This window comes from Anabrus simplex, chromosome X (genome assembly GCF_040414725.1).
Source record: "Anabrus simplex isolate iqAnaSimp1 chromosome X, ASM4041472v1, whole genome shotgun sequence".
NCBI classification, from domain to species: Eukaryota; Metazoa; Arthropoda; class Insecta; order Orthoptera; family Tettigoniidae; genus Anabrus; species Anabrus simplex.
In genome coordinates this window covers 90,868,795-91,157,152 of record NC_090279.1, presented here as the reverse complement: position 1 = coordinate 91,157,152, position 288,358 = coordinate 90,868,795, and positions in this window count along the sequence as shown.

Below are 288,358 nucleotides of genomic sequence, written 5' to 3'. Positions count from 1 at the left end.
AACATAGAAATTAGGGAGAGAATTGGATTCCCTACACTGAAAGGCTAGATAGAGACCTGTAAGCTGAAGTGGAATGGACACATGATAAGAATGGAAGAGAATAGAGTTCCAAAGTAAGTATTTACAGTGAAAATCATAGGAGAAAGACACTGGGGATTGCCCAGAAAGGGGTGAATGGATACAGTAAAGAGAGCACAGAGAAGGGTGGAGTAAAAGTAGAAAAAAATATTTGAGGAAGGAAGGGTGGAGAGAGAAAAACTGAGGTTTTTGATTCACATTTCAACCCAGAAGACTGGAAATGGAAAATGAAGAAAATTATGTTGAAATGAAGACAAAAATTTATACAATACTGCTATCAGCTCATTTCATCGAACAATGCCACCGACCTTTACTTAAGTGTCATTTCTTTATTTTTCTGTGCATGTCATGTCTAATGTCACAACCGAGTGGTATTTACTAGAGCGCCACTTGAAGGGAGTTCCATGACAAACAATTGGTTTAAATGTTAAGCAGTTTTTATTGTTTCGCAGGTGGTACAAAAATTGTCTATTTTGAATACCTTGAGTAGTGCCTCAGAGAATTCATTTCACCCAATAACAGTGTTCGTAAGCCACTTTGTGATATTTTACTGTAAATGTAAACACTAACAATTAATATTACAATTTCTCGTACAGGTAATACAAGCTTCGTTCCTGTGGCTAATTGTGTCGATTCTTACACATTGCCAGGGAACAGATTTCTATGTAAACACATATCTACTCAGGAAACTATGCTCAATTGTATTTTGTATATTTCAATGTAGGGGCAATACTGTGTGCCATGTTTAATTGTTCTGGCCATCACAGGTTATTCTATTAATATGTTATTGGTTTTACTTTCAAGCATACACCTTTTAGAGTTACCACAGCCAAAATTTATTCCTGAAGATTGTTTTTCCATTTCTGCTAGCAGTTTAATGGTGCACTAACAACTCCAAGGGAAAGGAATAAGGTTAGGTACACAGCAGCACTAATTAAGGTTAATAAATGATAAAATGGGGAAACCACGGAACGTTTTTCAGGGCTGCAGATCCTAGGATTCGACCCCATGCAAAAACACTGCCACTCACTCCTGAAAATCTTTTACACACCAATAAATCAGAGATACAGCCTAATGTTACCTAAATCATCACAAATAAATACCAGAATTAGCTGCTGTGGGGCATTGATGTGATACAGAAGAATCTCCATAACAACACTGATAGAAAAAGATACAGATATCCTAAATGGAAACCTCTCAAGAATTTGATCCCTACAACCGTATGTTGCATCATACAGTGTAAGGAACAACTCAACATTCACAGCGTCACTATAAAATTGCACACAGAGGTAAATAATACAGCAAAACAATAATTAAAATTACACACTACATGTTGCAATTTCTTTCTGAAACTACCATCCGCTTTTCTTCATCTGCGTTGCTCTTCAGAAAAAAATCCTCATTCCACTAAAGTTAGATATACGATATATTGGTACTACATACAACTTGCAGGCACTTGTATCGCAAAGGCTGGGAGTTTTCTAAAAAGCAAGCTAGTTATATGAGTATTTATTTTTAATGCTTAATTAAATAGAAAATTTAAGATAATTAATAACATTAAATATTAAAAATATGTAAAATGCTGAATCTGGGAAATATTAGTATTAACTTCTAATATTCTCAGTTGAGATCTATACATTTAGCAAAAGTAAATTATTGAACTTGAACATTACCGACAATATGTTAGAGGTTGTGGACGCAGTGTAAAAAGATCACAATTCCTCAATGAAGGATATCCGTAACTCATTTAACGGAATAAGCTGTGGAATTGGCCATTACGTGCCTTATATAACAACATATCAGCTACTTCGACACAAAACCGGATATTTGAATGTTGTTTAATCACTTAAAATTACCTCTTGAAGAACAAATTTGATTTGTAATAGTCCGTAGAATTTAGGAAAGGCTGTATTACTATAGTATGCGCACATTTTAGTGATAGATTTTTGTACTCGCTGGGGGAATAAAAAGGGAGCACTGTCGGTTTCAGTAATACTGCCAACGGAATGGAAATGAAATCTGAATTGAATCGATAATATGATCGATCGATATGAATTTTCTAAACCTTTATTATCTTAAGCACACAATTGTGTCACACACACACACAACATATAATACTATATAACATTTCCCGATGCGAAACGTGTTCTTAGCATGAATTCTATAGTTTGGCTTTGCTGTGTAAACAACAACAGTGCGAGTACTTAAAGTGTACGCCAGGTGTCGCACAGCGATGGTAAGCGATTCTTAGTTTGTGTTTCAAAGGTTGCCAATACGAATCTCGAAGATAACCGAGGTCGACCGATTCAGCACTAGGGTGTTAAGTGCGCAGATAGTAGTGACAACTACCAAAACCTACTATACTGAGAACAATAACTATTCATAGCCATGTACGTATGAAATATAAGAGTTGGTAACGAACCCGAATAACATACAACATGTGATATATTTTCCATATTTATACAGGGCAAAATTTTAATTCATCAAGTCAGTTCACCAGAATATCTAACCAAACTGAAGAAAGCTCCTGACTTCAGGAACAAGTAACAAATCTAGGGAACTATTTGGCGCTGCGGAAGCCTTTTCACCGACCAGAAGTCTGACTAACATTAAAGGGACCGCTAAGGTCTTGAGTTGACTCTCAGGCCCGGTTTCATCAACACATGTTAGTACTTAACAAGGTGTTAAATCATTTTAACATACGATTTAAGAAAATTTGCGTTTCATCAACAAATGTTAACATTAACAAATGTTAAACTGCGTATTAAAGTTAACATCAGCCATTTCCAATGTTAAATGGCTAACATTAGCATTTAGCAACCTGTTCCAAAATGGCTGCTGTGAATCTCGCTTTCGAGGCGGAATTGCTCTATTTAGATCTTTTACAAAACAATCCTGATCGAAGAAGAGTTCAGCGACGTAATGACTTTGAAAATTTGACGGATCCGAAATTTCTTCATAGATACAGGTTATCGAAAACAGTCGTTGCTAAGGTTATTGACGAAATTCAAGTGAGGTTAGAATATCCTACGAAGAGAAACTTACCTCTTTCTCCAATGTTGCAGGTACTGATAATAATACGAGTTTTTGCTACTGGTTATTTTCACATAATGGCCGGAGACAATGCTGGAATTTCTAAAGCCACTGTTAATAGAGTTGTTTGTCGAGTGTCTGCAGCAATAGCATCCATGAGAAGGAGGTATATAACATTCCTTTCAGTAGAAGAGCGTCAGCAAATTATCTGCGACTTCTATGAAATAAGCCGTTTTCCTGGTGTTCGTTCTACGTGCAATAGATTGCACATATGTAAGAATCCAATCACCTGGAGGCAATTGGGCCGAAATATATCGTAATCGAAAGGGATATTTCTCTGTTAATGTTAATGTTCAGGTGATTAGTGAGCCTAACCTCCAAATCAGGGATATACTTGCTAGGTGGTCTTGTTCTGCACAAACAATACAATATTTAATAACTCCCATATCGGAGCACAGTTTGAAGCGGGACAATTAACGAAGTGATTTTGTTAGGTGACAGCGGATACCCGCTAAAAAAAGTATCTGTTTACCCCATTGAAACCCTCGCGGACTTTTTCCGCGCCTCGTCCTTTTCTTTTATCGTCAAGCCATCTGTGCGCTTGCACTCAATAACTTACTTATATTTACTAACTAATTCAATTAACAACTCTTTTTCGAAGGAGGAAAAATTAGAACTACGATTCCGTTTCACTTCACGCGTCATATTTTACAGCTGTGCTCAAACAAAAGCGCATCGGAGCGCGCTGTAAAACAGCATGTTCGGTCCACTGCCTCCTTGATTCGCACCAGTTCGCAATATTGGGAGAGTTAACAGTCGATTAGTTAACATTTCACAAGAAAAGTTTGATGAAACGCAAGAAACCTAACAAGATGTTAAATTTCTAACTCCGTATTAACTAACTACTTGTTAGTATATATTTAACATGTGTTGATGAAACCGGGCCTCAGTGGTGTATGTAGCAAAATAATAATAATTTAATATGATATTGATATCTTATTGCACTGTGTACTTAGTAACTTTGTTCGACTTCATTCCACTGCTGATAAGTTCGCATAATATGTGTGACGTTGAAGATGGATCCAAGAAAACTGTTGGCAATACTGGCTGCAACAGCGTGTTCACTGTTCAGTATTCATAATGGCTGCCAGCTGTGAGCAAGGCGTGTGTGATGCTGTAGCGCTTGAGTCCCCTGTGAAATACTTTAAAGCTAACAAAAGTGGAGAAAAATAAAGTAGAAAATCTAAACCAAATTGTTTTAAACGTTTACAGTAGCCTACGAGATTAGAATCCACTGTGGACTGTGGAAGACGTGAAGAAGACCGCGCAGCTGATCGGCGTTTTTTTGTACAGTGTTTACGCCGCTCGCTTGGAATTTAAACTCCACGGAAAATCCAAGTCTCCAGCGAAAGATCGACGTGTCAGCTCAGCACTCGCCGTAAATAAAACAGGAAGGGCCTTAACACGGAATGGGAATAGGATCCTTGGCGAATTCGACGATGATGATGATGATGATAATAATAATCATAATAATAATAATAATAATAATAATAATAATAATAATAATAATAATAATAATATGTACTTCATATTCGTAACCACCCTTTACCTGCAGAAATGTTGTCATGCGAGGAACATGAGTTCGTTTTTACCTTCCGAATGACGAGACTACAATATTTACAACATTCCTGGAAGCATTGTATTCTGCAATCCCACTAAAGGGTGGGTTTTTCAGTTTTTTTAACTGTGAGAAATTGACACTGACAGTCGTTGCACGAGAGCGGAATCGTATACTTATGTTGTAAGTCCCCATGTGCCTCACACAAATTTCATTATGAAATAAAAATAAACCTTGCTTCTCTTGCCTCGGTATTCGTCAGTAATCTGTAGATTTTACATGGTCAATAAAGGAATAAATAGGTATGCGACGTAATCAAAGGACAGCTATGTGAAAGGAAGTGATTTCGGTTGATGCTTCACTATTTCAGAATGAAGTACTGTACTTGTCAGATGGACGCACGGCGTTAATGATAACCTGGCCTAGGCGGAGATGGAGAACGGGACGAGACGGGAAGAGGGAACAGGGGACGTGCTCACATGCGGAAGGATACTTTTCCCAAGCTCTTGACTTGAATTTCAGCATAGATACTAGAAGGCCTGGACAGAAAGCCAATTTCTTGCATTAGGCTAAAAGCGGGGTAATAGTTTTTCTCTTTCCCACCGCTAGGTTCGGATTTATGTTCTATTGTTGACGCGAATTCTATGATTACGTATGTTACTGCAACATGTTTTATGAGAAGAAATAACATATTAAACTTCGTTTTATAAGGGCCTTATCTAACATGAAACATGAAGAGTTTTGTACTTTTTAATTTATTTGTTCTCACGATTTGCAATATATGGATGGTTGTTGAGATGCACTTAACATTTGTTTAGTTATGTGCTTCCAAATTACCGTCAAGGTGGTGGTGGTGGTTATTGTTTTAAGAGGAAGTACAACTAGGCAACCATCCTCTATATAACACTAATCAGCGAGAGAAATTGATGAGTGAATATCGATACTTCAATGTTTTCAGACCAAGTAGACTGTGTTTTAATGTGTATATTGTTTAAAAATTATGTGTTTGTGACTGGGCGACACAAAAAGAGTCCATACATTTCCAGAAGAAGAAGAGAGAGAAACTGGAAGGGACCAGACACTTCGAAAAATGAAAGTAAAGGCCAACGGAAGACAAGAGCCACAAAGGGCGTGAAAATGAAAGACTCCCTAACCCTCGGAAACCTAATAGCGTCGGGGTCGGCAAAGAACCAGAGTTGACCAAGGAAGGTCGAATAGGATACATGAAAGTTAGGAGCCTGGCACAAGTAAGTGGAAGAAATGCCAGGACTCAGCTAAGTGCCACGTGGTCGCCAACCCACGCTCCAAATTTCAGAGCCCCTGGGTCCAATTGCCGTCAAGTTTCTCTTTCTATTCTGTAGGTTAAGGTGGTTTATTGTTGCGTGCCTAACTGCACATCTGACACAGCAAAAAAATATACACAAATATAAATTTTCACCTTTTTCCTAAAGATCCGAGTTTAGGGGACAAATGGAGGCTTGCTGTTTCTCGACAGGGCAGCAGAAAAGGATTTTCTTGGGCTCCTAATGATAACTCCAGAATGTGTAGCTTGCACTTTGTCGAATTAGATTACAGTGTAAGTACAGTGAGGTGAATTCTGCTCCCCGACAAAGTGCCGACGCAAATTCGTCTTCTTCTTAAAAATATTAATAGTTACAACGCGGGCGTTAGGATATCTCGGAAAATGTAACCTTGTCCGAAAGCTGAAATTCCGTACCGCTCCAAAGTTTAAAGAGACGTTTCAGTGCCGCGACTGCGATCAAGCACACATCACATACCGTACGTTATACTTACAACATTTTTCAGGTCTGTTCTTGATACTAATGCAAAGAAAGTGACTAAAGACTGTGATTTATTAAACAAATTCAACAGAAAGCCTCTGAGCAGAAAAGTGTTGAAATTAGGGAAAAATCGTGTGAGTACTTCTATTTAGGCCTATTTCCCTATTCTTTATTCTTGTATGATAATCAAGTGATAAATGAAAGAAATATATGAAGTGTAGTGTGTTCTAAGTTGTTTTATATATTTATATCTGATTCACACCGGGCATAATGATATTAAAATGTATTATTTCAAGTTATTGTATGAATCTTCAATATAAGGATATAGACAGAAAATCAGAACATAAACGCGATCCAAGCGGCAATTGCCTGAACTAATTTGTTCGCCCAGAAATGTGTCGGCTTGTCCAGGCCTTCTATTATAGCGTAGGCAACGCAACTACACAGCATGCGACACTTCTTCTTCTACTTGAAATGTGAATGGGCTTGTTATATCACCCAGTTCCAATACTTGTAATAAATCACACTGTAACACTCATGTATACCAAAATACACAATTGTGGGGAGAGTTGTAGTTGAACTTATCCCTAATGTCTACAATTGTAGTATGCGATTCTTACTGAAAAGGGCACTGGCAGCATTGGGTGCAATGTCCCGCTACGTCTGGCTCAAAAAGGATATATAAGAGAGAAGGAACCTCTCCGGGTGAAAGAAAGAATACGGAAGCAGATCCGTAAGTCTTAACGTATGTGGACAGCCATGGAAGGAGGGATCAACTGACTGAACTTTACGATCCAATTCTTCGTACGCTAACGGGAAAAAAAGTAAGGTTTCTTATACATATATACATGCATTATCATTATAGTCCGTTATGCCTTTCAGCGTTCAGTCTGCAAGCCTCCGTGAATTTACCAAAACGGCACGTCGAACAATCCTCTATTTGCAACTATTGCCGTGGCCTCTTTTAGCTCTACACCTCTTATCTTTAAATCGTTAGAAACTGAATCAAACCATTGTCATCTTGGTCTCCCTCTACTTGTCTTACCCTCCATAATAGAGACTAATATTCTCCTCTAGGCAACCTATCCTCCTCCATTCGTTGCACATGTCCCCACCACCGAAGACAGTTTGCGAGTACAGCTTCATCCATCGAGTTCATTCATAACTTAGCCGTCATCTGCTTGTTCCGAGTACTCTCCTGCCATTGTTCCCACCTGTTTGTAAAAGCAATAATTCTCGCTACTTTCATGTCCGTTACTTCTAACTTATGAATAATATATCCTGAGTCCACCCAGCTTTCGTTCCCACAAAGCAAAGATGGTCTGGAAACACACCGATGTAAATACAGTATCGTGTTGTAGCTGACTTCCTCCTTACAGAACATTGTTGATCGCAACTGCCAGCTCACTGCATTTGCTTTACTACACCTTGATTCAATATCACTTACTATATTACCATCCTGGGGGAACACACAACAAAAATACTTAAAATTATCTACCTACCTGTTCCATGTTTGTATCACCAATCTGACATTCAACTCTGTTGACTTTCATACCTACCGACATCAATTTAGTCTTGGAGAGGCTAATTGTCATTCCATACTCATTAAACCTATTTTCAAGTTCCAAGATACTAGACTGCAGGCTTTCGGCACATTCTGCCATTAAGACGAAGTCGTCAGCAGGGGCCAGACTGCTTACTGAATTTCCACCCGCCTGTATAACTCCTTGCCCATGTATACCTACCCTTCAGCAGATAATCTACGTAAACTACGAAGAACACATGTGAACGATTACAGCCTTGTCTAACCCCTGTAAGTATCCTGAACCAAGAATTCGTTCTACCATCAATTCTCACTGGAGCCCAATTGTCATCACGAATGCGTTTGATTGATTTTAATAGTCTACCCTTAATTTCATCCCCCTCCCCCTCTTCACAGTATGGTGAACATCTTATCTCTCGGTACCCTGTCATATGCTTTCTGTAGATCTACGAAACAAAACACAGCTGTCTATTCACATCGTAACATTTTACATTTACATGGTGCGTACTGAAAATTGGATCTTGACATCATCTCCGTGCTCTGTAACCACACTGGTTTTCATGCAACTTCCTCTCAACTACTGATTGCACCCTCCCTTCCGACGTGACGGTGAATAATTTGCTTGGTATAGTAAACATACAGGGAACGGATGTATATGTACTAATAATTATTGAAATATATATATATATATATATGTGGTAGTTATTTTTATTGACATATGGAATTATATATGGACTCAAAATTACACACATAAAATTAATTTCTATTTAATATCAAAGTTCAAAAAAGCTAAACAAAGTAGATCTACATGCAACATTATGTTACACTTCTCATTTTAATATATTTGAAGAACACACAATCTCTTATTCTCTGTTACCGAAAACAATGGATTACAAAATGTTCTTTTAAGTGCTGGAAAGTGAATCTTCTCCTATTATCTCTAAGGACAGATTTATATTGACTGAAACTACGTTCAACATCGGAAGAGGTAACGGGGGCATAATTCAACTTCGCGATATATGTTGGGGTTAAATCCAATGTTAATCCTACACTTAAATCTCCACACAGCATTGCAGCAGTCTTTGTCATTTCTTCATATCTAGGATTCTTTGAAAGTACAGTGGCCGCCTTCATGTTTGCTACATCTGTAACTTTACCTGCACCACAATTTAGTTGTTCCACAGTTTTATTCACAATTTCACAACTTTCAGAAAGAGAGATATGCGAGTTTTGGTGCCTTTTGCAGTGTTTTTGTGACGCATGAAAAATTATGCTGAATGTAACGTGAGTCATTTATCACAAATGTGTCGCAGACAACTGTTTTCGCGGCTTCAATTATTGAGGCTGCATATTCAGAGTCCATGGCAAGCAGAACATTTTTAATACAGTCTATATATTCAACCGCTTGCAGCCACGTAACCCACCTACTTAGAATCGGCTTTGGCGGCAATGGAATCTCTAGGTATATTACTTTCAAAAGATGAACTCTTCTGTGGGCTTTGAGAAAAACTTTTTTCACTGAGGAAATCAATAAATCCACTTTGGGGTGCCTTTTACCACTTCTGCCACACGATGCAAGGCATGTGCTACACATGTTAAATGAGTCATCTTAGGATATACGGTAACAACAGATAATGCGTCTTCGTCTTTTATCATGTAAGGTGCGGCATCGCTAACAAAAAGTAACACATTATTATACTTAACGCCCTGTGGCCAGAAGATACCCATAGCCTCATTGAACAGTTTTGCTATGGTTTTGTTATCGCACTCTTCTAGAACATCACAGTGTAAGAGAATACGTTTACAATAATCTTCGCATAACAAACCAATGTTACGTTGCCAATTAGCCTGCCTTCTTTGTCTGTTGTCTCATCAATGGAAACCCAAATTGGACCGTCTTTAATCTCTTGCCTTGTCTTCCCAACATTTTCATCGTATATGGCTGAACAGTACGTTTTTCTGATCGTTCACTCATCCGGGATGGATCGTTTAGTATATTTCTCGAGGAATTCCCTGAAGCACTGATTATAAGAGATGTACGTCAGCGGATATGAGAGCATGGCAGAGATCGGTGTTGAACTCGAACGTTACACTGGAAGTTGCTGTGTCAGAAACAACTGTCTCTGCTTGGAATCTCCTTGTTTGGTAGCCTGGTCTTAACTGGTTGAAACATGCAGTTGCACAAGGAACCTCTGAGTAGATGTCAGTATACAAAGACACAAATTACAAAATAATATCTTACTGTCAGTTGATAAACCATCTTCTTTATATTCTGATACGTAACTTTTCAATTTTAAACTTGTTGACTGAGCTACTTTAGGCATATTGTAACAACGTTAATGTCTTCAATGAATATCAATATACAACTCCACACACTGAACGTACAAGAACACTATGATCCGTCTCACTGCTAATTCAAACTGTGAATGACTGGTAGTGAACTAGATGGAGTTATGAAGCAATCAACGGGAATGTCCGAATTACGAACTAATCCGGATACCACTAACACATCGTCGATGAATGAGATTTCCCTAGCTACGAAATTATGGCACAGACACAGTCGATGTTATATAATGCAGCTTATCAGTGCTGTAAGTGTGATATAGATAGTTACGGTACCGGTACTGACCGGCTGATATCCACCACTTCCCGGCTCAACCTCTCTCTTTCTTCGCATCACTTATCAGATTATTTTATCAGCCCAGACGTGGACAGGCGTGATAATGACCTGCACACCAGTTAAAATATTAATATTCGAATATAGATTTTTAAATTATTTCTCCATTATTGATAGGATTGCTAATTTAATATTGTGCCATGTCACTGTGTATAATGAAGTTTATCCGGAGCAAAAATGTACGAACATGGGGTTAAAACCATATACAGGCCGACGAAGAAAATCCAGGAACTGCTTATGTCTGCCAAAGACAAGCGCCATCCTCTCTCTACAGCAGTTGTCTACAAGATCCCGTGCAGCTGCGGCCAGGTATACATAGGGACTACCAAACGCAGCATCGCCACACGACTGAAGGAGCATAACAGACATAGCCGGCTGGGACAGACAGATAGATCATCAGTCGCTGAACACTCGCTGCTAGCAGGCCATGACATACAGTACAACAACACCGAAGTACTGTCAACTACTGTGTCTTATCACGACCGGCTACAGAGGGAAGCCACTGAAATCCTAAAGCATACCAACAGCTTCAACCGTAAGGAGGAATCTGAACGGGTAAACAAAGCCTGGTTTCCAGTCTTGAAAGCTCTAACCCTGAAGGACACGATAGCCGCGGCAGACCAGAAGAAAGCAACGGGTGATCGGCTGCCTGTCTCCGCCTAGGAAGGTCAGTGTACATCCGGCTCCCTAACGCTTCAACCATTGGCCGAAGAACAGCCAATCAGCGACCGCCCGTCACCATAGCGGCCAATAGGCGAGCAGCGTACCGTATCCTGCACTATATAAGTAGGTGGAATTACACTTCATTCCACTGAGAGCTTCACTGCTATCGAAGTCAGTCGGAACTCTTGATAATGCCGAACGGAGTCTTCGGTGAAACGTCGGGACTTTCACTCGCTCCTGGACCACGGCCTACAAGCCCGGAAAACGCTGACATGAGATTATGTAATGTTGAAAAAAGGTTGTAAGCGTGATCCTGATTATATCTTTTAAAAAATGTTAATACCTTGCGTGAGACAGGCTAATATAGCATGTTTGTAAAAAGCGATGTTTCCCGTACTGCTAAGAGCTTGTATCAGCTTTAGCTTGATTGACTAAACAATTTCCAATGTTGTACTACAGAGGGCAGCACCCTCAGTTGTGAACACGGAGGGACAATATTTTCGGCGAGTCTGTAACTTTACCTCTTTGATTCGAATGTTTGTTGTGGTTATGAGAGAGGAATATAAAATGGACTCCACGCAGATCGGAGTGGCTTTCCTGAGCTACAGATGGGTATTTAGTCGATTTAAACTCAGCCTATACTGCCATCCTTCTTTTTAATTTGACGGCTGATATTGCAGGTATGGTAATCCTTGTATTTATATTGGTCCTATGATTATCTCGTGGTTTTCTTGTGCTTTTAACCATAGCTGATTGATATGCGTCTTTCTGCTCTGCGGCGTGAATGGACCGCGTGTTTGTTGCTTTTATTGTGATCGTGAGATGTGGACAACGGGGGGTCTGATCAATTCTATTTATGCGCACTGCATTCTAATGTATTTTTCCATCAGATGAATGTATGCCCTGCGTGTCGACGCGGAGATCCATTCGTTTCGTACGGAGTGCGTATGCTGTGGACTTATGCGTGACCAATGGGTCCCTATTATCCTGCTGATGAAATATTTGCGTCGTGCACGTTACTCTGACATATGAGACCCTTGTTTGTGACCATGAGAGTCATACTACATGAGTTTGTGGCCAACGTATTGAATGGAGCTACTGCACGCATTGTTGGCCGATACCGGCAATGTCTGAATGTTTGTGTGTGTTCGTGACTGTGGGGAGTAAAATGATTACGCATCGGTCAGTTTAATTTTTCCTTTTGATCTTGTTTCCGTACCTTGTGTTTGTTTTTCTGTACGGTGTTAATTATTTTGCCTTGGTCTCTGCACCGGAGTAGAGGAGCAGTGGGGTTCCCACAGCCACGGCGGGTCTGCCTTCGCAATGGCATCTGCATTGCTCCACTACTAGAGGTCATTGACCAGAGGTTATAGACCCCTAGTATAGTAAGTGTGCAATGTCGATTTGCGGATTTTGGATAACAGAGCGAGTCTAACCTCACAGTCGCTATCCTGAGGGGCCTAACTTTACTTTAACGGCTAGTTGCCCTTCCCGATACCTAAGAGAGCGAGCCTGACCTCACATCTGCCATCTAGAAGTTTTACGACAAGTTTCCCTTCCCGACGCAATTGCAAAAGATGGTGGCTATACACAGCTTCTTATGAGACGGTTTAGGGGTGCTTGCGCAATATGGCGGCTATACATAGGCTCTTACAAGACGGCTTAGGGGCCGCTTGCGCAAGATGGCGGCTATAGGAAGACGGCCTACGGGCGCTCGCGAAAGATGGAGGCTATAAGTAGGCTATTATGAGACGCCCTAGGGGCGCTTGCGAAAGATGGCGGCTATACATAGCCCCTTAAAGGACGGCCTAGGGGCGCTTGCGCAAGATGGTGGCTATAAACAGCATCTTATGAGACGGCCTAGGGGCGCTTGTGCAAGATGGCGGCTACACATAGACTGCTTAGGAGCGCTTGCGCAAGATGGCGGCTATACGCAAGTTCTTATGGAGAAAGCTAACTGAGGGGCCTACTGAGAAAGGTGGCGGCTATACACAGGCTCTTATGAGATGATCTAGGGGCGCTTGTGCAAGATGGCAAGTATACACAGGATCTTAAGGAGAATGATGCCGCCATGGGCGATTGCGCAATTTGACGGCTATACACGGGCTGTTATGGAGAATGATGACGGCTATGGACGATCGCACAAGATAACGGCTATACATGGGCTCTTATAGAGAAAGGTACCGACCATGGGTGATTGCGAAAGATGGCGCTTATACATAGGCTCGGCTATACATGGGTTCTTATTAGAACGCCTAGTGCTATAAGAAATAGATTTGTTACATTTAAGCCTCTAGCAGTCGAATAAATTATCGGATAAACATGTAAATTGAAATTTCAGTTCGGAAATATACTATATGAATCTGTTGGCATGGTTTATAAGCATGTAGCTCATGCGGAAAAGTGAAATTAAACAGAACGCCTAGTGCCATAAGAAATACATTGGTTACATTTAAGCCCCTAGCAGTCGAACAAATTATCGGATAAACATGTAACTTGAAATTTTGGTTCGGAAATACACCATTTGAATCTGTTGGCATTGGTTATAAGCATGTAGCTCATGCGAAAAGTGAAATTGAACAGAACGCCTTGTGCCATAAGAATTGCATTGGTTACATTTAAGCCTCTAGCAGTCGAACAAATTATCGTATAAACATGTGACTTGGAATTTTGGTTCGGAAATATACAATTTGAATCTGTTGGCATGGGCTATAAGCACGTAGCTCTTGCGGAACGTAAAATAAACAATTCACGTAGCGCTATAAGAAATACATTGTAAATATTTAAGCCCCTGCAGTCGAACAAATTATAAATTATAAATTACGAATCTGGACATTAACTAAAGTGAATATCATACAATAGTCAGTGTATCTTACGCATAGATTTTACTTCGAGACTTGTAATAATTATTATTGTTTATACAAATGACGCCGTTGCAACTACGGTTGGATATGAACACTTCCGCTTCAATATCTCCGTGCCACCAACTGCGACTCTGCCAGGACCATTACATCAGCATGCAGATGAGGACGGTAATAATGGACCTACTTTCCACATGATTCACGACCAAGGATATGGAGGAATAACCGAGGATGTACACTGGGGAACCCCGGATTGCTACACAAGTTCATAAGTACCCCTTTAACTCATACGAGTCTTATGTAGCAGTACTTTCTTAATCTGTGTAATCTTAAGAATTAAGAAAGTTGAGCGCAGGAGCGATGATAGACACAGCCAATATTCAAAATCCCAGCTGAGGGAGTTTCAGTTCTAGAGCACACAACCTGCTGTCGTGCGTAGTTTCGCTCAGTTTAGTGATCAAGTCCCTGCCGTGTAAAATAGCAAGTGTCTTGTCAAATGATCTTGTACAGACTTCAACATTATATGTCACAGGGTCATATTTAAGTACTTAACAGCGAGAGGAAGGTGAAACAGCCAGAGGCAATGAACTACGAAAACACAGGTTAAACCTACTATTCATATATTAATGTGTATGATGAGTCAAAGTTAGTAAAATGAGCTGTAGGGAGCTGTCTGATAAAACACGTCTGATCGTATTATTGTAAATGGGACAACAACTGGCGTTTTCTATACAGATAATGTACAGCGAAAACACAGAATAAAGCTCCCGTATATACATCAATGTTCATTATACCTACGGAAGGAATTTATGAATTTCACTGAAGTTTCTTTGACTGGAATAATATTTGATATTACATTAAGAGGGTCAAGAGCAAGGCTCATACCAGACTTTGTTTTCTATTTCTCGGCATTGTTAGTAGCTAAAGCAACACTTTGGTGCTATTCAAATTCATTATCGCAGTAAGGTTACGGAAATACGGATCCAGTAGCCATGTGACAATCCCGGTAGACTAGCGCAGACTATGCTTTTTAATATACTTATGGCGCAAACTGTTATGCTGATAAGAGTATGGAAATCAATCAATCAATCAATCAATCAATCAATCAATCAATCAATCAATCAATCAATCAATCAATCAATCAATCAATCAATCAATCAATCAATCAATCAGTCAGTCAATCAATCAATCAATCACTGCTGATCTGCATTTAGGGCAGTCGCCGAGGTGGCCTTTAATTCAATGATTTCAAAGAAAATGGAAATTTATTGAACATCTCCCTTAGTAAGTTATTCCAATCCCTATCGCTTCTTCATATAAACGAACAATTTGTCCCCTTGTATTCCAACTTTATCTTCATACTAGCTAATGTAATCGAGTTTCGCTACGGGATTCTCAGAAAGACTGAGTGTGTGGTTTCTAGAAATGAAGTCAACATACGTCATTACACAAACGGCAGTAGGAATGTAGCGATTAAAAGAACTGTTACCACATAAATACTCGATCAAATGGAAAACTGCACATTTTCTCACTTTTAACCACCAGTACTACGCTGCCGATCTAACAGGCCAAATTTCCAGGGCTGGACTGACTAGGCTTCAGACAGCGTGAACACTTCTCTGCCATTATTCCGTTAAATATGCACACTTCTCATTCCAAGCAGTGCCTCAGAGTAGGGATTGAATAGCTCGAATGCTATGATGAGCCAGTGTGTTACGTACCAGTAGTATCGGAAAAATTTATGAAACAGAGGAATGGCATGCTAAAAAATGTTATCTAACTCCCCAGCTACTTCCCGCCAATATTTAGGCAGACTGTTACACTGGTATGGCTGGGCGAGTTGGCCGTGTGGATAGGGGCGCTCAGCTTTTCAGCCAAAGCCACTTTCCTATCCCATCGTCATCATAGCACCTATTTGTGTCGGTGCGAAGTAATGTAAATTTAAAAAAATACTCGGTACGCAACAGCAATCCTATCTGTCGGAGGTGAGTGGCAACAGATGACAAAGCACATCACATCAAACAATGGTCAATGTAATGTTTTTGACGATCAATTTTATGAGTTATCTATACTGTAGGCTTTCATATTGAGTTTTCTTTCGACTCTGTGGTATTACGGTGGCTTATAAAATTACTTATAGCATAGACTGTAGTTCCTTATATTCCGACTTTTATACCGATTTCCATCAAATCATTTTTCATCCCATTTTCTCGTAACTCGGCGCTGATAAGGAAATAGTAACAAAAATCCAAATTCATGAATATCTCTGATCATAGCCGGTATGGCAACAATGTATAAGAAATAAATGATCGGAAACATAATACTGAATAACATTAGTTATGTAGTATTTATCGATACGGCCATGAATAACATAGTTACTTGGGAATTAAATTTCACGCCTACCCCTAAACTACCATTTCATTGAGCGTGAATAAAATTGTTTATGGCCTAGATTGTAGCGACTTATTCTCCAACTTTGCATACCGATTATCATTGAGATAGGACCACTAATAACAAATATTTGAGAATTAAATTTTACGCCTTCCCCTAAATTGCCATTTCGGTCAGCGCGAATAAAATTATTTATGGCCTAAATTGTAGCGACTTATTCTCCGACTTTGCATACCGATCTTCATTAAATTCTCTTCAGGCGTTTTCTCGTGATGCGTGTATATACAGACAGACAGACAGACAGACAGACAGACAGACAGACAGACAGACAGACAGACAGACAGACAGACAGACAGACAGACAGACAGACAGACAGACAGACATTATGGAAAAGTAAAATGTGCATTTCGTTATTACTGTGGGCACGACTGATACAGAAATACCATCCTTTTTAAATTCTGAGCAATGTACAGACAAAACCCTTATTTTATATGTATAGATTGTAATGTATCCTACGTTTTAAAACACCACTAAAAGTTACTCATCTACAATGTCGTTCCACGCCATCTCTCCACTGACAGTTTGGAACATACCGCTTAGTCGATCAGCTCGTCTCCTTTCCCGCAAGTCTTGACAGCGCAAACTTTGCACATTTTTGAAACGCTACTCTTTTGTCGGAAATCACCCAGAACATATCGAGCTGCTTTTCCTTGGATTTCTTCCTGTTCTCGAATCACAGTTTGCCGACCAACCCTGAGGCTTTTACACAACGTGCTACTGTTTTGTAAGGCAATGCAAATTCTCCGCAAGCCTCTTGAGACCTCGATGACACTGTCGTGCTGTACGACCTCTGGCACGTTCATTCAATCTTGATCCAACTCCGTTGTTCCTGTTTGGAAAACATAGGGACAACGTTACGTTGGACCGCTGGCTCACACGTGACTGTGTTTCTCTCGCTTGTGCGCACGCAGGTGATGTGAGAAGAGCGAGTCCATTCGCTCTGAGGTAAGGTAGGTATGTAAACAACGTGTGCTATCAGCAACAATATTAGATTCCGTTACATAGAGTCTCCACAACAGTGTTGCCACTATTTAAATTCCAACTCTCGTATTTTCCTTCTTCGACGTGTATCGCGCCTTGTATCGGCTCAATATGGCTGATCATCCAAAGAGTAGGTGTGCATTATCGAACAACTCGTCTCTATGTAGACAGATGGCGACTCTCGCTCTCAGATTCTTTTTTATTTATGCCTAGTCTTGTCCATTGCTTGTTCTTGTTCAGTTTTTAAAAGGAAATGGCAACTGAGATTTCTGACATGGCTTTTCTATCCTATAAAGGAGACTTTATCTGATTTAAATATGGTATTGTGAAACTTTCTGTTCTTTCGAGAGATTTCTTGTTCTTATTAACAATCAGGTAATTATTTTCTTTTACTTATTATTTTACTATTTCTGGTCCTCTCAAGACTTGCCATGGTTGTCTTTACGTGTTTCCTGGAGTTACGTATTTGTTCTAATTTTATTTTATTGCAGACTTGTTTCTCATTGATGTTATTTTCTCTTATGCCTGCCAATTATTACGTTCTGTTCGGAAACCAAGGGTAGTGTAGACCCATTTATGTTTGATTCGTGTTTATGTACACATGTGTGAAGACCAATTTTGTGTACGCAAGAGCATTCTATATTTTGCTTGATTCGACACCCTTCGGTGTTTTCCTGCTCGTCCACTCTGTACTATCCATGTCCACTCTTGCGTGTGTGGTATGGATGTGTACTGATAACGAGGGTTTTGACTGCGTGATAGGTTGTTATACTGGTGTGGTGCACGTTTCCCCCATTTGGCCTGGTTCTGTGTTTGTCTTACCAGACCGGATTCACGAACAAATTGATTGTTTTAATTATACTTGCGAACTATTACGACATGCATTACCGGCTTGTCTCTCCGCCCTACGTTTCTGCGTGTTGGTCTCTATGTGTGTTCGTGTGAATGAGTTTGATAAGTGGATCTATATTGGTTTATTTTTTGGGTCAGATTTCCAGTCTCCTTTGTAATTTCATTCTTGTATCTGGCTTCCTCAGCTATTCCCTCGTTTTATTTTTGGCTCTGTCATCTTTTTACTTCATTTGTGTATATTGAAGGTAAATATAGAATTTTCATACTTGTTATGTTTTCTCAATGTATGTATTCCTTGCCTCGCCCACCTGCCCTCACCTTACTTCTTACTTGATAATGTTTTCTTTGAGCCTGAAGGATAATGTATTTTTCTTTGGGAATTGTTGTCGCCATAAAAAAAGGGAAAGGGAGAGAGCCTGACGTGGCTCAACAATACATATTCCGATGTACCTGTATGTTATACGTAAGTAGCGTACCCCATTGTATTATTTTCTTCATTAAGAGGGTAAGGCAATTTTTATTATGTGTTTCCTTTTAATTTGAATAAACTCCCTTTTATTTAAGATTATCACTGTCAGAATATATGTGTATCGATTTTAGTGTTGTTTCCTATACTCGGTCTATTGATATCGGGAGCGAAGTTCAACTACTGACAGTTTCGATCACGATCTACTTTTATCGTCCCTCTGCGTCACTTTGCTCCATCTATTTATGTGGGGGTGGGGGGAAATTGAGTGATTACTTGCAATGATTCCCAAAAAAGCTTTCACCCCTTCAACGCAGAAATTAAAAATGAGAGGACTCCCTATTTGTGAAACACACAACCTGAATTTTAACCACGTTCATCAACATACCACTGCGTCCTTTCCATCTCACAAAATTATCGAAGTCATTTAGCAGTTGCTCAAAATCTTGTAACTTATTTATTACTGTATACAGAATAAAATCATCTGCAAAAAGCCTCACCTTGGATTCCATTTCTTTACTCATAAATGATTTATATATATAGGAAAACATAAAGGTCCAATAATACTGCCTTGAGAGATTCCCATCTTAATTATTACAGGGTGAGATAAAGCTTCGCCTACTCTAATTCTCTGAGATCTCTTTTCTAGAAATATAGCGACCCAATCAGTCACTACTTTGTGTAGTCCTATTGCACTCATTTTTGCAAGTAGTTTCCCATGATTCACCCCCAAATGCCTTGGACAGGTCAATCGCGATACAATCCACTTTTCCTCCTGGATCCAAGATATCTGTTAGACCTTGCTGGAATCCTACAAGTTGAGCTTCAGTGGAATAACCTTTCCTAAACCCCAACTGCCTTATATCGAACCAGTCATTAATTTCGCAAACACATCTAATATAATCAGAAAGAATGCTTTCCCAAAGCTTAAATGCAATGTATGTCAAACTGACTGGCCTGTAATTTTCAGCTTTATGTCTATCACCCTTTTCTTTATACTCAGGACCTACTATAGCAACTCTCCATTCATTTGATATAGCTCCTGCATACAAACAATAATCAAATAAGTACTTCAGATATGGTACAATATCCCAACCAACTGTCTTTAGTATATCAATTCTAGCCGCTTTTCTAGTTTTGAAATTTTGTATCTTATTGTAAATGTCATGGTTATCATATGTAAATTTTAATACTTCATTAGCATTAGTCACCGCTTCTAACTGGACATTATCCCTGTAACCAACAATCTTTACATACTGCTGAGTGAAAACTTCTGCCTTTTTAAGATCTTTGCATACACACTCCCCTTGCACATTAATGATTCCTGGAATATGCTTCTTGGTACCTCTTTCTGCCTTAAAGTACCTATACATACTCTTCCATTCATACATACATACATTACATACATTATCATTATAGACTGTTATGCCTTTCAGCGTCCAGTCTGCAAACCTTTGCGAATTTACTAAACGTCGCCAGAATCCTCGATATGTAAATAGTGTTGTGGCCTCATTTAGTTCTATAACTCTTATCTTTCAATCGTTAGAAACTGAATCTAACAATCGTAGTTTTGGTCTACCTCTACTTCTCTTACCCTCCATAACAGAATCCATTATTCTCCTAGATAACGTATCCTCCTCTATTCGCCTCACATGACCCCACCACCAAAGCCGGTTTAGGCGTACAGCTTCATCCATCGAGTTCACTCCTAAATTAGCCTTGTATCTCCTCATTCCGTGTACCCTCCTGCCATTGTTCCCACCTGTTTGTACCAGCAATCATTCTTGCTACTTTCATGTCTGTTACTTATAACTTATGAATAAGATGTCCTGAGTCCACCCAGCTTTCGCTCCCGTAAAACAAAGTTGGTCTGAATACAGACTGATGAAAAGATAGTTTCGTTTGGGAGCTGACTTCCTTCTTACAGAATACAGTTGATCGCAACTGCGAGCTCACTGCATTAGCTTTACTACACCTTGATTCAATCTCCCTTACTATATTACCATCCTGGGAGAACACACACCCTAAATACTTGAAATTATCCAGCTGTTCTATCTTTGTATCACTAATCTGACATTCAATTCTGTTGAATTTCTTACATACTGACATCAATTTAGACTTCGAGAGGCTAATTTTCATACCATACTCATTGCACCTATTTTCAAGTACCAAGATATTAGACTGCAGGCTTTCGGCACAATCTGCCATTAAGACCAAGTCGTCAGCATAGGCCAGACTGCTTACTACATTTCCACCTAACTGAATCCCTCCTTGCCATTTTATACCTTTCAGCAGATGATCCATGTAAACTACGAACAGCAAAGGTGAAAGATTACAGCCTTGTCTAACCCCTGTAAGTACCCTGAACCAAGAACTCATTCTACCATCAATTCTCACTGAAGCCCAATTGTCAACATAAATGCCTCTGATTGATTTTAATAATCTACCTTTAATTCCGTAGTCCCAGATTATAGCGAACATCTTTTCCCTCGGTACCCTGTCATATGCTTTCTCTAGATCTACGAAACACAAATGTCTATTCCTCTCGTAACATTTTTCAATTACCTGGCGCATACTGAAAATCTGATACTGACAGCCTATCTGTGGTCTGAAACCACGCTGGTTTTCATCCAACTTCCTCTCAATGACTGAACGCACCCTCCTTTCTAAGATGCCAGTGAATACTTTGCCTGGTATACTAATCAAAGAGATACCTTGGTAGTTGTTACAATCCTTCCTGTTCCCTTGCTTATAGATAGGTACAATTACGGCTTTTGTCCAACCAGAAGGTACCTTACCAATACTCCATGCTAATCTTACTACGGTACTCTATGAATCCATTTCATCACTGACTTCCCACTATACTTCACCATTTCAGGTCTAATTTCATCTATTCCTGCTGCTTTATGACAATGAAGTTTATTTACCATCCTTTCCACTTCCCCAAGCGTAATTTCACCAACATCATTTTCCTCCTCCCCATGAGCTTGGCTGTTCGCAACACCACCAGGATGATTAACTTTTACATTGAGAAGGTGTTCAAAATATTCCCTCCACCTCTTCAGTGATTCCCTGAGATCTATTATGAGTTCACCTGAATTACTCAAAACACTGTTCATTTCCTTTTTCCCTCCCTTCTTATGAATCTTTATTACTGTCCAGAAAGGTTTCTCTGCTGCTTGACCTAGCCTTTCCAGGTTATTACCAAAATCTTCCCACGACTTCTTTTCGGATTAAACAACTATTTGTTTCGCTCTGTTTCTTTCATCTACGTACAAAGCCCTGTCTGCCTTGGCCCTTTCTTGGAGCCATTTCTGATAAGCCTTCTTTATACGTTTACAAGCTGCTCTCACTTCATCATTCCACCAAGATGTTCGCCTTTTCCCATCTTTACACACAGTTGTTCCTAGGCATTCCCTTGCTGTTTCTACCACAGCATCCATGTATGCCACCCATTCACTTTCTATATCCTGAACCTGCTTACTTTCCACTGTTCGAAACTTCTCACTAATCAATATCCATGTACTTCTGTCTAATTTCCTCGTCCTGGAGATTTTCTACCCGTATTCGTTTGCAGCCAGATTTCACTTTCTCTACCCTAGGCCTAGAGATGCTTAGTTAACTACAGATAAGATAGTAGCTGTGTCATCGAAAAATCCGCGGAAAACTCGTACATTCCTAACAGATTTCCTGAATTCGAAGTCGGTTAAGATATAGTCTATTATGGATCTGGTACCTCTAGCCTCCCATGTGTAGCAGTGAATAGCCTTATGTTTGAAGAATGTATTCGTAACTGCTAAACCCATACTAGCACAGAAGTCCAGCAAACGCTTCCCATTCCCATTAGCTTCCATATCTTCCCCACATTTACCAATCACCCTTTCGTATCCTTCAGTTCTATTCCCAACTCTCGCATTGAAATCGCCCATTAGCACTATTCTATCCTTGCTGTTGACCCCGACCACGATGTCACTCAATGCTTCATAAAACTTGTCAACTTCATCCTCATCTGCACCCTCACATGGTGAATACACGGACACAATTCTTGTCCTAATTCCTCCAACTGACAAATCTACCCACATCATTCGCTCATTTACGTGCCTAACAGAAACTATGTTGCGTGCAATGGTATTCCTGATAAAGAGCCCTACCCCAGACTCTGCCCTTCCCTTTCTAACACCCGTCAAGTACAATTTATAATCTCCTATCTCTTCCTCGTTATCTCCCCTTACCCGAACATCACTTACTCCTAGCACATCCAGATGCATCCTCTTTGCTGACTCAGCCAGTTCTACTTTCTTTCTTCCATAAGCTCCATTAATATTGATAGCTCCCCAACGAATTCCATTTCTTTCGCCAAGTTGTTTCCAAGGAGTCGCTCGCCTGTCAAATAGGAGTGGGATTCCGTTACTCCCATAGGACCGAGGCTTGCTTAAAATGATCTGAGCTCGGTAAATTCATGAAGCAGGATGCTACCCTACTTACACATAGTCCAAGTGAGGATCTCTCCTCTAACGGGTTATGGACCACCGGCGAATTGTATAGTCCTAGCCGGCTGAGCACAAGGAGGGCCATGACTCAAAATATGTCTGAGAACCCATTCCCGTTCCATAGCAACTGGTATCCTGACTCTCAGGACCACTTACTAGGCCACTCAGCCGTTGCCCATGGTTCACGAACTAGGACATGACTACAGTAACCCACACCATGAACCAGTCCATTTTTCACAAAAACTTGTATGACCGCCAATTATGCTTGCAATGATGTTATCCTAAGACGGCTTCTTTGCTATATTCAATTTCCTAGTAAATTCCCTCTATTTCTCCTTACTTCCACAGCCATTTCTAACTCTATTTCTTTCCAGTCTGCACCATCTTATTAGTCTCTTTACTTCTCTTTTGTAATATAGTGGGTCTTTACCATTCCTTAGCACCTTTAAAAGTAAAAACCTATTTTCACATTCCTCAACTACTGCCTCAAACCCATCACAGAGTCTGTTTACAATTTTTTTACCGTTTTCCACTGATCTTAGTTACTTTTAAAAAACTTCCTGATGCCTTTCTTACCAGCCATATGGTACTGCCTAGTAGTCCTACTTTCAAGACCTTCCTTTCTATCACATTTATTTACAACTATGACAAAAAAAGCATCCTGATCACTAATACCAACAATTTCTTCGCTTTCTCTATAGAACTCATCTGGTTTTACCAGCACCACGTCCAGAATATTCTTCCCTCCAGTTGGTTCCGTCACTTTCCGAATAAGCTGTCCTTCCCATATTAACTTATTTGCCACTTGTTGGTCATGCTTCCTGTCGTTCGCATTACCTTCCGAATTGACACTTGGCAAATCGAGATTTCCCGCTACAATCACATTCCTTTCCATATCGTATCCCACATAGCTAATTTTCTTATAAGATAATTCTGAATCAGCGTCAGCGCTTCCCTTTCCATGTGGATCCGGTAACCACAAGTATCTCCGTAGATTAAATCTGTAATCTAGTTAGAAATCGGCCGTGTAAATAGCGGAAGCCCTTTATTGCTATTGGGGATCAAAATGCTGATAAGATTATGAAACGAGAATCAAGAAACAGTAAGGATATTCATAGATTAACGCTAGCTATGAGTTTAAACAGAATCTATCCTTGGCCACGTGTCTCCTTAGAACACGAGGCCTGTATTCTAGAACACTTGAGCTGACGTTGCCATGATTCGGCCGCTCATTTCTTCATCAGATTCCTACAGCTGGGTCGTATCGTGCCGATATCTGAGAAAGGGTTGGTTTAGGCCCATAAAATGTGCTTTACCGAGGTTTGTTCTTCCTCGCGTCATGAGGCTTAAAATGGGCGTTGCCTCGTCCTTGCACGACAAATTCTGTATTTCGTCCATCAATTAGCCTTTGCTAATTTGCCAAAATCTATATAATGGAAAGGGCTGTCCAAATTTCATGTAGACAGCGTTACCCGCAGTGTCCTAAAATATAAGTATACAAAATTTGGTTCAGATTGGTGCAACATTAGGGATTTGTATAAAGAAGAGGCAGACAGATCTTCTACATTGTAATCAGAGTGATAGGTGAAGCAGTGCACACATTGTGAATAATATTTCCATTCCTTGACCCAGAAACAAAGGTTTCGGAGGAATGAAAATCCATTTCACCAGGTCTGTCAACACTCACCTCAGTCAAAACCCCGCATAAGATCACTTCTTATTTTTAAACTAAAACATTGAGGAGCAACCATCTTATAAACATTTCAACGTCATAGGGCGAAGGGTATCACAGAAATGAACATTTTGTCGTCAGGCTTCACCCCCTGGTCAGAACTCTTTAGAGGTGGATTTCTTTAAGACCACATTTTATATAAAATCTAAGAACGATTACGAGCACCAATCATGAGAAATTTTTATTTCGTAAGTCAAACCGTTTCATTCTAGTGTGTGTGGTTGGTTTCACTAGATTTTCCTGGTTATTTCCGACTAAGCTGGCAACCGCTCAGTCCACATTTCTTCTTTGAATACCATATTTGCGTCTTTTGGCCCCTGTCAATATATAGTTTTAGATAATGCTAAGGCATTCACATACAACTTATTCCGTAAATTCAGCTTTGATCTGTCTATATCACATGTAACTACGCTAACTACTTCGGCTTATTATTCTCAACCACCGTTGGCTGAACGGGTCAATCGTAATCTTAGATCTGCTCTAATCGCATTTCATCATGAACATTCCACGTGGGATACGTCCCTGCATTGGTTGGCCTTTGCTTTAAATTCAGCGGTTCATGAGTCCCATAAGTTTACTCCAGCTTCTCTTATGTTTAAATTTGTTCCTAACACGCCGCTCTCTAACCTTTGGTCACTTAATGATATATTGCCAGACACAATAAATCCCGATAATATTAGACATTTATGGAAGAAGGCTAAAGCCAATCTTAAAGTTTCCCCATGAAAAGGTTAGGGAAAGATATGATCGTGGACGGAGGCCCACCAATTTAAAAGTCGGAGATCAAGTCATGATTAGGAATTTTGTTCCCGCGGGCAAGCTTGCCCCCAGATTCCATGGGCCGTGCGTTATTTTACATTTTTTGACACCAGTTACATTATTGGTCAGTAATCCAGCCACAGAGAGGATCCTTAGGGTTCACGTCTCTCAGGTGAAACCTGTGCAATTTAATGGCCATCTACTTTAGCCATTTAAATTTGGCAGAAATCGAAGGTTATGTTTCTTTTTCTTTTTTTATAAGAGTAGATTTAAGACCTTCTGCCCTGTTGGGTTTATTTACTGATATGTACGATCTTATGCTCTGAATTTTCCTGTGGTCAATTCCCTGGTGGCCATTACCACGCCCCCGTCTTCTGCATCTCCGCACTTTCAATACACACTCACCTCATACGCCGCCCACCCCTCTGCCTCACCAATAAAAGTCGTACTCTCCAATCTCAAGCAACAACACTTTTCTGTCGCCCAGATCTTACTGTTTTAGTACCCTCTCAGCCGTTAGCTGCCGTGCTGCAACATCTAGCGAGAGATACAAGAGTGGAGAACGAGCCCACTCCTTCTGAACGGCACGCCGGAGTCCATCTCCCGGCAAAAGCTGAAGTGCAGTAACCCTACCGCCAACACATCTGGGGACAGCACATATACATCTAATCTGCGGCGATCATCACCATGACTACCCCTCTCATAGTAGCGGGAGAGGTGTATCTGAGTGTACTGGGGGGGGGGTCCGGACGACCTCACCTGAGTATCGACAGCGGCGGCAGGTCTTGCCGTCAAACCTATCGGCATGTATCTAGCTTCCACGACCACAAGGACACTTCAAATCTGGATTTACTAATTTTTCTACAAATCTACTTTCGGAAAAGACATAGACTTTTTTTTCAACTGGAAATGTTTTCTCAGAATTCTTCTGTGTCACCCCAAGGAAGGATATTTGGGGGCAGATCTGTACCGGGAGGTACACCTCAACTCCGCTCATTCAAAATAAGCGCCTTAATAAACTCCTCTATCGATCAAAAGGTGAAACTGATACTACATGAACTTAGAACTTTGAACGGAAGGTGTCACTACTGAAATATTAAGTAATTGTGTATTATGAAGTTTCCTAAACTGATTGAATTTCTTCTTCGTTTTGCTATACATCAAGAAGTTTGGACATTTTTCCACAGATGTCACTACAAGAAACTCTGATCATGCACTCTGTACTTTTAGATTTTCATTACTGAATCTATGTTCATTTATTTTTGGGTTGGCAACACTTCATTTTCCTTCCGCCAGTTTTGAATCTGTCTAACCATGAATTTTTGTAATTAATTTTCTACCAATCCCGCATTTCTTGTTCACTTTGAATTGAGAGGGTGTATCTGGATTAGTCCAGAATCCTCTCGAACCTTCCCTGAGGCTATATAAAGTGCGGCTTTTCTGGTCTCCTTGTCAATTGATCGCCGTCTTTCTAAGTGTGTTAAGGCAGGAGGCGGGTCGCCTCTTTCTTCGGCCGGCAGAACATCTATACGGTAATTGCCACGTAAATTCTACCTTTCTTGCTGTCTCTCCAAATTTATCCGAGGGGAAGATCCGACTCTTTAATTATGTAACAAACATTTCTAAAATGTAAATCTTCTTTCGGCTAATGTAAAATTTCATAAAGTTTTTAACTGTAAATCGGGGATAGGGAGTGAATTACCCTCTCGAGCTCCCCTTCATATTGGTTTGAGGTGCCTACGTTTTCGTAACTGTTTTCTTCCTGTAATGTATTAAAGTGATTTCCATGCGAGCCACCTTGGTAGCTTGGGACTAGCCCCTGTTTCATCGGCCGAGAGCCCTGCAGGTTTTTAATATTTCATTATCTGGGAGTGCAGTGTTCGCCTCCATTCATTTTGTGTTCGGGCCATTTATTTAACCTGTTTTTTCCGCAAAGAACCGGTAGGTTGGGTACTAGATACCCCTGTGTAAAACTATTTCCATTTGCAATTCGTGCCTGGCGAGGCCAGAGATTGTAATGTTGCCTTGAGCGGGCTGTAAGAAACCGAGAGCATGTAAGCTCTTTTCAGAGTTTTGTAATAGTGAAGGGCGCCTCTGGAAGGCTGGATATTGTAATTTTGGGAGCATGTGCTCTTGAATTAGGGGATTTCTGCATTTGACAGAATTATTCCTCATTTTGAATTGTAAATCTTGTAACTTGAGCTCGTATCTCAGAAACTGTAAATCGAGGGCTTGAAGCCCAAACTTGTTAAATTTCCAATTCTTGGGGTGTTCCATCCTTCTTTGGCGTTGTACCTGATATTTCATTGTTCTTTCACCTGATGGAAATTTTTTACGTTTGTTTTTATATTGAAAGAAATATAACCTTTGTTAACATTTTAATTCAATTCTTGATATTGTAGTTAGACCCATTCATGCCTGCACCTTCTTTCACCTCTCTGCGTTCCACGTATACTCCGGAACACAGAGAATTGGCATTGTTGTCATCAGGCCTCACTCCATCGCTCACCTCATCATAACCACTCAGGGGTGTGTTGTTGCAAGACCATTCATCTGAGATATATAGGAGCAACCATCGTGTGAAATGTCAAACTCTTATGTCAAACAGTTTGAGAGGAATGAATATTTTGGCCGTCAGACTCCTCCACCTAGTCAAAACCCCTTACGGTTGTATTGTTTTAAGGATAGTTCTTTCATAAATCTAAGTTACACAGGAGAATCATAACATGAAATGTCCATCTCGTATGCCAAATTAAGAGAATTTGATATTTACGTCGTCAGGCCTAACCCCAGTCAAACACCCTTAAACCGGGAGTGGTAGTGTGGTGTCTTCTGTGACCTGGCAGAAATTTATTTTGTTTAATTGCGCCCATTTTTAAACTTAGTGGCCTTGGCTGCCACATACCTCTCCCCACATTCCTTGCATTTTTCCGGATGTCTGTGGCATTGTAGTGTAGGGTGAGGGAGTATTGTCAAGCGGTGCAATAAAGTGTCTCCTTGAACCCAACACCACCGTTTCCGTTCGTCTTTCTCAACGGTTGTGACCATAGCAGGGATGGATTGCGTTACAAAATGGACACAAACTCCGCCCCCTAAAATCTAATGTACTCGAACCCACAACGTTGTCACTCATTTAGCGGGAGTGAGAGTAACAGTAAGAAGTGAAGAAGCCTGAAGAAGTTTGGAGCATTCTTTTCACGAATGATATGTTGCAACTAACTTTAAAGTGTACGAACTCGCAAACGAATTACTTATCATTGTCAGTAAGAGAATAGTAATCCATCCCCACGACCCAGGGATATGCATAACGTAGTCAGAAGGACGTAAGCCTGTCAGCTGAATTCAGCAAGATAAGGTGTTTAATAAGGATTATTTATGAGCATGTCGAGATTCATATGCTGTGAAGCTAATTAGTACTGAATATATACATTTATTTTCGATAAAATGTCATGCTTTTGAGTTAATAACAATAATACATCAATATATGGTACATTGAAATTAGTAATTTTGTTATTAGAGCAAGTTCAATCATAATGGTGAGAAAGTACCTCCACGCCACCTCGCACGTGTCATCAATCTATCCAGTGTTAAACCCCAAGACATAGAGGAGCAATTCCAAGCTCTTATGCTGTGGAGGATTAACGATGCCTTTCTCTTTTCTCTCTATGTGGATTCTCCTCTCTATATTTTTATTCGTATTGAACCCTTTGGTCCATATCGAGGGATACCTACCTTTCTTACCTATCAGCAAAGTTCATGAGATCTGTCTCTTGGGTCGTATCGGGTTCTTCGTCACTTGCTGAGGTAAAGGTAGGGTTCAGTAATTCTAATCTATCTACTGGAATGAAAGGTCTATTTAAAAATTCCTATTTACTCAGGAAAATTCAGAAGCAATCTGATATGTCAACGGTGTCATAGAAGTCAATTGTGTCCACTGGACACCACAATCATTTTACATAAATGTCAGAACACTGGTGTGAGACTTTAACGTAACTGCCTGACGGGCATTCATACTAGAAACCATTGCCTCAATTATTAATCATTTAAGAAAGGAAAGTCTGGAAATCCTTAAATTCGGCTTCCATGTGAGACCACATGTACCATCATAGTGATTCGTTATGGTCCAGTCCCTCGTAACACGAACTCTGGACTCTTGGTATAATTAAGGCCGTCCAATCGGTGTGTGCCACACACTGGTTCTACGGCATGGACGCTTAATTGAATCGATGTGACCTGCGTCTATGTCATGGACCGACATCTAATCTTCTAAGTTACTTTAAAGTCATTGTGGATGATGACCGCAAGGAAATGATGCTACAATGGCATATGTCCCTAATCTAAGTCACTGAGGTTGATGACCCCCTGACCATCCAAGTTTCTAGGCTGAAGGCTAAACACAATTAAGTTACATCGGTTGATGACCAAAGTTTCCACTTTACTATCCCCAGCACATTCACTGCTCAATCAATCAAAGTTCAATAATTACAACAATAGCAATGCTCACAAACTCTGTGGCAGTAAAATCCATTTCCTTCGGATATGTCCCCTTAATCGTTACTTTACATTTAAATATTCCCCAGAAAACAAACTAAAATTTCCAGAATGCATCTCCAAGTTATTCGCTTGATTAAAACTATTTCAAAATGCGGTTTCACTGAATTTAATAATTAAATAAATGTAAATGATTTAACGAAATGTTAAAGAACAGTATATTTTATCTCCGCGGACTCTGGTTACTTCACAAATTCCTACGCAGCTGTGATGTGAATTCAATCTTGTGGTATTTATCTGGCTGGAAAATAATTGTTACATAATTCATGTCCAGTTATATATCTTGTCTCATGATCTCACACTTTAAAATCTAATCTAGTCCTAACCGTTATTAACACTTGGATATCCTAATAATCTACGTACAAACCAAACAACTCGCCATATAATTACGATGTCATATCTCGTCATACCATTTATGAATTTTGCACACCTCTCACAAACAAACCAATCATCACAACCATCGCTCTATATTTTGGACAACCCTGAATTTGGTTACTCTGTTCCTTATACTCAAAGTTCGTGATTTCAAATGTTCATTACGTCCCCAATTAAACAAATTTTACAGTATTTCACAATACTCAGATTATTACCGGCTATGAATTTCAACTAAATCCAGCATTTTAACGTTCTCCCCGGCCGAGAATACAGTACAATCTCAATTCCACGCCTGTCCCGTTATCATATGGTCTAACCCTCACAGCTGAGGCCTCTCGTCCCCAAGTTCGCTTGGCAGTAACATGAAACACCTGGTTTGTTCCAGTTGACTGGCTTCTCAAAATGCTCACCTTTAAACTCTGCCGACATAATTAAACAAATACGATATTCTAACCACCAAAAATGCACAGATTATGCTTCAAGATGCCCACACTAATTATACGCGTCGCAAATTAATACCGCTATGGATTTCTATGTATTTCTTTCCATTCCCAACATTATAAAATATACCTCGGGCTATCGTGTCCCGGCTTCAATGACAGGTCCAACCTGATTCGCACATCTCATCTCAACTCATATAAAACATTCCTCGGGCTTCCGTGTCCCGGCTTCAATGACAGGTCCAACCTGATTCACAAATCTCATATCAACAAAACTAACCTCTGTTTCCCAGCTCCACAACTATCATCGACAAAGAACTGGAATAAAATCCTTACTAGAAATCTCGACGTCTAATATCGCACAATGCATTAACCATGAATAACTTCGCATAAATGATATCGTATTTAATAACTTGATTTTTACAAAAAAAAATGACTGAAACATTCTACTAGATCTTTTTATTGTCAGTCAGACACAGTTTAAAATGGGCCTAGAAAAACGTTTCTCTCCGTGACCAAATTCATCACCCTAGATTCTCACCCGACAGCGCGCTTCCACTCGATTGAAAATGAGTAACCATGGATTCCTACATTATTAACGTCAAACTGCCGACAGGAAAAATTTACGTCGAATGAACATCTTAATTTGACATCACAAAATATAGGCAGTACACTCACACGGATGACGATCTACCTTGGACGTGATATCGCTTCGAAACCCTATTCAATAACTTTTACAACATTATACGGCACTCGCAAGACTTCAAAAATTTATCCAAGCGAAAAATAAAACAAATGACTCTTTTAGTCGTATTCTAACATTTACAAAATTTAGTAGGGGTGACCACTGCGTCGTATATCCCCATTCAAATACACTTTTAGAGATCATGAAACAAGATATAATAGGTAGTAAGATGGAAAGTCACCTACCTCATGTAGTCACACCATTGTTCGTCATAGGGCTCACCTGCGACCCTGGCACTTTATTTAGCCATTTTTACATTCATGGCTTTCCATATCATTATTATATTTCTTCAGGTTTCCTGGAATAAAGCATAAAAAATACCATTCACTTGTTTGCTGAGCGCACACGATGGACTATAATTATTTCCGCACACGAATTACTTAATCACATTAGAATTTATTCAGTACTTTGACCGTCCTATCTGGTACAATTATTTCACTCAAGAAAACTATCTCCTCATGGAGTCAAGAACTAGCCACAATGGCTAAAATCTGCAGTTGAACTCAGTCTACTTTTGTTGTTTGATTTCGCAGAGCAGCTAAACTATTTTTTGGCCGCTTTGTATCACAAATGCCGGAGAAGGAGACTTCGTCATGGCGTCCCTTCATATTTATAGCAGTTACCCCCTCTCTTCGGATATCTCCCTTTGCCGCCAAGAAAATTTCTAAAAATTTTCTGACTTAACTAAACTGTAATTTCAAGAGTTTTGAAAGTGACTACATGCTTGCTATATTTCTGCCGGTAGTGTTCATGGACATTAAAAATTTATACGGATTCGATTTGTGAGATGATTGACCCCCTTTGATAGGCACTATATTTTTTTGACTTGGCTTGGGTCACGCCATGTACACGCGCTTTGAAATAGTTCACAAAAATGACTTGAGATGCTTCCGCCGTCGACACGTGTGGCTGACGTCACGTATCCCAGAGCGTGGGACCGAAGGTAATCACCCCCTCGTCACGTGTCAAATCCATGCTATCAAGAATCCAACTTTTAATTTAATTGTTAATTTATGCATAATGTTCTTAGGGCACAAAGGTCATGGGTTCAGTATTAAATGAAGTAAATAAAGAAAAACGTGTGTTTTCGTCCACGGAAATTAGGGAACGAATTACGAAGACACACCAACACGAGAAATCTCTCTCTTGTTTGATTTCGGAATTAGCGAAGGAAGTGAAAGTGTCTGCAACATTTGTAATAAACGGGCTCCACATCACTTTCACAGACGAGACTCCAAGAACGCTAAGACACCAAATGACCTATATGAATTACTTCGGGGAGTTATCCGTCGTGCTTTTACCAGTTTTGGATGTATTTGATGTAGTATAGTTAATGCTAGGTTCTTTTATTAGCGAGTGTATGTGGCCAGTATCACTGAGTGAAAACAGTAGCCATGTACAGTGAGAGCCCCTGGAATCTAAGAACGTGTATGTCACTATTAATGCTTTCTATCGGATACCTATAGCAACAAGAACTCCCCCTGCAGCCTCGAACTACACTCACGTTCATAAGAAACAGAACACCTTGAAAGACTAGATAGGAAGTTCATACTCACAGGACATGTTCACTAGTATGTTCTGCAGAAACGATTAGCATTTCAGTCACCTAAGGTCAGCAGGTGTCCTGAGTCCTCCATGGGCACTGATAACTTGTTCCATACGTGATGGCATCGTCACGTATAAGGCGTGAATGACGTCCTGGTGTATAGCCATCCAGAATCATTTACCTAGTTCCACAGTTCATCTTTGGCGGTTGGCATTGCGACACAACGGCGCACTATCTTTTCACCATATCAGACACATTTTCGATTGGCCAAAAGTCCGGTGATCGGCCGGGCCAGGGCAACAGTCTGACGTCACGTAGGTCAAACTGGTCACAGTGCCCTGGACACGCACCAACTCTGATTTATGGTTGAACCCAACAGCACCCCACACCATAAGGCCTTGTGTTGGCACAAACAAAACAGAACCTGTATTCGACTGAAAACACTATCTGCTGCCATTCATGTCTCCAGTGACGTCGTTCCATGCACCATTGCAGTCTAGCATGTTTATGCACATTAGGCAAAGGTAGGCGGAGAAGTGGACGACGCGCCGGTAACCCAGGCCGTAATAAACGGCGACGGACTGTCACTCCTCATAGTGTACGATGTGTTACACTGTTCCACTGTTGTGCTAGAGTCGAGGAGGACGCAGATCTGTCCTGCAATGGCTTTCGGTTGAGGTGTCGATCTTCGCGGGGTGTAGTCAGAAAGAAAGAAAGATAGAAAGAAAGAAAGAAAGAAAGAAAGAAGGAAAGAAAGAAAGAAAGAAAGGAAGGAAGACACATCATTGTACTCTTATGTCATCAATTAAACACTGAAGGCCTCGCCTGCACTTTAGAGTGATACAGTGCCTACGTTTCACATTAAAGTACCTGTATTTCCCAATGTTGCCCATTAAATGTTTACTTTTAGTATTTTCTCTAGCTGTTAATTATGTGTGATGATAATTTATATAGATATCTTTCTTGTGATAGGGACTGATATTTTACAAATTGTTTTAAAAGTTATTGTTATCTGTTTTTCAGGTTTATTAAACTTTGTCCTTGTGGCAGATCAACAATTTGTCTAGGAAATAGTTGATCCACTGAAGTTAATAATAAAATGAAGTGATAATGGTAAGTATTGTCATGTCGCACCATGGATTTGTACACAATTCCAACTGTTAATGGGACTGTCACTAATCGACCGCAGAAACTGCACTCAACAATAATCTCGGCCAGTTCGGACATTTTCCTTTTCACCCCAAGATGGCGGGTGCTGGAACTGGAGTTAACTGGGTATTCTACACTATTATCAATTATTTTTACATGCTACCTTCTCCCCTACTGTCCCTAAGATTGTTACTGATATATTCTTCCCCCTCCCTCAGATGGTAATATGAGTACCAGGTTTTGCTGAAATAGGACCTGCGATTTACGTGGAGATGTGTAACAATCTCCTCCCTTACACATGAATCATTTATATTAAGACGTCAATTTATGAAGAGGAACCAACACTAATAACAGAAGACTCACCATGTGCTGCCATATACAAGAAAGAAGTTAATAACGTAATTTGTCGCAAGATATTGGAGCTTCCAGAGTTGTATGTTCCAACAGTACTCTTGAATTTCAGCTTTTCTTTTCCCTTTGTCAGTAACATCACAAACATTCCAATAGATTCCCAGCGGGAAAGGGGAATAGGCTACAACAGATAAGGTAGCCTCTTTGGTCTAAAATTGACCTTGTACCTAACTACAACATTTGTAACAAACATTTCAGATGAAAAACTACACAAACACAGATTCCTACCGAAATAGACCAGAATAGATATGTCTACACTTTTCATTTCTGATGTGCTCTTTTTTTCTTTCCAAGCTCCTTAAAGTCATGAAAATTGCTTTCAAGCCCCTCTATAGAGGACATGTCTACGATAAAGTGCCCACTGCTGCACGTGTCTCAGCATTCTAAGGCACCACTTCACTGTGCTCTTATTCTTCTGCTTCTTCCACTGGCAGGCAAGTGTCGGGACGATTCTTGAAGAATCCTACTATCAAGAAACAATATGAGATCGTAGTTAGCTTCACAGCCTTTGTTGGGGATATCACTAATAAATAAAACACTGAATCACTTTATTCGTCATGGCTGCCATCTTTATCCTTACTTACTACAACCAAATACAAAACAAAAGCATAAATACAAGCGATATGGCAGTTCCCAGTAGCTCCGCTAGATAGCAGGAGCTCATACTTGAAATACTAAACTATGTACAGGGAGATTGCATATCCAAATCACATAACGCCGTTAGAGTGTGTACGAGTCCTTTTCTATGAATCTCCAACATCCTCCCCACCCTGGTCTATCTCGAGTGGGATGACCAGCTGGACAGGTCGTGTCACATGGTTTCCGTCCGAGGTGCGAAGAATAACCGTTCTAGTTCTCCCGTCACGTCCTTCGCGTAATTCTTCCACCCGTGCTTTATTCCACATGTGTCTTGGGCGTGTATCCTCTTGTAGTAAAACTTCGTCACCGACCCTGATTCTTGACCCGTGGTCTCTGGGCTGGCGAACTTCGTGAAAATTCCGTAATAGTAGCAAATACTCTTTACTCCAACGCTTCCAGAAGTCGTCAGTCATTCGCTGGAGTAGTCTGAAGGTTCTAACAAGGTCTCGCCTAGGTGGTTCTGGTCCAGTAGGTATCGTGGTGAGTCGATCGCCAACGAGGAAGTGGGCTGGAGTCAATACACCACCATTGTCATCATGTTGCGTTAAGGGTCTTGTGTTTAATACGGCGTCTATGCTGGTCAAAACAGTCCGTAGCCCTTCATCATCAATAGTGGAACGTCCAAGTATTTTCCGTAGACATCGCTTGGTGAGGCCAATTAGTCTTTCCCACCATCCTCCCCACCAAGCGGCACGTGGGGAAATGAACTTCCATGTGATACCTTGCTGGGCCGTATAGTGGTGTGTCCGTGCCGCTGTCAGTTCTCTCCACAAGTCTGTTAACTCTGCGTTCGCTGAATGGAATGTCTGAGCGTTGTCGCTGTAGATTGTGTGTGGTATACCGCGTCGGCCTATAAACATCTGTTAAGGCCTGTAGGAAATTGTCTGTCGACATGTCACCGCACAGTTCCAAGTGTAAGGCTCGCGTTGTTGCACAGGTGAATAATGTAATGTGGGCTTTTTATATGAGGTTGCCAGAAGTAACGTACAGTGGTCCTGCGAAGTCTAGTCCCGTTACTTCGAATGGTCTGGAAGGACGTAGACGATCCAGGGAAAGTGGTGCTTCTAATTCCGTCGGTCTCCTCCGATGAACAACTTTACACGGAAGGCAAGTGTGTAAGACCTTCTTGATAGTTTTGCGTGCTCGCAAGATCCAGAATTCTGTGCGTAGTTCAGTTAGGATAGCGAGAACACCTAGATGGTGAAGTCTTATGTGAGTTTGTTTTATCAGAAGTTTACAGAAAGCGTGTGAGCCATCCAGAAGTATTGGGTGCTTTTCGTTGCTCGAGATGTCTGCGTGTTGTAGCCGTCCGCCTAGTCGGAGGATACCATGTTGTAGAAATGGATTGTAGCGAAAGATCTTCGAAGCTCGTGTTAGTGGAAGATTATTCTTCAGCGCTTGCAGTTCAGAAGCAAAGCATTCCTGTTGAACTTGCTTTATCCAGTACGTTCTTGCTTCTTCCATTTCTGAGGCTGTGAAATTGTGACAACACTTGGTTTTCTCCTTCAAACATTTCACGAATCGTAGAATCCACTCTAAATCGTGAGGCAGCAAACAATGGTTCTTGGGTGGTGGTTGCAAGAACTTGAGTGGTCTTCCTTTCCTCAGGTAGAGTCATATTAGTGGGGGTGACATCTCTGGGCCATGAGTAGGAAGGTCCATTCAACCACGAAGGTCCGTGCCACCATGAGTCCAAGGACTCCAGTTTGTGTGCTTGAAGTCCTCTAGAAAGGTGGTCATCTGGGTTGTTGATTCCGGGACAGTGTCTCCACTGATTGGACGTGGTATGAGTCAAAATTTCAGTCACCCGGTTACAGACAAATATCTTCCAACGGTTGGGATTACTTCTTATCCACCCCAGTGTGACTGTAGAATCGCTCCATAACGTGGCAGGGATGGACGTTACTCCAGTGGCTTCGTAAAAATAATGTAGAAGTCGGGATCCGACCAAGGCTGCTAACAATTCGAGCCTGGGAAGAGTCACTTTCTTCACAGGGGAGAGTCTGGCCTTGCTGCAAACTAAACGAACAGTGTAAGCGTCGTCGACAAGTGACCGGACGTACAATGCGGCGCCGTATGCTCTTTCGGAGGCGTCGCAAAACACGTGCAGTGATGTGTCTGTACCGGAATTTGAAATGGCAATCCATCGTGGTATCCGGATTGGAGAGAGGTACTGTAGGTGTGAGAGCCAATCGTTCCATCGATGGGCAAGATTAGGCGGTAAAATTTCTTCCCATGCCAGTCCTTGGCACCAAGTGTCTTGGAAAAGGATTTTGGCAGTGATTGACACGGGTGAAAATAGTCCAAGTGGGTCGTAGAAGCGTGCGGTGGCTTTCAGTAACTGTTGTTTAGTTGCTGGCTGTGTGGATAGTTTTGTAGTGACGTCACCTGGGGTTGTAAAGAGTTGACCTGATTCCGCATTCCAGTTGATACCTAATACTCGTGTCTGCAGTACGACTTCTCGAGTTTCTGCTTTTCAAATGTTCATTAATGGCAAGGAATTCGTGACCCATTTGGAGAGTGGGAGTCGAATGTGGCGCAGGAGGGCTGTCAGTTCATAATAAAGAGTAACGGCCGTATTGTCGTCTTCTACGCTGGCAGTGAAGTCATCCATAAATGTGCAAGCATCTAGGAGAGGCGCTGCAGTGGGATAAGTGTTGTAGTGTAGGGTAGCTAGTTCACGGAGAGTGGCTGAGAGGAGGAACGGGATAGAGGTGAGCCAAAGGGTAGGTGGGTGAATCGGTACGTTACGACGTCCTCTGTTGTCGTGTAGGTTCCGTCTGTAGTAGTGTCGATGCGGTACAAAAGAAATCTGGTGAGATCTCTATCTTTTTCGTCGAGGGCTAGCTGGAGGAACGCCTGGGTACCGTCACATGCGATGGCCTTTCGATGCAATCGAAACCTTGAGAGGGTGGCAAAAATTTCGGGTAGGAGATTTGGACCCATGTGGAGGGTATCGTTGAGGGATGGGAATCCTGGTTCGTGAGAGGAAGCGTCGTACACTATTCTCCATTTAGTGGCATCTCGTTTCTCCTTCTTGACGGCATGGTGTGGCAGATAAAACACATTTCCAGGGATTGCGGTATCGGGGGCTAATTCCACTTGCTCTCGAAGCACGTAGTCCAACATTAGCGTCTGATACATGTTCTTGAAAGTTGCTTCTTGATGTAGCCGTCTCTCTAGTGTTCGAAACCTTGCCTCGGTTGTTGCCAAATTATCGGATAAGACAATATCCCGTTTGCGAGTAAGAGATACGACTCTTCGTCTGTCATGGATGCGGTAATTGTCGTGGAACTCTTGAAGAATAGCAGCATCCGTGTAGTCTAGTTGTCTGTGTTTCGTCTCTCGAATGCCGATTGTCTCGAGGTCCCAAAAACGTCGCATGGAGTCGTCCGATATCTCGTCATTGTTGACTGAGACGTGGTTCGTCATGACATGATTGACAGTGGTACCAGAGCGGTTGCCTCTGAGGACCCAACCGAAGATTGTTGGAAGTAGGACTAAAGAGAGTGTGATGGGCTGTGGTGGATCTAGTTTCACGACTTTCCAATAATTGTCTGCACCAATAAGGATTTCAATCGGCAAGTCATCTGCGTCGTTGGTTTTTGGATCAGCGAGTGGCAGATTGCTGTGGTTAAGAGTGCCTGCTGGGTGAGATGAATAAGTGTTGGCACTTTCGAAGGCTGTGATAGTGACGGCGGTTTTTGTCGAAAATCCGATAATTTCAAATTGGGTGAGTCGACGTGGTTGAAAGCTATTGCTAGTTGTTTCGAAGGCTGTGACTGCTAGGTCTCGAGTACAGATTACTGGTAGCTGTAGAGTGTCCAATAATGACGTGGCAATAAAACTTGATTGACTTCCAGCGTCTAGAAGGCATCGTGTGATTTTGTGTGCCCCTGTTGGTCCTTGTATCTGAACACGGGCTGTCTGCAGAAATGAAAAACTGGGTGGCCCTGTTTCAATCTTTCTGACAGAAGTTGACTGGGATTGGCTCTGGTTGCAGATGGATACGTGGTGAAGTTGTTTGCATTTAGAGCATGACACTCTACCCTTCTTGTTGCAGTTCTGGACGTTGTGACCTCGATTGAGGCACAGAAAGCATCTTTTGGAGAGTTTCAGCTTCTCCACCCTGGCTTGGGGTAGGACTACTTGTGTGCATCCCTGTGCCCAGTGACCCCTGCTTTCGCAGAAGGCACAGAATGGTGTTATTGCGGGCTTGTTCTGCTCCCTCCTTAACTTTTGTGGCCTAGTACTGACTTGGAGAGCAGCTGCTGTAGGTTGGTAAAGTGATGGAAGTGCGATGCTAGTCTCTCCCCTGAGTTTCTGAGTGCTAAGGGCCGCTTCTACCTCCTCACGAAGAAATTCTATCAGAGACATCATATGACCTTCGGAGATTTTGTTGCGCTTTGCGTGAATTAGCCAACGTGTGCAGATTGCCGCTGGAAAAGCTCGTAAAATCTTCGGGGCAATCACGCGTCCGTAAACATTAATGTCTTCGCCGAGCGCCTTGAGGGCTTGAACTTTACGGTGGCACTCCAGGTATGTCACGTTGAGATCATCAGGATTCTCTGATAATGTGGGTGGTAAATTCTCCAGGTAGCTCAGATGAACCTGAATTATTTTATCCTTGTCGCCATAACGTTCAGTAAGTAAAGTCTTGACCTGGGCGTACGTTTCTGAACTACGTGCTATACCATCGACGAGTTGCTTGGGTTCCCCTCGTAGATATCCTCGTAATAACACGTGCTTGCTAACGTCAGGAATCGTGGTGTTGTTGTCAACTGCTGTCTCGAACTGTTCCTAGAAACGAGACCAGGATTCTATGTCACCTGAGAATGGCTCAATGTGTATTGTCGGGAGTTTAAATTCTGGAACAACTGGGGGTGGAACATAATGGCTAGAACTGGGAATGGATGCTGACGCATTTGTCTCTGCTGGTTTCCGTGTAAGAATTTTGTTGGCATGCTGTATAGCTCTTGTTGCAATGTCGACATAGTTTTCACATGCCTGTACATCTGTTTCATAATCTGCGTCGGGTAACTGGTCGTGTATAACATCGTCTGAGGAAACTAATAATTGTAGAGTGTTCTGAAGTCTATCACGAAGATATGCTATTTCGTCTTAGTCTGGTGTATTTGTTTTGTCTTTTAAAAGATTGACAAAGCGCGTTAAATTTGCTCGCAGAGTAGTTCGCTTTCTTTTCAGAAGGGACAGGTCTTGTATAGACATCGCTGAGGGTGTGACAGACAGGCGATTTATGACAGCTGAGGAGGGGGTGCATATGAACGTGCTGCAGGCAGGGCTTTGTTCCCGTGACAGTAGGTAGTTGGGCCGGTAATAGTCCGCTTTGTTTCCAGTAGGTGGTAGCACTTGTCACACAGAGCGCCGTGGATTTGTTTTAGAAATAACGATATTCTTGAAGCATGCAGAAATAATATCTACACCAATGCAATAATGCCGTACAATCCCTGTATAGCATGCTACGTTAGTGATTCAGTACATTGTATCTCAGAATAAATAACGGTTCTACTCATCGTGATCCTGGGTCGAGTGGCGTGATGAAACATTCCCTTTACAGGAGATCCGTGGTTACTTGGCGTGAAAGTTCTCCAAATCTTGAAAGTTCGTGATGAAACGTATCGTAACTTCAACAGATGGGTTGTTTCGACACCATAAATGTTGCGGATATCACTAATAAATAAAACACTGAATCACTTTACTTCGTCATGGCTGCCATCTTTATTCTTACTTACTACAACCAAATACAAAACAAAAGCATAAATACAAGCGATATGGCAGTTCCCAGTAGCTCCGCTAGATAGCAGGAGCTCATACTTGAAATACTAAACTATGTACAGGGAGATTGCATTTCCAAATCACATAACGCCGTTAGAGTGTGTACGAGTCCTTTTCTATGAATCCCCAACAGCCTTCTAGGACATTGCAATGAAGTTAAGTGCACCGAAGATTGAAACTCTAAATTATGACGGAACATTTCCAGCATCTATAAGGAATTAAATAAGCTGTACCAACTTCTCCCAATAGAATGACTTAAAGGGGTGTATAATACCGACATCCATAGGGTGCAGCATGCATGTGCAGTTATCAGGCAGAAATTCTAACAGCACATTCCTGAAATTAACATCCACAGGATCTGCAGGACAACAGTCGATGAAAAGAAGGATTTTCCTATTTTTCACACCCATTTTTGAATCGAGAGCAGCTAACTGCTGTCAAAAAAGATGTGTGGTCGTCAAGCTTTAGGATTGGCATCATAGGCAGTTGCCGATGATCGCACATTCTTGAAGCAGGGAGGCTTTTTATATTTATCCATCACAAAGGAGTGGAGCATCTCAGAGCCACCAGCATGGGCTTACATCAATGTGAGCCCAATTTCCTCAGTTTCCCACCACGGCATTTATCACATTTAAATGCGAAAGGCATGCTGAGCAACACAATGGAGAACATCTAGGTTTAAAATGTTCCTGCAGTCTTCCATTGATTCCCTCTTCCACAGATTCATCACTGATTGCGTTTCATTCTCAATTATATGCGCTGAAAATTTTAATGCCAAGAATATTTGCTACTTTATGTGCAATTTACAAACAGCGTCTATCTCACATTCATACGATGTACACTGGTTGCATGGTTATGGTGTCTGTTTTGTCCCACACCCATGTGAAGAACACATTGAAAAATAACTTTTGGGTACGCAACCCGCTCATCCGAAATGTCCTACCTTTTGTATAAATTTGTTAAGTAGGTAACCCTTTCATCATAGTTGTTAGGCGACTTGCGTAGTTTTCCGACGTTTAAAAAGGGCTAGTTCTGCCCATGTGTTGTTGTAACATGTGTGCTGTCTGGTTTGGTCATCATGCCGTGGTTACATAGGTCAGTTGTGACACCATTGTACTTCGATTTTTCCCCATCTCGAGCAGCCTGACGTAGTGTAAATGGCGGGACATAAAACGTCGCAAGACGATTTTAATACATTGCGAGCGCAGAGAAACTGAGGGGACCTACAAAAATGTGTTAAATGACGTTGAAACATAAAATGCTGGAATGAAAAAGCGGGGCAATACTGTAATTACTTAAACGTTCACAAAATACTTTAGGAGGCAGCTGCTTTATACTGAGCTGGAGAAGGTGAAAGGAGAAGGACGATGAGCCTTGTAGGTCAGAATGGAGGAGAGGGTGGAGAAGTCACGTAGAGAAACTTCACACTCAATATAAGCCGTGATGTGAAATAAATTCGGAATACAGTCCTAGTATTATCAGTGAAGAGATTATGAGATCAATAATAGTCTATAAGAAAGGAATAGACACCAGGATACGATGGAGACCTCGTGGGAACAAAAGTTCCACACAGAGTTTAGCTTTAGGAATGTTCTTCGCACAAGAGAAGAAATTACTTATGTACTGGTTTTCTCTCAAAGATTCTGAAATGTCCATTGTAATATGTTTGTTTCTCAGATTATGAGGAAGCCTTTGACACATGCAACATTCTAAACTTATACGTATCCTCAACGAAACTGGAATTGATAATGATATACGTACCTTTTAAAAACTGACACTCGAATCGAACATTTGCTATATGATTTCGTGGAATTAACAATCGGCAAAAATTGGCATCCAGTCTGGTATCCAACGAGGGTGCGTTTCGTCTCCAGTACTCTTGAATTTATATTGAGGGAGGCCTTGGTAGGTGTGCGCGAGGGAATACTTATTAATGGCGAGCATCAGAATATCAGGTACGCAGATGATATTTCTACTTGCCGATTCCTTGGACGCTTTATAACAACTGATGGTTAAAGTCAAAACTTATAGTTTTTAGTAAACAAAAGTTTTTCGGTGCAATTTCTAAACGGTGCCGAAATTTCAGAAAAGGAAATATTTAAATACCTAAGAAGCTATATTAATTGAGATTTAGACCAATCAGTCGAAATTAAAAACTGAATAGAATGGAATGTCTTTGTAACAATCAGTTAAATACTGAACAGTAACTATTTGAACATCCGCACTAAGCATTGATTGGTGAGATACTACACCTTCATTATCTTTCTATATGATGTAGAGATAAGGACAGAGACTGCAGCCACTGAAAACTACAATAATAAGAAGCCTTTCAGATGTGGGTCTACGAATATCCCGTACAGATCATGTCACACATTATGAACTATTACGGACAGTCAGGAAGGATATAAAAATTACCAAGACTGGTAAGAAAAGAAAACAATATCCGAAACACAAAGAGAAATCCTGAGATGTTAGGTTTACTTCAGATTTTACATAGAGGAAAGGTATTTCAGTAGTGGGAGAGAAAGACCTCGAATGAACTCAGAAAATTTATTTTGAGATTTGGCTAAATACTACAATGAAAAACCTTTTCCAAACTGCAGTTTTAGTAAAGTGTTCCTCTCCTTTCGAAAGGCACCTGTGTTAAATATTTACGATCATTACTAATTGTTCAGAATAGGATGAACCTGGGATCAAGAATAAGGCTTCACCAATCCCAGAAAAAACATTGTACAGGCATCATTAGAGGACGCAAGGAATAAAGAAAACCAAACCATGATGATATTTGTTGTTTAAAATGGGTCCCAAAAATGTACAGGCATCATTAAAGGATGCAAAGGAATAGAGAGAACCAGATTATAATATTTGCTGTTTATAAGTGGCCTAACAGCTAGATCACTGACGCCAATGTTAGGAGGTGCAATGATATGAACTGAAATGACAAATAAAACTTCAAAATGTATCCACTGAATAGAATCTAAAATGAACATGAATCCAAAACAATCAGTGGATCAAATTCACAAGGCCTTACTTTCTGAGATGATGTCTGTTGTCCAGAGGGTTCCAGATCCAGGTCACTGGCCGCTCATAACTTGTAATGCAGAACCATGGTGTTCCTCCTATAGTGATATCAATCACGGGCAACTTAGACCTATCATGATCCTCTCATGGTAGTACTAATCACGGGCAATGCACAATCCCGTGGTGTTCCTCGCATAGTGGTACTACTTCCAGGCAACCTAGACCAATGGCATTTCTTACATAGTGCATACGTGCCAACTCCCCCGATTTAAGAGGAAAACTCCCTACGTTTGGTCATTCCTCCCTCTCCCTTGATCCCAGAGACTTACCTACCGATTTTGAGAACAGATTTAGTATTCCTGTATTTTTTGAAAATCCCAGGATTTTCCTCGTTCTTTAAGTATCTGGAGAGAAGTGATGTTCAGTGGGCACTGGCAAGACATATGCGTGCCGAGTGTAACGTCAGGAGTCGCATCGTTTCGACCGGAAATCAATATAACGCCAAACGCTTACTTAACACACTATTTCATTTAACACATCTACACAAGGCTCCTTCTCAACAATGAATGATAACAGTGCACGCTCCGCATTGTTAATAAGTTTACGCGATGAGTCGCGTTCGGTTGAATGGAACGGAGACAGGTAACGTGAGAAGTCGCGTGCGAACGAAACGACCGGATGGCCAGGTCGTCACTCACTGAATGAGTGGAGAGGGATAACCGTGGTGTGACAGAAGTGTGGACGAGTCCATTGAGGAGAAGGAAGTATAATAAACAGTGTTCGTGGAAGGATTGATCAAAATAAACAGAAATGGTTGATACGACAGGACGCGACCCCTCACGGGTTAAATATGAGAGAATCTCTAACGTAATGCCTTTTATTTTATCATTTCCGTATAGCAATGCCGACTGTGAGAGTAAATTACCATACATACGAGGACGAAGCCTCAATTCAGATCAAAGCTTCCCGAAAAAAAATTCTAGAAAATTTAAACCTTAAAACCCATTCAACAAGCCAGTGCTTTGAGCATAAATCTAGTTCCGAAATTTATGAAGACGTCAAAGGCAGTTACAATCAAGAGGCATGTGTTCTAAAGCTCAAATTCATACAGTATTTCAGTATTTATAAAATACACAATACATTTCAGTATTTACAAATAAATTAATAGGAGAAATTACTTAATTGAGTAGTATAATGTGTGAAATATTCTTCATCAAAGTGTCGTAACATGTCTGGATATGCCGCAAAAACAAAATCTCCTGATTTTTTACTTTTGAAAGTTGGCACGTCTGCATAGTGGTATTAATAACGGGCAATGAACAATCCCGTGGTGTTCCCCACCTAGTGGTACTAATCACAGGCAACCTAGACCCCTGGTGTTCCTCACATAGTAGTACTAATCAGAGGCAACCATGTGCCATGGAATTCCTTATACAACACCGGCAATACGAACCCATGGTGTTCATCACATAGTGGTGCTAATCACTGGCAACATAGACCCGTGGTGTTTCTCACAGAGTGGTACTAATCACAGGCAACCTTGACCCATGGCGTTCCTCAAATTGTGGTGCTAATCACAGGCAACCTAGACCAATGGTGTTCCTCACATAGTGGTACAATTCACAGGCAACATTGACCCATGGTGTTCCTCAAATTGTGGTACAATTCACAGGCAACCTAGACCCGTGGTGTTTCTCACAGAGTGGTGCTAATCACAGGCAGCATTGACAAATGGTGTTCCTTACATAGTGGTGCTAATGACAGGCGACCTAGACCAATGGTGTTCCTCAAATAGTGGTACAATTCACAGGCAACCTAGACCAATGGTGTTCCTCACATAGTGGTACAATTCACAGGCAACATTGACCCATGGTGTTCCTCAAATTGTGGTACAATTCACAGGCAACCTAGACCCGTGGTGTTTCTCACAGAGTGGTGCTAATCACAGGCAGCATTGACAAATGGTGTTCCTTACATAGTGGTGCTAATGACAGGCGACCTAGACCAATGGTGTTCCTCACATAGTAGTACAATTCACAGGCAACCTAGACCAATGGTGTTCCTCACATAGTAGTACAATTCACAGGCAAGCTAGACCCATGGTGTTCCTCACACAGTGAACTACTTTATTTATTTATTAATACATCCATAACAGGGTATATCCCCAATTACAATGGATGGTACAAAACACATTCAATATGTAAATGTTACCTATATGTACAAAATAATATATAAAAATTAAAAAGCCATGATTTCCATGACTAAATTAAGAATAATTTAAACACATTTTCAATAAAACATACAAACACATAAAATATTCAAGTTAAAGAAGATAAAACAAATTAGCAGAGAAAAAAGAAAAATATACATAAGAATAGCAATTGCACAAACACATATACATTGTAAAAATAATAGTGGCATTACATACGTCATATTTCAGTGCTGAATTAATTTCCTCCAATAAATTATTCATTATAATATAAATAATGTTTTGATATTTTTGAAAATAAAGGAAGTGATAAAGCAAAATTTATTTGTCTCCTGTCTGAAGATCTTCTGTTACATACTTCAAACATTTTTACAACAGGTGAATTTTTATGATGTGAGGTGCTTGAGAAGGGGCAGTAAAATGTTTGTCTCAAACTAAGAGTTACCCTCCTGGTATTGAAGTTGATTCTTTTAAGAAACTCTTGGTTATCTAATATTCCATTAACTGTCTTGGAAAGAAATATCTCTTGAGATAATATTCTACGTGTACTGAGCTGCATTAAACCAAATTATTTTTTAAAATATAAATTCGCAAAACTTATTTTTTTTTTTTTTATTTCGTTAATTGTACACATGTACTGAGGAGCCCACACTCCACATGCATATTCAAGTTTACTTCTAACAAGATGACTGAATAAGATTTTTAAAGTATATTCATCCCTAAGTTCCTGATTATTTCTAACGAGGAACTGTAATTGTTTAAATCCATCATTTGTAATTTTGTGAATATGACTGTTGAATGAAAGTTTTGAATCAAGCATAACACCCAGATCATTTACTAAATTACACCTCTGCAAGATCTCACCATTTATACTGTAGTTATTCACAGTCACATTCTTATTACGATAAAATGTGATCCCCAAACACTTTTTAATATTTAAAAAGCCTTTTTGCAACACACCATTTGTAACAGTTGTTCAGATCGGCTTGCAATTCCATAGCATCATCATACCCGGTAATTTGCTTATAAATCTTTAGGTCGTCAGCAAAGAGTAAGCATTTTGAATATTTTATTACTTTCGGTAAGTCATTTATAAATAATAAAAAGAACAATGGACCAAGGTTTGAGCCCCTGAAGGACTCCAGAATTAAGTTTGAACTGGAATGAAGTATTTTGTGCGTAAGATACAGACTGTTTTCTGTCTAATAGATATGAAGAAATTAAATTCAGAATCTCAGAAGAAAAACCAAATAATGGTCATTTACTCAAAAGTATACCATGATCAATTTTGTCAAAAGCGTTTGCAAAATCAGTATAAACTGCATTGATAGGAAGCCCTTCATTCATTGAATCAGAAATATCCTGTATAAAGTTCATAATATTAGAATTAATATCAGTAGAACGCTTGGGATAAAACCCATGCTGAAATTCTGATACGTATGGTTTGATATGATTAAATATTCTAACATAGAGTATTTCTTCCAAGAGCTTCGCTGGAGCACATATTATTGAGATAGCTCTGTAGTTCTCAATTTTCTAACTATCACCAGATTTAAGAATCGGAGTTATTTTATTTATTTTCCAAATCTCAGGAAATATTTGCGTCTTCAAGAATTAAATTATATATGGCCCATAGTGAAACCATTAGCACTTCTGCACATCCTTTAATAATTTAAGAAGGTGTGTGATCAATTCCCGCCGATTTAGATGCCTTAAGTTTTGTCACTGCATCTTTGTACTCATCTGCGCGTATAGGACGTATCTGCAAACTGTGAGCATTAATCATTGATACTGACTCAGAAGCTATATATAAAGAAGGCTGGGGTGCGTAAACAGTTTGAAAATAACATGCAAACGCGTTGGCTATTCCTTGCGCAGTTACCAAATCGTTTCCACCCTATGTCATACACTGTTTGAACAAACTATTATTTCGCTTATTTCGCTTACTTTTTATGAAACCCCAAATCGTTTTCGGATCATTTTTATATTATTCTGCGACTGTAATATATACAATTTATACGCCCTTGCAATAAGTGTCTTAGACTGTTTTCTTAATTGTTTGTATATGTGAGCACTGTATTAAGAATGCTTCATGTGCTTCCTGTGAATCTCCCTTAATTTCAACATTTTAATTATATCTAATGTAAACCAACAAGGGTACATTCTTTTCTTATTCACTGATTTTCAGAAACTTATTTTGTGTAAAGTTTATTAAGGACTTCATAAAAATAGCTTACTGCATTATTAGGGTCTTCACTCAATAGTAACTGATTCCAGTCATATTTTTTAACGATACATACAATTCATAAAAATCGACCTTCTGGAAATTATAGATGTTGACAGGTAATATTTTGACTCGCTCAATGTTAGCAACCAGTTCAAAATATAAAGCAGGATGATTAGAATCCTCAGGCACAAGGGGGGTAATCTCTTCTGAATACATTGATATTTCCTACATAGTTGGGCAAAACTAAATCAAGTGTTTTACCACTAGCATTTTTTACGTTATTTAATGAATTCAGATTGAATAAAGCAATAAAATTAACCAGAGGGAGGTATTTTGGTCTACAATTAAGTAAATTACAGTTACTATCATTGATGAAAGGTAAGTTAAAATCACCCGTTATAATAACATTATAATGTTGTATGAATTCGATGTTTTCAAGTACAGCAAAAAAATTATTATAAGTTTCTAAATCAGAGTTCGGTGGAAAGTAAACAGTTACCACGAGATATACCTTTTCACCTAAAATAAATTTAACACAGACACATTCGATGTTCTCTACATCAAGTTCTCAAGAACACATTTAAAAGTATTGGCAACAGTTATCAAAACACCACGGCTCTTCTTATGAACACGATTCCGCCGAAAAACATTATATCTTGAACCAAATATTTCTCCATTATATACGTCCTTCTTCAACCATGAATCTGTCACCATGATCACGTCATAATTACTAGCAAGGACACTTGTGTATACGTCACTTATTTTGGAGTTCAACCCTCTAACATTCTGACAGTAAAATGATAACAATTTATCCCTTACAGCCATCTATATCATGCAAAATTCTTAACATCATCAATCGTTCTAAGAGTATATACATAAGTGTCACGTGATTTCTTCCTAAGTTCAATATTTCCTGCATTATCCGCCCACAAATATGCAAAATCTGTCTCCCTTTTTACCTTTCTCGCTTCACTGAAAATAATCCATCTGTTTATAGTGAGATTTTGGTTGACATAGATAGGGCCCTCAGAGGTAAGTGCAATGTCAGCACAGCTCAGGTTACGTTTAATCTGACGCCTCTGGAGAAACATATCCATGTCAAATCTTTTAACAAATTTCACGATAAATCCTGCGTGAGGTTGACTTACTGGCTTCTTTAACCTATGACATGTGTCAATCATATTATCAGTCACAGTAACATCTTATGCCCGACCTACATTTTTCACTAAGGAGATCACATCTTCATTTGGCGTTTCAGGAATCCCATGTATCTCCAGTGTATTACGCCTTCCATATTGGTCCAGATCTTCTATTTGTTGCGGTAAGTTGCTGATCTTGTTCTTTAATGCACAGTTCTCTGATTTAAGGCTCTCAATAACTTTCTTACATGATTTCAGTTCTTCTCCATGACTCATAAGTAAAATAAAGTTTTCCTCCAGTTTCTCATGAACCGAGTTCAGTGATTTACCGAGCTCTACCTCAAGACTCTTACACGATTCCTTAACTTCTTTGCTAATTGAAAGCAGAAGTCGATATATCTCGCTTACAGTCGGTATATTTTCTACAACTTTACTGCCCTCCTGATCACTCACATTACTACAGGGAGTTTTCTCACAATTACTGCATAACCACATCTCATCATTGGATCGCAAGTTTTTCCCGTACTCTTCCGCAAAATCTACACATGCACTACGAAATAGATTACTGCATAACTTGCACTGAATTTTTCCATTTACATCCTGACGTGCCACAGCTTTTGAACAATTTCCGCACACACACATTTTTCAGCAGGAAATACTGGTGCTCTGTACAGATAAACTTTCGTGATGTTGGCAGTACTCGTTGCAATCGATTCAATACAATACAATTTTACTCCTTGGAAACATTGAGCATAGAAGCTGGTCGTAGTTTGTAACAATCGAGAGTTCACTTGACGCCACAGAAATATCAAAACTCTATGTTGGTAACAACTTTGTAAACACTGTTATAGATTGCACTGAATCTCCCTACAGATTAAAAATTGATTTACAGCACTTGCTACACTTGAAATGTTTTTAGGTCAGTTTAAACATGAGTACTTACAGTTTGAAATAATTGCATTCTTTTCAGCCAAACATCATATATCCACTATAAAATCTTGAAAGCCTAGAGCACAAGTCACTGCCTGGCTACCTCGCAATTACCAACACAAATCACCGGCAAACAAGGCCCATGGTGGTCCACAAAGAGTAGTATGAATCACAGTCAACCAATACGCATGGAATTCCTTATACAATCACGGGCAATGCAGACCCATGGTGTTACTCATATAGTAGTGCTAATCACAGGCAACCTAGACCCGTGGTGTTCATCACATATTGGTGCAAATCACAGGCAACCTAGACCCGTGGTGTTACTCATATAATAGTGCAAATCACAGGCAACCTAGACCCGTGGTGTTCCTCACATAGTGGTGCTAATCACAGGCAACCTAGACCCGTGGTGTTACTCATATAGTAGTGCTAATCACAGGCAACCTAGACCCGTGGTGTTCATCACATATTGGTGCAAATCACAGGCAACCTAGACCCGTGGTGTTACTCATATAATAGTGCTAATCACAGGCAACCTAGACCCGTGGTGTTCCTCACATAGTGGTGCTAATCACAAAAAACCTAGACCCATGGTGTTCCTCATATAGTAGTACTAATCAAATGTAACCTAGACCCGTGGTGTTCCTCATATAGTAGTACTAATCAAATGCAACCTAGACCATGTTGTTCCTCATATAGTAGTACAAATCAAACGCAACCTAGACCATGTTGTTCCTCATATAGTAGTACTAATCACAAGAAACCTAGACCATGTTGTTCCTCATATAGTATTACTAATCAAACGCAACCTAGACCAAGTTGTTCCTCATATAGTAGTACTAATCAAATGCAACCTAGACCATGTTGTTCCTCATATAGTAGTACTAATCAAATGCAACCTAGACCATGTTGCTCCTCATATAGTATTACTAATCAAATGCAACCTAGACCCGTGGTGTACCTCACATAGTAGTACTAATCAAATGCAACCTAGACCATGTTGTTCCTCATATAGTAGTACTAATCAAACGCAACCTAGACCATGTTGTTCCTCATATAGTAGTACTAATCAAATGCAACCTAGACCATGTTGTTCCTCATATAGTAGTACTAATCAAATGCAACCTAGGCCATGTTGTTCCTCATATAGTAGTACTAATCAAATGCAACCTAGACCATGTTGTTCCTCATATATTAGTACTAATCAAATGCAACCTAGACCATGTTGTTCCTCATATAGTATTACTATTGAAATGCAACCTAGACCATGTTGTTCCTCATATAGTATTACTAATCAAATGCAAACTAGACCCGTGGTGTTCCTCACATAGTAATACTAATCAAACGCAACCTAGACCATGTTGTTCCTCATATAGTAGTACTAATCAAATGCAACCTAGACCATGTTGTTCCTCACATAGTGGTGCTAATCACAAAAAACCTAGACCATGGTGTTCCTCATATAGTAGTACTAATCACAGGCAACCTAGACCATGTTGTTCCTCATATAGTAGTACTAATCACAGGCAACCTAGGCCATGTTGTTCCTCATATAGTAGTACTAATCACAGGCAACCTAGACCATGTTGTTCCTCATATATTAGTACTAATCACAGTCAACCTAGACCATGTTGTTCCTCATATAGTAGTACTAATCACAGGCAACCTAGACCATGTTGTTCATCATATAGTAGTACTAATCACAGGCAACCTAGACCATGTTGTTCATCATATAGTAGTACTAATCACAGGCAACCTAGACCATGTTGTTCATCATATAGTAGTACTAATCACAGGCAACCTAGACCATGTTGTTCATCATATAGTAGTACTAATCACAGGCAACCTAGACCATGTTGTTCATCATATAGTAGTACTAATCACAGGCAACCTAGACCATGTTGTTCATCATATAGTAGTACTAATCACAGGCAACCTAGACCATGTTGTTCCTCATATAGTAGTACTAATCACAGGCAACCTAGACCATGTTGCTCCTCATATAGTATTACTAATCAAATGCAACCTAGACCCGTGGTGTACCTCACATAGTAGTACTAATCAAATGCAACCTAGACCATGTTGCTCCTCATATAGTATTACTAATCAAATGCAACCTAGACCCGTGGTGTACCTCACATAGTAGTACTAATCAAATGCAACCTAGACCATGTTGTTCCTCATATAGTAGTACTAATCAAACGCAACCTAGACCATGTTGTTCCTCATATAGTAGTACTAATCAAATGCAACCTAGACCATGTTGTTCCTCATATAGTAGTACTAATCAAATGCAACCTAGGCCATGTTGTTCCTCATATAGTAGTACTAATCAAATGCAACCTAGACCATGTTGTTCCTCATATATTAGTACTAATCAAATGCAACCTAGACCATGTTGTTCCTCATATAGTATTACTATTGAAATGCAACCTAGACCATGTTGTTCCTCATATAGTAGTACTAATCAAATGCAACCTAGACCATGTTGTTCCTCATATAGTATTACTAATCAAATGCAAACTAGACCCGTGGTGTTCCTCACATAGTAATACTAATCAAACGCAACCTAGACCATGTTATTCCTCATATAGTAGTACTAATCAAATGCAACCTAGGCCATGTTGTTCCTCATATAGTAGTACTAATCAAATGCAACCTAGAACATGTTATTCCTCATATAGTAGTACAAATCAAATGCAACCTAGACCATGTTGTTCCTCATATAGTAGTACTAATCAAATGCAACCTAGACCATGTTGTTCCTCATATAGTAGTACTAATCAAACGCAACCTAGACCATGTTGTTCCTCATATAGTAGTACTAATCAAATGCAACCTAGACCATGTTGTTCCTCATATAGTAGTACTAATCAAACGCAACCTAGACCATGTTGTTCCTCATATAGTAGTACTAATCAAATGCAACCTAGACCATGGTGTTCCTCATATAATAGTACTAATCAAATGCAACCTAGACCATGTTGTTCCTCACATAGTGGTGCTAATCACAAAAAACCTAGACCCATGGTGTTCCTCATATAGTAGTACTAATCACAGGCAACCTAGGCCATGTTGTTCCTCATATAGTAGTACTAATCACAGGCAACCTAGACCATGTTGTTCCTCATATAGTAGTACTAATCACAGGCAACCTAGACCATGTTGTTCATCATATAGTAGTACTAATCACAGGCAACCTAGACCATGTTGTTCATCATATAGTAGTACTAATCACAGGCAACCTAGACCATGTTGTTCATCATATAGTAGTACTAATCACAGGCAACCTAGACCATGTTGTTCCTCATATAGTAGTACTAATCACAGGCAACCTAGACCATGTTGTTCCTCATATAGTAGTACTAATCACAGGCAACCTAGACCATGTTGTTCCTCATATAGTAGTACTAATCACAGGCAACCTAGACCATGTTGTTCCTCATATATTAGTACTAATCACAGGCAACCTAGACCATGTTGTTCCTCATATAGTAGTACTAATCACAGGCAACCTAGACCATGTTGTTCCTCATATATTAGTACTAATCACAGGCAACCTAGACCATGTTGTTCCTGATATAGTAGTACTAATCACAGGCAACCTAGACCATGTTGTTCCTCATATAGTAGTACTAATCACAGGCAACCTAGGCCATGTTGTTCCTCACATAGTGGTGCTAATCACAAAAAACCTGGACCCATGGTGTTCCTCATATAGTAATACTAATCACAGGCAACCTAGACCATGTTGTTCCTCATATAGTAGTACTAATCAAATGCAACCTAGACCATGTTGTTCCTCATATAGTAATACTAATCACAGGCAGCCTAGACCATGTTGTTCCTCATATAGTATTACTAATCAAATGCAACCTAGACCATGTTGTTCCTCATATAGTAGTACTAATCACAGGCAACCTAGACCATGTTGTTCCTCATATAGTAGTACTAATCACAGGCAACCTAGACCCGTGGTGTTCCTCACATAGTAATACTAATCAAATGCAACCTAGACCATGTTGTTCCTCATATAGTAGTACTAATCAAACGCAACCTAGACACGTGGTGTTCCTCATATAGTAATACTAATCAAATGCAACCTAGACCATGTTGTTCCCCATATAGTAGTACTAATCACAGGCAACCTAGACCATGTTGTTCTTCATATAGTAGTACTAATCAAATGCAACCTAGACCATGTTCTTCGTCATATAGTAGTACTAATCACAGGCAACCTAGGCCATGTTGTTCCTCACATAGTGGTGCTAATCACAAAAAACCTAGACCCATGGTGTTCCTCATATATTAGTACTAATCACAGGCAACCTAGACCATGTTGTTCCTCACATAGAGGTACAAAACACAAGAAACCTAGACCCGTGGTGTTCCTCACATAGTAATACTAATCAAATGCAACCTAGACCATGTTGTTCCTCATATATTAGTACTAATCAAACGCAACCTAGACACGTGTTGTTCCTCATATATTAGTACTAATCAAATGCAACCTAGAACATGTTATTCCTCATATAGTAGTACAAATCAAATGCAACCTAGACCATGTTGTTCCTCATATAGTAATACTAATCAAATGCAACCTAGAACATGTTTTTCCTCATATAGTAGTACCAATCAAATGCAACCTAGACCATGTTGTTCCTCATATAGTAGTACTAATCAAATGCAACCTAGACCATGTTGTTCCTCATATATTAGTACTAATCAAATGCAACCTAGGCCATGTTGTTCCTCATATAGTAGTACTAATCAAATGCAACCTAGAACATGTTATTCCTCATATAGTAGTACAAATCAAATGCAACCTAGACCATGTTGTTCCTCATATAGTAGTACTAATCAAATGCAACCTAGACCATGTTGTTCCTCATATAGTAGTACTAATCAAACGCAACCTAGACCATGTTGTTCCTCATATAGTAGTACTAATCAAATGCAACCTAGACCATGTTGTTCCTCATATAGTAGTACTAATCAAATGCAACCTAGACCATGTTGTTCCTCATATAGTAGTACTAATCAAATGCAACCTAGACCCGTGGTGTTCCTCACATAGTAATACTAATCAAACGCAACCTAGACCATGTTGTTCCTCATATAGTAGTACTAATCAAATGCAACCTAGACCATGTTATTCCTCATATAGTAGTACTAATCAAATACAACCTAGACCATGTTGTTCCTCATATAGTAGTACTAATCAAATGCAACCTAGACCATGATGTTCCTCATATAGTAGTACTAATCGAATGCAACCTAGACCATGTTGTTCCTCATATAGTAGTACTAATCAAATGCAACCTAGACCATGTTGTTCCTCATATAGTAGTACTAATCAAATGCAACCTAGACCATGATGTTCCTCATATAGTAGTACTAATCAAATGCAACCTAGACCATGTTGTTCCTCATATAGTAGTACTAATCAAATACAACCTAGACCATGTTGTTCCTCATATAGTAGTACTAATCAAATGCAACCTAGACCATGATGTTCCTCATATAGTAGTACTAATCAAATGCAACCTAGACCATGTTGTTCCTCATATAGTAGTACTAATCAAATGCAACCTAGACCATGATGTTCCTCATATAGTAGTACTAATCGAATGCAACCTAGACCATGTTGTTCCTCACATAGTAGTACTAATCAAATGCAACCTAGACCATGTTGTTCCTCATATAGTAGTACTAATCAAATGCAACCTAGACCATGTTGTTCCTCATATAGTAGTACTAATCAAATGCAACCTAGGCCATGTTGTTCCTCACATAGAGGTACAAAACACAAGAAACCTAGACCCGTGGTGTTCCTCACATAGTAATACTAATCAAACGCAACCTAGACCATGTTGTTCCTCATATAGTAGTACTAATCAAATGCAACCTAGGCCATGTTGTTCCTCATATAGTAGTACTAATCAAATGCAACCTAGACCATGATGTTCCTCATATAGTAGTACTAATCAAATGCAACCTAGACCATGTTGTTCCTCATATAGTAGTACTAATCAAATGCAACATAGGCCATGTTGTTCCGCATATCGTAATACTAATCAAATGCAACCTAGAACATGTTGTTCCTCATATAGTAGTACCAATCAAACGCAACCTAGGCCATGTTGTTCCTCATATAGTAGTACTAATCAAATGCAACCTAGACCCGTGGTGTTCCTCACATAGTAATACTAATCAAACGCAACCTAGACCATGTTGTTCCTCATATATTAGCACTAATCAAATGCAACCTAGACCAGTGGTGTTCCTCACATAGTGGTACTAAACACAAGAAACCTAGACCCATGGTGTTCCTCATATAGTAGTACTAATCAAATGCAACCTAGACCCGTGGTGTTCCTCACATAGTAATACTAATCAAATGCAACCCAGACCATGTTGTTCCTCATATAGTAGTACTAATCAAATGCAACCTAGACCCGTGGTGTTCCTCACATAGCGGTACTAATCAAATGCAACCTAGACCATGTTGTTCCTCACATAGTGGTACTAATCGCAAGAAACCTAGACCCATGTTGTTCCTCATATAGTAGTACCAATCAAACGCATCCTAGACCCATGTTGTTCCTCATATAGTAGTACTGATCAAATGCAACCTAGACCCGTGGTGTTCCTCACATAGTGGTACTAATCGCAAGAAACCTAGACCCATGTTGTTCCTCATATAGTAGTACCAATCAAACGCATCCTAGACCCATGTTGTTCCTCATATAGTAGTACCAATCAAACGCATCCTAGACCCATGTTGCTCCTCATATAGTAGTACTGATCAAATGCAACCTAGACCATGTTGTTCCTCATATAGTAGTACTAATCAAATGCAACCTAGACCCGTGGTGTTCCTCACATAGTAATACTAATCAAACGCAACCTAGACCATGTTGTTCCTCATATATTAGCACTAATCAAATGCAACCTAGACCAGTGGTGTTCCTCACATAGTGGTACTAAACACAAGAAACCTAGACCCATGGTGTTCCTCATATAGTAGTACTAATCAAATGCAACCTAGACCTGTGGTGTTCCTCACATAGTGGTACTAAACACAAGAAACCTAGACCCATGGTGTTCCTCATATAGTAGTACTAATCAAATGCAACCTAGACCCGTGGTGTCCCTCACATAGAGGTACTAATCACAAGAAACCTAGACCCATGGTGTTCCTCATATAGTAGTACAAATCAAATGCAACCTAGGCCATGTTGTTCCTCATATAGTAGTACTAATCAAATGCAACCTAGACCCGTGGTGTTCCTCACATAGTGGTACTAAACACAAGAAAAATAGACCCATGGTGTTCCTCATATAGTAGTACTAATCAAATGCAACCTAGACCCGTGGTGTTCCTCACATAGTGGTGCATATCACAGGCAACCTAGACCCGTGGTGTTACTCATATAGTAGTGCAAATCACAGGCAACCTAGACCCGTGGTGTTCCTCACATAGTGGTACTAATCACAAGAAACCTAGACCCATGATGTTCCTCATATAGTAGTACTAATCAAATGCAACCTAGACCCGTGGTGTTCCTCACATAGCGGTACTAATCAAATGCAACCTAGGCCATGTTGTTCCTCATATAGTAGTACTAATCAAATGCAACCTAGACCCGTGGTGTTCCTCATATAGTAGTACTAATCAAATGCAACCTATACCCATGTTGTTCCTCATATAGTAATACCAATCAAACGCAACCTAGGCCATGTTGTTCCTCATATAGTATTACTAATCAAATGCAACCTAGGCCATGGTGTTCCTCATATAGTAGTACTAATCAAATGCAACCTAGACCATGCTGTTCCTCATATAGTAGTACTAATCAAATGCAACCGAGACCATGATGTTCCTCATATAGTAGTACTAATCAAATGCAACCTAGGCCATGTTGTTCCTCATATAGTAGTACCAATCAAACGCAACCTAGACCCATGTTGTTCTTCATATAGTAATACCAATCAAACGCAACCTAGACCATGTTGTTCCTCATATAGTAGTACTAATCAAATGCAACCTAGACCATGCTGTTCCTCATATAGTAGTACTAATCAAATGCAACCTAGACCATGATGTTCCTCATATAGTAGTACCAAACAAATGCAACCTAGACCATGTTGTTCCTCATATAGTAGTACTAATCAAATGCAACCTAGGCCACGGTGTTCCTCATATAGTAGTACTAATCAAATGCAACCTAGACCATGCTGTTCCTCATATAGTAGTACTAATCAAATGCAACCTAGACCATGATGTTCCTCATATAGTAGTACTAAACAAATGCAACCTAGACCATGTTGTTCCTCATATAGTAGTACTAATTAAATGCAACCTAGACCATGTTGTTCCTCATATAGTAGTACTAATCAAATGCAACCTAGACCATGTTGTTCCTCATATAGTAGTACTAATCAAATGCAACCTAGACCCGTGGTGTTCCTCACATAGTAATACTAATCAAACGCAACCTAGACCCGTGGTGTTCCTCATATAGTATTACTAATCAAACGCAACCTAGACCCATGTTGTTCCTCATATAGTAGTACTAATCAAATGCAACCTAGACCCGTGGTGTTCCTCACATAGTAATACTAATCAAACGCAACCTAGACCCGTGGTGTTCCTCACATAGTAGTACTAATCAAATGCAACCTAGACCCGTGGTGTTCCTCATATAGTATTACTAATCAAACGCAACCTAGACCCATGTTGTTCCTCATATAGTAGTACTAATCAAATGCAACCTAGACCATGTTGTTATTCATATAGTAGTACTAATCAAATGCAACCTAGACCCATGTTGCTCCTCATATAGTATTACTAATCAAATGCAACCTAGACCCGTGGTGTTCCTCACATAGTAGTACTAATCAAATGCAACCTAGACCCATGTTGTTCCTCATATAGTAATACTAATCAAATGCAACCTAGACCCGTGGTGTTCCTCACATAGTAGTACTAATCAAATGCAACCTAGGCCATGTTGTTCCTCATATAGTAGTACTAATCAAATGCAACCTAGACCCGTGGTGTTCCTCATATAGTAATACTAATCAAATGCAACCTAGACCCATGGTGTTCCTCATATAGTAGTACTAATCAAATGCAACCTAGGCCATGTTGTTCCTCATATAGTAGTAGTAATCAAATGCAACCTAGACCCGTGGTGTTCCTCATATAGTAATACTAATCAAATGCAACCTAGACCCATGGTGTTCCTCATATAGTAGTACTAATCAAATGCAACCTAGACCCGTGGTGTTCCTCATATAGTAGTACTAATCAAATGCAACCTAGGCCATGTTGTTCCTCATATAGTAGTACTAATCAAATGCAACCTAGACCCATGTTGTTCCTCATATAGTAATACTAATCAAATGCAACCTAGACCCATGGTGTTCCTCATATAGTAGTAGTAATCAAATGCAACCTAGACCCGTGGTGTTCCTCACATAGTGGTGCATATCACAGGCAACCTAGACCCGTGGTGTTACTCATATAGTAGTGCAAATCACAGGCAACATAGACCCGTGGTGTTCCTCACATAGTGGTACTAAACACAAGAAACCTAGACCCATGGTGTTCCTCATATAGTAGTACTAATCAAATGCAACCTAGACCCGTGGTGATCCTCACATAGTGGTGCATATCACAGGCAACCTAGACCCGTGGTGTTACTCATATAGTAGTGCAAATCACAGGCAACCTAGACCCGTGGTGTTCCTCATATAGTGGTACTAAACACAAGAAACCTAGTCCCATGGTGTTCCTCATACAGTAGTACTAATCAAATGCAACCTAGACCCGTGGTGTTCCTCACATAGTGGTGCTAATCACAAAAAACCTAGACCCATGTTGTTCCTCATATAGTAGTACCAATCAAACGCAACCTATACCCATGTTGTTCCTCATATAGTAATACCAATCAAACGCAACCTAGACCCATGTTGTTCCTCATATAGTAATACTAATCAAATGCAACCTAGACCATGTTGTTCCTCATATAGTAGCACTAATCAAATGCAACCTAGACCATGGTGTTCCTCATATAGTAGTACTAATCAAATGCAACCTAGACCCGTGGTGTTCCTCATATAGTAGTACTAATCAAATGCAACCTAGACCATGTTGTTCCTCATATAGTAGTACTAATCAAATGCAACCTAGACCCATGTTGTTCTTCATATAGTAATACCAATCAAACGCAACCTAGACCCATGTTGTTCTTCATATAGTAATACCAATCAAACGCAACCTAGACCCATGTTGTTCTTCATATAGTAATACCAATCAAACGCAACCTAGACCCATGTTGTTCCTCATATAGTAATACTAATCAAATGCAACCTAGACCATGTTGTTCCTCATATAGTAGCACTAATCAAATGCAACCTAGACCATGGTGTTCCTCATATAGTAGTACTAATCAAATGCAACCTAGACCATGTTGTTCCTCATATAGTAGTACTAATCAAATGCAACCTAGACCGTGATGTTCCTCATATAGTAGTACTAATCAAATGCAACCTAGACCATGTTGTTCCTCATATAGTAGTACTAATCAAATGCAACCTAGGCCATGTTGTTCCTCATATAGTAGTACCAATCAAACGCAACCTAGACCCATGTTGTTCTTCATATAGTAATACCAATCAAACGCAACCTAGACCCATGTTGTTCCTCATATAGTAATACTAATCAAATGCAACCTAGACCATGTTGTTCCTCATATAGTAGCACTAATCAAATGCAACCTAGACCATGGTGTTCCTCATATAGTAGTACTAATCAAATGCAACCTAGGCCATGTTGTTCCTCATATAGTAGTACCAATCAAACGCAACCTAGACCCATGTTGTTCTTCATATAGTAATACCAATCAAACGCAACCTAGACCCATGTTGTTCCTCATATAGTAATACTAATCAAATGCAACCTAGACCATGTTGTTCCTCATATAGTAGCACTAATCAAATGCAACCTAGACCATGGTGTTCCTCATATAGTAGTACTAATCAAATGCAACCTAGACCATGATGTTCCTCATATAGTAGCACTAATCAAATGCAACCTAGACCATGTTGTTCCTCATATAGTAGCACTAATCAAATGCAACCTAGACCCGTGGTGTTCCTCATATAGTAGTACTAATCAAATGCAACCTAGACCATGTTGTTCCTCATATAGTAGTACTAATCAAATGCAACCTAGACCATGATGTTCCTCATATAGTAGCACTAATCAAATGCAACCTAGACCATGGTGTTCCTCATATAGTAGTACTAATCAAATGCAACCTAGACCATGATGTTCCTCATATAGTAGCACTAATCAAATGCAACCTAGACCATGTTGTTCCTCATATAGTAGCACTAATCAAATGCAACCTAGACCCGTGGTGTTCCTCATATAGTAGTACTAATCAAATGCAACCTAGACCATGTTGTTCCTCATATAGTAGCACTAATCAAATGCAACCTAGACCCGTGGTGTTCCTCATATAGTAGTACTAATCAAATGCAACCTAGACCATGTTGTTCCTCATATAGTAGTACTAATCAAATGCAACCTAGACCATGTTGTTCCTCATATAGTAGCACTAATCAAATGCAACCTAGACCCGTGGTGTTCCTCATATAGTAGTACTAATCAAATGCAACCTAGACCATGATGTTCCTGATATAGTGGTACTAATCAAATGCAACCTAGACCATGTTGTTCCTCATATAGTAGTACTAATCAAATGCAACCTAGACCATGTTGTTCCTCATATAGTAGTACTAATCAAATGCAACCTAGGCCATGTTGTTCCTCATATAGTAGTACTAATCAAATGCAACCTAGACCATATTGTTCCTCATATAGTAGTACTAATCAAATGCAACCTAGACCATGGTGTTCCTCATATAGTAGTACTAATCAAATGCAACCTAGGCCATGTTGTTCCTCATATAGTAATACTAATCAAATGCAACCTAGACCATGTTGTTCCTCATATAGTAGCACTAATCAAATGCAACCTAGACCATGGTGTTCCTCATATAGTAGTACTAATCAAATGCAACCTAGACCATGTTGTTCCTCATATAGTAGTACTAATCAAATGCAACCTAGACCATGTTGTTCCTCATATAGTAGTACTAATCAAATGCAACCCAGACCATGATGTTCCTGATATAGTAGTACTAATCAAATGCAACCTAGACCATGTTGTTCCTCATATAGTAGTACTAATCAAATGCAACCTAGGCCATGTTGTTCCTCATATAGTAGTACTAATCAAATGCAACCTAGGCCATGTTGTTCCTCATATAGTAGTACTAATCAAATGCAACCTAGAACATGTTGTTCCTCATATAGTAGTACTAATCAAATGCAACCTAGACCCGTGGTGTTCCTCACATAGTAGTACTAATCAAATGCAACCTAGACCCGTGGTGTTCCTCACATAGTAGTACTAATCAAACGCAACCTAGACCCATGTTGTTCCTCATATAGTAGTACTAATCAAATGCAACCTAGACCCGTGGTGTTCCTCACATAGTAGTACTAATCAAATGCAACCTAGACCCGTGGTGTTCCTCACATAGTGGTGCTAATCGCAAAAAACCTAGACCCATGTTGTTCCTCATATAGTAGTACCAATCAAACGCAACCTAGACCCATGTTGTACCTCATATAGTAGTACCAATCAAACGCAACCTAGACCCATGTTGTTCCTCATATAGTAATACCAATCAAACGCAACCTAGACCCGTGGTGTTCCTCACATAGTAGTACTAATCAAATGCAACCTAAACCATGATGTTCCTCATATAGTGATACCAATCAAACGCAACCTAGACCCGTGGTGTTCCTCACATAGTAGTACTAATCAAATGCAACCTAGGCCATGTTGTTCCTCATATAGTAGTACTAATCAAATGCAACCTAGACCCGTGGTGTTCCTCACATAGTGGTACTAAACACAAGAAAAATAGACCCATGGTGTTCCTCATATAGTAGTACTAATCAAATGCAACCTAGACCCGTGGTGTTCCTCACATAGTGGTGCATATCACAGGCAACCTAGACCCGTGGTGTTACTCATATAGTAGTGCAAATCACAGGCAACCTAGACCCGTGGTGTTCCTCACATAGTGGTACTAATCACAAGAAACCTAGACCCATGATGTTCCTCATATAGTAGTACTAATCAAATGCAACCTAGACCCGTGGTGTTCCTCACATAGCGGTACTAATCAAATGCAACCTAGGCCATGTTGTTCCTCATATAGTAGTACTAATCAAATGCAACCTAGACCCGTGGTGTTCCTCATATAGTAGTACTGATCAAATGCAACCTATACCCATGTTGTTCCTCATATAGTAATACCAATCAAACGCAACCTAGGCCATGTTGTTCCTCATATAGTATTACTAATCAAATGCAACCTAGGCCATGGTGTTCCTCATATAGTAGTACTAATCAAATGCAACCTAGACCATGCTGTTCCTCATATAGTAGTACTAATCAAATGCAACCTAGACCATGATGTTCCTCATATAGTAGTACTAATCAAATGCAACCTAGGCCATGTTGTTCCTCATATAGTAGTACCAATCAAACGCAACCTAGACCCATGTTGTTCTTCATATAGTAATACCAATCAAACGCAACCTAGACCATGTTGTTCCTCATATAGTAGTACTAATCAAATGCAACCTAGACCATGCTGTTCCTCATATAGTAGTACTAATCAAATGCAACCTAGACCATGATGTTCCTCATATAGTAGTACCAAACAAATGCAACCTAGACCATGTTGTTCCTCATATAGTAGTACTAATCAAATGCAACCTAGGCCACGGTGTTCCTCATATAGTAGTACTAATCAAATGCAACCTAGACCATGCTGTTCCTCATATAGTAGTACTAATCAAATGCAACCTAGACCATGATGTTCCTCATATAGTAGTACTAAACAAATGCAACCTAGACCATGTTGTTCCTCATATAGTAGTACTAATTAAATGCAACCTAGACCATGTTGTTCCTCATATAGTAGTACTAATCAAATGCAACCTAGACCATGTTGTTCCTCATATAGTAGTACTAATCAAATGCAACCTAGACCCGTGGTGTTCCTCACATAGTAATACTAATCAAACGCAACCTAGACCCGTGGTGTTCCTCATATAGTATTACTAATCAAACGCAACCTAGACCCATGTTGTTCCTCATATAGTAGTACTAATCAAATGCAACCTAGACCCGTGGTGTTCCTCACATAGTAATACTAATCAAACGCAACCTAGACCCGTGGTGTTCCTCACATAGTAGTACTAATCAAATGCAACCTAGACCCGTGGTGTTCCTCATATAGTAGTACTAATCAAATGCAACCTAGGCCATGTTGTTCCTCATATAGTAGTACCAATCAAACGCAACCTAGACCCATGTTGTTCTTCATATAGTAATACCAATCAAACGCAACCTAGACCCATGTTGTTCCTCATATAGTAATACTAATCAAATGCAACCTAGACCATGTTGTTCCTCATATAGTAGCACTAATCAAATGCAACCTAGACCATGGTGTTCCTCATATAGTAGTACTAATCAAATGCAACCTAGACCATGATGTTCCTCATATAGTAGCACTAATCAAATGCAACCTAGACCATGTTGTTCCTCATATAGTAGCACTAATCAAATGCAACCTAGACCCGTGGTGTTCCTCATATAGTAGTACTAATCAAATGCAACCTAGACCATGTTGTTCCTCATATAGTAGTACTAATCAAATGCAACCTAGACCATGATGTTCCTCATATAGTAGCACTAATCAAATGCAACCTAGACCATGGTGTTCCTCATATAGTAGTACTAATCAAATGCAACCTAGACCATGATGTTCCTCATATAGTAGCACTAATCAAATGCAACCTAGACCATGTTGTTCCTCATATAGTAGCACTAATCAAATGCAACCTAGACCCGTGGTGTTCCTCATATAGTAGTACTAATCAAATGCAACCTAGACCATGTTGTTCCTCATATAGTAGCACTAATCAAATGCAACCTAGACCCGTGGTGTTCCTCATATAGTAGTACTAATCAAATGCAACCTAGACCATGTTGTTCCTCATATAGTAGTACTAATCAAATGCAACCTAGACCATGTTGTTCCTCATATAGTAGCACTAATCAAATGCAACCTAGACCCGTGGTGTTCCTCATATAGTAGTACTAATCAAATGCAACCTAGACCATGATGTTCCTGATATAGTGGTACTAATCAAATGCAACCTAGACCATGTTGTTCCTCATATAGTAGTACTAATCAAATGCAACCTAGACCATGTTGTTCCTCATATAGTAGTACTAATCAAATGCAACCTAGGCCATGTTGTTCCTCATATAGTAGTACTAATCAAATGCAACCTAGACCATGTTGTTCCTCATATAGTAGTACTAATCAAATGCAACCTAGACCATGGTGTTCCTCATATAGTAGTACTAATCAAATGCAACCTAGGCCATGTTGTTCCTCATATAGTAATACTAATCAAATGCAACCTAGACCATGTTGTTCCTCATATAGTAGCACTAATCAAATGCAACCTAGACCATGGTGTTCCTCATATAGTAGTACTAATCAAATGCAACCTAGACCATGTTGTTCCTCATATAGTAGTACTAATCAAATGCAACCTAGACCATGTTGTTCCTCATATAGTAGTACTAATCAAATGCAACCTAGACCATGATGTTCCTGATATAGTAGTACTAATCAAATGCAACCTAGACCATGTTGTTCCTCATATAGTAGTACTAATCAAATGCAACCTAGGCCATGTTGTTCCTCATATAGTAGTACTAATCAAATGCAACCTAGGCCATGTTGTTCCTCATATAGTAGTACTAATCAAATGCAACCTAGAACATGTTGTTCCTCATATAGTAGTACTAATCAAATGCAACCTAGACCCGTGGTGTTCCTCACATAGTAGTACTAATCAAATGCAACCTAGACCCGTGGTGTTCCTCACATAGTAGTACTAATCAAACGCAACCTAGACCCATGTTGTTCCTCATATAGTAGTACTAATCAAATGCAACCTAGACCCGTGGTGTTCCTCACATAGTAGTACTAATCAAATGCAACCTAGACCCGTGGTGTTCCTCACATAGTGGTGCTAATCGCAAAAAACCTAGACCCATGTTGTTCCTCATATAGTAGTACCAATCAAACGCAACCTAGACCCATGTTGTACCTCATATAGTAGTACCAATCAAACGCAACCTAGACCCATGTTGTTCCTCATATAGTAATACCAATCAAACGCAACCTAGACCCGTGGTGTTCCTCACATAGTAGTACTAATCAAATGCAACCTAAACCATGATGTTCCTCATATAGTGATACCAATCAAACGCAACCTAGACCCGTGGTGTTCCTCACATAGTAGTACTAATCAAATGCAACCTAGACCCGTGGTGTTCCTCACATAGTGGTGCTAATCGCAAAAAACCTAGACCCATGTTGTTCCTCATATAGTAGTACCAATCAAACGCAACCTAGACCCATGTTGTACCTCATATAGTAGTACCAATCAAACGCAACCTAGACCCATGTTGTTCCTCATATAGTAATACCAATCAAACGCAACCTAGACCCGTGGTGTTCCTCACATAGTAGTACTAATCAAATGCAACCTAAACCATGATGTTCCTCATATAGTGATACCAATCAAACGCAACCTAGACCCGTGGTGTTCCTCACATAGTAGTACTAATCAAATGCAACCTAGGCCGTGTTGTTCCTCATATAGTAGTACTAATCAAATGCAACCTAGACCCGTGGTGTTCCTCACATAGTAGTACTAATCAAACGCAACCTAGGCCATGTTGTTCCTCATATAGTATTACTAGGGGAGACCGGGGCAAGTTGACGATGCTAAGCTTTGGGAGGTCGTATGTTAAACAAGATTAATAAAAATCATTTTTATTCACACTTAATGCATACATTACACTATACTCTGTTATATTATGACCTTATAATTACACTCTTTAAAGATGTTCCAAAGTAATTAAATAAAATTCATAACTTCAGCAAATTCTCCATCTTGCCCCAGTGGCGGGGCAAGTTGACGAACCTTTCGGGGCAAGATAACGAAAAATCCAAACCTATTCTAACCTACACCAAACTTTGTAATATAGCTTGAAATGGTATTTAGTATCCACACATGGACAATGTCACTCTAAACATCACTTTCATGGTTATCTATTTCTATAATTCGGCACTTCAATATCAAAGTTTTAAGATCTCCTTTGATTGTAGAGAATTTAACAGTAATCACACACAAAAACTCCTCCTTCATAACTAGAACACTTTTCATGCCACCATTCACTACATCTACTACACTGAATACAGTCTTCTTCCGGGGCATCTACATAAGTTACACTGCACACAGGGCACTCAAATCTGTTCTTGTCCTTAGGAAGCAATGTAGATGTGAAAAGAGGGCCCTTTGCTGCCAGTTTCTTCTTCTTTCTTTCCATTTCCTTCGTTTCTTTGCTTCTCTTTTCTTCTCTTCGTAATAATATGTCTTTTGTAGGGGTACTTGTTATGACTGATGCTGATCCAGCTTGCCTTTTCCTGGTCGTTGATCTCTGAGCTTTTGGCAAAGGCATCAGGTCATAGATGGAAGTGCTCTTAGAGGACTTCAATTGATTTTCTTCGTCCTGCCGAGAAGAAGGTCCTGGTTGCAGTGTAGGCAATGCTGCTTCTTGCTTTGAGTTGTCATGTTCTGTTGAGATTGTAAGATCTGGTGAGTGAGTGGATGGATCAGATTCTGTGGAAGGCACTGGTTCTCCTGGTAAATCTCTCTCTGTCGTAGCTGAGGGAGCATAGTCGCCTTCATCAAATACTTGTGGGTTGAATGGCTCTATTCCAGTTGCTTCGAAACCTTTTATGGCATTGCTTACAGTCGCTGTTTTTGTGTAGGCTCCAGAAAAAACTCTTGCAATGTTTCGATCATTTATCTGATGTCCAGGATGAGACACCAGATAATTGTCACAAGCCTGCGAGTAAGCCGTCTTCAGGGGTCCAAAGAACGACACATCAAGTGGCTGCAGCCTGTGGGACGTGTGTGGTGGCAATCCAATCATGACGATTCCTTTTTCCCGACAAAAATTGACTGCCTGTAAAAAAATGTGTGAACTATGGTTGTCCACAATCAGTAAAACAGGAACACTTTTACTGGGCTTTATATGATTCATAAAATGTTGTAAGTAAACAACAAACAGATCACTATTCATCCATCCTGTTTCCTTTGCATGTCCAACTGATCCAGGAGGAAGACCACTCACTAGCTCTGGTTTCATCCTTTTTCTTGGAAAAATCAAAAATGGTGGGACATACTGTCCACTGGCACTCATAGCACAAACTAGAGTGATATTTGTGCCCCTGTCTGCGGACGTAATTTTAGCTACACGTCTAGTACCTTTTGGAGAGATCACTTTTGGCTGTCTATTGGGCACAGTGGAAAGACCTGATTCATCTGCATTGAATATTGCTTGTGGCGCAAAACCATATTTTAGGCGAATTTCTCTTAATATTGAATAAAATTTGTGCACTGCAGCCTTATTGAAACCCAGGAGTTCTCATCGTAAAGTTGAAGTTCTTCAAGAAGTTTGTGAGCCAATCTTCTCCGGCCATTCTTGTTACGTTGTTGAACGGATGAGCAATGTTGTTCGTCTCAGCGAAATCATACACTAACCTCCTGCACTGTATTTTGGTCATTCCAAAAAGTCTCTGATTTATTTCTGTAAGATATCTTTGTAATTCTAAAAGCTGTTCATGTGAAAATGTGTTGCGAAACCTTCCCCCATGCACCGGCAAATCATTGTCAGCTGTATTTATGTAACGTCTCAGTGTAACTTCCGGAATGCCATGTAAAGATGCAGCAGCGTTACATGACATTCCTTCTCTTACTGCTCGGAGGGCTGCAGTCATATTTTCTTCACTCCAGCTCCTCCTTTCCGTCTTGCGTTTATAATTTCTAGGTATGTCAGAAAATATGAATAAAATCATACCTAAATATCTGCTATTACTGTAATAATAATAATAATAATAATAATAATAATAATAATAATAATAATAAATTAAAACAATGATCAGGGAAATTCAGCTATTAAAATGCCATTCATTTTCACAGTCGATAGACGTGGGGCAAGATGACGAATTCGTCAACTTGCCCCCGTCATCTTGCCCCAGGTGTTCTTTTTTATGTATAGTATTTTTCCACTGAACAAGGGATTAAATTCTATAACATCCTCCACAAACCAAGAACGTCAGTACATGTACTAACAAAATACTATCATAACAATTTGCGTAGCTCACACTATATAATCCCGAAACCTTGCTGAACTTACCTTGAATATTATAACACTGACGCACGAAACATACCTTCACCCTCAATGACCACTCTCAGACTGAATGGAAAGTTCCGTTGTAAATAGCTTATAGCAGGCGAGGGTGGCACTCAAGGACACAGGGTAGCCAACAATTTCGGTAGGTAACTAAAGGAGTTATTTGCCATTAGTCATCTTGCCCCGTTCGTCAACTTGCCCCGGTCTCCCCTAATCAAATGCAACCTAGGCCATGGTGTTCCTCATATAGTAGTACTAATCAAATGCAACCTAGACCATGTTGTTCCTCATATAGTAGTACTAATCAAATGCAACCTAGACCATGATGTTCCTCATATAGTAGTACCAATCAAATGCAACCTAGACCATGTTGTTCCTCATATAGTAGTACTAATCAAATGCAACCTAGGCCATGGTGTTCCTCATATAGTAGTACTAATCAAATGCAACCTACACCCGTGGTGTTCCTCATATAGTATTACTAATCAAACGCAACCTAGACCCATGTTGTTCCTCATATAGTAGTACTAATCAAACGCAACCTAGACCATGTTATTCCTCATATAGTAATACTAATCAAATGCAACCTAGACCATGTTGTTCCTCATATAGTAGTACTAATCAAATGCAAACTAGACACGTGGTGTTCCTCACATAGTAATACTAATCAAACGCAACCTAGACCATGTTGTTCCTCATATAGTAGTACTAATCAAATGCAACCTAGGCCATGTTGTTCCTCATATAGTAGTACTAATGAAATGCAACCTACACCCGTGGTGTTCCTCATATAGTGGTACTAAGCACAAGAAACCTAGACCCATGGTGTTCCTCATATAGTAGTACTAATCAAATGAAACCAGGACCATGTTGTTCCTCATATAGTAGTACCAATCAAATGCAACCTATGCCATGTTGTTCCTCACATAGTGGTGCAAATCACAGGCAACCTAGACCCGTGTTGATACTCACATAGTAATGCAAATCACAGGCAACCTAGACCCGTGGTGTTCCTCACAAAGAGGTGCTAATCACAAAAAACCTAGACCCACGGTGTTCCTCATATAGTAGTACTAATCACAGGCAACCTAGACCATGTTGTTCCTCACATTGAGGTACAAAACACAAGAAACCTAGACCCACGGTGTTCCTCACATAGTGGTGCTAATCACAAAAAACCTAGACCCATGGTGTTCCTCATATAGTAGTACTAATCACAGGCAACCTAGACCATGTTGTTCCTCACATAGAGGTACAAAACACAAGAAACCTAGACCCGTGGTGTTCCTCACATAGTAGTACTAATCAAATGCAACATAGGCCATGTTGTTCCGCATATCGTAATACTAATCAAATGCAACCTAGAACATGTTGTTCCTCATATAGTAGTATTAATCAAATACAACCTAGGCCATGTTGTTCCTCATATAGTAGTACCAATCAATGCAACCTAGGCCATGTTGTTCCTCATATAGTAGTACCAATCAAACGCAACCTAGACCCATGGTGTTCCTCATATAGTAGTACTATTCAAACGCAACCTAGGCCATGTTGTTCCTCATATAGTAGTACTAATTAAATGCAACCTAGACCATGTTGTTCCTCACATAGTAATACTAATCAAATGCAACCTAGACCCGTGGTGTTCCTCACATAGTAATACTAATCAAACGCAACCTAGACCATGTTGTTCCTCATATAGTAGTACTAATCAAATGCAACCTAGACCATGTTGTTCCTCATATAGTAGTACCAATCAAACGCAACCTAGACCCATGGTGTTCCTCATATAGTAGTACTATTCAAACGCAACCTAGGCCATGTTGTTCCTCATATAGTAGTACTAATTAAATGCAACCTAGGCCATGTTGTTCCTCATATAGTAGCACTAATCAAATGCAACCTAGACCAGTGGTGTTCCTCACATAGTGGTACTAAACACAAGAAACCTAGACCCATGGTGTTCCTCATATAGTAGTACTAATCAAATGCAACCTAGACCATGTTGTTCCTCATATAGTAGTACTAATCAAATGCAACCTAGACCATGTTGTTCCTCATATAGTAGTACTAATCAAACGCAACCTAGACCATGTTGTTCCTCATATAGTAGTACTAATCAAATGCAACCTAGACCCGTGGTGTTCCTCACATAGTGGTGCATATCACAGGCAACCTAGACCCGTGGTGTTACTCATATAGTAGTGCAAATCACAGGCAACCTAGACCCGTGGTGTTCCTCACATAGTGGTACTAATCACAAGAAACCTAGACCCATGGTGTTCCTCATATAGTAGTACTAATCAAATGCAACCTAGACCCGTGGTGTTCCTCACATAGTGGTGCTAATCACAAAAAACCTAGACCCATGGTATTCCTCATATAGTAGTACTAATCACAGGCAACCTAGACCATGTTGTTCCTCACATAGAGGTACAAAACACAGAAACCTAGACCCATGGTGTTCCTCACATAGTGGTGCTAATCACAAAAAACCTAGACCCATGTTGTTCCTCATATAGTAGTACCAATCAAACGCAACCTAGGCCATGTTGTTCCTCATATAGTATTACTAATCAAATGCAACCTAGGCCATGGTGTTCCTCATATAGTAGTACTAATCAAATGCAACCTAGACCATGCTGTTCCTCATATAGTAGTACTAATCAAATGCAACCTAGACCATGATGTTCCTCATATAGTAGTACTAAACAAATGCAACCTAGACTATGTTGTTCCTCATATAGTAGTACTAATCAAATGCAACCTAGGCCATGTTGTTCCTCATATAGTAGTACCAATCAAACGCAACCTAGACCCATGTTGTTCTTCATATAGTAATACCAATCAAACGCAACCTAGACCCATGTTGTTCCTCATATAGTAATACTAATCAAATGCAACCTAGACCCGTGGTGTTCCTCACATAGTAGTACTAATCAAATGCAACCTAGACCCGTGGTGTTCCTCATATAGTATTACTAATCAAACGCAACCTAGACCCATGTTGTTCCTCATATAGTAGTACTAATCAAATGCAACCTAGACCCGTGGTGTTCCTCACATAGTAATACTAATCAAATGCAACCTAGACCCGTGGTGTTCCTCACATAGTAGTACTAATCAAATGCAACCTAGACCCGTGGTGTTCCTCATATAGTATTACTAATCAAACGCAACCTAGAACCATGTTGTTCCTCATATAGTAGTACTAATCAAATGCAACCTAGACCATGTTGTTCCTCATATAGTAGTACTAATCAAATGCAACCTAGACCCATGTTGCTCCTCATATAGTAATACTAATCAAATGCAACCTAGACCATGTTGTTCCTCATATAGTAGTACTAATCAAATGCAACCTAGACCCATGTTGCTCCTCATATAGTAGTACTAATCAAATGCAACCTAGGCCATGTTGTTCCTCATATAGTAGTACTAATCAAATGCAACCTAGACCCGTGGTGTTCCTCACATAGTGGTACTAAACACAAGAAAAATAGACCCATGGTGTTCCTCATATAGTAGTACTAATCAAATGCAACCTAGACCCGTGGTGTTCCTCACATAGTGGTGCATATCACAGGCAACCTAGACCCGTGGTGTTACTCATATAGTAGTGCAAATCACAGGCAACCTAGACCCGTGGTGTTCCTCACATAGTGGTACTAATCACAAGAAACCTAGACCCATGGTGTTCCTCATATAGTAGTACTAATCAAATGCAACCTAGACCCGTGGTGTTCCTCACATAGTGGTGCTAATCACAAAAAACCTAGACCCGTGGTGTTCCTCATATAGTAGTACTAATCAAATGCAACCTAGGCCATGTTGTTCCTCATATAGTAGTACTAATCAAATGCAACCTAGACCCGTGGTGTTCCTCATATAGTAATACTAATCAAATGCAACCTAGACCCATGGTGTTCCTCATATAGTAGTACTAATCAAATGCAACCTAGGCCATATTGTTCCTCATATAGTAGTACTAATCAAATGCAACCTAGACCCGTGGTGTTCCTCATATAGTAGTACTAATCAAATGCAACCTAGGCCAAGTTGTTCCTCATATAGTAGTACTAATCAAATGCAACCTAGAGCCATGTTGTTCCTCATATAGTAATACTAATCAAATGCAACCTAGACCCATGGTGTTCCTCATATAGTAGTACTAATCAAATGCAACCTAGACCCGTGGTGTTCCTCACATAGTGATGCATATCACAGGCAACCTAGACCCGTGGTGTTACTCATATAGTAGTGCAAATCACAGGCAACCTAGACCCGTGGTGTTCCTCACATAGTGGTACTAAACACAAGAAACCTAGGCCCATGGTGTTCCTCATATAGTAGTACTAATCAAATGCAACCTAGACCCGTGGTGTTCCTCACATAGTGGTGCATATCACAGGCAACCTAGACCCGTGGTGTTACTCATATAGTAGTGCAAATCACAGGCAACCTAGACCCGTGGTGTTCCTCACATAGTGGTACTAAACACAAGAAACCTAGACCCATGGTGTTCCTCATATAGTAGTACTAATCAAATGCAACCTAGACCCGTGGTGTTCCTCACATAGTGGTGGTAATCACAAAAAACCTAGACCCATGGTGTTCCTCATATATTAGTACTAATCACAGGCAACCTAGACCATGTTGTTCCTCACATAGAGGTTCAAAACACAAGAAACCTAGACCCATGGTGTTCCTCATATAGTAGTACTAATCAAATGCAACCTAGACCCGTGGTGTTCCTCACATAGTGGTGCTAATCACAAAAAACCTAGACCCATGTTGTTCCTCATATAGTAGTACCAATCAAACGCAACCTATACCCATGTTGTTCCTCATATAGTAGTACCAATCAAACGCAACCTAGACCCATGTTGTTCCTCATATAGTAGTACCAATCAAACGCAACCTAGGCCATGTTGTTCCTCATATAGTATTACTAATCAAATGCAACCTAGGCCATGGTGTTCCTCATATAGTAGTACTAATCAAATGCAACCTAGACCATGTTGTTCCTCATATAGTAGTACTAATCAAATGCAACCTAGACCATGTTGTTCCTCATATAGTAGTACTAATCAAATGCAACCTAGGCCATGTTGTTCCTCATATAGTAGTACCAACCAAACGCAACCTAGACCCATGTTGTTCTTCATATAGTAATACCAATCAAACGCAACCTAGACCCATGTTGTTCCTCATATAGTAATACTAATCAAATGCAACCTAGACCATGTTGTTCCTCATATAGTAGCACTAATCAAATGCAACCTAGACCATGGTGTTCCTCATATAGTAGTACTAATCAAATGCAACCTAGACCATGTTGTTCCTCATATAGTAGTACTAATCAAATGCAACCTAGACCATGTTGTTCCTCATATAGTAGTACCAATCAAACGCAACCTAGACCCATGTTGTTCTTCATATAGTAATACCAATCAAACGCAACCTAGACCCATGTTGTTCCTCATATAGTAGTACTAATCAAATGCAACCTAGACCATGTTGTTCCTCATATAGTAGTACCAATCAAACGCAACCTAGACCCATGTTGTTCCTCATATAGTAGTACCAATCAAACGCAACCTAGACCCATGTTGTTCCTCATATAGTAGTACTAATCAAATGCAACCTAGAACATGTTATTCCTCATATAGTAATACTAATCAAATGCAACCTAGACCATGTTGTTCCTCATATAGTAGTACCAATCAAACGCAACCTAGACCCATGTTGTTCCTCATATAGTAGTACCAATCAAACGCAACCTAGACCCATGTTGTTCCTCATATAGTAATACTAATCAAATGCAACCTACACCATGTTGTTCCTCATATAGTAATACTAATCAAATGCAACCTACACCATGTTGTTCCTCATATAGTAGTACTAATCAAATGCAACCTAGACCATGTTGTTCCTCACATAGTGGTGCTAATCACAAAAAACCTAGACCCATGGTGTTCCTCATATAGTAGTACTGATCAAATGCAACCTAGACCATGTTGTTCCTCATATAGTAGTACTAATCATAGGCAACCTAGACCATGTTGTTCCTCATATAGTAGTACTGATCAAATGCAACCTAGACCATGTTGTTCCTCATATAGTAGTACTAATCAAATGCAACCTAGACCATGATGTTCCTCATATAGTAGTACTAATCACATGCAACCTAGACCATGTTGTTCCTCATATAGTAGTACTAATCACATGCAACCTAGACCCGTGGTGTTCCTCATATAGTAGTACTAATCACATGCAACCTAGACCATGTTGTTCCTCATATAGTAGTACTAATCACATGCAACCTAGACCATGTTGTTCCTCATATAGTAGTACTAATCACATGCAACCTAGACCATGTTGTTCCTCATATAGTAGTACTAATCAAATGCAACCTAGACCATGGTGTTCCTCATATAGTAGTACTAATCACATGCAACCTAGACCATGTTGTTCCTCATATAGTAGTACTAATCACATGCAACCTAGACCCGTGGTGTTCCTCATATAGTAGTACTAATCACATGCAACCTAGACCATGTTGTTCCTCATATAGTAGTACTAATCACATGCAACCTAGACCATGTTGTTCCTCATATAGTAGTACTAATCACATGCAACCTAGACCCGTGGTGTTCCTCACATAGTGGTACTAAGCACAAGAAACCTAGTCCCATGGTGTTCCTCATATAGTAGTACTAATCAAACGCAACCTAGACCATGTTGTTCCTCATATAGTAGTACTAATCAAATGCAACCTAGACCCGTGGTGTTCCTCATATAGTAATACTAATCAAACGCAACCTAGACCATGTTGTTCCTCATATAGTAGTACTAATCAAACGCAACCTAGACCATGTTGTTCCTCATATAGTAGTACTAATCAAACGCAACCTAGACCATGTTGTTCCTCATATAGTAGCACTAATCAAATGCAACCTAGACCAGTGGTGTTCCTCACATAGTGGTACTAAACACAAGAAACCTAGACCCATGGTGTTCCTCATATAGTAGTACTAATCAAATGCAACCTAGACCCGTGGTGTTCCTCACATAGTGGTACTAAACACAAGAAACCTAGACCCATGGTGTTCCTCATATAGTAGTACTAATCAAATGCAACCTAGACCCGTGGTGTTCCTCACATAGAGGTACTAAGCACAAGAAACCTAGTCCCATGGTGTTCCTCATATAGTAGTACTAATCAAATGCAACCTAGGCCATGTTGTTCCTCATATAGTAGTACTAATCAAATGCAACCTAGACCCGTGGTGTTCCTCACATAGTGGTACTAAACACAAGAAAAATAGACCCATGGTGTTCCTCATATAGTAGTACTAATCAAATGCAACCTAGACCCGTGGTGTTCTTCACATAGTGGTGCATATCACAGGCAACCTAGACCCGTGGTGTTACTCATATAGTAGTGCAAATCACAGGCAACCTAGACCCGTGGTGTTCCTCACATAGTGGTACTAATCACAAGAAACCTAGACCCATGGTGTTCCTCATATAGTAGTACTAATCAAATGCAACCTAGACCCGTGGTGTTCCTCACATAGTGGTGCTAATCACAAAAAACCTAGACCCATGGTATTCCTCATATAGTAGTACTAATCACAGGCAACCTAGACCATGTTGTTCCTCACATAGAGGTACAAAACACAGAAACCTAGACCCATGGTGTTCCTCACATAGTGGTGCTAATCACAAAAAACCTAGACCCATGTTGTTCCTCATATAGTAGTACCAATCAAACGCAACCTATACCCATGTTGTTCTTCATATAGTAATACCAATCAAACACAACCTAGGCCATGTTGTTCCTCATATAGTAGTACTAATCAAATGCAACCTAGGCCATGGTGTTCCTCATATAGTAGTACCAATCAAACGCAACCTAGACCCATGTTGTTCTTCATATAGTAATACCAATCAAACGTAACCTAGACCCATGTTGTTCCTCATATAGTAATACTAATCAAATGCAACCTAGACCCGTGGTGTTCCTCACATAGTAGTACTAATCAAATGCAACCTAGACCCGTGGTGTTCCTCATATAGTATTACTAATCAAACGCAACCTAGACCCATGTTGTTCCTCATATAGTAGTACTAATCAAATGCAACCTAGACCCGTGGTGTTCCTCACATAGTAATACTAATCAAATGCAACCTAGACCCGTGGTGACCTCACATAGTAGCACTAATCAAATGCAACCTAGACCCGTGGTGTTCCTCATATAGTATTACTAATCAAACGCAACCTAGACCCATGTTCTTCCTCATATAGTAGTACTAATCAAATGCAACCTAGACCATGTAGTTATTCATATAGTAGTACTAATCAAATGCAACCTAGACCCATGTTGCTCCTCATATAGTATTACTAATCAAATGCAACCTAGACCCGTGGTGTTCCTCACATAGTTGTACTAATCAAATGCAACCTAGACCCATGTTGTTCCTCATATAGTAATACTAATCAAATGCAACCTAGACCCGTGGTGTTCCTCATATAGTATTACTAATCAAATGCAACCTAGACCCATGTTGTTCCTCATATAGTAATACTAATCAAATGCAACCTAGACCCGTGGTGTTCCTCACATAGTAGTACTAATCAAATGCAACCTAGGCCATGTTGTTCCTCATATAGTAGTACTAATCAAATGCAACCTAGACCCGTGGTGTTCCTCATATAGTAATACTAATCAAATGCAACCTAGATCCATGGTGTTCCTCATATAGTAGTACTAATCAAATGCAACCTAGGCCATGTTGTTCCTCATATAGTAGTACTAATCAAATGCAACCTAGACCCGTGGTGTTCCTCATATAGTAATACTAATCAAATGCAACCTAGACCCATGGTGTTCCTCATATAGTAGTACTAATCAAATGCAACCTAGGCCATATTGTTCCTCATATAGTAGTACTAATCAAATGCAACCTAGGCCATGTTGTTCCTCATATAGTAGTACTAATCAAATGCAACCTAGACCCATGTTGTTCCTCATATAGTAATACTAATCAAATGCAACCTAGACCCATGGTGTTCCTCATATAGTAGTACTAATCAAATGCAACCTAGACCCGTGGTGTTCCTCACATAGTGGTGCATATCACAGGCAACCTAGACCCGTGGTGTTACTCATATAGTAGTGCAAATCACAGGCAACCTAGACCCGTGGTGTTCCTCACATAGTGGTACTAAACACAAGAAACCTAGACCCATGGTGTTCCTCATATAGTAGTACTAATCAAATGCAACCTAGACCCGTGGTGTTCCTCACATAGTGGTGCATATCACAGGCAACCTAGACCCGTGGTGTTACTCATATAGTAGTGCAAATCACAGGCAACCTAGACCCGTGGTGTTCCTCACATAGTGGTACTAAACACAAGAAACCTAGACCCATGGTGTTCCTCATATAGTAGTACTAATCAAATGCAACCTAGACCCGTGGTGTTCCTCACATAGTGGTGCTAATCACAAAAAACTTAGACCCATGGTGTTCCTCATATAGTAGTACTAATCACAGGCAACCTAGACCATGTTGTTCCTCACATAGAGGTACAAAACACAAGAAACCTAGACCCATGGTGTTCCTCACATAGTGGGGCTAATCACAAAAAACCTAGACCCATGTTGTTCCTCATATAGTAGTACCAATCAAACGCAACCTATACCCATGTTGTTCCTCATATAGTAATACCAATCAAACGCAACCTAGGCCATGTTGTTCCTCATATAGTATTACTATTCAAATGCAACCTAGGCCATGGTGTTCCTCATATAGTAGTACCAATCAAATGCAACCTAGGCCATGTTGTTCCTCATATAGTAGTACCAACCAAACGCAACCTAGACCCATGTTGTTCTTCATATATTAATACTAATCAAATGCAACCTAGACCATGTTGTTCCTCATATAGTAGCAGTAATCAAATGCAACCTAGACCATGGTGTTCCTCATATAGTAGTACTAATCAAATGCAACCTAGACCATGTTGTTCCTCATATAGTAGTACTAATCAAATGCAACCTAGACCATGATGTTCCTCATATAGTAGTACTATTCAAATGCAACCTAGACCATGTTGTTCCTCATATAGTAGTACTAATCAAATGCAACCTAGGCGATGTTGTTCCTCATATAGTAGTACCAATCAAACGCAACCTAGACCCATGTTGTTCTTCATATAGTAAGACCAATCAAACGCAACCTAGACCCATGTTGTTCCTCATATAGTAATACTAATCAAATGCAACCTAGACCCGTGATGTTCCTCACATAGTAGTACTAATCAAACGCAACCTAGACCATGTTGTTCCTCATATAGTAGCAGTAATCAAATGCAACCTAGACCATGGTGTTCCTCATATAGTAGTACTAATCAAATGCAACCTAGACCATGTTGTTCCTCATATAGTAGTACTAATCAAATGCAACCTAGACCATGATGTTCCTCATATAGTAGTACTATTCAAATGCAACCTAGACCCATGTTGTTCTTCATATAGTAATACCAATCAAACGCAACCTAGACCCATGTTGTTCCTCATATAGTAATACTAATCAAATGCAACCTAGACCCGTGGTGTTCCTCACATAGTAGTACTAATCAAACGCAACCTAGACCATGTTGTTCCTCATATAGTAGTACTAATCAAATGCAACCTAGACCATGATGTTCCTCATATAGTAGTACTATTCAAATGCAACCTAGACCATGTTGTTCCTCATATAGTAGTACTAATCAAATGCAACCTAGGCGATGTTGTTCCTCATATAGTAGTACCAATCAAACGCAACCTAGACCCATGTTGTTCTTCATATAGTAATACCAATCAAACGCAACCTAGACCCATGTTGTTCCTCATATAGTAGTACTAATCAAATGCAACCTAGACCCGTGGTGTTCCTCATATAGTAGTACTAATCAAATGCAACCTAGACCCGTGGTGTTCCTCACATAGTAGTACTAATCAAACGCAACCTAGACCATGTTGTTCCTCATATAGTAGTACTAATCAAATGCAACCTAGACCCATGGTGTTCCTCATATAGTAGTACTAATCAAATGCAACCTAGACCATGTTGTTCCTCATATAGTAGTACTAATCAAATGCAACCTAGACCCATGGTGTTCCTCATATAGTAGTACTAATCAAACGCAACCTAGACCCGTGGTGTTCCTCACATAGTAGTACTAATCAAATGCAACATAGGCCATGTTGTTCCGCATATTGTAATACTAATCAAATGCAACCTAGACCATGATGTTCCTCATATAGTGATACCAATCAAACGCAACCTAGACCCGTGGTGTTCCTCACATAGTAGTACTAATCAAATGCAACCTAGGCAATGTTGTTCCTCATATAGTAGTACTAATCAAATGCAACCTAGACCCGTGGTGTTCCTCACATAGTAGTACTAATCAAATGCAACCTAGGCAATGTTGTTCCTCACATAGTAGTACTAATCAAATGCAACCTAGACCATGTTGTTCCTCATATAGTAGTACTAATCAAATGCAACCTATACCCATGTTGTTCCTCATATAGTAATACCAATCAAATGCAACCTAGACCATGTTGTTCCTCATATAGTAATACTAATCAAATGCAACCTAGGCAATGTTGTTCCTCACATAGTAGTACTAATCAAATGCAACCTAGGCAATGTTGTTCCTCACATAGTAGTACTAATCAAATGCAACCTAGACCCATGTTGTTCCTCATATAGTAATACTAATCAAATGCAACCTAGACCATGGTGTTCCTCATATAGTAGTACTAATCAAATGCAACCTAGACCCATGTTGTTCCTCATATAGTATTACTAATCAAATGCAACCTAGGCCATGGTGTTCCTCATATAGTAGTACTAATCAAATGCAACCTAGGCCATGTTGTTCCTCATATAGTATTACTAATCAAATGCAACCTAGGCCATGGTGTTCCTCATATAGTAGTACTAATCAAATGCAACCTAGACCATGTTGTTCCTCATATAGTAGTACTAATCAAATGCAACCTAGGCCATGTTGTTCCTCATATAGTATTACTAATCAAATGCAACCTAGGCCATGGTGTTCCTCATATAGTAGTACTAATCAAATGCAACCTAGACCATGTTGTTCCTCATATAGTAGTACTAATCAAACGCAACCTAGGCCATGTTGTTCCTCATATAGTATTACTAATCAAATGCAACCTAGGCCATGGTGTTCCTCATATAGTATTACTAATCAAATGCAACCTAGGCCATGGTGTTCCTCATATAGTATTACTAATCAAATGCAACCTAGGCCATGGTGTTCCTCATATAGTAGTACTAATCAAATGCAACCTAGACCCATGTTGTTCCTGATATAGTAGTACTAATCAAATGCAACCTAGGCCATGTTGTTCCTCATATAATAGTACTAATCAAATGCAACCTAGACAATGTTGTTCCTCATATAGTAGTACTAATCAAATGCAACCTAGACCATGTTGTTCCTCATATAGTAGTACCAATCAAACGCAACCTATACCCATGTTGTTCCTCATATAGTAATACCAATCAAACGCAACCTAGGCCATGTTGTTCCTCATATAGTATTACTATTCAAATGCAACCTAGGCCATGGTGTTCCTCATATAGTAGTACTAATCAAATGCAACCTAGGCCATGTTGTTCCTCATATAGTAGTACTAATCAAATGCAACCTAGGCCATGTTGTTCCTCATATAGTAGTACTAATCAAATGCAACCTAGACCCGTGGTGTTCCTCATATATTAGTACTAATCAAATGCAACCTAGACCCATGGTGTTCCTCATATAGTAGTACCAATCAAACGCAACCTAGACACATGTTGTTCTTCATATAGTAATACCAATCAAACGCAACCTAGACCCATGTTGTTCCTCATATAGTAATACTAATCAAATGCAACCTAGACCCGTGGTGTTCCTCATATAGTAATACTAATCAAATGCAACCTAGACCCATGGTGTTCCTCACATAGTGGTACTAATCAAATGCAACCTAGACCATGTTGTTCCTCATATAGTAGTACTAATCAAATGCAACCTAGGCCATGTTGTTCCTCATATAGTAGTACTAATCAAATGCAACCTAGGCCATGTTGTTCCTCATATAGTAGTACTAATCAAATGCAACCTAGGCCATGTTGTTCCTCATATAGTAGTACTAATCAAATGCAACCTAGGCCATGTTGTTCCTCATATAGTAGTACTAATCAAATGCAACCTAGACCCGTGGTGTTCCTCATATATTAGTACTAATCAAATGCAACCTAGACCCATGGTGTTCCTCATATAGTAGTACCAATCAAACGCAACCTAGACACATGTTGTTCTTCATATAGTAATACCAATCAAACGCAACATAGACCCATGTTGTTCCTCATATAGTAATACTAATCAAATGCAACCTAGACCCGTGGTGTTCCTCATATAGTAATACTAATCAAATGCAACCTAGACCCATGGTGTTCCTCACATAGTGGTACTAATCAAATGCAACCTAGACCATGTTGTTATTCATATAGTAGTACTAATCAAATGCAACCTAGACCCATGTTGTTCCTTACATAGTGGTACTAATCAAATGCAACCTAGACCATGTTGTTATTCATATAGTAGTACTAATCAAATGCAACCTAGACCATGTTGTTATTCATATAGTAGTACTAATCAAATGCAACCTAGACCCATGTTGTTCCTTACATAGTGGTACTAATCAAATGCAACCTAGACCATGTTGTTATTCATATAGTAGTACTAATCAAATGCAACCTAGACCCATGTTGTTCCTTACATAGTGGTACTAATCAAATGCAACCTAGACCATGTTGTTATTCATATAGTAATACTAATCAAATGCAACCTAGACCCATGGTGTTCCTCACATAGTGGTACTAATCAAATGCAACCTAGACCATGTTGTTATTCATATAGTAGTACTAATCAAACGCAACCTAGACCCATGTTGTTCTTCATATAGTAATACCAATCAAATGCAACCTAGACCCGTGGTGTTCTTCATATAGTGGTACTAATCAAATGCAACCTAGACCCATGTTGTTCCTCATATAGTAATACTAATCAAATGCAACCTAGACCATGTTGTTCCTCATATAGTAGTACTAATCAAATGCAACCTAGACCCATGTTGTTCCTCATATAGTAATACTAATCAAATGCAACCTAGACCCGTGGTGTTCCTCACATAGTAGTACTAATCAAATGCAACCTAGACCCGTGGTGTTCCTCACATAGTGGTACCAATCAAACGCAACCTTGACCCATGTTGTTCCTCATATAGTAATACTAATCAAATGCAACCTAGACCCGTGGTGTTCCTCACATAGTAGTACTAATCAAATGCAACCTAGACCCGTGGTGTTCCTCACATAGTGGTACTAATCAAATGCAACCTAGACCATGTTGTTATTCATATAGTAATACTAATCAAATGCAACCTAGACCCGTGGTGTTCCTCACATAGTAGTACTAATCAAATGCAACCTAGACCCGTGGTGTTCCTCACATAGTGGTACTAATCAAATGCAACCTAGACCATGTTGTTCCTCATATAGTAGTACTAATCAAATGCAACCTAGACCCATGGTGTTCCTCATATAGTAGTACTAATCAAATGCAACCTAGACCCGTGTTGTTCCTCACAGTGTGGTACTAAACACAAGAAACCTAGACCCATGGTGTTCCTCATATAGTAGTACTAATCAAATGCAACCTAGACCCGTGGTGTTCCTCACATAGTGGTACTAAACACAAGAAACCTAGACCCATGTTGTTCCTCATATAGTAGTTCTAATCAAATGCAACCTAGACCCGTGGTGTTCCTCATATAGTAGTACTAATCAAATGCAACCTAGACCACGTAGTTCCTCACAGAGTGGTACTAATCGTAAGTAATATCAACCCATGTTGTTCCTCATATAGTAGTACTAATCAAATGCAACCTAGACCCATGGTGTTCCTCATATAGTAGTACTAATCAAATGCAACCTAGACCCATGTTGTTCCTCATATAGTAGTACTAATCAAATGCAACCTAGACCCATGGTGTTCCTCACATAGTGGTACTAAACACAAGAAACCTAGACCCATGGTGTTCCTCATATAGTAGTACTAATCAAATGCAACCTAGACCCGTGGTGTTCCTCACATAGTGGTACTAAACACAAGAAACCTAGAGCCATGGTGTTCTTCATATAGTAGTACTAATCAAATGCAACCTAGACCACGTAGTTCCTCGCAGAGTGGTACTAATCGTAAGTAACGTCAACCCATGGTGTTCCTCACAGAGTGATACTAAGTGGTCCCATGGTTCGTGGTCGCTCCTTTTAGTCGTCTCTTAAGACAGGCGGGGAATACTGTAAGTATTTTTCGTCTGCGTCTTCCACCCACAGAGGATCAGAAAACCAGACGTTTCTGATTAGGCTGGTGGCGAAAAGAAATGTCCCTATAGGGTATGAAGGCATTGACCATTAACAAATACAATAGATATCACAAGTTCTGGAGATTTTCTTTGAATGCGTTATGCATGAAGTCAATGTTCATACAGGGCAATGCTCGATCATAAAACAATGTGTTGCAGACTTCCACCATGAGGAAATTACAGAAAAGTGTCATTGTAACGAACGCCGGTTTAGCGAAACGTTCATAATAGCGAAATTATTTTTAGGCCCCTTCCCTTTTCCCTACTTAACGTGTGTTAAAAATATTTCATTCTAACGAATTTCAAAGTTTCAGAACAACGAATTAAGATGTAGTCTTTTCCTTCAAAATATAATTGAAATTCATCCTGTTTTAATCGCCGGGTATTTTGCACAACATACAGCTATTGCCAGACAGCACACCCTATACAACACAAAGGCGTAACTACCCAATTACAAATCAGGGGAAAGTAAGCAAACTCATCACAAGTCTGACGAGCGGGTTGCGTACACAACATTACGTTTTGGTGTACCGGTACAGAACGCCATTACAGTGAAGCCTCGAAGTCACTCAGACGCAAAAATCGGACTTGGAATTAACCATCAGCTCGTAATTCAGAATTGGCAAATACACTATTGCCGCATCACAAAATATTCTAAGACCCGTTACTGCATGCAATTAACCTTGATTCACAGTTTAAAGTTTTCAAATGTTATGGAAAAAGCTATTTACAAAATATATCCAAAAACGTGCAATTACAGTAATCAGAAAATGTACTCGGGTAACTCACCGACAAACATAACCTCACGCAGAAATCTAAGCTGGCTCCCGTGTGCAAGTGCCTTAATCACTGGATTACTGTATTGTATGCATTTAATATTCCCCGTACTTGCACGGAAAGTGTCTGATGACCTTAAAACGTTGTGGCTTATCACAGTTTTCTATGATGAGGGGATACAGTATCTCGCTTTGCAACACAGCACAATGACTTCCCGGCTGGCACTTCTCTCCTTTAAGTCCGTTTGGACTCGGCATTAAAAGAAACATTGCAGTTTCATAGACATTGACAATATCGTTCGCTACGTACTAATTGATTATATGAACTGTCGGCACAGCCACTGATATTGTGGCGTTCCTTAAAACGCTCAATACAAGATTTCACTCGAACCTAGCTAATACACTGTAGACACGGCGGAGTGAGTGAGAGTGTGGAAAGCGCGTTCTATCGTGACGCGGATAAGTGTTGAATTTAAGTTACTCTATAAAGTACTAGTTTTTAAATGTAAAGGCAGTCTTTAATTAAATTTGTGTTGAATTCATGCGCACTGCTTGCTGACTACCTGAATATTCGTTTGTGTCTGGGAGTATTCAGAAAACAATCACAGACTTTATCAAAGAATAAATTCGAGAAGATAATGTACCGGTACAGGGTAAAAAATGAGATACTGTACTTTTTGTATCATTTCTTCGCGTAAATATACCGTATTTTCTCGCATAATTAACGCCCTTGAATAATTTACGCATCCCAATATTTTTGGGTCCAAAGTGGAGAAAACTAAAAGTTCATGTATTTGACGCACCCACTTCTTCGATCATCCACCACAAAGCTCCGGATGCATTTCGAAATAAAGATGTCTACTACTCAAGCAGCAGGCTTCCTATTGCAAAATCGGGCACTAAAAATACTGGGCAACGTGCTGTTACCAGTCAATAGTAAATACCACTGCAATCAGCACAGAAGTGACTAGTGACACTCTATTCCCTCCTCCTGATCTCACGCATTATTTATGCTAACCTGTTGTCTATCTATCGTCCCTTCGCCCAACTCTTGAACGACACTTCATTTCTGAGGTGGTAGACGGGGAGTAAAGCTCCTCCAGTTTTGTGTAAAATATGATTTGAGATGCGTTCAATTTTTTATATCGTAAAGGTAACATTTTGAAGATATATCTTTGTAAGTCGATCACGATCTTAGAAGGTAGAAAAACTGCTATTTACACAAATGCGAGGGTTGCTGTCCCCCGTCTGACCGAAGTGTAGTAAGTTTCTCAACGCTTCTCCATAGGGGGTTTCCATTGTCAGCCCATCAAAGCTCACATTACAAATAAGCACACTACTAGAGACACTGCAATAACACAGGTTATAAAAATTCTACAAGTACACGATGCTGATGACCACGATATTTCCAACCTATTCATAAATCAAAACAACGACTTTTATAAAACTTCAAGCTGCCCTGGAAGGGGTTTTCCGCACTTATACTCAGGAAATATAGTAGACTATGGCTATTAATATTACTCTTGTTTCGGAAAAGCAGAAAATGAATATTATTATTATTATTATTATTATTATTATTATTATTATTATTATTATTGATTAATTATGAATAACACGAACACAGGACACGTTTAATGGTTTATAATCGTTGATCACATTTAAGAAATTGTAAACATGTAGAATCAGCCCTTAGCATTTGCCTGCAGTGAAAATGAGATACCACGGAAAGCCATCTTTATTGATCGGTTACGAATAACGGCTGAGACGGTCGCTTGGTAGACTATGGCTATTAATTGTATGCTTGTTTCAGAAAGGTAGAAAATTATTATTATTATTATTATTATTATTATTGTCCATGACTAACACGAACACGTTCAATAGCGAATAATCGTTTATTACATTTAAGAAATTATATACACTTACCTTATAATCCTTGAAGAAAAGATCTCCGTTGTGGAGCGGATAATGTAATTACCTAGGACAAAGCTAAGTGCACAGTGGTCGTCAACCAGCGCTCGACTGTGTCTGCTGCTTGTCTACAGGAAAACGGATGTATTCAGTTTCATTGTGTGTGCTGGACATCGCTGTGTTTCAATGTTACACATTCAGTACTAGCTAATGACATTATCTACTACACGACAGAGACGAAATAATAAAAATAATATTCGTATTGTCTCATCTGTCAGGTGCAGTTGCAACCGGGGAGATGGTGGGTTCGACCTTCCCCCCGTACTGTCGTTAGCCCTCATAACGTTAGTTTTCCGTTGTTTAACATTTTTACAAAAGGCAAAATGTTGCGTTTGGTTCGATTCCCGGCCAGGTTAGGGATTTTTACCTGCATCTGAAGGGGTAATTTATGGCCGGGTTCGATTCCCGGTCGGGTTAGGGATTTTATTTTCACCTGCATCTAAGTCCAGTTCGTAGTCTGCACAGCCTACATCTGATAGTTCATGGCCAGGTTCGATTTCCGGTCAAGTCAGGGATTTTTCACCTAACCGCGAAGTAGTTTTCCGGGGTTTACCGCTTCCTCTCTATGCAAATCCCGGATTGTACCCAACTTAACGCTGCAGCCTGCTATCTCTAGAGTCCTGGGCCACAGTGGTAGTCCAAACAGAATTAACTCCTTAACGAACATGGCTACCATGCCGACATAGATTGTCGGAATCATGCAGGACGGGGAGAGGGGGGAAAAGATCATGGAGAACTCCATGATGATGATGACATGTAAAAGACCATCGGTAAAACATTCAGTGTTTTCCCGACAACATCAATACACTCTGTTATAATCGCCCTTCAGAAAATCCTTTTTCTTCCGAACCCACTATCTCTCTCGGATGCAAGCTCACAGCCGCACGCCCGTAACCGCACTGAATACAACTTCTTTTTTTTCTAGGGGCTTTACGTCGCGCCGACACAGATAGGTCTTATGACGACGATGGGATAGGAAAGGCCTAGGAGTTGGAAGGAAGCGGCCGTGGCCTTAATTAAGGTACAGCCCCAGCATTTGCCTGGTGTGAAAATGGGAAACCACGGAAAACCATTTTCAGGGCTGCCGATAGTGGGATTCGAACCTACTATCTCCCGGATGCAAGCTCACAGCCGCGCGCCTCTACGCGCACGGCCAACTCGCCCGGTTCGGAATACAACTAGAGAGAATGTCAGTACCTCGCACCCAAGGTGGTTCACACCTGCTATGCAGAACAGAGGCTATGTAGGGGAATGGGAAACGGAAAACCACGTACCTACCCCTACTTATTTCACTATCCATAGCTGAGTAGTCGACGTCATGTGCAGTCCATAGCATGGCAGACGCTCCGGGCTTCTCCGGAGGTCACATGGCATTATTATTATTATTATTATTATTATTATTATTATTATTATTATTATTATTATTATTATTATTTAGGAATTGTTTTACGTCGCACCGACACAGTAAGGTCTTATAGCGACGAAGGGGTAGGAAATGTCTAGGAGTGGGAAGGAAGAGGCCGTGGCCTTAATTAAGGTACAGCCCCAACATACGCCTTGTGTGAAAATTGGAAACCATGGAAAACCATCTTCAGGGCTGCCCACAGTGGCGATCGAACTCACCATCTCCCGGATGCAAGCTTACAGCTGCGCACTCCTATCCGCACGGCCAACTCGCCCGGTCATGGGCCTAACTATACAATCGCCACCTTGGGCCCGATTTACGGTCAGATGTCCCTCCTGTCGCTATTTTGGTGGGATCAATCTACACAGGACCTAGCTTTATAGTCAGATGCCCCTCCCATCGCCATTATGGAAGAGCCTAACTACACACTCGCCATCTTTGGTCCAGTTTTACGGTCAGATGCCCCACTCGCCACCATTTTAAAGGGGCCTAATTACACAGTTGCAATCTTGGACCTAGTTTTACGGACAGATGCCCCTCCAGTCACCATTTTGGAGCGGCCTAACTACACAGGGCTTAGTTTTACGAACGGATGCCCCTCATGTCGCGATTTCGAGGGGCTACCTACACAGAGCTTAGTTTTACGGACAGATACCCATGCCGTCGCATTTTGAAGGGCCTAACGACACAGGGCCTAAATTTACGGAATGATTTCCCTCCCGTTGCCATTTTGGTGGGGCTTAACTACACAGGACCTAGTTTTAGAGACAGATGCGCCTCCCGTCACCGTTTCCACCACAACGCTGCTCACTATTCCCCTTATAGACTTTGTAGTTCTATAACAAAAGGAAATGTCGTATTACTTACATTCACATGACAATCAGTTCTACTTATGACAGATGGACAGTTGTTGTTATTGTCGGTTGCAGTGTAAAACTATACATCATACCTATCTAAGTGTGCACGATAATATTAAAACATTTATTATTTTTAAGTTTGATTTTTGTAGTGTGACTTTTTCAAGACGAGACAATGTTCAACGACATAGAACTGTAAAGCGTAAGTTCGGAGTATTTCCATGCAAACAATGTACTGCTACGTACAACAGGCGTGATAATCTCACATGACATGTGAATTCTAAACACATTTGTTTAAGTAATCTACCAGTAGAACGCTTAGAAACTCTGACTAAATGGCGAAATCGCAATATAAAGAAGCGTGATCCAAAGGATATGACTTCGTCTCAGACTACTACAAGTCCTGTTACTAACCTAACATCAACAGATAAAGAGAAGCAAGGAGAGGAGACGCATAAGGAGGAAGAGGAAGTAGAACTCAACATTTATTTACCATATGAACTTTTTCATTCTACTTTATTTTCTGAGCCGACTACACGTTCTGTCGCTGTGCAAATATCTCAAGAATAGAAGCAAGATGTGGTAATAGAAGATAAAGAAAAGAAAGAAGGTTTTTACCGCTTCCTCACAATCAAACCGTGTTAAGTTTTTATCAACAGATGAGATTGCAGAACCACATACTACATCAAAACAAGTTCTTCCGTTCTCTATGCATCAACTGACAGCAGGTATTCTTAATGTTAACAGCAAAACTCTGTTCCCCTATGCAGATGTAAGATACTGTAAAGACCTTAACTTACTCGTTGAACGATTACAACTCCTAAAAGGTTATCAAGGTGCTGGTTACACAGTGCTGGACGAGAGGTTCAAGAAAGAGACGAAAAGTACGCCGTAGGGGTATTATTGTGTAATTGCTCTTTAAAAATAAGACGCACATGAGTTACAACAACGAACTCATTGCACCTACCGTTGTAGACGGCGACATCACATGTAGAAATGCGATAAAACGGGTGGTAGCTTGTTTAATTTTGTAAATAATTACAAAATAACTATTTTATTAATTTAAATAGTTCTACTTAATGCATTTCATTTGCCTCCGTACACCTATCGTAAAGGCTTGAGTTTACTTTTTTCAACGAACAAGTCAAATCATGCATAATCATGTCGACGTGATCACTACATGTTAAGAAACAGAATGACTTTAGTATTACACATGCGCTGTCCCGTCGGACGTAATACTGCGCAAGAGGACGAGGAGGAGAAGGGCATCTATCTCTCGGATGGAGACGCAAAGCCATAAGCTGACCTCTCGAGAGCGTAGGTGCACAACAAAGTCCATCGGGTGGAGACGTAAATCCTTGATATTTGTCATACTGTGATGTCCGCATTAAGATCATGTCGCTGTGGTTATGCTAGTTTGGACTTGTTCGTTACTGTCGAATGGAGACGTAAAGCCTTGAGCTGACCTCCCAGCAGCTGGGTTCCAAGTTGGCAACTGCGTAGTTAGGCCCCTCCAGAATGGCGCCTATGAGGAGAGAAGGTTATCTGACCGTAAAACTGGGCCCAAGATGAAGACTGTGTATTTATGCGCATCCAAAATGGCGCCTGTGATAAGGGAAGGACATCTAACAGTAAAACTGCGCCCAAGATTGCGACTGTGTTGATAGGCCCCTCCAAAATGGCGCCTGTGATGAGGTAAGTCTATCTAACCGTGAAACCTAGGTCCAAAATAGCCACTGTGTAGTTAGACCCCATCCCAAATGGTGGCGAGATGGACATCTGACCGTAACACTAGGTCCTGTGATGTTAGGCCCCTCCAAGATGGTATTGGGAATTGCATGTGACAATATAGCGCCGGGATGGGCATCAGGCTGTAAAACTAGGCCTTGCGAATTTAGGCCCCTCCAATATGGCGCCGGGAAGGGCATTGGCAAGATGGCGACGGGAAGGGCATCTCACTGTTAAAGCGGGGTTAGTCCTGTCTAACATGGCGTCTGTGAGAATAGGATTTTTATATTAGGCAAAATCCGGCGGGGACAGTATGTATGTATGCTAGTGGAGAATGACCTTTCAAGGAGTCAATGACCTCAGGTGCTGACTCAGCACAAAATATGCTGACGGTTGTTTGTTTTAGAACATACAGTACATAGCCCTACTACTACCAACACGCAATAATGATTACATCCCACCACTTAGGTTTGGCGCCGTGATGAGCATCAGATCGTAAAACAGAGTCAAATCCACATGTGAGACACATCTCGCACCCACGATCCCACTGGTGTGGGAAAAGCGATAGAATATAAGAGATCCATGCCATGGCTACACCTGACTGATTTTAAATTATCGACAAGAATCACCACCAGCCTCAGAAAATTGTAAAAAGAATATACGATTATATAACATACGTTGCGCGCAGTTGGTGCGATCTCAAAACTGACCCTCTTCCTCTCTCCTTATCAGGATGGCGACGAAGTGTTGTGACTGTACATATTTTATAATCATTCTAGTTAGTTCACTTACGAAGATTACTAGGTACTGTTCATCGTACATTTGCTAGGTAAATATTTCATGAACTTTATATTTTATCGTTTTATTCAGTGAATTGGACTTAGCTACGAAGGGTGGTTATGTTCCACCACGAAATCACGAAACGCTGTTCTCTCGCATTCCGAGACGGAAGTGCGCTGAGTGTCGACACAGTGCTTCGAAGAAATTCGCTGTGCCGCATCGAATGTTTCGAAACAGTCTATAAGATTAACTTAAGGAGGCCACTTTTTTATTAGAGCCAGTCCTATAATACAGCAAAAATTACAAGCATGATGATACATATTGCAGTGGTGCTGCCTAGTGCCAGACACTAGCAATAGTATCAGGTGGATATTCTTCTTTACTTTGTCCTTTGATCTCCCAATTCTGTTTAAAGACTTCATGTCATCCAGGAATTCAAAACTCGACTATGAATAATGAAAGAATGAAAATGAATTTAAAATTGTCAGCAGATCCATATCACAGTATTAAAATTTACTAATTATTCCGAATCAATCCTCCGACTAGAATTTAAAATCACGACGGTGAACAATGATTAGGAACATAAAACAATCAGTGGATGCGATACGCAATGACCCACCTTCCCAGAAGCTATCTAAAACAATGGTACGTACTGACCGAGGGACTGCTTCCAAAGCACATCCCTGAATCGATGATGCTTTTTGTCCAAAGGGGTCCAAAATCCAGGTCAACGGCCCCTCATAAAGGTACACGTCGTTAGTAAATCAGAAACATGATATTTATCACGTAGCGGTACTAATCACAAGTAACGTAGACTCACGGTGTTCCTCGCATTGCGGTACTACTCACAGGTAATGTACTATGCACAGGTAACGCAGACCTATGGTGTTCCTCACATAAGGGCGCCACTCATAGGCAACGCAAAACCTTGGTGTTCCTAACAGAGTGGTCGCTAATCACAGGGACCCGTACTAGCCCGTGGTGTAGCCCACATAGTGGGTACTAATCACAGGTAAGCACCAAACCCGTGGTGTTCCTCGGAACGCAAACCCATGGTATTCGTCACTTATTTGTACAAATCTAAGGGAACCGTACTATGCCGTGGTGTTCCTCACATAGTGGGTACTAATCACAGGTAAAAACCAGACCCGTGGTGTTCCTCGGAATGCAAACCCATGGTGTTCGTCACACAGTTGTACAAATCTCATGGACCCGTGCATTCCCGTTGTGTTCCTCACATAGTATGTACTCATCATCATTCCGTGTCCGGTCAGCATTTCCAAAATGTAGCGACTCCGATGGCTTTGTTGTTCGCCTCGATCAGGTCCTGTGTAGTGCAGGGATGTTCTAGTAGGGGACAGATGAGCAGGTGGTTCGGATCTTGTGTTACACCACACTCGCAGGATGCGTCTCCATCAGCTGGAAGTATGGCCCATTTTTGCATGTTGGTCTTGCAAAGAGGTACGCCCACCCTAAGACGATTAAGTGATCTCCAAATAGGGTAGGGCAGGTCATTTCCTGGAGCTAGCTCTTCCTTTGCAGGAGTATCAGGCGGCAGCACGCTCTTCCACCTGGTGATGCGGTTAGACTCAGGTGTTCCTACCAGTGGTTGAGTCCTGGTGATGAAGCTCTTTCTCGACTTCAGTCGACAGACTACAGCCTGGTGATCATGCAGTGGGTGGCGAGAATCATTAGTCTGCTTTGTCCTCTCTGCATCAGCAGCAACAGCCCTTCTGATAGCGGGGGGAGCTATTCCAACAATCGGGTAGAGTTTGTCAACTGGGGTTGGCTTCAGACATCTCGACAAGATACGTACAGTCTCGTTGATTGCAATGTCAACCTCCTTGGTGTGAGTGGATGCACTCCACACAGGTGAAGCGTACTCTGCAGCGGACACACACAAAGCAGGAGCAGAGGTTCTCAGGACGTGAAGGCTTGCTCCCCAGGTGGTGGCTGTGAGCTTTCTCAAAAGATTGTTCCGTGAACTAACTTTCAGCCTGGTGTTGTGGCAATGTTTCTTGAAGGACAGTGTTCGGTCAAGAGTAACACCTAGATACACAGGTGTTGGACAATGTTCTAGTCGTTTGCCTTGCCATATAATGTCCAGTTCCCGCCGACCTTCTCTATTCCTTAAGTGAAATGCGCACACCTGAGTCTTGTTGGGATTTGGCTTTAGATGATTGCCTTCATAGTAAGAGCCAAGAGTATCTAGTGCAGAAGTCAACTTTTCCTCCACCTCTTCAAATGTCTTTCCTTGGGCAGCCACTGCAGTATCGTCAGCATAGATGAAAAGCCTGGTATGTTCCATTATGGGCTGATTATTAGTGTAAATGTTAAAGAGCACAGGGGCTAGCACACTGCTTTGAGGTAAACCGTTCTTTTGTACGCGCCATCTGCTCTTCTTACCATGGAGAGACACTTGGAATCTTGTATTTTTCAGGAGAATGCCAATAAGAGATGTTAGTTGATAATCATTAGTGAGCTGGTAAATTTTCCTCATTAACTTCCTGTGGTTGATGGTGTCATAGGCATCTGTTAAGTCAACAACGGCAACTCCAGTTACCTTACGCTGTTCGAAACCATCCTCGATGTGTTGAGTAAGGTTTAGGATTTGACTGCAGCATGACTTTCCAGGTCGAAAACCAGCTTGTTGAGGAATGAACTTTCCTTCGAGGATGCCACTAATTCGGTTAAGGATACGGCGCTCGAAGATCTTGAAACAATGACATAACAATGATACTGGGCGAAAGTTTTTAGGATCGTTTGGCTCCTTACCAGGCTTAAGTAGTACAACCACTCGAGCTTTCCTCCAGAGCTTGGGAATATAAAGCTTATATACACACCCATTAATCATTGTAAGCAGCCATTGCAGAATAGTCCTGCCGAATTTCTTGATCTGTTCTACTCTGATATAATGTCCAGAAACTGTATTGGATGTAAGAAACATTCAAATGATTATAAGCATTCCCCATTCTATTTAGGTTGGAAAGCTGGATCATGCTGCAGTCTTTGCCAAAAATTACAGTGGGTCTTTGCCTAATACGGAAGAGTAAAAATATTTTCTCGCTCGGGTGAGAGTAGAGGTCTGGATTATGTAGATTTCCAATGGGATGGGGATTCCAAAAGTTACAAGGTAGTGTGTGATTCCAATCCATACAATGGTAAAGAAGTCAATAAACTGGAATGTGTGGGCCACTATAAAAAGCATTTAGGAACAGCTCTTAGAAAAATTGTACAACATAACAAACCATGGGTGGTTGAGGCAAATTAACTGGAACACTGATAGACAAGTGTCAGAAATATTTTGGAATTGCTTTGCGTTCCAACTACGGTTTCATAAAAGATATGACAAATGCTGTATGGGCAACATTGTATCATTTGACTGCCCATAAAGCGCCTCCCCACCACAGGTGCCCTATAGGAACAGACAGCTGGTGTTCATACCAACGAGCCACAGCTGGCAATCTACTTGAAAATTATAAGCATAAACCAGGAACACCACTGGAAATCCTAATGCAATGGTAAGGTAAGGGTTATTCTGCCCGAAGGCAGGTTCGAACCTCCGCAGAGGTGTTCCTGAGCCGGAGTTTACGTGCAGAAGGGTGGCCAGTTCCTTTCTGCTCCTCCATTCTCTTACCCCCACGAACTGCGCGTGGCACCCCATCCAACTCCTGACCACGCAAAATGTTGCTTAACTTCGGAGATCTCACGGGATCCGGTGTTTCAACACGGCTACGGCCGTTGGCACATGCGATGAAGCCTGTGTATGAAAGGCTCTGTAATCCAAAAATGTTATTCAAATGTCTTCATGGTTTGACTCAAAATACCAATGAGTCATGCAACGGTACGGTATGGAAGAGGTGTAGAAAAGATACATATGTGGGGCTATCCACTCTCAAACTGGGTGTAATGGATGCAGTTTTACACTTTAATTGTGGATACAAGGTTGAAATAGTGGTTTTTAGGAAGAATTAAGGTTGTGCCTGATATGTACTCAGCATCAGGAGTGTCACAAGCTGATGAGGCATGTGTACGCATAAGTCAGCTTCAGAGCACTTCTGAACAAAGACAGCGAAGGAGGTACCTCAGGGGAAGAATAAAGCTGAAATAGGACAAGAAACTTGAAGGGGAAGGTCGTACCTTTGCAGCGGGAGAATTCTAATACTTTCAGGTAAAAAGAAAGAGGTCTAATCATAATACAACCCTTTAAATTTACTTAAAACTAAAAACTATGTTTCCTTTTCAGGTTAGAACAACAATGAGTCGAGTTCTAAATCGGATATCTACCTCGAAAGGTCTCAAATTGATGATAATTAATTTAGGAATATCTTGTACTAGAACTGAGAAAAAAATATATCCCCGTTCAAAAACTGAGAACGAAGAAATGAAAAATAAGTTTTAAAATTTTGAATTTTTGAAAGAAGGTGTTATAATTCATTGTAAAATCGTGATAAACCAATACATGTAGTAGGAGACATCAAGAACACTAACGATGATACTTCGGCGAAGGAAACATTAAAATAAATGCATTTTTGTAGTTGCTAGATAGTCTCAAAAAAGTGCCATTTTTGTTGACCAAAAATTCTTGGACAGCCCTTAAGTGAAAAAGTGGGCAATCCTATAGTATAACAGTCTTCTTTCACCTTCATGTTAACTACTAACACAATTTTAAAATTTTTGTGTAAAATTATGGATTTTGTAATGAAGCGAACATGAATACCGGGGACAAACAAGACAGCATAGAACAAATGACCTGAAAGCTGTGAGACTACATAGAAACATGGCCCGTGACCGAACTAACTGGAGACAATGAATCACAACACCAGGCAGGACTAATATTAAAAGAGCAGAATAACAAGAAGCAGGTTGATGAATAATCTGTTATAGAAATGGGATACAATGGACATTTAACTTACTATGTTCAAATTTTCTCCCTTAAAGCCTATGTATAATATCTATGCCTTATTTCCACAAAATAGTGTTTGAATGGCAGAACACCTCTTGGATTACGAATTTAAGTGACTCCTATAAATGCATTACTGTATAAAGAATAATATACAACTCAACAAAATAAAAAATTAGGAGTATCTGTTTTAATCGGGAGTGACAGTTTGAATATCCGGTGAAAATGTACGAGTAACAACAAGAGGGGAGACCTTCAGTGTATCCTAGCCCGATCGGAATTTTGCAATTCATATTTCTGCTGACATCCGTCACAGATAGCAGATGATCATAATAATTAATTTATTTTCACCGTAATCACGTCTATAAATATGAAGACTAAGGAGGAGTGACAAAAAGAGGTCGGCTCAGGGCCTTGTGACACTCGACATCTACAAGTGAAAGGACACCGCATCACTACATGTTTAGTTCAGGACTATGTGTCTACACAAACTTAAGTTAGCCTCATCACTAATTATTTATTTCAGGGCGATGTGTTGTTCCAAAAATGGAAGGAAATCTCATCAGTAATTGGTAAGTTCATAAACATGTGCCTTTCCACATGTCAGGAATTAGGAAATTTTATGAACCTTAAAACCTGTTCATATGTAATTCAGTACCAAACTGACAATGCAAATATCTTACACATTTTAAAAGAAGTCATTAAAGTTGCTGCTTGATATTTGTAGACTGCTGAAATGAAAGTCAGTATAACATAGCACATGAGGTGAGATATAAAACAAAGTGGTATGCAGTAGATAAGATCCGGTCAACTGAATCATTCAGAAGCATATAAACATCTATGATATACAATGGCCTAAGCTACATAGAACATGGACTGTCCTCTGCCTTATATACCAACGAAAAAGCATACACACAAAATGCTTGTCGCTTTGCTGGTTCGAGACTGCATCTGCACAAGATATGTTTAGGAAGAAGAAAGCTATTTAAACTCCATCCAAAAACAGAAATGTGCATTTTGCATGTGAAAAGTATTCATAAGGAACATTTTTATCGGTGGCCAAAATATATGATTGTTCTCTAACAGCCTATTGTGTCCAGTCACATAAAAATTACAAAGAAAGAGCAGAATTTCCTCCTCTAAGAGTTGTATTTGGGCGATTTTCAGTTGTGTGCATGGTTCTACTCTGACTAATGAAAGCATGTAAGCTGGTACTGTGTAGTTCCGAGGTCTAAAATGAATATTTTTTGCTACTGGTTGCAAATGTACAGTAAGAAGAAATCAATGCGTCATATAACAGTCAAGAAGACTCTAACCACCCACAAAATCAAATAAACATTTCAGAATTCATAGTTCCCATCACTAATCTGGTCTAAAGTCAAATCATAGGCTATGACTAGTCTTTGCAGGACCTGCCGATACAGGGGTTCAGTTAAGATTACCAATCCGAGATTATACCATCATCTCCCAGGTATTAACAAGGATCGTTGCGCACAGTAACGAACAAAGGTGTGACAGCACAAAATTAATTAACATATAGTCCAAAGGCACACCTACAGTTCAAACAAACTACTGCATTAAATGTTTGAAAACAGGATGTACACTTGTGCTACTTTTTAACCTCAGTGATAAAAATTACAATTTTGAAATAATATTATATCATTGCATTATTATTTACCTCCTTTTAGGAGATAATAAATTCACTTACTTGAAGTATTCTGAATTTTTTAGGCAACCTGCAAAAATTTATAGTTCACTTGTAGCTGTCCATTTTATTAGTTTATACTAATTGTGTAAATGTGTTTGCAATCAACAAGCTACAAGCAATTGACTGACAATGAGCACTAAAATGAAAAGTGAGAATTGGCGACAATCAGCAAGTGTGACCACAACACTGGAACAAACATAAATTAAATGCCACAAATTTCCTTTGCTTACAAAAATGTGGACGTTTTATTTGAAAACTATGATATCTAAGATGTAGCACAACTGACCTGAACGTTTCATTTCTACTACAACTTACGTGCTTTGGGATCTACAAATGGAGGAATCTTACTTAACACACAAGAGAACAGAAAAGATCATTAGAAAGGAATCTATCCAAATACTTGAAAATGGCATTCTTTGAGTTATCACACTAATGAAATCAGGCATCATTATATTGATTAATGCACCTAATTATGTTGGTTTAAAATTATTGTACTGTTTACAATGTACATAAAACTTAACAGCTTCGAATTTGTATATTTCGTTTATAAGCTACAAAAATGGCTATTTCTGTTTGTCACTGTTGGTATTGTACCAGGAAAAATTAAGGGTATGGGCATGAGAAACTTGTGAAGGGGGGAACGGTCCTTAGGGAGCAGATACAGAGAGATTTAGATGCAGAGCGAAATAATGGATAGATTTTAAAACTTAATTTATTTCTGACTCGTAGCATTAAACCAAATTAAAATATTGTCTGAGCAAGTTCATGTCGCCTTGCTAATTGAAACAAAATTCAAATTTCCACTGCAAATCGAACAAATTTAATTGATTTAAACTTGTATTCATATTCGAATGAAACTGACTTTAAACAGTCATGAGAAATAAGCGTATGAATATTAAGACGATTTTCAAGTGAAATAATTAAACATTTAATCTGTCAGGGAAGAACAATGAAATCGACCAGCTGAATCTTGTAACATGTGCCATCAATTTCCTGAGGTATTTACCAACAAGTTAGGACTGACGGATGTGTTGCAGTACGATACTGAACTGTCTGACAACCATCTTGTTAGAACCCCTCCTTACCTCTTTCACCTCCTCGCAAGCTAGAAGTCAAAAGGATTATCGACTAAATGCTTGCCGAAAGTGTCATCAGACCGTCCATTTCTCCTTACGCCTCTCTGGTTTATCTGGTACCTAAACCCTCTGGAGGATACCGTGCCGTTATCGATTACAGATTCCTGAATCGCACAATCATCCTGCAATCAATTCCTTTGCCAGAATTACATGTTTTGGGTGGTTCTCCGCCCAAGTTCTTTACCGTGTTAAATCTAAATCAATCCTATTATCAGATTCCGCCCTCTAAAACTTATATTTCGCTGAACCGCCTTCATCACGGACTGGAATATTTATGAGTACCTCAGGTTGACGTTCGGACATTCTTGCGGAGCAGCTGTTTTAACTAGATTTCTGAATTATATTCTAGGGGATATCAAGTTTAAGTTTGTTTTCAATTACCTTGATGACTTGTGATCTTCTCGAATACCTTTTTAGAACACGTGGATCATGTCACGGAAGTATTTGAGCGTTTGAAAAAGGCTGGTCTTACTGTGAAACTATCCAAGGTAACCTTCGCCAAGCTAAGTATATCCCTTCTTGGCCATGTCGTGTCGCCCGACGGAGTCTCCGTTGATCAATCTAGGACCCAGGCTATCAGGGAATTCCAACCACCTAAGGACGTAAAAGGTGCTGCACGCTTTGTGGGCACGGTAAATTTCTTCCGCAAGTTTATCCCGAATTTTGCTGTGGTACCTCACCCCTTAACTATCTGAGGCGTAAGGATGCCAAGTTCATCTGGGCCCCTCCCAGCAAGAAGCCTTTGAAACTCTGAAACTTGCCTTATCGAATGCTCCTGTGTTGGCCATACCCGACTTTAGTGAACGTTTCATTGCACAAACAGATGCCTCTGGAGAAGCTGTTGCTGGTGCTGGTGCACTCTTTCAGTACCATGAGGACGGTCGTAGAATCGTTGCCTATGTGTTTAGGATACTCAATAATCTGGAGAGTAAGTACTCACTCTACGAGTTGGAATATTTGGGCGTGCTGTTTGCACTTGAGAAATTCAGACCCTTTATTGGACATGTAAATTTCGACCTTGAACCGACCCAAAAGAACGGGCAGAATCACTAGATGGGCACTTAGGATACCCGCTTCTAGTTTTCAGGTTAAGCGTATCAGAGGTTCGGAGAATGTCACCGCTAACAGCTTAAGTAGAATGTTTGACGGGAGCTTTGGCCTTGATGTAAAATCTGAAGTTGAAGAAATTGAAGAAACTAATGTTAAAAAATGCTTTCACAGCCGCAGATCTTAAAATCACAGCAATAGAACCCGCTTTTGGGTGGTTAGGCCGTGTGCATTATGCAGAGTTTCGTCCAGACGTGCCATTTGGACTCATCAGCTGGAATGGCACGCCCCTCCAGGACTCTGCTTAGCAGTGGCAGACCAAACTGTGTGGCCCCACCGAGTTAGCAAATCAAGTTTGCTAACCTGCTAAAGGAGAAATCATTTCTCCGTTCAAAAAATGCTCCCCCATTGGAGATACAATGTCAAAAAATGCTTTCACAGCCGCAGATCTTAAAATCACAGCAATAGAACCCGCTTTTGGGTGGTTAGGCCGTGTGCATTATGCAGAGTTTCGTCCAGACGCGCCATTTGGACTCATCAGCTGGAATGGCACGCCCCTCCAGGACTCTGCTTAGCAGTGGCAGACCAAACTGTGTGGCCCCGCCGAGTTAGCAAATCAAGTTTGCTAACCTGCTAAAGGAGAAATCATTTCTCCGTTCAAAAAATGCTCCCCCATTGGAGATACAATGTCAAAAAATGCTTTCACAGCCGCAGATCTTAAAATCACAGCAATAGAACCCGCTTTTGGGTGGTTAGGCCGTGTGCATTATGCAGAGTTTCGTCCAGACGTGCCATTTGGACTCATCAGCTGGAATGGCACGCCCCTCCAGGACTCTGCTTAGCAGTGGCAGACCAAACTGTGTGGCCCCGCCGAGTTAGCAAATCAAGTTTGCTAACCTGCTAAAGGAGAAATCAAACTTGATTTGCTAACTCGGCGGGGCCACACAGTTTGGTCTGCCACTGCTAAGCAGAGTCCTGGAGGGGCGTGCCATTCCAGCTGATGAGTCCAAATGGCACGTCTGGACGAAACTCTGCATAATGCACACGGCCTAACCACCCAAAAGCGGGTTCTATTGCTGTGATTTTAAGATCTGCGGCTGTGAAAGCATTTTTTGACATTGTATCTCCAATGGGGGAGCATTTTTTGAACGGAGAAATGATTTCTCCTTTAGCAGGTTAGCAAACTTGATTTGCTAACTCGGCGGGGCCACACAGTTTGGTCGGGGAGAGCTCTGGGTAGATACGATTCTCTACTTCTCGCTAGGAGCGACATCTCCGAGTGGAACATCAAAGCTACTCCTTACTCAATTTTTTTTTTCGGCCGGGTGGCTCACCATCTTTACCTCCGCTACCTCGCCGACTCTAAAGAGCATATTGGCTGACACCTAGTTGGTAGTCGGCCTCCCCGCCATGCTTACCTGCCTACTCCGTAACGTCAACCTCGCTCTCTCAGATGACGATATCGTCCAACACATCCGCCAGGCAGGCGTTCCAGTTCATTGGGCCACAAGACTACGAAACAGTTCCGGACTGTCACCAGATGTCCTTCTATATTTTCACACAGAGGAAGACGTCTGCCGCCTCATGAACAACGGCGTCCATATTCATCACATCTTCCATCGTGCGGAAGTTACTCCTGCGTCACTCATAGATCAGCTCATAGCCACTAATTTTACTCCGCCTGCAACGGTCGCGCCACCACAGGAGACTTCCTACCAGCTGCCTTCGCACCAAGTGGAATCTACGCCGTCAAGCCACCCAACATCACACGCCGTTTCTACGTCGCCGATAACTACCACTACCACCACCATCTCCACTACAACATCAACCTTCCACCCCTCCCCCATTCCCACCACTGTGGTTACAACCAGTCATCCTGCGTCCATAATGATTTCTTCCCTCCCTCTTCCTTCAACACCTGAAGAACGTCATGCCTCATACATGCCTCCGGCAACGTCTGCACCACCGTCGTCTTCGTCGTCTTTCAACGCCGCCGAAGAAGCACCACCCTCATCGCAGTCATCACCGTCCCGCCACACTATGTATAGCTGTGTGATCCGTGGATTGGATCCTGCTCACTCAGAACAAGCCATCCTCCAACAACTTCGAGCAGAAGGCGTACCCGTCCGTCGAGTCTTCAGGATCAAGAACACCTCCGGTCTGACGTACATGGTCCGTATCCACCTCCCTACTGCCGCCGACGTTCACCATCTCATCGCCAATGGAGTCTACATCTTTGGCCATCGCTACAAAGTCGAGCCATCTCTTTCACCAGCCCAACCTGTTCTACATAACTCCAACAATGCCCGTCGTCACACCCGGCCACCCCCTCCATATCGACCCCCACCACCCGTTTACCCTCCCCTCCCATCAATCAGTTTCTTCCCCCCATCAGCTCCAACACTCGACATCTGGAGATTCCTAACTTCCTCCCTCTATAACATCACGGCGACCCTGCACCTCCTCAGTTTCCATTTACAGCCTGGTACCCTCCTCTAAACATGCCACTCCTCCCGCATACCCTCATAACCATTCATCAAAATTTAAATACCGTTTTTCCCCTCTTCTTCATTTGAAACATCTCACTGTTCTCCCCACATCTCCCGGCCCGAGAGATCGCGACACGATCTAGGGGGCCCGCCCCGTCCTTCGGGCGGGGAATGAAAGCCTTGCAGCAGCAGCAGCAGTTTGGTCTGCCACTGCTAAGCAGAGTCCTGGAGGGGCGTGCCATTCCAGCTGATGAGTCCAAATGGCACGTCTGGACGAAACTCTGCATAATGCACACGGCCTAACCACCCAAAAGCGGGTTCTATTGCTGTGATTTTAAGATCTGCGGCTGTGAAAGCATTTTTTGACATTGTATCTCCAATGGGGGAGCATTTTTTGAACGGAGAAATGATTTCTCCTTTAGCAGGTTAGCAAACTTGATTTGCTAACTCGGCGGGGCTACACAGTTTGGTCTGCCACTGCTAAGCAGAGTCCTGGAGGGGCGTGCCATTCCAGCTGATGAGTCCAAATGGCACGTCTGGACGAAACTCTGCATAATGCACACGGCCTAACCACCCAAAAGCGGGTTCTATTGCTGTGATTGTAAGATCTGCGGCTGTGAAAGCATTTTTTGACATTGTATCTCCAATGGGGGAGCATTTTTTGAACAGAGAAATGATTTCTCCTTTAGCAGGTTAGCAAACTTGATTTGCTAACTCGGCGGGGCCACACAGTTTGGTCTGCCACTGCTAAGCAGAGTCCTGGAGGGGCGTGCCATTCCAGCTGATGAGTCCAAATGGCACGTCTGGACGAAACTCTGCATAATGCACACGGCCTAACCACCCAAAAGCGGGTTCTATTGCTGTGATTTTAAGATCTGCGGCTGTGAAAGCATTTTTTGACATTGTATCTCCAATGGGGGAGCATTTTTTGAACGGAGAAATGATTTCTCCTTTAGCAGGTTAGCAAACTTGATTTGCTAACTCGGCGGGGCCACACAGTTTGGTCTGCCACTGCTAAGCAGAGTCCTGGAGGGGCGTGCCATTCCAGCTGATGAGTCCAAATGGCACGTGTGGACGAAACTCTGCATAATGCACACGGCCTAACCACCCAAAAGCGGGTTCTATTGCTGTGATTTTAAGATCTGCGGCTGTGAAAGCATTTTTTGACATTGTATCTCCAATGGGGGAGCATTTTTTGAACGTAGAAATGATTTCTCCTTTAGCAGGTTAGCAAACTTGATTTGCTAACTCGGCGGGGCCACACAGTTTGGTCTGCCACTGCTAAGCAGAGTCCTGGAGGGGCGTGCCATTCCAGCTGATGAGTCCAAATGGCACGTCTGGACGAAACTCTGCATAATGCACACGGCCTAACCACCCAAAAGCGGGTTCTATTGCTGTGATTTTAAAAAGTAATGTTGTTAGTGTGGGCGCCATTCTTCCGGATCTACCTTTGTTATACCATGAGTTTGGCGATCAAAAAGCTGAACCTGAGTTGAATGAAATCACCGACAAGATTAGTGATGGAATGGTAGTAAAACCTTATTCTCTGGTGAAGGGTGTTCTATGTTGAAAGGGTCGAATTGATGCTAATTTCATTATTGTTGTTCCCAAGGTCCTAGTGCCAATCATGGTCAATCATGGTGGTCACTTAGGCACATTTAAAACTAGGCAGAAAATTAGAAAATTCTGCATTTGCAAAAAGATGGATAGTGATATCCGAAACATGGTTAAGTCCTGTAAAACTTGTGCTATCAGTAAACCCAACCTGAAGAACCGTGTTGGTTTATTTTCATCTTCAGAAGCCTCTCGGCAGATGGAAAGGTCATTCATCGATTTTGTAGGTCCGCTCCCTCGCTCTACCTTAGGAAACATTCGTATCTTTGTGTGTACTGATGCGTTCTCTCGGTTTTCCGGGATTATTCCGACTAGATCTACGACTTCTCGTACGTCTATAAGTTGCCTTAATTCTATCTTCGCATCCTTTGGTCCTCCCATGTTTCTGGTTTATGACAATGCCATTGCATTCACTAGCCACTTGTTTAAGGAGTACCTATTCGAGTTGAGCATTTCCTATGCTACTACAAATCCAAACTATCCAAACCCATCTTACGCCGAGAGAATGAACAGGAACCTGAAATCTTCCCTGATTGCATATCATCACAATAACCAATCCAAGTGGGATTCTTGCCAACACTGGTTAGCCTATGCCTTCAATTCTGCCACACACGAATCTCATAGTAAAACTCCCATGTTCCTTATGTTCTGTTACACCCCGTATTCTCCTATGTCCAACGAACTTGGTATTGATGATCTTCCCGACCTGTCTAAACCCAACGATGTTCAGAAGAAGAAATTGCCGGTATCCTGTAAGACGAATGTAGAAAGTCAACTAGGTTGAAAGTTGGTGATCAAGTTTTTGTCAGGTCCTATCCCATTAGTAAAGAAATTAACAAATTTTATGCTAAGCTTGCTCCTAGGTATCAAAGCCCTGTACTATTTTACAGCTTTTGTCTCCAGTATCGGTAATGGGGAGTGACCCTATCACCAAGAGGATTAGGCGAGTTCATCTTTCCCAGTTAAAATCAGGTTAATGTGTGATCCCTCTTCTCTCTTAAGGGCTTCTTGATAATATGTATGAGTAGTATAATACAGGGATTCTGCGGCCGCCTCCGCCTCAGGGCTCCCAGGGACCCCACCGCCTCTGCCTCACGGGAGGCCCTCACAGAGGCCTCCTCCGCCTCCCGAAGGGCCTTCCCAGAGGCCTCCTCCGCCTCCCGCGGGAAATTTGAATTGGTAAACGAAGCCACGTGCTTTTTGACAGCTGTCATCGACAACAACGCATCGCTAAACTCACTGCTGCTATCTTGACGGGCCTAAACCTCAGTGGTACCAACTTAACCTAACTAGCGCGAAATTTGAATTGGTAAACAAATCCGCGTGTTTTTGGACAGCCACGTGCTTTTTGTCAGACAACAACGCATCGCTAACCTCACTGCTGCCATCTTGACGGGCCTAAACCTCAGTAGAACTAACTTAACCTAACTAGCGCGAGATAAACAAATCCACATGTTTTCTGACAGCCACGTGCTTTTTGACAGACAACAACGTATCGCAAACCTCAGTGCAGCCATCTTGACGGACCTAAACCTCAGTGCTACCAACTTAACCTCACTAGCGCGAGATTTGAATTTGGAAACAAATCCACGTGCTTTTTGACAGCTGTCATCCGAGATCTTTAAACTACAGAGCAACGTGCTGCCCTCTTTATCGTAGTAGATGCAAATTCGTCACCTGTCATCCGCAGTGCTGCCATTTTAACGGGCCTAAACCTTAGTGCTACCAACTTAACCTCACTAGCGCGAGGTTTGAATCGGTAAACAAATCCACGTGCTTTTCTTACAGCTGTCATCTGCCATCTTCAATCTATAGAGCACAGTGCTGCCCTCTTTAGCTACTTACCTTTGAAATGTGGTGGAGGAATCTTAAGCTGTCTCATAAGAAGCTATGTATAGCCGCCATCTTGTAGAAATAGATAGCTGCCAATGCCAAAGGGCCTAAGTAGGAATCGAACCGTCGATCTCATCATTAGACTATGTTTTTCTTATATTATCATGTTCCTGATACTGCAAACCTAGGTATTAGGTAGAAAATTTTTGTCCGTTTTCGAGATAGTTAACATTTTGCATTTAAGCCCCAAATTTAATGAATCGAACCTGCACGGCACGTTATACTCTCTACCATACCTAGACTTGATCATGTTGCGAAGACTTGCTTCATTACAAGCTGAAACAGAGCTAATGCCAAAGGGCCTAAGTTCGAACCGAACCGTTGATCTCATCATTAGACTATGTTTTTCTTATGCTATCATGTTCCTCATTCTGCGAACCGAGGTATTCGGCAGAAAAATATTGTCCGTTTTGCTCTACGATGCACCGATTTCGAGATGTTTAACATTTTGCATTTAAGCCCCAAATTTAATGAATCGAACAAGCACGACACGTTAGCCTCTAAGCTAGCTTTCTTCATAAGAACAGCAGCCATCTTGCGCAAGCACCCTTAAGGCGTCTCATAAGGAGTCCTGTATAGCCGCCATCTTGCGTCCGCCATCTTCCGCAAGCATCCTTAGGACATCTCTAGCCATCTTGTGCAAAGGACCCTTAAGCCGCCTCATAAGAGCAACCGCCATCTTGCGCAAACATCCCTAGGGAGTCTCATAAGGAGCCTTGTATAACCGTCATCTTGCGCAATCATCCCAAGGGCGTCTCATAAGAACCTATGTATAGCGGCCATCTTGCATAAGCACCTTTAAGGAGTCATGTATAGCCACCATCTTGTTCAATTAGCGTCGAGTGATGGCTGATGTAGAATTTTTCTTTTTAAATTATCCGCCACCATATTTCAAAGGTATGTACCTAAAGAGTGTAGCACTGAGCTCTATAGATTAAAGATGGCGGATGACAGCTGACGAAGAGCGCGTGAGTTTGTTTGCTAAACAAGAGCACGTAGAATTTTTCAATTTGCCGCCACCACATTTCAAAGGTATCTAGCTAAAGATGGCAGCACGGTGCTCTCTTGATTAAAGATGGCGGATGACAGCTAACATAACTTTTCAAATTACCCGCTACTACAGAGGGCAGCACCGTGCTCTGTGGATTAAAGATGGCGGATGACAGCTGACGAAATTGCCCGCATGATAGCAGCACAGTGCTCTATTGATTAAAGATGGCGGATGACAGCTGTCAAAAAAGCACGTGGCTTTGTTTCCAAACAAGAGCACATAGAATTTTTCAAATTGCCACCGCCATATTTCAAAGGTATCTAGCTAAAGAGTGCAGCACTGAGGTTTGTGATGCAAGTTGGCGGATGACAGCTGTCAGAAAAAGGCACGATAGTTTGTAAAGCACGTGGGATTTGCCACCGCCACAAAGAGGGCAGCATGGTGCTTAATGATGGCCGCTGTCACGTGGAATTGCCTGCCACCACAGGTATCTAGCTAAAGAGGGTAGCACGGTGCTCAAAGATGGCTGCTGTCAAAAAAGCATTTTTTCAAATTATCCGCCACCATATTTCAGCTAAAGAGAGCAGCACTGTGCTCTATAGATTAAAGATGGCGGATGGCAGCTGTCAAATAAGCATGTGGCATTGTTTCCAAACAAGAGCACGTGGAATTTTTCAAATTGCCGCCACCACATTTCAACTAGAGAGTGCAACACAGTGCTCTCTTGATTAAACATGGCGGATGGTAGCTGTCAAAAAAGCACGTGGCTTTGTTTCCAAACAAGAGCATGTGAAATTTTTCAAATTGCCGCCACCACATAGAGTGCAGCCCTGTGCTCTCTTGACTAAGGATGGCTGCTGTCACGTGGAATTGCCTGTCACCTGAGTGCAGCACGGTGCTCTGTCGATTAAAGATGGCTGCTATCAAAAGGCATTTTTCAAATTATCCGCCACCACATTTCAAAGGTACGTAGCTAAAGAGGGCAGCACTGTGCTCTATAGATTGAAGATGGCGGATGACAGCTGTCAGAAAAGCACGTGGATTTGTTTACCGATTCAAACCTCGCGCTAGTGAGGTTAAGTTGGTAGCACTAAAGTTTAGGCCCGTTAAAATGGCAGCACTGTGGATGACAGGTGACGAATTTGCATCTACTACGATAAAGAGGGCAGCACGTTGCTCTGTAGTTTAAAGATGGCGGATGACAGCTGTCAAAAACCACGTGGGTGTCAAAAAACACGTGGATTTTGTTTATCTCGCGCTAGTTAGGTTAAGTTGGTACTACTGAGGTTCAGGCCTGTCAAGATGGCAGTACTGAGGTTAGCAATGCGTTGTTGTCTGTCAAAAAGCACGTGGCTGTCAAAAAACACGTGGCTTTGTTTACAAATTCAAATCTCGCGCTAGTAAGGTTAAGTTGGTACCACTGAGGTTTAGGCCCGTCAAGATGGCAGCAGTGAGGTTAGCGATGCGTTGTTGTCTGTGAAAAAGGACGTGGCTGTCAAAAACACGTGGATTTGTTTACCTATTCAAATCTCGCGCTAGTTAGTTTAAGTCGGTACCACTGAGGTTTAGGCCCGTCAAGATGGCAGCAGTGAGGTTAGCGATGCGTTGTAGTCGAAGACAGCTGTCAAAAAGCACGTGGCTTTGTTTACCAAATCAAATTTCCCGCGGTGGCGGAGGAGGCCTCTGGGAAGGCCCCTCGGGAGGCGGAGGCGGAGGCGGAGGGGCCCCTGGAAGCTCTGAGGCGGAGGCGTCCGCAGAATCCCAGTATTATACTACTTGTATGGTATGTACTTTAGATCTGCGGATGAGAGCTACATTTCAGTGAGAAATTTTTTTTAATTATCTTTAGATTATTTTGTTACTATTCTGGTTTCGTGTGAATTTTATTTAGTAACTTTTCCATGTACAGTATTTTTTTTTTTTTGAGTATTGCCTCCTGACCGTATGACCTTTTTCTCTCCAGAAATTGTTGTTGAGTAGTGTGCGAATTAATTACAACGTGTTATGATTTTCTGCACCAAATCTTCTGCGTTCATGTCTCATGTGAATCTTAATATCACTGTGTAGTAGCTTACTACCGTGTACTTGTTAACATTGTATTTTAAAATGTGGTTGTGGTTCGTGGCGTGTGGATCCTTTCACTTGCGCTATTGGCACCTATTTATTTAATCGTTAATATCTCATTGCTTCTTTGGTTTGGGTGCATGCCTGCTCTGTCCATCATAAATTGATTCTATCCTGATCTTTGAAGATTACTTAATTTTGATCATTAATTTAATTATGTATTATGTAGTAGCCTTTGTCTTGTAGCAAATTTTCGAAAATTGTATATAATATTAGGTCTGTGCATTGTTGTTCACTGGCATGAAAACTGTTAAGGTGTCCTAACCTGTATTTATCTTTAACTGTTCTAGTATTCTATTGCCTATGTCTTGTTATCCGACTTTATTTTGGTGATTAACTACTCTCTATTCCGGTTGTGGTGTTGTTAGGTGTGCATTAAACGAACCGAGTAATCTGTTAGGTTAGTTTCTTTATTTGGGGGGTTGACTAGGAACTGGATAGTACTCGGTGTTAGATCCTATTTGTTGAGTTTTGGATTTGCCTGTGGATATTGGTTATTGCGGAACTCTGTCGATCGGACTTGGTGGTGGTTGGCTGTTTGCCTTTACGGCATGGACTTAACTGTCTTCACTGCCTTCGGTCTCCAACTTCTGGTGGTACGATTTCCTAATTTCCGATTCGTCTGATTCCCACCTTTTAATCATTTCTGTAATCAGTTTTGAATTACCCGTTAACTGAGTGATCTATTTCTAGTCATTCCTGTCCTTTTGATTTTCTGATGAGTAAAATTTTACCCTATCTACCTTCTGAAAATTAGGCATCTGGGTTTTCCTTTCTGGTAATGGTGGTTAACTACGTTGTTATTTGTTGTATTTTTGGGGCGCATGTGGTATTAATTCTGCACTCTTCTACAGACCTTACTTGCCTGGTTTCTGTCTCTAAATTGGTGTATTATTCATGAAGTGTGTTAATCTATTGAGTTGTAACGTCCATGTCGTCCTACCTCGTCTACTTGTTATGGTGGTGTTATTTTTCACAAACTGCACCAATGGATCCTCTCCTTTCGAACCTAGTAGGTAATGGTTTTGGTCCTGAGTTAGTTATGTTGTAACGGTACGTGATTTTGTTTTAAGCTTGCATTGTGAGGTGGCATGATGGCTTCACTGCATGTCGTTGAGGATAGTTAGTGCTCCCTTCCCCCCTTTTTTGCTAACGCATGTCCGTTGAGATTCATTAAGGTTGTATTGTTATTATGTTATATAATTAAATGGTTATAACACTTCGGTATGGTCGGTATTGCATTTAATTTACCCCTGTGTGCCCATAGATTGGGAAATAAATTCTGGCATGGGTTTACTGCTCTTCTTAGAAAAACCTGGTCTGCTTGCATGTAATTTGTGATTCCTGTATGACCTGGTCTATTCTTTTTTTGTTTTAATTCTCTGCATACCCAGGTAATCTGACGTCATCATGTATTTATCCTGTATTATAAAGTTCATTTTGGATTAACCTGCCAGTCTATTGGTCCTTTTCTCTCCGGAGTGTTAGTATCCGTTGCTATTAATTTTTGGTCATCTTGCCGTTCTGCGGGGCGCCAGTTGAGTGTGGGATTAACTAGTGCTTCATAGGTGGTATTGAAGCCTCCCACTATTCGATGATCGGGTCTTTTCGTGGTGTTTTCTCCTTCTTCACCGTTGTATTGAGCGTTTTCCGTCGTCCTAGTTCATGATCTACCATTTATATGTTATTTACCTTGTTTCATATATATTTCGCACGGTACCTGTGGCTGTGTGGCTACAGTGTGAGTCTACGGATGTCACTTGTTACTAGTCCGGATTTGTCCGAGATCCCCTGTGGATAAGCGGTAGGGAATCGTGTCAGGTCTCTGCTCTCATTTCCAAATTGGCCACTTAATTGAGGGGTATTTCTAAACCATTTATTTAAATGAGTACTCCATTGTTGATGTATATGTTTGAAAATTCGCTGAAGTTGTGAGGAATATAACTTAAGATTGGGTGACACTTCTGAATTTCTTTCTGCCATTTTCTGTCCTGCTCCACCATGGTGTTAATGATTGTGTTATTATGAGTTCCTATATCCTAATACTATTCTTGACTTGGTGTTGCTGATAGCTCGTTGCTGATACGCATATCCACCATCTGAAAGATCTTGAAGTCTCAAACTGCAAACTAACTATATTCATCTTGCCTTGAGTAATTATTTACCGTAACCCATGGATTTTGATCTTTTCTCATATCCAGTTTCTCAGTGTTTCTCTTATTTGTGAGTATAACTATATCTGATCTTATCTCTTCTTTAGACGGGTTATGCATGGAGTGTATACGTAGCATTACAATTGATTAATTGCAAAATATAATTTCTAGATTTTGGTCGTGTATTTAATGGGTTTAAAAATTTATTTATTGGCTCACTGATTAGTGGTTCTACTCCACTGATTTAAAAAATTAATTGTAATTTTAATTAACTTGGATTACTGTGTAATGTGTTATTGCTTCGCAACATGTTCACCCTCGGTCAACGTCTGGTTATTTTGAAATTATGTATGGATTGCTGTTCTCTTAGTATTTCAATTCTGGAAATGATTTGACATCTCTGGGTAGGTCATCTATATGAAGAGTACTATCGGTGTGGCTGTGTTCGATAATTTGATGTGTTCCTTGCTGTGTTGATATCATGCATTGCTGGATCAGCTGTTATGATCTGTAGCGTGTTCTTACTTGATTGATGCCTGGACTTACTGAACTTACCATGTTTGTGGTTTGTTGTATGCTGTCAGTATTTTCTTTCCTAAGCTTAACTTATTTCTGTGTATTGTGTATGTTTGAAGTTGTATGTCTATGCAACAGTAGCTTCTCGTTTTCATTGTTGCTGGTGGTGCCTTTATTATGTGGCATTCCGATAGGTTTGCTGACGTGCACAGAAAACTAATTTGAGGAGATGACTATCTTTAATTTTCAAGTTAATTCTTTTCCTTATATGTTGTGCATAAAATTTCTGCCGATATATTTAATTTTAGCATGATATATTTATGGTTATATATTTCCTAGTACCTGGTCAAGGGTTGTTTAGGTAATTATTGCATTCTATTGTAATCCTGTTCTCCTTTTGTTTTTACTAGTAGTTGTATCCAATGTCGTACTGTAGTCTTAAGTCAAGTTAATCCAGTTTAAGATTATGTAAAGAATTTACCTGTTGGATCTTGTGATCTTATTACATGCTCACCAATTTTGTTTTCCTATATTTGTTCATTTCTTTTCCTTGCCCTACTGGCCGTTTTTCATTTGTTAAATTGGTTTATGCCACCCTGGCAATAATAATAAAATGGAAACCAAATGAAGGCGTTTCTTAACTTACGCAAGTCCGATAAACAATACTAAAATGAATGTCTAACATGTGATAATCTCAAATTGGGTTTATAATCGCGTGCATTTAAATCTAAGAAGGTTTATTATTCTACCAGTGAACATTTAGGAAGTTGTTCAGTTGTGTGTGTATACCACAAAGTAACGAAATCTTTGAACAGTTGATACATATGAACTTGCGGGACTTGTTTATTGGAATTAAAACTTAGCAAATGATCTGTAGCATGAGTGTCACCATTTATCTAGAACATTAACAGATTTACCTGCGACTTGCGTGTAGCACTACTTTAATGCATGGGACTCCTTAATGATTGAAAGTAACTGGACAGCTAGTGTCATTTAAATGCACTCAATTGTTTTTTACTCAATTCATATATGTTTTGGTTCTTAATTGACTATTGGACTCATCTTGCTGGTGGTGCATAAACTGGGACATGTGATCGGTGGTCATTTTCTTCTTCGGACTATTCCATCAAAAAATCAGCTTGTATCCAGACCACCACCTTATGAAAGTCGTCATATGTTGTATAAGTGGAGCTTCGGGGAGGATGACTATTACCGGATTAAGAATTGATACCTCTCTGTGAATACTTTAGTGCTGGCTGCATGGCCAATGAAACTCGTGTCTTTAATGTGGTTTGCCGCTGCGTCATTCATCAAGTGATTCACGGTCACATGGTCATGGTTTTCAATATTTATAAACATTAACTTCCACCGGATTTAAAGTTATTAATGTGCCCATCTGTGGTGTTTGGCAAGACAGTACCTTTTCCAGTATTCTCCTGCATTCTAGTGTCGTCGGTATGAACCATCTCGCCACTCCTCCCCTCCACCGAGCGAGTATGCGCACGTAAACATTGCGACTGTGGTCTGACATGTAGGCTTCTGGCCAGTCGCCATTAAGGTTTTGCTAGTGAGCTGTGATGGAAGGACGGCCTGCTTCTCCACTTGCCGGGATGGATAGAGTTATTATCATGGACCCAGGGTGACGTTCGCTTGATACGGCTTATGCACTCTTGAACTGTGAAAGTTAATTTTAAATTTTATTACCATTTAATGTACCTCGCCTGGAATTTTTGAGTGCACTCTAAGGATTACCTTTACCATACGTAAGTGAGGATATGACGCTAAAGCGAACTCACGACTACGGCAAGATACTACACTGTAAGTGTTTTTAACTCATCTTTAAGATGTTCCAACTGGTGAACTGAATATTTCAAAATGTGAAGTGCGTACCACAACAGGATGTAACTTTGCATCAACTAAACTCTACGTTTTAGCCCTGCGGTGTTTGAACATTTTTCGAGTCAAAAAACTTACATGTAAACCACTGTTGTTTACTAGGGACATGCACCTGCTGTGAATTAATATTAATTATTATTCTTGGAAATTGTAAATTTAATACTCAATGTTTGGTAGCGGCTTTCTAGCCCTAATAAGTAGGGGTTAACGCAATGTTTTGGCAGGGTTACTAACCAAGCGAGTTGCTACAAGGGATTGGAATTAACGTTCGTTTTCCATCTTAATTACCCTACTTCTGGGTTATATTATTAAATTAATTTGTTTGGTATTATCGTGATTTTTCAACGTCCTGTTTTTCTTTTGTCTCTTAATATGTACATGAATATTGTTGTTTGGTGGCCTATGATTGGCCATTTTCCTTAACTGCCTAGCGTGTTTTCATTGCCATGGGATTATTATGTTGATTGATGGTGATGCTGATTGTTGATGGATGTTGGTGGAAATGAATTGATTTCCCTGTTATGAATTTAGTATTGTGGGTTGTTTAACCTGTTTTTCTTTTAATTAATTTTGGATTTTTTTCTCTCCCTGCTGGCATATTTTCCTACCCTGTGTCGCGGATCTTATTATTATTATTCTGGGGTAAACTAATTCTTGTAAAATTGATCGTAATATTCCACCCTTCCTTGCGGGAGGTCCTTGGAATATACCCCAAATAACGTTTCAGTATCAAGAAAATCACTATTTAAGTACAACTATATAACCATTCTCTAAACTTAATATTCACTGACATGGACATGACACATATGAAAAAGAATTCAAAGTCAAAGACTTACTGGAATCAAAAATGATAACCCCCCTAAAACCAGTAGCTAATAATAATGAAACTGAAGCAAAGATTTATTTAAATCAAGAGAATTGGTCAAACAGACAAAGGTCTGCTTCCAAAAATTAAAATTACCAAGTTTCAACAGAGACAAAATGTTGTGACTATACTTCAAGGGCAATTTTTAAAACAAGATCACTAGAAATTAAGGCCGAACTGGAATCAAAACTTTCAAAATATCACCTTGTCCCTGAAAGCTTAGACAAAGAAAACCCTAGAAAAACATTGCCATGATTGAACCAAATATAACCATACTGTAGAACTTAATTCATAACCACTACCACTGCCCTAAGCTGATTGCATTGGAGTATGCGAAGCACATCCTTGAATGTACAAATAAGCTCTGCCCCACTTGTAGCATTATAATGAAGTTAGACATTATTATCAGCATCTCGACATGTTCATTAAGGCTCGTCTCTACCCCATTTAATCCTTCTAATCTGAATGGGTTGCATCGACCCAGATTTAATATTCAATTGCTTGTAACTGACAAAATATGAACTGTATAGCCCAAAAAACTTGTGCATTTGTTCATCTCCTTTACTAGGTATTGACATGATTTAAAAATATTATTCAGTTGCTGACTACTCTACCAGTTCAAAAAATTACATATATGATGAATGGATCAAATGGACATATCCATTAATATCAATGCTGCCCTACCTGCTGGTCACTACACAAACAAGGTTCGACTACCCCCACGACTAGGGAGTGCTGCATTGTTTCTGTGATCAAATATGGCTGGTCATCAGCGGTTAATGAGAAATCTATATGAAATATATTATATGAAATTAGTGAGAGTAAACATGAAGAGGAAGCTGATGATGCATTGGCTGATCCTGAATTTGTGTTTTCCAAAAAACTGATGACGATCACGTTTCTCTGGAGGGAGAAGAAAATGACGAGCTCCAAGTATCTGGTTATAAACTACAAGATGAGATTGACTCTGTACAAAAAGAAGTGTACATATCTCGAAATGGGACGGAATGGAGAAAACAACCATATTGACAATCAGGTGTAAGGTATGTTCCACATTCAGCAGAAACCCTATTTAACGTTTTTACAGGGACCTGAATTTTTATTGTTAAATGGGGGTTAACATAAATTGTGCCATCATATGTTATTTACACAATGACAGCAAATAAAAGAAGGAGATATCTACATAATACACTGTACTGTAGTTACAGTTTGTGCTTCATTTTGACAATTTTTTTTTGGTGAATGCAAATCTCTTCAGTTTAAGGTTTTTCTTATAAGGTTATGCATGAGTTTTCATAAAAGGCAGGAAAGATACCGAACTCACACAAGCCCATTAAAATTACTACAGAACAGCAATCAGTTTGTTTAAACATTATTGCGGATGTTTTCCAAGCAGCAGCCGACTGATTAGCATGTATTTTCTAATTCCAATAGACTGAACACCCATTATACATTTCCTTTTTAAGAACTGCAATAGCATCAGTCCAGAGGATTGTTGCAAACATTGCCAGTTTCCTATTTGAAGCGGCATCACCTAACCTAGGTATCAATTGCAAAAAATCAGCTTCATTTCCCGTATCAAATCCTATTTACCAAGAAACAGTAACAGTAAAAATGTCCACGTATTTGATACTTATATTTGCATTAAGCATATCAATTAATCACACAAAGTACATGTTTCATTCCATTTTGAAACATCTTCAGCTGTATTACATTGCTTAGGTGAAAACATTAAGTATTTATCTTTTTATGAACATCTCAAACAGGTACCTTGTTTTTCTTAAAATCTACATAAATTTAAAATTTGAAATAGATTAAAATCAATGTGGATGGTTGAATGGGGTGGTGAAATGAGAGGGAAATGGATCTGTTTATGGTTAGCCTATTTAAAAAAAAAATCTATTCACTTGAACAGATGTTGTAAAAAATGTTTCCAGTACTTTTATCACCAAAATATTCTGCTTGTCTCCTAATAAAAAGTTTTTTGAAAATATAACTTATTTTGTCACTGTGCTGAATATTACAAGGTGTTCTCTTTGTTTGCTCCTTCAAAGGTGATTGCTATTTGTTTTAAATTTACAAATATATCCCTTGAATTTAGTTGGTTCAGGATCCCTGAAGCTGATTGCTGTTTTACTATTAATAAAAGAGCTTCCCCGTAATCTTCTTGCTAAAATCTACTATGTCCTTCGAGGAGTGCAGCTAATGCATCCTTCGACCCCATTCAACCATCCTCATTCATTTTAATTTATTGTAAATTTTAAATTTACGTAGATTTTAAGAAAAACAAGGTACCTGTTTGAGATATTCTTAAAAAGATAAATACTTAGTGTTTTCACCTAACCAATGTAATACAGCTGAAAATGTTCCAAAATGGAATGAAACATGTACTGTGTATGATTAATTGATTTGCTTAATGCAAATATAAGTATCAAATAGGTGGAAATTTTTACTGTTATTGTTTCTCTGTAACATAGGTATACCGCGCACATTTTATAAAAATAAATTTCAAGCTCCCTGTAGAATAATAACAATTTTACTATAAATATACATGGGAAAAGCTATTCTGAAATTTAACAAGATGCAAAAGTACATAACCTAACCTCTGAAATTAGTTATGCACACCACTGTATCTTGAGAAGTATCACATTCTAATTTTATTTCAGAACATAGTAAATTAAGCAATCTTTCACTTCAGCTTTTATTTCTAAGAGTTAACAAGTGCTGTCATTGCACATATTGCAAAAATATGTTATCCCGATGTTTAATACACCAGTCTGTACTGTGAGAAGACCTCAGACACACTCAAGATCAATTCACTCACGCGTAGCAATGAATCAACACAGAAGACGATTGATCGCATTCAATATAAACCCTGGAGTAGAGTGTATTAATATTTTTATTTTATTTATTTATTGACTTGTGGCGTGGCTCAGGCTATGAAGCCTGCTGTTATGCCAAACCATCTCATATGTACTACATTGTACAAACTATAGAGTATTAGGATTTCTAGTTACATATAATTAATATTGGTAATGGATGAAATCTAACATGCCTGAAATTGCCTGTGATAATGAAACGGTAAAAGGATTCTAATTGTATTGTAACTAAAGGATATTGCACAGATTAATACAGGAATTTTCATAGATTATAATAACATTGTCATTAAAACGGGGGTTCTCTTCTACTACATCGGCCACGAACAGATGTCAATCGGAGTCAGACATCTCACTTTAGCTCTAAGTGCCCATGCTCCAAATTCCTCTTCTGCCTTGAATCATCCTTAGCAAGCTTATGACGTCTTTTGCAGTGGTTCTTAATGTCCCATAACCACAATGAATAGAAATATAGGAAAATTTTAACATTTCCTGAATGCTAAATGTAAGTTTTGCCCTACAGTATTTTGAATTATGTAAAATTGAATATAAAATTGCATTGCTCTTATGGATTAATTTACAGGACCTGAAATTTCTTCCATTAAATGCGGGTTTATGTTAAATCGAGGTCACACAAAACTGGGGTTGCACTGTAATATGAACAATGCTATTGCTTCATTTACATCATGGACCTATATCTATAGGCCTATATGCTCTTCAATATTTTAGTTGTTTATATTAATAATACTTCAGAGAAACATAAATTTCAATTATGCGTATTCGAGATTGAGTAACATAATGAGAATTGCACCTGGACCCACGAGATATGCTCTTCAGAGGACAGGTGATCCCAGATGTTGGCAATGAAGTTATTCAAACAAATTTTGAAATGAAGAGGGTTTTTGCAGATAAAGGGAAAGCTACAAGCCCATTTCTTTGATTGAGTTTGAAGCATTTCTAGATATGTACGATTTACACAATTTGGAAACAATAGCAGTTTCTGTCTTTTGTTAACTGCTAATAATCACAATCAACAATAACATGCAGTTATCTATATTTGCAGGCTTGATTTTGCTGGAGTCTAAAAATCAGTGGGCAAATCACTTCGAGAAGTATGGAATGAAGCAGACGGTCACCATATCCTTCGAGCAACAATATCTCTTCAATGGTCCCAAAAGATAACCCAGTTTTGAGCTTCGATAATAAGGAAGAGAGACCAGCCCATAGATGTAATGGCAAGTTAACAGCAAGAAGAGATGTTCATGACATGTTCGTTTCACAACTACCTAAAGTGTTTGTTCCATATGGAAATAATACTGTGGATGAACAGCTGGCTTCCTTTAGGTAAAATGCCCCTTTAAGCAGTATTTATCTACCAAACCAAGAGGAAAATATGGAACAAAATTATGGCTCCTCTCGGATTTGGACGGTTTATGTGTGCGCCTCTGCAGTTGACAACGCTACACCAGTAAACAGAGAGAGAGAAATGAACAATGGAAGCAATGTGGTATTGAGACTTGTCAAAGATATTGAGGGAATGGGGAGAAACGTCACTACAGACAATTTCATCACCGACTTTACCCAGGTTAGTGAGCTTCTGAAAATGAACCTCAATTTCAACAATGACAATTTCCTACTGGAACGTTCCTAGAGACTTAACACTTGTTGATCCCATTTTGCATACTCCTCAAAAGGACCTATTCCCAAGAACTCAAATTTTCATACACCATTTAATAATGTATCAGCAAACTCATAAAAACTAACCAGTTCTCCAAAACACAAAATTGAGATGAATCTCTGATGGACAGGTTAGTAAAATTACTTACAAAAGATAAAAGGTGATCATCAAAGAGACATATGCATGTGCTGGCCAAGAAAGGTTATACTATGGATTGTACACAGGGGTAAGATATAAATAATGCACAAGCAGTCAGGAAAATACAAGGACACTAGTGCATGAACAAGAACTGGCTACTTTAGATGTATTGAAAGACAAGGCACAACAACTTACAAACAGTACAACACAAAAAAAATCAAAAGGTAATTCACAACCAAACACAAAGGAAATATTACAAAGATCAGTGAGAGTGTCACTAACATTTACAATTAGTTTCATTAAACAGAACAGACATTTCCTAACCAACTGTACAATGAGAAATAAAGGAATATTATGTAACAAATAGAAAAAATTAGAACAGGTGACTGAATAAAAGATCAGCATTTTCAATTACAAAATCTGGGCATACAGTAAGAATTGAAATAACTAGGAAATATAAGCGAAAGCAAGTTCAAGATAAGACTATTATGCAGTTCAGGAATGTAAACAAATTTTTTATTCCAGGATTTTTGAGAGAATTGACACACTGAAAGTTCATTTTCAAATAAATTCCAAAAGCATTCCAAATAAAGGAATTAGACATGCAGCTGCACCTTTATGGATACATAATCAAATATTACCACTCGTCATGATGATGATGATGATGATGCTTGTTGTTTAAAGAGGCCTAACATCTACGGTCATCGGCTCACTCGAGAATCAAACGCAGTTTACAATACCTTATGATCAAGAATAAGTCCCATACCAGTGTGAAAATTTACACCAGCATAACACAAAGATGTTGCCCTCTGTCCAACAGCCAAAGAGTGCATCAAGGTAACAGGTAAAGACAAATACTTATATAGACGACATGAAGAGGGGAGGTAGAGGAAAAGCAATGACACATGGCACTAGAAACGCCGAAAACATCCATGAAGAGTGTACAGTGTACAATCTAAAACTGATGATGCCATCCATGTTTGATGCAGGTAATCGGCTGACTGCAGCAGTGTGCACATGTCAAATGCCAGGAAGAAAGCAGTGGTAAATGACGAATGCGGCAGAGGTGAGTTGACAAGATAAAACCTATGCCTCATCAATCTCTACTCGTATGCAACATACAAAACAAAATTCACTATTTTGGATAACATAAGAGAACAACACCAGTGGAAAAACAGCATGAAGCAAACTTCCAGGAACACATGATGACAGACACGTCAGTTAGATAGACTGTATAACTCCCTGTGAAGAAATGATTTAAAACTTGGATGATCTAAACAAATGGAAATTAAGCATGTCCTGTCCCTGGAAAAAAAAGTCTGAAAAATAAGAAGTTTTGCCAGGAATATATTAAATTCATGTTAGAATTCAAATCACTTGATAACATGAGAGGAATGTGAAAACCTGCAGGAAGAAAACAACTATTAAATTCCACATTACCCTGTCATAAATCATTCAAGTAAAACAGCAAAAACACTTGTTAAAATCAACGCTTCAGTCAAGACTGACAATGGCATTAGTCTCAACTACATACACCATGAAGGGTCATCCACTCAAGAACATTTCTTCTCTATAATCATCTGACTGCGGGCTCAACAAATAGCATTTACGTGTGTATGTCAGATAGTTTAGCAATAAAATGTTGCTCTGTGTAAAATGCAAGGCAGCAAAGCTTTAAAAAAAATTGGTTTTTCATAACTCTCCCTTCAAAGTCTGAGATTTGCGAAGCCTTTCTCTTGACAAGATTACTCAAAGAAAACATTAAAGGCTCCCAGTTTGAAATTGCTAAAGATACAAATGAGTGGCACCATGTGCATTTCAAAGAGAAACCCGCTGACTTAGTGTCCAGACGACCACAATTGTCAACAATACAGTTTGTTGGCATAGTTCTGGATGGTTGAATCAAGATCCTTTGAGTAGGAATAAATGAAAACGTGATGTTAGAATTAATCTCCCAGTTCAAAAAATGCTTCTTAGAGACTTGATGATGACTTATTCATAACAAAAGTTTCAAGATTAAAAAAGTTACAGAGAGTAGCTGCATACTGTTTTGATTTATCTCAGATTGTTATAAACAAGAGTGAAATTCAAGTCCACTGTTCATATCGGAGTTGAACCCACCACTCAAATGTTTCATTAATGTTCTGTAGAAAATATTAAATCATATTGATTATAACCATAATCATAGATCAAGAAGCCATCTCCTTGTCGGCAGAAGACTGCACAATACCTTAATTCTAGTGGGGAGGAAATATTAGACCATTCTGTATATATATAATCTCACTAATCTAATTATCATTGCGGAACAACTTCGACTACTTCATCATGGCACTCAACCCTTAATCACATCTCTGAGAGGCAAGTTTCGGATCCCATCAGCAAGGGGGGCGGTAAAGAAGCAACATTTATGCACGTCTCAAGGGTCGTAAGTTGAATGCAGATACTTCTGAACAATTAACGCGAAATACACAAAGTGTGCGTGTACCCATTTCTTAACACTAGAATAGACTATGCTGGCTCAATTCTCATAAACATTGGCGTGAGATGGAACAAGACCAGACTGCCTAGCTACCAAGTCTCTCTACATAGACATGATACCTGATCTCACAACAACTACATTGCTCGCCTCTCTTTGTTCACTTATTTTCACAGAGGTCACCCCCTGAACATTTACAGTGATAATGGCACAAACTTCTTCAGAGCAGCTAAGGAAATCAAGGCCTTTCTGAAAAACAATCCTGAGAAAAACCAGCTCTTCCCTGCAACTGCAGGCATGGGACTGATACAGCATTCCATCTCTCCTGCAGCATGACACTTTGATAGAAAACGAGAAGCAGCTGTCAACAGTCTGATATATCACCTTAGAAGAGTGATGAATTCTTATTTCGTGACGAATAAAGAATGGACCACTCTTACAACACATACTCACATCTCCTCACTAAAGTTAAATGACGACTCTTTTGACACTTCTTACCTAACTACATCCAATTTCCTTGTAGGAGAGAAAAATACTACTCTCCCTGATCATGATTATACTTCCTCTCTCATTATCCAGATGGCTGTATATTGAGCAGCCAACCCAGAATTCCTGAAAGAGATTGTCAATTAAATATCCCAATAAATAGCCCATAACAACGTAGTCACACTGAAAGAAACACACGATGGCAGTGATCCTAATTCATGTAACAAATGTTTAGGTGAGTAATGGGGAACATACAAAGCCTGTCCTTTACCACATATGAAACAGAAAGGCAAGATCACTCTTGAAGGGCTCATTTATTCATTGAAAGTTTAAGTAATATTATAAGTCACCATAGACTAGTATCATCACAGACCACATTAGGAAGGATAAGAATGTTTTCTACTTGCCACAAGATGGCTACAATGTGTGTAGTACGTAAGTGAATTCTGACAGTAAGCAAGCAATCACCTGCAACTTGTATCTACAAATAATTGTATTATCTAGAAGTCAATAATTAATATAATCAACAAGATTACAATGGTGTTTCATTTGGAACAACTAGTAAAATACCCAGGAACAGTAACAAAAAAGTGCTCCTTATAGCAACTCCGTATTTGAAAATATTCACTAAGTCAAAAATATTAGTAGCAATGATACCACCTCCCAAATGATATACAGTAGAGGTCTTTGGATCTATCCCAACTGCTGCGTGATACATAATGAAGATCTTAAAGAACATGAAGGAAAGGTGAAAATTAGGTAAGTAAACAGTCAATCTCATAAAAAAGTGTATCAATCATATGTATTGAAATGAAGAGTCAACCATTGATATCTGTTCAGCAATTTTCTATTTTCAGTACCTAACAATGGCTTATCAAATTATGTACATTACCTCAAGTGAGTTTTCCTGCATTGGCCCTGGCTCTGTTAACTCCGATTTGGCTTCTTCTTTCAGTGGTATCATTTCTGATACATTTTCAATATTTTCCTGTGGAAAATAAGACACATAAGTTATGCACGTAACACACATCTACAAATACTGTCCCCAACAAATGAGCATGATAATTTACTACTTCCAAGTATTACAGTTACTTTCAAAATTTTACTACTGTTTAAGAGAGATTTCTACCAGAAGAGGATTTCAAAACCAAAGGCTGCACTGAGAATGGTGTTATCATCCTTGCTCAAACCTAATGTCAGAGAAAGCATGAGACTGAGAACCAAATATAAAGTGAGAAGCATTTTCTAGCCATATCAGAAGATATCCTACCAGAGATGAAATTGGGACCATCTCGCGCAAAATTTTGGAAGGAATCTGCCACAGACATAAACACTAAATTATATTAATTGTATTTATGTATACAATTACGTCTATCAAATCATCGAGGTTGTTTGAATCAAATCCAAGTATTAAAACTGTCCTAAATCTTTTGCCATACAGTGAGAAATATTAATACTCTGCTCTTAACATACATTTTGTTTAGACAGACAGATCAAAATCCCTTGAAACATTTTAATCACTTTCTATAATCTGGTTTTGCCAAGCTCACACGGGATAAACACTGCATTGAGACAGTTCTGTTCATCCAAGTGTAAAAATAAAAAACGAACATGAAAGAAGCAGGCTTATCACAGTCATAGACCAGGGAAAGATGTGATGCAGGTCAAACATAAAGCAACTACAAATGAAATGTTTTACTACTACAAGGATGTTATGCAGTGTTCTGTGAAGAACTGTGGGGATGAGAATACCATCAGTGTCGGAGTGTACACCTGCAGTTACAGAAGCTCTTTCATGATCTACGAAGGTCATCCAATATATAAGTTTCCTTATTTTTTCTCTGCAAACCACATGTTTTAGAATTAAGTTGGTACTGTAGGAACTTCCACTGGCATATGGCTGGGGTAAGGTGATCTTCAACCGCACGTGCTTGTTCTGTGTTCACCAGTACGGCGCTACCTGCCATGGAGCTACCACTTGAAAGCGTTTCCACTTGTGAACTCTGTTCTGTTATTCGCTTTTCCACGGCAAAAAATGAAATGGCTACCAATATCCATTGCCATTTGGTGTGAGTTTATAGTGAAAGATGCATTCTGGCATTCATGGTTCCTGGAACGGCAGCAAGATGTACATGATGACAAGCGCAGCCCCAGGCCCATTTCAGCCACTGTTGGTCAGAATGTGGTGGACAAAGAATAATGCGTCAGCACTGATGAGATAATGAATCTACTGCCTCCCGGCACGGAAACTGGGCAGTCCTTTATTGCAATGATATTGTTGAATGTCTTGCAGTATTGAAAAGTCCGTGCAAGATGGGTCGCAAGTTTTCTTACTGATGCTCACAAGCAATAACAGAACGAGGTAGCCTGAGCTTTCCTGCAAATGCTTCAAAGAGAGGGAGATCAAATGTTTTCCCGCATTGTTACTGGAGATGAAAGCAGGGTGCATTATTCAACTCTAAAAACAAAACCACAAAGCATGCTATGGAAGAAACTTGGCGAACATGCTCATAAAAAAGGGCCAAGACCTCAGACTCTTTTTTACAGTTTACTTCACATCGCACCGACAAAAATAGGTCTTATGTTGACAATTGGAGAGGAAGAGCCTAGGAGTGGGAAGGAAGCAGCTGTGGCGTTAATTAAGGTACATCCCCAATACTTACCTGGTATGAAAATGGGAAACCACGGAAAATCATATTCAGGGTTGCCGACAGTGGGGTTCGAACGCACTATCTCCCAGATGCAAGCTCACAGCTGCGCGGCCTTAACTGCATGGCCAACTTGCTCGGTTAGACCTCAGCATCTGTAGGCATAGTTTTGGCTACTGCCTTATGGGACTGTAATGATGTTGTATTGGTTGACTGACTGCCCCAATGCACTGTGGTCACACATGAGAGGTCCTTCACGGTCCTCACGAAGCTCAGAGTTGAAATCCAACGAAAACGTTCTGGTCTTGTCTCAGAAAATATTGCCCATTCAGCTCAAAGGACGCAGGATTTGCTGCAGAACTTCAAAAGGGACCTTTTTCCCCATCCACCTTATTCTGCGGAACTTGCCCCGAGTGATTTCCACCTCTATCCACAACTCAAGTTGCACCTTGTACGTAAGCGGTTTGCAACTGATGAAGAGGTGGAAGAGGAAGTGCACCGCTGTCTACAGAGATGGGACCCGACCCGGTATGATGAAGGTATCAAGAAACTGCTGCCAAGATAACAAAATGTTTGGACTGAAATAGTGACTATGTGGAAAAGTAGTGTACGAGTTGTAGAATGAAAATTAAATATATCTCAAAGGTAAATAAAACCAAGCACCATGGGGCAACAGCCCCGTAGGGCCATGGCTTACCAAGTGACCACTGCTCAGCCCAAAGGCCTACAGATTACGAGGTGTCATGTGGTGAGCACGAACAATCCTCTCCGTCGTTATTCTAGACTTCCTAGACCAGGGCCACCATCTCACTGTCAGATAGCTCCTCAATTTTAATCACACAGGCTGAGTAGACCTCCAACCAGCCCTCAGATGCAGGTAAAAATCCCTGACCTGGCCAGGAATTGAACCCGGGGCCTCTGGGTAAGAGGCAGGCATGCTACCCCCACACTGCAGGGCCAGCACGTGTGTAAATAGCCTGCTTGCATTTTTTGTAAAATAGGGAAACCTATTTATCGGATGGCCCTCGTACTACGAGACCTTTAAATTTTTCACTTGGATTCATGAAACATTTTGACACTACAGGGGTGCAGGAGGGACTGTGATCAAAAGCTTACATTCTATTCCAACTTAGTTTACTAATAAAAGCGAATTAAATTATAAAATTCCAGAATATACTCACTTATCCCATTTAATACAGAATAAATCGAACAGTAGCTGAACTAAGGAAAGGAAGAAAGAATGACGCACAACATGGAGAGTTTGTTAAAGATGAAGCCATACTTTCCATTGTAGACTTAGTTAAATGTAACAAAAAACGTTCTAGTTTGTCAAACATACAATTTTAACATAAATTATTACACTATAAACATACCCGTAAAAATAAACACTCTATTATACAAAGAATGACATGTTTCATTCTACAAGAACATCCTCAGACTCTATGAAATCACACAAAATATGCATATATGTACAGCATTGTTTACGTTGCATAAACTTGTCAACGATAGAGAGTTCAGTGATAATATGAGCCAGTACTGACAAATAAGAAATTTACAAGTATTAATATATCGAGAAAACTCCTGAACATATCTAGACTGCCAATATCAACTTTGTTGTCACCAAATACTATTTCAGGACTGTGGTCATGGAGAGGTGAATGGAAAGTTTTGAGTATAGCACAAACCTTACGGAGAGGGGAAGGGAAGCATGAGAGGGGAGTGCCGAACATTGTGGATCCCTCCTACTGGATGTTAAAATCTAGTACACTGTACCATGGAGAGGGGAGGGGGAAGTAGGATGGAACGAGTGGAGCACTGTGGAATACTCTTTCCACACTGGAGAAGGGAGAGAAGGTTATTAACCTACTTCATGTTATAATGTACTTTTATGTAAGATGGATGAATGCAACTGAATGATTTTAGATGAATAATGTATGGAATTGAAATAGAGAATATCTATAGGATATTATTGTGATAAATGCCAATTTAATGAGTAAGTATGGTCCAGATATTATGTGAGTAGAGCGATGTGCGGGGAATTTTTTAAGTGTGTATGGTCATTTAAGTTGGTTACGTTAGCACTTTTTGCGATGTAGATCACGATTGCTTCCCTCATATTCGAAGATTTTATTTTATTTTCAATGTGTAAAATTTTTAGATCTGTGTTGATGTCTGTGAAATAGTGTGAACTGTCATACATGTGCTCCCTAAGGCTGAATGCTGATTATATCTGATCGTTTTTGTGTTCTTTGAATCTTGTGTGGAAATTTTGTTTTGTCTGACCGATATAGGTGGCATTGCAGTTAAGTTCTTGGCACTTGAGTTCATAGAATCGTGACTTCGAGATAGGGTCTTTTTTGTTTAGGTGCACTTGTTGATGTGTCTCTGCAGTGTGTTGTTCATCCTAAAGGTTAACTAAAACCCTGTTTCCTAAAGATATAACCTACTTTTTATGTGTTATTATTAATGTAGTTGAGAACCAAGTTTGGCGGTTTTCCAGGGACTTTTCTTTTGTTTGTTTAATATTTTATCTACTGTTCCTGGAGGGTGGTTGTCTTCTTTCATGATTTATTTAACAATTCGTGCCCCTTCATTGAAATCCATTGTGCTCATTGGTATGGAAACAGCTCTGTGTATCATTGTATTCAATCCTGCTATTTTAGTGTTTATGCACGGTTAGACTCGTCAATAGCATGCAACACCTGAGTCGGCTTGCTGTACACTTTGTAAGACAGGTTGCCATTATTCCTGCTGATTGTGGTGTTATTTTCTTATTATATTCTTGCTCCATTGTGAAGCTGGTGGAATTTTGTAAATAATTTAGAGTGTTTAATAACTGGTGTGCATTAGTGAAGTCATTATCATATGCACATGATGTAAAATACATACCTGCTCCAGTATAATATTCCTTTTGAATGCTGATACGTTCAGAAGATGTTTTCAAAGTTATTCAAAATAATGTTTGCTATTATACCTTATAATGGTGAGCCCATGGCTAACCCTTCTTTGTGGCAATACATCTTGTCAGCGAATGCAAAGCTATTTTGGTGTAGCATTGTTCTAATTATTATTATTTCTTTGGTTTCCTGCAGTGAAGTATTTTCTTTATGAAGATTTTCGATAATTTTAATGGATTCATCTATTGTTACGTTGGTATACATGTTAGTGATGTCAAAGGGTATCTTTAACCCTTTACCACCCACATTTTTTCTCCGCTTATCCCCAGGTTTCAACCTATTAATTAGGAAACATTCATACAGAGCACACCGTTTCAGAAAAGGTTAAATATTATAAAAATTATTGATCACAATGTATTCACATTTTCAATAATATTAGAAAGTATGCAATCATTTACAACATTAAACATGCCATCATGTCCATTTCTCTATTCATTGAGTCATAAGTTTGTCAGTTCAAACCCCCGCCCGTGATGGAGATACTCAACACTGAGGTAGGCTGTATTTGTCACATTCTCATGTTGTCTAAATCCCCCTAAGCCAATACAGATGAGATTCTGGAAGTGTAATGGTGACCTTGTATATCAACTTTCATTTCCTCTAGCAAGTGTCTTCCCATTCTGTTTCTATTTTACTGAAATGCGCCTGTTTGATTGCTGCATTGATATATACGCAATCGGTAATGTCAATGAATAGATTGTCTCCGCCTAACATATGTAAAAATATAACCTATTTCTCATAATACTCTTTTGAAATTATTGATAGGTTCAACATCATCCATATAATCACTGAGTAATGAAACAAAATGTTTGTGTTACCTGAATTGCAGCCGCATCATCATCAGGTCCGATTTCTAGATATCCGTTTTCACTTATATCACAGTTATCAGTAAAATTATCTTTGTCGATATGTTATTTACTCACTAAAAATTTACCTCCACCCCTGCTCAACAATTCTGTGTCATTTCTTATGCCGTCATGTTTACGAACTAAACAGCTGACCAGCACTCGCGGAAGTTCAAGACCGTTGCCTAGACAACTTCAAGACAAATTCTCACTCTTCTTTTACATCTTTTATTTCCTAAGGCTAGTATATTGTACTGCATGTTCATCAATGCCTAATAAACAATTCACCACCAAAAAATACAAAACTATTGCATAGATTGCACACGTATGCAGATAATGCAGCTGGGTGTTTTCGGGCAATAAGGACCGTAAGGCAAAGTGAACAGTCGGGCGCTTTCGGGCGGGAAGGGGTTGATTAGTTCTAGGCTGGTTTTAATTTATCTGTCTTCTTTATGTGAGACTTTCTCTTTTAGGATTTTTTCAGTTGTTAGCTTAAATTGTTATTTGGCACATCATAATTTACTATTGGTCTAATGGGACACGAGCTTTTGTGTATTTTGGGGATGGTTCTTACTGTGGGGAGTTTGGGATTTGTTGATGGTGAGGCTTTCTTTTCCTTGTTCTGTGAGAATGAAGTCTGTTTGCTGGATAGCTGGTTTTATTTTGTTTTGAAATTTATATGTAGGGTCACATTGTAGTTCTTGAATTCCGTGGTTGTTGATGACAGCTATTGTTTCTTTCTATATACCCAAGAATAGAACATAACAAGAAGTGTCAAGAGTATAGATCTTGAATAGCAGTGCACTCACATCTCAGATATGTTCAGACACCGTTCTCTTCTGTAGTGTCTGTAATTTAGAACTCAACCAGCACACATTTATTCAGAGAACAGTGTGCATAAGCTGCAGAATTTCACCTTTAAGCAACTCCTGGACAATATCACATCTATAAATTAGCAGTTCACAGTGTTGGGAGTAGATTTTTGCTGTCGAGTTACAATTATTCATTGAATATCCCTCTTCCAACTCTCAAGGTTTTCGAAGACTCTGAGGTGCAAGAATGATGTGCAGGAATTCACTTTTATGCCAGTATAACTACAGACGTGTGCTGGGATATTCAGCTTCATCAAATACCTCTAGAATGGACCCAAATTACACTCGCCAACATGAAAGTAGAATGTTATCACATCACCATGTAAGCTATCAGATGAAGAGAGACTGAACTGTAAGCCACACATTCAGAAGATTACAATTTACTGTGTTTACAGCAGCAACAGACAGAGCAAGGAAAGATGATGACAATAAGTCGCTTCTTCTCCAAAATTATTTCACAGCTTCTCCGCCAAGGCAGAGTTTTACTATGAGATCACCCAACATTAGTAACATTGTAAAGAAGTTTAAATGATGCAAATCTTACCTGGAACTTCTTTTGGAGGAAAAATATGTTCACTATGAGATTCAAAGACCTACTGGCCGTAACCGAATTAAATCCAGCACCCAGAATTGTCCTTCAGTTCAGCAGCTACTAGCACTAAAATTGGATAATGTATGATAGGAGATGATGTCAATCCCACAACGATACCATTACCAAACCATGGAGAATTAAAACATAACAATACAACCTGCAGAAATCCATTTCAATAAATGCCAGAGGTAATCAATAAACAATAAACAGTCATTTGATGGGTACTTAGCTCATGAAATGTCCTGATGCCTCGATCTTGAAACGCTGCCTGTCACAACTTCATTGGTAGCTGGACCTAACCAAGGTTCCTTCACTATCAAGTCCACAACTTTAATTCAGCTTTTTGCCACTATCAAACATAGCATGCACTGCCATCTCCCTAGTAAATGCTAGAGGCCAAATGTCCACTTGGCGACCATAATCTGGGGGCAGGTGCCACCAGAACCCTTTTCCTTGCCCCATGAACAAAGTTTCTGTCACTAGTTGGACCTATAGATGTATATAAATACTGTTGTTTGTACTTCCTAAGAGTTGGCTGCCTTGCGTAGCACATTATCACATACTCCCAGACAAAGAAACAAAAGAGAGACATACTTTTCCTAGATGCCCATGTAGCAAATGGCGACTGCTGGGGTTACTATTGGGGAAGCACATAGTAAATTATGCCCCTGCCAAACTTATTCAGCTACTAAGGATTACATTCTGATCTCTATAAAGTTACTTGCCATGAGACTCACAAGTGATGCATTTGTTGTTCTTTCAAGCCAGGCTGGTTCTTCTTTGATTTTTACTTGCAGGTCCATTTCACACTGCAACTGAAGTAGTTAGAAGGTACTGGGGTTCTTGATTACTTCCAATGATTTTACACAAAACATAGGCCAGAGAAATATATTACCTTATTGCAGTCATTGCTACTTAGGTTATCTGTCAACAGACTAAGCATTATGCTAGAAATTTTACATGACCGTCAATATTATGAACATACCAAAAAGACTCAAAATTTTACATGACTGTTAATATTGTGATCATACCTATTGGACCTCAAATTTTCTATGACTGATACTATGCAGAACAATCTCAATAACAACACTGGTAACCATAACAAGAATTCTACATATGATATCCTAAACGGAAACTTCTCAAAATTTCGAACCCTACTACCATATGTCGCGGCCTACAATGTAAAGAACAACTCAACATTCACAGCGTCACTATTAAATTGCAAACATAGGTAAATAACACAGCAACACAATAATTAAAATTATGCACCACATATTGCAATTTATTTCTGAAACTAATATCCGCAATTCTTCACCTGCGTAGCCCTTCAGAAAAATTCTTCACAACAAAAAATTTTGTTAGGTAAGGTAAGTTACGTTATATTGCTACAACACACGAGGAACAGATTTGCCGGCACTTGTGACACAAAGGCCAGGAGTTTCCAAAAAGAATGCCAGTTGTATGTGTATACAGTTTTAATGCTTAAGTAGAAATAAAATTTAAGAAAATTAAAAATATTAAATGTTAAAAATATGTAGAATGCTGAAACTGAGAAAGATTAGTATTAACTTCTTACTCTTCCCAATTGACATCTATACTTTTCGCAAAAGTAAATTATGGAACTTGAACCTTACCGACAATAGAGATTGTGGACACAGTGTAAATGATAGAAATCACAATTTCTCAATGAAGAAAATCTGTAGCACAATAAATTAACGGAATAGGCTGTACAAATGGCTAATACGCGTCTTATGTAACACATACCTCACACCTAGAGACAAAACCTGATATTTTAATTCAGTGTAATCACTTAAAACAAACACTTAAAGAACGGATTTGATTTGTATCAGTCAGTAGAACGGGCTGAATTTAGGAAAGGATGAATTACCAGTGATAACTCCAGAGTACACGACACTTCTTGAAAACAGCACTGGGTGCAATGTCCCGTTATATTTCTAACTATCAACTATCAATACAGTCCTGCTCTAGTGGGCTTTACACGTGGTCAAAGAGAATGAGTAAGAGATGACTCTCAACGTTATTTTTCATTTCTGAACGCAACGGCTGCGCAAAGATAGCCAGGAATTGCACACCAGCGCCTCTAGTGTAAACAGGGCTGAACTAAAATTACCGGGCGGCTGATTTAAATCGTTTAGCGCGCGGAGGGTCCCCAGGTTCTCGTCCCCCCTCCACTTTTAAATATTTTATTAAATATATTTTTTCTTTTTTTCTTTCTCTTCTATTTTTCATTCATTTCCTTTTCTTTCTTTCCTTCTTTCTGTTACCTTTTTCTGAAATACTGCATTCTGAACAACAATACACCTGGAGGTTGGGCTGTGCTTTATTATTATTATTAATAATATTTTTTTGGAGAAAAGAAGCTTACCAGCTTGTGCTGTTTATTATAATTATTTCAATTATGGAGCTATATTTTATTTTTAGTAATTCACAAAGCCTTGAAGGATCGGAGAGACTGGCCTTGCCTGTGCTGCTTTTGTTTGTTTCTGCTGAGGAGGAAGGAAGCTAACTCACAAAGGGAGGAAGGAAGTGACCTGAAGGTGAGTGGGATTGGCAAACCTTATCTCAGATTAAGACCTATGACAGAAATAGACACTAACATCCCCTCGTACATCAGTCCTCTTTAACACTACTTAAGCCAACTGTAACAGTTAATAGTATCAAAATATGCCACTTATGCAGGAAATAAAATATAAATACAATGTAAGAAAGAAAACCATATACAGGAACCAAAATGATGAAAGGAAACTCATATGCTAAGGAGGGAGTTTGTAGGATTCAAAGGTAAATTGTAATGAAACATGATCTTTTGATTTATGGAGCTATATTCTACCTACAATCCACAGTGTTACAGGTAAAAAATTGTGTAGAAATTATATTTAGCAGTGTTAATCATCAATTAATATTCATCAGCCAGAAAACTATTCAATACAACACAAATACAAGATCATTCATTTATGAAAGAAAGACTGGAACTGACAAGGTACAACATAATACTTTTCTCTCTTATTGCAGTTTAACGTTGCACTGACATTGCAAAAGTTTTCAGCAACACCATTTGTATTTTCCCAAGGAACTTACTATATGATACATCTTTCAGTCTGTCAAAAGAGGCACCTTGGGCCACACACTGAAAAATATTGAGATTTGTACTTCTTTTGCATCTACTAGAGGATGGCAAATCTCTGGCAGAGTAGTGTTTGAAGAAACCAAGACATGATAGCACATACTCTGTTCCTACATACTGCACCAAAACACAACATATCATTCAATCAGTCATCTGCATTTAGATGATAAACAATGTCAAGCTACAAAATTGTATGCATCCCTTGTATTCATTGATCTACACTATTTACAATAAAAAATGTTCTATTTTATGTGACAGTAGGATATATCAAAAAATTTCTGCTACATGGAAAAGGATGGAATCATGAATATATTTGAGGGTTTAAAAGACAAGAGAGAGCTTACAGATTCTGTGATTGCTCGCTCTTACAACATGCAGGAGGTACAAATAATGCTTCCTTTCAGTCCATCCGCAGGAGAGGAGTTCTAATATATTCACAGAAATATGTAGTATCAGGATCTACATACAATAATATGGCAGCTGATCCAGCACAAAACATTCCCATGCAAAGTCACAACATAGCTCCACCTATTAAGAGCTATGTCCAAGGAATTGCTTGCTAATTTAGTACAGTATTATGAACAATATGCTGCTACTTCCACAACATTACGGTGTGCAAGGGACTTTGCTGTGACCTAGACGAAATGCACGTTGAAGACAGTGGAAACACACTTCAGACAGTGCCATTTGTACCTACTGTATATCGAAGGCAGAAATCTATGTCGGTGGTCTGACAGCATGCACTCCAACTGGCCAACCAAGCAGAGGAGGGGTGGATTTGGTTCCACCGTGTTTCTACACCTCTGCATTTGGGACACAGAAACGGGCTGTTCCCCTACCACCGGCTGTCCTGAGATTGGTTTTTCCTTTCGCCTGCAGTAAGGCGAATGATGGGACAGTTCCTAGTATATGTCATGGCCACCAAATATCTTGCCCTCACCACAAATCTCCTTGCTTAAGATGATGATGCCTGTTGATTAAAAGGGCCTAAAATCTAGTTCATTGTTTTAAGAGAAAGTACAACTAGGCAACCATCCCCTATATATATTAGTAATCAGAGAGAAGAAATGGAAGGGGGCTGACACTAGGAAAAATGATGGTATCAGCTAAGAAGGACCATGCCCTTTGATGAAAATAAGACTCCCTAGGCCTCCATACATAATACAATCGGGGGCAGAAAAGAACAGGTCGTGATCGAGGTAGATCACATAGGATAGATGAAAGTGGGGAGCCTGGCACAAGTAAGCGGAAGCAGTGCCAAAATTCAATTAAAGGCTCCGTGGTCGCCTACCCAAGCTCCCAAGTACAGAGCCCACATGGGACCCCTTTTAGTCGTCTCTTACAGCAGGCAGAGGATGCTGTGGCTGTTATTCTACTGCCCCTACCCACAGGGGGACAACTATGATAAGGCGAGTAGCTTTACGTTGCACCGACACAGATAGGTCTTATGACGAAAATGAGGAAAGGCCTAGGAATGGGAAGGAAGAAGCCGTGTTCTTAATTAAGGTACAGCCCCAGCATTTGCTTGGTGTGAAAATGGGAAACCACAGAAAACCATTTTCCGGGCTGCCGAAAGTGGGGTTCGAACCTATCTTCCGAATACTGGATACTGGCCGCATTTATGTTTCAAATTATCCGAAATTTATTTGCCTTGGTGTGGTATGTTTTCATGTTCTGGCCTCAGGAGATTAGTAAAACAAGAACAGTAAGGATGCTTACCTCAAATATCTTGTACTTTTTCTTCAAACACGCAAACGAAAATAACAGATATACGCATACAAATCAAAGTAAAGCAAAATATCACAAACGTCAAAAATGTGGTCGTCCCACGTGGTCCAAGTTGTCAAACTCAAATCGACTAATAGCAATCGGGAGATGTTTCTACCAATAGGAGCTGCCGTATTCGTCACGTGGGCTTAGGGTGAGTGACGTGATGTACAACAGCGCGCCCACGCGAGTGGAGGGCAAAAGTATTCAGTCTGAGCCGGGCCCTCGGAAGGGTAGGACCTATGCCGCTGTCAAACCCTTTCACGTGGTAGTGGTGGGGGTAAGGTTCGGCAGTACGGTTCACTGCCGTCTCAATCCTACATATATAGATTGAGACGGCGGTGGTTCGGTTATTGATGTTGGGGAGGAAGGGGCGTTATCGTTGAAGGAGGGATTGGATATGGGTGGGGTATAGTAGCCATTACTGAATTAAATCAGCTCATTTGCGAGCTTTAATCTGAAAATGCAACAACCCGACAACATTATCGAGATCATTTTGCAGTTTCTCACAATCTTGTAACTTATTTATTACTCTGTACAAAATAACATCATCTGCGAAAAGCCTTATCTCTGATTCCACTTCTTTACACATATCATTGATATATATATATATATATATATATATATATATATATATATATAAGAAAACATAAAGGTCCAATAATACTGCCTTGAGGAATTCCCCTCTTATTGTTTACAGGGCCAGATAAAGCTTCACATACTATTATTCTCTGAGTTCTATTTTCTAAAAACAGAGCCACCCATTCAGTCACTCTTTTATCTAGTCCAATTGCACTCATTTTTGCCAGTAGTCTCCCATGATCTACCCTATCAAATGCCTTACAGAGGTCAGTCGCGATATAGTCCAATTGACCTCCTGAATCCAGGATATCTGCTATATCTTGCTGGAATCCTACAAGTTGTGCTTCAGTGGAATAAACTTTGTAACAGTATGGTTTCTCTTCTGTGTGTGTCCGCATATGAACAGTTAGGTCGGACTGCCTTTCTTTGTGAATGATTTGCCACAGACATTGCAACTGTTTGGCTTCTCGCCTGTGAGGGGTCCGCATATGATCGGTCAGACTGCCATTCCTAGTGAATGATTTGCCACAGATATTGCAACTGTATGGCTTCACGCCTGTATGGGTTCGCATTTGATCGGTTAGCTTGCCACTCTTTATGACTCGCCTGTATGTCTCCGCATATGTTCGGTAATATTGCCTCCGTTTATGAATGATTTGCCACAGACATTGCAGCTGTTAGGCTTCTCGCCTGTATGGGTCCGTATATGATCCGTCAGACTGCCTTTCCTTGTGAATGACTTACCACAGACATTGTAACTGCATGACTTCTCGCCTCTTTGGGTCCGCGTATGTACGATTAGTTTGCCTCTCTTCATGACTCTCCTGTATGGGTCCGCATATGTTCGGTTAGAATGCCTTTCTGTATGAATGATTTGACACAGACATTGCAGCGGTAAAGCTCCTCGCCTGTATGGGTCCGCATATGATCGGTCAGATTGCCTTTCCTTGTGAATGATTTGCCACAGACATTGCAGCTGTATGGCTTCTCGCCTGTATGATTCCGCATATGTTCGGTTAGTTTAACTCTCCTTATGAATGATTTCCCGCAGACATTGCAGCTGTATGGCTTCTCGCCTGTATGGGTCCGCATATGATTGGTTAGAATGCCTTTCTGTATGAATGATTTGCCACAGACATTGCAGCTGTAAGGCTTCTCACCTGTATGAGTCCGCATATGTTCGGTCAGAATGCGTTTCGTTGCGAATGAACTGTCACAGACATTGCAACTGTATGGCTTCAGGCCTATATGGGTACACGTATGATCGGTCAGACTGCGTTTCGTTGCGAATGATTTGTCACAGATATTGCACCTGTAGGGCTTCTCGCCTGTATGGGTCCGCGTATGATCCGTTAGTTTACCACTCTGTATGAACGATTTGCCACAGTAATTGCAGCTGTATGGCTTCTCCTTTGTATGGGTCCGTATATGATCCGTTAGTTTACTTCTCTGTATGAATGATTTGCCACAGTAATTGCAACTGTATGGCCTCTCCTTTGTATGGGTCCGCATATGTACGGTCAGATTGCCTTTCTTTGTGAATGATTTGCCACAGACATTGCAGCTGTAAGGCTTCTCACCTGTATGAGTCCGCATATGTTCGGTCAGAATGCGTTTCGCTGCGAATGAACTGTCACAGACATTGCAACTGTATGGCTTCAGGCCTATATGGGTACGCATATGATCGGTCAGACTACCTTTCGTTCCGAATGATTTGTCACAGACTTTGCAGCTGTAAGGTTTCTCGCCTGTATGGGTCCGCATATGTACGGTCAGATTGCCTTTCTTTGTGAATGATTTGCCACAGACATTGCAACTGCATGAATTATCGCCTGCATGGGTCCGCATATGACCGGTTAGACTGCCTTTCTGTATGAATGACTCGCTACAGACATTGGAACTGTTTGGCTTCTCTGCTGTTTGAGTCAGATTGTGATAAGATAAACTGCTTTTCCTGACGAATGATTTGCAACATACAGTGCAAAAGTGAGGCTTGTTGCCTGTGTGAATACCCATGTGACCTGCTAGTTTTTCCCAGCTGAAGGATTTTCCACAGACGTTGCAGCAATATCGGTTCTCGCCCGTGTGAGACCGCATAACGTCCGGCCTTTTCCTGAAATTTTTATGAGATACTGAGAATTCGTTTATAATCCCAAGTTTATGCAATCGCGTGTCCCCAGTCTGCAACATCCTCTTTGTAAAGCAATTATCAGAAAATCCGCACACTTGGAGCGGGTGGATCCTGAGGTGTTTCGACAAGCTGCTTCGGCTACATAACACCTTTCCGCAGTGATCGCATTTGAAGGGTCGATCTTCCTTGTGTCTCATCAGATGTTGCAAGAGGTCCAACTTCCTAGCCAGGACTTCACTGCACACACTACACCTAAAACTAGATGATCCGCCGTCCGGAGGTTGATGATCTCTATAGCTCACCTCGGGTCTCGATCTACAGTGACAAATTAAAACCATGTGACCAATATTTCAACAGCCAAATCCATTACAACTCTCACACAGGGGATTTGCTACTGGACATTCCAATCACTGATATCCAGTGCAGAGAGCTCGTTACTCATAAACATTACATTCCTGAGAGTAAACATCATCTGAGGTTAAATTTCAAAAGCTCTCACTTGTTACGAGAATATGTTGCGTCTTTTCTTAATCACGATATCAGGCGCAAGAAACTTGTCACGGTTTAGAAATGTACGAGTTAATAGACAACCTCATTTGAAGAAAGGATGAGAAGTGGTCCAGCCTAAAAGGGTAAATACTCATACAAGCTCTTTAATCCAGCACATATTACTCTATCGAAATCCGTAGTCTGTTCTCCTACATAAAGAACGGCATATGCTTTGAAGTTTTGATCTTGTTGAAGCACTCTGCGCTTTGTTGCAGGGAAGTAATAATTTTTGCAAAGGACCTTGTTCTTGAGGTTGTTTGAGAGAATGTCTGTGCTGTAGATATTAATAAACTTGAGAACGTTTGCCGACATTCAGCAAGATCTGTTGAAACACGGCTAATCTTTTATGAATGTTATTTTGTCACACAAATATACATATTGTATTTGTACATTGTTATATCACTATAGCATTTTATTATGTCACTGTGTCGCTTTTCCGAAATATGTATCTTTGATGTGCAATCAAACATAGCCAAAATATATATAGGACGGTAGGTTTATACAAGGACGTTCATACTTACTACCATGTACTACATCAGTCTACGTCTTAATTCCTGTATTTAACACGGTAGCCACTAATCCTGATGGGATCCTGGCAAAGCTGAAATATAACAAGTATACGACGGCTCTCTCGCTAGCATTGATACTGTCTTTTCTCCTCAAGACACTGCTGTTAAAGACATTATGAAGGCAACACAGAATATGGCATTGGTGGTAGCGTTTTATTACAATGTCCTAATATCCTAATCTTGAAACCAAACGCAACCTATCATGCCCTTGAATATTCTTACAAGTATTACTTTAACAATACGGATAGAAGGAGCATGAAAATCAAGGCTTGAGCCAAAATTCGAGATGACAAGACGTTGAATTGCACCGTAGTGGATATTGCTGCTATGTAAAAGAAGGAATATTATTCTATTTATTTCGAAAGATCACTGGCAACGTGATTATATTTAGTGAATTCATAACATAGTTGGATAGCATCCAAGTCTGTGCCTGTCTCCCCACCACAGAGTAGTTCTACATATTCTACGGAAGAAGGGCGGGAAATGCAAATTTCTTGGTTAAAGGTGAGATCCGCTTACAACTGCGACATGGGAAAATCGATCACGCAGGCTAAAATATATCGTAACATGGACTGGTACTTTCCTATTCATGCTGTATGAACTGAATTCACTTGGCCCAGTTGAATGCAAGATTGGCTCACAAGCAAAGTAATGGGATGCTCGACCATGTATTGTTACTGCACTCTTTGGAGAAAATAAGTGGACAAATGAAAGGGGGACATTGATTCCAGATATGACAGACTAAATCTCTTGATCATCAAACAAGATATTGATGTTGACACCACTAGACAACAGGGGGCAGAAAATACGACACTGGATGGTATGTCATGCGTTCTGTGGCATATCACACCAAGCAAAGGTGCAAAAGTCTGTAACTCTTCTTCTTTACGTGAATACTTGATTCATGTGACAAGTAATTTATCAGGTTCACAATTAGTTTTCAGTAAAATAATGTTTCATTTTGCATTCATAAATATTCTACACCAACCAGCTATATTGCTGTAACACGTGGCGCTTCCCAGGTGACGGATACGGGTTCCCCGCTGGCCTGCCGATGAACTTGAGCAAAAAATAAAAGCTCTCGCGTACCAAACATGTACAAAGTCTTTAATGGCAACTTTGGAGGAGATGGAGACGTTCACTAGGGACCAGATGGCGGAAGAGGTACACTAAATTTCTGGAAGTTAATGCAGAAAAGAGGGTAGCGTTTCTTCTCTAGAGGAGTGGCTGCAAAAGGCATCTGTTCTCCATGTCCGCAGCTGAGTTACTACCTTCCGTCATGAGCACTTAAATGCTTCAAGACAAGCCGGCCGTAAAATAATGCCGTTACATCATTACAGAAATATGTCTCATGGTATCGGAGCCAAGGTTAGTGCAGCCCCTGGAAGGGACGCGCATTGGCAGTGCCCAGTCAACATGAAATCTATGCTAGGGTTACCGTAGCACGGGCTGTGACGGCTAACCATGCTAGTACCCCCATTTTGTATCCCATCATTGAATTATGCCTGGGTGAAGTAGCGAATACGCCACTGCACTTGAGAGAAGGCTTGTAGGCATCTGAGAGGTGCGGAAAAAAGATGGAATGGAGAAAAGTCATGTGAAAAGAGGTGTGGTTACTAACTGGTGTACAACAGAAACCGAAGAACAGCTCATGGTGTTGACATTGTCATATCAGCTAAATTTGACGGTTCACTTTCCGAGGTGCAAAAGTTTGACAATCGCTTGATGTAACTCGTCCGCAGTGGGGAAAGAAGGAAATTCCAATTATTCAGCGCAACGCTCCACAAACTGACGTGAGCATGGAAACCAAAGACGCGTTCTGGGCACTGCCTGACAAGAAGACCGCTGACTATCTTATCGCTGCCGCTGATCTGAATGGACGTGTCAGACCGAGGAAAGAAGAACAAACAGTCCATGGCGTTAATGGATATGGAGAAAAGAACGACGATGCCCAACAAATTCGCGATTATGCAGAAACTGATCACCGCAAACACACGGCTCAAAAAGAGTGATATTCATCTACTCTGTACTACAGTGGCTCCCATCCAATTCGCATTGACTACATCCTTGTGAGAGGGTGAAATCTCGAAGATGTTCTAGAGATAACAGTTGTCCCTTATTAAATCCTTGCGATGCAACAACGACCAGTCATCTAAGCTGTGGATAAAGTCACCAAGAGCCCAATACTTCACAGGAAATAGACAAATTGGGATCAAATGGTTGCCCGTGAAGAAGGAGACTAACGTCGTTGCAAAAGTTACAAAGTCACAAATCACCATAGTTGAAGTGAGCCGGACTTAACTGAAAGACGCCTTTCGCTCTATTCCTGGAACAATTAAGTCAGAGCGACGACAACGAAGGATTAAACATGATATATGGCCAAGGAATGAAGATGTTAAATATGCAGTACGGTTGAAGAAGCAGCTGTACCACGAGTTTCTTGCTCGTTGGAATGCCTACAAGGCAGCCACTCGTAAAATGAAGGAGGTATTTGCCGTAACAAAATCAAACCGGTAGGCAGGTCTATATGTGAAACATGACATGCGCGTATTCGAGCGGAATTTTTAACGGCTAGTCCAATCGAGCCATCGCAAAACGTCAGAAGCCAAATGTTTTTACGGCATCAATGAGGAAACAGACGATTTGTTACTGGACGGGCGGGAAGCGCGAGTACACTGGTGGAACTATTTTGACAACATTTCAATCATGGAATTTCCGTATCTACCAATCCTAATCACCTCCGCTGTTGAAGGTCCAATGTAGGAAAATGACGTCACTAAAGTCCAGACTATGCTGAAGGAAATGAAACCAGGGAAAGCCATCTGTCCCGATTATCTTCCAGCAGAGTTTTGTTTCTCTCAATGGGAGGATGCAGCAGTATGGCTAAAGCAAGCTTTTCAACCATATCATCAAAGAAGGTCAATAACAAACAGACTGGCGACGGATTATCAGTTCAGAAATAAGGGAAGCCCTCCCAATTTTTCTAATCACGGCCCGAACATACTTCTGAACCTCGCAATGAGAAACTTAGAACAAATCTTCGACAAAAGGATTAGCGATTTAGACAAACATACAACAAGCCAAGCTGGATTTGTGTAAAATTGTGGCGCAATAGGAGAAACCCATGCTGCCGGACTATTACTTGAGAGACACTGTGAAAAGAATAAGAGGCTTCATCACAAATTTCTGGACCCTTAGAAGCCCTTCCATCGGGTACTTCATGACCTAATCAGTCAGCCCTACAAGTACATGGCATTCCAGAGCACCTTGCTGAGAGGGTATAATTGCTCTACACAGAACAAATGAGTTGTGTTCAAGCTGCCGCAGGAGCGTCCGATGACTTCCGCATAACTGTAGGAGTTCATCAAGGCCCCGGCTTATCACCACTGCAGCTTATTCTTGTGATGGACATAATTACCACAAACCTGCGCAGTCCAATACCATGGACACTTGTCTAAGCAAATGATATCATTTGGCTGAAGAGAATAAGCTAGACCTGCAGCGTCAAACAGAAGACTGGAACAATCGACTAGCGCAATAAGCCCCGCGCCCCAACGAGAAAAAGACAGAATACATTCCATTACATCGTCGAGAAGTTGGAACCATGCATGTTGACGTTGAAGATATTGCACGAGTAGAGATATTTAAGTACATTGGCTCCACAATCTATGATTATGGCCGACTTACTGATGAAGTCAACTTAAGGATATACAAAGCCTGACTGAAGTGGAGAATGACAACAGGCGCCCTTCCGAACTTTGGACGAAGGGCCATCTCTAAACTAATTTCTACCGAACTGATATCTGTTCTATTGATATCCATCCTGTCGTTTTCTACGGCAACGAATGCTGACCAGCTCTAGAGGTAGAACGCCAACTAAGCATCATGGATACAAAGTTGCTTAGGTGGAAGGCTGGCATAATTAGGCTAGATCACATTTCAAATGATGTTATTAGAAAACGTTTTGGCATTGCAGCGATCCAGAAGAAAATTGGGGAAAGGCGTGTGGGCTTGTTTGGTCATGTGTTGCGTGTAGAGGACGATACATTGGGAAAGTCAGAGTATTACACAGAAAGTCGGTGAAAAGAGGCGCTAGGGACGAACCGGACGGCATAGACTGATAAAGTGCATAACGGCCTGAAAGTTGGAAGACTACATGCAGACATGGCCCGAGACCGAACTAACTGGAGTCAATGAACCACAACACCGGACCCTGCCACCAGATGCAGACTGATGAATATTCTGTTACAAAAATTGAATGCAAAGGATATGTTACACATCCTAACATTCAAATTAGTTTATTGTATGTTCAAATTTTCTCCCCTAATGCCTATGTCCGATATCTATAAAAACTTATTTTCACAAAATAGTGTTTGAATGTCTGAACGCTTCTGGATTTCGTGTTTAAGTGACTCCTATAAATGCATTGTGAAGAAAAACTTATAACTAAAAAAAAAGGGGTATATCTGTGTTAAATGGGAAGGACAGTTTGAATATCCGGTGGAATTCTACGAGTACCTACAAGAGGGGAGTCCGTCAGTGTATTCTAGCCTAAATAGAATTTTGCAATATATATTTCTGCTTACATACGTCATAGACAGCAGACGATCATATTAATCAGTTTGTATTTTCACTCCGATCACGCCTATAAATATGAAGGCAATGGAGGAGTGGCACAAAGTGGTTAGTTCAGGACCATGTGTCTCTACACAAACGGAAGTAAGCCTCATCACTATTTAGCTCAGGACGATGTGTCTCTCCACAAATGGAAGGTAATCTCATCACTAATTGGTAACCTCAGATATACGTGTATTTCCACTAGTCAGCAATTAGGAAATTTTATGAATCTTAAAATCTTTTCTTATGTAATTCAATACCCAACTGGCATGGCAAATAGTTTAGACATTTTAAAGGAAGTCATTTAAGTTGCGGCATGATATTTGTAGACTGCTGAAATGAGAGTGAGGAAACAATAGCGCCTGAGGTGAGATATAAAACAAAGTGGGAAGTAGCAGATAAGATCCGGTCGACTGAATCCTTCAGAAGCATCTAAAATCTATGATGTAAAATGGACTAAGCTACGTAGACAATGGACTGTCCTCTGACATATATGCCAAGAAAAAAGAAGACACATAAAATGCATGTCGCTTTGCTGGTCTCTGCACAAAATATGTTTAGAAAGTAAAAAGCTAATTTAGACTCCATCAAAAATAGAAATATGATTTTGTGTGTGAAAAGGATTCATAAGCAACATTTTTACTGGTGGTCATAATACAAGATTGTTCTCTAATGTAGCCTGTTGTGTCCTGTTACACATGAATTACAAAGAAACAGAGAGTGTGAGCTGGTACTGGGTAGTTCTGAGGACCGACATGGATATTTCTTGCCACTAGTTGTGAAAGTACAGTAGGAACAAGTCAGTGCATCACATAGGAGCCGAGAAGACTCTAACCACACACAAAATCAAATAAACCATTCAGGATTCATAGTTTCCATCACAAATCTGGTTTGAAGTCAAACCTTAGGCTATGACTAGCCTTCGCATGACCTGCTGATACAAGGGCTTGGTTAAGAGCACCAATCCGAGACTATACAATCATTTCCCACGGATTATCAAAGATCATTTCACACAGTAACCAACAAAGGTGTGACAGGAAAAATTAATTAGCGATGTCACAATTACAGTTCAAAAACGCTACTGCATTAAATGTTTTAAAACAGGACATACACTTGTGGTACTTTGTAAGGTCAGTGACAATAATTACAATTTTGAAAGAATATTATATCACTACGTTATTTACCTATTATTATTATTATTATTATTATTATTATTATTATTATTATTATTATTATTATTAGCATAGGGCAACAAGTTAGATACATATATACAAATATATAGTATTTACAAATGTACACAGACAAGAAACATGTTTTATAGCAAAATGTCCAGTTGAGTGATCCTCTGTATGGCTTGACTCTGTTAGTTCCAAAAAGTCACTCGGGCTACCTGTGTAGGAACGTCGTGTACATTCACTTACAATATGGGGATCATCTGTCGAGATGCACCACAGTCGCACTCTGGTGATGAGATATATTTCCACTTATAAAGGGCATCCCTGCGTCGTCCATGATTTGTTCTCACCCAATTCAGAATGGTCCAAATCTTACGTGGTAGATGATGTTCACCAAGAAGATGTTGTGTAAGGAACTGTCTGTGGCAACTTTCCAGCGACTTCTCCATTCTTCTTAAGGGTGAAAATTCCCATCAGCCAATGCGACAGCATCATGCAAAGATGGAACAGGAACCTTGAGAACAGGAATATCATCCAAAACAGGCAGTTGAGGCTTCATTTCTATCTTCTTGAACTCTCGGATGGGAGCATTTTATCTTTCTAAAACAGGTGGCATTATACCTGACAGAATTGGGAGCCAATAAAGCGATGTGGACTGGACAGTACCAGATATTAACCGCAAGATAACATTCAGTTGAGTACCAATTAGTCTTGTATATGGGCTATCCAGCCAAACTGGTGCACAGTACTCACCACACGAGAATACCAGTCCCAAAGGAGATCATAAAGTCTTTGCTGATGAACCCCAACTTGAGCCATACAATTTCTGAAGGATAATATTACGTGTTTTGAGCTTTTTTGACAGATTCATAAGATGTTGTTTGTAAGATAGTGTGCGATCAAGTGTAATCCACAAATATTTGGGATAGCTGCCATGCCGAAGTTCTTGGTGACAAAAACGTATGTGAAGTTTAATGCCAGCTTGGCGATTATTCAGGTGAAAACATGACACTTCTGTTTTGTTAGAGTTAGGACACAGTTGCCATTTCTTGAAGTACGTTTCAAGTGAAATCAGGTCTCTTTGTAGCACTTCTTCTGTCACACTAAGGTATCGATTTTGCGTGGCTAGTGTTATGATATCAGCATAACAATATGTTTGCGATGATGTTTCTGGGAGATCGGAGTTATACAAATTGAACAGTAGGGGAGACAGTACCGATCCTTGAGGTAATCCATTTTTGAGCTTCCTTTCTCTACTCATACTATTTCCCATACACACTCGAAATCTTCTGTCATTGAGCATATTGCTTATAACCTGCATGATGGTCCTACGGGGTGCAATTCGGAGAAGCTTGTAAATTAATCCTTCCCTCCAGACTGCGTCAAATGCTGCTGTAAGATCAATGAATACAGCTGAGGTCTTGAGTTGCTTCTGGAAACCTGCTTCCATGTGGAATGTCAGTGAAAGCACTTGATCGCAGCAGCTGCGATTTGGCCTGAATCCAGCTTGATCAACTGTAATACGCTGAAAAATAGTTGCGCTGATTCTGTTGTGGAATAGCATCTCAAAAAGAAGGGCAACTGGTCTATAACTGCTTGGGTCATTGGCAGGCTTACCTGGTTTCAAGATGGAAATCACTTTCGTTCGTTTGAATTCTGCCGGGAGTTGTCTGTTCTGTAGAAGGTTGGTAAAAAACCTTAACAGCCAACTTCTTGCATTCTTCCCTAAACGAATGCGAAATTCTGGATGAATGTCGTCAAAATCTGGAGCTGTACTTGGTTTAACGTCTTTGAGAGCAGCATTGATGTCTTGCACCGTAAGCGGTTGTGAATACCTTGATGTGCGTGGTGTTCTTGATTCCAGAGTTTGGAGCTGGCGCCGTATGAATTTGGTATGTTTCTTATCTGATGGAGTTTGGGAAGTTGTGACGATGTGAGAAGCTACTTGATCCGGAGTAACTCCAGGCTGTTGCTTCACCAAAGGTGTCCTTCCTCCAAGTTTTCTGCGGTGCCCCCAAGATCTTCTACTGGAATGAGTTAGGTCGATATTCTCCACTGTCTCAATCCACCGTTCTCTCCGGGAAGTATCCATGCTGGAAAGAAGTTCAACAGCTATGTCTTCATCACCAGTATGCCGATATTCGTTATAGAGTGCATCAGTCTCTACATTCCAACCAGGGATATATTCTTTTCTATGGCATACTCTTCTTAGCCGCCATCATAACTGCATCTACGAAACGCTTGTAATTGTGCTTGGGAGCAATCCACCGAACACATTTATCCAGTTCAGTGGTGAATGTTGACGAATTTGCTTTTCTGAAGTTCCTCCGAGCATGTGGTATTGACCGTACAACAGGAATTTTGATGCCAATGTCCACTACAATGGGGCCATGTTGACTGTGGGGAAAATGTCTGAACACTTTACGACTGGTATGTAAGGACTGTCCTCCCTCATTGCAGCTAACAAAACACAGGTCAAGATTGGAATCGCTATTCCATGCAGCTGACTGGAAACTACCAAGATCTTTTGGGTCAAAAATCAGATGGAGATTGTTCATTTCAGTCCATTCTACGAGTTTCGTTCCACATTCACTGTTATTCGAGTACTTCCATAGTTCGTGATGGTTGCTGAAGTCGCCTATATAAAGTGCAGGGTGTTGAGCAGTAGGTAGAACGGTACTTGGACACTTTGCGTTTGGGGGTTTATAAATGTTAAAAATAGTAACGTCTGCCACTCGCACAGCAACACAATGGATGTCTTCGTCTTCGTTTTGAAAGAGCAGTCAGGCATCTTGGATATTATTACGAACATAAGTAGGTATACCATGTGCACTGTGATATGTTGCACCAAGAGCTGCATAACCATTAATGCGGCGCCTTTTCCGAAACTCTTCTTCATTGGCTGTATGGGTTCCCTGTATAGACACTACATCTATATTATTATCCAGGATAACTTTGGATAGGTAGTTACATCTATGTTAAGCTGGAAGACACGGATGAAAGGTCCAATCCTTCTTGTCTGGTAGCTCTGAGAACAGCTATTTCCATAAAATACTTTAGTCATTGCTGGGAAATATTTAAAAGATAAGTCCAGCAGCCACAGTTATTGCTTTCTTAGTACCACCCGGGGGTCACGTGTAGGGCACTTGGAGGTTAAACCTACGGACGTGAAGCAATAATGTACCTCCTATTTATCTACTTTTACGAAATAATAAGTTCACTTACTTAAATAATTCTGAATTTTTTAAGCAACCTGCACAAATTTAAAACTACACTTGTACCAGTCTATTTTATTAGATTATACTCATTGTGTAGGCATGTTTTCAATCAACACACTAGAACCACCTGACTGACAATGAACACTAAAATGAATCAGCAAGTGTGACCACATCACTGGAATAAACATGAATTCAATACCACAATTTTTTTTACACTTGCAACAATGCATAAGTTTTATTTGCAAACTATGATATCAAAGATGTAGCATTAATGATCTCAACGTTTCATTTCTACAACACATTATCTGCTTTGGCTTCCACAAATGGAGGAATCTGACTTAACACACAAGAGAACAGAAATTACCAGAAAAAAGGAATCTAACCAAATAATTTTAAAATGACATTCACTGAGTTACCACATTATTGAACTCAGCCATAATTATATTGATTAATGAAACTGATTATGTTAGTTTGAAGTAATTGTTGTTTAAAATGTACATAAAACTTAACAATTTTGAATTTGTAGATGTAATTTATAATCTACAAACATCGCTTTTTCTGTGTGTCACTGTTGGTATGAACGTAAAAAAAACTTACACAGAATATCTGGAAGCAATAGTTTCAGAAGGCATTTCAGATGATAAGAATGTGATGAACAAATGATGCAGAGAAAGTGAAAAAAAGAACACATTTTTCGTGGTTGTTTAAAGGTATTGTAAACAAATACACTTCAAAAATATCAAGCTTTACCAAGGATTTTTTTGTAGATATACATTCAATAAATCTACATGACAGAACATTAATTATGATCTTAAATAACCTGAATATTTTAGATAATTTTAACAGGTGGAATTTGAAGATATTAGTGTTTAAATGTAATCTTGTAAAGAAAGGATTAAACTGATGAAAACGGGCAGTTTTTGGAGATAAACCAACCACTACTGAACACAGCTGTGAATAGGTACAACATATTCCATATTGTATAGAATTTGTAGTGTACGTACTTTGTTTCTTCTTTGATGTACGGCAAGAGCTGATCATCAGTATGTTCTTCTATGAATATTTCCTCCTTAGTATATTCAGAAGGCTATAAGTAAGAAATAAGAAAAGTAGAATAAAGAAGGGAAAAATATATAGTCCTAAACAAGAAACAGCTGAGATAATAAATTTCATAGTGGCACAATAAGAGTATAATTAATTTACATCCCATTTAAAAATTATATAATTGAAAGGAACAATCAAACCAAAATCACTTTAAATGCAAGTGAGGTGTCTACCTTGTTGGCAAACGGTACACAAAAATACATTATTATCAAGCACTAAATTTTAAAAGAACAGAGAAGAAAACAATTTTGTAAATACAATATTATACAATATATGCTATTTTTTTCTATTAAGCACACAGCTCGTCCTTAATGAATGTATATAATTTACAAAATTTTACTCATAATATCTTCTGTGTTACAAACATAATCAACATGTATACAACTTGTGCAGCTACTTCAAATAATAGTATACAATTTCTATTAGATTAAAATTTACATTGCATTTATTTATTTTATTTTTACCGTTTTGGGGACCTTTGCATAATGACCTGCTGCGTTTTAACCCGAGCCCTTTCGCCACTGCTTTTCAAACAAATGATAAGATAGATAAGAACATGAAAAGGAAAACACTGTTGGATAGCAGTAGAAATGGTAGCACAAAACAGGAGGAACATTTGTAAATATGTAAATTTAAAATTATTTACATATTTGTGAATATTCAGCAGAGTATATGTACACATACATGTATGGGTGGAGGCACTTCTGTGTATGTGTACATGTACAATTTAAGGAAAATAAATAATAATAAACACTCTCCAAATCATAACCCAATACCATTCCTTGCTTATGTTTCTCTTTCTATTGATCCTAAAACCACAATGACTAGCTATTATCTTCATTGTCTTATATTCACATTCCACTGTTCCCATTTTTCTATACATGACTTGACTTGTTACTTCTTCGTTCATTTCCATGTTCCTATATATATTCTCTCCGAAACACTTCACTGTAATATCAAATAATCCCACATTATTCCCACCACTTTTCCAACAAGAGGACAATGTTTATATCACAAGCATAGAAATATCCATCGTCCCTCTCTGTACATCATATTAAGAACAGAATACATAAATCAGTCAATGTCCCAATCAATGAATAAATCAATGAATGAAACAATCAAACAGCAGCATTTAGGGATGCTGGTTGTTTATGTAGAAAAAGATAGTGGAAATTTATGAAAAAACTCTTACGGTAAATTATTTCAATCACTAAATCATCTTCCTATAAGTGAACATTTGCCAAAATTAGTCCCCATGAATTCCAACTTATCTTCATGTTGTGACCTTTCCTATAATTCAACAACATGACTTAAATGTATTCATCAACTAATGTCATTCTAAGCCATCTCTCCAATGACATCTCAGAATATACTGCTTAATTGAAGAGCTTGTGTCCTTTCTCCAAGTCTTCCCAGCTGAATCCTTGCAACATCTCTGTAACACAACTCTTTTGTTAGAAATCAACCACAAGAAATGGAGCTATTCCTGTGGAGTATTTCCTATTCTCTAATCAAGTAATACTGGTGATGGTCTCATACTCTCATTGTGGTTTTGCTGCAGATTTATATGCCCTCTCCTTTACAACCCCTAAATAACCTCATAATCATATTAAGAGACCTGCAAATTTTATTTCTGATACGTTTATGTGATTACCACAATGAAAATATACCCTTAATAAGAATAACTAGGTACTTATAGAGATCCCCATGAACAACTTTCACCCCATCAACACAATAATTAAATTAGAGAGGACTCTTTCTATTTGTAAAGCACAGAACCTGACTTCTCACCCCATTTACCAATATAGCATTGCCCGATGTCCATCTTACAATATTGTCAAGGTCTATTTGCAGTTACTCACAATCCTGAAACTTAGTTATTACATTTTTTTGGTAGTTGTTTTACGTCGCACCGACACAGATAGGTCTTACGGAGACGAAGGGACAGGAAAGGGCTAGGAGTGGGAAGGAAGCGGCCGTGGCCTTAATCCTTAGTTATTACAAAGAGCTTCATCAGTTTTTCAGTTCATTATTCATATTGTTTATATATATATCAGAAAATAGAGGTCTCACAGTACTGCCCTGTGGGACCCAATCCCATAATTGTTACAGGATCAAATAAAGCTTCAACTACTCTAATACTTTGTGTTACCGTGTTTTTGTGGTAGTTAGAGGTGAAAGAAGGTGCGGGGGGTGAACGGGTCTCAAACTACGAAATTAAAGTTAATGTAAAATTTAACAAGGTTATATTCTCTTTTCAAAATTCAGAAATAACAAGAATGGCAGGTACAGAGTAGCAAGGCAACAAAGGTACAATTACTGTATTTACAGGATTTGAGCTTTGAGCCCTGAATTCACAATTCTTGGGCAACTGGCCCTACTTTACCCCAAAACAAGATTTAACAGAGGGGCAGAAAACCCCATTCATGCCCAGGAGCACTTGCTCTAAATTACACAGAAAAGCCTCCACGAGGCATACAACCATCAATTTTCAAGAAAAGAGCCACTCACTCTCAACTTTAAGCCTATCAAAGGCCACACCAAACTCCACCTACAAGTTGTCCTCTAAGGACATAGACACGGGGGTAAAATACCCAACCTACTGAGGTCTATTAAGTGAGAAAAAGGTTAATTATATGACCTACAAAATAACAATTTGAGAGGAGGCGATCTGCACTCCTAATACCTTGTTTAAAGCCTACTTGGCACTAGGCCGCAAATGCAAGGGCTAATCCCATACTAGAGAGGTGACTTAGGATGAAACGAATTACATTACATTAAGGAAGAATAGTTTGTGAAAAAAATAAGTTCACCTCAAAACAATATGAGTGGGAGCTCGAGAGGGTTAAGCACTCTCTATCCCAATATGAAGCTTGAAAGAGAATAGATACAAAGATTCTTTACATTTTAGGGAAAGTTACATGGTGGAAAAGCTTCGGACCCGCCCCGAGAGTTAAACTGCTGAGCAAGCAAGGAAAGAAGTTATTATACGGCCATTACCTGGTTGTAGAACTGCTGCCCGAAGAAAGAGGCGCTTCCCGCCCCCTGCTATGTACTTTACACACTGAAAGATGGAACTGAAGTGGCGCAGAGACCCTAAAATCAGCAGTTTATATACTCTCGCGGAAAGTTCGAGGCGTTTCAGGTAAAAAAACACCCGCCCACAATCACTTTATTGGCTAGGGTACAGCAACATATCCCCTTTGCAGAAGATACACCTGATTGGTTAGAAATTAATTTTAAAAATTCGGGATTGGCTAAATACAAAACAAGGGGAAAGAAAGGGGTATACAGCCAACTTAAACAATAACAGAAAGAAATTTAACAAGAAACAAACTTTTGAAATAAAAATTTCTTCAAAAAACAGTTCTTTCACTTCGCACTAGGGTGCACCATTGTTGATCTTCAGTAGTGTCCTCTAGAAGAGAAAGTTCACACTTCTTACAATAGGGAAACAAAAATGCGTCGAAAACGACCCAGTTCAGAAACTACAAAATTTCCAAGTGGTGACATCTTTTGCAAAACTTGAAAGTTAACACAGTGGATAAAGTTCAGACTTCCTCCAATAGGGGAGTTTCAACTGGCGCAAATTTTAAATAAGCGGCGTGGAGGTGTACCGCCCGGTACAGACCTCCCCCCCAAAAGTTCCTCCAAGGGGGTAACACAGAAGAACATAAACTTTTGTTTGAAAACAAGGTCCAAGTTATGATGTTGATATGGAGATTAATTACAGAAGCATTTATAAAAATTTTCTAAATTTGGTTGATCCAGTTTCAAAATTCTCGTAGTAACTGCTGAAGTAATGTCTTTATGTTTGTAGAAGTTAAATTCAGAAGGAAATCTTTAGTTTTTAAAGTTGAGGAAAAATTTTCTAAGTCCACCGGGTATTGCAGTAAAATCCAAGAAAAGGTAGTAATGTTGAACTGGAATGTCCATATAGCTGATTAAATCTTTTCAAGGTTGATTAAGTTGGATGGCCAGACCGGCCGTTGCAGCTTGTGTCCAGAGGAGGCCGCTCGGACCCCTCAAGTATCCTGAGATACCGCTCGCCCGCACTATGAGGGGAGCAGTGGTGTTGAAGCACGCCGCGCCCGCGGCGAACATGCAGGTCGCGGGCCAGTTACAGTTGTGCGCCGCACATCAGCCTTGGCCGGGAGGAGGGCTCCGGCTCGCCGTACACAGGTTGGCCTCCCTGGGGAAGGGCGGGCCCATACCCTGCCTCAGGAACGGTACGGCGCCGCGCTGCTCCGAGGGCACTGAAACATTAAAGCTCGGCGGCAGAATTTTGTTGGACCATCATCTTCTTTGAGGGCACAGGCTTGTGGAGAGGTTGAGGGGCCAGCGGCGTGCAAATATTCTTTTCTTATGCAAGCCACTGTGTGTAGTGGAGCAGGAGACGGGAGCGTGGTAATGGCCGCGGCAAGGACAGGATGGCAGTTTAACGGTTCGGGGAAGGTTTTACAAAAAGGCTTACATATAAAACAAAATATTATAGAAGGGGCAGAATGCCTTAAAAGTGAAAACTCAAAAAAAATATAACCTTCATATTCCTTTCAAAATAATATGAGGCAAGTTAGCACAGAAATTATACAGGTTTCACCTGCGACAGGTGAACCCTAAATATCCTCTCGGTGGCTGGATTGCTTAATAACAACGTTACCGGCGTAAGGAAATCGAGAATTATACACGGCCCATGAAATCTGGGGGCAAGCTTGCCCGCGGGAACAAAATTCTTGACCATCACCTGGTCACCTACCTTCAAATTGGTGGGTCTCCGTCCACGATCATATCTTTCCCTAACCTTTTCATGAGACACTTTAAGATTGGCTTTAGCCTTCTTCCAAAGATCTTTAATGTTGTCTGGGTCTATTGTCTCAGGTAGAATGTCACTCAGAGACCAGAGGTTAGAGAGCGGCGTGTTGGGAACAAACTTAAACATCAAAGAAGCTGGAGTAAACTTGTGAGATTCATGGACCGCCGAATTCAAAGCAAAAGCTAACCAATGCAGGGACGTGTCCCACCTAGAATGATCTTCATGATGATAGGCAATAAGCGCGGACCTGAGATTACGATTAACCCGTTCAGCCAGAGATGGTTGAGGGTAATAAGCCGAAGTTGTCACATGAGAGATGGACAAGTCGAAACAGAATTTACGAAAAAGATTTGATGTGAACGCCTTAGCATTATCAGACACAACATATTGGCACGGACCAAAAGAAGCAAAGATAGAATTTAGGCAAGTAATGGTGGACTGAGCGGTAGCCAGCTTAGTCGGAAATAACCAGGAAAATCTTGTAAAACCATCTACACATACAAAGATGAACTTGTTGGCATTTCCCTTTGACTGGGGGAAGGGTCCTACATAATCAATATACAGGCGTTCCATGGGGCGCGAAGCCTGATGCAAAGACAAAAGGCCTACCTTGGTGGAGATGGTGGGTTTACAAAGCAAGCAGGATTTACAAGCTTTCACTAGTTCACGGATTTCACGGTCCATACCCTTCCAGATGAATCGTTCACGAATCTTTTCCCGAGTTTTAAAAATTCCAAGATGCCCCCCTAATGGGGTCTCATGATAGTACTTGAAGATCATAGGCACAAGAACAGCTGGAACGACAACCTTCATCATCTTGTCATGCCTTGATGGGCAACATAAAACACCATTCCTCAGAACATAAGGGACGACATGTTCCCCAGAAGAAAGGGTTTCCATTATCGGAGCCAGCGTCGGATCTTCGCGTTGGTATTTCTCGATATCCTTAAAGAGCATGGGAGCATCTGTTAAGATGGCATTAACATCAAATAGTATGGACTCGGGAGGTGATGAACTGTCGACCGGTTCGTGAGTCTCAACGTCGTTGGAAAACATACGGCTGAGTCCATCAGCAACCACATTTTCGGTACCTCTAATATGCCTGACATCGAGTTGCAAGGCAGAAATTCGGATGGCCCAACGGGCTATACGACCAGTACGACGCGGCCTACCTAAGACCCAGCTTAAGGCTTGATTATCTGTCTCCAGGTCGAATTTGACATGTTCCAGATAGAGACGGAACTTTTCTAAGGCGAATAAGACGGCCAAACCTTCGAGCTCATAGATGGAATACTTGGCTTCTTGAGCCGATAGAGTCCTAGATGCATAGGCGATGGGTCGCCTCCCTAATTCAGTCTCTTGAAGAAGGACTGCCGCTACCGCCGACGACGACGCGTCGGTTTGGACGATGAATTTCTTTGAGAAATCAGGCATAGCAAGTACAGGGGCATTACAGAGAGCTAATTTAAGATCTTCAAAAGCGGCTTGTTGAGAAGGTCCCCACTCGAATTTGATGCCTTTCCTACGAAGAAGGTTTAAGGGCGCCGCTCTATTAGCGAAGTTAGGAATGAACTTCCTGAAGAAATTCACCATACCAATGAACCTGGCGATACCTTTGATGTCCTTGGGAGGTTTAAAATCACGGATGGCCTGTGTTCTAGAATGATCGACTGCAACACCATCAGGTGACACAATATGCCCTAGGAATGACATGGAGGGCTTAGCAAAGGCGACCTTGGACAACTTAACAGTTAACCCAGCCTTACGGAGGCGATTAAGAACTTCTCGCAGATGATCTAGATGTTCTTCAAAGGTCTCCGAAAATACGACGACATCATCCAAGTAGTAATACAAGTACTCAAATTTGATGTCGCAGAAGACCCTATCTAGCAGTCTAGTGAGTACAGCTGCTCCCGTAGGGAGCCCGAAAGGCACGCGGTTGTATTCGTATAAATTCCAGTCCGTGGCAAACGCTGTAAGATGTTTAGACTCTTCGGCTAGAGGAATTTGATTGTAGGCCTGGTTCAAGTCCAAGATGGTGAAGAACTTGGCCTTACGGAACCATGAAAAACAAGAATGAAGGTCGGGAATGGGCACAGATTGTAACACCACCTTCAGATTGAGAGCCCTATAATCAATGACAGGCCTGAAGCCACCTTGGGGTTTCGGGACTAGAAAAATGGGTGAAGAATACGCCGACTTAGAGGGCCTAATAATACCATCCTTCAACATCTGATCGATGATTTCTTTCAGAGCCTTCATTTTAGGTGGAGATAGCCTATAAGGTGGAAAACGGACAGGAATCGAATCCGTGACCTCAATTTTGTATTCAATAAGGTCAGTAACACCAAGAGTATCCGAGAACACCTCTGGAAACGACTGACACAACTTACGAATACTATCAGCCTGCTCCTCAGGTAGATGTCTAAGGTCTAACATCTCATCCTGGGTAGGCGAAATAGATAAACATGATGCAGAATTACATTTCAATAATGGGATTTTACAATTGAAAGCAAATTTGAAGGTGCACGACCTACTCTGAAGATCGAGCACAAGACCAGTGTGGGAAATGAAGTCAGCTCCCAATATGATGGGGCAAGACAAGTACTTAGCCACAAACAATTTGGTTTTTCATGTAAATTTAAAAATACGAATTTTGGCATATAAAGAACCTAGAATTTCCAATGGAGATGAATTAGCCGAAACATATTGAACAGGAAAAGAGTCATAGTCCGGTAGTTTACAAACAGATTTCAATTTTGCATACCATTCAGCCGAAATAATCGAACACACACTGCCTGAATCTAATAGAGCTGTTACAGGTTCATTATTTAACTCAATCTTAAGAAAAGGAACAGGTGCGGGGGTATCCGCCGCAATCCTAAGACACTCTTTAGGGCATTCAAAAGATGAATTTGAAGACTGAACTTTCCCTGAATTTTCGACCTGTTTACCAGGGGCTGAGCCTCGGGAAGAGGGATTAGTCGACTCAGCCGAAGCCACTAGTCATTTTTTATTATTGGCATTGGTGGAATTTGCACCAGAAGTTGAGCAGGAGGGGGTGCTATTTGAATTTGGGCAATTCTTGGCGATATGTGAGAAAGCCCCACATTTAAAACAGCCTTGTGATGAACCAGCTCCATTATTTGCCCTACTAGATTTGATCAATGGACACTTGTTCCGAAGATGGTCAGGCGACCCGCAAGCATAACATTTACGGGGTGTAACAGGTCGGCGAGGTGGAGGCCGAGGATAACTAAAAGAAGGCGGGGGTTCTTTCGCTACACGCAGGGAATCGGCGTATCTAACTCCTTCCGCTGAGACGGCCAATGCTTCAAGTTCGGAAAAGGTTTGCGGACACGCCGCGAAACACAAATATGACCTATAGGATGGTGAAATGCCTTCCACAATAGCTTGTACAATCTGATTCTCAGGGAAGTGAAGAGCAAACACCCTAGTATAGAATTTAATGTCTTGTATGAAATCAGCCAGATTTTCATCCAATCTCTGTACTCGATAATAGTACTTCTGAATCAGAGACGACCTCGCGCGAGCAGGAATAAAATTTGCAAGCAGATGTGCATGAAAATCTTCAATAGATGACTGTTCGGCAATGGCTCTTACTATTTTATCTGAGAGAATACCAATTGCATAAGGATAAATTATCTGTAAAATTTGACACGGAGAAAGAGAAAAAACAAGGGCATGATCCTGAAATTCAACTAAAAACCTTAAGAAAGAAATAACTTCACTGGTGGTGTTGACAGAAAACTTCGAGATACCTCTGAGCAACATTGCCAATGGATGGGGCAAACTGCTGAACCCAGGTGACATAGTCGGTAAAGGTTTAAGTGGCAAAGAAGTTAATTCAGAACGTACATTATTCAATGAGTTACGGCGTTCAGACTCGTTGTCTAATGGGGCAGAGATAGTTTGAGCAGCAACGGTTATCCTATTGACTTCTCCCTTAGGAGGCTCTTCCTCGCTACCTGCATTCATCGTGGTGGGTTGATCGATTTTGGGAGGAACTTCCCCAGTTAACAATTGGGTAACCTTACTGGATAATTCAGAAATATTTTCAAGCAACATACTAGCTTCCTTCCTCTGAACGTCATTCAACTTCAGAGACAACAGATCGTTAACTCTATTTGAAAAATGGAATAGCCTGGCTTGCACAAGCTTAATTTGATTAGGAGAAGGATCATTTTCGTCAAAAAACTAACTACAGATGCTAGCCCAGTAGTATTCTCGGTGATCGTGGAAAGAGAGTCGTCAATTTCTTTCTCTCCCAAAGTGGGGATGGAAATGGGCAAATCAAGGGACTCTCTAAGCTTGTTTGTGTCTACCGCAACCGTGCCTCCAGATTGCACATTTCTAATAGTTAATTCATAGATCAACTCCTCCTTGCGCAAATAGTTAAGATGGAGAACATCGCGAGGGCCGGGCATGATGACAAAAAAATTTGAAAAAATCTAAAAATTCCAGCAACTGAGAAAATTGTTAGAGTTCGGAACAAAACAATGTTTAGCCGTCAAAAGGGGCTAAATTGAGACCCATTCAGCCACGCTCTGCTACCACTTGTTACCGTGTTTTTGTGGTAGTTAGAGGTGAAAGAAGGTGCGGGGGGTGAACAGGTCTCAAACTACGAAATTAAAGTTAATGTAAAATTTAACAAGGTTATATTCTCTTTTCAAAATTCAGAAATAACAAGAATGGCAGGTACAGAGTAGCAAGACAACAAAGGTACAATTACTGTATTTACAGGATTTGAGCTTTGAGCCCTGAATTCACAATTGTTGGGCAACTAGCCCAACTTTACCCCAAAACAAGATTTAACAGAGGGGCAGAAAACCCCATTCATGCCCAGGAGCACTTGCTCTAAATTACACAGAAAAGCCTCCACGAGGCATACAACCATCAATTTTCAAGAAAAGAGCCACTCGCTCTCAACTTTAAGCCTATCAAAGGCCACGCCAAACTCCACCTACAAGTTGTCCTCTAAGGACATAGACACGGGGGTAAAATACCCAACCTACTGAGGTCTATTAAGTGAGAAAAAGGTTAATTATATGACCTCCAAAATAACAATTTGAGAGGAGGCGATCTGCACTCCTAATACCTTGTTTAAAGCCTACTTGGCACTAGGCCGCAAATGCAAGGGCTAATCCCATACTAGAGAGGTGACTTAGGATGAAACGAATTACATTACATTAAGGAAGAATAGTTTGTGAAAAAAATAAGTTCACCTCAAAACAATATGAGTGGGAGCTCGAGAGGGTTAAGCACTCTCTATCTCAATATGAAGCTTGAAAGAGAATAGATACAAAGATTCTTTACATTTTAGGGAAAGTTACATGGTGGAAAAGCTTCGGACCCGCCCCGAGAGTTAAACTGCTGAGCAAGCAAGGAAAGAAGTTATTATACGGCCATTACCTGGTTGTAGAACTGCTGCCCGAAGAAAGAGGCGCTTCCCGCCCCCTGCTATGTACTTTACACACTGAAAGATGGAACTGAAGTGGCGCAGAGACCCTAAAATCAGCAGTTTATATACTCTCGCGGAAAGTTCGAGGCGTTTCAGGTAAAAAAAACACCCGCCCACAATCACTTTATTGGCTAGGGTACAACAACATATCCCCTTTGCAGAAGATACACCTGATTGGTTAGAAATTAATTTTAAAAATTCGGGTTTGGCTAAATACAAAACAAGGGGAAAGAAAGGGGTATACAGCCAACTTAAACAATAACAGAAAGAAATTTAACAAGAAACAAACTTTTGAAATAAAAATTTCTTCAAAAAACAGTTCTTTCACTTCGCACTAGGGTGCACCATTGTTGATCTTCAGTAGTGTCCTCTAGAAGAGAAAGTTCACACTTCTTACAATAGGGAAACAACGACCCAGTTCCGAAACTACAAAATTTCCAAGTGGTGACATCTTTTGCGAAACTTGAAAGTTAACACAGTGGATAAAGTTCAGACTTCCTCCAATAGGGGAGTTTCAACTGGCGCAAATTTTAAATAAGCGGCGTGGAGGTGTACCGCCCGGTACACTTTGAATTCTATTTTCTACAAATACACCAGACGTGGCCAAATTTTCATGGTAAATGGTATATTTCTATCTTTATGTAATTTATTGACCTTTATAGTTTAATCCTTGAACATTGTTTGGTGGTAAAGTTACCACTTGGGATATCCCTGCCCACATTATTGTATTTTTTCATATAGTGGCTACAGTGAGGACCACAATGTAATTTCATTATTCACATGGTTTTGTGTCATATTTTGTTAGTGAACATATTCTGTTGTTTATCGTCTATATCTGCATATTGTTGCTGTATGGAAGTAAATAATGCGACCTATTGTTAATACTGTGCATTCTGTAAATTACGTGCGTTATTGATACTATTCACGAGTTCAGTTGATAGGTCTTAAGAGTGGTACTAGAGAACTGTCAAATTTTGAGGTTATGGGGAGACAAAATGACCTTTCGCCAAGAAAGGCATTGTCAGAGAGCTACTTGTTGAGAAACGTTATTCACAGCAAGAGATAGATTCTAGATTGCAAATATTACAGCAATCTGTAAGTAGAATTTTAAAATGTGAAGATAAGGGGAAGGCAAAATGTCAACAACGTGTTGGAAACTGTGGGCGAAAGAAGAAACTAACCCCAAGGAGGAAGCAAAACTGTTTAATTTGTCAGTAAACAACCGCAAGGTTACTAGTTTGGATTTACGTATGAAATTATAAGAGTACGGGTCACTGGTACCAGCCAGGACTTTGAGACGAGAGCTGTTTAATGCTAGATTGAGAGCAAGACGAACTCTAAGAAAAGCGAAGATTAATCCTGCTATGGCTGAAAATATGTTCCAGTGGGCCACGACTCTCCAGAATTGGTTATGTGAAGATTGGAAACAGGCAAGTCCATGACAATTACTGTAATTCCTTAATTATCATTCATTATTCAATTTTAACCCAATCTAAGTGATGTAACTGTACAGTACAGTAACTGTGTGAAATTTTTCTTCCAAACCGCACAGCTTATTGCATTTAATGCTAGGCTTATTTGTTTCATTTATTTCAGGTTTGTTTTAGCGGCGAATCGGTATTTCCTGTAGAATAAGAGACAAGTCCATGTGTCAGAAGAAAAGGTGAAGCATTCCATCCAGATTGAGTGAAGCAGAGAGTGAAACATCCAACTTCAGTGATGGTCTGGAGTGTGTGTTCTTGGTACGGCTGTGGACAATTATATATTGTAGAAGGAAATATGGGGCGTGAACTATATAGAATTAAGAACCCGTTTGGTACCTCGGATGCAAGAGTGGTTTGGCCAAAGTGAATTTATTTTTATGCAGGATGGGCCTCCTTGCCACAAAGTCTAGAAACAGTCCAGACATGAACCCCATAGAACATCCTTAGGCGATAGCAAAGAAAATGTACGAAAAGCGAATATAACGACAGAAGTTGGCTTCATTGAGAAGCTCGTTCAGATCTGGTTTCATGATGACGATTTAAAGAGTCAGTGTAAAATACTGTTTGAGGGTATGCCCAGTCTAATCAAGTCACACACGAAAGCTAAGTGGGTGCTTACCAAGTACTAAAGTCATCATCTTAAAAATTGGTAACATCTTATGTTTTCAATTCTCAATTTTTAATGTTTAATAATTTGGCCTCGTCTTTATAGTCACCCATTTAGCCACAATTTTATCTATCCCAACCACACTAATTTTTGTTAGTAATTTCCCAAGATCTACCCTATGAAAATCCTTATAGATATGCCAATCGTGATACATTAGACCACATGAATCTAATATATCTGCTATATCTTGCTGGAATCTACAAGATGAGCTTCAGTGGAATAATATTTCTGAAACCTGAACTACCATCCATCGAACCAGTTTGTAATTTCGTAAATGTGTATAATATGATCAGAAAGAATGCATTCCAAGCGCTTGCATGCAACACCAGTCAAGTTGACTAGTGTGTAATTACTGGCTTTATGTTTAGCACATGTTCTTTATACACAGGGTGTTACTACACTAATTATTAATTCATCTTGTATAGCTGATTCACACATACACTAATCAATATCTCAAAGAACTGACTTTCGTATATGCCCAGAAATTTTACCAATCCCAGCAGCATTTCTAGTTTTAAATTTTTGTATAATATTGTCAATTTCTTTTTATAGTAGGTCCATGTGGACATTGCAAAGTAATTTCAAAAGATTGGATGAAATTGCCAACTTCGTCAGGTACAGCAAAAGGACGCCGACCAAACCATTGGTGACATATTCAATGCTCATTTGCTGGTGAACGGTGTCTTTCTTTTCTTACATGATGCAGGACTGCAATGCCCATCTACTAATGGCGTATACACATTTCCATGTTGTGCAATTGCTACTCCATACCTTTCTCAGTACGTCGACATTCAACACCGTACACAGCAACAAGACGTACTAACATGCATTATATTCTGAACTTCAGACGTAGTGTTATCCTACAGTCACAGAGTGTGCCTGTGAATTCCCTTCATCTCATCCACGCTGCCTGTATCATAAACCGCACTTCAACATCTACCCCACTAACAGTCTGCAGGCAAGATCCTAGGTACCTGAATCAATTTGGATGGAGCCATTAGATGGTTCGGATGACTCCAGGTATTCACTCGTCCTTTTGTTCATTCTAAGTTTGTATTGTGAAAAACAGGAATCAATCTTCACCTTGATGCCGCAGTCCCATTCCGGGTCTATCAGCAAGTGCAACATCATCTGCATATAACAGAGTCCTACAAACACCCCTTTGCAAGTCCCATGTGGTGGTGTCCATGCTGAGGACAAAGAGCAATGGGGACAGAGTGGAAGATTGGTGTACACACAAACTTTCAATGAGAAGCTCTCCGAGACGTTGACAGCGCAACATACACACCTCTGGTGTTCGTGTATAGCATCCTGATCTAAATTATAAACATTTCTGGTACACCATGGTCATGAGTGCAGACCAGATCACACGGTGTGGAACACGGGCTGTCATCAAACAACTCTCAATAACTATTGATCTGCATTTAGGGCTGTCGCGCAGATGGCGGATTCAGCATCTGTTTCTTCCTAGCCTTCTCTTATATGATTCCAAAGAAATTAGAAATTAATCGAACATCTCCCTTGATAAGTTATTCCACTCCCTAAATCCAATTCCTATAAACGAATATTTGCCCCAATCTGTCCTCTTGATTTCCAACTTTATATTCATATTGTGATCTTTCCTACTCTTAAAGACACCATCCAAACTTGTTCGTCTGCCGATGTCATTCCACGCCATATCTCCACTGACAGCTCGGAACATACCACTTAGTCGAGCAACTCGTCTCGTTTCTACCGAGTTTTCCCAGCCAAAACTTCGCAACATTTTTGTTACGCTACTCTTTTGTCGGAAATCACCAGGGAACAAATCGAGCTGCTTTTCTTTGGATTTTTCCAGTTCTTGAATCAAGCAATATTGGTGAGGGTTCCATATACTGGAACCATATTCCAGTAGTGGTATTACCAGAGAGGTATATGCCCTCTCCTTTACACTCTTACTACAACCGCTAAACACCGTCATAACCATGTGCAGAGATCTGTATCCTTTATTTACAATCCCATTTATGTGATTATCACAATGAAGGTCTTTCCTTATATTGACACCCAGATACTTACAATGATCCTCAAAAGGAACTTTCAGCCCATCAACGCAGTAATTAAATCTGAAAGGACTTTTCCTATTTGTGAAACTCACAACCTGACTTTTAACCCCGTTCATCATCATACCATTGCCTACTGTCCATCTCACAACATTATCGTAGTCATTTTGCAATTGCTCACAATCTTGTAACTTATTTATTACTCTGTACAGAATAACATCATCTGCAAAAATCCTTATTTTAGATTCCACTTCTTTACACATATCGTTGATATATATACAAACATAAAGGTCATATAATACTGCCTTGAGGAATTCCCCTCTTAATTATAACATGAACAGATAAGGCTTCACCTACTCTAATTCTCTGAGTTCTATTTTCTAGAAACATAGCCACCCATTTAGTCACTCTTTTGTCAAGTTCAGGTGCACTCATTTTTGTCAGTAGTCTCCCGCGATACAGTCCATTTGACCTCCTGAATCCAGAATAGCTGCTATATCTTACTGGAAACCTAGAAGTTGAGCTTCAGAGGAATAACCTTTCCTAAACCCAAACTATCTTCTATCAAACCAGTTATTAATTTCACAAACATGTCTAATAAAAACAGAAACAATGCTTTACCAAAGTTTACATGCAATGCATGTCAAACTGACTGGCCTGTAATTTTCAGCTTTATGTCTATCACCCTTTCCTTTATACACAGGGGCTACTATAGCAACTCTCCATTCATCTGGTAGAGCTCCTTCATGCAAACAACAATCAAATAAGTACTTCAGATATGGTACTATATCCCAACCCATTGTATTTAGTATATCCCCCGAAATCTTATCAATTCCTGCTGCTTTTCTAGTTTTCAACTTTTGTATCTTACTGTAAATGACATTGTTGTCATAGGTAAATTTTAATACTTCTTTAGTATTAGTCACCTCCTGTATCTGGACATCCTTGTAACCAACAATCTTTACATACTGTTGACTGAATACTTCTACCTTTTGAAGATCCTCGCAAACACACTCCCCTTGTTCATTAATGATTCCAGGAATGTCCTCTTTGGAACCTGCTTCTGCCTTAAAGTACCTATACATAGTTTTCCATTTTTCACTAAAATTTGTACGACCGCCAATTATGCTTGCCATATTGTTATCCCTAGCTGCCTTCTTTGCTAGATTCAATTTCCTAGTAAGTTCCTTCAATTTCTTCTTACTTCCACAGCCATTTCTAACTCTATTTCTTTTCAACCTGCACTGCCTTCTTAGTCTCTTTCCTTCTGTGTTATAATATAGTGGATCTTTACCATTCCTTGAAACCTTTAAGGTACAAACCTATTCTCACATTCCTCAACAATCACTTTAAACCCATCCCACAGTCTGTTTTCATTTTTATTTACCGTTTTCCACCTATCATAGTTACTTTTCAAAAACTCCCTCATGCCTGTTTTATCAGCCATATGGTACTGCCTAATAGTCTTAATTTTAATACCTTCCTTTCTTTCGCATTCATGTTTAACTACCACAAAAACAGCTTCGTGATCACTAATACCATCTATTACTTCGGTTTCTCTATAGAGCTCATCTGGTTTTACCAGCACCACATCCAGAATATTCTTCCCTCTAGTTGGTTAAATCACTTTCTGAATCAGATGCCCTTCCCATGTTAACTTATTTGCCATTTGCTGGTCACGCTTCCGGTCGTTCGCATTACCTTCCCAATTGACATTTGGTAAATTGAGATCACCCACTACAATCACGCTCCTTTCCTTATCGTCTCCCACATAGCTGATTATCTTATCAAATTATTCTGAATCAACATCTGCGCTATATTCCTGCTCTGTACACTCCAAAGACATCAAGTTGCCTATCATCTTTAGAGATGAGCCTTACACCTAGAATTTCATGTTTCTCGTCTTTGACTTTTTTGTAGCTTACAAATTCTTCTTTCACCAGGATGAATACTCCCCCCTCCTACCATTCCTATCCTGTCTCCACGATTCACACTCCAGTTCCGTGAGAAAATATCTGCATCATTCATTTCGTTTCTCAGCCATGATTCAACTCCTATTACAATATCTGGTGAGTATACACTGACTGAGCAAATTTCATGGGATAGCGGAGCACTGATGCGCAGGTGTGTTGTCTGCGCACCACAAGCTCCCTGTGCCAGCGGCAGTTGTATAGGAGACCTTGTGAGCAGTGGCTGTGCATGTGACAGGTGTAACATGGAACGTCGTCGTGAGATGACACCGTTCGAACGGGTATGGTGGTCGGTGCCCGACGGATGGGAAGTGCGATTTCGGAAGTGGTGCGGGAATTCGGCTTCACACGAAAAACCGTGTCCAGGGTGTATCGTGAATGGTTGAATGCTGGTGACACCGTCCACAACAGACGAACGACCGGCCGTCCAGCCACTTTCGATGACCGTGACCGGCAACATCTGAGACGGATTGTCAGTTGTGACAGACGGGCAACCGTGCAACATATCAAGGCTCAATTCAACACAGGCCGTGCTAGACATGTCTCCCACTGGACAATCCGTAGGAACATGGGTTCTATGGGGTATGGGAGCCGGCGCCGCACTCGGGTGCCACTGTCAACCCAACGTCATTGGGCACAACGACGCGCATTTGTTGCCAGTCACCAGGGATGGATACTGGAATAATGGCGTAACGTGATATTGTCGAACGAATCACGATTTCAACTGCACTATGCCGATGGAAGGCATCGTGCATGGCGCAGACCACATGAAGCGATGGATTCCGCCTGCCATGAAGGTGTGGTCCAGGGCGCTGGTGTCTCTGTTATTGTCTGGGGTGCATTTTGCTGGTATGGAATGGGCCTCCTAGTTGTTCTGGAAGAGACTTTGAATGGTACGTGGCATGTTGAGCTGCTCGGAGACCATCTCCAACCATTCTTGACCTTCCAGCGCCAAGACGCTTCTACGGTGTTTCAAGATGATAACGCGCCACCCCATCGCTCCCACGTCGCCCGCGAATGGTTCCAGGAACATGCAGCGGAGGTCCAACGACTGCCATGGCCACCCAGGAGGCCCGATATGAACCCTGTCTAGCATATCTGGGATGTCCTGGAACGCAGGTTCCGTGCCATGGATCCTGCACCCACGAACAGACCAGCTTTGCCGGCTGCTCTGCAAACGATTTGGTGTCAGTTGCGTCCAGAGGACTACCAGGGACTTGTCCACTCACATCTACGGCGTCTCATTGCAGTTCGCAGGGCCAGAGGAAGCCCCACACGCTATTACGTGACTATCCTATGACATTTGCTAAGTCAGTATATATATATATATAATTACTTAATTCAATTATTTTCTTTACAATACTTCTACAGTTCAGCACTAACAATTTTATGTCATCCATACTTGACTTCCAGTTCCTTGTTCCCTTATCACCGCTCCCCGTTTCCCTGAATTTGCCTCCCTGTAACCCTCCTAAAAAATTTCCTAACTTATATGTACCACTGCGGTGTAAGTGGAAACCATCTGAGCGCAGATCCATATTTCCTACCCGACCATTAGGATCTAGAAATCTCACTCCCAGTTTCCCACATACCCACTCCATAGTCTCATTTAAATCCCCAATCACCTTCTAGTCAGTGTCACTCCCACAGAGTATTCCACTGATAACAATCTCCGCTTCCGTAACTTCATGCGTGCTGCATTTACCAGATCCCTAACTATGTTGGTACTTATACCTGCTTGTCCTACGTTGTTAGTACCAACGTGAAACACCAAGACCTTCTCCTTTCCCTCTTCCTTTTCTACTTTCATCAACATCTGCCTTAACCTAATTCCTGGATAACACTCTACCCTGGTTCCCTTTCCTCCACACACATTTCCCACATGTCTAACGATGGAAGAACCCAGGACCAGAGCCTCAACCCTACCCCACCTCATTTGATCCCGTCTCCTCATGGTCAGGCCTATCATCCCTGACAGCTGCAGAAGCTACTTCCTCCGCCCTTTTCTCCATCCCATGACCCTGTTCCACCTGTCTTTTCCTATCCACTACTCCACATTTCCCTTTCCTACCTTTTCCCTTCCTCCTACTTCCACACTTCTCAGTAACAGTTCCCTGTTCATCTTCCCTCGGTTATTCTACCTGCAGTGACTCATACCGATTTCTCACAGACACATGTCCTGAATTGTGATCCTGAATGGAGCCCTTAGCCTGCAATCTCCTTCTACTTAAAACATTCAACCACCTGTCTTCTATAGTTCCCCCCTTTCTTTCCCTTCCATTCCCTCATTTATACCTACTGTATCCTGTACATTGTTTGAGGGAGGCCTACTTTCATTCCTATCCTCTGAGATTATCCTAATTATCTTCGTCAAACTCTCCAACTTCTCCCTCATACTCCTTAATGCCTGGCCACATCCACAGTTCCTACACTTGCACTCCTTATCCATTCTTTACTGCATAATGAAAAGAAAAGGAAAAATAAGATGACTTATTCTGTGCAAAATAAAAATGAAAGGAAGGAAATATTGTCTAGGATAGTTCACAAAGATCACATGACAATAAGGTAGTGAATATAAGCTACTACTACACTACAACACTACTTAGTTGTACGATTTTTTCCTACAACACCCTAACAGGATGAAAATTGCTGTTAATTATTGAAAACAGAAAATAACACACAAGAATTACACAATTCTAAACTGCAGTTAAGTCTACCATAATGACCACAACAGAATTCTGGCAGGAGTGTTATCACAGATACTACAGACACTATACTACACAAATACTCGTATTTCACAGTAATAAAATAAACACACTAATATCTAATAAGATACTATAATACACTACAATAATTTTAAACAAAGTTCAGACTACGTTCCGATACTACAATACACTGCAATAATTTTAAACTATGTTCAGACGTATCCTAATGACAACAGGTTATTACTAAGCACAAACAGAAAGGGAAGTTACAATTAAAGTTTGAAATTCGCAAGACTACTCAAAATAATAGAATAAGCAATCTAATTTCTAATAAGTTACTGCAATACACTACAATAATTTTAAACTACGTTCAGACGTATCCTAATTACAATAGGTTATTACTAAGAACAAACAGAAATAAACATTGCAATTGGGCCTAAAGTTTAAAATTCGCAAGAACTACTCAAGGATTACAAACAAAGTCAAACGTCTAGACAGATTATTATTAAATTAGTACTACCTTATCTTTCTATGCTGTAACAGAAGTGAAACCTGCCATTTGTTAAATGCTAGAGTATCGAAAGGATTAACGAACACAGAGATACACACGAATATAACAGGAACAATAGAATTCTAGTGATAACTAAATTTCTAAGGAGAAATCTCCCCTACAATGAAAAATTTAGTAATAGTAAAGGAAGAATGATATTTAGTAATAAAATAAATATTGTACAATAATTCTAAGCCACATTTAGATGTATCCTAATTACAATAGTTCAACTGAAGCAACAAATATTCCTAAACTCTGAATCTATGGAACTTAAGAGAATGTAACTTTTCATTGACTACGAACATAACATTTAGCTTCCTTGGTTTATGAAAGAGACAAAAGGTGAAAAGTTTGAATGTAATTATCAGTCAAAGAACAGTGGCCAGTTATTATCATAAATTTAAGCCTCATTAATGAAAGTTAATTGAACATAACCTACGGCATATTGTTATTTGATGGTTTCTACCATTTCCCTTTCACACCGACACAGATATGTCGTATGGCGATGATGAGCTAAAAATGGTTAGGAGTGGGAAGGAAGCAAGTGTGGCCGTAATTGAAGTACAGTCGCACCATTTCTTTGCTGTAAAATGTGAAACCATGGAAAACATGTACTTCAGGGCTGTCAACAGTGGGTTCGAACCCAGCATCTCCCAAATTCAGGCCGATAGCTAAATGGCCATTTGCTCAGTGCTTGAATTCCTTCTCTTCCAATACTTATTGTGAGAGTATCTTTATATGTAGTTTCAAACAATATGTTAAAAGTAAGTCTCTATTAAAAAAAATAGGTGTTTGCAGTTCCCCATATTTACATGCACATTTGGACATAAGTTTTCATATACATGTCCAAAATTTGTCGATACATGGGGTTACTTTGGAAAACTAAAGAGTAAAGTAGAACCCCAAATGCACATCTTTCAAAATTCTATACAGAGCATGCTTTCCTCCCTTGAAGTCAAGATGTTCTTCGTTTCTAGGATCGAGGTAGCCCTTACTTCTTACTTCGCAGCTTCTCTGTATGCCATTCACCAAGAACCCCTTTACGAGACTTATCAAGCATATCGGCATCGTAATTACGATAGACCATGCTTCCAAGTTTATGCTTATATTCTTGCAGCACAGTCCGAAGAAAACTGCACGAAAGAACTCTACTCAGAAAAACTGCGAAGACGTTATTCTTGAGGTGATCAAACTAACGCAAGTTGAACCTAACAGAACTTCAGTTAGAGTGAAACACTCAAAAACAATTCACTTCAACTAACATTGGTTGACAATGTGAACATTCAGTACCACACGATACAACAAACAAATTCCCCCTCTGATGTACAGAAAAAAGTTACAACAATCAAGAAATAGGTTTATCACAATAGTTCTATGAACTTTGACTGCCCTATATCACCACAGATCTATCCACATTAAGAAACAATGTATGCACTTGTTTGAAGATAAACCGTCGTAATTATTCCATGGAATATTTGGAAGCTAACGCTCAGAGAAGTGTAAGAAAACACTAGTAAACTGCAGGGTATATGCTGTAAACGGGAATCATGGTTCAAAGGTATCTAGGCACAGAGAAACGGTCATGGGTCAATTTATCTCCAAAGGGAAGAGATTGGATTGGATCAAAAACATTTCAACGACACTTGGGTAAATTATCAATTAACAAATAGTAAATGAAATGATTATCACTATTTTACTGTAAAACCAGTTACAGTATTAAAATTAACAGCTAAAAGATCGCTGGGCATGTTAGAAAACTGTTAATAATGTAGAATGACACTGAGTAAGCACTGTACAAATCTACAGATAGTTTCACTTTTAAGTTCTACACAACAATTGAATCCAAAAATGCAATTATCACATCACACATAGGATTTCAACAAAATATCAACGCATCAAAATATCAAAATAATACACTTTTAATACTTCTGTATAATTTATACAGTAGTATATACTGTGGAAAGGAATTCTTCGTCTACAACATATTGAATCCGAATATGGCAAATTACAGTTGACATTGAGACTGCCGCAAAAACCTTAGAGCAAGTTGCCTTTAAGCTCATAGCTGCATGACCGCGTGGCGATCCGTTCCTTTTCTCGTACTGGTCAGGAGCTTTGCATGCGACAGATATGAATAGCTAACATTTTCAAGGCTAGCACTGCCCAGCAAGTTTTCAGAACTCTTCAGAAGACCAGTTTCGAACCATGATTTTTAAAGAAGACGTGAAGAAATTTAATGACTGGTTTCCAACTCATCACACGTTCTAGGCTGAGAACTGATAAAGGCAGTGTGTAATCGACGCTCAACTTACTCAGCTCTTACTCTACTGCTTTCATACAGGTCTACTTTAGAGCACAACTTCGCTTCGCTTTCCCACTACAATCCTACAAGTTATTCTACGCCAAGAGACGTTTATTAGCTGTTATGTCTTGCAAAGAGAACACTTTATTGCGTCTTCTGCAAGACATAACCACTACAATATTAATTCCAGAACACGTGTGGTATGCATAAATCATCTGAACCCGCAAGTTAAGTGTCGACTGACATTTAAATAGGAAGGGTTGGAGCACATATTAATGTGCTGTTTTAGTTTCAGTGTGTGTGTGTGTGTGTGTGTGTGTGAGCAAGCCTAAAAGGAAGCCTGCAAGGCAAGGAACAAGGGGAATCATCATGTTGTTTGCAACAGAAATCTCCACATCCATCACGGTGCACCTTGCAAAGGATATTCCTTCCAGAATGTGCTACTAAAAGGGGTGATGCCACCACAACCTAAAGGGTGGTAAAGGGACCAATCATGAGACGTTGCCAGCAAGGACTGAATCAACATACATACATTACATACATTATCATTATAGACTGTTATGCCTTTCAGCGTTCAGTCTGCAAGCCTCTGAGAATTTACTAAACGTCGCCACAATCCTCGATTTGCAACTAGTGCTGTGGCCTCATTTAGTTCTATACCTCTTATCTTTAAATCATTAGAAACAGAGTCTAACGATCGTCGTCTTGTTCTCCCTCTACTTCTCTTACCCTCCATAACAGAGTCCATTATTCCCCTAGGTAACCTATCCTCCTCCATTCGCCTCACATGACCCCACCACTGAAGCCGGTTTATGCGTACAGCTTCATCCATCGAGTTCATTCCTAAATTAGCCTTTATCTCCTCATTCCGAGTTCCCTCCTGCCATTGTTCCCACCTGTTTGTACCAGCAATCACTCTTGCTACTTTCATGTCTGTTAGTTCTAACTTATGAATAAGATATCCTGATTCCACCCAGCTTTCGCTCCCGTAAAGCAAAGTTCGTCTGAAAACAGACCGATGTAAAGATAGTTTCGTCTAGGAGCTGACTTCCTTCTTACAGAATACTGCTGATCGCAACTGCGAGCTCACTGCATTAGCTTTACTACACCTTGATTCAATCTCACGTACTATATTACCATCCTGGGAAAACACACAACCTAAATACTTGAAATTATCGACCTGTTCTAGCTTTGTATCACCAATCTGACATTCAATTCTGTTGAATTTCTTACCTACTGACATCAATTTAGTTTTCGAGAGGCTAATCTTCATACCATATTCATTGCACCTATTTTTAAGTTCCAAGATGTTACACTGCAGGCTTTCGGCACAGTCTGCCATTAAGACCAAGTCGTCAGCATAGGCCAAACTGCTTACTACATTTCCACCTAACTGAATCCCTCCCTGCCATTTTATACTTTTCCGCATATGATCCATGTAAACTACAAACAGCAAAGGTGAAAGATTACAGCCTTGTCTAACTCCTGTAAGTACCCTGAACCAAGAACTCATTCTACCATCAATTCTCACTGAAGCCCAATTATCAACATAAATGCCTTTGATTGATTTTAATAATCTACCTTTAATTCCATAGTCCCCCAGTATAGCGAACATCTTTTCCCTCGGTACCCTGTCATATGCTTTCACTAGATCTACGAAACATAAACACAACTGCCTATTCCTCTCGTAGCATTTTTCAATTACCTGGCGCATACTGAAAATCTGATCCTGACAGCCTCTCTGTGGTCTGAAACCACACTGGTTTTCATCCAACTTCCTCTCAACGACTGATCGCACCCTCCCTTCCAAGATGCCAGTGAATACTTTGCCTGGTATACTAATCAATGAGATACCTCGATAGTTATTGCAATCCTTCCTGTTCCGTTGCTTATAGATAGGTGCAATTACTGCTTTTGTCCAATCTGAAGGTACCTTACTAACACTCCACGCTAATTTTACTACTCTATGAAGCCATTTCATCCCTGCCTTCCCACTATACTTCACTATTTCAGGTCTAATTTCATCTATTCCTGCTGCCTTATGACAATGGAGTTTATTTACTATCCTTTCCACTTCCTCAAGCATAATTTCACCAACATCATTTTCCTCTTCCCCATGAGCTCGGCTGTTTGCAACACCACCATGATGATTTCCTTTTACATTGAGAAGATGTTCAAAATATTCCCTCCACCTCTCCAGTGATTCCCTGGGATCTATTATGAGTTCACCTGAATTACCCAAAACACCATTCATTTCCTTTTTCCCTCCCTTCCTAAGATTCTTTATTACTGTCCAGAAAGGTTTCCCTGCTGCTTGACCTAGCCTTTCCAGGTTATTACCAAAATCTTCCCATGACTTCTTTTTGGATTCAACAACTATTTGTTTTGCTCTGTTTCTTTCATCTACGTACACATCCCTGTCTGCCTCGGCCCTTGTTTGGAGCCATTTCTGATAAGCCTTCTTTTTGCGTTTACAGGCTGCTCTCACTTCATCATTCCACCAAGATGTTCGCCTTTTCCCATCTTTACACACAGTTGTTCCTAGGCATTCCCTTGCTGTTTCTACTACAGCATCCCTATATGCCACACATTCACTTTCTATATCCTGAACTTGCTTACTGTCTACTGTTCGAAACTTCTCACTAATCATATCCATGTACTTCTGTCCAATTTCCTCGTCCTGGAGATTTTCTACCCTTATTCGTTCGCAGACAGATTTCACTTTCTCTACCCTAGGCCTAGAGATACTTAGTTCACTACAGTTGAGATATTGGTCTGTATCATCGAAAAATCCCCGAAAAACTCGTACATTTCTAAAAGATTTCCTGAATTTGAAGTTTGTTAAGATATAGTCCATTATAGATCTGGTACCCCTAGCCTCCCATGTGTAGCGGTGAATAGCCTTATGCTTGAAGAATGTATTCGTAACAGCTAAACCCTTACTAGCACAGAAGTCCAGCAAACGCTTCCCATTCCCATTAACTTCCATATGTTCCCCACATTTACCAATTACCCTTTCGTATCCTTCAGTTCTATTCCGAACTCTCGCATTGAAATCGCCCATTAGCAATATTTTATCCTTGCTGTTGACCCTGACCACGATGTCACTCAATGCTTCATAAAACTTGTCAACTTCATCCTCATCTGCACGCTCACATGGTGAATACACGGACACAATTCTTGTCCTAATTCCTCCCACTGACAAATCTACCCACATCATTCGCTCATTTACGTGCCTAACCGAAACTATGTTGCGTGCAATGGTATTCCTGATAAAGAGCCCTACCCCAGACTCTGCCCTTCCCTTTCTAACACCCGTCAAGTACACTTTATAATCTCTTCCTCCTTATCTCCCCTTACCCGAATATCACTTATTCCTAGCACATCCAGATGCATCCTCTTTGCTAACTCAGCCAGTTCTACCTTCTTTCTTCCATAAGCCCCATTAATATTGATAGCTCCCCATCGAATTCCATTTCGTTCGCCAAGTTGTTTCCAAGGAGTCCCTCGCCTGTCAAATGGGAGTGGGACTCCATTACTCCCAAAGGTCCGAGGCTTGCTTAAAGTGTTCTGAGCTCGGTAAATTCATGAAGCAGGATGCTTCCCTACTTGCAAATAGTCCAAGTGAGGATCTCTCCTCTAACGGGTTATGGACCACCGGTGAATTGTATAGTCCTAGCCGCCTGGGCACAAGGAGGGCCACGACTCAGAATATGTCCGAGATCCCCACTCCCATTCCATAGCAACTAGTATCCCGACTCTCAGGACCACTTACTAGGCCACTCAGCCGTTGCCCATGGTTCACGAACTAGGACGTGACTACAGTAACCCACAAACAAGAACCAGCTGAATCAACTTCCATCATAAAAATTTAAATACATTTTTTAAATGTTAATTTCCTTTTCAGAAGGACTTCTTTCTTGTAATAATATTATGGATCATTTTGTGTTGTTACAGATCCTTACCGCTTCTCATCTACTTATTGGTGTTGGTAAATTTTGTGTGTGACTGAAATATACTCATGTCCTTAAAATACATAACAGCTTGAAAGACTAGAGATAAGAAGTTCATATTCACAAGACATGTGGACTAGTATGTTCTGAAGAAATGATTAGCATTTGAACCATGTCGAATATCAGGTACAAGGTTCTCATCGATACATCTGTGCACCACCATTGGCTGGTAAACTGTACCTGCGGCTCTCATTGTCGCTGTAAACCGAAGGTACTGGATCAGTGTGACTTGAGCAAATGTGCAGGATGCCTCGCAGACGTATGCAAGAAAAGTACTGTCAGATGAGTGATTTTGAAAGAAGCATGAGAGAACGTGATATACATATATCTGGGAAATTGTAGCTCGCGTACGAAAAAGTGCGTCGGCTGTGCAAAGGGTGTGTACAGAACGTTCACAGGAGGCTATAGAACACGACCAGATGTGTCTGGTCGCACCGCCCACAACCCTCCCCCAACCCCAAGAAGATCGAAACCTAATCGGAATAGCATTGCAGCACAGATCACAGATATTCATCCTCCTCGGTTCTGGCGCAACAGTAGAACAGTGTAACATATCGTACTTTCAGGAGTGAGAGTCCGTCCAAGTTTATTACGATCTGGGTTAACGGCGCATCGTCCACTCCTCCCCCTACCTTTGACTAATGTGCATAAACACGCCAGACTGCAATGGTGTATGGAGTGACGTCTCTGGGGACGGGAATGGCAGCAGACAGTATTTTCAGACGAATCCAGGTTCTGTCTGTTTGAAAACGTTGGCCGCAATTTCGTTCGCCGCAGACTGGTGGAGAGACATCACACTGACTGCATTCACACAAGACATACACCGCCAACTCAAGGCATTATGGTGTGGCGTGCTATTGGGTACAACTACAAATCACAGTTGGTGCGTGTCCAGGTCACTGTTACCAGTTTGACCTACATAAATGACATACCCTTTCTGCACGACACCCCAGACACCACATTTCGCTGCACGAACACGTGCTTTCTTCTTGTCACAGAAGGTCAGACTGTTGCCCTGGCCCACCTGATCATTGGACTTGTCGCCAATTGAAAATGTGTGAGGTATGGTGAAAGGACGGGTGCTTCGCTGTGACACAATGCCAGCCACCACAGATGAACTGTGGAACGAGGTGAATAAAGCATGGATGGCTATACCCCAGGACGCCATTCGCGCCTTATACATGTAGATGCCATCACACATGGAATAAATTGTCAGTGCCTTTGGAGGACCCAGTGCCTACTAGGCAACGGGACATATGCCGATTCTGGGTGACTGAAACGCTACTCGTTTCAGCAGAACATACTAATGAACACGTCTTGTGAATAAGAACTTCCTGTTCTAGTCTTTCATGGTGTTCAGTTTTTTATGAACATGAATGTAGTTCTATCAGATAAAATGCGTTGATATTGTAAGTCTTCAATTATTTGAATTTCATTAACAGTGTAGTGCACTAGCAATCAAGTGTTAAAAATCATAGACCAATTTGTTAAACTTAGAACCTAAAAGACGAATTGGGATGGATATGATGTATTTATTTCCGAATGTTTATAGAATATGACACCTCATCTTACATAATTTCATCAATGAAGTATAAATTGTCACCTAAATGTTATTCATGTATATTAAGGACGAAACGTATGATATAAAAATAAGTTATATTGAAAGTAATGAAAGTGGATGTAAATGATTGAGTGTTAATAATACGCCTTAATGACATTGGATGCTCTATTTATGAAGGCAGATAGTGCTAAATGCAAATAGCCTAGCCTTGTCAAGTGACAGAATGGTACCATAGCACATATTTATGATCACTGAGGAAATAGCTTTTATTTTTTTATTTTTTTGGCTAGTTACCTTACGTCGCACCGACACAGATAGGTCTTATGGCGACGATGGGACAGGAAAGGGCTAGGAATGGGAAGGAAGCGGCCGTGCCCTTAATTCAGGTACAGCCCCAGAATTTGCCGGGTGTGAAAATGGGAAACCAGGGTAAACGATTTTCAGGGCTGCCGACAATGGGGTTCGAACCTACTATCTCCCGAATACTGGATACTGGCCGCACTTAAGCGACTGCAGCTATCGAGCTCTGTGAGAAAGTAGCAACGAATACTGCATTATGGAGAGTATATTCCAGAGCACATGAATCGACAACCGCAGTTTAAAATAATAATCACTCTCTGTGCTCACTCAACAACCCCGAGCTTGTCTAATTAAGAAACGTATCTAATTAATGTAAATTTTAAACCATTATTAGTCTGTCTTCTATAATGAGTGAAGATAGATTAACAAATCTTCGCACTGCCCTAAAGTGATCGTTCTTCTAGTTAATCGATCGTGATTCTTATAGTGAGAGTGACATAAGTTCTCGAATGTTCATGAAGTTAAAGTTTTCAATAAATGATGAAGATACATAATGTCAAAATTATGCCTAAATAAAATGATTAACCTCACATGACCATAAATTAGGGGGGGGGGGATTTGAAAGTAGGACTTGGCCAAGAGTGCAAGCTTAACCTAACGAGCACGGGTTCGACTCGGGGCCTAACATCGCAGGCCCTGGGTTCAACCCTAGGCTTAACCTTACAAGGTCATTAGCTTTACAGACAAGTTTGATGTCCAAGAGTACTGGCTGAATCTATCAGGCATGGATTTGTTGCCCGGTTTAACCTTGCAAGGGCGTTATAGACTCGAGTTTGAGATTCGATCCCAGGCTTAACCTAGCTAGACAAGATGAGATATAGTCCATGGATGTTAGGAGCTGAGGTTGGAAATGGATGGCGGCCATTCACATTATTTTAATAGGACAAGGGAGATGGTGTAAAGCTTAATAGGTGTGCCATGTTCGTAGGGGCATAACGCTCAAAGGTGACATCAGATCATGGAACTGAGTGACTGCAAAAGGCCAAAAGCGCAAAAATGATACAGATCTACATGGCAAAGGACAAATGTGCAAAAGTGTTAAATGGCTAAAGAACAAAATGGCAATAGGGCTAAAACTAAAGGGCGAAAGGGAATGAGCTACGGTCTAGGACTCAAGAGCTGAACGTGGAACAAGATGGTGGTATGGGACTACGGAGATGGTAAAAGGTTTAATGCATGTGCATTATTCTTAGGGACATACCTTTATATAGCTACCTCAAGCTCCTTAAACTGACCGACTGCAGAGTCAAAGATGCTAGCATGTAGGCTGATGCGTAATGTGCTGTTGGTATTTAGTGCTTGGAACCCCAATTTTCTTATTGTAACAATTCGAGCTCAAAGATTTGAATTCTGGAGGATTATAGTAGCTTATAATACTGTTGATATCACTCAAGGGATTAAAATTTAAGTGTTCAGAACTGGAAAAATATGTTCGCACTATATGTGACCAGGAACTGAACACAGAGCTCATCCCTTTGGACTTCTGAGTATCCTGCTAAGTAAATGACTGCACACTGAAAGTGTCCATTTAATTCAAAACACCTAACGTTTGAGCTGAGAGAAATTAAAAATCCCCACACCGACTGGGAATATAACTCGGCAATCTTCCCCTTGGATTGCTGACTACCATAGTAACTAAATGATTGTGTGTTGAATCTAAAACACCGAACCTTTGAGCTACAAGGAATGAAAAATTCGCTGACACGACTAGGATTCGAACCCGGGAATCATTTACTCGGGAAAGAAACAAGCGTGCTAACTAAATGACTGTACATTAACAGCTTATGTGTTTCATTAAAACACCTAGCTTTAGCCTTACAAGATTCAGAGGAAAAAATCACCTATAGAACTAGGATTTGAACATGGAGCTCGCTTGGACCAAAAGCTGAAGTGCTATTCAAATATCTAACACCAAAAATTAAAACTTTTAATTCTGAACAAAGAAAACAATCGCTGAATTGGGTTCTCAAACCTGGAGCTAACTTCGAATCAGAACTTAAAGTCTTAAGTTCACAAGAAGAAAAAATATTAAAAGTCCTCAACCCGACCCAGAATCGATGACGGGCTTTTCTTTCACTAAAGACTAGGTGTGAACGATTAGCACAAACTATGTCAATTGAATGTGGAAAGAGAATGCAACAAATTCTGTACTAAGTGAGGTCGTGACATATGTGCGTCTTAGCAAAACAAAAACAAAAAAGATTGATTCCAAGAACATTCTGATTAGACTTCGAAATATTTGCTGTGATATGAAATACAAAGTTCATTATTTTTGCAATTAGCCTAGTATGCACATCTCAGCAAAAGAACATTGGCGGTACGAGCAAGTTGACTAGACTCCGAAGTAACTTATTTAGTAAGACAGGGAGTACAAAGTTTATTGTTCGCGCATTGAGCTCTAGGCTACAGATTTGAACCCTGGAGACGTGTAATTGCGTGCTGGTTTACATCACTTGGTAACTAACATTAGAGAAGCGAGCAAATAAAAAAATCACCAGGCCGCCTGGGAAACAAACTAACATAACAGCCAAAGTAATCAAAACCCACAACCTTCAGGAATAACACAAGTAATTAAACATTGTCAATAATATGTGTACTGTACAATTACGTTACAATTGACGTCAATTGACATGAAGATAGATCGGATGAAAAATGGCGCAGGTCAGCTTCAAGCGTCAAGAATGCACGGAGTAACCTTTTATGACAAGTTGATCGCAATTAAGAGGCATTGCCCGGCGAGAAGGAAAGGAAACTCTATGAAAAATGAACAATTGTACGTAAAAAAATTGAAAACGTCCTATTCTTATCTACTTTGGCAAAAAAAGAAAGATTACACCAGAAACGAGCTATAAAATTCTGATTACCTAACCAGAAGGACAACTATTATAATCGAGAGAACCGTACTAGAATCCGTACGCGGGAAGAATCCAATAACAAACTATTGAAAACTTCTTTAAAAAACGGCAGGGAAGCACGTATAATACACTCCAAGTACTGTGCTGAAGAAGAGGTGTCGGATTAAGGCATTCATAAATAAGGCCAATAGTAACTTAATAAGCGGCCAGATTTTCTCAAACGATACAAATAATCCATCTACAAGAGTCAAATAACATTGTTTAGGCAATTTATTTCACCAAGAAAGAACCAATTTATAAAGATATAATTAACTCTGAGCATTATCCTTAAAGAATAAGAAGCATGAATACAATTAGTCAATGTACTTGGCAGAGCTTTGTATACGAAAAACTAATATGTATTCTGTGAAATTAACAATGTATTTTCGTTACATGGAATTTGGACTCGAAATGGAGCTAGCGTAAATCGATGGAGGAAGGCTGACCAGATCATCGTAAGCTCAGGCCCGGCGACTTAGAGAGATCCAATATGGCGTAATCCAGCACGAGGCTAGATGTTCTGAGATGCCATGAGGAGGAAGAAGAAACCAACATCGGACATAAAAATGGCTTGAGATAAGTAACATTTTCAAGAAATTTAACTATCAAATTACTTCATTTAGTGTAGTATAATTGTAGAAGTGCTGAAGTGCCAAAATATAACTTGTTTGTGCCAATATGTGAATTCTAAGGCATATTCCAGAGAAAATAACCACCGATATGTGTTATGTATGTATAGTAATACACTGCCGTGCTCATAAGTTGATCTTAGGTTAATGTGAGCAGTATCGGGAAGTGAATGATGATGTTTTTGAACCTATATGCTTAAGAGAACATCGTATATCAAACTAGGCGAGGCTAAGATAAGAAAGTGAAGTGTATAGTAAGAAGCCTAGGTTACCCAACGACCAGATCGACTAACAAGGCCAATATCGTTCATATTTCCGAAGAATTGGAATAAAGTAGCAGCTTGCAGTGTTATGAATAGATACTGAGGTAAAAGAAGTGTTTTACTGCGACGTAGTATTAAATATGGGGAAGTTGAGTAAAGATATTGATTGTATGCGGAGGAATCGCAGTAATTAGATGCGTGAATAATAATATGTTGTTGGTGTTTTTGAAATGTTGAATAGTTATTGTGTAAAGAATGATTGAATGACATAGGCGCGAATTTATGGCCTAGCTACGGTTATGTTATGATTGAAAATGAGGCAAGCAATGGAATTAAGGCCTAGATACGTGAATATTAAGTATAGCATAGAGGTTAGATGGTCGATTGGTTGAACTTAAATCAAATATTGAGATAGGTTGATCGTAATTTACATGTGTTTTGAAGCACATATGGGAAAGAGATATAGTCGCCTAGCAATATATTTGTCTCACATAGTGAATATATAATATTGGAGTACGTTTTAACCTAAACATGGCACATCGGTAGGCAGTAAAGGGATTCATTTTAATTGAATATGCACATAGTATTTAATTGATCTGTACGACTCTAGCAGGTTATGACGATTGATGAACATGGATATGGCACTCGTAAATGAAAATTTTTGATTTCATTTTGGCACATATTTTTTAAAATATAAGGATGTTGGAGTTGATATTAATATGGTTACGATTAATTTCTTTTCATTACTTACGATGGCATTTTGAAGCCATAGTTGGAAAGGAGTTACTTATCTCATGCCACAAACAAGTCAATACGTATTTCCAAACCAATCCTAAGGAAGACTGCAAATAGACCTAAAGGAAAGAAAGACCACTCCTTCCTTTAATAAAGAATAAACCTTATTTATCCCCATGATGAAATAAAATCATGAAATGTGGTCACACAACAAAATAATAATTAATGCCCACATGAATTAATGAAACCTACCCAATTTTAATTGTATTAATTCAAGAATTTGATTTGTCAAGAATGATAATGTGTTACATTTGAGTTTATTTTTCTCTATTACCAGAGATTGATATTATTTTATTATTTGTAGTATTAGCATGCTAATAAATTAGTTTTAAGATTATTTAAGCATTTATGTTCCAAGGTAGAGATAGGAAGATTAGTTATAAGATAATATATAGACTGGTATTTCGGAGTTATGATATATTTAGAGGCTCATATTGATTTTACAATAGGATTTGGGGGGAAAATGAGTAACTTAATGAACAAATTCACCCTCTTCAACGGAACTTACGAAGGTAGATAGTATTATCGGATATATATGGATGTTTTACCCTGAGATGCTGACTAAACATTGACATGCAACCACCACGCTTGATCTGTATATTCGTCCCCGATTTCATATAGTTAATTAGTAGCATTTAAGAGGAAAGATAGCATGGACAACAACATATTAAATTAGTAATACAACATGAAGCAAATTGAGAGGAAGTACAGCGCGATGGTTATACATATATTGTTGTCGGTCCAACGTGGAACTTGATAAGAATTAGGGCTACGATGCCAGCACAGGTTACAGTACGCAGACGACATACAGATATATACACATGCACATCATTGTGACTTACCGACTGCAATAAATAATACGAACGACGACCTAGGAAGAATATGTAGGTGGACCGATGACCATGTACTAAAAATCAATGCCCAAAAATCGCAGTGTATTCTTTTAGCCACCCAAAAAATCCACGCACGACTTACAGACATCCATACCCACTCAGTAACATTAAGAGGCACTCAGTTACAATTCAAAGACACAGTTAAAAACTTAGGGATGATAATGGATAAAAACCTTAGTTGGAACGATCATATAACAGGTATATGTCAGCGAGTGTTTTATTCCTCACATTCCCTTAAAAACCTCAGAGATTTACTCCCCCAAAATGTAAGAAAACTGCTTATCCAAAGTAATGCCAATATTCGACTACTGTGACGTAGTATACAGTAACATGAACGCCTCACTTTCCATCAAGTTCCAAAAGGTACATAACGCATGCGTTCGATTTATTTCAGATATACCAAGGTTTAGCCATATTTCTCCCGCATTTGATAGGCAGTAGGCAGGTAATTCCAGATTCTTAGCCTGATATTTGACTTTCAACAACATTCACTGCATAAGTTTATATCAAAGGACAGTGGTATGAAAATCGCTTTTATTTCATCTATACGAGTTTGAGAAACTAAACTCTCAGCATTAAGGTGACATGTCAAGTGCGCTTTTATGTCTATTTAGGGCTGACTAGAGAATGTGTGTTGTAGGTTCAAGGGGTGGAGTTTGGGTCAATGGACTAGCAGGTAGACAGTTTGAAGGGATGGGTGGGGAAGGGGAAGTGTGACAAGGCAAGTACTGCTATGGTCACAGGGATTACGGCTGTTTGTGGTATGCATTACCAACTGCTAAAATGAAACTAACTAGAAAACAGCATGCGACTACATCCTAAGAACGGTCAGCAATTTATGTATTTTAGATAATTAAATTGTGAGTAATAATAATAATAATATAAATAACAATAATAATAATAATAATAATAATAATAATAATTAGTGATAACGTGCAACAGCAGATTAGGCGTACAGAATACTCAAGTAGGAGCTTACTCTATGTAGTGTTGATGTTAGATCTATGTAGACGTAATACAGAGGCCCGACTTAAATTAGATCCAGATAGGAAAATTTTATTAAAGAGTAAGTGGATGGACAGGTGGTAGGATAAGAAAACGGATAAGCGAATAGATATTTAGACAAATAGATAAATCAATTTGGTAAATGGATAGATACGTAGATAGATGAAAGATACCTAGATAGATAGATAAGGCTACTTGAAAAAAATTTAAAAAGCTAGCTTCTCAGCTGCGACTTACGGTAAAGGATGGGAGTTGACTCACATTGTCAAGTGATAAGGCAGCACTGCAACAGAAACTTATGCCATAGGAAGTTCCTTTAACTGGCACACTCTTAATTCCATCCTGTCCGCCTTCTTGATTACGATGTCTCCTGAGTCAGTCCAAGTGTTTGTAAGAACAAAACACTGGATTGCTGTCTTCAAGATGGACATTCTGATAGCCGTAAAATCTTCATGGATTGTTGTGGATAAGCCTTTCAGTTTAGTTTTCCTGGTGAAGATATCCTGCTGTGACCGATAAGACACAAATATCACTAGGATACGCCTTGTTTTCTCTGGTAATCAAGGTCCTACCCTGTGACACCTATCAATGTCATTAAGTCTAACATCTGCACCTACTACTTTGCACACGTTGAGCACTAGTTCATCACAGTTTCCATTCGAACATTCAGGGATGCCGAAATTTCTTACATTACTTCTCCTTCTGTACTGCTCCAAAGAATTGCACTTGGCATCCATATCCTCCTTCAGTTTGTGGATTTCTGCCTCCTTGTTACCATGTTCTTCAGTTAAATCTGAAAAAGCTTCGATATTAAAATTTAAACACTTTTCAAATTCTTTTACAACCAGTTGTCTCATGCGGGTCGACATGGCCTGCACAATTTTTTCAAAGAAGCTGTCCGAGTTATTGAAATCATCCAGCACACACTTCACGAGGCAGTCTACGCTGGCAGCACTGGTAGTGGCTGGGCTTCCAACTCCATCGTTTCCCCATTTTCTTTACATTGCAAATTTGGAAGAAAAAGATCAACACCGACAAAAACTATGGGTATATCGATTTGTAAATACAAACGTAACACTTCCGCAAGTTTCTATCACTTCCACTGATGTACAACACCTTCAAATCATTTGATTACTGTGGAGCCTCACTCACTGACGTCCGTCACCAACCGTTTCATCAGATAGGTTAGAAACTCAACATGGCGCGACTCGAACAATGTCACGTTGCTGGTCACATTTACTTAAGGTTTACCTACATCAGCACATTTAATAATTGTAATAATAATAATAATAATCATAATAATAATGAGCACTCGAAGGAGTATTAAGTTTAAGCGAATTTCACACTTTCCTGCATTGAGTCAGTGTCTTTTCTCTTTTTACATTTTATGAGGTAGTGACTATCGCACACGTCATTACATAGTAAACAAACAGTAATTTGTTGGGTAGTGGAATTTTGTCTATATGCATATTTTGCTGTGGAAGCCATACATTTAAGCGATTAGAAAACTGAGAACGCAATATAAGCCTCACCATTCCCCAACAACACAGAATATACAATAGTAAGCAGATCAAAACATTGAAAATTCAATCGAACATAGTCGCTACTGCTTGCTATATGCTATTCATATAGCTATTGAAGATATCAGTTACTTCATATTCGCAATCACACTTGGTTTTGTTAATGTTTACTCAGGTTTCTTTACAATTTATTCCTGGCATAAAAGACATGCCCAAGATTAATCTTACAAAAATTGAAAAATATGCTTCTATTAACAGACAAATAGGGTATGTCCATTTTATCTGGCAGAAGAACGAATTTCCAGATTGTTTTCTGAATTTCCTGGTTTTCCCACTATTTCTCTGACATTCCCCGGTTACCAGTATTCCATATGGGTGGACACCCTGTTAATCCCGTATTTGTTTGGTGAGGCCACAGTCTTCTTATTTTTGTTGAAAACGTGAAAAAAGGTTCACGACTGTGTGTTGCCGTGTGTGTCTTTACTAGCTGATGTGATAGCCTCCTCTTGTCCTATTAGTCAAATGGGGATGCTTGTGCTAGAAGTTGGCTACAGCTTCATTGTTGAAATTGAATATTGAGTGATGTGTGGTGAAGAATCTGTAACGAAAGGAGGCTAGAAGGATTTTTAAGATTATACCAAAAGGGAAAAATTTGACGAAAAATGCTGTGTACAAAATTACTCACCCTGTCGACCTTTCTGGTGGGAAGTAGTTGTCTTTGCAGCATCAGAACCAATGACAGTTGCACTTCTTGTATTGTATCTGTGTGTAATTGATGGAAGGGGGTGTGGTGGAGGAGAGAAGATGGGCGGAACATTGAGCTTATGCGCTGCAGGCTGTAGGCTGAACATTTACAGTGATAATGGCACAAACTTCTTTGAAGCAGCAAAAGAAATCAAGGCCTTTCTGCAAAACAACCCTCAGATAACCAACTCTTCACACAACTGCAGGCATGGGACTGACATGGCATTTCATCCCTCCTGCAGCACCACACTTCGGTGGAATCTGGGAAGCAGCTGTCAAGAGTCTTTTTTTTTTTTTTTGCTAGGGGCTTTACGTCGCACCGACACAGATAGGTCTTATGGCGACGATGGGATAGGAAAGGTCTAGGAGTTGGAAGGAAGCGGCCGTGGCCTTAATTAAGGTACAGCCCCAGCATTTGCCTGGTGTGAAAATGGGAAACCACGGAAAACCATTTTCAGGGCTGCCGATAGTGGGATTCGAACCTACTATCTCCCGGATGCAAGCTCACAGCCGCGCGCCTCTACGCGCACGGCCAACTCGCCCGGTTGTCAAGAGTCTGATATATCACCCGAGAAGAGTGATGGATTCTTATTGCTTCACCAACAAACAAGGTACCACTCTTATAACACATACATCCTCTCACCAAAGTTTTTTTTAACGTGTCTTAATTGTGTAAATTGTTGTTTGTGAACTTACAAGTTTCCTCATTTTTATAAACACACATTCCTCTATGTAACACCTTGACTAGAGTAATCAGGATCCTGATTATAATCCATCATGGCTGATGATGCCCAAACAATGGGCGGAACATGTCCCCTTAAATTAGTATTACAATATATAAATCTTAATTTTAAGACCCCAATGCATATTGAATACGTGGATTTCAATAAACTTTTTTTAACATTGTTGAATTAATTTACATTTCAATACGGACCAGTCATGAGATTTGTAACATATAATTATCTGAGATTGTTGTAAACAACCCTCGGAGTGAAATTAAAGTCCACTATTTGTATCGGAGTTGAACCCTGTACACAAATATTATATTAATATTGTGCAGGAAACTAGAAGGCCATCTTCTTGTTGGCAGGAGACTCCAATATTAGTGGAGTAAAAAAATTTAGAAATTCTGTATCATCTCACAAATATAATTATGATGGCGGAACACCTTTGACTATTTCATCCTGACACTCAACTCTCTTAGGATCTCATCAGCAAGGGGGACAGAAAGAAGCCTCACTGATACATGTCTCAAGTGTTCTATGAAGAATGGAGATACCTCAGAACAATTAACGTGTAATACACAAATGGTGCCTGTAACCCAGAATTACCCATGCCTTAGAACCGCTGGCCAAATTCTAATGAAAAATTGTGTGAAATAGAACAAGACCAGACTGCCTAGCTACCAAGGCTGTCTACATAGACATGATATCTGATCTCACCACAACATTTCTCTCTGCACTTTATAGACTTAGTTCTCAGAGAGGTCAACCCCTGAACATTTAGAGTAATTACAGCACAAACTTCTTCGGAGCAGCTACAGAAATCAAGGTCTTTCTGCAAAACCACCCTCAGAAACCATCTTTTCACACAACTGCAGACATGGGACTGATGTGGCATTTCATCCCTTGTGCAGAATCACACTTTGGTGGAATCTAGGAAGCAGCTGTCAAGATTCTGATATAACACCTCAGATGAGTGACGGATTCTTATCACTTCACCAAAAAAGAATGGACCATTCTTACAATACATACTCTCACATCCTATCACCAAAGCTAAATGATGACCCTTTTGACACTTCTTACCTAACTACATCCCATTTCCTTATAGAAGAGCCAATTACTACACTCCCTGATATTGATTTTACTTCCCCTCTCATCACAACCTTGCCCACATAGCTATATTTTCAGCAGCTAACCCAGAACTCCTGGAAGAGATGGTGAAATGAATATCTCAATAAATGGGCAATGAAATACCCCATAGCAACATAGTCATACTGAAAGAAGATGACACTCATGCTATGAAGTGGACAAAGACAGTGATCAAATGTGCATCCTGGTAATGACGAATTCATTCATGCAACGAATTTCCAGGTGAGTAATGGTGAAATTATAAGGCCTATCACAAACACTATCTCTTATGAAGTATGAAACCTCTTGAATGGCTTATTTATTCCATTGTATGTTTAACCACTTGATGTACTTTGAAGGATCTCTCCGTCCTGGCTCTCGACTGCACTCCGGTACAAAGACGGATCGCTCCGTCCGCGCGTACTGTTTATTTCCGGACCCACTCCAAGCAGGTTTCCTTTGTGAAGGATTTGATATTAGTTAGGTAACCTCTTGACAGATGGATTCACTGTTTTATTCCATTGATGTATTCGATAAACACGTCTGTGCATTTATTCCGTGGAAAGAATAACCAATATCTTAGCAACCCCATCGTAAGCGAAATCATGGCTGCCTCCATGTTGAGTGACGAAGCGATTAAGATGGGAATTTTTAGAAGAGAATGACATTGATATAGAAATAAGTGACGAAGAATTTAGTGGATATGGAAAGCAGTGAAAGTAGTTCATATGATAGAAACTTCAGCGCTCGTATGGGTGAACAAAGTGGTGTTTTGCCGTCAAATATGTCACTTTTAGGCCTACAACTGATGCCGCACCAGCGGCTTCTAATCATGTTTTACAAGATAGGGAATCGAACTGGGAGCACGTAAGTAATACTCCAGAGTATCATTCATGCATCGCAAGTGGTGAAATAGTGTTTTCCACAGGCACCTAGGACAATGCCCGAACGAAATACAAGTTGTGAATTAATTTCTAACAGCAGACTTTTCGGGAACATCTAACCAATGAGGTAAATGCTTATGCAACTAAATGTCTTGTATCGGCTGCCGAGGAAATAAATGGGGTAATGTCATTTGGAAAGGAACTCTGGTTTCCTGCATCTGTGGATGTAAAGAAGGCCAGATTACCTTGAAGTGGTAAAGTATGATGGCAAGAAGAAGTACAGACCCAATCTTGTTGTTGACTACAACTGTGGAAAGGGTGGTGTTGATTCCCATGACCAGAGACTCGCATCATTCCCCTTGATGAGGAAGTATGTAAAAGGATACAAAAAATATACTTCTACATGCTAGACATGACACTTCTGAATTCCAACATCACTCATCCCCTCCTCAACCCTGAAAAGAAGCGAGTAGGCTTTACCACCTTCCAGATCAATTTGGCCGAACAGCTGTTGGCAAGTGAGACCTGCCTGACTATCCAAAATAAGGTACACAAGCCCTGGGGATACACCACTGAGGCTTCAAGAGAGTCACTGGGGACACTTTCCGACCAAAATACCCCCAACAACGAAGAAGGTTATCCCATCACAGAGATGCAAAGTCTGTGTGACACGGGGTCTTAGGAAGGAATCTTCATTTGAATGCCACCGGTGCAAGGTGGCGATGCACGAATGTGACTGTTTTATGATCTACCATATTCATAAAGACTTCACAAAGTACATCTGACAGTAGTTTGGATATTTCAAATAATAATAATGTTATTTGCTTTACGTCCCACTAACAACTTTTTAAGGTCTCCGGAGATGCCGAGGTGCCAGAATTTAGTCCCGCAGGAGTTCTTTTATGTGCCAGTAAATCTACCGACACGGGGCTGTCGTATTTGAGCACCTTCAAATACCACCGGACTGAGCCAGGATCGAAGCTGCCAAGTTGGGGTTAGAAGGCCAGCGCCTTAACAGTCTGAGCCACTCAGCCTGGCAGTTTGGATATTTCTTCTCATTATTTTGCAGTAAAGCATGCTTTTTCAGTGTCAGTGATAATATCATGTAAAGTAATGAAAATAAATGGTACACCAAGGCATAAATAAGTTCAGTTAAATGGTATGTGAAAGGGTTAAGTAAAATTATCAGTCACAATGGACAAGTAACACCACAGACCACATTAGGTCAATTGCCACGAGATGGCTACAATGTGTGTAGTACATTAAGCGAACACCCACAGTAGACAAGCGTATCACCAGCAACTTGTATCAACAAATTACTGTATTATCTAGAAATCAATAATATAATCAATAAGGTAACAAAGGTGTTTCATTCGGAAGCAACTAGTAAAATATCCTGTAACAGTAACAAAACAATGTACCTTATAAATACTTTGTGTTCAAAACTATTTACGAATTCAAGAATATTAGTAGGATTGATACCAGCTCTCAAATGATAGAGAGTAGAGGTCTTTGGAATAATCCTAACTGCTGTACGATTCATAACGCAAGATCATGGAACAACTCAAGGGAAAAGTGAAAATAGGTAAGTAAACAGTCAATCTCATAAAAAAGTATATTTTCTGTCAGACTATCAATCATGTGCAATGAAATGAAGGGTCAAACACTGATATCTGTTGAGCCATTTTCTAACCATTTCAATTACATGATTATGGCTTATCAATTATGTACATTACCTCAAGAGAGTTTTCCTGGATCGAACCTGACTCGGTTAACTCTGATTTAACTTCTTCTTTCAGAGCTATCACTTCTGATATATGTTCAAAATTTTCCTGTGGAAAATACCATATATTAGGTATGCTCATAACACACATCTACAAATACAGTCACTAACAAATGAGCATATTATTACATTAATTTTCAGTATTACAGTTAGTTTACAGCGATAATGGCATAAACATCTTCGGAGTAGCTAAAGAAATCAAGGACTTTCTGTAAAACAACCCTCAGAAAACCAACTCTTCACACAACCGCAGGCATGGGACTGACACGGCATTTCACCCCCCCTGAGAGCACCACACTTTGGTGGAATCAGGGAAGCAGCTGTCAAGAATCTGATATATCACCTCAGAGGAGTGATGGATTCTTATCACTTCACCAACAAAGAATGGACCACTCTTATAACACATACATCCTCTCACCAAAGATTTTTTTAACGTGTCTTAATTGTGTAAATTGTCGTTTGTGAACTTAAAAGTTTCCTCCTTTATATAACACACGGTTCTCTACGTAACACTTTGACTACAGTAATCAGGATTGTATTTTAATCCGTTAGGCATGATATCACGGCTGATGATGCCCTAACAATGGGCGAAACATGTCCCTTTAAATTAGTATTACAATATATAAATCTTAATTTTAAGACCCCAATGCATATTGAATACGTGGATTTCAATAAACGTTTGTAACATTGTTGAATTAATGTACATTTCAATATGGACCAGTCATGAGATTTGTAAAATATAATTATCTGAGATTGTTGTAAACAATCCGAGGAGTGAAATTAAAGTCCACTGTTTGTATCGGAGTTGAACCCTGTACACAAATATTACATTAATATTGTGCAGGAAACTAACAACTCGTATAAACACTATTTATCCAATCATAGATTAAGAAGGCCATCTTCTTGTCAGTGGATGACCGCACAATACTCCAATACTAGTGGACTGGAAACATTAGAAATTCTGTATCACCTCACAAATATAATTATGATGGCAGAACACCTCGGACTATTTCATCCTGGCACTCAACACTCTGAGAGACAAGTTTAGAATCTCTTCAGAAAGGGGAACGGAAAGAAGCCACACACATACACGTCTCAGGTGTTACATCGTGTCATAATAATTTATGTTTCGCCCATTGCATTGGCATCATCAGCCGTGATCTCATGCTTGGGGGATAAAAATCAGGATCCTGATTACTGTAGTCAAAGTGTCACATAGAGGAATAATTAATGAGAAATACACAAATGGTGCCTTTAACCTCGACATACCCATTCCTTAAAACTAGAATAGACTGTGCTGGCCCAGTTCTAATAAAAAAATTGTGTGAAATCGAACAAGACCAGACTGCCTAGCTACCAAGGCTGTCTACACCGACACGATACCTGATCTCATCACAACAACATTTCTCTCCGCACTTTACCAACTTATTTCTCATAGAGGTCAACCCTGAACATTTACAGCAATAATGGCACAATCTTCTTTGGAGCAGCTACAGAAATCAAGGCTTTCCTGCAAAACAACCGTCAGAAAACCAACTCTTCGCACAACTGCAGGCATGGGACTGACGTGGCATTTCATCCCTCCTTCAACACCACACATTGGTAGAATCTGGGAAGCAGCTGTCAAGAGTCTGATTTAACGCCCCAGACAAGTGATGGATTCTTATCACTTCAACAACAAAGAATGGACCATTCTTGAAACACATACATCCTCTCACCAAAGCTAAATGATCAACCTTTTGACACTTCTTACATAACTACAACCCATTTCCATATAGGAGAGCCAATTACTACACTCTCTGATCATGATTATACTTCCTCTCTGATCACAACATTGACCACATGGCTATATTTTCAGCAGTTAACCCAGAACTCCTGGAAGAGATGGTGAAATGAATATCTCAATAAATGGGCAATGAAATACCCCACAGCAACATAGTTATAGTGAAAGAAGATGACACACATGCTATGAAGTGGACGATGACAGTGATCAAATGTGCATCCTGGTAATGATGAATTCATATATGCAATGAATGTTCAGGTGAGTAATGGTGAACTTACAAGGCCTATTCACAAACACTATCCCTTACGAAGTATGAAACAGAAAGGCAAGGTAACTCTTGTATGGCTTATTTATTTATTGCATGTTTAAGTAATATTGTTGTGAGATTACCTGTGGAATGCAGAGAGGTGAAAGAAGGTGTCAGCTTGAATGGGTCTATCTACGATATCGAAGATTAATTTAAACTTTAAAACGAAGGTTATATTTCTTTTCAGATCTCAAATTTAACAAAATTCCTCACTAAGTCAAGGAACAAAATGTCAGGTACAAAATAGCAAACAAGAATAGAAATCCAAGGGTTGGAAATTACAAGTTTTGAGCTTCCAGCTCCAATTTACAAGTTTACAACTTCATAAATGTTACGTTTGGTTAGATAACGAGAGATATCTCCCAAGACACAGTTCAAGAGCACCTTGCTCCAAAGGTTACACATACGGCCTTCCAAAGGCCCCACTCAAAATTGTACCAATATCAGACAAGAGTTTACATGCTCTTTAAATTCAACCAAGGAGGCTGTGCTCCCAATTCCTTACAGCCTACTCAAGGAAACATTACACAAAACTATACAATTTCTGGCATCTCTAAGCACAACCTACAATTTACAATTCCTTTACACAGGGGTATCTAGTACCCATAATACTGGGCCTGCATGGAAAAGAACAACAGGTTGTATTACTGGCCCAAACTCAAAATGCATTCAGTCGTATATTTGCGCTCCTTGAAAACCAAATTTTGAAACCCTACTTGGGCTTGTGGCCCGATGATGCAGAGACAAATTCTACACAACTGAGGTGACGCAAAAGAGAAGTTAATGAGTGATTTACAGGAGAAAACAGTTACTAAATCGTACTTACCTCAAGAAAACTGAAGGGGAATTTGAGAGGGAAACACACCCTCTATCCCCAATTTACAGTTTAAGTCTGTATGAAATTTTACATTAGCAGAATGAAAGTTTACATTTTTAAAAACAGCTGTGAGTTTGCAGAGACAGCTACAGATATAAAAAACTGGTGACCATTACCTGGGCTGACGTTCTGCATGCCAAAGAATTAGGCCTCCTGTCTTAACACACACACTCAGAAATTTGACAAGAATAAGACAAGGTAATTAGAAAAGGCCGCGGCTTTTATACCCAAGGGGTGGGTTCAAGAAGGCTCTGGGCTAAATCCGATCACATCCTCCCATTTTATTTGATACTCAAAAGGTTACAAGAAGCTTATGATTGGCTGAAAAATAAATACAGAAAATTTGTGATTGGCCAGACTTCAAAGCTGGCAGGATGAGAAGGAAGTGTTGTAAATCATTGAAGTATCAAAATAAATGAAAGTCAATTTAGTTGAGGAAATTTATAAACCCAAAACTTCTTTAAATCATTAATCATTCCACCTTGCACCAGAGTGCATGACCTCCACTTTTTGTAGGGATATCTATGGATAAAAGTACAAACTTTTTGATGTACACCAAAACAAACCAAAGATATACAGTCAGTTTAGGAAACTTTAATATAACATATTACTCAGTTATTCAGTAGTGAGGTCTTCTGATCAATGTCCTTACTTTATGCATTAGCGGTTTCAAGTTTTGTTCGATAGATAGTGTTCCTTAAGGCACTTTTTTTACATGTGCGGGGTTGAGGTGCACCTCCTGGTACAAATATTATAAGTCACAATGGACAAGTAACACCACAGACCACATTAGGTCACTTGCCACGAGATGGCTACAATGTGTGTAGTATATTAAGCGAACACCCACAGTAAACAAGCGTATCACCAGCAACTTGTATCAACAAATTACTGTATTACCTAGAAATCAATAATTAATATAATCAATAAGATAACAAAAGTGTTTCATTTGGAATCAACTAGTAAAATATCCTGTAACAGTAAAAAATGAATGTATCTTTCAGCTACTTGGTGTTCGAAACTAATTTACGAAATCAAAAGTATTAGTAGGAATGATACCAGCTACCAAATGACATAGAGTAGAGGTCTTTGGAATAATCCTAACTGCTGCACAATTCATAACGCAAGATTGCGGAACAACTTGAAGGAAAAGTGAAAACTAGGTATGTAAACAGTCAATCTCATAAACAAATATATTATCAGTAGGACTATGAATCATGTGCACTAAAAAGATGGATCAAACCCCAGTATCTGTTGAGCCATTTTCTACCCATTTCGATTATCTGACGATGGCTTATCAAATTATGTACATTACCTCAAGAGAGTTTTCCTGCGATGACCCTGGCTCTGTTAACTCTGATTTAACTTCTTCTTTTAGAGCTATCACTTCTGATACATGTTCGAAATTTTCCTGTGGAAAATAAGATATATTAGGTAAGCTCATAACACACATCTACAAATACAGTCATTAACAAATGAGCATGTTAATTCATTAATTTCCAGTATTACAGGTACTTTCGGAATTTCACTAATGTTTAAGGAAGATTTCTTCCAGCAGAGGATTGTTATAACCAAAGGCTGTACTGAGAAAGGTGTTATTATTCTTGCTCACTCCTTATGTCAGAGAAAGGATGAGACTGAGAACAAAATATAAAATGCGAAATATTTTCTAGCCATATCAGAAGAAATAATACCACGGATGGAATTAGGGCTATCTCACACAGAATTTGGAAGGAAGCAGCCATATGCATAAACACTAAATTGTATGAACTGTTTTCATATGTTCAATCATATCAGTCAAATCATAAAAGTTGTTTCAACCAATTAGAAGCATTACAACACTTCTAAATGATTTTTTGTTCTCAGCACAGAATCTGTTTAAAGACAGATTAAAATTACTTGAAATAATGGAATCACATTCTCTACTATGGTTTTGCTGCGATCATAGGAGCTACATAAAACATTAATACAGTTTTGTTTCAATGATTGCAAGTGTAAAATAAAAAACATAAACATGAAAGAAGCAGACTTATCACAGTCATACAACAGTGAAAGATGTGATGAAGCCCAAAGTTAAAGCAGCTAGAAATGAAATATTTTACTACTATAAGCATGTTATGTAGTGTTCTGTGAGGAGCTGAGGAGATGAGGACACCGACAATGGAGAATCAGCAGTGTTGGAGTGTATATCTGCAGTTTCGGAAGATCTTTTATGATCTACTACGAGGCATTTAAATTTCACTCTTGGATTCATAAAACCTTGTCAGCATTAAAGGGGGGAGGGACTGTGATGAAAAGCTTATATTCTAATGTAAGTTAAGTAACTAATAAAAGTTAATTAAAGTAACAAGTTCTAGAATATACCAACTTAACACATTCAATACAGAAGAGAACAGTGGCTGAACTAAGGAATGGATGAAAAGGATGCACAAAAAGGACAAGGAAATAATGAAAATGAGGAAAGAAAAAATTCTGTTTAATGTGCCTGAAGTCCTTAAATTGTCAGAGCCCACTAAGAAGGGGCATATAAAAGATATTATTCTCAGAAATCATACATTCTAGAGCCGTTAGACATGGTTCTCTTCTGTATATATCATAGAACCTGACCTGTACTTGAGGAATAAAATGAGCTAATCACTATTCCGTCTTTCTAGAAGAATTCAACATATGAGCAAAATATTTATTTTGAGAGAACGTACATTCAGATTTTGAGGTATTTCATCCCTCGTATGTCATAGGCAAATCTATCCATTCCTTGAAACACGTAATATCTTTCAGCACATTGTGGGTGTGAGGGTAACCCAGAATTATCACACCAGTGTTGACATTTTGTTTAGCAGACTGGTGTATCCAGGCTCAGAAACACCAATGAAAGATTTGTGATTTAACTTCTTCTACACTAATTATGGTAGGAGTAATAATTCTTAACATGTGGTGCTAATGGTGGTGCAGTACTGTAGGAGGACGTTAGTTTTTTAAAAAGTACGATCGGTCAACCATCATCTATTATAATCAAAGGGGAAAAATAAAAAAGGTGCAACCCCTAAACCAAAGTAATTTCAATACTGACAGTAAAAAGTACAGACTAATCCAAGTCTAACCTTAAGTTCCTAAGAGTTGGCAGCTTTGTGTAGCACATTGTGGTGTATTCCCAGACATATAAAAAAAAAAACAGAGTTTACTACGCATAGATGCTCATTCAGCAATTGGTGACTGCTGGTGTTAATACTGAGGAAGCACATAGAAAATTGTGCCCCTGCCAAACTTATTCAGATATTAAGGGTTAATTTCTGACCCCTATAAAGTTATCTGGTATGAAACTTACAAGTGATGCCATTGTTTCACCTTCAATCCAGCCTGGTTCCTCTTTGATCTTTGCTTCCAGGTCCATTTTGCACTTCAAACTGAAGTAGTTAGAAGGTACTGGAATGGTTGATTACTTCTACTGACCTTACACTGAAACATGAGCCAGAAAAATATATTACCTTATTAATGTCATTGATACTTATGGTCTTTGTTAACAGACTAAGCAACAACCTTGTCATTTTAAATGACCAGCAATATTATGATCATACCAAAAAACCCAAAATTTTACATGACTGTTGATATTGTGATCATACCTAAAGGACCTCAAGTTTTCTATGACTAATACTTCAATCAACGCTAAGGACCTGCAATTTTACATGATTTCTAAAACAGTGATCACATCCGTAATATAATTTAACTTATCTGTCGATATCAAGACCACAGTCATAGGACCCCTAGTATTACATGACACCTTATATCATATTAATAGCTATTTAACATACAGTTTTATATGGTACTGAAACCGCAACAAGATGACCTTTCTTGAAAATTCAGTGACTGTACGGTTTGCATATCACTCTGATCACCCGGGTCCATATACTGGAATCTTCCTACCACTTTTATCTTTTGGAATCAACTTCAAAACTAACTGAAAAAGTTCACAGTTCTTTGAGATATGTTCTATCAAAATTTACCTGCCCAGGATCAAATTCTCTCAAACCATTCTCCTCTCATTAAGCTTATTCACTATCTCTTTATTTGAGACATGTTCTATCAATCTCATCTTCAAGAACTTCTGATAACACGGCATCTAAAAGGCTTCAACTCTGTTTTTTCTTGGCACCAGTTATTATCTGTGTTTCACTTCCATACAGTGTCATACTCCTTGCTCGGTGTAAACATAATTTTAAAATTTTTCAATCTGTTGAACCTAAAGAACGTGATAGAGAACAGATGGGAATTTAAGCTGGATTCAATGATGATATTTATCGATATTGAGAAGGCATATGTCAGTGTACCATGGCAAGTGGTCTTGGATGCATTGATAAAAAAGAAGGTAGAGAGAGGTGAAGAGCCAATTATAAAAGCCATGAACGAAGAGTGAGTATGTAGTATGAATACTGCGATAGGAAAAACAAACTTTTTCAAAGTAGAATCAGGACTTCAAAAAGAATGTGTTTTATCCCCGCCAATCTTCATTACAATCATAGAAGAAATCCACAAGAGTATACAACAAAAAATGGGAACCAAGGAGGCAAAGGCCTCGCACTTTGCAGATGAGACAGTATTATGGGCAGAAGATGAAATGGAAGCACAAGAACAAGATAATGCAAGGAATCAGGAGATGGAGGAATATGGAATGAAAATAAGTGTGGAAACGAGTATGATAGTAGTGGTGACGAGAGGTAATAAAGAAGGAAGTGGGAATACTGAAGTAAATGGAAGACCATTAGAAGTTGTGGAAAGCTTCAAGTATTCGGAGAGAATAATTGAAGATGGGTAAATAAAATAAGAAATTGGATAGGGACTTGAACAAGCCAATGAGTTTTACCAATGTGTGAGATGTATAGTCTGTAACTGGGACATCCAATGGATTGCAAGAAAATTTTGCACCCAATGTATTACACACCAATTTTGACATATGCACCAAGCACATGGACAACAACAAAAACATGATAACACAGAATGCAACAGAACAAGATGAAATTCCTTAGAGAAATATAGGGAGGGCATAAAGGGATAAAGTCAGAAACATAGAAATGAGGGAGTGAATTGGATACCCTGAACTGAAAGGCAAGATAGAGACCTGTAAGCTGAAATGGTATGGACAAATGATGAGAATGGAAGAGGAGAGAGTTCCACAGTAAGTATTTACAGAGGAAGTCATAGGAGAAAGACATCGAAGATTGCCCAGAAAGGGGTGAATGGCTACGGTAAGGAGAGTACTGAGAAGAGTAGAGTAAAAGTAGAAAAAAAAATTCGAGGTAGGAAAGGAGTGGCGGAGAGAGAAAAACTGAGGAGGTTTTTGAATCACATTTCTACCCTGAAGACTGGAAATGGAAAATCAAGAATATTCTGTTGAAATAAAGACAAAAATTTATATTAATACTGCTATCAGCTCATTTCAGTGAACAATGCCACCAACCTTTACTTAAGTGCCTTTTCTTTATTTTTCTATGCATGTCTTGTCGAGTGGTGTTTACCAGAGTGCCCCTTGTAGGGAGTTCCATGTCAAATGAGTGGTTTAAATGTTTAGCAACTTTTATTGTTCCCCAGGTAGCAAAAAAAATGTCTATGTTGAATACCTCGAGTAGTGCCTCACAATTCATTTCACCCAATAGCAGTGTTTGTTAGTCACTTTGTGATATATTACTGTAAATGTAAACATACTGCACTAACAATGAATACTAAAATTTATCCTACAGGTTATACAAGCTTCGTTCCTGTGGCTAATCGAGTTGATTCTTATGCATTGCCAGGGAACAGATTTCTATGTAAACACATATCTATTCAGGTAACTATGATCAATTGTATTTTGTATATTTCACTGGAGGGGACAATACTGAAGAGTGCCATGTTTACTTGTTCTGGCCATCACAGGTTATTCTAATAATATGTTACTGAATTTACTTTCAAGCAACTACCTTTTATTGTTTCCACAGCCAGAATTTATTCCTGAAGATTGTTCTTCCATTCCTGCTAGCAATTTAATGTTGCACTAACAACTCCAAGGGAAAGGGATAAGATTAGGTATGCAGCAGCATTAATTAAGGTTAATTAATGATAAAATGGGGAAACCACAGAAAAGTATTTCAGAACTGCAGATCATAGGATTCGACCCCATGCAAACTCACCGTCACTCACCCCTAAAAATCTTTTACACACCAATAAATCAGAGAGGCAGCCTGCTGTTACCTAAATCATCACGAATAAATACCGGATATAGCTGCTGTGGGGTAATGTTGAGATACAGGAGAATCTCCAAAACAACACTGATGTAACAAGATACAGATATCCTAAATAGAAACCTCTCAAGATTTTGAATCCTGCTACCATATGTCGCAGCATACAGAGTAAAGAACAACTCAACGTTCACATCATCACTATAAAATTGCACAAAAAGGTAAGTAACACAGCAAAATAATAATTAAAATTACATACTACATATCACAATTTCTTTCTGAAACTACCATCTGCATTTCTTCATCTGCGTTGCTCTTCAGAAAAAAATCCTCATTCCACTAAATTTAGATATAAGATATATTGCCACTACCAGAGTGTGAAATCAGAAAGAAGTGGTGGGAGGGGGGAAGAAGGAACATAGGGCTTAACTACTAATTTTTTTCAGGCAGTACCTGGTGGGGGGGGGTTAAAATCCCCTGTATTTTAATTACCCTCTCCACCCAAAAAAAAATGTAAATTTGAGATATTTTTGTTCGAGTTTTGCTGTTATAACAGGAATGATAAACATTAGAACGTTATTCCAATCAGCTGAGAAGTTTATGAGAGACTCGCTATCTTAAGAAAGGCCAGACGAGGCGCGAGTTCAAATCAATCAATACTGATCTGCATTTAGGGCAGTCGCCCAGGTGGCAGATTCCCTATCTGTTGCTTTCATAGCCTTTTCCGAAATGATTTCAAAGAAATTGGAAATTTATTGAACATCTCCCTTGGTAAGTTATTCCAATCCCTAACTCCCCTTCCTATAAATGAATATTTGCCCCAGTTTTCCCTCTTGAATTCCAACTTTATCTTCATATTGTCCATGGTTTATTGCTTTTTTAATGGAACTTTCCTCTACCAGGGCTATGTGTTGACTGAACAAATTTGTCAGTTTGTACCCTGCTCAAGTGAATATTGTCCTATTGATACCTATAGGAAACACACCCACTCCAAGAAGTACAGGAGTGGTGTAAACTCGAGCTACTTATAGCAATGACAAGGGAGGATGGACTTGGCAGGATGAAACATCAACAATAGGCTGCAGGTGCGGACTTGTCACTGCTGCGTTGTTTAATTGCTCAAGGTCTGGCAGTCACTTGAATTATTTCTGTTGTTTTAATGAAAATATGCCCAGATAAAGTCATTAATTTCAGTAATAAACCATCGGTTCTACATTTTCCTGTTTATTTTATAATGAAATGTACCCCCGGGCAGGGGAACCTCTGAGATAAAATCATCGGTGGGGGGGAGACATCCTTCCCTTCCCACCCCCGGCGATTTCGTACCCTGACTACTACACACAACTTGCAGGCACTTGTAACGCAAAGGCTGGGAGTTTTACAAAAAGCAAGCTAGTTATATGCGTATTCATTTTCCATGCTTAATTTAAAATAAAATTTAAGAAAATTAATAACATTAAATATTAAAAATATGTAAATGCTGAAACTGAGAAAGATTAGTATTAACTTCTAACATTCTCAATTGAGATCTATATATTTATCAAAATTGAATTATTGAATTTGAACATTACCGAGAGTATGTTAGAGGTTGTGGACACAGATTAAAATGATAGAAATCACAATTCCTCAATGAAGAAAATCCATAACTCACTTAACGGAATAAGCTGTAGAATAGGCTAATACGCGCCTTATATAACAACATACCAGCCACTTGAAAACAAAACCATGTATTTGGATTTGCTTAATCACTTAAAACAAACTCTTGAAGAACAAATTTCATTTGTAACAGTCAGTAAAACAGGCTGAATTTAGGAAGGCATGTATTACTAGTTACACTGCAGAGTATGCGACACTTCTTCTTCTCTTGAAATATGAATGGGCTTGTTATATCACCCAGTTCCAATAATTGTAATAAATCACACTGTAACACTCATATATACCAAAATACAAAACTGTGGGGAGAGTTGTAGCACTGGCAGCACTGGGTGCAATGTTACGCTACGTCCTGCTAAAAGAGGATGTATAAGAGAGGAGTCTCTCCGGGTGTAAAAAAAAATAATAATAAAATAATAAAATAAATAAATTAAATAAAAAAAACTCGAAAGCAAGTCCTCAGCTCTTAACGTACCGTGGACAAACATGGATGGAGGGATCAACTGACTGAACTATACGATCCAATTCTTCGTACACTAACGGAAATAAAATCTTACGGTTTTTCTACATATATACATGCATTATCATTATAGTCCGCTATGCCTTTCAGCGTTCAATCTGCAAGCCTCTGTGAGTTTACCAAAACGGCCCGTCGCGGCAATCCTCTATTTGCAACTAGTGCCGTGGCCTCATTTAGTTCTATACCTCTTATCTTTAAATCGTTAGAAACTGAGTCAACCCTTTGTCATCTTGGTCTCTTTCTACTCCTCTTACCCTCCAAAATATAGACTATTATTCCCCTAGGTAACCTATCCTCCTCCATTCGTCGCATATTTCCCCACCACCGAAGATGGTTTACGCGTACAGCTTCATCCATCGAGTTCATTCCTAACTTAGCCTTTATCTGCTTGTTCCGAGTACTCACCTGCCATTGTTCCCACCTATTTGTAAAAGCAATAATTCTCGCTATTTTCACGTCTGTTACTTCTAACTCATGAATAAGATATCCTGAGTCCACCCTGCTTCCGCTCTCGTGAAGAAAGGAAAGCAATAATTCTCGCTATTTTCACGTCTGTTACTTCTAACTCATGAATAAGATATCCTGAGTCCACCCTGCTTCCGCTCTCGTGAAGAAAGGATGGTCTGGAAACACACTGATGTAAAGGTAGTTTCGTCCGGGAGCTGACTTCCTTCTTACAGAACACCCTTTATCGCAACTGCCAGCTCACTGCATTAGCTTTACTACACCAAATACAGTGGAGACGATACGCGACGCTCTGCGAGATATCGAGGGACAGCGATTTGAGCTCCCTCTAGCGGGGTGACCTGAGAGTTACTGATTCTGTCATAAGAGCACGTGTATTTGTTTGTGAAGTTTTTGGCGTTATTTATGCCTTTGCATTTAGTTGACATAAGTAAATAGTAGCGTGTGTCATTCCTTTATATCTCCTCTCAATATGAGTGGAAAGATATCTGCAGTGTTTTGCTGCAATAACTATGAAGTGCAGAAGAATTCGCGGTCTTTCTTCCGTTTCCCTCGTGACAAGAAAATGTAAGTAGATATTGTGTTTGCATATATATTCCTCCAGTTACAAAGAGATTTTTATAGTACTTCCTAAACTTCTGACCTGCGCGACTGACATTTGAATTGGCTAAAAAGTATAATAAGCTTATTTTATTGTATAGTGTAGCAGTTAACCTTCAACACCGATGTGTTGTTGTAGGTGTGATCTGTGGGTTTGATTTAATTAAGGAAAATACATACGCATATATGTGTGGTTAGTTGTGTTACAAGTTACCCCATTTGGAATGCCGTAATGCGTTGTCAAGAACTGAAGAAAATATGGGTGATTTAAGAAATGTATATATTTTGTTGAAACAATACGATGATGCAAATTTGCTTTACCATAATGAAATGGCATTGTGCCAAGTATTGTATAGGGAAAATTTGAATGTTTTTGAGACTAAATTTATAGATTTTCTTTCTGTTAGTAGGCTTCAAGTTAAAAGGAAAATTGTCCAGCTCATAAATGTAAATTAATTGAATCATGTGTGTAAGGAATGTGCCGATATTTTTGTTGACAAGCATTTTAATGTGATCATACTATGCTTTTAAATGAGAAAAATGACAAATCTAGCCTTGAACGTTCAGACAGGAATGCTAAAGCTAAAAAAGTTATGCTTAAATGAAACATCAAGGCCATTCACAGCAGTCCATTTCACATGCCTAATTTCAGTCTTTAAATAATAATGTATTAAATAATACTTCATTCATTTATCCAGAATTGCTTTAGCAACTTTGAAGTTAATATCTTAGTAGCACTTTCTTCAAGGACGTAATTTATTTGTCCATGTCCGTATATACATTTCCATTGATATTTGAATTTAGCGCGAATTTTCAAGTCACGCCACTAGGAGCGCCACTTGCAACTTGTCTCCCATTTAAACAAGGCTAAATCCGGAAGTGTCGCGTATTGCCTCTGCTGTATTTGATAATCAAATACAGCAGAGACAATACGCGACACTGCGCAAGATATCGAGGGACAGCTATTGGAGCTCACTCTAGCGGATAGACCTGAACGGTACTGATTCTGTCATAAGAGCACGTGTATTTTTGTGTGAAGTTTTTGGTGTTATTTATGCGTTTTCAGTGAGTTGACATAGTGAAATAGTAGCGTGTGTCATTCCTTGATATCTCCTCTCAACATGAGGGGAAAGGTATGTGCTGTGTTTGGCTGCAGTAATTACGAAGTAGAGAAAATTGCGCGGTCGTTCTTCAGGTTCCCTCGTGACAAGAACATGTAAGTAATATTGTGTTTGCATATATATTCTTCCAGTGACAGAGATTTTTATAGTACTTCATAATCTTCTGACCTGCTCGACCCATGTTTTAACGGGCTTAAAATATAATACGCATATTTTATTGTATAGTGCAGCAGTTAACCTTCAGTACCGATGTGTTGTTGTAGGTGTGATCTGTGGGTTTTGAAATGTCACAGATGTGATTTCAATAAAGTGTACAAGAAAGAAGGGACGTTGCGCTTGTATAAGAATTATAAGATCTGTTCAGATCATTTCCAATCCAGCGACTTTAAAAATCCTCGATTATACAGCCAAGGGTATGTTACATTTTTACTCCAATTGTACGTAAATATTCCTCAAAGCATCACTATCGACAACATTTTCAAACTTTTCTTTCTTTTATCCCTCTTCTCAGATTAAAGCCGGGATTTTATAGATTTCCTTTCTGTTAGTAGGCTTCATGTTAAGAGGAAAATTGTCCAGCTTTTAAATGTTAATTCATTGCGTCATATGTGTAAGGAATGTGCCGATATTTTTATTGACAAATGTCTTAATGTGATGATACAATGCTTTTAAATGAGGAAAAAAGGACAAATCCAACCGGAAGATTTCTGGCAGGTATGCTAAAGCTAAAAAAGTAATGCTTAAATGAAAGATCAAGCCATTTCACAGCAGTCCATTTCACACCTTGTTTATATGTCTAATTTCAGTCTTTGAATAATAACCTTTTAAATAATTCTTCATTCATTTACCCAGATTTGCTTTAGCAACTTCGAAGTTAATATCTCAATACCACTTTCTTTCTAGACGTAATTTATTTATCCATTTCCGTATATACATTTCCATTGATATTTGAATTTAGCGCGATTTGTTCAGGTCAAGTCACTAGGAGCGCCACCGTCGAATTGTCTCCCATTTTAGCACGGCGGAATCCGTAAGTGTCGTGTATTGTCTCTACTGTATTTGATTTGATTACATCTTGATTCAATCTCACTTACTATATTACCATCCTGGGGGGAAAATAATAACAATTTAATTTATTAATTTGACCACCTCATCAATACAATAAGTTTTGTCTTTGTTGATATACATTGATATGAAATCCTGGGAGAACACATAACAAAAATACTTAAACTTATCTACCTGTTCCGGCTTTGTATCACCAATCTGACATTCAATTCTGTTGACTTTCTTACCTACTGACATCATTTTAATCTTGGAGAGGCTAATTGTTATTCCGTACCATTGCACCTATTTTCAAGTTCCAAGACATTAGACTACAGGCTTTCGGCACAATCTGCCCATTAAGACGAAGTCGTCAGCAGAGGCCATACTGCTTACTACATTTCCACATAACTGAATCACTCCCTGCCAAATTATACCTTTCAGCAGATGATCCACGTAAACTACGAAGAGCAAAGGTGAAAGATTACAGTCTTGTCTAATCCCTGTAAGTATCCTGAACCAAGAACTCATTCTACCATCAATTCTCACTGCAAGCCAATTGTCATTATGAATGCTTTTGATTGATTTAAATAATCTACACTTAATATCACCACCCCTCCCCAGTACGGTGAACATCATTTCCCTCGGTACCCTGTCATATGCTTTCTCTAGATCTACGAAACATAAACACAACTATCTATTCATATCGTAACATTTTACATTTACCTGGTGCGTACTGAACATCGGACCTTGACAGCCCCTCCGTGCTCTGTAACCACACTGGTTTCCATCCAACGGCCTCTCAACCACTGATCGCACCCTCCCTTCCAAGATGCCAGTGAATACTTTGCTTGCTATGCTAATGAATGAGATTCCTCGATATTTGTTGCAATCCTTCCTGTTCTCTTGCTTATAGGTAGGTGCAATTACTACTTTCGTTCAATCTGAAGGTACCTTACCAACTCGCCATTGTAATCTTACTATACTCTATGAAGCCATTTCATACCTGCCTTCTCACTATACTTCACCACTTCGGGTCTAATTTCATCTATTCCTGCTGCTTTATTTCAATAGACTTTATTTACCATACTTTCAACTTCCTCAAGCGTAATTTCACCAACATCACTTTCTGCCTGTCCACTTGCTTGGTTGTGCGCGACACCACCAGGAAGATTTCCTTTTACGGTGAGAAGATTTTCAAAATATTCCCTCCACCTCTCCAGTGATACCCTGGGGTCTATTATGAGTTCACCTGAATTACCCTAAACACTGCTCATTTCCTTTTTCCTTTATTTACTAAGATTGCTTTTTACTGTCCATAAAGGTTTCGCTGCTGTTTGACATAGCCTAAAGGTTATTACCAAAATCTTCCCATGGTTTCTTTTTGGATTCAACAACTATTTGTTTCGCTGTTTTATTCATCTACGTACAATTCCCTGTCGGCATCGGCACTTGTTTAGAGCCTTTTCTGATAAGCCTCCTTTTTACGTTTACAAGCTGTTGCCACTTCATCATTCCACCAAGATGTTCGCTTTTCCCCACATTTACACATACCGTAGCTGTTCCTAGGCATTCTCTTGCTGTTTCTACTACAGCATCCCTGTTTGCCACCTACTCACTTTCTATATCCTGAACCTGCTTACTGTCCACTGTTCAAAACTTCTCACTGATCATATCCATGTGCTTCTGTCTAATTTCCTCGTCCTGGAGATTTTCTACTCTTATTCGTTTTCAGACATATTTCACTTTCCTTATCCTAGTCCTAGAGATACTTAGTTCACTACAGATCAGATAGTGGTCTGGATCACCGAAAAATTCCCGAAAAAAAATACATTCCTAACAGACTTCCTGAATATAAAGTCGGTTAAGTCATAGTCTATTTTATGGATCTGGTACCCCTGGCCCCCCCTGTAGGGATGGGTCCAGTCAGTTCATTTGCTTGAACTAGTTCATTTGATACCGTTCATCGCCTTGTGTCGTTCAAATGAACTAGTTCAAATGAACGAGGTAGTTCATAAGCAGGTGAGAAATTTCCTGTCACGTGACCATTAACATGGCACGCCATTGGCCATTTTTGAGTGAGCTTAGTTTGTCGTTCAAATGAACGAGGTAGTTCATTTGTGCTCTCGCGGCATTTCGTTCAAACGAACGAAGTCGTTCAAATGAACGAGGTAGTTCATTTGTGCTGTCTTCATGGAAACGCTCTCGTGGCACGTCGTTCAAATGAACGAGGTAGTTTATTATGAGCTCTCTTGGCAACAGCACTAGCGGCGTGAGGAGAGGTAGTTTGCCGTACCGCACGCGAGCTAGTACGTAAATTTTACAACAGATGGTACTTGCGTACGTCTTCGTCTTCTTTTAATTGAATAGCAAACCATACAGCCTTGACCCCACCCAACCTACGTTGTTTAAAGCTCGGTGGTTTTAAGGGGCGTATGAATCAGCTGTTTGAGAGAGAAGAAGCTACTGTATTTACCGCCTTTATACACGGGAAAACATTGCTCTAAGATGATAATTGTCCTTTTTATCTGTTAAAGAGCTGGGAGGACGAACAGTATGAAGCGTCCTGCTAATAAGGGATGTTCCTGAATAGCTGACTAATAATGTCAGATGTAAGTCCTTCAAGGCGCGTGCTGTATAAAACTAGAGTTTCGTCTTAGGCTTGACATTACACTCATCAGAGTGGAATGTGTCAGGCCCTATCCACTGACGATGATAGGTGTATGCACATACATTTATCAGAAGCCCATTTACTTATGATATGCTCTATAGGTATAAAATATCTAATTCCCTCATCGATAAACTTTCCCGATTTATGTTACAACATATTACAGTGAGTTGTGACTGACATTATGAACTTGAAATGCGGTCAGCTGATTCTTAACCCAAACGTAATTAATAGTTTCGTTGTCAGGGAAGAAATGTAGGAGATACACAATTTCAATTTATCTTCATCACACCATTGTAAAAGCGTAGTTCTTTGCTCTATTCACTTGATCATAAGAATGTATGGTAATTTCGAAGGAATATGATAGAAAAACATTTTGTATACGACAAAGTGACAATAAATACGTACATAGGTTAATAGGAATGAAAAACTCCCGCTGTAGATCAGTAGTCTGCTTCCGATCCGCAAGACTGGGGGTTCAAAACCGGCAGAAGTACTCGGATGTTTGAAGGGCGGAAAGAAATCCGTTCGAAACTATATCGTGCTTTATCGGCATATAAAAGATCGCTGGTAACACATATGGTGTTTACCTTAAGTCAGTCAGATCACCCTCCTGGTGAAATAAAACAGAACGTCAAATCAAAATGCCTGTACATGGTAGCTGAAGCGTACTTAAAATAATATTATTAATAATAATAATAAATTTGGGAGCCTCCGTGGCTCAGACGGCAGGGCGTCGGCCTCTCACCGCTGGATACCGTGGTTCAAATCCCGGTGACTCCATGTGAGATTTGTGTTGGACAAAGCGGAGGCGGGACAGGTTTTTCTCCGGGTACTATGGTTTTCCCTGTCATCTTTCATTCCAGCAACACTCTCCATTATCATTTCATAGCATTTATCACTCATTAATATAAATCACCTTGGGAGTGGCGACCCCATTGTAATAACAGCCTATATATGTTTCATTCATTACATCCCTGACCCGGTCAATGACTGGAAAACAGGTTGTAGGTTTTCATTTTCAATAATAAATTTATTTATCTGTTTACCCTCCAGGGTTGGTTTTCCCCTTGGACTCAGCGAGGGATCCCACCTCTACCGCCTCAGGGCAGAGTTCCGGAGCTTGAGACTTTTGGTCGGGGGATACAACTGGGGAAGAGGACTAAACCTCTCCTAGGCGGCTTCACCTGCTATGCTGAACAGGGGCCTTGTGGCGGGGGGGGGGGAGATCAAAAGGGATAGACAAGGAGGAGGGAAGGAAGCGGCCGTGGCCTTAAGTTATATACCATTCCGGCATTTGCCTGGAGCAGAAGTGGGGAAACCACGGAAAACCACTTTGAGGATAGCTGAGGTGGGAATCGAACTCATCTCTACTCAGCTGACCTCCCGAGGCTGAGTGGACCCCGTTCCAGCCCTCGTACCACTCTTCAAATTTCGTGGCAGAGCAGGGAATCGAATCCGGGCCTCCAGGGATGGCAGCTAATCACGTAAAGCATCACACCACAGAGATGGACATTATTATTATTATTATTATTATTATTATTATTATTATTATTATTATTATTATTATTATTATTATTATTATTATTATTATTATTATTATTATTATTATTATTATATTTTTGCTAGTTGCTTTACGTCACACCGACACAGGTAGGTCTTATGGCGACGGTAGGACAGGAAAGGACTAGGAGTAGGAAGGAAGCGGTCGTTGCCTTAATTAAGCCCGGTGTGAAAATGAGAAACCATGGAAAACCATCTTCAGGGCTGCCGACAGTGGGGTTCGAACCTACTATCTCCCGAATACTGGATACTGGCCACACTTAAGCGACTGCAGCTATCGAGCTCGGTATTATTATTATAATATAGCAATTGAATGAGTGCACTTTTTACACACATGACCACTTCCTTTTAAAATTTAAAATTTGGTCTTTGAGCTGTAAAAACGGTGGTAGGGTGATAGTAATTACATTTTTTATACAGGAAAAACTGAACAGTTTTTAAAGCCCGAAACTGAAATATTGATAGGCCTATTTGAACGGAAATAGCCAAATTTTCACTCCTGATTCACCTTAGCGTAGTTTACGGTAATATTTGCTTAAGATGTATTTGTTTAAATAAAATATTCTTAAGGCTTATTTTTTTAAATGTGGTTTATGATGCTGGAAATGATGAAAACTCTCGCGTATTCTGTGCCAATCGCATCTTAAGATAACTTATGTGTACTGATTATAATACTGATGTCTTGTATCTGTTACCATGTGCTAGCATGGTTTTGCTACTCCGCTCCAAGTGCGTGTGATTTCGTTGTTGACATTATTTATTTTGTGTGTAGACAGAGTATTTATTTACCGGTGCCCGTGTATTATTCCCCACAACTGTCGTGTATGGTAGAACGCTTACCTAAGTGCCAGACAGTGAACACGTTTTTTTTTTCGTAATGGAATTCTGAGGAACCTCGAATACGGTATTGTTCGATAATATTATGTGGGATATCGTTGTTATAAGAGGTACACGAGCGACATTATCACCCCATCGTGTGTTTCGAGGACCGTATCTTGCATAGGACCGGACTCCAACCAACATACGCTCAGTTACAAAGCTAGGCGGCTAGTACGACATTCTATGAACTTGGTACTTCATCGTCTTGCGGAACGCCTAGCACGAGCAGAAAACAGCTGCCCAGTGCCCAACGGCATCGCCAGCCTGCCTAGGTGGAGAAAAGGCATCTACGAGACACAGAGAAACAGGTAAACTCTCTAATTTTCTATAACTCTTCTCCCTGCTCCATCACCAGTTGAGAAATGTGCTGTCATGTGATCATTAACACGGCACGCCATTGGCCATTTGCGTGCGTGCTTATTTTGTCGTTCAAATGAACGAGCCTGCACACAGCTTAACGCCTCCATCCGACAAATGAATCACCCTCAACACTCTTTAATCATTTTCGCTACTTCGGAAGATAGCGGGTTCGAACTCCTACTGTTGGAAGCCGTAAAAAAATAGCAAATGCTAGGCGAGGGGCCTGCGCGATCGTCATAACGTGTAATTACATGATCTAGCTAAATGTAGTTTTAGCTCAGTACCTTTAAGTGCCTACAGGTAAGGAATACCGCGGATGTAGCTTAGTACCCTCCCGTTTAAGTCCAGAAGTCGAGGATCGCGCGCTAACTTTCCAAGGCTCGATCCGCTGCAGAACTCTTAAATTCTGACACCTCGGCATCAACAGGAGTTTCGATTCCGGTTTAAATACGTCAGCCTGCAGAACTCAGTGTAAGACCCTCAGGAGAGCTCTTGTTGCATAAATATTTATTTCCGACTGTACTGCAGTTGTCAGCGACTTTCACATCCGCATGGTAACAAGCAGCATATTGACTCGCTGCAGTCTGCGTGAAGCGCTCACAGTTCTCTGTATGCGTTTATTACGTACACATCTCCCGTCTAAGTACTGTCTGCTGTGAATATTATTCTTCAGCCTTTATCTTAAGGTAAGCTAGAACTGTTAGTTACTGTTTGCAAAGCAACTTCTACGCTAGGTAATAGACATCTACATTCATATATGTTTGTTCTTTTCTTTTTTAGGTACCGTTCGAGTTACAGGCTTGAAAGTACGCATTTTATTCATCCGAGTAACAGTCTGCAGCACATGCAATTTTAAGGTAAGTTTTCGAACTTTGAGTTGTAAAGATAGCTAGGTTAACTGATGTACCCTACACTACACTCATATATGTTTGTTCTTTTCTTTTTAGATTCGACCAGAATATTATCATTCGAGTTTCAGGCTTGAACGTACGCATTTTATTTATCCGAGTAACAGTCTACAGCACATGCATTTTTAAGGTATGTTTTCGAACTTTGAGTTGTAAAGATAGCTAGGTTAATGATGTACCCTACACTACATTCATATATGTTTGTTCTTTTCTTTTTAGATTCGACTAGAATATTATCATTCGAGTTTCAGGCTTGAACGTACGCATTTTATTTATCCGAGTAACAGTCTGCAGCACATGCATTTTTAAGGTATGTTTTCGAACTTTGAGTTGTAAAGATAGCTAGGTTAGCTGATGTACCCTACACTACATTCATATATGTTTGTTCTTTTCTTTTAGGTATGACCAGAATATTATCATTCGAGTTACAGACTTGAACGCACGCATTTTATTCATCAAAGTAACAGTTTGCAGCGCGAAGATTTTAAGGTATGTCTGACCTCTATTCGTTGAAACTTGGTTTCTTCCGAACATCGTAACTTTAGGCTAATCATAAATAGTTGTTCTCTTCAATCCTCATGCTATAGACGAGGTTAATCTTATAATTTCAAACACACACACATAGCTATGTCTGTCCTCAACAGGCTGAAACTTGGTTTCTTCTAAAACATCGTAACTTTAGTCTATTGATAAATAGTCGTTCTCTTCAATCCTCATGCTATAGACGAGCTTAATTTTATAATTTCAAACACACATAGCTATGTCTGACCTCAACAGGCTGAAACTTGGTTTCTTCTAAAACATCGTAACTTTAGTCGTTCTCTTCAATCCTCATGCTATAGACGAGGTTAATTTTATAATTTCAAACACACACATAGCTATGTCTGATCTCAACAGGCTAAAACTTGGTTTCTTCCGAACATCGTAACTTTCGCCTAATCTCTATTGGTCGTTCTCTTTTCAGATGTTCCCCTGCTGTGAGGAATGTAATGTAACGTTTACAAGGCGAGATAACTTCATGCGCCATATGAAATCAAAACACCCTAGCATAACATCTGCTTTATGTAAAGTTTGTAGTGTGTATTTCGCTAACGTAGAGCGATACGAGGCTCACTTAGTAGAGGTACATCAAATATCTACTCGCCCTCAAGTAGTAGTAGGGAAAAAGCGTGCAGCTACTGATGTAGCTGTAGAAAGTACTAGTAGTAAAAAAACCTAGAAAAAATCATGAACTTCAAACTATTCACTGTGAGCACTGTAACACTGATGTACCATCTTCGCATTTTCAGGGACACTTACGGAGTAATGCGCATAAAAATAATGCGTGTAGAAGTGGTAGTAACGCAAACATCGAGGAAATTAATACAGCATTTAAAAGTAGGATTGCTAGTTACAGAATTCGCACCAGTCAAAAGTTTCAGAGCACTTCAAACTTTTTAAATTGCGTTCAACCGGATGTACAACAGCTTCTTGCTAAATCTTTGTCCAATCATAATTTATTTAAAGTTAATTTTGAACTTTTCGCCTTGTACATTAAAAGTACGGATGAATCCGAAATAACGGACAATAAATCATGTAATACGAAGAATTTTGTCATAAGTGAGTCGACTAATTTTGGTGATGTACTTAGGGATGTCTCTAACATTATTTCAACTAAGAGCGAGGAATTTCAGGAAAAGGAATCAGGGTGGGCTTTAGTTGAAATAATGTATCTAGAAGTTAACATCAATAAGTACAATCCTATGCGAGGATCTTCACACATCGAGCTGCCGACATGGATTCAGCGAAAAGAAGCTGTTGTAAACATCCAAAACAATGACGAAGCATGTTTTGCATGGGCGGTGATGTCGGCTTTAAATCCTGCGAAATCAGACGTAGCTAAGAGAACATCATCGGATCCACACTATTCAACGCAGCTAAATTTCGATAGTATAGAATTTCCTGTGCAGATAAAGGATATTAAGCGCTTTGAGGAACTAAATAACATTAGCATTAATGTGTATGGTGTATAGAAAAAGTCTGTAGTAGGTCCTCTGTATTATACATGTCATAAGAAGAGTACTCATGTTAACTTACTCTATATTGAAAACAGTGAAAATAGCCACTTTTGCTGGATTAAAAATCTGAGTAGACTTGTTAGTAGTCAGTTGTCAAAACGTAATGGTAAAAAGTGGCTATGTGATGAATGCTTGCAGTATTTTAGAACTGAAGATCAGTTAACGAAGCATTCCAAGAATGACTGCAATCATGTACGTACAGAGATACCTACTACAGGCAATAATGTTTTAAAATTTACAAATTTTCACAAGCAGATGTGGGTACCGTTCGTGATTTATGCAGACTTTGAAGCCATCCTCACGCCATGCAACACATGCTTACCTAATCCTGACAACCCTTTCACTAATACTACGCACATGCATGTCCCGTATAGCTTCGCGTATTACATCAAGTGTAGTTACGATAGTACGCTTAACAAGTTAGAGCTGTATCGAGGACATGATGCTGCTAAAGTATTTTTAGAAAGACTTGAAAGTGATGCAGTTCGTCTTGGTCGTATTCTAAATAGTAATATTCCTATGAAGCCACTCTCCGAAATTCAGTTAAATGATCATGAACGTGCTACAAAGTGTAGCATTTGTGATGGGGAATTTTTCGAAAATGACCCTAACGTTTTTGATCATGATCATTTAACTGGTTTCTACAGATGTGCCGCTCATTATAGCTGTAATCTTAAGTATAGAGTTCCTAAATTTATCCCTGTAATTTTTCATAACTTATCTGGTTACGACTCTCATTTCATCATTTCACAATTTGGAGCTTCAGATGAAAAAGTAGATATAATCCCTCAGAATAAAGAGCGGTACATTGCGTTTGCAAAGTCTGTAAAAGTAGATGCTGAGCATTCTATAAAACTGAGATTCCTTGACTCGTTTCGCTTTATGGCGAGTAGCCTCGATAAACTTTCTAGTCATTTACAGCCTGAACAATTTACGGAAATTCGACGCGTTTTTTCCGAAGAAGCGCAGTTTAATTTACTTCGGCGTAAGGGTGTTTTTTTTATGAATATCTCGACTGCTTAGAACGCCTCGAAGAACGTACCTTACCATCGAAACAATCCTTTTACAGCTCGCTGAATTCAGCAGATATTAGTGATGATGACTATTTACATGCACAACATATCTGGGAGCAGTTCCACATTCAAACGCTGGGTGAATACTCCGATTTATATTTAAAGACGGATGTACTTTTGTTAGCTGATGTTTTTGAAAATTTTCGCTGTGTTTGCAAGAAAACCTACAGCCTTGACCCATGTCGGTATTTTACTGCGCCTGGGTTAAGTTGGGACGCGATGTTAAAGTACACGCAGGTGAATTTGGAACTGCTAACTGATATTGATATGGTGCACTTTATAAAATCATCTAATCGAGGCGGTCTAAGTCAGTGCAGCGGGCGGTATTCCAAGGCAAATAATAAGTACATGCCGAGTTTCGATTCTAGTCAGGAATCTCAGTATATCGTTTATCTCGATGCTAATAATCAGTATGGGTGGGCGATGAGTCAGCATCTACCGGTGAGTGGTTTCCGCTGGCTAACGCAGTGCGAAATTGATGCTTTACAGCTGCACGCCCTAGGCGATGAAGCTGATCAAGGCTATTTCCTCGAAGTTGACTTACAGTATCCTAAAGAGTTACACACTTCTCATAATGACTTACCGTTCTGCCCTGAAAATATGAAGCCCCCGTACATCGCATCAACGACGAAAATGCTCATTGCTAATTTGTGCGCTAAATCTAAGTATATCATTCATTACCGAAATTTAAAACAGTGTTTGCAGCATGGTTTGAAGTAATCCCAAATTCATCGCGTACTAGAATTTAATCAGTCACCGTGGCTAAAGCCATATATCGATCTGAACAATAATTTAAGAACGAATGCGGTTAACGAGTTTGAAAAAGATTTCTACAAGCTCATGAATAACAGTGTGTTTGGTAAGACTATGGAAAATGTTGACAAACGCGTTGATGTAAAATTGATTACAAACTGGGGGAATATTAAGAAAAGGTATGGTGCTAACTATTTAATAAGTAAACCAAATTTCCACAGCTGCACCATCATACATGAGAATTTAGTTATTATACAGATGAATCGTGTTAAGGTTAAGTATGACAAACCTACCTACGTCGGCTTTGCAGTACTTGAATTGGCTAAAACACTCATGTATGAATTCCATTACGATTATATGATGAAGAAGTACGCGCATATTGCGCAATTGCTCTACACAGATACCGATTCGTTTATTTATCAAATCAAAACTGATGACTATTACAATGATATAAAGCCAGACTTGGGTGGGTTTGATACAATCCTGCAAATAATCAATATCATCTACCGCTAGTGAACAAAAAGGTTCTAGGTAAAATGAAAGATGAATGTGCTGGGAATATTATCGATTCATTTGTAGGTACTAAATCCAAGTCATATTGCATAAAACTCTTAAATGAATTACAAATAAAGAGATTGAAGGGGGTTAAAAAGAATGTCGTTCAGAATCAGCTAAGTTTTGAAAACTATAACAATTGCATTAAAAGTAATCCACCTGTTTTGCATAAGCAAATGTCTGTCATTAGAAGCAAGAAGCACCAGTTGTACACTCATTTATTTAGTAAGGTAGCCCTTAATAGCGATGATTGTAAACGGTTTGTCATTCCAAATTCTACCAACACTCTAGCCTGGGGGCATAGTAGTATTGATAGGTACAACTTTACATAAAGCAGATGTGCGTGTGTAAACATTATGCTAGAGGTGTGTACTTACGTTACGCTGTCTTACATCATAATTCACTGTACATATTGTAGGGAGACGTACGCTGAGAGCGTAGTACGGCAAGTTTAAACTTGTACATACAAGAATTGCATCGAGAAGTACGCAAACATCACTACGGTAAAATGATTCGAGATAAAACTTGTACATACAAGATGTAAATATATAATGTAGAATTGGCATATTCTTTTATTTTAGGTTAGGTATTACCTTCCACCCGCTCCTTATTTGCAAGATAGAGTTTTTGTTTATTACTCAAAGAAGAAAAGCAAGAAAGAAGGTGTTGAGCAGATTCGTAAGTATGTTATTGTCTAGCTCATGTTGAGAAGAGAATTCTTTTTCTAAACAGTGCAATACAGTGTTCAACAACATCGAACTATAAACGGTAGTATGTGTTCAAGTCTAAACTTGCAATACTTATGCTTTTGCAATGCACGTTCGATAGAGATGTAGCTTGATAGAGGAAGAAGAGCAGTTAGTAAGTATGTTGAGAAGATATTTTGTTTTTCTTTCTAAACAGTGCTCGATTCTAGTTATGCAATGCAGTGTTCAACAACATCGAACACTAGTATGCAGTTCAAGTTGTAATAAGTTTTGAACAGTAGTATGTGTGCTCAAGTCTAAACATGCGTCACTGCGGGTATGCGAGCGGATGACAGCTAACGAAATTGCCCCGCAAGAGTGCGGCACGGTGATTAAAGATGGCGGATGGCAGCTGTCAAAAAAGCACATGGCTTTGTTTCCAAACAAGTGCACGTGGAATTTGCCGCCACCGCATTTCAACTAAAGATTGCAGCACTGTTCTCTATGGATTAAAGATGGCGGATGACAGCTGTCAGAAAAGCATATAGGTTTGTAAAGCACGTGGAATTTACCGCCACCACATTTCAAAGGTAAGTAGCTTAAGAGGGTAGCACGGTGATTGAAGATGGCTGCTATCAAAAAGCATGTTGATTTGTTTCCAAACAAGAGCACGTGGAATTTGCCGCCACCGCATTTCAACAAAAGATTGCAGCACTGTTCTCTCTGGATTAAAGATGGCGGATGACAGCTGTCAGAAAAGCATATAGGTTTGTAAAGCACGTGGAATTTACCGCCACCACATTTCAAAGGTAAGTAGCTAAAGAGGGCAGCACGGTGCTCAAAGATGGCTGCTATCAAAAAGCATTTTTCAAATTATCCGCCACCACAAAGAGGGCAGCACTGTGCTCTATAGATTAAAGATGGTGGATGACAGCTGCACGTGGCTTTTTTTACCTCGCGCTAGTTACGTTAAGTTGGTAGCACTAAGGTTTAGACCCGTCAAGATGGCAGCACTGCGGATGACAGGTGATGAATTTACATCTACTACGATAAAGAGGGCAGCACAGTGCTCTGTGGTTTAAAGATGGCGGATGACAGCTGTCAAAAAAGCACGTGGCTGTCAAAAAGCACGTGGCTTTGTTTACCACACGCAAGTTAGGTTAAGTTGGTACTACTGAGGTTCAGGCCCGTCAACATGGCAGTACTGAGGTTAGCGATGCGTTGTTGTCTGTCAAAAAGCACGTGGCTGTCAAAAAACACGTGGCTTTGTTTACCTCGCGCTAGTTAGGTTAAGTTGGCACTACTGAGGTTTAGGCCCGTCAAGATGGCAGTACTGAGGTAAGCGATGCGTTGTTGTCTGTCAAAAAGCACGTGGCTGTCAAAAAACACGTGGCTTTGTTTACCTCGCGCTAGTTAGGTTAAGTTGGTACCACTGAGGTTTAGGCCCGTCAAGATGGCAGCAGTGAGGTTAGCGATGCGTTGTTGTCGATGACAGCTGTCAAAAAGCACGTGGCTTTGTTTACAAATTCAAATCTCGCACCTAAATTCAAATTTCCCGCCAAAATTCAAATTTCCCGCCAGAATTCAAATTTCCCGCGGGAGGAGGAGGAGGCGGCCGAACTCTCCCATTATACTACTCAGGTCTCCAAAACGTGTCCTTTCTTGTAATTAAAGGCTCTACCTTCTTAAACAGCTTACTGAATGTATTTCTGCTCATTCTGAAATATCCGTGAAATTTTACTTCGTCGTCCTTCAAGCACTTATATAGAGTAAAGAACTCTCCTTCCTTATCCCTGCGTTTCCATATAGGATGAACCCACTGTTTCTTCCTCTCTTTCTCCTCTTTATCCAAGATTATAGCTGTCATTAACGGTTCATCATCACTAAGAAAACTCATCATGGAACACTTGATTGCCGACTTATAACTGCACGGAACTGCACGGAACTGCACGGAACTGAAGTGTGAGAACAGACGTGAAATATTCATGTCGGAAAGGACGGATACGGAAACGGAGAGCGACGTCACGTCCCGGAAATGTGTGAATCGACCTTATTGGAACCAAGTGAAGATTGGCTAACAAAAGACAGCAGACCCTGTTCCATTGCAGGACAAGCGCTAAGACGATGATGGAATCCGTAGAACAGGTATTACTTGCCTGTGAAGTGCTCTGTAACAATCAGGATGTAACAATACAGCAAACTGTACTCTGGTCCGACATCAGTCCGTTAACACGTAGTAACACGTGCTTGTGTCATGAGCACGAATATCTTACTTATAGAGTTGGCAAGGAATTCTATTACTTGTAACGACTACTTTCTTAGTAACTTTTACTCGTAATTTACTGCTGAAAATAAAATTGTAATCGATACATTGTAGTAATCGATATACATGGCATCGAGAGCTTCGTAACTTTGTACCCCAGCACTCGTTCATTTGCTCGCAGCTTGTTGATATTTAGGTAATCGTGAGACGGTGGTGGTGATTACTGTTCTAAGAGGAAGCACGACTGGATAACCATCCTCTATTAACACTAATCAGAGGAAAAATGGAGGAGAAGTGAAGGTATCGGCAAAAGAGAGGGGGGAATCCCTAGGACTAGAGCGCCTCAAACCATGGAGGAGCCAGACTCAGCTAGCGGAACCGTGGCCACCAAACGACACTCCCCAGTTGACAGTGCTTGGTCTCCCTTAAAGTCCCCTCATACTACAGGCAGGGAATACAACCCCCACGTCGTGGAGAATAGAGCCGGAATAAACACGTGACGGTGAACGGGTTAAGGCATTTCCAAAAACACAAAAAGCCCATGGCACTACAGCCCTTGAAGGACCTTCGCCTACCAAGCGACCGCTGCTTAGCCGAAAGGCCTGCAGATTACGAGGTGTCGTGTGGTCAGCACGACGAATGCTCCCGGCCGTTATTCTTAGCTTTCTAGACCGGGGCCGCTGTCTCACCGTCAGATAGCTACTCAATTCTAATCACGTAGGCTGAGTGGACCTCGAACCAGCCCTCAGCTCCAGTTAAAAATCCCTGACCTGACCAGGAATCGAACCCGGGGTCTCCGGGTAAGAGGCAGGCACACTACCCCTACACCACGGGGCCAGCTAAGGCATTTCCACCCCCCTATTTGAATAAGTTACCCTGAAAACTCGAAAGTGACATTCTAATTTTGCTCGGGATCTCTCATTTTCAATGTCTGTTTAGCCTCACGCAGCGGTGATAGGCACTTAATATCGTTATACTAAAAGGTACAAAACAGACTAATATATTTCCCTCTGGCATACCCATGTGAAACAATGCCAGTGGTTCTCTGAAGACTCGCGTTCTACGATGATTGTAACTTTACTGCTTACATTAAGAAATTAATTTTTGCTCGGGTAACTAATTGAGCCCTATCACTTTTATTTGCATTTTCCCCGTCACAGCTTAGTTAGAGCATAACTAAAATGTTCCTACTTAGCTAATGACCACATCACTGTCGGGAGAAAATGGGATCAAACCCCACCTCAGCAAACTTAAATATTGATTTCTGTGGTTTCCAAATTCCACACCAGAGTAACTTCCTTCCCTGTCTCATTGTCACCGTAAGACCTGTCCACATCAAATAGTGAACCTGCCACCTGGTGACTGCCCTAAATGCAGATCAGTGGCGACTGACTGAAGGTTGCACCCTCCTGTTCCAATACCACGGATATTCATAAATGCATCAAGGAATCATATGAGGCATTTCTTGTGGGAAGATTCGCAAAGGATTTGTTGGAAGTAAGAGTTAAAATGTTTAGATTGAATTGCATACTATTGCATAGTGCAACTAGTGACGCACTCAAGCTTCGTATGGGATCAATAGTTTCTTTTTAGCGACAGGCCTCTTATGTCATTGGCCGTGCATAGCTCAGTATGACAGCCGTCAGCTCCCTCTTTTCAACCTGTGTTATGCTCAAACCAATTCTGCCATTTCAATGAAATCACGGCAGCATAACATTTATCCCGGGTTCGATTCCAGGTACGTGGTTAAAAAGGTATATACAGCTCCACCGGTGTGCACCTGAAATTAGCTGCACTACTTCAGGGTGAGGACGCGAGTTTACTGAGCCAACGGCTTTTCAAACCAAATATTTACTGCAAAAGATATATTTATCGTCATAAGTTAATTGAGATCATTAATTATTATTTTGATAAATACTATATAATTAATCTCAGAATGTAGTTCCTAATTTCAAGCCTGATTTTATACTCTGGTAAAATCGCATTTCAAGCACTGGGATACGTGGATCATTCGGCTGCCTTATTCTCCGCTGACACAGCCACTTGCATCGATTCTCACTTTCACCCCTGTTTAAAATGTAATTCAAATGCTTGTGCAGGGATCAATGCAGGAACTACTGAAAACATAAATGCAGTGGTGAGGAGAGAAAACATGAAAATTATAAGATGACCGATGTGCTTGTCATCTAAACGATGGGAAAATTACGTACACTACTTCAAGTTTCCCATCTGTGCCACATCTGAAGACCACCTACCTATGTGAGATCATGCTACATATTTCGTTGCCGGTATCTTCAACGGAAACGTTTCTTGGGGTCACTTACCTGGATGATCTATGGTGCTGACTATCCACACTGTCCTCAGCCTGTAGAGCGGCTTCAACCACTTAATTGGACGATACTGTGCAAGTATATTAATCTACTCAACTCCCAATTAGGGAGCGTCATACGGTCTGCACCCCTCGAAAACAAAGGAGGCAGAGAACAGCTTATTTAATCACAAGGAAGATGGGGCTGGGACACACACTAACTCACATTTCTCACATTTAACAGTTTGATTACCTTGAAACAATTTATTTGCATTGGTACAAACCTTAGCACAGAATACCATTCACTACTAGGCAACGACACAACACAGAGTTCTTTGTTACCGGTAGGATCCCTCACTGTTGTAGCACCGAACCTCCTGAGAGGAAGAAAGGCTCCTCCTAACCTCCAAGGCGCAGGTAACGATCTTAGTGCCGATAGAGGGAGACATACTACATTACTGTTTTGTGTCCAAGTAACTTACTTGTTCACTGAGCACTGCTCTAGGAAGCGTACCACCTCATGGTGCCTTTTCCCCCAAGGGACAGAGATGTGCAACTATTAGCCTTAGCATTGAGACTAGTGGGGACTAGTGTGGTGAGGTTCATCACTATATCGAGGTGACCCCACTGAGCAAATCCCCAGTAATACCTCCCTCCTCCACCAGGTTCCTCACCACCTCCACTTGGCCTTCTGTGGCTGACAAGGTCAGTGCAGGCACTCCTTCTCTGTGGGTACCAATGTTCACATCAATGTCACTCCTTCCAAAGGAGAGATAGTCCACTCGACCTCGATTTTCTCCTTTCCTACCAGAGCCTCCACAACATGCAGCTGTCCTCTATCTGCAGCATTGTTCAAATCGGTGCGCTTCCAGACCACACAGGGATTTCTGGCAAGAAGGTAATGCACCACATTGATATATCCCTGATCAGAGGCCCAATATAGAATTTGCTGAAGGATTTCTTGACCTGGTTCGTACTGGACGAGCAGTTCCCGCCACCGTGGACCTTCCTCTCTGTTCCACCACTACCTCTCTCTCTGGAGAGGAAGTTTCGCTCATCCCGCACACCAGCTCTCTCTTCTCAACAAACTTCTCTCCGTCCTTACAAGCTCTTTCCATTTCCTCCTCTCTCTTCTTTCATGCTCTCTCCACCTCCTCTTCTCTGTCCTTACGTGCTTTCTCCACATCCATTGCTTTCCTCTCAAATGCCTCCTCCCTCTGTTCTGTCACCATCTCACTCTATTTCAGCACTTCTTCCCATAAACTCGGGCTGTTCTCTGTCTCCTCATTAGTTCTCTCCAATTCTTCCACCACTCTGGCATCTTCTTTCAGCTGCAATTACCTTATCTCCACATGTTACGCCAGTGATCCGCAGAGTGCCGCACAGAGTTCGCACCGAGGCTGGAACACACAAGAACACCACAAATTAACAGAGAGTCCTCCTTAGAGCTGGTTTACATGAGATACATTTTAGTGAAACAGGCCACTATAAGAATTACCTGAAGGGAAATTGATTCAGTTACGAAGTGCAGCAGACATGGCAAACCTGTTATAATGTTCTGGAAACTTACTTCGTCAGCTGAGTGGCGCTGTAGTCAGGTTGCCAATAAAGAAAGAAAGAAAAAATTGCACGCTGAAAGGATGCTTTAAACATTGAATTTATTTTGTTATATAGAGTCCTCACCTGTCATTTTGAATGCCACACGTTTTGTATTAAACTACCTGTATTTCTCAACGTTGACGGTTGAGTGTTTACTTCTAGTATTGTTACGACCTGTCAATTATCTATGATGTGAATTTTTGCAGATTTCCTTACTGGGAGAGTAATTGATATTCTTCACTTTTTAATTTTAGTTTCAAACTTATTATATTTTTAATTTAAAAATACTATTATTCCGTCTTAGTTCTTTTTGGCAGATCACTTTTTCTAGGGAATAGTTCATCCTTTCAAATTCATAGCAACCCTCGATTCCCTATTTAAAGAAATTTAAACAACTATAATTAATGCCAGACTCAGCTTGAGTCCTCTAGCCGCTAATACCACGCTCGGAACCTAAGAGCCCATAACACCCCTTCTTAGTCGTTTCTTACAGCAGTATTCCATCACCCTCCTACCTATGTTACATCACTTCACAGAGAGTCGCAAGTTAGGAAGGGCATCCGGTTAGGAGGATAGAACCTCGAATTAGGACAATATGTGAAAAAAGCCACTAACTTTTATCTATCCTATCCGACCTTCCTCGGATAACTCTTGTTCTTTTCCGACCCCCACGCTATTAGGCTTACGAACACTAAGGAGTCTTTAATTTTCACGCCTTTCGTAGCCTTTGTCTTTCATTGGCTGATGCGTTGCGCGGTCGCTCAACTCTCCAAGACCTAAGGTCGCTTTTCAGCGTTACGCCTCAATGAATAAAGAATATGTATTAAGTCTTACACCATCTCCCTTGTCGCATTCCTTTACAACACCAGATCGGAAAAATACAGCTTAGCTCGCAAAGTTATTTTTTTCCCGCTGACATGTGCACGTCTCCACATTTACTGTAGTCAGTACACCTTCATCGTAAACATATTTCAATCAGCGTGAGGATATTTGAATTGCACTTAAGCACTTTAGTTTCTGAGTTTATATCAACTCCACGTTCAAATCCTTAGGAGTGGCATTTACTCTGCTCACGTAGGGCTGAAGTGCCCCCTACAAGAGTTAGCCAAGGAGGTTAGATACACGACAGCTTAGTACACAACATGCCTGACTCAGCTAACGAACCCCGCAAATTCGCCAATGCAGACACAACAACAGCACAGGTTGCTCAGCTCCTACCTAAGGCAAGGGTGCCCCTGGAGGAGCTTTACTCTGCTACACCCCTACCACATCAGAATAAAGTGTCCTACAAGAGTTGGGCAAGGAGGTTAGATAGACAACAGTTTAGCACACAACATGTCTAGACTCAGCTAATACCCTAGTTCACCAATACAGACACAACAACAGCGCAGGTTGTTCGACTCCTACCCATGGCAAGTGTGCTCCCTGGACGATCTTTACTCTGCTCGACCCCTACCACATCAGAATGAAGTTGTGACACTTGCACGGAAAGCCAAAACTTCCCGAAAATTACTAAGCATGGCTATTTCAAACAGTGACACTTGCACGGAGGTCCAAAGAGAGTTGAAAACCCAGAAACAGGGGAGGGGAAGGCCACCCGGTAAGTGGAATTCATTGCTACAGTTGATACCTGTGTGACAACTAGTGTTCCGTGTGGAACTGGTGATAATTGCTCTGCAGCTATGGAGCTCACTGAGACCGCCTTTATTTATTTACGACGGACATCAGTATATTGTGGACTATACCAATAAAGATCAAATGACTTATTGGCGGTGCGTATATTTCAAGAAAAGTAAATGTAAAGGAAGAATAACAACGAAAGATAATACAGTTTTAGGCGAAACAAGTCATGTTTGCATTCCGGACGACGCGGCGAATGAAGTAAAAAGAAGTGTAGTAAATGCAAAAAAAACCGTGCAAGGGAAACAGACAGTATGATTTCAACAGTTTACACCGAAGAAGTAGGCCAGCTCTTCAATAGAGGCTATGACCTTGTGACATCGATGCCATCACATAGAAGTGCCAAACAATCATTACATCGCATCCGACGGAAAAGAATGGGACCTACAAAAGACCCGATCTTTTCTGGAGGTGCAATAATACAGGAAAGACACATAGCAATGAACGGCGGTGGGAAATTCCTACTTGAAGACAACAGGGGGCTTAAAGACAGGATATTAGTGTTTGCCAGCGAGAAAGGAAAATTTGCTTTATCAAGTTGCTCTTCCTTCCTTGTCGACGGGACCTTCAAAAGTTCAAGCAAGCAGTTTGGGCAGTTACTTAACATCCACGCCCATCTTGGAAGTTCTTGGGAAGGAGCCAACACGATACCAGCTGCCTACGCGCTGTTACCAAACAAGAAACGGGAAACATTATGCTCGTTTGTTCGAATCTGTTAAAAACAACGTAGTAGGATGGAACCCTGTGACACGTATTACAGACTTCGAAATCGCCATCGTCCAATCAGCTAAAACGCTGTTTCCACAAGCTGAGATTTATGGTTGCAACTATCATTTTAATCAATGTCTATGGAGGAAACTACAAGATTGTGGCCTTGTTACTGCACTGTTACTGTACGGGGAAAAGGAAGAAATTAGACTTCATATTCGAATGTGTTCAGCACTAGCGCACATTTCCCTAGACATGATTGATGATGGTTGGCTATGTATTCAGGAGAGCTCGCCTGAAAATCAGAATCTACAGGTGTTTTACGACTATGTCGTCGATCAATGGCTGGATAACGAGCACATGCCAAGGAATATGTGGAACTATTGTGGAAGGCGGCATCGGATCAATAACGTTTCTGAAGGCTGGAACCAAAGAATAAACAGTTTAATTTCGAGAGCGCACCCGAATGTATATTCGCTGATCAAGACTCTTCGAGAGGACGCAGAGTACTACGGTCACCAATTTGACATGATAGTTTTGAATATCGATGGGAAGAGAAGAAAGAAATCAGCAGTGAAGATCGATGAGAGTATTTCGAAGGTCTTAAAAATACTTGAAGTTGATGGCAAACTAAGATCATTCCTAGTTTGTGTTGCTTACGCTCAGGAACTGCAGTGAAACTACCTTGGAATATTACAGGATTTGTAAATCATGTAAATATTTAAATATATAAATATTTTGAATCATAATTAATAAAGAGAAAACGTGACAATGGAATATCACTGCATAACCATGCAAATATATTGAATCAGCACTTAAAAAATAAAAAACTTGACGAACTTGCATAAAGTGAAAAAAATATATCTATGAGGAACGCAAAGAGACTACCTCCCCGTGGTGTTCCCTGGAAACGGCGCTAAGTCCGCTAGATGTCTCTTACAAAGTATAAAATTGACCAGAAAAACAAACTCCATGACGCAACAGCCCTTGAAGGGCCTTGGTCTACCAAGTGACCGCTGCTCAGCCCGAAGGCCTGCAGATTACGAGGTGACATTTGGTCAGCACGACGTATCCTCACGGTAGTTATCCTTGGCTCTATACACCAGCGCCACTATCTCGCCATCAGATAGCTCCTCAATTATAATCTAATCACGTCGAACCAGCTCTCAGATTCAGGTAAAAATTCCTAACCTGGCCGGGAATCGAATCCGGGGCTTCCGGGTAAGAGGCAGGCACGCTACACCTACACCATGGGGCCGGCATTCATAAAATTAACAGTTACTTATAAATTGCATCTAAATTCACTACGGTGCCGTGATCACCAGAGCCAGGATATTAAATTTGATGACATGTCATCTTTCAGTTGGTTCTAAATAGACATTGCTAACTTGTATAGAAATCCTTATCATAGTTCCCACATTGTAGAAATGCTAATTACCGAGCAAGTGGCCGTGCGGTTAGGGTCGCGCAGCTGTGAGCTTGCATTCGGGAGATAGTGGGTTCAAACCCCACTGTCGGCAGCCCTGAAGATGGTTTTCCGTGGTTTCCCATTTTTACACCAGGCAAATGTACCTTAATGAAGGCCATGGCCGCTACCTTCCCAATCTCCCACCCTTCCTTCGCCGAAAACCTTCGATGTCTTAGTGCAAAGTTAAACAAATAGCAAAAAATGCTAATTTATTAGATCATTTTTGTCATTTTTGTCATTTTTACCATTTTGTATTATTAGGTCATTTTATAAATTTGTAAGTCATTATGCGGTCATTTTATGGAATTTATTGTCCAGCTCCATGGCTAAATGGTTAGCGTGCTGGCCTCTGGTCACAGAGGTCCCAGGTTCGATTCCTGGCAGGGAAGTTTAACCATAATGTGTTCTGGGTTCGTTCCGCTCGCATGGGGGCTGGGTGTACGACCCGCAGATCGCCTACGGGAGTCAAATCAAAAAGACCTGCACCTGGCGAGCCGAAGACTATTTTATACTTTTTGAGTCATTTTCTTAGATGTTGAAGCATTTACGCGTGTGGTATTGGATATCCAGGAGAGGCCAGTATGTATGTACATCTTCGTCACTCCGTGCAAGTGTCACCATCCTACTTCTGACTCATCAAGTAGAGTGAAAGGCTCCGTGCAAGTGTCACCATCCTACTTCTGACTCATCAAGTACAGTGAAAGGCTCCGTGCAAATGTCACCATCCTACTTCTGACTCATCAAGTAGAGTGAAAGGCTTCGTGCAAATGTCACCATCCTACTTCTGACTCATCAAGTAGAGTGAAAGGCTCCGTGCAATGTCACTCCGTGCAAGTGTCACCATCCTACTTGTGACTCATCAAGTAGAGTGAAAGGCTCCGTGCAAGTGTCACCATCCTACTTCTGACTCATCAAGTAGAGTGAAAGGCTCCGTGCAATGTCACTCCGTGCAAGTGTCACCATCCTACTTGTGACTCATCAAGTAGAGTGAAAGGCTCCGTGCAAGTGTCACCATCCTACTTCTGACTCATCAAGTAGAGTGAAAGGCTCCGTGCAAGTGTCACCATCCTACTTCTGACTCACCAAGTAGAGTGAAAGGCTCCGTGCAAATGTCACCATCCTACTTCTGACTCATCAAGTAGAGTGAAAGGCTCCGTGCAAACGTCACCATCCTACTTCTGACTCATCAAGTAGAGTGAAAGGCTCCGTGCAAACGTCACCATCCTACTTCTGACTCATCAAGTAGAGTGAAAGGCTCCGTGCAAATGTCACCATCCTACTTCTGACTCGTCAAGTAGAGTGAAAGGCTCCGTGGAAATGTCACCATCCTACTTCTGACTCATCAAGTAGAGTGAAAGGCTCCGTGCAAGTGTCACCATCCTACTTCTGACTCATCAAGTAGAGTGAAAGGCTCCGTGCAAGTGTCACCATCCTACTTCTGACTCATCAAGTAGAGTGAAAGGCTCCGTGCAAATGTCACCATCCTACTTCTGACTCATCAAGTAGAGTGAAAGGCTCCGTGCAAACGTCACCATCCTACTTCTGACTCGTCAAGTAGAGTGAAAGGCTCCGTGCAAGTGTCACCATCCTACTTCTGACTCGTCAAGTAGAGTGAAAGGCTCCGTGCAAATGTCACCATCCTACTTCTGATTCGTCAAGTAGAGTGAAAGGCTCCGTGCAAATGTCACCATCCTACTTCTGACTTGTCAAGTAGAGTGAAAGGCTCCGTGCAAGTGTCACCATCCTACTTCTGACTCATCAAGTAGAGTGAAAGGCTCCGTGCAAGTGTCACCATCCTACTTCTGACTCATCAAGTAGAGTGAAAGGCTCCGTGCAAATGTCACCATCCTACTTCTGACTCGTCAAGTAGAGTGAAAGGCTCCGTGCAAATGTCACCATCCTACTTCTGACTCGTCAAGTAGAGTGAAAGGCTCCGTGCAAATGTCACCATCCTACTTCTGACTCATCAAGTAGAGTGAAAGGCTCCGTGCAAATGTCACCATCCTACTTCTGACTCATCAAGTAGAGTGAAAGGCTCCGTGCAAATGTCACCATCCTACTTCTGACTCATCAAGTAGAGTGAAAGGCTCCGTGCAAATGTCACCATCCTACTTCTGACTCATCAAGTAGAGTGAAAGGCTCCGTGCAAGTGTTCCAACCCCATCAGAATAAAGTGTCCTACAAGAGTTGACCAAGGAGGTTAGATAGAAAACAACTTAGAAGTTCGCTAACCCATGTTCTCCCAAGTCAGGCGCCCCTTTTAGTAGCCCCTTTCGACAGCATTCCATAATATAACGACATCCTATTGTCTGAAGGTGTCAGAGGACGTAACGCGGGGCTAGAGGTCGATTGAGGGTCGCGGCCATCTTGCGCAGTAGCCCCTGGGCCAGCTCCGCTTATTTTTCCCTACTCAGGGCATTTGATATTTTATGAACCCCACCAGAAAAGGTTTTCATATTTGTTTTCTCGCGTTTTTCACTCCTTTGAATAACACTTTCCTTTCATCTTTAGATATGGTCGATATGGCTTACACTCTACCCGCAGATACACGACGTCAAATGCCCTTAAGTCGGAAAAAAGTCGTATTTATTGTTTCTATGTCCCAGTTGGATAGCTTTTATTTGTATATTCAGTAGTCCGTTTCCTTGCTTAACATGTTCTTTTTGTTGTCCCCTGTAGGAACGTCTTAATGAGGTTTACTGTCTTAAATGGCATAAAAGAATACTTAAACTGCACTATTCATAATTCATAAAATAAACACATCGGTAAATTCAATAGCAAATTTTAGAAAAATTCCAACCTACACGATGGCAAATTTTATCCAGGTTTTTAAAGAAATATTTTACGTTCACTATGATAGCTGTACTCAACAACAACATTGAATATTGCAACAGAACCAAGGATTCTCAATTAGAGCAAAGTAACACAAAAGCAACATAAAAGACGTATATGCCAACATATAAATTTCTAAAACACTTGATATTATAAGTGATAAGAATCCGTGTGATGTTGAGTAGCAAGAGGAAGATGTGTCTCAAAGTGTTCAACAGACTTTGACTCTTGTGCAGACAGCAAACATGGCACGTAGTCTTCAGGATTTTCTTCTGTCACGAAGTGATGTGCCAGAATCTGTGTTAAATTCACGTGCAGTGGTTGCTGACTGCCTCGAATATTCGTTTGTGTCTGGGAGTGTTCAGAACAAATTCGCAGACTTTTTTATAATATGAAGTCGAGGAGATAATGTACCGGTACAGGGTACAATTTGAGATGCTGAAAACTTCTAATTATAACATTAACACATACATATTCTCAACAGAAAACTACAAAAACACTGCTTCCTCCCGAAAGAGACCGGAATGGATTTATGTTTATACTTCTTATCTCTAACATTCTCTATTTGTTTTTCAACTTCATAAAGGTTATGAAAATAATTTTCAGGCCCCTCTACAGATGACAGATATCTACGATTTGCCTCAGTACTGGTAAGCATCACTTCACTGTGCTCTTCTTCTTGTTGTTATGCTACCAACTCCTCCACACTTCTTCCCTCTGCAGTTATCACAGAATACTCCCCACAAAAGAAGTCGTCAACAGTGCAGTTTGACTGCAGCATTCTCCATACATACTCTTCACTGGCCGGCAAGAGTTGAAATTGTAGTCTTCTTCACATTTTTCCAAGACTTTTGAATAAAGAGAAGCGCACCCAAGATTGAAACATACATTGATAAGAAATTAAATATGTTTCACATGGTTCTCCCCATAGAATGACGTAAATCCGGCTCACTCCCAGGTAAGGAGCGATTTCCCTCATTGAAGAAAATATTTAATTACTTGCGTAGAAACCATCTTAGACTAAAATGAACTATAGAAGGGCCCTAACATAAATATTTACTTGAATGTAGTGTATTTAATAGTTGAACAATCCTATTTTAATTTTTCTATCCTTTACGCAAGGAGTTCCAAGAACTTTCACACTGTGATACAGAGCTCGTTTCTCCCTAACAGTTGAGCTCTGTTTTTGTTTAAACAGTAAGTTATACCTAAATATTTTAGGCAGTTTACTAACAATCTATGCATGGAAATACATTTTATGTACTTGTAAATTGAAGATTTACAAGGTTTACATGTACTTGAATGGAATAAATTATAATAGTCACGGCATTTTCTATATTTTGAGGGATCCAATTTATATAGGCCTACCTACAATTCGTAAGTGACATACACGGACTATAATACACTACATGTACTATTTACAGTATTTACAGTCTTCACAGTGTAATGTCATTTACAGCTGTTCATTACAACACACACAGAAGCAGATCATGTTCTTCCCGACTTCGCTATATTTGTATTATTCCATTCCGAAACACGATCGTTTCCTTGGTATGTGAACTTTCCACGCTGGCCACCATTTCCATAAAAAGAGGTTCTCATCAGATGATACTTTGCCATCAGGAGTATAAGCTTCCAAACACTTTGCTACCAGGTGGTTAAATACTGGCTTTATCTCGTATATTTTGGGAGGAATTTGTCCATTGTACGCCTCATTGTCAGAGAAAAGTAAAAGCGTTTTGGAGGAAAATATAATAATAATGTTATTGGATGAAACGACCTGCCTAAGAGCTGTACCAGCACACTGACGGACTCACAAACATGATCAGGAAACGTAGACTAACTTTCTATGGGCACATGTAGAGAATGGACAACAACAGACTTAAAAAGCAAGCAGTTAAAGCAAGAAAACAATTTCGTATCATGAAATACATGAAGACTTAAGGCAGGTGGGGATCAATAGGCAAACGATAGGTGACGGAAAGGAATTCAGAAACAAATTTAAGGATACAAAATTTATAGTAAATGAGAAGAAAAAGAAGAAGACTACAGGAACACTGTGGACAGGACAAAGGAAACAGGATCACAGCCAAAGGATTAAGAGTTTCGGGAATTGAAGACGAAGAACGGAAAGAGGTGAAAATGTTGTCATCATGAGACATTCGAGTGCAAACACTGTACATAAGAGCAAAAATGATATGAATGAATGAATGAAATAATGTTATTGGCTTTACATCCCACTAATTTTGCGGTTTCCGGTGAGGCCAAGGTGCCAGAATTTGGTCTTGTTGTTTCACATGCCAGTAAATCTACCAACACGAGTCTGACATATTTGAGCACCTTCAAATACCACCAGAATGAGCCAGGATCAAACCTGCCAAGCTGGGGACAGAACGCCTGCCAGCGTCTCAGCCGCCTGAGACACTCATCCCAGCGAGAAAAATCTATTTGTGTCATCAGCTCATAGAAAATAGGCGTAGTCAACAAGCGATTGCGAGAAATATAATGTCGTAATTTATCTTTCTGTAAAACCCCCTGCGGCAACAGTATGCCCCTAAGAAGCTTTATCACTTCCTTATTTGTCCGGTCCGGGTCTTAATTTCGACTCCTTCGTTAAATCCTACTAAACTGGGTTCTCTGTGCGATTCTCTCCCACGCATCTTTTGTCTTATCAGCTGCCGAACTTATTTCACTGAGATCACTATCCTCGCCATTGAGTTCTAACATTTCATTTATTATGACCCGTAAATATTCTTCCTCCAATGGTGGGGACCTGTAATTCCTTTTAGACATTTTGGTGGTAGAAATGTAAGAAGAAGAATAGAATAGAACCCTGGTCTCTGCAGTTTGGTAGAAAATCATGAATTGTGCCTGCATTACGGAACACATGCGAGGGACATTACATTCTGTAACTCACTGTAAACCCACTAGAGTCGTGAAGGAAGAACTCGAGACCAGGGATAATAAATCAGGCCGCAGTTCCAATGTGTCATCAGAAGGGTCTCTGCAGTATCATAATCTCCAGAAATCCCTTCTACAACAGTAGTAGCCTATTGCATCCACGGGACGATTAGGCGATGAGCTAAAGCTTCAGCGCGAGGCTATTAGGCTTTAGGTCGTTCTTGCCTGGACTTGAGTTGCGTTCTATTATGATGCTAGAAACACGTGGGTGATACGTTGGTATTGGGAGATCATAGCTGGAAAAATTCACCTCAGAGGGCAGACTCATCCAGAATACGCTGATGAAAAAGAAATAAACATCTGCAGCAAGGCAATGCAAATAGAATTGGCGGATATATGCGCGTTCCCAGCCGTGCAAGCCACTTGTAGCCGCGGATCACGCCGCATTGCCCAATTAATGGGTTAATAATATATTTTTAAAAAATTTGTTGGGTAGGCAACCTACCTGTCAGAAGTGTTCTGCGTTTGTATAAATTTGTCGAGTAGGCCACCGCTCGGCAAAGCTGTCATGCGGTTTGTGTAGCTTCCCCTGATATTCTAAACCTGCTAGTTTCGCCAGAGCCTTATCGTAACATGTGCGCTGTCTGCTTTGGTCATCATACCGTGGTTGTTCGAAATGTTATACGCAGGGGCGATTTCTCCGAGCATGCTACGCTTCCTGCGCAAGCGCAATATTTTTCTAAAGCAGGCGAGTTAAAAAAATTACAATATGTACCGTATCTGTAATAGATCTGCATTATACAAATCGCATGTTGCATATATCTTGGCGAGTCCAGCGAGGCTTGCTCGTGTTTTAGGAGCTTCAGCGGAGCTGTCGACACAGCGAGAAATGTATGCGCGCGCAGGTTTCTTCTCTCCAAGGCTGGTTGCAAGCTGTCACGTTTATAATGTGTAGTTGGAAGCTCTGGTCTGAGAGCTAGAGATCTAGTGTGTTGTGTCAGTGAGTAGAGTACTGTAAGTTCCTGATCATCTATTCTGAATGATTTGACGTGTTGCAATGGGTTCCGAACAGTGCATTATTGACAGCTTGTTATCAAATCCATTTTCTCGGAGGACTATCCAAGAGAAAACAGACATTATTAAGAATGGCAGGCGCTGCCAGATTTAAAGACATAGGACAGGGAGAAAAATAGAGAATATGTACGTTCGTTCTCTGTATCTCAATATAATAATACGCACTGGTTGACAGGGTCCAAGATACTGAATAGACTATTTTGCTGGCCGTGTTTACTATTTTCTGCCGATAACGGTGTATGGTGTAAAAGTCGCTTTGACAATTTGAACACCTTGACACTGTCCATTACAAGGCATGAGATATCTGCAAACCATATGAAGTGTTTCTTTGGGCTTTGGGCGTACAAGGATCGACCACCAGCTGGATGAACAGAAACGCATCAGTGACCAACTTCATAATGAAAAGGTAAAGAAAACTCGTGACATACTTAAACGAGTAATCGATGCAGTGTTTTTTTTAGCAAAACAGGAACTACCATTTCGCGGACATGACGAGTCTGCAACTTCCGTAAACAGAGGGAATTACATCGAACTTCTACAAATTATAAGTGAATATGATCCTCTTCTGGCAGCTCATCTGAAAGACTCCACCAGTTTTAGGGGGACGTCGTCTGCAATCCAAAATGATTTAATAGCAGAAATAAGTTCAGTAATTGTGAGAAGAATAAAGGAGAAGCTTAAACAAGCAACTTTTGTGGTAATAATGTTGGACGAAACGTCCGATATTATTAATAAGTCACAACTCTCTACTTTACTCCGTTTTGTAGATGAAAGTGGTGAAATTCAAGAGAGGTTTCTTGGTTTTGCTGACGTTAGTAAAGATCGCACTGCTGGAGCCCTCTTAAATCATGTTCGTGCTATTTTAAAAGAGTTCAGTTGTGAGGAAAAGATTGTGGCTCAAACATATGACGGTGCCGCTGTCTTAGCCGGTCATGTGAATGGGCTTAATAAACTACTTCAAGACCAGTATCCATATGCGACATTTGTGCATTGTTATAGCCACCTATTGAATTTTCACACTACAGCAGTCTGCTTCAAAAATCAAAGAATGTACAATTTTCCTCCAAACAATGTCAGGACTTGCTGCTTTTTCTTTCAAAGTCTACAAAGAGAACAGCTGCTCTTCGAGATTCTGTTCAGAAGAAGTTGCCAACAGTAGCACCAACGACATGGAATTTTGCTTCACGTCTTATTAATACTGTGAAGGAATATTATGATACGCTGGTGAAATTCTTTCAACATGTACAGGATACTTCAGACGACTGGGATGAAGACGCTAGATTGAAAGCACAAGGATTTTTGTTCTTCTTACTTAAGTTCAACACTAGATTTCTGCTGGCAGTGTTCTCCAAGATTTTTTCATTCTCCGATACTGTATTCAGTATTTTACAAACAAAAAGTCTGAATATTCAGTACTGTGGCAAGAAGGTTGAGGAGCTCTTTTTAAATATCCAGTCTATGAGAAATGAAGATTTTGATAGTTTGTATGGACATGCTGATACTGAAATTGATGTTTATGGAGGACAGCTGTGCTCTAGAAATCGAAGAATTAGTGATGAACCAGAAAAATCAAAATACAAACGTCTATTCAATGAAATTATTGACAATGCACTTGTCCAAATAGGAGAGCGTTTTAAATGCATAAAGAAATTTGTGTTCTTCTTGCTGTTGGATTGTGATTTGTTTGAGAAGCACAGAAATAGGTTTCCAGACAGTGATGTTACTGCCCTAGAAAAGACCTATGGGTCATTTTTCGACATTGTTCGCTTAAAAAAAGAATTAAGTGTGATGTATTCATCTTCTGATTTTAAAGAGAAAAGTGTTTCAGACTTAATGCAGTTTATGCATACTAATAAATTGTACATGGGTATGCCAGAAATTTTCAAGCTCATCAAACTTGTAGCAACAATTCCTGCTACTGCATCCTCTGCAGAACGTTCTTTTTCAACAATGAGACGCATTAATACATATTGCAGATCGACTCAATGCCAGGAGAGGATATCATCATTAGCTATGTTGTCGGTTGAAAAAGGATTGCTTGCAAAAATTAGATTACAGTCCTCTTTCTATGATGAAGTTATTGATGGTTTTGTAAAGAGAAGCCGCAGAGTAGAGTTTGTTTTCAAGTAGGAAGATTTAATAAATAGTAGCAATTTTTATGTGTACATAGTTTGACGTTCACTGGCTTGTCATGATTTCTTAATAATTATAAAATGTGTCTAATTGTTATTCTTTTGGCCATTCTTGTAGGTGTGACATAACCAGTTTGAATGCATGTTCATGTAACCGATGATTAAAATGTTCATGTGATTTAGCGATTATTGGGTTTATAAATTTTATTCATTCAGAAATATGCATGTCCCACCCCACCAACTTTCACGAATGGAAGAGCAAGCCTGACTTTCATGACCAGCATTCGCCCCTGGTTATACGTTACTTGCGACGCCATTTTACTTGATTTACCTCGTCTTGAGCAGCCTAACGTGGTGTAAATAGCGGGAAGCATAAAACGTCGCAAACATAAATTTGCGGAGTGTAGTATATTGTGAGCTGATGCAAACAGAGCGGACCAAGAAAATATGTTGTAAACGACGTCGAAACTTAAAATTCGGGACAGTAATAGCGGGTTAATACTGTAACTACTTTAAATTTCATGAAAGTGTTAAGGAGGTTGCTGGAATATACTGACCTAACACCAAACCAGCAGGAGCTGGATAAAGGGAAAGGAGGAGGATGTTGATACTTCACGGTCAGAATGGAGAGGAGAGGGTCGACATCTCAAATAGAGAATCTTCTTGCTCAATATAAGCCACGACGCGGTATATGATATCAGTTCTGAATCTGGCCCTAGTAATGGCAAGGAAAAGATTCTGAGAGCAATAAAACTTGGCAAGGAAAGAAAAGGCACCAGGACTAGATGGAGCCCTCGTGGGAATTTTAAAGTTGCTGAATAACGAAGCTTTTAGCATCATCATACAAGAATGTAATGTTATTTACAACAATGCCAGAACAATAAGCCTAATGAGCAGGGAACGGATTTTTATGTACTAATAATTATTGAAATATGTACATATATATTTAGTTATTTTTATTGAAATATGGAATTATATATGGACTTAAAGTACACATGCAACATTAATTTCCATTCAATATCAAAATTCAAAGAAGCTAAAGAAAGTAGACCTACGTGCAACATAATGTTGCACTTGTAATTTTAATATATTTGAAGAACACACAATCTTTTATTCTCTGTTACCAAAACAATGGATTACAAAATGTTCTTTTAAGTGCTGGGAAGTGAATCTTCTCCTATTATCTCTAAGGACAGATTTATATTGACTGAAACAGCTTTCAACATCGGAAGAAGTAATAGGGGCATAATTCAACTTAACAATATCTGCTGGGTTAAATCCAATGTTAATTTTACACATAAATCTCTACACAGCATTGCAGCAACCTTTATCATTTCTTCACATCCAGGGTTCTTTGAAAGTACAGTGGCCATCTTCATGTTTGCTAAATCTGCAACTTTACCTCTACCACGATTTAGTTGTTCCAGAGTTTTATTCAGTTTCACAACTTTCAGAAAGTGAGAGATGCGAGTTTTAGAGACTTTCCAGTGTTTTTGTGATGCATGAAAAATTATGCTGAATTTAACATAAGTTATTTCTCACAGTTGTATCGCAGGCAACTGTTTCCGCGGCTTCAAATGAGGCTTCATCTCCGGAGTCCATGGCATGCAGAGCGTTCTTAATACAGTCTATACATTCAACATAACATTCAACCGCTTGCAACCACGTACCCTACCTAGTTAGAATCGGTTTAGGCGGCAATGGAACCACCCAGTACATTTCTCTCAAAAGATGAACTCTTATGTGGGCTTTGAAAAAAACTTTTTTCACTGAGGAAATCAATAAATCTACTTTGGGGTAACTGCCTCTTACCACTTCTGCCACACGATGAAAGGCAGGTGCTACACATGTTAAATGAGTCATCTTGGGATATACAACACATAATGCTTCTCCGGCTTTTATCGTATAAGGTGTGGCATAGCTAATAATAAGAAGTAACACTTTATTATACTTAATGCCCTGTGGCCATAGCATCATTGAACAGTTTTGCTATAGTTTTGTTATCGCATTTTTCTAGAACATCACAGTGTTCGAGAATCCGTTTACAATAATCTTCGCTTAACAAACCAATGATTACATTACCAATTAGCCTGCCTTCTTTGTCCGTTGTCTCATCAATGGAAACCCAAACTGGACCGTCTTTAATCTCTTGCCGTATCTTCCAAACAGTTTCATCGTATATGGCTGGACGGAACGTTTTCCTGAACGTTGACTCATCCGGGATGGATCGTTTAGTATATTTCTCGAGGAATTCCCTGAAGCACTGATTATTCAATTTGAAGAGTGGTATGTCACCAGAGATGAGAGCACGGCAGATATCGGTGTTGAACTCGGACGTTAAACTGGAAGTTGCTGGTTGTGTCAGAAACAACTGACTCTGCTTGGAATCTCGTTGTTTGTTAGCCTGGTGTTTACTGGTTGAAACGTGCTGTTGCACAAGGAACCTTTGAGTAAATGTCACTGTACAGTGACACAAATTACAAAATAATATCTTAATGTCAGTTGATAAACCATCTTCTTTAAATTCTGATACGTAACTTTTCAGTTTTAAACTGGTTGACTGAGCTACTTTAGGCACATTGTAACAATGTTAATGTCTTCAATGAATATCAATATACAACTGCACACACTGAACGTACTAGAACACTATGATCCGTCTCACTGTTAATTCAAACTGTGAAGACTGGTAGTGAACTAGATGGAGTTATGAAGCAATCAAAGGGAATGCCCGAATCACGAACTAATCCGGAAACCACTAGCACCTTGTCGATGAATGAGATTTCCCTAGTTACGAAATTATGACACAGACACAGTCGTTGTTATGTAATGCAGCTCATCAGTGCTGTATGATTCAGATAGTCACAGTACTGACCGGCTGATCTCCACCACTTCCGGGCTCAACCTCTCTCTTTCTTCGCACCGCTTATCATCTTATTTTATCAGCCCAGACGTGGACAGGCGTGATAATGACCTGCACACCACTTAAAATATTATTTTTTTGAAAATAGATTTTTAATTTATTCCTCCATTATTGAGAGGACAGCTAATTTTAAAAAAATAATACTTTTTAGCCGAAATATGGACCCCATTGGTTTTTTAATGACGAAGAATATGGAACACATGTGCTAAACTCCAAAATATGGAAAAATATGGAAAATGAATACTCCAGTTTTCAACTCCACACGTCATGATACGTAAGGATGATGGAAAATATAATTAACTTTAGCTTCCTAAAGAGATATGCATTTAAATATAAATCCGTTCCCTGCTAATGAGCAATGCTCGATTATTTTGAGAAATAAAGCATCATAAATAAATATAAGTTGCAGACATCCACAAACAGGCTATTATTTGTACAAGATATACTGAGAGAGGGAATATTTCCTTTACCTGAAAGACAGGCCCAGGATTGGGTTCTATTCCTCCTATGAACAACAACGTGGAAATTACTGCGTAAAGACCTCTAGGTGGCTCCTTTGGCAGGTAGTAACTTCACAACGGGCCGACTCATGCTGTAACACAAACAGGGTAATGTACAGGATAACAGTAGTAAACGGCCTCCATAATACCGTAATAAAATTCTAGCATGCGTTATTTGTGCAACGAATTTCCATACCAAAATCGTGTACGTTAATAATAATAATAATAATAATAATAACATTGATAGCAATATCCAACGAATACGCCTGCTAGTTTCACTGCAGAAAAGAAAATGTAATATTCAAACCACTGTAAATTCATGGACGAGGAAAAGAGCAGATAATTATCCCTCGGGTTCAAATTGGGGGACATGTCGGAGAAACAAGTTAAACACCTTTATATTGATATTTATGCCATTTATATCACAGCCATTACATAAGATGCACTTCATTTAAAGAAACTAACGTTATAATATTTTGCTTCCCAAGTATAAAAACTCCTACCTTCAGCTGGAAATATATCACATTCAATGTGCTTCAGTATGTTAGCAAACACTTGTACTGAATTGTGGATTTGTTACAATTAGGCCTACTTTCTACAGAGTCCTTGCGCTCACCCCGCTAAGTCTTAAACTTAATATCATACCTTAACTGCAATATTAATAGATCATGGTGTAGGTTTCTGTAGTCACGTACTTCAACAGCTGAGCGTTCCTGAGTTCGGGATAGGTGTGGGCAACTCAACAAAATTGCGAGTTGTAGCCCTCCCTGTGAAAAGCCACTGCAGTGAGCTCAGAGTTTGATCAACGGCATTCCGTGAGAAAGAATTCCCGGACCACACCATCCCTACATCGGTCTCTTTTCACATAAATTTTGCTGCATGGGAGTGAAAGCTGGGTGGAACTTGGGGTATATTATTTATCGGTTATGAGTAACAGACCTGAAAGTAGTGAGAATGACTGCTGGTAGAAACAGGTGGGAGCAATGACAGGAGGGTACTCGGAATGAGGGGAATTCAAGGCCAAGAGAGGAACGAACTCATGCAATGAAGCTGCTGGTTTAATCTGGCTTTGTGGTGGGGTCATGTGAGGCGAATGTCGGCGAATAATGTACACTGCCATAGAGGGTATGAGAAGTAGAGGGAGGAAAAATACGACGAAGGTTAAACTCAGTTCCTAACGAGTTAAGAATTAAAGGTAATAAACTAAATGAACCACAGACGGTTGCAGACTGAACGCAAAGACGTGACAGTTGGAAATTAAGGCCCGGTTTCACAGTTTGAGTTTAAGCCGAAGCTTCAGTTGGCCGCTGTTAGCGGTGAGAGAAGGTTGTCTGCTCTGCATTCTCCTGCTAGTCGCTCGTGTCACAACAGTGTGCTTGTTAAGAAAACTACGAGTTTGTTTCGAGTTCTACTTGTGTGAATTCGTTTAATTGTGTTTTCAGTGAAACAGTGAAAAGATAAGTAATATCATGGCAACAAAATTTGTAAGGAGGAATACTCTGAAATGCATATTTGAACGTGAGAATAAGCCTTCGGCGTGGGATGTACATAATTGGATCCAGTCACTGCTGAAACTCTCATCAGATCAAATCGACATGATCCAGCTGGACAATCTGGAAACCGCAGCATATATTAAGGCAATTTCAACAGTGATTTACGAACGTTTGATATGTCACTATTCAGGGATTCAGAAAATAATGTTAAGTGATGGTCGTATAGGAAAAGTTACTGTGATGCCAGCCGACAGGGTTCAAAAGAATGTTCGAATACTAAATGTTCCCCCGGAAGTGCCTATAGAGTCCATTTCATTAGTATTAAGTAAATACGGGAAAGTGGTAGAACACAGGGACGAGGAGTGGTCACAGCAATACCCCTTCAAAGTACGCAACGGTATACGTGCTATTAGAATGGAGTTAAAAGACCCAATACCTTCCTTCTTATATATTGAAGGCTTTCGTGCACAGGTTATTTATGACGGCCAAACTAGAACATGCCTTGCTTGTAATTCGCCCAGTCACTTGAAACCAGACTGTCCGCTTCGCCAGAATCGCTTGGCAGAGCGAAGAAATGTAAACAATGACACACTCACACCTGTTAACTCCTCCGTCAGTGAACTAGACCCCACTATACCAGTTTCCCCATCGCTAAGCGAGCCACACAACAACGCCAGTAAACAAGCACCGTGGGCAGATATACACAATGAGGAAAACACAGCACACAACCCGGCTATTGATAGGAATGAATTTCCTTCGGTCACGGAGAGTCAGAATAAACGTATGAAGACTGAGCTGGAACATAGCATTCCCAAATCCCTACCTCCTGAAATCCATGAACAAATTAATGCAACTAAAGACGTGCCTTCCATATCCTTGGCCACAGTGAACTCCACGCCTGCCCAGGAGTCTGTGAATTACCTGATAGATACTCCAAGTACCCCTTTAATTCTGGATCTTAGCCAGACCACGAACAACGCATCTCTCCCCTCTAGGATGGAAACCGAAATTATGGGCAGTGCAGATACACCCGATCGGGACTTACTAGATACAGAAATGGCAGAGGAAGGTGTGGAAACTGAAGCGTGTATTGGCGAAGAGAAGCAAAGTAAGATGTCTTCACCTCGAATGAGAAACATAAATAAAACACACAGTACGTCATCCACGGCGGCCAAAAGCTTGAAGGACAGTCAACCATCACATACTTCCTTAAGCTATAGGGACCCACGTCTACATACAAGAAAGAAGAGTGCCGAGCGGAAAGGGTCTAATTCTAAAGCGTCTGTACCTAACTGACTGCACCAACCACTACCTGTCGTATCTATAAATAACCGTCTACTTAAACATGAATACAGCTTCTTGGCATTTTGCTTTCCCTCTCTGTCTTGTTATGGTGAATCTTCTTACAACTTACGCCACCCTTAATATTAATGGAGCAAGGAGTGTTACAACTCAAGCGCTGCTTAGTCGGTTCGTGAAGGAATATGATATTGACATCTTATTCCTCCAGGAAGTTAATGAGACAAACTTCCATTTCTTATATAACTATGACTATATAACGAACGTAGGTGATAACTTCCGAGGAACTGCAATAGTATACAGGAAAGGAATTCAGCTCACTGATGTCATCATGGACCCTACGGGAAGGTTTCTGTCTGCCACCTATAATAACACACGATTGATAAACGTATATAGCCCATCCGGGTCACAGTACAAACAGGACCGAAACCTATTATTTACAAATGAAATAGTGCCCCATTTAGTGACACCTGGTCCAATTATTCTAGTAGGTGATTTCAACTGCACTCTTCACCCACGAGACCAAACAGGTACTTTTAACTTTTGTCCAGGCCTTCAGACACTAATACAGTCTATGCAGCTCAAGGATGTGTGGCAGCAGCTACACGGCTCACATGTCGAATTTACATTTTGCCGTGGGGAGTCGAAATCCAGGATAGATAGGATGTACGTATCGAAGGCGCAAGTACAGGTCCTCGATAGCTGTAAGGTGATTCCCGTCGCCTTTAGCGATCACCACAGCGTTCTAGTTATGATGAAGACAACAAGGAGTGACAGATGCATCGTGGGGAAAGGAATATGGATGATGAATAGGTCTGTTTTCAACAATACTGAGGATGTCCAACGTTTCACGGATTGTTATCACCAATGCAAATTAGCGCAAAATCGCTATAGTAGCGTGATGGACTGGTGGACATATAAACTTAAACCTGCCATTACAGCTCTCGGACGGACAATAGCGTATGAGCACAACCAGGATACAAGTAGGAAAATTGAATTCTATGACAGAGTTATGTTTGATCTGCATCACAAGGAACAGCAAGGCCAAAATGTCTCTTCTGCATTAAATTCTATTAAGAGAATTATTTTAGGTATTAAAGAAAGCAGCCTAGAACAACTCCATCAGCACGTAAAAGGCACTTCCCTCATCGAAAGAGAGAAAATCTCTCTCTACCACATTGCCAAAATTAGACGGTCAGCCAATAAGCAATTTATTAATCGATGGGATAATGGTAAAGGGACAATATTTACTACAAAGGAACAGCTCCTTGCAGAAAGTGAGAGATATTTCCGTGAAATGTTTGCCGAAGACAGCATCTCAGAGTTCGATATTGACAGATATCTTCATCAACTCCAGAGTCATCTAGAAGGAGATGATATCGCACATCTTACTAATAATATTTCCGAAGAAGAAGTGAAGCGCGCGTTAGACCATACTGCATCAAATAAGACGCCAGGCCATGATGGGATCCCGTATGAATGGTATAAGAAATTTTGGAACATTATTGGTAACGACCTGACACAAGTTATTAATTATGCCTTCAGTCACAACATAAGTGATTCATTTGCAGAGGGAATTATCATCCTAATTCCCAAACTCTCCAGTTGCACGTATTTCAGTGACTATAGACCTATTACAATATTAAACACCGACTATAAACTACTGGCCAAGATTTTAGCGAACAGAATCAGAACTATCCTCCCTTCATTAATTACTAATGGACAGGTTTGCACTATACCTGGAAAAAACATCTTCCATAATCTCCTGGCAATACGTGATGTCATCATATATCATTCAGTGTGTGACACTGCTTCAAGAGCTCTGGCTAGCATTGACCTCAGCAAAGCCTTCGATAGGATAGCACATTCTTATCTTTGGAAAGTTCTACGAAAGTTTCGATTTCCAAACCGTATCATAGAAACAATACAGCGCATATACCACAAGGCATCCTCCCGAGTTATGATAAATGGATTTCTCTCAGCAAAATTTTCGATACACAAATCAATTAGACAAGGATGCCCATTATCAATGGCACTTTTTGTTTTAGCAATAGAACCCCTGATTCAAAGTTTGAAAAATTCTTTAACCGGATTAAGTATTAACAACGAATGCTTCACAGTACGCGCATACGCGGATGACATTACCCTACTGTTGACCATTGACGAAGATGCTAAGCATGCGCAAGAGACTCTCGAGGCCTTCTGTACGGTGTCTGGGGCACAAGTGAATTATAGCAAATCCTCATTATTGCTGTTAGGTTCAAATGCCAATCGACAAGTATTTGCCAGCTCCCGGATTCCAATTGTTAACCACTGCAAGATATTGGGCATTACCTTCAGTAACGATATTTCGGAGACGATCGAGTCTAATTGGACTTCTGCTCTAAACACCCTACGCTTTCAGCTAAAGGAGGAACTTTCAAGACGACTCAACATTTTCCAAAAAGTTTGGCATATAAATATCTTTGCGCTGTCGAAGCTCTGGTACCTTGCCCAAATTCTTCCCGCCTCACATGTCATTTGCCAACGTGTTGAAATGGCAATTGGATTTTATCTATGGAAAGGATACAGATACAGAATAAGAAGAGATCAACTTCATCTTACTGAAAAGGATGGTGGCTTGCGCCTAATTGCAGTCGAAAAGAAATGCGCGGCACTCTTTCTGTCTCATATCATTAGAGCATTGTACTCAAGAGGAGATGTATTTGACAGTGCAGTGCTCAATTTGTGTGTAACAACAAACCTGCAACAACAAGATCCCTTTAGAAGCTGCTTCCGGAACGCTCTATCCATTCTACAGCAACTTCCAGAAACAGAAATTACAGGTGGAAAGTTGGATAAAGCTAAGAATATATACAACTTCCGATTGAAGCAATCTAAATGTATTCCACTCGTACAACAGAAATACCCACATCGTGACTGGAAGCAGATCTGGGAAAATATTTGGAACAAATGGATCCCGATTGAATGGAGGGTATCGCTCTACATATACACAAATGAAATCATCCCGACGGGTGAGAAATTGAAACGGCATGGACAAGTATCTGATGATAAATGCCTGGTATGTCATCAGACGGACAGTCTCGTGCATCGAATTACCACATGCGGCAATGCGGCACTAGTTTGGAGATGGACACTGAACGCTATCTACAGGATATCAGGGACAACAACAACCAGTGACAGAGTGAGAGAGATGCTCAATCTGGAACTAAATCACGCACAGAACGAGAGTAGAAACGCTTGCATACGGATAATAGCCGGAGCCATTCACTACAACATCAAGGTGTACGCTCAGCATACAAGTGTGACTTTACCAGGATTTCTGGATCATCTCAGGAAAGAACGATGGAAGATGGTCAGACAGAAGTGTCTTCAAGAAGCTTTTGGAACACATCTTTTTAAATTCTGAGTGCTTCCTGTTATGTCCTTTGTGTAATATCTGCCAATTTTAGGTTAACTGCAGAGTGTTTTGTGGTGATAAAACTGTGTACTGTTCAAGGATTTGGATAATGAATGACAGGCATAATTAAGTTTGCTCCTAGTGTGCAAAAGGAAAAAAAAAAGTTTTTGTGTGGGTTTTTTTTCTGCTGTGAACGACTTGATGTTCTCCTGTCTTAAATTTTAATTTATTTGTTTAGATGCAACTTATCAACGTTCTGTTTGCCGAATTAACCTAAGTTTGTTCTAATATTTTTGTTTTAAAAAACAATAAGAAGTTTGTGTATCTCGTTTAGTATGTAAGTAGTGTTTGATATTGTCAATAAAAAGCAGATTAAAAAAAAGCTTTAGTAAGCCACGCACGCCGCTTAAGCTAGGCTTACTCTTTGGCTTAAACACTACGAGTTTCACAGTAGGGGGACCATGTGCAGCTTTACTAAGCTGAACATCTCCGAAGTTGCTAATGCTTACGCATGCGCAATGATTGAATTATCATCTTTGTTTACATCCGTAGCCTATGATTGATAGACTTGTAGGTTATACATCGTTTATCAGCCAAGATAATTTAGAAAAATGAACGGAAAATGTGATTCCAATAATAGTAAAAAAATTAAGTTTAAAAAAGGTCACTCGCCCATCCTGCTGACACGCATTACGACTACAGTCTAAAATGGCCATAGCTTCTGAACCATTCATGCAAATAATGTCCTGACAAGGTTATTGTAATCTTATAAAATACTGGAGGAGGTCAAACAATTTATTTCGATGAGGAATTCGAGGATAATATCATAATATTTATTTATTAAGGAGTTATATTTTTTTACCGCTGAGTATAGCATAAAATCGCGTCTAGAGGGCAAACGGTTGGAAATAGGTATATACCATCGCGGACTTTTTTTTGTAGAGGTTTCTATGCTCTACAATTCGTACACTTACACTTGGGGTCTATCGTTGATGGTTCACGCAGCGTAAGCCAAGAAAGCAAGTGACCGACCGACATTTTTGTCTCTTGAGCCTCAAAATATATTCAGAAATGTAAGTTATTTACTTTAATGTTAATGTTATTGGTTTTACGTCCCACTAACTATGAATTTGAGCACCTTCACCACAGGACTGAGACAGGATCGAACCTGCCAAATGGGCTATAAGAAGGCCAGCGCTCTACCATCTGAACTGAATCCTTAGCTTAAACCTCAGTTTCATACAGCTTATGGCCCGGTTTCACAGTTTGAGTTTAAGCCGAAGCTTTAGTAAGCCCCGCACGCCGCTTAAACAAGGCTTACTCTTTGGCTTAAACACTACGAGTTTCACAGTAGCGGGGCCATGTGCAGCTTTACTAAGCTGAACGTCTCCGAAGTTGGTAATGCTTGCGCATGCGCAATGATTCAATTCTCATCTTTGTTTACATCCGTAGCTTATGATTGATTGACTTGTATGTTATACATCGTTTATCAGCCAAGATAATTTAGAAAAATGAACGGAAAATGTGATTCCAATAATAGTAACAAAAATAAAGTTTAAAAAAGGTCACTCGCCCGTCCTGCTGACACGTATTACCACTACAGTCTAAAATGGCCATAACTTCTGAAACATTCATGCAAATAATGTCCTGACAAGGTTATTGTAATCCTTATAAAATACTGGAGGAGGTCAAATAATTTATTTCGTTGAGGAATTCGAGGATAATATCGAAATATTTATTTAATGTTAAGGAGTTATATTTTTTTTTTACCGCTGAGTATAACATAAAATCGCTTCTAGAGGGCAAACGGTTGGAAATAGGTATATACCATCGCGGACTTTTTTGTACAGGTTTCTATGCTCTACAATTCGTACGCTTACACTTGGGGTCTATCGTTGATGGTTCACGCAGCGTAAGCCAAGAAAACAAGTGACCGACCGACATTTTTGTCTCTTTTACTGTATATCGGAGCACGGAAACTGTATTATTTCACGACCCTCGAAATATATTCAGAAATATAAGTTATTTAATGTTAATGTTATTGGTTTTACGTCCTACTAACTATGAATTTGAGCACCTTCACCACAGGACTGAGACAGGATCGAACCTGCCAAGTTGGGCTATAAGAAGGCCAGCGCTCTACCATCTGAACTGAATCCTTAGCTTAAACCTCAGTTTCATACAGCTTAAGCCAGTCACAGATAAGCTCGGCTTACCACTTGCACTCCCCACTGTGAAACTCGTCCAGAGTTTAAGCTCCCGCTTAAGCCCGATCCAAGGCTTAAGCGTCACAGTTTGAGTTTAAGCCGAAGCTTTAGTAAGCCACGCACTCCGCTTAAGCAAGGCTTACTCTTTGGCTTAAACACTACGAGTTTCACAGTAGGGGGACCATGTGCAGCTTTACTAAGCTGAACATCTCCGAAGTTGGTAATGCTTGCGCATGCGCAATGATTCAATTCTCGTCTTTGTTTACATCCGTAGCTTATGATTGATCGACTTGTATGTTATACATCGTTTATAAGCCAAGATAATTTAGAAAAATGAACGGAAAATGTGATTCCAATAATAGTAACAAAAATAAAGTTTAAAAAAGGTCACTCGCCCGTCCTGCTGACACGTATTACCACTACAGTCTAAAATGGCCATAACTTCTGAACCATTCATGCAAATAATGTCCTGACAAGGTTATTGTAATCCTTATAAAATACTGGAGGAGGTCAAACAATTTATTTCGATGAGGAATTCGAGGATAATATCGAATGTTAAGGAGTTATATTTTTTTACCGCTGAGTATAGCATAAAATCGCTTCTAGAGGGCAAACGGTTGGAAATAGGTATATACCATCGCGGACTTTTTTGTACAGGTTTCTATGCTCTACAATTCGTACACTTACACTTGGGGTCTATCGTTGATGGTTCACGCAGCGTAAGCCAAGAAAGCAAGTGACCGACCGACATTTTTGTCTCTTTTACTGTATATCGGAACACGGAAACTGTATTATTTCACGAGTCTCGAAATATATTCAGAAATATAAGTTATTTAATGTTAATGTTATTGGTTTTACGTCCCACTAACTATGAATTTGAGCACCTTTACCACAGGACTGAGACAGGATCGAACCTGCCAAGTTGGGCATAAGAAGGCCAGCGCTCTACTATATGAACTGAATCCTTAGCTTAAACCTCAGTTTCATACAGCTTAAGCCAGTCACAGATAAGCTCGGCTTACCACTTGCACTCCCCACTGTGAAACTCGTCCAGAGTTTAAGCTCCCGCTTAAGCCCGATCCTAGGCTTAAGCGTATACTGTGAAACCGGGCCTAAGCCAGTCACAGATAAGCTCGGCTTACCACTTGCACTCCCCACTGTGAAACTCGTCCAGAGTTTAAGCTCCCGCTTAAGCCCAATTCAAGGCTTAAGCGTGTACTGTGAAACCGGGCCTAAGCCAGTCATAGATAAGCTCGGCTTACCACTTGCACTCCCCACTGTGAAACTCGTCCAGAGTTTAAGCTCCCGCTTAAGCCCGATCCAAGGCTTAAGCGTATACTGTGAAACCGGGCCTAAGAAGTACTTATTACGATAATAATAAGACACACTCCCCGAGTCTTTGACAGTAATTTGTGTTTGTACCAAGCCTGTCCGTATTCCAAATACACTTACTTTATTTCTCCTTCCAAGATGCGCAGGGATGAAACGACGCCAGAGGCCGCTAGCTGCAGGAAAAGATGGCCGATACACATCCTGGTCACGTGCCAGTTATTCGTTTTATGAATGTTATTCCGTGTTGCTCTCTTAACTTGGTCTTCTTAATTGTGTATTTAATTGTTGCCATAAATACATGTTATACGTTGAGTTGTTTGAAATAGTTTTCTATTATCTTTTGTCAATAATGGACTATTCTAGGAAAACCTCTGGTTGCCGAAATGCTTCCATGAACCTAGTTAGTTCCTATTATCATTGCTCTTGGTCGGTTGGTCATTAGTTTTTTATTTATGTTCGTGAGTATTATTATTAGTTTCTTTATGGCCAACTCGCTTGAGCTAAAGCCAACTTACCACAGTCTATTAAAGATTTGATACCTAACCTAACGCTTAACAACCGGAACACATATCTACGTGCTCTGGTAAAGCACATGTTTACTTCACAACGGTCCTTTGGAGATTGTCCAGTTCCCCGATCTCACACCTGTAGATGGCCACATATGGGCATACTGAAAGAATTCGTTTTCCAGTCAAGACGACTCTATCTAGAAATGTACAATTACAAGAGAAAACTGTCTGCAGCAAGCAGTATTTAAAAATATGTTCGACGATTCACAGGAATCTTATGATCAATGCACGACGCATTAGGCCACACCTTTTGACAGACTTGCACAGCAAAGTGAATACCAGTTCGTGCCACTGCTTAAAAATTAACAGATTACACACTGCATACGCAAAAATATTAGGAGCGGAATCAGCGAAGGAGACATCAGTCCGTTATCCAACGAACACTTAACAATTCTCTACATGTATTCATAGGAAAGCTCCCATAGCCAGGATCTCGATTCCATTTTGCTAATTATCGTGCTTCTCAGTGTTGCTGTCAATCTTTAAACAGCAACAGCGATTGCACTCGGACCGGCTACTTCATACCAGGGAAAGACTGAGCATTGTAAGCTTCAATTTGTACCAATGAAATCATGTGATTCCTACGGGAGAAGTTGTACAAGTAGAGATAATTGCTCATGAATATCTGTGATCAAAAGTGTTCCCTCTGTTTTCCCGTGTAAGCTGTTTTGTATATGGCAACTTTTTCCAGGTATTCGGGAGACTCACTTCACTTCACAACAAGCCCAACTTCTTCTCAAAATGTCTATAATTATCATTATGAAGGATGCACACTGGTACCAGTCATGCTTAAGGGAGAGTGTTTACATATCAACCCGAACATAAAAATACTAACTATAATTACAAGTAAATAATACATAACACCAGTACGATATGGACAATGAGAATATTCGAGTGATATATGTAACATAAATATTGCATACTTTCGTGATTTGTCTTGGATCCGGCACTGAATTTACAGACAAGGAGGTGACAAGAGTAAGTTAATAAACTTAATGAATTATTTCACCTTTTATACGAGTTTATTGAGTTGAGTTAAGATACTGACCATGTACGTCACAAGAATTCATAGTAAATTTGTTTATACAAATTTCTTTATTTCAATTACATTTGTGATACTTCAGGAAAGGTGATATTTGATAGTTACAGTAAATTAAGTGAAAATAATAATCAATTCATTACCTGAATTAGAACAAAAGTAAGTCATACTTCCTGCTGTCTTGTACCTCTTGTATCTTAATCTCCCCCATTGAGGCAACTGACATCAGCCCTACGCCGACAACCATGCATCATATGGGACTCCTTTTCTTCACACGCTGCCGACCTCCATGCTTGATATAGACACCTGCAGACCTAAGTTCATTTTGTTGTAGCTACTAAAGTAATAAATGTTGTAGAGGATATATCCTTGTACGTATGGATTATCCCAAATCAGTGTCTCTGTCTTTCCCTCTGAAGTGTTTGAAACAGTCTGACCCCTATCCTCTTGAGAACACGAAGGCTTAAATTTCTGCTGCATTCTAGCAGATGTACGTTTTATTACGGGATGTTTCCTCATGCAGACTGATAGTATAAATAGCCATCTCTTCACTGGTATGAATGTTGGCGTCATCTGGTGAATTCATATAATTCTTTCAACGCCTTTAAACCTCCTGCGACTCGTAATTACTTGAGAAAAATATATATGTAGATGAACCACCCAATCAATTACGAAGTAAATGGGGCCTATATGAGCTGATTACTTATAAACATAATTAATTGACTCCCTATCAGTTTGAAATGATATTGCGTGGCGCAGAAGGATGGCGCGGTGCAGTTTGAATGAAATAGAAATAATTAAGTTTTAATAAATCAGACGATAACAGCACTACACCAAACTAAACTCAGCGAAGCGTGAATTGGCGTATTAACATGAGAAACGGGAGGGCATGGTGCGCGCGGCCAAGTAATGGACGACGAAAAACCCCAAAGTATACGCCCTCTTTCTGATGAACTAATCGACCCATTAACCGAGCTTGGTGCTAAATAAATCTTTGAACTATTGTTCTCAGTTCTTCCACTCACGTTACTGAGACAACGATTACGGTAGTTTTCACTGCATTGTGAAACAACCAGGCAGATACAAGAACGTCACTTTCATTCTGTACTATTTCAGAAGGTCCCTTCTCAATTATTAAACTATCAAGGTGAATACAAAGTTAATGTAAATTACATTATTTTGAGTCTCTACTGTAAACATTTGAAAATAATCTGGACTAAATTGTATAAACTTCATGACCTATATTGCCAGTGCTGAATTATGCAAAGTATAAGTCTTAATTTCCTCCTATTCAATACCTTATTCAACCTCCTGAGAGGGTTACAAATTCACGTCAAGTTTACTTAAAAGAATTGGCATGTTTCGGTCATTCCCTATGAACATTTCGGGTACAGCTTGTATTGTACTGGGTTGAAAAACCATCTAGACATACGGTAGTATAAGGATTCACAATTAAGATACAATATCGTCCGATGTTGCCAAACTAATTCTAAATTGATTCATATACCTATGAACGGATTACAAACAATCTAAGCCATATACTAAAATGTTATACTTTGCTTATGGGCGGAATCATTATAATTATAATTGACAGTGCTCTATTAACTTTGATGAAACCTCCTCTATTATACTAAGGCTTTCAACCTTCACAACAAGCATCAAGAGTTGTCTGCACGCACTCGAAAACATCTTTATCAAATAAAATCAATTGTACACGCAAGATGAGAACGAATTTTCTCAAACTACCGTTCTGAATAAACTGAATTTTCGTTCAGAATACTCAAGAATTTAATATAAATTTTAGCATGATGCATGAAGAAATGATCATAAAATTTTAATGTTTCTAATGAGAACGCAAACTAGGATGTTAACAACCACTTCTACTGAAATATGGGCTTGAGAAAATTAGGCCCACTTTCTCCAGAGTCTTTGCAGTTGTCCTGCTGTCTTAAACCTGTTACCATGTTATAAAATTTATATTAGTAATAATAGTTGATGGTGTAGGTTATTGTAGTCACGTCCTAGTTTGCGAATCAGGGGCAACAGCTGAATACCTGGTAAATGGAATTGAGACTCTGGATACTAGTTGCTACAGAATAGGAGTGGACATCTCGAGAAAACTATGAGTCATGGCCCTGCTTGTGAAAAGTTACTGCAAGTAGCTCGTGGTATGTGAGAAAGCATTCCCGCCCCAAAGTGTATCTACATCGGTCTGTTTTCAGAGGAATTTTGCTGCAGGGGAGTGAAATTGATGGAGGTGGGATATCTTATACATGAGTTTTAAGTAACAAACATGAAATGAGTGAGAATGATTACTGGTACAAACAGGTGGGAACAATGACAGGAGATTATTCAGAATGAAGGGAGATAAAGGCCAAGTTGTGAATGAAATCATTCGATAAATGTGTAAAGCTGTGTATTTTGGGGGTCATGTGAGGCGAATGGAGGATGATGTGTTATCGACTCAGCCACAGAGGGAAAGGCAATAATAATAATAATAATAATAATAATAATAATAATAATAATAATAATAATAATAATAATAATAATAATAATAATAATAATAATTGTACCGGGCGGTACACCTCTACACCGTTTATTTAAAAGTTGTGCCAGTTGAAACTCCTCTTCTGGAGGAAGGTTGAACTTTATCTACTCTATTAATTCTCTACTTTCTCAGAAGATGTCACCACGTGGAAAATTTTGAGTTTTTGAACTGTGTCACTTTTGATGTGTTTTTGTTTAGCTTGAAGTAAGAAGTGTGAACTTTCTCTTCTAGAGGACACTACTGAAGATCAACAATAGTGCAACCTAGTGCGGAGTCAAAGAACTATTTTGTTGAAGAAATTTTTATTTCAAATGTTTGTTCTTTGCTAAATTTCTTTCTGTTATTGTTTAAGTTGGCTGTATACCCCTCTCTTTCCCCTTGTTTTGCATGTAGCCAATCCCGAATTTCTTAAATTAATTTCTATCCAATCAGATGTATCTTCCCCCAACTTGAATCGATTGCGGGGTCCTAGCCAATAAAATAATTGTGGGCGGGTGTTTTCATTCCCCTAACGCCTAGAACCTTCCACGAGAGGTTATAAACTGCTGATTTTTGGGTCTCCGGGCCACTTCTGTTCCATCTTTCAGTGTATTAAGTACATCGCAGGAGGCGGGTAGCGCCTCTTTCTTCTGCAGCGGTCAACAATAAGGTAATGGCCGATTAATAAATTCTTTCTTTTCTTGCTCAGCAGTTTAACTCTCGGGGCGGGTGCGAAGCGTTCTACCATGTAACCTTTTCCTAAAATGTAACTACTCTTTTCTTCGATTCTCTTGTAAAGCTACATTCTGGGATAGAGAGTGCTAACCCTCTCGAGCTCCCACTCATATTGTTTTGAGGTGAACTTATTTTTCTCAACCTATTCTTCGATAATGTAAAACAAATTGTTCTTTTCTAAGTCACCTCTGTAGTATGGGATTAGCCCTTGCATCAGTGGCCTAAGAGCCAAAGGAGGTCTTAAAATCAAAGTGTATTAGGAGTGCAAGCTCGCCTCCTCCCAAATTGTTTTAGAGGTCATTTAATTAACCTGCTTTTCATTTAATAGACCTCAGTAGATTGGGTATTTTACCCCTGTGTTTATGTCCGTTGACGGACAACTTGAAGGTGGAGTTTGGTGTGGCCTGGGAAAGGCTTAAATGAAAGAGCGAGTGGCTCTTTTGGAAACGGAGTGTTGTGTGCCTCGAGGAGGCTTTACTGTGTAATTTGGAGCAAGTGCTCCAGGGTTTGATTGGGGTCTTCTGCCCCTTTGTTAAAATTTGTATATCGGAAAGTTGGGCTAGTTGCTCAAAAATTGTGAACTCAGGGCTCGAAGCCCAAACTCTGTAACCCCTGCAATTGTACATTTCAAATTGTGTTTCGGCTACTAAGTACCTGTTCTTCGTTATTACTTAATATTGAAAAGAAAATATAACCTTGTTAAATTTTACGTTAACTTTGATTCCGTAGTTTGAGACCCATTCATGCCCGCACCTTCTTACACCTCTACCTACCATCAAAACGCGGTAACAAGTGGTAGCAGAGCGTGGTTGAATGGGTCTCAATTTAGCCCTTTTTGACGGCTAAACACTGTTTTGATCCGAACTCTAACCATTTTCTCAGTTGCTGGAAATTTTTTATTGAGGTTGTTCAAAATTTTTCCGTCATCATGCCCGGCCCTCGCGATGTTCTCCTCCTTAACTATTTGCGCAAAGAGGAGTTGATCTACGAATTAACTATTAGAAACGCGCAATCTGGAGGCACGGTTGCTATCGACACTAACAAACTTAGAGAGTCCCTTGATTTGCCCATTTCCATCCCCAATTTGGGAGAGAAAGAAATTGATGACTCTCTTTCCACGATCGTCGAGAATATTTCGGGGCTAGCATCTGTAGTTAGTTTTTTTGATGAAAATGATCCGTCTCCTAATCAAATTAAGCGTGTGCAAGGCAGACTATATCACTTTTCAAATAGAGTTAATGATCTGTTGTCTCTAAAGGTGAATGACGTTCAGAGGAAGGAAGCTAATACGCTCCTTGAAACTATTTCTGAATTGTCTAGTAAAGTCACTCAATTGTTAACTGGGGAAGTCCCTCCCAAATCTGATCAGCCCACCATAGTGAATGCAGGTAGTGAGGAAGCGCCTCCCAAGGGAGAAGTCAATAGGATAACCGTTGCTGCTCAAACTATCCCGGGCCCATTGGACACCGAATCTGAACGCCGTGCATCGTTGAGTAACATCCGTTCTGAATTAACTTCCTTACCATTGAAACCTTTACCTACTATGTCACCCGGGTTTAGCAGCTTGCCTCATCCATTGGCAATGTTGCTCAGAGGTATTTCTAAGTTTTCTGTTAACACCACCAGTGATGTAATTTCATTTTTAAGATTTCTAGTTGAATTTCAGGATCACGCCCTTGTGTTTTCTCTTTCCCCTTGTCAAATTTTGCAAATTATCTATCCTTATGCTATTGGTGTTCTCTCAGATAAAATAGTAAGAGCTATTGCTGAACAGTCATCTATTGAAGATTTTCACGCACACTTGCTTGCAAATTTCATTCCTGCCCGCGCGAGGTCATCTCTGATTCAGAAATACTATTATCGGGTACAGCGCTTGGATGAAAACTTGGCTGATTTCATACAGGACATTAAGTTTTATACTAGGGTGTTTGCTCTCCACTTCCCTGAGGATCAGATCGTGCAAGCTATTGTTGAAGGGATCTCCCCACCCTACAGGTCATATTTGTGTTTCGCGGCATGCCCGCAAACTTTCTCGGAACTTGAAGCATTGGCCGTCTCAGCGGAAGGAGTTAGATACGCCGATTCCTTGCGTGTTGCGAAAGAACCCCCGCCTTCCTTTAGTAACACTCGGCCTCCACCTCGCCGATCAGTCACCCCTCGTAAATGTTATGCTTGCGGGTCGCCTGACCATCTGCGCAATAAGTGTCCTCTGATCAAGTCTAGTAGGGCAAATAATGGAGCTGGTTCATCACAGGGCTGTTTTAAATGTGGGGCTTTCTCACATATCTCCAAGAATTGTCCCAATTCGAATAGCACCCCCTCCTGCTCAACTTCTGGGGTAACTTCCAACAACAGTCAAAAGTGACTAGTGGCTTCGGCTGAGTCAACTAATCCATCTTCCCAAGGCTCAGCCCCTGGCAAAAAGGTCGAGAATTCAGGGAACGATAAGTCTTCGAATACATCTTTTGAATGCCCCAAATAGTGTCTTAGGATTGCGGCGGATATCCCCGCTCCTGTTCCTTTTCTTAAGATTGAGATAAATAACGAACCTATAACTGCTCTATTAGATTCAGGCAGTGTTTGTTCCATTATTTCGGCTGAATGGTACTCCAAATTGAAATCTGTTTGTAAATTACCTGTCTATGACTCTTCTCCTGTTAAATATGTTTCGGCTAATACATCTCCATTAGAAATTCTAGGTTCTTTACTGGTCAAAATTCGTATTTTTAAGTTTACATGGAAAATCAAACTGTTTGTGGCTAAGCACTTGTCTTGCCCCATCATACTGGGAGCGGACTTTATTTCTCACACTGGTCTTGTGCTCGATCTCCAGTCTAGGTCGTGCACATTCAAATTTGCTTCTAGTTGTAAAATCCCACTATTAACGTGTAACTCTGTGTCATGTTTCTCTATTTCGCCTACCCAGGATGAGATGTTGTTAGACCTTAGACATCTACCTGAGGAGCAGGCTAATAGTATTCGTAAATTATGTCAGTCATTTCCAGAGGTATTCACTGATACTCTTGGTGTTACTGATCTTATTGAATACAAAATTGAGGTCACGGATTCGATTCCTGTCCGTTTTCCACCTTATAGGCCATCTCCACCTAAAATGAAGGCTCTGAAAGAAATCATCGATCAGATGTTGAAGGATGGTATTATTAGGCCCTCTAAGTCGGCGTATTCATCGCCTATTTTTCTAGTCCCGAAACCCCAAGGAGGCTTTAGGCCTGTCATTGATTACAGGGCTCTCAATCGGAAGGTGGTGTTGCAATCTGTGCCCCTTCCTGACCTTCATTCTTGTTTTTCATGGTTTCGTAAGGCCAAGTTCTTCACTATCTTGGACTTGAATCAGGCCTATAATCAAATTCCCCTGGCCGAAGAGTCTAAACACCTTACAGCGTTTGCCACGGACTGGAATTTATACGAATACAACCGCGTGCCTTTCGGGCTCCCCACGGGGGCAGCTGTGCTCACTAGGCTACTAGATAGGGTCTTCTCCGACATCAAATTTGAATACTTATATCACTACTTGGATGATGTCGTCGTGTTTTCGGAGACCTTCGAAGAACATCTAGATCATCTGCGAGAAGTTCTGAATCGCCTTCGTAAGGCTGGGTTAACTGTTAAGTTGTCCAAGGTTGCCTTTGCTAAGCCCTCTATGTCTTTCCTAGGGCATATTGTGTCTCCTGATGGTGTAGCGGTCGATCATTCTAGAACACAGGCCATCCGTGATTTTAAACCTCCCAAGGACATTAAAGGCATCGCCAGGTTTATTGGTATGGTGAATTTCTTCGGAAAGTTCATTCCTAACTTTGCTAATAGAGCGGCGCCCTTAAACCTTCTTCGTAGGAAAGGCATCAAATTCGAGTGGGGACCTTCTCAACAAGCCGCTTTTGAAGATCTGAAATTAGCTCTCTGTAATGCCCCTGTCCTTGCTATGCCTGATTTCTCAAAGAAATTCATCGTCCAAACGGACGCGTCGTCGTCAGCAGTAGCTGCAGTCCTTCTTCAAGAGACTGAACTAGGGAGGCGACCCATCGCCTATGCATCTAGGACTTTGTCGGCTCAAGAAGCCAAGTATTCCATCTATGAGCTCGAAGGTTTGGCAGTCTTATTCGCCTTAGAGAAGTTCCGTCTCTATCTGGAACATGTCAAATTCGACCTGGAAACAGATAATCAAGCCTTAAGCTGGGTCTTAGGTAGGCCGCGTCGTACTGGTCGTATAGCCCGTTGGGCCATTCGTATTTCTGCCTTCCAATTCGATGTCAGGCATATCAGAGGTACTGAAAATGTTGTTGCTGATGGACTCAGCCGTATGTTTTCAAACGAGGTCGAGACCCACGAACCGGTCGACAGTTCATCACCTTCCGAGTCCATACTATCCGAGGTTAATGCCATCCTAACAGATGCTCCCATGCTTTTTAGAGATATTGAGAAATACCAAAGTGAAGATCCGACGCTGGCTCCGATAATGGAAACACTTTCTTCTAGGGAACAGGTTGTCCCTTATGTTCTGAGGAATGGTGTTCTATGTTGCCCATCGAGGCATGATAAGATGATGAAAGTTGTCGTTCCAGCCGTTCTGGTACCTATGATCTTCAAGTATTATCATGAGACCCCATTAGGAGGGCATCTTGGAATCTTTAAAACCCGTGAAAAGATTCGTGAAATGTTCATCTGGAAAGGTATGGACGGTGAAATCCGTGAACTTGTAAAAGCTTGTAAATCATGTTTGCTGAGTAAACCCACCATGTCCACCAAGGTAGGCCTTTTGTCTTCGCATCAAGCGTCGCGCCCCATGGAACGCCTGTATATTGATTATGTAGGACCCTTCCCCCAGTCAAAGGGTAATGCCAACAAGTTCATCTTTGTATGTGTAGATGGTTTTACCAGATTTTCTTGGTTATTTCCGACTAAGCTGGCTACCGCTCAGTCCACCATTACCTGTCTAAATTCCATTTTTGCTTCTTTTGGTCCGTGCCAATATATTGTATCTGATAATGCTAAGGCGTTCACATCAAATCTTTTTCGTAAATTCTGTTTTGACTTGTCCATCTCTCATGTAACTACTTCTGCTTATTACCCTCAACCATCTCTGGCTGAACGGGTTAACCGTAATCTCAGGTCTGCACTTATTGCCTATCATCATGAAGATCATTCCAGGTGGGACACGTCCCTGCATTGGATAGCTTTTGCTTTGAATTCGGCGGTTCATGAATCTCACAAGTTTACTCCCGCTTCTTTGATGTTCAAGTTTGTTCCCAACTCGCCGCTCTCTAACCTCTGGTCTCTGAATGACATTCTACCCGAGACAATAGATCCGGATAACATTAAAGATCTTTGGAAGAAGGCTAAAGCCAATCTTAAAGTGTCTCATGAAAAGGTTAGGGAAAGGTATGATCGTGGACGGAGATCCACCCCTTTGAAGGTAGGTGACCAGGTTATGGTCAAAAATTTTGTTCCCGCGGGCAAGCTTGCCCCCAGATTCCATGGGCCATGCATCATTCTCGATTTTCTCACACCGGTTACATTGTTAGTAAGCAATCCAGCCACCGAGAGGATATTTAGGGTTCACCTGTCCCAGGTGAAACCGGTGTAAATTTTGTGTCAACTTGCTTCATATAATTTGATAGGAATATGATGGTTATATTTTTTTTTTGAGTTCCACTTTTAAGGCATTCTGCTCCTTCTATTTTATTTTATATGTAAGCATTTCTTGTAAACCTCCCCCGATTGTTAAACTGCCATCCTGTCCTTGTCACGGCCATTACCACGCTCCCGTCTCCTGCTCCACTAAATACAGTGGCTGGCTTAGATGAAATGCCATGGATATCGCCACGCCGCTGGCCCCTCAGTCTACATGCCTGTGCCCTCAAAAAAAAGATGATGGTCCAACACAATTTTGCCGCCGAGCTTTTATGTTTCAGTGCCCCCGCAGCCGCGCAGCGCCGTGCAGCAACTGGGGAGGGGGATGGGCCCCCTCCTCTCCAGCGAGGACGACATGTGTACGGCGAGCCGGAGCTCTCCTCCCGGCCAAGGCTGATGTGCGGCGCACGACCTGCTACTGGCCCGCAGCCTGTATATGTTCACCGCGGGCGCGGCGTATTTCAACACCTCTGCTCCCCTCATAGTGCGGGCGAGCGGTATCTCAGGGTACTTGAGGGGTCCGAGCGGCCTCCGTTGGACGCAAGCTGCAACGGCCGGTCTGGCCATCCAACTTAATCTACATCAACTACATGGACAGTCACCATAAGCAATAATTACACTTGGGAATTCAACAACAATATTTGGTGGACATTGCAAAATTTTCTTCACTTTTAAGTAGTAAAAGTTTATCTTCAGAAATTCAAATTCTACAAACATAAAGACATTCATTCACCTGCAACAACAACATTTTGAAACTGAATTAAGAAATCTTGTAAATGCTCCTGCTATCTATCTTCATATCAACATCATTACGTGGACTTTGTTTCAAACTGATCTCATGCGTCACCCCTGGAGGAACTTTTGGGGGGGGGGAGGTCTGTACCGGGCGGTACACCTCTACACCGTTTATTTAAAAGTTGCGCCAGTTGAAACTCCTCTTCTGGAGGAAGGTTGAACTTTATCTACTCTATTAATTCTCTACTTTCTCAGAAGATGTCACCACGTGGAAAATTTTGAGTTTTTGAACTGTGTCACTTTTGATGTGTTTTTGTTTAGCTTGAAGTAAGAAGTGTGAACTTTCTCTTCTAGAGGACACTACTGAAGATCAACAATAGTGCAACCTAGTGCGGAGTCAAAGAACTATTTTGTTGAAGAAATTTTTATTTCAAATGTTTGTTCTTTGCTAAATTTCTTTCTGTTATTGTTTAGGTTGGCTGTATACCCCTCTCTTTCCCCTTGTTTTGCATGTAGCCAATCCCGAATTTCTTAAATTAATTTCTATCCAATCAGATGTATCTTCCCCCAACTTGAATCGATTGCGGGGTCCTAGCCAATAAAATAATTGTGGGCGGGTGTTTTCATTCCCCTAACGCCTAGAACCTTCCACGAGAGGTTATAAACTGCTGATTTTTGGGTCTCCGGGCCACTTCTGTTCCATCTTTCAGTGTATTAAGTACATCGCAGGAGGCGGGTAGCGCCTCTTTCTTCTGCAGCGGTCAACAATAAGGTAATGGCCGATTAATAAATTCTTTCTTTTCTTGCTCAGCAGTTTAACTCTCGGGGCGGGTGCGAAGCGTTCTACCATGTAACCTTTTCCTAAAATGTAACTACTCTTTTCTTCGATTCTCTTGTAAAGCTACATTCTGGGATAGAGAGTGCTAACCCTCTCGAGCTCCCACTCATATTGTTTTGAGGTGAACTTATTTTTCTCAACCTATTCTTCGATAATGTAAAACAAATTGTTCTTTTCTAAGTCACCTCTGTAGTATGGGATTAGCCCTTGCATCAGTGGCCTAAGAGCCAAAGGAGGTCTTAAAATCAAAGTGTATTAGGAGTGCAAGCTCGCCTCCTCCCAAATTGTTTTAGAGGTCATTTAATTAACCTGCTTTTCATTTAATAGACCTCAGTAGATTGGGTATTTTACCCCTGTGTTTATGTCCGTTGACGGACAACTTGAAGGTGGAGTTTGGTGTGGCCTGGGAAAGGCTTAAATGAAAGAGCGAGTGGCTCTTTTGGAAACGGAGTGTTGTGTGCCTCGAGGAGGCTTTACTGTGTAATTTGGAGCAAGTGCTCCAGGGTTTGATTGGGGTCTTCTGCCCCTTTGTTAAAATTTGTATATCGGAAAGTTGGGCTAGTTGCTCAAAAATTGTGAACTCAGGGCTCGAAGCCCAAACTCTGTAACCCCTGCAATTGTACATTTCAAATTGTGTTTCGGCTACTAAGTACCTGTTCTTCGTTATTACTTAATATTGAAAAGAAAATATAACCTTGTTAAATTTTACGTTAACTTTGATTCCGTAGTTTGAGACCCATTCATGCCCGCACCTTCTTACACCTCTACCTACCATCAAAACGCGGTAACAATAATAATAATAATAATAATAATAATAATAATAATAATAATAATAATAATAATAATAATAATAATAATAATAATAATAATAATAATAATCGTATGGCCTCAGCTACCGTTTGCAGACATTTCTATTTGACGCCATCTGGCTGTCTGCTCGTCAATTTCGACGTTCCGGTTTACTCTGTCTGCCATCTAGCGGACCTAGAGTAAACCGGATCTCTCTTGGGCGTCTATGGCTGAGATTTAATTAATTTTGTCGGGTAAATACCAAATGTATCACCAGAGATCTTTTACATGCCGACATCGTACGACATGGAGTGTCGAATTGACTTTTTTACGCCCTTCAAAAATCCGACTACCTCTGCCGGGTTTGAACCCGCTATCTTGGGATCCGGAGGCCGACACTCTACTACGGACCCACAAAGGCAGCTAAGGCAATAATGGTTAGACTTAATGAGATTTACCTTAACCCTCCTTCCAAGTTCCACGGAGAAGAAATGGTGTGACTAGCTGCAGGAAGTGATGGCCGATATACAGCTAGGTCACGTGCCACAGAGCTAATTGCTTCTCTCACAATAACTGTTGCACTCAGAAGTACGTAGAGCTGTGTATAAAGATAAACATGTGGATCAGTCTCAATCGCTTGGTAGACACAACTTCAGCAGAAAAGAACTAACAAATACAGTTTGGGGTAAAACAAGCAAACAATGCTGAAAATACAAACAAGCTACGAATGTCAAGATTTTGTCATTGTAACATGAAAGGTATCCACGGGGTCACACGTCTCTGTACCTTGGTATAGCACGCGTTACCTCACAATGGTCCCTTGTTCGGTACTCCGGATCACACACCTGTAGACAGCTATATTCCTGAACACGTAAGCACTAAGGGTGCAACCTTACTCTTTCTCCCCTGTAAAGTAAAGATAGTGATTTATAGTTACTTTCTTTACTGTTGGCTTTTTTCAGTGTCGCCAGCCATAAAGTTTGGGACCCTACTTGCCGATACGATGTCTTACACTTATCGTTAGTCTGGCACATTGGCCACGTTCAGTCATGGTTACGTGTTGCCACCGCAGTACTGTCCGACTCGTTGGCTGAACGGTCAGCATACTGCCCTTCGGTTCAGAGGGGTCCCGGGTTCGATTCCCGGCCGGGTCGGGGATTTTAACCTTAATTGGTTAATTCCAATGGCACGGGGGCTGGGTGTATGTGTTGTCTTCATCATCATTTCATCCTCATCACTTCGCGCAGGTCACCTACGGGTGTCAAATAGAAAGACCTGCACCTGGCGAGCCGAACCCGTCCTGGGATATCCCGGCACTAAAAGCCATACGACATTTCATTTCATTACCGCAGTACTGTTAAAGTCACTGGTGATACATTTACGAGTATATTTAAAGCATATTTTCTTTTTCTGTGGGATTGTAAATCTATTTGGCTAATACCAGGTAAGTAGAATTGTGGCATGTTGGAATAATGCATTTAATAACATAGTTTGTATGAAATGATGAACACAGCATTTTATTAACTAAGGTCCTATTTCGTCCAATACTTACGTACAGAATTCGATTGGGATATCTAAGAAGCAAGACAAATCTGCAAGAACTCCTCCGAAGAGTAAACCAACGTTACGTCCTTTACAATAATCAGGTCAAGAAATGCTTATACATTGCTTCGAGCAATTGAATCACGAAGACGAAAAATAAGGTATCAGTCGTAGTGACGCGGACCTAATGACAAGAGTTTCAAAATTAAATGTGGCCAGTGTTAATTTTAATATCGTTTCTATGATAAGTTTCTGGCATAATGACAATCAGTTGAAATGGAGGAATATTTCATTAGGAACCTAACCTAACCTAATAACGTCTTGTCTTGTGTGAACTTTGATACGGTTTGCATCGTATCGTTTTACGCTTCACTGAGTTCTAGATGTGGTTCTTGATTTTGACCTCCACTGTTAAGGGATGTCTTGGTTATTAAAAAGACCTGCAGGTATCCACTTAAGGCAAACGATTAACTTTAGAGAGGCACTTCAATCAAGACTTCTCCAGTACCGAGCTCGACAGCTGCAGTCGCTTAATTGCGGCCAGTATCCAGTAATCGGGAGATAGTGGGTTCGAGCCCCACTGTCGGCAGCCCTGAAGATGGTTTTCCGTGGTTTCCCATTTTCACACTAGGCAAATGCCGGGGCTGTACCTAAATTAAGGCCACGGCCGCTTCCTTCCCTTCCTAGGCCCTTCCTATCCCATCGTCGCCATAAGACATATCTGTGTCGGTGCGACGTAAAGCAAAAGAAAAAGCTTCTCCAGTGTATTTTCATTTCTTGTGAAGTCTCGCTCTTACCGGGAGGATCCGGGTTCAATTCCCGTGCAGGTTGACGATTTTAACCTGGATTTCTGGACAGAGCCTTCGTGAGAACAGCAACAGAGGAGCAATGAGGGAATGTGCCAGCACATCTATGATATCGTACTTGTCTTACTCGCAGGACCTGCCTGGGTTTTACATGGGGAGAAACGAATATTAGTGAATAAACGTTTTACTTTCCTCTCCTGCGTAGCCTTCAATTCACTTATCTTCTCTTATTCCGCCTTATATTTATTTACGTGCACCGTTACGATGGATGCACCAGATCAAGAACTTGACCTGTGGCCTGTTCCACGAAAGAACTTGGCAACTTTTCAACTTTGCGCTTTTCACTTTTAAATTCTTGCAAAGTGCAAAGTCTTTCTGTTCCACCATGAACTAGGTTGAACTTTTCAATTTCTTCGCAAAGTGAAAAGTCTTTGCGAATGAGTGATCCGATCGAGTTTATTCCATGAGCAAACTTTATAGGCCTAATACTCTATGATTTTAATGCTTTACTTTTCGCGGCGAACTTGGCGGTATAATTGTCGTACCGTTAAAGTTTTTATCATGGGAAAGAAAGGTAATTACAAGAAACTGGCTGTGCTGGAAGTTGTCAAGGAGAAACGTGACATACCTTTTTGACAACTTTAAACATAACCTCTCAAATGATGACACACATCAATGTCAACGAGAGTACTATCAACACATCCACACACAGAAGGAAATGCACCCTTCATTAGAAATGCCGTCGCTATATTATGTGGATTATCAGGCCAACGTACTGTTAGGAAATATTACATTTACTATAACATCTCCGAATTTTGGTAACAGTTCGCAAATAATTGATTTTGATGTCCCATGCATTGCTGCTACACCGTGCAGCTGGGCACCATTTAGTAACCAATGTAACCATATACGAATTTGTTCTTTTTCGGAAAAGAATTGACTTCTTTTTGTTGTATGTTTCAATAAATGATCATTTCAATAACATAGTTAGCCTGTGTTGGGTTAATACGAAATCACTCGCGTTATTACGTCGAAGTGAGGTTATGAAAATTAATCATTTTTTGTACGTTCTATTATTGGATTCTTCATCACTGTTCCTCACTTGATGCTAACAAAAGCTCGCGTCGTAACGTGTTTATATCACTAAACCAAATGCTCCGCCGAGAAACTAATATAGATACTTGTTAATTAACATATGAAAATCTTTGCAAGATTTATGAAAACTTTTCACTTTATTTCTTTGCGCTTTGCATTTCTGTACCAATGGTGGAATATAACAGGTTGTAAAGTGAAAAGATTCCTAACTTTTCACTTTTCACATTGCAAGCTAAATCTGAAAAGTGATGGTGGAACAAAATCTGAACTGAAAAGTGCAAAGTGCAAAGTGAAAAGTTGCAAAGTTCTTTCGTGGAATAGGCCCCAGGATGAGCTTACAGCAAGCAAGTCACCATGCCCAAAGCAGAGACTCCTGGAGGAAGATCGCCAAAAGAATTGTCGCATGATGCCGCTACACCATTACGAAGGGTTGGACTAAAAGAGAGATATATTTGCACCTTACGTGAATTTAACTTACCGGTTATAAATTCCTGGCGACGGGTCGATTTGAACCACCAATATCGAAGTCCATAGTTTTTTTAGCGTTGCCACTCACCTAAAATTCCATTTGCGAGGTAAATATAAAAAGTCTTATATATAGGCTCTACAGGTACATAGTATATTACCATTAAGAGATAGCATTTCGACATAGTACTCTTTTACCACGAAAGACATCGTCGTCGTACATGACTGAATTGCTATCAACAGATCTTAGAGAAAATATAGAGTACCCTGAAACCCAAATTATGAGTTTCACTTCCAGGATACATTCCTCCTATAAAAAGTGGACCACGTAGCTTATCAACCTTCATTTCAGCCACATAAATATTCTGAAAACATTGCAGAATCACAGTAGAGGACAAACACAATTGCTTTAAGTAGAAATACTCCGGAACGTAGATTACTGAGGTTGGACTTCCTGCCCGTCATTGTTCATGAGTGACTATTGAACTAACTGTCTGTGTATATGATGAGATACTGTGCTTGTCAAAACTAGTAACTTGCTATTATACACAATAGTGAAATGATAATGAAGGCACATACACTCAGCACCCGTGCCAGACAAGTTAACCAAGGATGGTTAAAATTCCCGACTCTGCCGCGAACCGAACCCGGGATCCCGTGACCAAAGGCCTACATGCTAACCATTTAGCCATGGGGCCGGACAGTAATCGTGATACATCAAATTCACTGCAGCTGTTGTTGACTGGATATTTCTTCTCTTTAAAGAACAGTGAGTATCATGAATTAGTATCAGGTTTTGTTGATTCCTGTAAACGTTGTATGTACGGTGTTGGTTTGCTACTTCCTGACGTTTCTACTGGATGAAAACAGTTTTATGTTTATTGCATTCAGTCGTCACGAGAGTGGTTTCAATGATAACAGTCGGTCAAGTACAAATCCTGTAGAACCTAACCCTGCGACAATCAGTGGTTTTCGGTGCATCACAACCTGAACAGTCACTATCAGTGTTTTCCGGTAGAATGCAATGGTTTTGTCACAAGCTAATACTGACCAGGGGATGCTACAGGCCTGCTGGCCTCGTTCGCACCCAGATCCCCTTTGCTTGCATCTTTCCGGTCTTGTCACTAGCCGGACGTACCCAAACCAGCCCAATCGCCTTATCACTAGTCAGATGTAACGGAACCCATTGGGCCTGTTACTGGGCGGACCTAGCCAATCCAGACCCATGGTTTGGTCACTAGTTGGACGTATCTCATATTTCGCCATGTTTTTTCGCTAGCCATGGTTAATGGTCTTCTTACGCCATGCTCCCTTTCACAAACCAGTTATTAAAGTTTCACCCAATCTAGTCGCCCATTGATTTGCCTATGCTTGATCTATGTTCACTGCTTTAAAATTTCTCAGCTCCATATTCATCATGATTCTTATTTTCCTATAATAGAGCATTGGTGTTAATACTTTCACAGTCTTTCTTCATTATGATGATATGCGGACTGTCCCATTTAAAAATTTCAGACCGGACGAGTTGGCCTTGCGGTTAGGAACTAGCAACTGTGAGCTCGCATCCGGGATATAGTGGGTTCGAACCCCACCGTCGGCAGCCCTGAAGATGGTTTTCCGTGGTTTTCCATTTTCACACCAGGCAAATTAAGGCCACAGCCGCTTCCTTCCCATTCCTAGCCCTTTCCTATACCATTGCCACCATAACACCTATCTGTGTTGGTGCGACGTAAAACCAATAGCAAAAGAAATTCTCAGGAGAAAATATCTGAGAGTTGGGCATCAGTTTAAACAAATTACAAGCCATCGATAACTAAATCAAAGACACCAGTTACATATGTACCGGCTGGTACGCCTCTACGCTGCACATTTGAAATTTCCGCCTTAAAGTTCTTCTCTACTGGAGAAACTCTGAACTTTAAAGACTGAATTAATTCCACAGTTTCTCACTGATCATATCCATGTACTTCTGTCTAATTTCCTCGTCCTGGAGATTTTCTACTCTTATTCGTTTTCAGACATATTTCACTTTCCTTATCCTAGTCCCGGAGATACTTAGTTCACTACAGATCAGATAGTGGTCTGGATCACCGAAAAATTCCCCCCCCAAAAAAATACATTCCTAACAGACTTCCTGAGTATAAAGTCGGTTAAGTCATAGTCTATTTTATGGATCTGGTACCCCTGGCCCCCCATGTAGGGATGGGTCCAGTCAGTTCAGTGGTCAGTGTGCGTTGAGGGCAGTTGATAGTAATGTTGGTTGTTGCCTTTGATAGGCTCAGAAAATTGAGAGCGGGTTAGCTCTTTTACTTGTGGTAAATGTATCTCAGAGAGGCTTGAGATTTAAAGGTGGGAGCAAGCGCTCCATGTTATAAGGGGATATCTGCCCTTTGGTAGTATGTGGTTGTGAGCTGAGAGCTCAGGGATTGTAAAAGGTGGGGCTTGAAGCCCAGATCGTTAAAGTATCTCTAAATCTTGGCTTTCCTGGTCTTGTACCTGATTTGTTAACTTGTTGTTATTTGTTGTATGTTCAAATTCTACGTCAAAATTGTTAAGTTTCGAAAATATAACCTTTATTGAAATTTTAATTCATCTTTCGGCCTTGTAGTTAGACCCATTCCAGCCCACACCTTCTTTCACCTCTGCCTTCCACGGGTAACCGCGTAACGTCCGACTCGTTGGCTGAATGGCCAGCGTACTGGCCTTCGGTTCAGAGGGTCCCGGGTTCGATTCCCGGCCGGGTCGGGGATTTTAACCTTCATTGGTTAATTCCAATGGCCCGGGGGCTGGGTGTTTGTGCTGTCCCCAACATCCCTGCAACTCACACACCACACATAGCACTATCCTCCACCACAATAACACGCAGTTACCTACATATGGCAGATGCCGCCCACCCTCATCGGAGGGTCTGCCTTACAAGGGCTGCACTCGACTAGAAATAGCCACACGAAATTATTAATTATTATTACCACGTAACAATATACATTGCTATTTGTTTTTGTCGCACAAGTCCTGAATCAGTGTGTGAAAATGGGAATGCGCTGAAAACCATCTTCAGGAATGCCAATCTCAAAGTCCATAGTCTTTGTAGCGTTGTCACTTAGCTGAAATGTCACTTGTAAGGTAATTTTAAAAGGTCTGATATGTATATAGGCTGTACAGATACCTAGTACATTACCAATTGCATCTCGATAGCTATGAGACGCACACTGCGTAGCGGTCTCGCTCTGTAGATGAATCATATTGTAGTGAAAAATGTGTTTTCAAACAAAACTTCTGCCCGGCATGAAGGTCATTGACATTCTTCCTTATGTGTTCACCACCCTAATAGGATTAACATTTATGACAGGGGTTTAACGTAATTTGGAAGGAATGTTTTGCGTATTTAAATGAGTACCAGATTAACTCCTGGGGGCAAAGGCGGTCGTGCGTGGACCTAACCACTCAACCCCACCAAGTGCCAACGTCATGGATAGTGGAAGCCTTTACCTTGCACCCTACCAATGGCCCTCATTTTGCTTTTTAAATAATAATACTCATGTTTATTATGTTTTTTTATTCATACCCCTGCTTTGTAATTCAGTGACCATGAAATGGCTTTTGTTGCAAATTATATTTATATTTAATTATATTTTTTCCTCTTTCCTTATTGCATACCATTGTTGCTATTACTATTACTACATATCCCTTAAAATGTAAATAATCTAATATTTAATATAGTAAATTATGCTTATCTCTTTGGATTCATTTACTTCAATCCATTTTGTTATTTCTATGACAACATGACTTCTTTATGACGTAAATAAATATAAAGTAAAAATGTTTCTTCCCAAGTATATTTACACTGACTGACAGAGCAAATGCAACACCGAGAAAGAGTGGTCAGACCTTTATGCCAATTGCAAGGTAGACTGACGTCACTGAGGTATGCTCATGATGTGAAATGCGCCGCTGTGCTGCGCACGTAGCGAACGATAAATGGGATACGGCGTTGGCGAATGGACCACTTCGTACCGTGATTTCTCAGCCGACAGTCATTGTAGAACGTGTTGTCGTGTGCCACAGGACACATGTATAGCTAAGAATGCCAGGCCGCCGTCAACGGAGGCATTTCCAGAAGACAGACGACTTTACGAGGGGTATGGTGATCGGGCTGAGACGGGCAGGTTGGTCGCTTCGTCAAATCGCAGCCGATACCCATAGGGATGTGTCCACGGTGCAGCGCCTGTGGCAAAGATGGTTGGCGCAGGGACATGTGGCACGTGCGAGGGGTCCAGGCGCAGCCCGAGTGACGTCAGCACGCGAGGATCGGCGCATCCGCCGCCAAGCAGTGGCAGCCCCGCACGCCACGTCAACCGCCATTCTTCAGCATGTGAAAGACACCCTGGCTGTTCCAATACCGACCAGAACAATTTCCCGTCGATTGGTTGAAGGAGGCCTGCACCCCCGGCGTCCGCTCAGAAGACTCCCATTGACTCCACAGCATAGACGTGCACGCCTGGCATGGTGCCGGGCTAGAGCGACTTGGATGAGGGAATGGCGGAACGTCGTGTTCTCCGATGAGTCACGCTTCTGTTCTGTCAATGATAGTCACCGCAGACGAGTGTGGCGTCGGCGTGGAGAAAGGTCAAATCCGGCAGTAACTGTGGAGCGCCCTACCGCTAGACAACGCGGCATCATGGTTTGGGGCGCTATTGCGTATGATTCCACGGCACCTCTAGTGCGTATTCAAGGCACGTTAAATGCCCACCGCTACGTGCAGCATGTGCTGCGGCCGGTGGCACTCCCGTACCTTCAGGGGCTGCCCAATGCTCTGTTTCAGCAGGATAATGCCCGCCCACACACTGCTCGCATCTCCCAACAGGCTCTACGAGGTGTACAGTTGCTTCCGTGGCCAGCGTACTCTCCGGATCTCTCACCAATCGAACACGTGTGGGATCTCATTGGACGCCGTTTGCAAACTCTGCCCCAGCCTCGTACGGACGACCTACTGTGGCAAATGGTTGACAGAGAATGGAGAACCATCCCTCAGGACACCATCCGCACTCTTATTGACTCTGTACCTCGACGTGTTTCTGCGTGCATCGCCGCTCGCGGTGGTCCTACATCCTACTGAGTCGATGCCGTGCACATTGTGTAACCTGCATATCGGTTTGCAATAAACATCAATTATTCGTCCGTGCCATCTCTGTTTTTTCCCCAACATTCATCCCTTTCGAACCACTCCTTCTTGGTGTTGCATTTGCTCTGTCAGTCAGTGTATTATACCTGCACCAATCAGACAACCGACTAGGGAAGTATCGTTTAATAAGGTGTATAATGTTCTTACTTACATGTATTATTGAAGAACTGAAGATCCATATACAGGTAAGTGGGTCGCCATATGGCAGAAGTCCAAACTGTGTAATTTGGGAGAGAGCAAGGCCAAGTGGTAGGCATATTACGCTTCGTGAGAAACTGAGTGGACTGGCTGCGCAGTTCGATCACATTGCTGTGAGATTGCTTTCAGGAGATGGTGGATTCGAACCCCACAGTCGGTAGATCTGAAGTTTTTCGTCGTTCCCTTATTTTCATTTCAGATTAATGCTGCGGCTGTACCTTTATTAAGGCAACGACTGCTTATTTTCATTTTAAGTACTAGCCCTCTTTCCCACCCCCATTTTTGCCTTACAACCTTTCTTCATATTGTACCATTTCATTGCCCTGATTACTGAATACGGAATTTTAAAGTCGTCATTTGCCGTGAATAACGCTAAAAGTTTCGTATATCAAACGGCAGAAAATACAAGTTAAGTGATACGAGCGAGTGGAATCAAAGTGGCCGTGACGGAAATAAATGTACTATTTTCAAATTGTTTAAGTCAACAGAGGGAACAATAAGCCTCGGTGAAGCTCGAGAGAGAAATTTCGTGAAGGAAATTGACGAATTCTAAGACGAGAATATCAAATTGAATCCATAAAACTGAAGATATTACGTAATATTATTGCCGTGCATCTCAAAAATATGAGATTGAAAGTGAAATACGGAGGAGGAGATAAAGTACAATATCATTTATATTGAGATCGCATTGAAGATAGGCGAAAGTTTCTTTAGGAAACATATTTTCAGAAAACGCTATGATGTAAAGTGAACTACCAGTCAATTAGACGATCTCAAGCCACCATTAACATTCTAGAAACCTCAATAACAGATATATTTGACGCCATATCTTACCGTACCAAAACATAGTAATAGTACAAGAAGGTTTTGCAACTAAGAAGAAGATGATATTAACATTGTCTTTGGATATGTTTTTCACGCATGTGTCCGAGATCGACCTGATGGCTTGCTAAATCAAAGATGGGATTGACGTCTGATGGAATCCAGCCGACACCACCGAGAATACGAGTTAAATAGCCGAGACACGTAGATGACTGAAGCGAGGTCCAGAGAGGGACGTGCCCGAGGAAGGATGTAGCAGCAGAACTATCCCGGCCCACAAGCACAAGCAAAATAAGATAAGTTTTACGATTTATTTTAAAGTCATTTATGTTTATTCTGTCTTGTAGTGAGTTGTGGTCGAAGATGTTTGTAAGGAATAGGTCGTTATATTTCGTGAAGTGTTTTAAATACGTAATTTCAACGCGAGTGAATTAATAGTGATGCAGTAAGAAAGGTTATAGGCAGTCTTCCGAAATATTTAAACATGTCCAGATGTAGGAAAAGGTGCGTAAGTCAACGAAGTGTTATGATAGCAATATTTCAGTTTACTCTCAAGAAGCAATGCCAAGGATAGTGAGTTTTGATGAATATGAAATACGATACATGTTTATATCAAGTCATAGGTTACCGAGTTCATATATATCGACAACTTATTGCCAAGTTTAAGTCAATATAGGTTAAAGGTGATAATGTATTGATAAGTGAAGTGCATATTGCTAGGAATATGGTAGTTGTTGATCCATGAAATATTAATTTTAATGAATTGAAGAGATAATGGAGTTGTGCGTTACAATGAATTGAATACATAATACTTGCTGTTCCGAGGTATCTGTGGAACAGCAGAGGTGAAAGAAGGTGCGGGCTGGAATGGGTCTAACTACAAGTCCGAACGATGAATTTTAAAATTTAAATAAAGGTTAACTGATAACAATTTTAACAATTAACAATTTCCACTAGATGAAACAAAGAAAACCAGGTACAATGCAACTTTACAAACAAAGCACCAGTTAAGGGGTCTTTACACATTCTGGGCTACGGGCCCACATTCATCAATCCTTGAGCTCTCAGCTCACAACCACAAAATACCAAAGGGCAGAAAACCCTTAATTACATGGAGCTCTTGCTCCCGTTTAGTAATGTCAAGCCTCCTAGAGACACCTTCCAAAATACCAGAAAGAGCTGACCTGCTCTCAATTTTACAAGCCTATCAAAGGTCACACCAAACTTTACTACTAACTGCCCTCTAGGCACACTTACAACGAAACAGGCGTATTTTGTACCCAACCTACAGGGCCTTCACATGTAGAAAAAACATCAGGTTAAGTTACTGGCCCAAAGTACAGAAAGGACTGGAGGCGTGAACTTGCACTCCTAAATACACATTTTAAAACCTAAGTGGCGCTAGGCCGATACACAGGGACTAATCCCAAGCTAGGGAGGTGAGTCGTACGAGAAAACTTTAACACTTAAAGGAAGAGTAGAAATGGTCACGAAAACGTAGTCACCTGAATTTCAAATGAAGGGGAGTTCGAGGGGGTAAAGCACTCTCTATCCCCGAATTACAGTTCAAGTTATGTGGAGTTTTTACAAGGATTGAAATGGTTTACATTTTTAAAGATATAAGTTACATATTAAAGGTTTCGAACCTTCCCCGCGAGTTAAACTGCTGAGCTAGCAAGAAATAAAGACGTTAAAAGGCCATTACCTTGTAGAAGAGCTGCTGCCAGAAGAAAGAGGCGCTTCCCGCCCCCTGCTACATATTCACACACTGAGAAAGATGTTATATGAATGGCCAAGATCCGAGAAAATCAGCAGTTTTAAACCCTCGTAGAATATTCGAGACCTTTCATGAATAATAAAGACACACCCACTCAACTTTATTGGGTAGCTAAGAGTTACACATGGAAATTCGAAGAAGAAAGCTATGACTGGAGGAAAATTAATTACAGAAATTACTGATTGGCTAAATTCAAAACTGGCGGAACGAAAGCTTAATACTGCCAAACCACAAATAACAGAACAAAATTTAGTAAAGATAAAACTTATGAATACAAAACTTCTCCAATAAAGTTCATTCCTTCACACCAGAGTGCATTATCATAGTTTTTTTTTTAGCAGAGACATCGGTTAGAGAATGTCCACACTTCTTGATCGATGAAAAACAAAAGCAAATCAAAAACACTCAGTGACATATTCTGATAAACCGTAGAGTTGATTCAGTTGTTAAAGTTCAGGGTTTCTCCAGTAGAAAGGTACCTAAAGGCGGAAAATTCAAGTGCGCGGCGTAGAGGTGTACCAACCGGTACACTTGCATGTGCGGCGATAAAAATATATGACGAAAATATGAGGTAAGGAATGTGAGATTATGGAATAATGTTGTCTTGGATAAAATAGTTGATGAATTATGATAAATATGAAGACATATAAGGAAAGATATTCATTAAGGTTAATTAATGAAGGATTAGGTGACGCAAATATGGATCGAGGTTACAATAGATGCTAGTAATGATGTGAGATATGGAGTAACTTAAATATTAGTTTATGGAAATTAGATAATGGATTTACGGGTCAATGATAGATTATGCTCATCAAAAATAATTTCAAGTAACCTATAATTCACACTCCGATGACAGCTTCGAAGAGAATTTCATATTATATTTAAGGTTCAAGCTGATTTAAGCTGAAATAGCAGATCACTGACAGGATATACGATCTTAATGTCTGCATTATGTTAGCCTATCACTATTAAATAATTAGGAATTTCATACATGGTATTCCTTGTCGACTTGCAATCAAATGATTGAATTTTACGAAGTGATATGGCATAAATGCAACCTGTCAACGAAGTTATTGAAAATATTTAGAAAAACTTAACCTATTTCTTCGGAAACTAATTCGAATATGACTATTTATGAGTAATATATTTTTTGTATACAGGGTGTCCCACCCAGCTCTGCGACCTCAAATATCTCCGAAATGAAATAAAATATGAAAATTCCAATTAGCCGGGAACGTACCCATGTCAGGGGCTCAATAAGAAGGCACGCACAATCCACAAAGGCAAACAAATAACACCTCCAACACCAAGGTGCGCTTTTTTAAATGGAACATGTATGTTTATTCTAGCAAAATGACCACAACTAGTGATAACACACTTGGTTCCGCTCTTCTAAACACATTTACTAGTGGCCTATAGCTCTCAGAAACTTCATTGTTGTGCAGTACATCCGGCAAGGAAAATGCACGCACAAATCACCAGTAGCGTCTTTATCCGATGAAACCGTGTCACTTCAACAGGTCTCTTGTACCCTGTGTTACTTCAACACTGATCTGGCTAGTGACAAGACCCCTGGTCTGGATAGGTTGGGTCCGGTTAGTCACAAAACCATCGGGCTGGAGTCCTCCATAATTTCTGAAAATTTTCACCTGCACCTTTCAACGTATGTGGCGACAAGCCTGCCATGCTCTTCTATGTATATTTGTTGTTGGTGGTGTTTTTATTCGAGTCGTCAGCCCATAGACTGCTTTGGTGCAGCTCACGATGCCACCCTATCCTATATTAACGTTTACTTCTACATAACTGCTGCATCCTACATCTGCTCTAATCTGCTTGTCATATTCACACCTTGGTCTACCCCTACCGTTCTTGCTGGCTACACACGCTGAACAAGTGTCGTTAAGATGTATCCTATCATTCTATCTCTCATCAAATTTAGCCAAATCTATCTCCTCTTACTAATTCGATTTAACTTGACGATGTTAGTCTCTTACCTATCTTATTGCTTTGGTGCTGGGAGTGAGAGATACAGATTTAAGTCGGTTTCAAACAACACGTACACGATTTTTGCATTTCATAATTCTTATCATCCAACACAGAGATTAACACCTCGGCAATTTTGGTTATGAACCCAATGACTGTATCGCCCTCTAAAACCCATCCCGCTGAAATGTACATCTTCAAATTCCCTTCAAAATGAAGAAAAATGCTACACTGCGTATCCAGCTTGAGGCTATCTATTTCACTATATTGCATTTGGAGAAACAAATTGTGTAGCAAGATCGCAATGAGTTATCAACGAATACATTCAGGAAGAGGAATTTCTCTTTGTGGAATGTCAAGGATGAAATCCTTTCTTAATCTGTCAAAGCCCAATGTCACCTACAGGTGACACCTGATATTAATCAAATTTCCTGCTTGAACTTCTCTGCCTGCTGGAAGTGCTCAAAGAAAGGTCTTGTTATTTAAAATGGGCCGTTCTTTAATTCGCTGCCTGCACTGGTCAATCAGCTCACGCTCCAGTAAAAGAGGAAACAGACTGGATTGAAGTGAAGAAGCAACTGCGCGTTATTATGGCATGGATAGCGTGTGATAAAGATAATTATATTTTACAGTTTATGCTTGTATATTGCTTAAAGGGTCAGAAATGAAAGTGATACATTCTAAAGCATAATACTATAATTTAAGCATGTTTTATTGACATGATAAAGCATGATGTCACCTGTAGGTGACATTGGTCACATAAAGTGGGCCTTTTTGTCAAGTTTCAGTTATGAACAGTATCTGAACTGCATGTCATATTTTCTCTCCATTTTCAGTCTGCCATTGGATGAGGTACTTGAAATGTTGGAAGATCTATAGATCTATAGATGATATTACTATGTTTCTACCAAATGATGGATATTTTACGGATTAGGAAAGTGGCGATGAGGCAACTAATTCTGCCGATCGCAATCCCCTCTCCGGTACAATGTTGAGTTTCACAGTGGACATAAATGAAATATCAGCAGATGATGGTACGCCGGTACCTTCTAATGAAATGCAACAGACACCTGCTTTTTCTGGGACAAATAAACCAGCATCTTCTAAGGAAAAGTACGGTAAGTTGTGGGCAGCTACAGAAGAGAATTTTATTTCCCGATTGGGTGATGCGACATGCATGAGGAACCTTCTGAATATGACGGACCGCAACTGTCTCCAGTTCAGTGTTTTGAGTTACTGTTCATTGAAGAAGAAGAATCTCATCGTGAAAATGTCAACGTTATACGCTGTGCACAGTAACCATAAGTTTGACATAAATTCAGACGCCATAAGTGTTTATATCACTGTACTATTGTTGACTGGAAAAACGAATCTGAAAAATGTAAGAATGTTTTTGGATATAAAACCAGATGTTTACAATAAATTCCTTTCTACACCATGAGAAGAAATACACTTCCAGAAATTCATCAGTATTTGTGTGTGGACATTGGCAGGTTAAACTGGTGTGTGTGTTGTGTGTTTGTGTGTGTGTGTGTGTGTGGTAACTATCGCAGACTCAACGAGTGCATCATACCTCACACTGATGACTTCAGTTACATTCTTCAAGGTAAAACAGTGCTTTTTAAATTAGACATGTGACAAGCCTTCTACCAGATATGCTTAGCAGTTGAAGATAAAGAAATGTCAGCCCTAATCAACCCTTTTGGACTATTTCTATTCAACTACATGCCGTATGGGCTTAAAATAAATCACATTTATTGTAATGTTTTGAGAAGATTGAGAACGAATATGGTAGGGGTGATGTAACAATAAAGGAGTCGTTTGGTTTAAAATATTACTTTAACTATTCAGAATTTTCTTCTGGAATTCTTCCTTGAGACTATAAAATATATTTATATTTTGTATAACACGATTGTGACGCAGAGTGCCAAAGCAGTTGCCATGTCCAATGCATTACAACATTTTGAATCAGCTGTTTCAGAAATAAGAGAAAGTAATGAAAGGTATCAGGTAGATGATGATGAATGTTCTAATGCAGCAACAAAAGGCTCTAAATAGAGTTCTGGTTTAAATCTGAATTTAGATGCCAACAAAGTGTGGGATATAATGATCAACCAAGTGAAAGACCGATTCCAATAGTCTCATATATTAAGTAGTTTAGAAATGTTGTTCCGGAAAGTTTGTTACGTTCAGAGAAATTTTCCCAACGAATTTAGTCAATACTTTTTCATTAAGTTTCAGTCCATTTATCTACCAAGGTAAATTGAGAAATGAACTTTCAGTGATTTATCGCAGTTATACATTTAAAGATATTCTTTCTGTCTGTGGTTTTTTCACATTCTTCATGAAGTATTCCTCCTAAGAATCGTTCTCTGAAGTACACAAAACTCTACAAATGCACCAGCAACGCCAGTTTCAACAGCGACAGCAGAGCGAAGTATCAGCACATTAAAAGGAGTCAATAATTATCTTTGAATAATGTGGGTCAAAACAGACTGAATTCACTCACTGTTTGTTCAATTCTATTTCTTCATTATTAACTATTTAGTGTATATATTTAGGCCGATATAATTTGCTATATGTACTCACCTTTGGAGTTTTTGTGGTACTGTTTCAGAAATACCTACCTCAATCAAATTTCCATGGCCGAAAACTCTATATCTGGCCCCACTGTGTGCATTCAGGTCTGATAATATTGTAATTGGTCTTTGTTCACGGTCGGGGACTGGGTGTTTGTGTTTGTCCCAGAATTTTCCTCTTCATATTTACGCAACACTACCAACACGCAATAGGGATTACATCCCACCACGTAGGCTTGACGACGGGAAGAGCATCAGGTCGTAAAACAGAGTCAAATCCACATGTGCGACACATATCGCACCCACTGGTGTGGTAGAACACAGCAGATCCATGCAATGGTTACTGTACGGGAGGTACACCCGCCCCGTGCGCCTTGTAGAAGGATCATGAAATCTGAAACTCATTTTGGAAATACGGTGGAACATTTCTCGACAGATGTCACTATTATCATGTTGCGATTCCGGGGTGGAGATGAACTACTATATTTCGAATAAATTTCGTGTGTTAAGGTTTCCTAAACTGGAGTATTTATTGTTTGTTTTTGATGTTCAAAAGTTATCAACAATTCTATCCCTTCCCACCAACTGAAGACGTTGGCCAGCGAATATTTTTGTACATTTATTTATCGACCAATCAAAAATTTCTCATATTAAATAAATTAACCAACAAGAATTTGGGGTGTGTCAGAGCCTTGGTTCAGAGTTTCCTGGAACTTTCCTCTCCGCTATAAACGCCGAGGCCTGGTGAGCCATATTGTCTTTTGTGATCGCTCCAGTCTAGGGTGTGTACGTAACGGAGGCAGGGGAAAGGCTCCTTCGTCCATCTTCAGGATGTCCACCAGCTCAAGGTAATGGCAGTCTCGGCGTAACTACGTGATAGTCTTTGAGAGCTAGCTCGAGGGGAACGTTTCAAATATTTAGTACTGTAACTTTTATTTTCTCAAATGTTAATTTCAAACTTTAAATGTAAATTTCAAACAAGTCATAAGAACTTAACCGAAATCAGGGAATAGAGGGTGATTAACTCTCTTGTGTTCCCTCTCAACTTGATGTTGAGATGACTATGATTTTATAACCATTAATGATCGTTTTGATGATGCTTGTTGTTTAAAGTGGCCTAACATCGAGGTCATCGGCCCCTAATGGTACGAAATGAAATGTCAACATAAAGGTCAAAATCATCCACTGATCAAAATTTAAAAAAATCCTGAAGAATGAATGGAAGGACATGAACCCTAAAAAACAAAAAACAGTGGATCCGACTCAAAACAAGATCATAAAGAAGATTATTACTCACTAAGGGACCACTTATTAAAAAAATCCTGAATCGGGAATGCTTGATGTCTAAAGGGGTCCAAAATCCAGGTCTAAGGCCCCTCAGAGTGGTACTTATCGCTAGTAAAGTAGAACCATGGTATTTTTCATGTTGGGGTACTAATCAGAAGTAGCGAAGACTCACGGTGGTCCACACGTAATGGTACTACTCACAAGTATTTTACATCGTACAGGTAACGCAGACTTATGGTGTTTCTCACACAATGGCGCCACTCATAGCCATCGCAAACCGATGAGGTTCCTCACCTAGGTGTACTAACCACAGGGACTCGTACTACCCCGTGGTGTCCCTCACATAGTGGGTACGAATCACAGGCAACGCAGACCCACGGTGTCGCTCATATAGTGGTACAACTCAGAGGCAGCGCCCAGACCCGCAGTGTTGCTCACGTGGGTACGACTCACGGGTACTAGAAACACACAGGTGAAACTACTCACTGCTTATACTAATCGCAAACCTATTTCGTACCAAATATAGTGGTACTATTCGCAAGTACAGGCAACCCATGGTGTTCCCAGCGTGATGGTACGAATCAAAAGTAGTTTCATGGTTCTAATTCAAACATCCCTTGGTCGCCCCTTTTAGTCGCCTCTCACAACAGGCAGGGGATACCGCAGGTGTATTATTCGTCTGCGTCCCCCACCCAAAGCGGGTAAAAAGAGAGAAAAAAGAAGAAGAAAGTAGCGATCCGTTACTTCGAAAGATGAAGTAACGGTTGAAGAAAGGCAAGGGCCACGAAGGGCGTAAAAAATGAAAGACTTCCTAGGTCTCGAATGCTCTAATACCGTCGGGTCGGAAAGGAACAAGAGTTGACCAAGGGAGGTCGGACAGGATGGACGAAAGTGAGGAGCCTGACACAAGTAAGTGGTAGCAATGCCAAGATTCAGCTAGGGGCCCCGTGGTCGCCAATCCATACTCCCAAGTTGAGAACCCCTTGGGCCCCTTTCATTCGCCTCTCACGACAGGCAGGGGATACCGCGGGTGTATTCTACACGTGCGTCCCCCACCCGCAGGGGGTTTGACCGTTAAAATCCATCTGGCATTTCTGTAACTTTAATTTTTTCTCCATGTAGTCACCTCTGTATTATAGGCTTAGCCTTTGTAATCCCAAATGGTGTTTTAAGGATGTCATGTAAATATCAAGGAGTGCAAGTGCTCGCCTCCTTATCATTTCGATTTTCGGGCAGTAACTTTACCTTTTGTTTTTACCAAAGGTCAGGTAGGATAGTTACTTGTTACCCCTGTTACAGTTAACATCATTCATTTCATTTTTAGGCAATTAGACTGTTGAGCAGTTAGGGCAGTGATTACTGTTTAATTTTGTTAAATGTAGGTTGTGCCTGGATGGGCTGTAACTTGTAAATTTCGAGAATAGTCTACTAAAATGTGAATTTGTAGAACAAAAAGCTCTTCCACTGATGTAGAAATTGGAAGATCCGTCCCCTTGACTGATTGAAAGGATCAGTAGCGCTCATGTAAAAATTGTAATTAGGGAGCTTCATGCTCATATTGTTAATTTACTATTATCTGATTTTTCCAACATTGTACCCAAGATAACCAGCTAGTCCTGTACCTGAATCGTTATTTGTTTAGCAAAGTGTAAAATTTAAAATTTGAAAAGGAAAAATAGAAGAGAAAGAAATATATCTCCAATTTTAAAGCAGCTGCCATCGTGTTGTGAGGTGATTGCCGTAATATTTCTGTACTTATCTACGACGAAACACTTCGAGGTACTGTCATGCGCCCCGTGTTAACGAGGTGGATATCTGCCAACACTCCTGCGTGACGGTACAAGCTACAGGGATGTATGAACATCTGCCACCCACTCTGAATATTCATAAGCGAAAAAATTGCATTTATATTTCAGAGGAGACGTCTTTAGATCACCTTACATTTATACCGTAGGCCCAGTAGGCTTCGAAACACTGTGCCGGCGCAATCAAAACATCAAGGCTTCACTGTTTCGCAGCACTGAGATCACTTCGTGTGTCGTGTTACGTGAACAGGAACCAACACACGTCAGCTACATCAATGCTTCGGAACAGCACAGCTTTGAAACAGTGACGGTGCTTTGTTCATCTCCTCGTCACAATAGAAACACTCCGCGTGACATTGCCCTGAAGAGAAGCCGAGAGTCTTTATATTCCGAATCGCGAGTCAACCAGCCAAGTTGGGGTTAGAAGGCCAACGCCTTAACCGTCTGAGCCACTCAGGTGTCGCATGCTTTAGGTATACATAGAATATATATTTTAAACTGTTTTTAAATTTCGTTAATCATTTGATAATTATTCACATTTATAATTATGAAGAAGGAAAGGCTGTGTATTACCGGTACTGTGTACTGGTACTGCAAAACTGGGCATCATATATTTATCATACTGTACGTTGTACATCTGCTCATTAAATATTTCATGAACCTCATATTTTATCTGTAACTGAACGCCGAATATTTTAGTCAGACTTAGCTATGAAACGCGGTTCATGTTCCACCACGCCATCGCGAAGCACAGTTTCTCTTGCATTCCGAGACGGAAGTTCGCCGTGTGTCGAAATGCGCTGCCGTATGAAACATTCAGCAGTGACCATTTGTTATTGAAACAGTATTTAAGCCACACGAGGCGGAATAATTCAGGCTTATTTCATTCTAAGCTCTACAGATATATTCAGAATATAAAACTAGCAATGACTCATCTTCTTCTCTTCTACAATATCCTCATCGTATGTCCGCTGTCATCGGAGCGATCTGACCCTTGTCCTCAGCAAGTTGGAATAGCGTGGGGGTACCGAGTCCATACCATACTTGCACAGTCCGTAGCCAATATTTTCTCCTTCTTTCCCTACACTTCTTTCCCTAAGGTGTATCTTTGAGATAAATTGAAGGAGGTCATATATTTATTTGTGTCAGTCGCATAGACTAATACAGTAAAAAATACAAGAAAGGTTACACATATTACAGTGGTGTTGTCTAGTGCCAGATACGAGCACTAGTATCAGGTAGATGTTCATCTTTACGTTGTCCCAATTGGCAGTCTGTTTAAAGACTTCCACGTCGTCCAGGGTTCTCCGTAGTCACGGAGCAACTTTTATTCAATTTTCACAAGTTTTCAGGCGATCTGGATGAGCAACCTTACCTGATCACGTCGAAGCATCGTGAGAGAGAAGTTTTGCCTTGGAGTTGGCGCAGTGACACCTGCAAAGTGCGGCCACAGGTACATAGGTGTATCACTGTGTTCCAGTACCTCTGCCATCCACTTGACCTGCAAGTTTCAAGATGCTTCTTCATTCCTCACGTGAAAAGCATGGATTTGGTTTTTCGATGGATTTGGTTTTAACTTATTATTCTCTAAACGTATAAACCACTGCACTACCTAATAATTTCGAATGATACTTATTCCGATATTGTACGTGACCTCCATCTCGGAGTACTATAGCTCCACATCTCAGAGGATGGAGTTCAGGCCTCAACAACATTAAGTAAGACAGGAGATACACAACACCGAAGTAAACATGGACGGAGAAAATTAAGTCCCTGTTACAGAGGCTTTAAATAATTCTCTTGAAGGCAGTCCTTGGGACCCAGTTTCAACAGGACTGCTCAAGCTGTGATCAAATACACAGGTGAGAGACCTAATATACTGGACTTGCTTTAGTGATGTGCCAGCTTCTCTCAACTTTATAGGTTGAATGACATGTTTTCTTACGTGCATTAAGTTAGTGTTTTCGTGTTTAATCGCACAACTCTGTTTGACCACAGAGTTCGCTAATATCTCTGGACCTTCAGCACTTATTGCGAACCGAAAGGTATCATCCGCATATAGCAGATTATTTATTACGTTTCCTTTAACAATACTAATATCAGAAAAGCACCCTTTCATAGAAGTTATTGAAGAGGAGTGGAGTTATAACAGAGCCTTGCGTCATCCCTTGCTTTATTTCAATAGCACAGGCGTTGGTGTTATCAACCTTAAGAGATGCGAACTGATGTTAATACAGGTTGGCAACGTTTCGTATATCTTTTCCAACCAGACCAATATCATAGAGTATAGTCAATTTACCATGTAACCAAAGAAGTCTCTGGATAACTGGGAATAAAGCAACACCAAGATGAATTAGTCTCTTCTGCAAGGAAACTTTCATGAACATATACTGTATACCATGATCATGACCAAATGTTCCTAGTGTAATGTGGAATCCGAACCAGAGGATGCCTTCACTTCATAACTCCCAAAATCCGTGGCCAGAACTCGAACCGCAGCCAGCTCAGAGACAATGATACTAGGCTATCATGCCCCCTATATCGTCAGATTAAGTCAGCAATACCCTTATGATAGGAACATCGGTCATGGTCGAAACGGGCCTCTACTTTGTGTCAAAATTGGATGTCTTCATTTCAGGCACCATGTGGATGGTCCACTGGCAGAACACTAGCAAGGGAGATGTGGAGCTACAGGAAGAGACCAAGAGAATTTTGAGTTTTATGTAAATGTGTTGGAAGGAAGATATTTTAAGATGTCCTTGGTGATGCGGGTAGTCACTTCACCACCGCTCGCTCCTTAGGTTCGAGAGCTTCCTGAACTCTTTGAGATTGTCGGTTTAGTCTTTAACGGCCGGTGTCCTGGCTGTATGCCGTGGTCGAGTTGCGTTAGTAGTTGCCAATTTCCCACCGGAAACTGAGCGAGGCATTCCCAGGAATCCGCTCCGTATGAAGGTTAGTAGTGTACTGAAAGTGTTGTATCCAGTAAAAGGAAGAGCAATCCGAAGCGGCAAGAAATGTCTCTGTAAGGAAACATAAAAGCACTTTGTTGGTGTAGCTCTGAAGATGTAGCAAAATGAAACTGCCGTGAAAGTGGGAATCTGGTAACGCTTGTGGCCGTCGAGTGGAATGACGTGTTCCTACAAGCTGTGGCTCAGCTTACCTCGCCTTTCAGTTATGTATAATAGAGGAAGGAATATTTACTACTCGGTCATGTGTACATATTTCAAACTGCACGCAACATATAACAGCCACACCCAGAAATCTCCTGAGCTATATAGTGATTACCTTCCTCATGACGGAACTGCAACGTGTGTAACAATTAGCCAAGTCTACTCCATCTCTTCGTGATGTGATGATGATGATGGTGATGATGGTTGTTTAAAGAGGCCTAGCATCTAGCTCCTCGGCGCCTAATGATACGAAATGTAAGAACAATTTAAAAGTCCAAATATTCAACCTCTGACCAGAATTCATATCTTGATTGTGAACAATGAATGGACGAATATGAAAGCAAGATAATCAGTGGATCCAACTCACAATATTGAATATTAAAAAGAATTCCAATGATCAATCCTCCGAATACAATTATAAACACGACGATGAATAATTATTATGAACTTAAAACAATCAGCGGATCCGGTCCGCAATGGCCCACCTTACCAGAAGCTAACTTATAAGAATGGCATATACTGACAAAGGAGCTGCTTCTAAAGCACATCCCTGAATTGATAATGCTTTTTGTCTAAAGAGGTCGAGAATCTAGGTGAACGGCCCCACAGAAAGGTACCTATCGCTAGTAAAGAAGAACCATGGTATTTCTCAAAAGTAACGTAAACGTTCGGTGCTCCAGTCATAAGGGCGCAACCCATAGACAACGCAAACCAATGGTGTTCCCCACATAGTGGGTACTAATCACAGTGACCCGTACTATATCGTGGTGTTACCCACATAGTGGGTACTGATCACCGGGATCCGTATTATCCTGCGGTGTTCCTCCCACTGTGGTACTAATGAGGGGTAAAACCGACACACGTGGTGTTCCTCACATAATGGGCACTAACGAGAAGTAAAACCCAGACCCATAGTGTTCCTCGGAGGCAATCCAAAGTTGTTCTTCAAATAGTTGTACAAATCTAAGGGAACAATACTATCCGTGGTGTTGTTCACATAGTTGTACGAATGACAGGTAAAGCCCATACTCGTGGCGTTCCTCGGAGCGCAAACCCATTGTGATCATCACATAGTAGTACTAATCACAGGGACCCATAATACACCGTGGTATCCTCGGAAAGAGAACCATGGTGTTCCTCACATAATTGTACAAATCTCAAGGGACCCGTACTATACCGTGGTGTTCCTCTCATAGTGGTAATAATCACAGGGACCCGCACTATACCTTAGTGTTCCTCATATAGTGTTACTAACCACAAAGAAGCCTAGTATTGCGTGGTCTTCATCAAACAATGGAAACTAATTACAGGGTCCCGTAATATTCCGTGGTGTACCTCACATTGTGGTATTAATCACAGGGACCCGTACTATCCCGTGGTGTTCCTCACATACTGGGTTCTAATCACAGGTAAACCACAGATCCGTGGTGTTCCTCGAAACGCAAACCCATGGTGTTCGTCACATAGTTTTACAAGTTTCAGGGATCCATACTATCCCGTGGTGTTCTTCACATAGTGCGCACTAATCACAGGGTCCCGTACAATCCCGTGGTGTTCCTCATATTGTGGTACTATTCATAGGGACCCGCACTATCCCGCGGTGTTCCTCACATAGTGGGTACTAATGACAGGTAAACCCCAAACCCATGGTGTCCCTGGGAACGCGAACCCACGGTGTTCGTCGTATAGTTGTACAAATCTCAGGGACTCGTACTATCCCGTAGTGTTCCTCACATAGTGGGTACTAATGACAGGTAAAAGCCAAACACGTGGCGACCCTAGGAATACAAAACCCATGGTTTTCCTTATGAAACTGTGCATATCTCTGGAATCCGTACTACGCCGTGGGGTTCCTCACAGAGTGAGAATTAATCCCAAGAACCCGTACTATCCCGTGGTGTTCCTCACATAGTGGGTGCTAATGACAGGTAAATCCCAGACCGTGATTATCCATGGTGTTCCACACA